Below are 288,358 nucleotides of genomic sequence, written 5' to 3'. Positions count from 1 at the left end.
TGAGGGGTAATTCATTGCTGAGGCGCTGCAGGTTTTTGACCATCAGGGAAGTGGAAGGCAGGGGTTTGGATTTCCACTTGGTGCTGGATTATACAGTGGAATTCGGGACCCTCACAGCGGGGTGAATCTGGAATACCCATTACCATCATGGCCTCTCGGAACACTAGAAAGACGAACTGTCTGCCCAGGAGATGCCCACCCTCTTCGAAAGCCTCAACGCACTGACCCTCCATGTTGTCAGGCGTCTTATGGAAGGATTTTCCAGATCACCAGCCAGAACCACAGTTCCGTTCCCAGAACCACTTTAGGCTGCAGGTCCTTCAGCAGCAAGTCTCCAAAACCCATGCAGTTAGGGAGAGCTCCCTTAAGTGTCAGTGGTGAAACTTGTGCACTTACTGTGTAGCAGATGGTCACCCACGCATCAAATGCTCACTCTGTCTGGGAAAACGGCACCAACAGGTAGAGACAAGGGGCTCTCTATCTGGTAAGCTCCTCCTAGCCCCTTGTCCCAGCACTGTAGCCCAACTTGCTCTTGTCTTCCTCCAACCCCAATAGCTCTATGAGCACAGGTGTATTCCAGTGCAGCAGGCAACATTCTGGACCAGACTGTAGTGTGCAGCTTGGACTCCTTCTGAAATGCAGCCATCGACGGACGTCCCCTAGGGTCTAAGGCAGTCAGTGCGTGCACACTGACTAAGCCCATGAGCATTGGAGAGCACCGTGAGTCCATCCAATTCATCCTGGTTGACTCACCCAATACTCCTCTCATCTCAGTTTATTCCTGGCTCTTCACTCCTGACCCTCACTTTACCTGGTCATCCAGTGCACTGCTGAGTTGGGGACCCAGGTGCTGGACCACCTGCCTGCAGCCTCAATTGACGTTATCCCTCAATGGAGACGGAGGAAACCCTCGACCTGACCAAACTCCCGCAGGAATACCATGATTTAGCCATCGCCTTCAGTAAGAGGGAAGCCAGCATTCTGCTGCCTCATGGACCACACGATCAACTTCCTCCCAGGCACCGTCCATCGCCAAGGTCATCTATTCTCTCTCTCCCATCCTGAGACCCAAGCCATTAATGACTACACCACTGAAGTGCTACAGCACAGCGTCATTCAACTATACCAGTCCCCAGCCAGTGCAGGGCTTTTCTTTGTCAAAAGGAAAGATGGGCAGAGGAGTCTCCCTCCCTGCATTGACTACAGTGAACTCAAACTCACCATTAAGAACCTCTACCCTCTCCCTTTGATGGATAGCGCACTTGAGGCAGCCACGTCTTCACCAAACTGGATCTACGGAGTACCTACAACCAAGTTTTTTTTGAGTGACTGTATTTTACTGATATCTTATATGTGCTATATGTGCCTTGTGCTGTGTATAACTGTTGGTACTATGTTTTGTACCTTGACCCTGGGGAAAAACTGTTTTGTTTGGCTGTGTTCATGTACGGTTGAATGACAATTAAGTTTGAACTTGAACTTGATTTGCATGCACTGGAGAATGAGTGGAAGACACGTTCAAAACAACTATTGGCCACTACGACTATTTGGTGATGCCTTTCAGACTTTCCAACAGTCCAGTCATTTTCCAAGTCTTCATTCACGAGATCCTCGGAGACATGCTGCCCAAATATGTGTTTGTCTACCCTGATGACATCCTCATCTTCTCTAAGGACCCCCAGACTATGTCTGTCACATCTGTTCAGTCCTTCATCACCTCCTCAAAAACCAACTGCACTGCAAGTTAAGGAAATGCCAAGTACACAGCCCAGTCATTCCCTTCCAGGGTTAAGTCCTCTCGCCCCCAGGCATAAACATAGACCTAGAGAAAGCGTGCCCCATTGTTGAATGACTCTGACTATACTCTCTCAAACAGCTACAGCGCTTGGCTTCTCCAACCGACCGCCATTTCATCAGGAACTAAAGCCAAATCACCTCTCCTCTCAGTACACACAAAATGCTGGAGGAACTCAGCAGGCCAGGCAGCACCTATGGAAAAAAGTACAGCTGATGTTTCAACATTTTGTGTGTGTTGCTCGGATTTCCAGCATCCACAGATTTCCTCTTATTTGTGATTTGATCATCTCTCCTCTCAACTCCTTTACTATATCACCTACTTTACGGATAAGCTGATCTGCTTATGCAGACCATGATTTTGAAGAGCTCAAGAGATCCTTTACCACCACTCCTGTTCTCTGCCATCTGAACCCCTCCAAACTCTTTGTGGTGGAGATGGATGCATTTGTCATGGGTATTGGGGCCATCCTCCCCTCCTACCTCCTCCGCATTTCTGTGAGTTTGTCCTCTGGCCATCATCCACAGACCAACGGTCAGTCAGAACGAGCCAATCTGCAAGTGGAGAAGTTTCTGCTATGCTTCACCCCCTCTAATAATTCCACATGGAAGAAATATCTGCTCTTGGCCAAACCGTTATACAATCTACACACTTCCCCAGCCACACGTATTTTAACCTTTGAACTGCTTCATGGTTATCAACCCCACTGGTCCCTGCGAGGGAGCCAGCTGTGGAGGTCCCATTTGCCAGGGCCCTGATTCGTCACTGCAGGAATGCTTGGAAGAAGGCTTGGAGGGCTATCCTAGCTGCCAACCATGCCCACTGCTGCCAAACCAAACCCAGCTAGGCTACTCTGGTCTGGGGACTGTGTCTGGCTGCCCACCTAAGATCTGTCACTGCGTTTTGACTCCCACAAGCTCTCTCCTCAGTTCATCAGTCCCTTCAAGATCACCGGACACATTAATCCAGTCACTTTCCTTTTCCGGATGCCACCGTCTTTCACCTGCCTTCCACGTGTCCTGCCTCAAGCCTGTTGTCCACGGACTTCTCAACCCACCTGAGCCCACCCTTTGGAACCTAGGATGGAGGAAGTTGGTCCATTGTACACAATTTACCTGTTGATGAGTTCCCATCATTGTGGATGGGTATGCAGCACCTGGTTGACTGGGAAAGGTGTGGCCTGGGGGAGAAGTCTTGGGTACTGTCCAGTTTCATCTTGGATCCATTGATCATCAAGGAGTTTCACTGGACCAAGAACGTCCTGGGCCATTGGATGCCAGCCATGAACGGGAGGGGTCCTACCAGGACTGCTCAGGCAGGCACCTCCCAGTCTTCACCCAACTAACAGGAGTCACTAGCCAACTCATTTCCAACTCATCACCTGCAGCCTATTTCAATCCTGCTCTCATCTACAGTCGTTGTTCACTCATCAAACCAGTCAGCATCCACCAGTTGCTCCCAACCTTGTTGCTGCCTTGTCGTGTTGCTCCATTTTCTCTTGTTTGGTGGCCCCTCCTGTCTTGTTATTTTGCAAGTTAATATTAAAGTGATTGCTCACCATTAAATTGTCTCTGCTGCTCTGAGTTTGGTTCAGGCCTCCTTTGACCCTCAGAAATAATTCTACATTGGGAGGGTGAACTGAATTGAAGTTTGAAGTGGCTGAGGCACAAGTGTGGGAGAAACAACATTCCAATCAAATTAGCAAAGTGATGACAGAAGGTTAATTTTAGAAATATTGAGAGCATGGGATGCAAAGGATGGAAAAGTTCCATCCAGCCAAAAATCAACATACAGGCAAGGTGGAAGGGAATGCCAAACTTCCTAATGTGCAGTGAAATAGGACAGTAGAATAAAGCAGGAGTAAATGGTATCAGGATACCAGTGACCCTCAGAGAAATCCAATGGATTTGATTTACCTCATCAGTGATACTGTAAGAGCTAGTCTGAACATCCAGTGGCTTCCTTTCTGCTTTCAGTCAGTGAGAAAAGACACAGCAGTCTTCTTGTCCACATGCCAGCCATCCAATACTGGTGACAAAGAGCAGGTCTGAGGAGAAGCTCAAACACGAGGAAATCTGAAGATGAAGAGGAGCTGCAGGCATTGTAAATTACAGTGCAAGATGCTACTGCAAGTAGAGAATTTTATGTTGACTTCTGAGTTGGCGTCCTGCTTATATATTTAGGTATTACCTTAAAACAATTAAAGGTCTTGAAACAGCTTACCATTTTATCAACTAATATTCTATTGCTTATAGTTAAATGTTAACAATTGCAATTTTACTGCAAAGTAGGAATATATGAGCTGTAAACCAATTTTTTTCACAGGCAATGTAAACACTGCTGCTTCAGGTGTAATCAATACTAGGTCCTGTAATGGAGGATGTGACAATCTAATCTATAATAATGCAAAATCATTCTGCTAAATCTATTTCAGTTAATGGAAAATAAGAACTCAAGAGTTTGCAAAGGGCACCAAAATCATAAACATACCATTACTACAATTGCTGTTTTAGTTTGGTGTCTTTTTTCATGATGACCATCAATTTTGACTTGGAATTAGAGTTAAGTCCAAGCATGAGAAGACACCAACCTTTTTGGACATTGAAGGTATCATTTTTGCGTTATGCCTGCTGCAAACTGATAAATGGAACCCATCTAGAAAGCTTTGACCATTATGACTCAGTTCAGCACTTCAACCTGAAATTCAATGGGTTGTGCAGTTGGCAATGTATCACTTTTAAGACTTCAAAGTCAACAGAATTTTAACAGTTACTTTTTTGAAAAATCATTGTTACAGGTATATACATATTTTTTAATGGAATAATTTAGTTTTATCTCTCAGTGTTCATGATTATGCAGCAACTTTTGGCATCATACCTCAGAATTGCCAAATCATTACTCGAGTAACTCAGTTGTTCAGCCATACACTATGAAAGGCTGAATGTCAGTACTTAATCATTGATTCTTAAAACACACATTTTTTGTACATGTCCATTCTTTGTGCTGTCTCACTCACACCAATTTAAGGAAGTTGGCATGAGTGAGTTAAGTAAATTAAATGTGTATCACCAATTTACTACGGAACAATTTACAAGTGGAAAATTTAACTGGATGGAATTTCCAGTCTGTTTGAACGTATGAAAGCTAAAGCATTTAAGATCGTGATAATATCATTTTGATTAAGGCTGAAACTGCCCTGCTCTTATATTGTTGCTCAAAGAGCTTTTTAGCTTTTTGCAAGATCAGAATAAAATGATTATGAATCTCAACCAGGTGTTAGCAATTTTCTAATTTCTGACAAAATAATGGAAATTTTAACTTCTTTAACCTTCATTAATGGATGGATTTGGAATGACTGGAAATTTCAAATGTGAAACAATATGATTTCCATGGTAACCTACCCATGAGTGGCTCTAATAACGGTCTGACGTGGTGTGGAGTAAGGAAGTGATGCTGACGAGAGGGATGCAATTAAATCTGGTCTCAGGAGACAGGTCTCATTTAACTATTTAAACAAGAGAGCTTATCTGAAATCTTATCTGTTCTGCGAGCTCTCCGTTGATGTCTCAGCACTGGAAAGCCAAACGACTGAAGTGGATTAGAGGTAGCCACTGGGCCTGGTTTGGAAAAAAAGTGTTTTACCTGAACTGCTTGTCAGCCAGGAGAGGCAAAAATGCTTCAAACTCTCAACTCCCACCTCCTCAACACTCCTGATCCTCAATTCCAATCTTGATCTAGTAAACAAATCTGCAAACATTTCGGTCACATAATGGCCAACACCTTTACATTCACATTCAGTCAGATTTGAAGATACAAAGTACATTTAAGATCAAAGTATGTATTCAGTATACAACTCTGAGATTTATCTTCTACGGACAGCCATGCAACAAAGAAACACCATGGATCCATCTTTAATATCTTTATTTTTCCCTTTCAGCGTTCTTTTGAAGACCTGGAGTTACACGCAGAGTTCGGTTCTTTGCGGGAATGGGACCCGTTCTTGGGGTTTCAGGACCAGCCATTGTTGTTCGGCATGCAAAAGGTTCAGTCTGAGAGTCTCGCTCATATTTGGAAGCTCAAGATCTCAGCGCTGTGGAGACAGGCTGATTGAGGGTCGGTGTCATGGCAGAAGAATTGTGTGTCGTCGGGAAGGCCAGAAAATCTTTCACTGTGGGCCCAAAGACCCGAGATCTTTGTGATCTTCAGGCACAGAGCTTGTAAAAAGTGATGAAACAGACCTTTTAATATTGTAAACCAGCGGGTTGTTGTTATGTCTCCCGCTCGCTGTGAAAATGGGGGACAACTCCCTCTCCCTTATTAGGGAGAGAGAACCTGTGGTTTGTCGAATGCCAGGTGAATTGCGATAGTCTTTGGGGTAACTGCAAGGTCTGTGTCTATGCTATCGCCTAGTTCACTCTTGTGCTTGGTAGTAGGTGCATTTTTTTTGCTGGGTGGGGATTGTTGCTTGCTGCCGCTTACTCGTGGGAGAGGGGAGCTGGGGGGAGAGGACTTTGGGGTTCTCACGTTTAACTGTTGTTCATTCTTTGGGGCACTTCTCTGTTTTCAAAGAAAAAGAATTTCAGGATGTATATTGTATACATTTCACTGACATTAAATTGAACCTTTGAACCCATTCAAAGAAAAACATCAAACACATAATGCGCAAAAAGAAACAAATTACTTTATACAGATAGCAAAAAACAAGCGAAAACTGCAGAACATAAAATGTCAAACCACAATGTCATAGAACATTAGAACCATAGAACCATAGAACATTCCAGCACAGAAACAGGCCTTTTGGCCCTTCTTGGCTGTACCAAACCATTTTTCTGCCTAGTCCCACTGACCTGCACCTGGACCATATCCCTCCATACCCCTCTCATCCATGTACCTGTCCAAGTTTTTCTTAAATGTTAAAAGTGAGCCTGCATTTACCACTTCATTTGGCAGCTCATTCCACACTCCCACCACTCTCTGTGTGAAGAAGCCCCCCCCCCAATATTCACTTTAGACTTTTCCCTCTTCACCCTTAACCCATGTCCTCTGGTTTTTTTCTCCCCTAGCCTCAGTGGAAAAAGCCTGCTTGCATTCATTCTATCTATACTCATCATAATTTTATATACCTCTATCAAATCTCCCCTCATTCTTCTATGCTCCAGGGAATAAAGTTCTAACCTACTCAACCTTTCTCTGTAACTCAGTTTCTCAAGTCCCCACAACATCCTTGTAAACCTTCTCCGCACTCTTTCAACCTTATTAATATCCTTCCTGTAATTTGCTGACCAAAACTGCACACAATACTCCAAATTCGGCCTCACCAATGCCTTATACAACCTCAATCTCTCACAAATCCTCATTTTCCCTTCTTTTTCTTATTTTTTCTCAGCCTTCTGTCCATTGAAACTCCTTCTATTCTCTCCAAAACCTCCATCTCTTCCCGATTGCTCAAACCATTTAATCATTCCTGTAGTTTTCTCTCAACATCCCCTATTATTTCTCCACTACTGTCATTGCTGAGTCCAGTCCCAATTTTCCCGCTTAATCTCTCCCAATCCTCGTTGTCTTTTGAATTCTCTCCAGTGCCAACCTGAGCACTATTGTGTGAAATCTATTGTGTTTGGGCCACAGCCTTGTTTACAGTTTTGTACTGTTGTCTGAGTAACAGATGTCAAGCCTAATAAACAAGCTAGTTACTAGGCATCTTAAAATATAAGGTATCATTAGGCCAAAGCCCCAGTGGCCTAATCAGAAATCCCAAACTGAAAAAATCTGCACCATGTATCTCTTAAATCTCACCAACCTATCTGCAAAATTATCACAGTCTCTACTTGCAACTGATGGCAAAATCGAAAAAATTCATGTCATAGGTACACTGATTCTACAGGCACAATGGTGCTGCCTCAAAGTTCCAGAGACCTGGGTTGAATCTTAGCCTCAGGAGCTGTCTATGTGGAGTTTGCATGCTCTGCTTATGACAACATAGGCTGCATAGAGTCATAAAGTCATACAGCCAAGAAACAGGCTTTTCAGCCCAACTTATCCATGCCATCCAAACTACGTACCTGAGTTGGTCCCATCTGTCTACAATTGGCCAATATCCTTCTAAACCTTTCCAGTCCATGTATCTGTTCAAATGTCTTTTATTGATTTTCTGCTTTCGTCCCACACCCAGGGGTGTGCGGTTTGGTGGATTAATTGACCGTTGAAAATTGCTCCTACTTCACAGCTGAGTGATAGAATCTGAGGAAGTTGAAGGAAATGCAGGCAGAATAAAATGGGTTATGTGTATGATTAGTGTGAGTGAGTGCTCGATAGTCTGCATGGACTTAATGGGCCAAAGGGCCTGTTTCTACACTCTATGACTCATTTTACCTCACCACCATAATATTCTCCACATTCTGTTGATTTTTACATCCAATACCATTACTGCACACAGTGTTCCTCAACTACCAACCCTACCTGCTTCCTTGCTAATTGAGGCTGAGAAAGCCTTTTTGAAAACTTTTCAGTCTATTTGAGCATTTTCATCATTAAAATGCCTAATCCCATCTCCACACTATTGTCACAAACATGAGGAAATTTGCCGATTTTGAAAATCCAGTGCAACACACACAAAATGCCGAAGGAATTCAACCCCATTGTCGACTTCACCTGCCCTGTCAGCCACTGACCGCCTCATCCATGTTTTTGTTAATTTCCATCTGGTTTCCCACCTGAACCGATGTACTGGCTAAGGTGGACAACCTTACCACCCACTATACTTATGCCTTCATGACACTTAGTCATCTTAGCCAATGTACTGGCATCTGACAGGTGTTCCCAGATATGAAAGTGGTAATGGAATCAGTGGTAAAAGATGTCAGTACAGGGGAGTTACTGAGAGTTCTAGGAGACTGGCATGAATCCTTGCCCTACCTGCTGTCAAGCAGGGAACTTGGTGTAGAATCACTATCCCTCCTGTATGCCAAGATACCATGAATTTGATGCTAATGCTTACTTCCCTGGCACCTCCTGGTCAACAAGTCGCTCACTGCATGGTTGCAAGGTTGTCTGTGTATTGTCAATGAGTGCAGATCCTATCAATCCACTCCAATCTATTTTTATACCTGACACAAAGCAGAAGCAATTCTTTCCCAAGCTATCAAGGTCATTCTCTTTGACTACGAACACAGTAAACCATCTCTCTTTGGCCTTTTCCAAACATCTACTGACATTTACTAATCTCCAAGGTATATCCTCTGTCGAGCGGTGTCGACTGCACTCGGCTGACTCCATTTCAAACTAGACGGGGAATTACCTGCAATAATGTTTTTCACCCCTCTGGCGACTTTACACTGAGTTCTCAATGATCAGTCCTTAGATTCCCTTCTACTTCTCATCTACGTGTTTCCACTCAACAGGTCCCAATTGAGTCTGTCAAAAAGAATTCTGAGTACCTGATATTTCAGTACTCCCAAGTGGATGGAGCACAATCAATTGTTATATACTGAGTCCCTTTTTAAGCTAGCTGTTGATACAGTAAGCAAGAACATGCTTTGATCGTCGGTCTGGATGCCAGGCATTGCATAGCCGTGTCATTATGCTCAGTATCAGTCCAGAAGAATGTTCATACTTCTCTTCAATAGCACCTGGCAGAATCGGGGTTGCTATGTATTTCATCTATAAAAAGATTCCTTAAATGGTAAACTTCCACCAGGCTGTGTTCTGACTCGCATAATGCATGTGTTTCTACTTATTGACAGGCATCTGTGAAGTGTTCCGCAACTGATGCTTGATAAAGTGAGATATTTAATGGTAATCCTAGCCTTCTGCAGTGAAAAGATTTAAATTCCCCCTTCCTTTATCCTGTTGCATCCTGGGCAGTTTTCTATCTTTCTCAATGTTCAAAGTAAATTTATTATCAAAGTATATATACAGTATGTCACCATATACAACACCGAAATTCATTTTTTGTGGGCATACTCTGCAAAGTTATAGAATGTTAAATATAACAGGATCAATGAGAGTCCAACCAGAACACAAAAGACAAAAAACTGTTCAAATTCAAATATAAATAAATAATAATAAACAATGTGAACATGAGGTAATGGGATAAAGAGATCTTAAAGTGAGATCTTTGGTTGTAGGAACATTTCAATGATGGAGCAAGTTGAGTGTAGGTATCCCCTTTTATTCAAAAGCCTGATGATTGAGGGGTAGATTGAGGGTGTGAATCCTGAGACACCTGTATCTTCTACCTGATAGTAGCAGCTAGAAGGTAGCGTTACCTGGGACCTGGGTGGGGGGGATCTCTGATGATAAATGCTGCTTTCCTATGACAGCTCTTCATGTAGATGAGCTCAGTGGTTGGGAGGGCTTTACCTGTGATGTAATTGGCTGAATCCATTACTTTTTGTACGATTTTCTGTTCTAAATCATTGGTGTTTCCATACTAGGCTGCAATGAAGCCTAGATATTTCCAGTACACATCTATTGAAGTTTGTCAAAGTTTTAGATGTCATGCCATATCTTTGAGACTCTTAAGGAAGTAGAGGCGCTGTTGTGCTTTCTTCGCAATTGCACTTACGTGCTGTGTCCAAGACAGGTCCTCAGAAATAGTAACACCCAGGAATTTAAAGCTAAAAACCATTTCTACCTCTGATCCTCTGTTGATGACTGGCTCATGGACTTCCTGTTTCCCTCTCCTAAAGTCTACAATCAGTTCCTTGGTCTTGCTGACAATGAGTGAGAGGCTGTTGCTATGACACCACTCAGCCAAAGTTTCAATCTCCCTCCTTTATGCTGAGTCATCACCACCCTTGATTTGGCCCTCAGCAGTGGTGTCGTTAGCAAACTCAAACATGGCATTGGAGCTGCACTTAACCACATTGTCATAAGTGTAAAGCGAATAGGGCAGGGGACTAAGCACAGAGCCTTCAAGTGCACCTGTGTGATGGAGATTATGGAGGAGATATTGTTGCCAATCCAAACTGACTGGGATCTACAAATAAGGAAATATTTTTGTTTGGATAGTTATTGATCATAGTTTTGACGCAATATGTAAACTTGTTATTCTATTTGCACACAGTCGATTCTTCATCAGGCCAAAGGTGGTTCATTTTCAATGGGTGCCATGCACTTCCAGGCACTGACATATTCCAGCAACGCAGTGCAGCATGATCATAAGATCATGAGATATAGCAGCAGAATTAGGCCATTTGGCCCATTGAGTCTGCTCTTCCTTTTCATTTTCCTCTCAGCCCCAATATCCTGTCTTCTCCCCATGTCCCTTCCTGCCCTGACCAATCAAGAATCTATCAACCTCCGCCTTAAATATACATAAAGACTTGGCCTCCACAGCTGCCTGTGGCAAATAATTCCACAGAGACACCACTCTCGGGCTAAAGAAATTCCTCCTGATCTCCTTTCTAAAAGGACACCCCTCTATTCTGAGGCTGTGTCCTCTGGTTTTAGACTCTCCCACCATAGGAAACATCCTCTTCACATCCATTCTATCAAGACTTTTCACCATTTGATAAGTTTCAATGAGGTCACCCCTCATTCTTCTGAATTCTAGTGAGTACAGGCCCAGAGTCATCAAACACTCTTCATGTGACAAGCCATTCAATCCTGGAATCATTTTCGTGAACCTCCTTTGAACCATATAACCATATAACAATCACAGCACGGAAACAGGCCATTCCGGCCCTCCTAGTCCGTGCCGAACTCTTAATCTCACCTAGTCCCACCTACCCGCACTCAGCCCATAACCCTCCACTCCTTTCCTATCCATATACCTATCCAATTTTACCTTAAATGACACAACTGAACTGGCCTCTACTACTTCTACAGGAAGCTCATTCCACACAGCTATCACTCTCTGAGTAAAGAAATACCCCCTCGTGTTTCCCTTAAACTTTTGCCCCCTAACTCTCAAATCATGTCCTCTCGTTTGAATCTCCCCTACTCTCAATGGAAACAGCCTATTCACGTCAACTCTATCTATCCCTCTCAACATTTTAAATACCTCGATCAAATCCCCCCTCAACCTTCTACGCTCCAATGAATAGAGACCTAACTTGTTCAACCTTTCTCTGTAACTTAAGTGCTGAAACCCAGGTAACATCCTAGTAAATCGTCTCTGCACTCTCTCTAATTTATTGATATCTTTCCTATAATTCGGTGACCAGAACTGTACACAATATTCCAAATTTGGCCTTACCAATGCCTTGTACAATTTTAACATTACATCCCAACTTCTGTACTCAATGCTCTGATTTATAAAGGCCAGCGTTCCAAAAGCCTTCTTCACCACCCTATCTACATGAGACTCCACCTTCAGGGAACTATGCACTGTTATTCCTAGATCTCTCTGTTCCACTGCATTCCTCAATGCCCTACCATTTACCCTGTATGTTCTATTTGGATTATTCCTGCCAAAATGTAGAACCTCACACTTCTCAGCATTAAACTCCATCTGCCAATGTTCAGCCCATTCTTCTAACCGGCATAAATCTCCCTGCAATCTTTGAAAACCCACCTCATTATCCACAACACCTCCTACCTTAGTATCATCGGCATACTTACTAATCCAATTTACCACCCCATCATCCAGATCATTTATGTATATTACAAACAACATTGGGCCCAAAACAGATCCCTGAGGCACCCCGCTAGTCACCGGCCTCCATCCCGATAAACAATTATCCACCACTACTCTCTGGCATCTCCCATCTAGCCACTGTTGAATCCATTTTATTACTCCAGCATTAATACCTAACGACTGAACCTTCTTAACTAACCTTCCATGTGGAACTTTGTCAAAGGCCTTGCTGAAGTCCATATAGACTACATCCACTGCCTTACCCTCGTCAACATTCCTCGTAACTACTTCAAAAAATTCAATAAGGTTTGTCAAACATGACCTTCCACGCACAAATCCATGCTGGCTACTCCTAATCAGATCCTGTCTATCCAGATAATTATAAATACTATCTCTAAGAATACTTTCCATTAATTTACCCACCACTGATGTCAAACTGACAGGTCTATAATTGCCAGGCTTACTTCTAGAACCCTTTTTAAACAATGGAACCACATGAGCAATACGCCAATCCTCCGGCACAATCCCTGTTTCTAATGACATCTGAAAGATCTCCGTCAGAGCTCCTGCTATCTCTACACAAACTTCCCTCAAGGTCCTGGGGAATATCCGGTCAGGACCCGGAGATTTATCCACTTTTAAATTTCTTAAAAGCGCCAGTACTTCCACCTCTTTAATTGTCATAGGTTCCATAACTTCCTTACTTGTTTCCCACACCTTACACCATTCAATATCCTTCTCCTTAGTGAATACCGAAGAGAAGAAATCGTTCAAAATCTCTCCCATCTCCCTCGGCTCCACACATAGCTGACCACCCTGATTCTCTAAGGGACCATCTCCAGTTTCAGCACATCCTTTCTAAGATAAGGGGCCCAAACCTCCTCACAGTACTCCAAATGAATCCTCACCAATGCTTTATAAAGTTTCAACATTACATCCTTGCTTTTATATTCTAGTCCTCTTGAAATGAATGTTAACATTTAATTTGCCTTCCTCACCACAGAATCAACCTGCAAATTAATCTTTAGGGAATCCTACACAAGGACTCCCAAGCCCCTTTGCACCTCAGCTTTTTGCATTTTCTCTCCAATTACAAAAATAGTCAACCTTTTCATTTCTTCTGGTGAAGTGCATGATTATACACTTCCTGACACTGAATTACATCTGCCATTTCTCTGTCCATTTTCCTAATCTGACTAAATCCTTCTGAAGCCTCTCTACTTCCTCAAAACTATCTGCCCCTCCACTCATCTTCATATCATCTGCAAACTTTGCAACAAAGCCATCAATTCCATTATCCAAATCATTGACATATAACGTAAAAAGAATTGATCCCTACACAGACCCCGGTAAAACTGCACTAGTCACTGGTAGCCAACCAGAAAAGGCTCCCTTTATTCCTTCTTTTTGCCTCCTGCCAGTCAGCCATTGCTTTATCCATGCTATAATCTTTCATGTAATGCCGTGGGCTCATAGCTTGTTAAGCAGCCTCATGTGTAGCACCTTGTCAAATGCCTTCTTAAAATCCAAATACATAACATCAGCCAATTCTCCTGTGTCTATCCTGCTCGTTACTCCTTCAAAGAATTGCAACAGATTTGTCAGGCAAGATTTTCTCTTGAGGAACCATGCTGACAATGGCCTATTTTATCATGTGCCTCCAAGTACCGTGGGACCTCATCCTTAATAATCAGCTCCAGGATCTTCCCAACCAATGCGGTCAAACTAATTGGCTTATAGTTTCCTTTCTTCTGCCTCTCTCCCTTCCTGAAGCGTGGAGTGACATTTGCAATTTTCCAATCTTCTGGAGCCATTCCAGAATCTAGTGATTCTTGAAAGATTATTACTTTTGCCTCTACAACCTCTTCAGCCACCTCTTTCTCCATCTAGTCCAGATCACTTATCTGCCTTCAGACCTTCCCTTTTCCCAATTACCTTCACCCGAGTTATGGAATCAGAATCAAAATCAGGTTCTGATAAAAAATAGTGAGGACATTCATGTGTTCAATGTCCATTCAGAAATCTGACAGAAGAAGCTGTTCCTGAATCATTGAGTGTGTTCCTTCAGGCTTCTGTACCTCCAACCTGATGGTAGCAATGAGAACCTGAGTGATGGGGGTTCTTAATGATGGATGCCTCCTTTTTGAGCCATCGCTCCTTGAAGATGTCCTGGATTCTATAGAGGCTAGTGCCCATGATGGAGCTGACTGAGTTTACAATTCTCTGTGGTTTATTTTGATCCTGTTCTGTAGTCCCCATCCGAACCCCCCCCATCCCTCCTGCCATACCAAATGGTGATACAGCCAGTTAAAGTGCTTTCCACGATACATCTGTAGAAATTTGTGAGTGACTTTGGTGACATACAAATCTCCTCAAACTCCTAACGAAATATAGCCGCTGCCGTGCCTTCCTTGTAGCTACATCGATATACCTTGGGTCCAGAATAGATCCTCAGTGACATTGACACTCCAGGAACTTGAAGCTGCTCACCCCTCAGGCAGACATTAACAAATATAAAAGCCCTGGAGCATCACTCATGTATCCTTTGCTAAACACTTGCAACTACCTATACATGGTTATATGGGTTAGAAAAAGTAACTGAAAAGTTAATTTGCCTGAGAAATTGGCCTCTGGCTAGTCATTCATTTTAGGCATTAGCATTGGCATCCCAGATTTGAAAACCAACATACTGAGTGCTTCTTTTTTGATTCATGGGATATTTGTGTCCTTGGCATGACTAGCATTGCTAACTACAGCAACATGCACAAAATGCTGGAGGAACTCAGTAGGTCAGGCTGCACTGGGAACTTGCCTTACTGTACCTGCCGTTCACAACACAGTGGTGAAATATGTGATCCATGTTGTAAAGGAAGAATGGGTAACATTTTCTTTGTTGTTCTGGCAATGATTTTTAAAAGGTATGATAGTAAAACATGCATGTTTAGTTAACAGATCCTGAGGCAGTGTTACCTATCTACTTAAGACAAATAGCATTGTTCAGTATTAAGCAATGAGTTTGGGCAAGTGACGTGTGACTAGAGACTTGGGCAAGGATGGTTAGGACCCGAGTGTTGGAGTATCTGAGACTAGAATCAAGGCACGATAAGAGACTGAAATGAAGACAGGGTTTTAAACAAGACACTAGTCAAGAATCCAAAGTTGAGCTGATGATTGAGCACCTCAGTTCAGGTGCTCTTTAAATATTAAAATCCTGGTGCCAAAACATGGCTGCCAATTAGCAGGGCCTGAATCTTTAAAGGAGCTGTACCAGTTTTCCATATTCTGAGGAGTCGCCCAGAACACTTTACAGCACTGTGCGCATGAGATGTCCCCATTCAAACGCCAATTGGATATTGGCACGATTAGGTGCGTATCGCAACAGGATCCCCTCCCCTACTGCCGACTCCTGATAGCCCTGACTGCTCGGAGAGATGCTAATGGTTGTCATTGATGTGGGCCAGATCCAAGATATCCCTTTCTGAAACCCAGCTCCATTCCTTGGGCCCAAATCCTTCCCAATCCATGAGGAACTACCTAGCATCCTGAACCATTCATGACTCTAGAATCCTTTTTACAGTGAAGATCTGTTCCCCATCAACAAACCTGGGTGGTGGCAGGCCTGATGGTGGTGGGGTAAAGGACTGGTACCTACAGGTTTTAATTTGGAAGTGTGGAAAGTGGGATTGATCTTGATGGTCCTTGGGAGCTGCAAGGTGGAAGCCACTGGGTTTACTTTCTTGAGAACCTTGAAGGATCCAATGAAGTTGTGTGCCAATGTCCTAGACTCTACCTGGAGAGGCAAATCCTGAGGAGACAACCAGACCTGTTGCCCGGGCTGCAAATTGGTTCTTGTCTCCTCTTGTGGTTGGCCTTTACATCAACCTTCTCGGTAGGTGCCAACAAAATCTTCTTTGCCCTAGTCGATTTTTCATTGCAGTATCAGTCGAGATCTTAGGCCCAACCTCAGCCTCCTGCTCAAGGGAGAGTGGTGGAGAATACCCAAATTGGCATTCAAACAGGGACATCCTCTGCACAGTGCCGTAAAGTTTTGTGGATGACCTCTGCCCACATCAAACGGTCACACCATTTGTCTGTTTATTCTGAGGCCAGGTATCATAGGGTTCGTTCCATATCCTGCTTCACCCACCCTGTCTCACCGTTGGACTGCGGGTGAAACCCAAAGGAATAACTTGCTGTTTCCCCAGTCAGCGTACAGAATGCCCTCCAATATTGTGATGCAAGTTGTGGACCACATCTGACACAGTGTCCACCGGAAATCCATCGGTCTTGAAGACCTGGTACAGGACTATTTCAGCCATCTCCACCACAGATGGTAGTTTGTCCAAGGCAATGAATTTGCAGGCCTTCAAAAAATGATCTACAATTACCATGAAGACAGTCTTCTACCAGAAGATCCATGACAATGTCCATGGAGACATGCGCCCATGGTCTGTCTGGAGAAAGTAGTGGGTGAAGGAGCACTTGAAGTTGGGTACAGGTCTCCTTGTTCCAGGTGCACACTTCACATGCCTGCATGTTTGTCAGACTTGTCTTGCCATTCCAGGCCACCAATATCTTCTGTTACGAACCCCGTAACTGGGTCACTTACCAGCAAAGAGAGAGAGGTCCGCTGAAATCTGATGGTACTATTTTTAAAACATTTTTATTTATAAAGGGGCACAAAAGTAAGGTTAATACAAACATTCAGATAATATACGTAGTCAATACTCAATCTGAAGTGCGGGTATAGTAATAATCAACAATAAGAAGTAGCTCTATCGTTTGTCTAGGGGTAAAACTATTGTCCGATGGAAATATAAAAGTCTCGCCAGTTCATGAAGGCTTTTTTTTTTAGCCGTTTGGGAACCGCTGGGTGTTCACGGGTTGGAGAGAGAAAATAAACTTGCCAGCCATTTGGACTCAAATCGTTGAATCGGGAACGTGAGTTCCCCGTTGTCAGTTCAAAATCCTTTTCAGGGTTATCAGCCACTCGTTTCCCAAGCTAGGGGAACCGAATCACACGTGGCTCCCGAACAGCTTCCCGTCCTTACGGGAGCGATGAGTGAATGTGTCTCCATCTGGTACGTCGCTGGAGTACTGCCTTCTGCAGTCTCCTTTTTATCATGACTGGCAGATTTGTAAATGTCAATCAAGGTAGGGTGATACAATCCCCACCCCACATTGCCCGAGGGTGTCCATGTCCCTGATAGCTGGCATGTACTATAGAGTTGCAATTCACACAGGTGCCTCTAAGAACAATGGTCAAATCCGTTGCATTGTCTCTCATTTCCTGGGTCCAAGACCCGAATTAATAGCGATCTTGCGATTCTCCGGAAGGAGGGGGCTGGTCCCGCACCCTTCGGCCCCTCAGAGCTGTGGTACATTCATAACACTTCTATTAAAGAACGTGAGGATCCTGGCAATCCCTGGGGGAGCGGTTCCTATTGAAGTATCTGAGACCGAATGGAACCTGGGATGAACAGACGACCCGGCAGTCCATTCTTGGGAATTTCCCCTTGTGCTTGTGAACAAGTACTTCAATTCCCCAATGAATTGGCACTATCACTTTAGCCAGGGGAAAAATGGTGGTAGGCTGCTCCTCTCTTTTGGGTTAATCGAACTGACAAGACCAGGCATCCAGTTTCTGATACCTAGACTCCAGTCAATAGGTCAGGATGAAATTGAAGTGGTTAAAGAAAAGAGATCACCTGGCCCACTGGGAAGTCAGTCTTCTGGCCTACCAAATATAGGCCAGGTTCTTGTGGTCTGACCATATAATAAAGGGGTTCGTAGTCCCACAAGATAGTGACGTCATTCCTCCAAAGCCAAATTGACCACGAGCAACTCTCTGTTTCTGATGTCGTAGTTTCCCTCTGCTGGGATAGCCGCCTAGAGTAGAACGCTCATTGGTGCAGTTTCTTGTCCGAAGGTGTCCATGGAGACAACACTGCACCCACTCCAATGTCCAAGGTGTCCACCTCCACGATGAAGGGAAGGTTCAGGTTAGGGGAAATCAAAATGGGAGCTGTTGTGAACTGCTGTTTGAGCTCAGCAAAAGCAGCCTCTGCTTCGGCAGTCCAAACAAAAAGACCCATTGATCTCTTAGTGCTGTCAGTAGAGTCACTACTAAGCTGAAGTTCCTGATGAACTTTCTGTAAAGGTTGCCAAATCCCTGAAATCATTGGAGTTGTTTCTCATTGGATGGTTGTGGCCAATCTTTGATTGCCTGTGCCTTAGTGGGGTCCATCTTGAGATTGCCATAGAACCCAAAAATGAAATGGTGATTATGTGAAATCTGGATTTCTCCAGCTTGACATAAAGTCCATGATCTAGAAGCCTCTTTAAGGTATCTCTCTAACGTCAGTGACATGCTCCTCCGCAGACTTCGAGGTGATTAGGGTATTATAAAGTAGATGAAGGCCTACTTACGGTGAGCATCCCAGATAACATCATTTATAAAGGCCTGGAAAACTGATGGAGTGTTTGTAAGGCCGAAGAGCATGAGCAGGTACTCATAGTGCCCTGTTGGTGTGTTGAATGCAGTCTTCCACATCCCACTCCTTTATGTGGACCATCATATTGCGGTGTTCATGAGTGGACAGGTTAAAGACTTCTAGCCCTTATACGACTCAGCCCTCTATAATCTATGACAGGCCGTCGGCTCCCATCCCTTTTCTGTATAAAAAAGTAAGCTGGCCGAATACTGTATATCCCATGGCAAGAGCCTTCTTTATTTATTCCTCCAGAGTGCTTTTCTCCGGGCTTGAGAGCGCATATAATCAACCCCATGGAGGTCAAGTACCAGGCAGTAGATCTATAACACAGTTGTTGTCACACCCACAGATTCGGCAGCGCAGTAGATGTGGCAGTTGTGCTTGTGAGTATGCATGTGTCACTAATTATTATTTAATTGTGATAGTATTTAACTTCATACTTGTCGTCGTAGTGTTCGTTGAGACTGGGACAGAGCACAGAAATGCTTCGCTGCCTGTTTGCATTCGCCCTTCCCTGAGAAATTGGATTTTTGAGTCAACTGACTCTGAAAGTTAGCGGTATTCGCTTAATGTATAGAAGTTCTTTTCAGCCGCAGTGTAGGCTTCATTTTCCAGGTTCGGATTTGGACTAAGTGTGGAGTGAGAGACACTGAAACAGGTCGACAGTTCACAGACTTTAATGCGAACAGTGTTAAAATGAAAATAAAACAATAAACTAGGCCAAACAGGGCCGTTAACTAAAACTCTCAAATGGAAAACGAAGCGGCTGAAAAGAAAATTTAAACATTAAATGAATACCGCTAGTCTTCAGAGTCAGTTGACTTGAAAATCCAATTTCTCAGGAAAGGCCGAATGCAAACAGGCAACGAAGCGTTGCTGTGCTCTGTCCAAGTCTCGACAAACACTACGACAATTAGTATGGAGTTAAATACTATCACAATCACATAATAATTAGCTGACATGTGCACATTTGCTGTATCTACTGCGCTGCCAAATCCGTGCTTGTGACAGTTGTAGGGTTGGTGCAGCAGAACAGTTGAGGCCTTTCTCTTGCTGAAATTGTCTTCCAAGTTTCAAACAGCTTGGGTGTTGTAACTACCCCCAAACCTTACTCCGAGGATGGCTGCTGAGGCTCTTAGGTAGTAGGGATGATTTGGCAGACCTCAGAGTCTCCTTCACAGGTTCACTAGAGTCTTTAGTTGAAACCAAAGCCAATTCAGGGTCCAAGTTCTCAGCTGTATTCTCAGAAATGGACTGTGAGGCACTACAAATGATCCTTGTGTTCCTGAGACTGGGCTCCAAGGGTCTATGTTTAAGAGCCTTTCCCTTAGAAGGGACCTGGCGACTGGATCCCTTACGCTTGGCTGGAGCCGACTTGTCTGTCCCTGAAGACAGGGCTGGGTCTCCCGAAGGCTCAGTAGCCTTGACTCTGAGGCTGGGACCTCTCATTGGCTGAGAGTATTGTGCAGCTGATCTGCAAAGGCTCGGCAGGATCGGGTGCAGGAAACAGGTTGGTCTGAGTTCAAAGTTGGGAAGTCAAACTGTAATGCGTTGAGGCTGAGCTTGGGCTAGACCTCTTTGACCTCTTGAGATACTCCAACCTTCACACTGCCAGGTGATTATTGAGGCAACTGATCAACCGGCGACTCTAAGTCCTCAACCAGCTCTCCCAAGGCAAGGGGATTCATTAATTCACCTCAGAGGTCGTGTCAGTAGACAGTAGCCAAGGCCTCCCCATTCCAGCCATTCTCCTCTCCCGAAGTCTGAAATTCAATTACATAGTCGGTTACTGACTGACTACCTTGATGCACCATCATCAGAAGGTCCGAGGCTCTGTTTGCTGCGGCGGGATGATGGAACACCCCCCTATGAATCTGAGCAAATCTCTGACATCTGCTCCCAATATGCGATGGCCCAGACCAGGGCTTTCACAGTCAGGAGAGAGATCATGAAGGCCACCTTTCTGTGCTCTGTAGGGAATCGGGCCAGCTGGAGTTCAAACACAACTGAACATCCATTGAGGAAGCTGCGACAAGAGCCCAGGTCACCACTGAATCTCCCCGGGGTCGGAAGGTGGACTAGCTGCGCTGAGCAACGGACTGCCTCACCCAAGCGACCGGTGCTTCCTCCTCGTAATCGTTGGCTGACGGTGACCCAGAGGTCATGTATCACCAGGCTCTGTCTGGAAATGTTCTCGCTGTGGCTGATCACAGCTGATGAGAGGCCTTGATACCCCGCTGGGTCCATGTTAGGCTCATTCGTACAGTGACGAGAGGCCTGGATGGGGGATGGTTATCAACCAAGTGCTGGAGTATCCGTGATAGAATCAAGACACGTTATGAGACTGAAATGAAGGCAGGGTTCTGAACTAGACTCTCAACAAGAGTCTAAAGTTGAGCTCATGATTGAGCACTGAACCTCAGTTCATGTGCTCTTTAAATATTAAAATATTGGTGCCAAAACATGGCCACCAATAGCGGGGCAGGACTGAATCTTTAAAGGGACCACTCCCTTTAAAGAATCCATATTCTGGGAAATTGGAGCGTCTAAACCCTGGTTGGGTGTGTACCATAACACGATACCTATAAAACATGTAACAGGATATGATAAATAAGTCCCAATTAAGGGTCTCAGCTTGAAATATCATCTGTCCCTTTCCCTTCACAGGTGCTACCTGACCTGCCGAGTTCGCCAGCATTTTGTTTTGCTCCAGAGTCTAGCATCTGTAGTCTCTTGTGACTCTGATATTTCAATAATTGGAAGATATGAAATGTAGAGGAGACTAATTTTGCAATCTAGATAAAGCAAAGCAATCAGAAAAAAATTACAGGCTTGAAATGCCTTAAGTTTGGAATTAACATTTCAAGCTTCAAACTGTGGTTGTAACATATGTGTGTGTGTGGTCTGTACTAGTGGTGTGGCACTTTATACTAGTTGTAGAGCAATACAACACGCACCAGGCTGTTCTGGGTCTGTACTGGCAGTGCAATTGGACAATTGGTACTGTAGTAAACATGGGTCCTGTCATAGTTCCAAAGCAGTGCAGAAGCACGTTTGTGCATTGAGCATTTCTGTTCTGATTTGCAATGGGCACCTTGTTAGACATGGCATCCATGGGGTGTGTAGTTAATGTCTGTGGAAGTGCATTGAGTGGGAAGATCATGAAGGCAGTATGCAATAAAGATTTGAGTCACGGGGACTCATTTGGATCAACACTCAATGTAAGTGTTCTGTCACTGGAGAAACCCATAGCAACCCTGATAACATTACATAAATGGATCATCTGAAATCTTCAGGCTATTTAAAGTACTTTAGTCACTGTAGTCTAATTCTAGAATGCCTGCTGGTCTCGAGACTTTGGCAAATTAAACAAACTCCAAGAGATAGATTTTCAGTTTGTGGATGATACTAATTTGAATTCGAGGCTTTTGAACAAACTGGTTGCTCTCGGTGAAAAATCACAAACAAGAGCAAATCTGCAGAGGCAGGAATTCCAAGCAATGCACACAAAATGCTGGACGATCTCAGCAGGCCAGGCAGCACCTATGGAAAAAAGTACAGTCGACCTGAGACCCTCCATCAGAGCACAATCATCAGGAATAAGTAGTGAGGTACTGCTCAAGGGTTCAATATCCATTCAGAAATTTGCTGGCAGAAGGGAAGAAGCTGATCCTGAATTTTTGAGTGTGTGCTTTCAGGATCCTGTACCTCCTCCCTGATGGCAGCAATAAGAAGAGGGCATGTCCTGGGTGATGGGAGTTGTTAATGATGGATGCCGCCTTTTTAAAGCATTGCTCCTTAAAGGTGTCCTTTATGCTGGGGAAGCTATTACCCCTAATGGAGCTGACTGAGTTTACAAATTTCTACGGCTTATTTTGATCCTGTGCAGCGCCCTCCCCACCATACTGGACAGACAGTGATGCAGCCAGTTAGAATGCACTCCACAGTACATCTGTAGAAATTTGTGAGTGCTTCTGGTGACATACCAAATTGGAGTCTCCTCAATAAATGAAGGGTAGAGCATTGGGTGACAACAGCTATTACAGATGTCAGAGCTCTTAACTGCAATGCAGAAAACATTTCACAATTTCACATGCTCATTTTAAATGTGAGGGAGAAGCCATGCTCTGATAACAATTTTATTCCTGGACTATCAAAGAGTCACAGAGCAATACAACACAGATAGAGGCCCTTTGTCCTAATGAGTTCATGCCCATCCATATAGTCCGAATTTCCTGCATTCAGCCAATATACCTCTATACCCAGATCCTGCGAGTACCTATTCTAGTGATTATTAAATGACACCAATGTGTCTGTTCCAACCACTTCATAGGGCAGCTCATTCCATATTCTCACAACCATCTGTGTGAAAAGGTACCCCTCTAATTCTTTTTAAATAGAGTCACAGAGAAGTACAGCACAGAACAGGCCATTTGGCCCCTCTAGTACAGGCTGAAACTATATGAATTGCCTACTTCTATTGACCTACAGAGGGACCATAGCCCTCCACATCTCTACTATCCACATACCTCTCCAAATTTCTCTTAAATATTGAAATCAAGCTCACATATACCTCTTGCGCTGGCAGCTCAGTCCACACTCTCATGACCTTCTGAGTGAAGAAGTTTCTCCTCTTATTCCCCTTAAATTTCTCACCTTTCACCCTTAACCCATGACTTCTGGTTGTGAACCCACCCACCCTCAATGGAAAATGCCTGCTTTCATTTACCCTATCTGTACCCCTCATAATTTTGTATACCTCTATCAAACTTCCTTTTAATATTCTATGTTCTAAAGAATACAGCCCTAACCAATTCAATCTTTCCTAATAACTCCAGACACGGCAACCTCCTTGTAAATTTTCTCTACTCTTTCAACCTAGTTTACATCCTTCCTTTATGGAGGTGACCAGAACTGCACACAATACTCCAAATTAGGTCTCACCAATGTCTTATATAACTTAATCATAACATCCCATCTTCTGTACTCAGTACATTGAGTTATGAAGGCCAATGTGCAAAAGCTATCTTTACACGCCTATCTACCTATGACACCACTTTCAACAAGGGACCTATATTCCAAGATTCCTTTATTCAACCACTCCCGTCAGTGCCCTGCCATTCACTGTGTAAGACCTATCCTGGTTGGTCCTACCGAAGTGCAAAACCTCACACTTGTCTGTGTTAAATTTCATCTGCCATTTTTCAGCCCATTTTTCAGGTTGATGCAGATCCCACGAAGGGTCTCGGCCCGAAACGTCGACATCGCTTCTCCTTATAGAAGCTGCCTGGCCTGCTGTGTTCCACCCGCATTTTGTGAGTGTTGTTGTTTGAATTTCCAGCATCCGCAGATTTCCTCGTGTTTGCCACTCTATAGCCCACTTCCTTAAGTGATCAAGTAACCCTAGTAAAGTAAAATAATCTTCTTCACTCTCAATATCTCCTTTTAATTTTGCATCATCTACAAGTTTACTGATCAGGTCTTGTACATTCACATCCAATCATTTACAGTGTAAAATAATTAATAGCATATGGCACATCACTAGTCACTGGCTTCCATTCGGAGAAACCATCTCCAACCAGCATCCTCTGATTCCTACCTATGGCCAATTTTGACTTCCTGGATTTCATGGCAGACCAGTCTACCATGCCAAACCTTATCCAAGGCCTTGCTAACGTCCAGGTAGATTTCATCCTCTGCCCTACCCTTTTTGGTTGCCTTTTTGACAAGGACTCTGAAAGCATTGTCTACCACGAATTTCCATCCACAAAGACTTCTCCTAATAAGACTCTGTCTATCCAGTGTTGGTAGATCCTGTCCGTCAGAATCCACTCCAGTAATTTCTCCACTACTAACAGCAAGTTGACAAGTTTCCTTGGAAGTTTACCCCTTGTAAATAAAATAACAACATTAGCCACCTTTCAGTATTCAGAAACTCCACCAGTGGCTAACGATGAAGCAAATATCTTTGCAAGGACCTCCACAATTTCTCTTCTAGCTCCCACAATATCTGAAGATGCATTCAGTCAAGCCACCTTAATGTGCTGCAAGGCCGCAAATGCCAACTCCCGGGTAATATGAATGTTCTCCACAACATCTCCAATTGTTTCCTTATCTCTTGAGCAAAGATTAATTTCTCTCTCAGTAAACACAAAGGAGATGTCACTGTTTCCTCTAAGCTGCACGGGTGCACAGCTGGGCTGTAACTGAAATGCTCCCGTGCACACAACTTTTGTTTCCACACAGCTAGAATTTTGTTTTATATAATGTTTTATTGAAGTGCTGCACAGTTTTACGGGCCGTGTAAAAAATTCCTGCTCAGAGCAATGGTTGGTCTGTGCAACTGTAAAAATAAATTTAGAAAGAATGTTGGGAGACATATTCATTAAAAATACCACCCATCTCCTTCTCAAGACATTGGTGGGTGTGCTGAACTCTAATTAGTGCCCAGTAATTATCCGAATCACTGAAAATAGATTAAACCCATTGATGTAGCCGTCTGATAACATTCACTGGACTGAATATTGAATGAGCAATGCACACTGTGCCTGGTTCTCTTGCTCACAGGAGAAAAAAAACGTTCTCCTTAAAAGGCAGCATTAGAGAAGTTTTCACTCAACAGGTTCAGCTAATGTTTTCAACCTATTTGAGCCAAAACTGGGACACCTGGACACCGCTCCATTTCTCCTCTCTGGATTGAACTTAAGACCTTGTAATTGTAAAACACTTGAAAACTTTTACAGATGTACTATGGAGAGCATTCTGAAAGACTATGTCACTATCAGATATGGGGGGGGGGGCGCTACTGCACAGGATTGAAAGAAGCTACAAAAGTTGTAAATTAGTTAGCTGCATCATGGGTACTAGCCTCCGAAGCACTCAAGACATCTTCAAGGAGCGGTGCCTCAGAAAGGCAGCATCCATTATTAAGGAGCCCATCGTACAGGACATGCCCTCTTCTCATTGTTCCCATCAGGAAGGAGGTAAAGAAGCCTGAAGGCACACACTCAGCAATTTAGGAATATCTTCTTCCCCTCGGCCATCCGATTCCTAAATGGACATTGAACCTATGAACACTACCTCACTTTTTCTTTATTATTTCTGTTTTCCACTACTATTTTAAAATGTAACTATTTAATATATATACTTATTGTAATTCATTTATTTTGTTTTCTATATTTTATCATGTTTTGCCTTGTACTGTTGCAGCTAGGTTAACAAATTTCACAAAATATGCCTGATTTCACAAATTAAACCGGATTCTGATTCTGATTCTGATTCCCGCACCTCCTTCCCGTCCCTTCATCATCCTTGTAATAATTTATAATGCTTTATGCACTCACATCCATCTGCCTTTAGTAGTACATTGCTCTCCTTTTCAAACTAATTGTGTAACTCCTCTTCACTCTATAATTTAATGACCAGTCTCTGACTGAAATGAAACTGCACAAATGCTATTGGCATTTCCTAAACATTACCTAATGATTAAGAAATAGCAATAGCATCAGCGGTATCGAGAATGACATAAGCTAATAAATGTAAAGTTTATGTCAATAGACCTATGAAAATTATTGATTTGCAAATCAAATTAGCTAATAAAGTAATGGAGGTGTTGAATACCAGATGTCAGACCCACTGACAGCTGGACATGATGCAGAACATTGCCCACTAGTCTCTTTTACTTTTCCGTCAGCCCACAGCACTTACAAAAGCCAACTACGAGGGAACTGATGAAGAGCTGGCACTTGGTGAGTCACCAAGTCATGATGAATGCTTGTAAATGGAGCATGATATTGAAGAACAGAAGATTCAGAAAAACCATTCCCTGTAACAAAGTAGCTGTCCATTATCATAATAGTCACATCATGAATCAACTGGTGTGCAGCATCATATTCACACACAAGTTTTATTTTACATATATCCATTTTTTTTCAGGTCCTTGTCATCGGTGGCAGAGTCAACATGTATTGTCTATCTGTAATGGCTCCTAAGAAGGTGGTGAGCTGGTTTCTTGAACCACAGGAGCATTTTGAATGACATTACTTCCACAGTTTTGCACAGTGACAGTACTCACACAGTATTACTGGGCAGGGATTTCCACAACATGGAATGATAAAGGATGAAGATAAAAGGGCAGCAACATATTCCAAATCAGGATGATGTACACCATGTAGAGGAACTGCAGGTTGTAGCATTTTATGTACATTGTTTGTACTTAGTGGCCACTTTACCAGGTACACCTGCTCATTAATGCAAATAGCTAACCAGCCAGTCATGTGGCAGTAACTCAGACATGGTCAAGAGGTTCAGTTATTGTTCAGGGCAAACATCAGAATGGAGAAGAAATGTGAACTAAGTGACTTTGACCACATAATGCTTGTTGGTGCCAAACAGGCTGTTTTGAGTATCTCAGAAACTGCTGATCTGGGATTTTCAGGGACCACAGTCTCTCAAATTTACAGAGAATGGTGTGCAAAATAAACAAAAAAAAAAGCATCCAGTTCTGTGGGCAAAGATGACTTGTTAATGAGAAAGCACAAAGGAATATGGCCAGACTGCTTCAAGCTGGCAGGCAGGCGACTGTAATTCCAATAATGACACCTTACAACAGAGGTGTGCCGAAGAGCATCTCCGAAGGCAGAACACATCGAACCTTGAAGTGGATGGGCTCCAGCAGCAAAAGATCATGAACTCAGTGGCCACTTTATAAGGTACAGGATGTAGCTAATAAAATGGCCATTGAGTGTACATTTCAAGTCCTTATTCTTCTTGGTGGTATTATTTGCGGCTTTAAGAAATGCCATCGGAGTAAGTTGGATGAGTAACTGCAGTGTGCTTTGTGGATGATACATGCTGCAGAAAATATAAATCGGTGGCGGAGCAAATGATTCTTTAGACTGGTGATTTCACTATGAATGCAAATTGCTAATTCGTCCTGGACTGTCCTTCAAGCTTCTTGGATGCTGTTGGAGTTCCACTTCCTTCAGATAAATGGAGGGTGTTCTATAGCACTTCTAATTTGTGTTGTAGAGGCTTTGGAGTAACTGACTGCGAGATACCTAATTTATGAGGGTGGTTCTGTTGAGTTTTTGCTCAATAATGGCTCCCAGGTTAATGGTAATTGTAATCCAAGTAAATCTCAGAGATAAATGGTTGGACTTCCTCTTGTTGGAGGTGGTCATTGTCTAGCACATCAGTGGTACAAATTTACTCACCACTTATCGATCCTTGTCTGGATGTTGCTACGTGATTCACTTGCTGAAGAATTACAAAAAAATTGAACATTATGCAATCAGCATTGAACATATTCATTTCTGCCCTTATAGTGTAAGGAAGATATTGAACGGAACAACTGAAGATGTTTAGGACTAAAACCCACCCAGAGAAACTTCTACAATGAAATATTGGAGTTAGGATGATTGGCTCCAACAACTAAAACTATTTTCCTTGGTGTGAGTTATGTCACCAATCATTGAAATCCTGTTGATGTCATAGCCAGTCAAATGCAGTCTTTACATTAAGGCCTGTCACTCACATTAGGCCTTTGCATTTAAGATCTTTAGACCATGTTTGAATCTAAGCTCAATGAATCTGGAGCCGAATAATCACGCCAGACTCAAACTAGATGTTAGTGAACAAGTTATGGCACAGTGTTAATGTGGACATTGTGCCCAGGTGTCAGGACTGTAGAGTCCAATGAAATTCAGTGCAGCACAGTCTGAGGGAGAGTTACTTTCATGCAGGATTTATGAAGAGCGTGGCATTTCCCAGAATGTTTCTGTGGGACACTGTTAATAACTAGACTTCTACTACATCACAAGGAGAGACACAGGGGGTAATTTGGGAAAGTGTTGATAACAAATCAGCATCTGTCATTTGGTGATCACAGATGACCTTTTACAACTCCAATGAATTTTATTTCCTTTGATTTTAATGGATTCTCCAGTGATGCTGGGAGTTATTTGCTACCCCGGAGAAATGAACATTTCATCAATTAAATTGTTGATCATTATCTTGCATGATTAAATTGCCAATTTGCCTTATCTGTCAAACAGAGCTTCTGACCATGAACTGCCATCTGAAACATTTGTGGTAAAGCTAAAGAAATTGGTTTGATCTTTACAATATTTACTTGAAAGAAAATTCTGCTCTTTCAGTTCAGGATATGACAATGGAGAAACCATGGAGGGTTAGGGCTTATTGAGTCTTGGCAGGGTTCATCAGCATATAATATGGTGGTGTGTTCTCAGGCTATGTCATTGTAGGGCTCAAATAGTTTGAAAATGTAGGAATGCAAGAATAGATCCTTTGGAGTAATTTCAATTTAAATTGGGATTATATCCAAGGACAGCATCCTCTGAAGTTCTTTGCAGCACCACTTAGAAAGCACAGAATGTAGCCATTATCTGCATTTTCTTCATCCATTACCACAAGGGAAATGATGTTTTTCACTTCAGACGATGCAATTTGGAATGAATGAAAGTTGAAATACAACTATGAATATTGGTATCAGCTTCTTTTTGCATTTCAGTTTATTATAGAAACTCAGTAAAACCAATAATGTTTGTAATTATAATCTTGTTATTGCTATGTGCTTTCCTTTGGTAAATTATGCCAGTACTCGTCCACTTTAACTTCTTGGTCTGATAGCTTTCAGTGAATCTGTTGCTACATGGCTGCAGGCCAATACAGGCAGCTGGCAGTCTGACCACCTCCTCATTACTACTAACGGGAAGGGGGAACCTTTGGGTATCCATTAATATCCTAGTTTCACTGATTAAACACAATGAGATGGACAATTAACCTTACCCAGTAAGCCAGCCCAGAACACTGAACCTGATTTGTTTAGTGACTCAGTTTCTGGGATGGAAAAGAAAGCATTTAAGGTCTGTTTTGTAATTCTGGAAGGGCTAAGTCCACTGTACAGCCAATGAATATTTTGACCTGTAATCATTGTTCTATCAGAGCAATGTTTTTCCTGCATCAAGATCACACAAATCTCAATGAACTAATGATCATAATCTGTTTGCACTGAATTGAAGAGGTAACTGCTGGCTCGGATAGGGGGAGAACACCTTTACTCTTTGAATAATGCCATTGAGTCTTCAATTGGAGCTCTGATTAATATCCCAAATAAAGAAGGCAGCTTTCATTCAACAGCATGCAATTTGTGCTCAAATCTTTGGATGAGTCCTGTTAACTGAAATCTTCTTTTCTGAGGTAAGATTGCCATTACTGAACTAAATTTTAGCCTATTTGCTGATTGACTGCATCTTTTTAATTAGAGATTGTGGAAAGGCTTCCGAACAGAAACAGTTGGCTGGAATGATTAGTAATTTTTGTGCTGGGCAATTAAATACCCATTCCATCCTCAATAGGCAGTGACCCATAAAAATACCTGTCAGTAAGCAGCACAAGTATACCTTGAGCTTCAATGTTTAATGCCATGACATTGACCAGAGCTTACATCTTTATCATACAAAGCTGTGCCACATAATGCATTATACTGTCATCATTGAGATATATCAAACACTATTAAATAAATTGCAATTTTTAGTAGTCATCTAATATATTATCAGACCAAAATTTACAATAGAGCACCTAAGTCATTAAAAAATCTCTTTGTTGCAGAAGGGAAAGGGTAAGAAAACTCTGTAGTCTGCTCTGGCAGTACATTCTTGTCCACAATCATGATTACACTGTGGTGCATTGCAGAGATCTCTCGCATAAATACAAATAGAACAGGAGTTCTCAAGTGTTTTATTTCACACTTCTAATTGCAATAAGTCAGAGGTTAATACAAAATAACTTCTGATATTAAAACAACAAATCTGTGCAATTGAATCATGTGATTCTGAAGATATATTTTAATGAACTATTGCTCCCTTGCTAAAGAAAGCACTCTCAATATTAAGCAGAACTATATGACAGTATTTAAGCACAAGAAGGATGCTGAAAAAAAATAGGGTGATTATTGCAAGAGCCATTAGAACATAACTGATTACTGGCATCTCCTTGCAAGTGTCAATGGCAGGCTTTCTTGAAAAGCAGGACCAGGAGCACAAATTATATAACATACCCAGTTGACAGTGAACTGAATGATTCAGATATTTTGTTGTGCCTCAGACTGCAATCTTCAGCTGGTATTGGCATTTTCACAATCGAGTTCTAAGATGTTCTTTTATCACAGTTACATATTTGTCTAGCACTGATGTACAGTATTTTCCACTTCAGCGTCAGTTTAATTGCAAGAGGTTGCCGGAGATGTCTGTATATACTGGCATCTCCTTGCAAGTGTCAATGGCAGGCTTTCTTGAAAAGCAGGACCAGGAGCACAAATTATATAACATACCCAGTTGACAGTGAACTGAATGATTCAGATATTTTGTTGTGCCTCAGACTGCAATCTTCAGCTGGTATTGGCATTTTCACAATCGAGTTCTAAGATGTTCTTTTATCACAGTTACATATTTGTCTAGCACTGATGTACAGTATTTTCCACTTCAGCGTCAGTTTAATTGCAAGAGGTTGCCGGAGATGTCTGTATATACTTTTTCTTTGGTATAATTCTAATACTGTACATTTAATTCTTCAGTCTCTTTAAAAATGGACTTCGGAAATAGTTGTGAGATGAAGCCAGTTATGTATCAATGAATTATGTTATTTCAATTCAAAACTTGTAATTATAAAATAAAACATAAAGTATATTAATTAGTTAATTTTGTTTTAGCTGAATCCCTTAATTTAGAAACATTGAATGTTGATGATAAAAAGAAGCTTATTTCCCCTTTGCTTTTCTCCTCTGCAGCTCTCGATAGAAAAATAGATAATAGTGGACACTGCAAAAAGTCTAATTTGATGCGCGATCCAGGAGGGTATTTCTCAGTGAAAATGCTGGGAAATCTCAGCAAGACTGAACTGGTTATTGGACTCCATGTTGAATCTTGACAAATTCAATGTCAAAGTTCAAAACTTTGACCACGCATCAGCCAATGGTTAATTATCAATTACAAAACGAACAGAAAATGCTGTTAACGTTCTGCAGGTCATGCCATATCTGTGAGAAAAGAACCAGGGTTAACTGTTCCCTTGGCATTTATGAGAAATTAATTTTTGCAAGGCTCCTCTAACTATTTTAAAACCACTAAATCTAATGTAAAAAAAACTCAGGTGTTAGTCTCTTTTCTTAAATTCTGTCTTCCATTTTTCTATTGATATATAAAAAATAGATTACTTCTTTCCAATGTGACAATACGGACTTTACAATGTGATCGTTTTCTTTTCAAAGCAAGGCATTTGAGCAAAATGATTATTTTATTGAGTATAAGAAATCATCATGCTAGCTACTTCATTAGTATCTTGCTTTTTTCTTCAAACCTCTCTGAAGAAATCTAATCATATGCTTGAAATTCCAACTAACAAAAGAGACATTACTTATCTAAACAATTTTGTAGAAAAGGGAGCAAAATTCCAGAAATATGACACTTTCATAAAGGTAAATAAATCATTTCATTCTTAACTAAGAGATGCCCAGGTTCCAACTGAGTATGACTGAAATAAAATCCCAGTCCCTAGAAGTTAATATTAATGGTTCCTGATTTTTCATCGCATGCTTCAGTTTAATCGATACATTAAAATGTAAAGAAAAATCGAACACTTAGTGAGTTGCTCAGCCTGCCACTTTCTCTCTAAGTCAGGGAATCTTACAGACATGGATTTGTACAGCACAGAACTGGCCTTTCCATTTCAATGCCACCCTTTACATCCATCTACATTAATCCCATTTATCTACATTAGGACCATATTCTTTGATTTGGTAATATGTTGGAGGAACTTAAACTTTAGCAGTGACACCCAAGAGTTTATAGTATACCCAGCCACCATTTTTTGGATGTTTGTATCAGATATGCATATATAACTGCAGAAGCAGGCTTTCTTGGTGCTTGTCAGGCCTGCTTTAGCATTATTTTACAGATGACCTATGTTAACAGGTTCGCATGAAACAATGGGAACCTAAAAAACAACACTAAATTTTCTTAACAAAGTAGATTTAACCAACCCACTCAAAGGTATCCTCCCCAACTCTATCCCTTACTTTACACCCATTTGAGAGTAAAACAATTTCTTACCAAATGATTTGCTTAATTATTCTTTGGAAACCTTGCAGTTATTCATTAGGCTGCAGTAAGGGATTCCAAATCAACATTACAATCTCTTAATCTGCAAACGTTTCAGTGATTAATTTCTACTAGACACAACTGCAATTGAGAGTACTTTACCTACTATCATAAGAAATGAATTTCTTCTGCTTTTAGCTCTGGATAGAAATTTTACTTCAGAGATCAAGCTTCCCTTTGTGCTGCTCCATGTTCTTCCCAAAATATCATCAAATAAGTCATGGTTTCAGCTGTCTTTTCTTGTAGCCATGGAAGTGCTTAAGAATCACAAAATAGTTGCACTGATTTTTCACATGATACCCCACTAATTATTGAGGTTTCAGAACCACACCCCCTGCACCTAATGAAGTGGCCATTGGGCGTTCTTCTGTATGCTCATGGATTTCTGCTGCTGTACCCTATCCACTTGAATGTTTGATATATTCTGCATTCTGCACAGAACTGTTGTAAAGTGTGGTTATTTGAGTTACTGTCACCTTGTGTTAGCTGGAGCCTGATTGGCTATACTTCTCTGACCTCTCTCATTAATGAGGTGTTTTCACCCACAGAACTATCGCTCACTGGATATTGTTTTTTTGGTTTTCACAGCATTCTCAGTAAACACTGGAGACTGTTGTACATGAAAACCCCCTGGACGTTCAGCAGGTTTTGAGATACTCAAACTACCCTATCCAGCACCAAAAATCATTCCACCGTCAGTCACTTAGATCACATTTCTTCCTATCCTATCTGCAAATGCAGACTGAGGAATCAAGCAGGGAGTTCCTCACAATCACCAGTTTCAGTATAATTGTCTCATCTTTGGTGTCACATTAGCTCCAGCAATTTGTCAAAGAGCAATGGACCATGTTCTCCAAGATATCCCAGGAACAGAATGTTATCTTCATGACATCATTGTGACTGGCACGGATGATGAAGAGCACCTCCAGAACCTTGGTAAAGTGCTAACCAGGCTGAGTGAGTATGGTCTGCGTGCAAAGAGAGAGAAATGTGGGTTTGTGGCGACCCACTTCCCAGCGCACTCGAACCGGCTCACAAAGTGGCGCGCGCCGGCATTGAGGCCGGTCCCAAAGAGGGCGCCAAGCCTGCTTCACCAGCAAGGGGAAAAGCCCGCGCGCGGGACAGGACTGTGAATACGCGCCCCCTACAGCATTCCCGCCCGGGGAGGGCGGGATCAGGAAGGCTTTAAAGCGAGGCCGGGAAGTTCGAATAGATCTCTTTTTGCAACTGCAGCTCACCGACTCCGTGTCATTATTTCAGCGCTGCGTGTAGCACACCGCTACAATTGGTGACCCTGATGGCCCAAATGATATTTGGACCGGAGATAAACGACGCTGCATCTGTTCATGCAGTTTTGTTAAAACTGCCAAGCTTCTGGACGCTGCGACCTCACCTATGGTTCCAGCAAGCAGAAGCCCAATTCCACATTCGGCAGATAACCTCGGATGCCACACGTTACTACTACGTAGTGAGCTCCCTCGACCAGGAGACAGCCGCCCAGGTTGAGGAGTTCATACAGTTGCCCCTGGAGGATGGCAAATACACAGAATTCAAAGCCTTGCTCATAAGGACTTTCGGACTCTCACAGCGCGAGCGAGCTGCCCACTTACTGCACCTGGATGGTTTGGGGGACAGGCCACCGTCGGCTTTGGTGAACGAGATGCTCTCCCTGGCCGGAGGAAACAAGCCCTGCCTCATGTTTGAGCAGGCGTTCCTGGAGCAGCTGCCCGAGGACATACGCCTGTTGCTGTCCAACGCGGATTTCAGCGACCCCCAGAAGGTGACAGCCCGGGCGGACTTGCTGTGGAAAGCCAAGAAGGAGAGTGGGGCATCCGTCGCGCAAATCACCAGGCCACGCTCCCAGCAGCAAACCAGATCAGGCCCGGCCACAGAGCCCGCTAACCCCAGAGGCAGGGGTGAGGAGACCAACGAACAATGGTGCTTCTACCACCACTGGTGGGGCACAGAAGCCCGCCACTGTAGCCTGCCCTGCAAGTTCCCAGGAAACGCCAGGGCCAGCCGCCGCTGATGGCTATGGTGGCTGGCCATCGGGATAGCCTCCTGTATGTGTGGGACAAGAGGTCAGGACGCCGCTTTTTGGTCGACACAGGAGCCGAGATCAGCGTCTTAACTCCGACGAGTTATGACACCCGCAACAGAGCACTGGGTCCCACCCTGAGGGCCGCGAATGGCAGCACAGTAAGGACCTACGGCACCCGTACGGTGCGGCTACAGTTCGGCTCCAGCTGGTTCACGTGGGACTTCACACTGGCCGCCGTAGCCCAACCGCTCCTGGGAGTGGATTTTCTGCGAGCTCACAGCCTACTGGTCGACCTGCCCAGGAAGAGTCTAGTCCACGCCGAGACTTTTCAAACGGTCTCCCTGGGTGAATCCCAGTTGCCGGCCCCACACCTAGACTCCATCACGCTGTCCGACAACGACTTCACCAGAGTCCTGGCGGATTTCCCATTGGTTCTGGCACCGCAGTTCACGGCAGCCATGCCCAGACACGGCATACAGCACCACGTCCTGACACAAGGACCACCCCTCCATGCCCGTGCTCAAAGGCTTCCCTCGGACAAGCTCCGACTGGTGAAGGAGGAGTTCAAAAGGATGGAGGAATTGGGGATCATACGGCAGTCCGACAGCCCATGGGCCTCCCCCCCCCGCACATGCTGCCCAAAGCAACAGGGGGCTGGAGACCATGCGGAGACTACCGCAGGCTGAACAAGGCTACAACACCGGACCGCTACCCTGTGCCGCACATTCAGGACTTTGCAGCAAACCTGCATGGCGCATGGATCTTCTCCAAGGTAGACCTTGTCCGGGGATACCATCAAATCCTGATGCATCCTGACGACATCCCCAAAACGGCTCTCATCACCCCGTTCGGCCTTTTTGAGTTCCTCCGCATGCCGTTCGGCCTAAAGAATGCTGCACAGATGTTCCAGCGGTTAATGGACACGGTGGGACGCGACCTGGACTTCGCATTCATCTATTTGGACGACATCCTCATAGCCAGCAGCAGTTGTCAGGAGCATCTGTCCCACCTCTGTCAACTCTACGCCCGACTGAGTGAATACGGCCTGACAATCAACCCGGCCAAATGCCAGTTCGGGCTCGACACCATCGACTTCCTGGGCCACAGGATTACTAAAGACGGGCAACCCCTCTGCCCGCTAAGGTAGACGCGGTCCGCCATTTCCCCCGACCCAACACAATCAAAGGCCTTCAAGAATTCGTGGGTATGGTGAATTTCTACCACTGCATCCTCCCTTCAGCTGCCCGAATCATGCGCCCCCTGTTCGCCCTGATGTCGGGTAAGGGCAAGGACATTACCTGGGATGAGGAGTCCGCTGCCACTTTCATTAAAACCAAAGAAGCCTTGGCAAACGCCACGATGCTAGTGCACCCCAGAACGAACATCCCTACCGCCCTCACAGTGGATGCATCTAACACGGCAGTCGGTGGGGTGCTGGAACAACTCATCGAGGGTTGCTGGCAACCCCTGGCGTTTTTCAGCAAACACCTACGACCACCCAAGCTCAAATACAGTGCTTTCGACTGGGAACTGTTGGTGCTATACCTGGCAATCCAGAATTTCAGGTACTTCTTGGAAGGTAGGCCCTTCACCGCATTCACAGACCACAAACTGCTTACCTTTGAGTTCACGAAAGCATCTGACCCCTGGTCGTCCCGCCAGCAGTGACATCTGTCCTACATCTCGGAATACACGACGGATGTCCGGCATGTCTCGGGAAAGGACAATGTCGTGGCGGACGCCCTCTCCCGCCCTAACATTCACGCCCTTTCCCAAGGGGTAGACTTTGAGGCACTAGCGGAGGCGCAGCAGGCAGACGAGGAGATCCCTAGCTACAGGACTGCAGTCTCCGGTTTGCAGCTTCAGGACCTCCCCATAGGCCCAGGTGAGAGGACCTTACTCTGTGACGTCACCACCGGCCAACCCCACCCCGTCGTTCCGGCAGCCTGGCGGCGACGCGTTTTCGACTCCATTCTCAACTTGGCGCACCCCTCCATCAGGACAACCATCCGGATGGTGGCCAACAGGTTCGTTTGGCACGGACTCCACAAGCAAGTCAGTGAATGGGCCAAAATGTGCATGCCAAATAGCCAAGGTGCAGCGGCACACCAAAGCTCTGCCGCAGCAGTCCCACCCCACCCACCGGCGTTTCGACCACATTCATGTGGATATCGTGGGCCCCCTGCCAGTGTCACGTGGAGCACAGCACCTCCTGACTATCGTGGACCGGTTCACAAGATGGCCAGAGGCGGTCCCGCTCACCAACACCACCTCCGAATCTTGCGCCCAGGCACTGATTGCCACCTGGGTGTCCCACTTTGGTGTACCGGCCCACATTACCTCTGACAGAGGCGCCCAGTTCACCTCCAGCCTGTGGTCAGCTATGGCCAGCCTTTTGGGAACACAGCTGCACCACACCACTGCCTACCACCCACAGTCGAACGGACTGGTGGAGCGTTTCCACTGTCACCTGAAGTCGGCTCTCATGGCCCGCCTCAAGGGGCCTAAATGGGTGGACAAGCTTCCCTGGGTCCTGCTCGTAATCCGCACAGCGCCCAAAGAAGATCTGCATGCTTCGTCGGCCGAGTTGGTGTACGACGCACCCCTGGTCGTCCCAGGAGAGTTCATACCAGCCCCAAGGGGGCAAGAGGAAGAACCCGCAGCAGTCCTGGGCAGACTACGCGAGAGGCTCGGTAACCTGGCCCCCATACCCACTTGGCAGCATTTTTCAGAACCTGACCTGCGTAGCCTAAGACCTGCAAAACTGTAAGTTCATTTTTGTACGACGGGGCGGACATCGGGCGCTGCTACAGCGGCCCTACGAGGGGCCGTTTACGGTGCTCAGGAACAACGGGTCCACGTTCGTGCTGAACGTTGGGGGGAGAGAGGAGGTTTTCATGGCGGACCAACTCAAACCGGCCCATGTGGACTTGGCGCAGCCAGTCGAGATTCCAGCACCGCGGCGCAGAGGCAGACCTCCCAAACAGGGTCCGGCCCAGACTGTGGATATTGGGGGGTGTATCGCCGGTTCTGGGGGGAGGGGGTTATGTGGCGACCCACTTCCCAACGCCCTCGAACCGGCTCACAAAGTGGCGCGTGCCGGCATTGAGGCCGGTCCCAAAGAGGGCGCCAAGCCTGCTTCACCAGCAAGGGGAAAAGCCCGCGCACGGGACGGGACTGTGAATACGCGCCCCCTGCAGCATTCCCGCCTGGGGAGGGCGGGATCAGGAAGGCTTTAAAGCGACGTCGCGAAGTTTGAATAAATCTCTTTTTGCAACTGCAGCTCACTGACTCCGTGTTGTTATTTCAGCGCTGCGTGTAGCACACCGCTACAGGTTTTTTTTTGTAATTTATTTTTTATTGAAGTTCATCATCAAACAAACATTTCCATAAGATGTACTTCAGACATTGTACATATATATCATATAATCATATATGTCACAAATCTCCACATGGTGTTTATCTGAGGTATACACTTATAGAAAAGAGTGGAAAGAAGAAACAAGCAAAAGGAAAAAAACTATGTACAAGTAGGGAGTGATCTTTTTTTTTTACAACATATTCATCGATTTGTGACAATAAAATCAGGCCTATGAGGTATTATGTAGTTAAACCATTTTTCCCAGTATGAATCAAATTGTTCCAGCTTATGATTAACAGATGCTGTTATCTTCTCCATTTTGTAAATGTCCATTGTAATTTCCATCCATGCATTTAAAGTTGGGCTCTCCTGTGATAACCATTTCCTATTAAGAGTCTTAATCTCATATTGACAAGCATGGTTTACATAAGTCGCAAGAAAAGACTGAAGCAGTGCTACAAGCACCCAAACTGGAAAATATGTCACAACTCAGGTCATACTGTGTTGTAAGCTACTACCATCAGTTTCTTCCAAACATTGCTACAGTGCTGCACCCATTGAATGCTCTGTTGCAGACAGGAGCAAAGTGGGAATGGTCAGAAAGATATGAAAAAGCACGCAAGGAAACAAAGAGACTATTAACATCAGAGGAACTGCTCACCCATTATGACCCATCTCTGCCCATTAGACTGGCATGCAACACGTCTGCTTATGGCATTGGTGCCATTTTGTCTCACATTATGAAAGATGGACCTGAATGTCTGATTACATTTGCTTCAAGATCACTGACGAGCACAAAACGCAACTATGCACAGATTGACTGAGAGGTCCTTAGTCTAGCATGGGGAATAAAGAAGTTCTACCACTATCTCTATGGACAAATGTTTATGCTAATAACAGATCATCAGACCATTGTGTCCATTTTCAATCCCAGAGATGTCTGCTACCTGTTACAATGTTGGGCACTTTTTCTAGGAGCCCACTCTTATGACATAGAGCTCAAGGGTACCAAGCAACACAGCAGTGTTGATGGCATGTCACATCTTCCACTGTTGACAACTGAAGATGAAAAGTCTCTATTCTGTGACCCAGCAGAGCTGTTCCACACAGCATTGGTGGACCCATTGCCAACAACAAATTCTGAAATATGAAGAGAAACAAGGAGTGACCTGACATTGTCAAAAGTCTGAGTACAGAGAGGAAATTAAGAACCTGGTGGCATAGTGTGAAGACAATAACCTATCCCTCAACGTCAGCAAGACGAAGGAATTGGTTGTTGACTTTAGAAGGAGTAGCGGACCGCACAACCCCATCTACATCGGTGGTGCGCAGGTGGAACAGGTCAAAAGCTTTAAGTTCCTTGGGATGAATATCACAAATGACCTGACTTGGTCTAAACAAGCAGAGTCCACTGCCAAGAAGGCCCACCAGCACCTTTACTTCCTGAGAAAGCTGAAGAAATTTGGCCTGTCCCCTAAAACCCTCACTAATTTTTATAGGTGCACCATAGAAAGCATTCTTCTAGGGTGCATCACAACCTGGTATGGAAGTTGTCCTGTCCAAGACCGGAAGAAGCTGCAGAAGATCGTGAACATAGCCCAGCACATCACACAAACCAATCTTCTATCTTTGGACTCACTTTACACCACACACTGTCGGAGCAGTACTGCCAGGATAATCAAGGACAAGACCCAGCCAGCCAACACACTTTTTGTCCCACTTCCCTCCAGGAGAAGGTTCAGGAGCTTGAAGATTCGTACGGCCAGATTTGGGAACAGCTTCTTTCCAACTGTGATAAGACTGCTGAACAGATCCTGACCCGGATCTGGGTCATACCTTCCAAATATCTGGACCTGATTTGCACGACCTTACTTTCCCCTTTCTATTTTCTAATTTAATTTAAATTTTTAATATATTTACTTCGATTTGTACTTCAGGGAACGCAAAGTGCAGAAACAATTATCACTGTGATGATTGTACGCTCTAGTATTAATTGTTTGGTGACAATAAAGTAAAGTATAAGTATAAAGGTTTGTCCAAATCTTCAAGAAATCCATTAAAGCTTTGGGCAAGGAGAACATTTCTCTACAGCACAAGGTGGACAACTTCCCTTTTGTGTATTGGAACTCTGGTCATGCGACAACAGATCAAACACCTGCAATGCTGTTAATGAACAGGAATCAGAGACTCACATAGACCTCCTGAAACCAGATCTATGAAGGGAAGTGCAGAGTAAACAGTTCTGCCAATTGCCAAGTAAATCAGCAAGGAAGGTTGAGGTTGGACAAGAAGTCCTAACAACTGATTACCAAGAAGACAAGTGGACACCCGATAGGATAGCTGAAGAACTGATAACTGATGCACACAGTGGATGTTGGAGCTCATACATGGAGATGTCACGTGGATGCTCAGCCAAAAAACACACCTGAGCCAACTTTATCCAAGAAGACAGATGCATTACAGCCACTGGACTTAGCTCTCATTGATGATCATGTCACTGACAGCAGCATGACACCTGCAACAGAGGAAGTTGTCTTTGACAAGACACCTGCCAAACCTGATGCCACTCCACTGGTCCAGAGGCAGTATCCTGAAAGAAACAGAATGCCACCCAAAAGACTGAATCTTTAGCATAGTGAAGTTAGTTATGGACTGTTATTGTGAAGACATGTTTATTTAAATATGTTTTATGAAAGGGAAATTGAATGTTTTTGTGTATATAATTTTATGTTGCATTAATCTAATATGGATCTATTTATTTTAGTGCAATGACCCTCCTCCCCTTAGCACTGATTATTGACTGGTAACAATGCTTGTGCAAAGATCTGTTCTCTCTCTGTATGCAATGTGACTATACCAGTTAAAGCCACCTCCATGTGCATGCTTTTATTTAATTGACATGTAGTTGTACAGATACAGCACTGTCCAATTCAAATTGTATGTAATATATTTAGTTGTAAAATACATGCAAAGCAATGGAGAAGAGTAGAGCAGCCTTCAATGAGAGTCCAGGCTCAATCTGCAGCAACAGGCTTTCAGCGTGTGTATGAAAGTCTCTACCGCATGACTCAAAGGGGATTATAGGACCTTCCTGAACAGAGCATAAACCAACACTGGGAATTCATCATAACTGGTTACTTACCAGCTCTCCTTTGGCTTGCATGCACCTCCTGCTTACCAATTTCCAATTAAACTCATACCTTGATGTAACAGAAACACCTTTCCTCACCAATTTTCAACATTATTCCCTCTGGAAACCAACAATCTCAGATTATCTTTTTTTCTGCTTCCACGACTCTAAACTGGCAATTATAGTCCCCATCTCCTCACTGACTGGCATCACCATTGGTTGCACGTCCTTCCCACCCAGTCCTCTCTCTTATGATCTCCTGAACCTAGCAATAACCTTAGATAACTGATAATCTTTGAGTGTGTCACACTGGAGCAGTAAACAGGGTGAAGTCCATCCCTCATGTCAAGCCAATTCAGGAGCTCTGGTCACCAGATACAAATGGTTTTCCAAAAGGTTGGCCAATAAACAAAATACTTATTGTTGAGATGTGTGGAGACCAGTAAAGCTTAATTGTACTCATGCCAATGAACATCCGGCCTCTCAAATTTTATTGCAAACATTATCTATTTGAAATGTGTAGTGAATTGGTATATTGAAATCAAAAATACACTCTGTATTTGTAATAATGAAGCAGGATACTTAGTAAAATAGTCTGGGTGAAAGTTTAATGAAACATATGACAGACTGAGTAAACAGTGCTTTATTAGTGAAATCCTGGTTGACAGACGAACCATCAATGGTTTACTCAGTGACAATGAAGCTGTGGATTTCAAATCTGGATTTAAAGATTTTCCTGTTGACACAAAAATCAAGATGGTAGTTGAAATAAAATATGAACTTTATATTTTCATAAAGTTTTGGGCTGTGGAAAGAAATATTGAGCGTATATAAGTGGAGGAAATAGGAAGACATTAGATTGCAGAAATAGAAAGCATGAGTAGATGGTAAAATTATGTTGAAGTTGGAGATCTGGATTGTTTAAGAAGTTAGGGGGAAGTGGAGAAAATACTTTACAAAGCAAGAGGCATCAGTTTACTAAAATTAGAAACTGGAAATGTAGATAATGGCAGCTTTGACTAGGATTGGTTTCTATGGCTACAGTAATAAATACCAGAGTAATAACAGCTTTCAGGTAGTAAATAATGTTATTCCGCAAAGACATGACATCTGACAGCCAAAAAGCTGCATTTAGCATTGTTGATGGCAGTGAATAAGAATGTGTTACATTGTAGTGTTTAGAAGTGCTTTTCACCTAACAAAAATGTTACTTTAACCATACTTATTGAGTCTAATGTATATATGCGACAGTTGACAGTTTTTTTTTGGAGAAATTAAGCTTCAGGAGCAATTTGTGAGGGTTTAATCCTTTATGACAATTCATTAGCTTGTATTGTGTATTTGATACTAAAATGCCTGTTACAAAAGAGCTTTAATAAGAGCAGAAGTAGGTCAAACAGGATCTTGAGCCTGCTCTGCCATTCAATTAAATCTTGGCTGATCACAGTTTGGCCTCAATTCCAATTTCCTGCCCAATCCCCTTAACAGTTGATTTCCTTAACATCCAAAAATCTGTCTCAGGTTTGTATTTACTTAATAGCTTACCGGATGGAATATTCACAATTTATCACCCTCTGAGAGAAATTTCTCCATTTTCCTACCTTAAATGGCTAAACCCTTAATCGGAGACAAGATCCACCTACCCTGTTAGGCTCCTTCTAAATCTATGCATTTCAATAATATATCTTCTCATTCTTCAAACATACAGAGAACATTGACCCAATTTGCTCAGCCTTGTTTCATAAGATATCTCCCTCTGGGTCTATTTGGTGAACTTCCCTGTACCGCATCCAAGGTAAGAATATCCTCAGTTGAAATAAAGAAACCAAGTTTTTTTTCTCATCAAAGGCCTGAACAGACTTTAATTGTTTTGTACTGAACTCTCTTTCTACTAAATTCCAATTTTTCTATGCACCTTCTGAAATGCAGCACGATTGCATGTTAATTTCTTGTAGAAGGACAACTTGATCTTCCTGCAAGTTCACGTTTAACAATTTCGCTTATTTAAATAATACTCAAATTTTTATACCAGTTACAAGAGTGATGGTATGTTCCCACATTGTTGTCCAAATGCTGTATTTTTATTCACGCACTTATTTATATCTCTTTATCCATGACTGGTATCCTCTTCACAACTTGCTTGCCTATTTCTCTCAGATGTATTATGCATTTTTCCTTTATGTTAATTGTAAATAAGAAACAGCAGCAGCATTGGACCATTCACTTTCTCAAACCTGTCCACAATTCATCAAGATTTTCTGTCTTAAACACACTTTTCATGCCCTATCCTCATTGATGCACCATCAATAACTCACTCTGAGACGTAAGAAGCGAGATATCGGCTTTTATTGACTGGAAGAATGAACAACACTACATCCTGGAGAATGAGGATTTATTCAATCGCCTTTATACAGGGGTCTGTGGGAGGAGCCACAGGAGCAGCCCAGACAGGTATATGTAGTTCACCACACTCAAAATTTTAATATCTAGAAATTTATCTTTATTTTGATGTAATCAATGACTAAGCCTCCACAAGATGTTGGGGTAGAGAATTTCAAAGATTCACCACCATCTGAGAAATTTCTCCTCATTTCAGTCCTGAATTGTCTGGTTGTTTGTGACTTCTGGTTTTACAATCTTTAGCCTCAAGAAACATCTGCCTCTCCCATTGCACAGCTCTCTAACGATTTTGTATGTTTCATTGAGGCCATATCTCATTCTTCCTAACCCTAGAGAATAGATGGCCAGCCCGTTCAATTTCTAATGAGATATTGTTTCCATTCCAAGAATCCATCAGGTGAATTTTTGTTGTATTTACTCCACAGCAAGTTCATCCTTTCTCACAGAAGGAGAACAAAACTGTACACAATACTCCAGGTGAGTCTTTCTAAAATCCAATATAATTGCAAAGAAACATCCATATTTTTGTAATAACATTTGTCTTTCTGATTTCCTGCTGGAGGTTAGCCTTCTGTGTATACAAGAATGCCCAGATCCCTTTAAGCATCAATGTTTCCCAATCTCTCATCATTTAAAAAATCTTACTTAGCATTTGTGTTTTATCTTACAGAAATAGACAATCTCACATTTTGCACAGTATATTTCATCTTCCATATTACTTGCCCCCCCTTAACATATCTCCAGCTACCTCAAGCCTTTTTGCTTCCATTATTATTCACATTATTGAACATTATTGTTCACATTCACGTCATCAGGAAATTTGGGAATGTTATACCTGAAACTAAAATAAAAGCTAAAAATGCTGGAACCTCAATATTTCAGGTCGAAGGTGAAATTTTAATAAAGGTTCTTCAACCTGAAAATTAACTAATTTTTTTTTGCAGATGCTGCCTCACCTGCTTAGTGTTTCCAGCGTTTTCTGTTTTTTTTTGGTGACCTTCTGCATCTTCAGTTTTTTGTGTGATTTATAGTTGATCCATTGAGCTGTGTCATTGATATAAATTGTGAATGGTTGGGTTAGAGCCCCTGTTTCCTGTTCGTTATCCAGCTGTCAATTCACACAAATGCTAATAGTAAACTCCCACATCAGGCCTAATTAATAGCCTTCTGAAAATCTAAGTACACCACATCCACTTATGTCTCCTCAACTAATTCACTCGATACAGTACGTAACAACTCCAAACTATTTGTTAAATATGATTTCCCTTTCATAAATGCTGAAATTACATCACTGATTTCTGAGGTACTCCACAAGTTAATCGTGCCAGTATTGAAATGACACATTTTTCCATATTCACTGTTTCAGACAGTTAACCAATTGTCTGTCCATATTCCCCTCAATACCATGTGCCTTTACCTTTTGCAATAACATCTTATCAAACACTTACTGAAAAGCAAATACTCATTAATTAGTTCCACTTCATCCCTCCTGTCAGTTACAATAATTAATTATCAATAAATTTGTCATTTCCCTTTCTTGAAACTATACTCTCTCTACCTAATCATATTATAATGTATTTGGGTGTTATATTTTAACTCCAACATTGCTGGATTGCAAATGTTAGGCTAACATTTCTACAGCTCTCATTTTTCTCTCTCCTCCTTTCTTGAATAGTAGTGTACTGAATTTTGCTGTTTTCCAAATTGCTGGGACCTTTCCATGAAACCTGAAAATTTTATAAGATCACAGCCAATGCGACCATTACATCTACAACCATTTACTTTGGAACCCTAGAGTGCAACCCACTGGGTTCACAAGTCTTGTTATCTTTAGTCCCATTAGTTTGCCTTTCATCTCAAAATTATACTTCTAGTCTGGTAATAGTGATTGTTTAAGCTTCATCTTCCTTCTGGCCACTGAGTACCTACTATTTTTCATATGCTTTCAAAGTTGTTTGCGGTGAAAACAGCCATAAATACTTGTTTTATGTTGCTGTCATTTCCTTATTCTATATTATTATCATTTTCTTGTCCCAACTTCAAAGGGATTATTTTATCCATTTCATGTACTTATTGAAGGTCTTCTGATGTCCCTTTTTGTATATTTTTTCAGTTTCCTCACTATCATTTTTGATTAAGATTTTGTTTCTAAAATTGTCCCAATTTTCAGGTCCTATGCTCCCCTTTCAATTTAATGTAATCTATCATGTTTTTTGCTGGCCACAGATGGATGACTTTTCCCATGGAGTCTTTATTTCTCAATGAAACATACATCCTTTGAGAATAACAATGTATTTCTGTATTGTCAGCCACAACTTATCCATCATTGTACCTTCTAATCAAAATTTCCAAATCTACTTGAGCTAACTCATATCTATTTAATTATTTTAATTCAGCCTGATAACTAAAGTTCAGTTTGTCATTTTCAAAATGAATGTGAAATTCTGTCATGTCATGGTACATTCCTCAGAATTATTCTTTCTGTTAAGATTACTAATGAATTTTATCTCCTTACATAGGGTCATATCTAAAGTAACCTGTTATTTTATGAGGTCTACAAGGTATTTTCTTAACCTATTATTTTGGATGAAGTTCAAGAATTTAACCTCAAACTTTCATAAACTCTCAATTCAGCACAATACATTTGAGGTATTCAAATTTGTGAAATGTAATCTATTATATTCTATATCTCATAGAAATAATTTGTCTCTTGTTTGTCTCCACACTGGTTGTATTTTCTGTAAAACTAATGCAATTGATCGACATGCCAACATGCTTTTTAAAAAATTCTGTATGTACATATATTGTTTATCCTTTGTTTTTCATGTAGCTTCCTTTATCGTAACTGACAATGAATAAAGAGAGGTGACCCATATCTTATCACAAAGCAGCTCTCCAGCTGCCTGTTACAGGTAATGGCCAAGAAATTCCATCAAATAATTAAAGCAAGAGCCCTGTGCAGACAAAAATCAGCCTATAGTATAAAAAATCAGTCTCAAGATAAAATTACACTTACATCCGGATACCTTGGCCTGTACAGGTCTCTCTTTCTTCAACATAAACCCTCCCAAATGATGTCAATACTAATACAACACTCAATCTTTGCTTTAATTGTGATTTTCAACACTGGAAAAATGGCTGCCTTAAAAGTGGAGTTCAACATCGTGAAGTGTTACACGCTTTTTAAATATAGTCTACTCTTATCTCCTGAAATAGTTGCAAAATTAGATAAAATAAATGAAAGTAACATATTGTTCCCATAATTTAACACACAAACTGTGGTGAACTACATATACCTGTCTGGACACGCCCCCCTGCTGACTGCTCCTGTGGTCCCTCCCACCGACCGTGGCTCCTCCCACAGACCCCGGTATAAAGGCGATTGAGGCCTGAGACCTGCCTCTCAGTCTCCAGGATGTAGTATGGTGGTCAATTGCTGCTTGTTCTTTCTTCCAGTCAATAAAAGCCGATACCTCGCCTCACGTCTCAGAGAGTTATTGATGGTGCATCACAAACTGATGTATCAAAATAGGATCTGGTTCTGTCTATTGTGAAACCTGCAGCTTTGTGGGCAGGCAGACTGCTGGAAAGTGAGCCAGCACTGGAGGTGGGAAAAAACATGGGAGGGGCAACAAGAAACTCTCTACTATGTCTGGGCATTCCCATTAACCACTCTGCCTCTCCCAGTATCACTGAACTGCCTAATTACCTCTTGAACCATAATTGGATCCAAACCAATGTGAACAGTTGGCTGAGCAACAGATCAGTGAGCTGGAAATGGATCCAGTTTCTAAGAAAACCCTTTTGTTCCTTGCAGAACAACCAGTAATTACCAACTCTGACTTTCCACTGTTTAAACGGTTAATATTCAAATTCCATTCATAGACTTCACTAAGATCAATGATGTCCTGCAATCTCAAAAACAGCCCCAGCAATGTGCTTGGATTGCATTTCACATGAAGGTCAAAGTTGTGGCTGCTCTAAGTTTCTTAGACTTGGGATCATTCCAGACTTGTGCCACTGGTCTAGTATTCTCACAGTATCCTTCCTGTTCAGGTGACAACCTTCATACTCAGGGAGAGAAAACTTTATAGGAATTTCCTTTCTCTCACAGGAGCAAGGTGAGCAGGTGTAGGAATTTGGCTGCAGTATCGTAGCATTACTCTGAAACAAAACCTTCATAGCAACTTCCTGGATGTAGACTTGAATGTTTTTCATGATGGCCTTTGCAAAAAGAATCTGCCACCTCCAGGCACTTGACTTCAGCAATCTGCCCAGATTCCACTGGTACTACCGAGCAGATTCCCAGTACATACCCATCATTTATTGAATGTCTACGAGATGGCTTTTTAGAGCAGTTTGCCATTTGACCCTTCTAGGGGATTAGCAACACTATTATTTAATTTACTATTATTTAATAACACTGTTATTTAATGAACTGGAAATGATCAGGGAACTTAAGGTAAAGGAATCCTTGGGAGACAATGATCACACTATGATTGTGTTCAACTTGAAATTTGATAGGGAGAAAGTAAAATCTGATGTAGCAGTATTTCAGTGGAGTAAAAGAAATTATAGTGGTTTGTGAAAGAAGTTGGCCAAAGTAAATTGGAAGGAGATGCTGGCAGGGTTGACAGTTCAAGAGCAATGGCGTGAATTTGTGGGGAAGATGTGGAAGGTGCAGGACAGATGTATTCCAAAAACAAAGGAATACCCAAATACCAAAATAGTACAATGATGGCTGACAGGAATGTCAAAGCTAATGTCAAAGCAAAAGAGAAGGCATGCAACAAAACAAAAATTAGCAGGAAGATAGAGGATTGGGAAGCTTTTAAAAACCAGCAAGAGCAACTAAAAGAATCATTAGGAAGGAAAAAAATAAAATGTGAAAGCAAGCTAGTGAACAATATCAATGTGGGTAGAAAAAACTTTTTCAAGTATGGAAAAATAAAGAGAGATGAGAGTAGGTATAGAACCACTAGAAAATGAGAATCAAGAAATAATAATGGGGGACAAGGAGATGGCAGATGAACTAAATGAGTATTTTGCATCAGTCTTCACTTGGAAGGAACTAACAGTGTGCCAAGTGTTGAAGGGTGTGAGGGAAGGGAAGAGAGTGCAATTACTATTACAAGGGAGAGGGTGTTCAAAAAGCTGAAAGACCTAAAGGTACATAAGTCACCCAGACCAGATGAACTGCACCCTTGAGTTCTGAAAGAGGTAGTGGTAGAGATAGTGGAGGTATTAGTAATGATCTTTCAAGAATCATTGGACTCTGGCCTGGTTCCAGAAGACTGGAAAATTACAAATGTCACTCCACTCTTTCACAAAGGAGTGAGGTAGCAGAAAGGAAATTATAGGTGAGTTAGCCTGACCTCAGTGGTTGGAAAGATGTTGGTATCAATTTGTTAAGGATGAGGTTATTGAGTACTTGGTGACACAGGACAAGATAGCACAAAGTCAACATTGTTTTTAAGGGAAAATCTTACCTGGCGAACCTGTTGGAATTCTTTGAGGAGATTACAAGTAGGATAGATAAAGGGGGATGTAGTGGATGGTGTATATTTTGATTTTCAGAAGGCCTTTGACAACGTGCCACACATGAGGCTGCTTACCAAGTTGAGAGCCCATGGTATTACAGAAATGTTACTAGCATGGTTAGAGCATTGGCTGATTGGTAGGAGGCGGTGAGTGTGAATAACAAGATCCTTTTCAGGTTGGCTGTCAGTGACTAGTGGTGTTCTTCAGGGGTCGTTACTGGGGCCAATTTGATTCATGATGTCTATCAATGATGTAGATGATGGAATAGATGGCTTTGTTGCCAAGTTTTCAGATGACACTAAGATTGCTGGAGGGCAGGTAGTGTTGAGAAAACAGGAAGGCTACAGAAGACCTTAGACAGATTAGCAGAATAGGCAAGAAAGTGGCAAATGAAATACAATGTTGGAAAATGCATTTTTATGCACTTTGGTAGAAGAAATAAATGTGCAGACTATTTTCTAAACGGGGAGAAAATCGAAAAATCTAAGATGCAAAGGGACTTGGGAGTCCTTGTGCAGAACACCCTGAAGGTTAACTTGCAGGTTGAGTCGGTGGTGAGGAAGGCAAATGCAATCCTAGCATTAATTTCAAGAGGTCTAGAATATAAAAGCAGGGATGTGATGCTGAGGCTTTATAAGGCACTAGTGAGGCCTCACCTTGAGTATTGTGAACAATTTTGGGCTCCTTATCTAAGCAAGGCTGTGCTGTCTCTAGAGAGGGTTCAGAGGAGGTTCACAAGGATGATTCTAAATGAAAGGGTTATCATATGAGGAATGTTTGATGGCTCTGGGCCTGTATTGCTAGAATTTAGGAGGATGACGGGGATCTCACTGAAACCTTTTTATTGTTGAAAGGCCTAGACAGAGTTGATGTGGAAAGGATGTTTCCCGTAGTGACTCCCAGTCCAATATAAGAGGGCATAGCCTCAGGATAGAGGAGCATCTATTTAAAACAGAGATGAAGAGACATTTCTTTAGCCAGAGGGTGGTGAATTTGTGTAATTTCTTACCACAGGCAGCTGTGCAGGCCAGGACGTTGGGTGTATTTAAGGCAGAGAATGATCGGTTCTTGATTAGCCAAGGAATCAAAGGTTACTGGGAGAAGTCTGTGGAATGGTCCTGAGGAGGAGAAAAAAGGATCTGCCATGATTGAATGGCAGAGCAGACTCAATGGGCCAAAAGGAGTAATTCTGCTCCTATGTCTTATGATCATTTCAGCTTTCATTCATTAAAGGAACATTACTCCCTTGGAGCTAAATGTTTGCATCTTGTATTCTGGTACCATTTGTCCGTTTAAGAACTGTCTGCCAAAATTCCAACTTTTAGGGCAAACTGTTGGAGCAGGCACTAGTAATTGATCAATATAATACTCTATATGAAACTGATTCAACTCAGCAATACAAAGCAAATCTGACAATATTGATCGGTGAACCTCACAAATGAAGATTTATGGAACCTTTATAATGTTACAGTAACTCCCAGTGCTATCTCAAAGCCATTACAATGTAGTAAAGCAATTTTTAGGCCATAGAGTGCAGTTGCCCACCTCTCTTCATGTTCTGACTATAAGGAAGAAAGTGGACTCAAAGGAATCCTATCTCCCTCTCCCCACCCCCAGGAGAACCAAATTTTAACACTCAGGGAAACTATTTTGTTTCTCTCAATACTGTATTTAATATTTTGTTTAGTTTTGTTACATTTAAGATGGATTGGAAATGCAAGTATTATTCATATCTGAAATCAAATTCCAGACACATTTCATTATTGTTAATCACAATTGGTTTTTTAAAAAAAGGTGGATTATTTCTTCTGACCATGCCAATGGGTCCCAGTTTTCACTGCCTTTATTAAAGAGCTTGAACATACTAAGACCATGGTAAATGTTACTGTATCAGTGACAAAACAGAGGACATGTATGTTGAAGTTAGAAGGTCAATAGCAGAATGCAGAAAGAGTACAGAATAAAGTGCAGTGCAGGCAAACAATGATGTGCAAGATCATATGGAGGTCGATTATGTAGTCAAGAGTCCATCTTACTTTACCAGGGAACTATTCGATAATCTAATAACAGTGGGGTTAGAAAAGAACATATTTCAAAGTTATATCTATGTCTACACATAATTCATGTATTTCTTGACTTTACACTACAATCCTGCAACCATCAAACTTGGAACCAGCATGGATAACTTCTCTGAACTGATTCTATGACCTATAGGCTCACTTTCAAGGACTCTTTTGCAACTCATGTTCTCTGTATTATTTTTATTTTCACAGTTTGCCTTCTTTTGCATATTGTTTGTTTGTCAGTCTTTGATTATGCATATTTTTTTGTAAAATTCTGTTGTATTCCCTTTTTGAAATGCTTGCAAGAAAATGAATCTCAATGTCTAATATGTGCACTTTGATAATAAATATACTTTGAACTTGTTCACACTAGTTCATACTGTCATTTGCTTTAATGCTAATTTTTATATTTATTAAGAAAAATAATAGGCCAGTTGCACGGTAAAGGTCTGTTCTATGGTACAACTTCAGAGGTCTACTTGATGCTGAAATAGTGCATATTTTCATTTCCATTGATAAAGTTCTTGGTGACACTAAGTGAGATTACACAAAACTGTTGAGCAGCAATAATTTGTGGGAATAAAAAGGGAAGAAGATAAGTTTGAAAATTGCAACCAGGTAGTTATTCATTTTGTCAGTAACCTGAAATCACAGGACTGGAACATTCAATTAGTCTTTTGGTAGATGTAACTAAAATGTTGTAAAATGTCTGTTAAGGTCAACTGTGAAATTAAGACGTCTCTACCTTAGAGCAAAATGTTTGATATCATACTACATTAGAAAAGGAACGTTGTAAGAATGTGACTGCTCTCTGTTAATATTCTGGACAGGGAATTGAAGCGTTCCTAGTTTCCTACAAAAATGGACAGAGTGCTCATCATTATTTCAACGAGATAGATAAATGTTCGATGTGCTCATAAACAGAGTATTTAAGAAAGGTCATTCGACTGTTACATTTATGGCAATATGAGAAGTATGATTGTCCCTAAACAAAATAGGCTTCCTTAAATTGCTATGTACTACAACCGAACATATTATTGAAACCTGCGAATGTATGCATCTTTGCAAATTGCTCTATTTTCCATCAACTTACATCAACTTTAACCTTAAAAATGTCAAATTATTCACCCAGTTAACAGTAATTGTTTATTGTATTACTTAGAAAAAAGTACAAATTTGTAATGCATCCATCACTAAATGTATGACAATAATCATCTTTCAAGTTTGTCACTTTATTCAGATTAATAAAATTTATGTATACTTATTGTTGTATCATGTACTCAGAAAATCAATGCATGGATGAAGTACTTTTTTATACTACAAACATATTAGGTCTGTGTTTCAGCTAATGGGCCATTTACATTGTATTTAAAATGCTTGTCATAGAAATGTTTGATCAGCTAAATTTGTCATTTTAACCATTTTCCTATTTAAAAAGTTGAATCAATCTAGTTTTACACTTATGTTAGTTACGTACTGTATATCCTTTCCATATCTGATAGTACTCCCCACCTACTGATTTTACACATGTCAGATTGCATTATAATAACATTCCATTGTATGTGGACAGGTCACTAACCAGATTCTCAGTGCATTAATGAGCAAACAGATGGATGGGTTGAGTAGTCCACTACAAAGGTGGCAAATGACTGTAGAACGTTAAATTAGAATTAACGTAACAGAATTTTTGCTTGCTGTGTCTTTTTGTTTTAGTAGGTATGGAATTTATAAATGCCATTGCCAGACTTAAGCTTGAGTCCAAGTACAGTGCTGTGTTGGCAAGTAAGATTGTGCCAACATATTTTTGATACTTTGCTTCATTCTATCTATTTTTTGAGGTTTTGTAATAGAGTATGTTCTGTCAATTTTCTTAAAATCACCATGAAAGATATAATAACTGCTGGCATGGGTACCATATTCCAAGCAATATCTGAACAGTAGACACATTGTTTGAGTTCCATATTGTACATCTGTCTGGCAAACAAATCACTTTTGGATTTACTGTCCAGAATTTCAGCTAAGCAATATTCCTTCTACACTGCTCTTGATAATTGTATTATAAAGCAAAAGAACCAATTGATAAATAATGTGAAAACATCTTCATTTGCAAATTTGTAGACCAAAATATATATTTCAAACCTTAACAGTTATTTATTGGAACAAAAGTGAGAAATTATCTTGTAAGATCTTGCACTGTGTTCTTTTTTTCCTTCAATTTTAAATGTAGTGTCTAGTTGTAATCATAAAGGTCCAGCAAAAAGTGTCTTTACATCTACTTTGACACATAACAGGCTGGAACGCTTTAGAAAACAAACCATTAAAAAATGAAAGAATAATTGTCTTCTAAGGAAAATTTATATTTTTACTCAGTAAAAAGATAAATATTTATGATTAACAGCATCTGATCAGCCATCTTGGCTGCTTCTACCTCTTCCTCTACTTATCAGAGAAATGTTTAAGGTTTCCACCTTGACACAACTATTATCTCACTTTTTTTGACTTTATCAAGTCTGTCATTGCTTTTTTTTATTCTTCAAGATTGATCTGTCCAGGAGATGCACCAAACTCACAATCTTTGTAAAATCTAACGTATCACCCTCCATAGCTCACTTACACGGAGTGCTGCCACAAGAAAGCAGAATCTATTTCCAAGGACCCTCACTATCCATACCATGAACTCTTCCTGGTACTACAGTTCTTCTTCTCAGTCCTGAAGTACAGGAGCCTTAGGTCCCAAACCACTAGGCTTAGGAATAGGTATTAACCTTTTAACCATGAGGCTCCAAAACCAACATGGATAATCTCACTCACCTCAACTCTGAAATGATTTTACAATCTACAGACTCACTTTCAAGGACTCTATAACTCATGTTCTCAGCTTTATTTATTTATGTATTTGAACAATTTGTTGTCTTTTGCAGATTGGTTGCTTATCAGCCTTTGCTCATGTATAGATTTTATTAATTCTATTGTGTTTCTTTATTTTCCCGTAAATGCCTACAAGAAATTAAATCCCATGGTGACTCATAGTGTACATACTTGGTTAATAAATTTTCTTTGACTTTGATCTCTTCAACAGGTCCAAACCAGCCTTTCTTCTTTATGGCTACTATCTAGTTTCCAATGATATTTTACTCAAAGTCTAGAACAGTTTACCACCTCTCAATTCAGTGCTCAATTACTTGTTTAATTCTCTTCAATCCAGGTCACTGCACCATCACAAAAGAGCCTTATCAAATTCAAAGCTGACATTCCCTGTAACAATAACCATGGGGAGTCTTCCTTTCTCAGCAACATGCACAAAATGCTGGTGGAAGTCAGCATCCATGGAAATGAATAAACAGTCGATGCTTCAGGCTGAGGCACTTCATCAAAACTGAAAAGGAAGAGGAAGGGGGCAAGAATTAAATTCCTTTCTCATGCGATTTAACCTGGTTGGAAATTTTGTGATGGCTGACCACAGCATTTTTTCCAATATTTATCTTTGATTCTTCATTGGGTACAACTGTACTTCCATTTTTTAATGCAAGTTAGAAAATCATATGAAAAAAACCTTCCCTCAATCCAGCTTGATTACATCTATTGTTCTCTCTGAATCTAACCTCTTCAAATCATTACCATATGTTGAAAAAGCTCTCATTCAAAAATGTCAGCCAAATTTATAATGTCGCTTGAGTTTATTTAAAGTTTTTTGATTGTGAAGCATCATCCAAGACTTAATGCCTTCTTTGTAGTCAGGGTTTCTTCACTCTGGATCATATTTGCATCTGTGGCTCTAATACATGAAGCTGCCCAGGTATTAGCAGTGACATACATTTTGCAATGTACCTTTAAACGCATTTTCACTTCCTATTACTATGCTAGCTGATGTCACACCCTCCTTATAAAATCTTCTGCAGAACCTGGCTTGAGCATGGGACATGAGACCTTATCTACAACAGTTGAAAAGGGAGTAGGCTACAAATTCCAGTGCTGGCAACTGGCTTTAGGAGAATCCATTTTAAATTTAACAAAATACTCATTTTTCACAGTAGTTCTCCACTTAGCATCTAATCACTCATCCTCTTACCCCCAATCCAAAGCTGTTCACAACACTAACTACAACAGTTGATACAGTTGTTGTACAGTTAAATAGATATTGCAAAGAAAGTTTAATTAAACATTTGATTCAGGAAATTGATGCATTTTCAACTTTCTAATGTGAGATTTCAAGCAATGGTTAAACACAAGAAATTCTGCAGGTACTGAAAATCTTGAGCAACACACATTTACTCATATAAAATAGAATGGAAATCATGATTTAAATCCACAGAATAAATTAACTGCTTGAGAAACATACAAAATTGTTGGAGGGATTTATCAAGTCAGGCAGTCTCTATGGAGAGAAGCAAACAGCTGAAGTTTTGGGCAAGACCTCAGATCTACCCTACAGTCCTGATAAAGCATCTTGTCCCAAAACATTGACAGTTTACTCCACTCCATTGATGCTACCTATAATGATGAGTTCCTCCAGCATTTTTGCATGTTTCTCAAGCAATTGATTCATTCTGTTGATTTAAATCCTGATTTCCACTCTATTTTATGTGATATATATCATAAAACACTAAAAATTCTGTATGGTAATTTTACACTTTAATAAATTTTTCAGATTTCAGAGGAATAGCATTTATATGGTTTTCAGTGAAGTTTGTGATGCCTGAGATTGTTTTCATTTGCTGTATTGGTTTACATTTTTATTGCACTGGAGCAAATTGCTCCTAATGTTCTTCCAAATTGTTCCAATTGACCTCTTAAAATACAGTAATAAAAGTAAAGAATTCAACCAATTTAACAAAATGCATCTATATTACCAATTAATTACATCAATTTGCATCAAAATGCAATGATTTAATTGCTGGCCCATCAAATTTTACAGTTGTTTTGCCATTAACCTCACAGATTAAGCCTGCAATATATGGCTTTCAGAACACCCCTTTCCCCATCCCACTTTCTGTCAGGCATCTAGTCTAACAGATACCTAGATTAAAAGCAAATCAGATTTAAGAATTCACACATACAATCAAACAGGATGATAGAGAGCACTACTTTTTATTTAGTGAACAAAATAAATATTGGAACATTTGTATTACCATATTTTGGACTCTATATTTTAAACACAACCTATGGACTTTCTTTTGACTTTGAAAACCACAGAATTCTGAAGGAATAGCAATCGGATCATTATAAAACTTCATAATGGGCTATAGTGCTTTATAATTTTTAACTATTAATTACTCAGTAATACCTCAGTGAATGAGACATGTCATTTTCACTTTATTACACTGTGTCTATTTGGTGACTATTGAAAATCTTGTCAAATTGCAAATTATATACTGTACAGATAGAACAAGTGCAATTGGAGAAAAGCCTGAAATTCAAGTTGTGTGTTTGACTGTTCATGTGCAAACTCCAGAACTTGCTGTCAGATTTCTTCCATTATAATAAAGAGCATTAATGGTTTCACTATTATCACTGCAAATTCTGGAAATAAATTACGACTGATGCACCATTCAAACAAAAGGGAAAGTACAAATTGTTCATTAACAGTTTTATACTGAAGAAGTCAATACAGTAATAAAAAATTAATTTAAAAATTAAATAACAGCAGTTATCAATGATAATATATGGCAGTGTAACAGACAGCCACATTTATCATAGAAGTATTTAAAGCAAAGAAAGAATAAAGTAAAATGGTCATCAGATATTTAAAATAAAAGATGGGAAATGTTTAAGGGGAATGGTCAAAGTTGGTGAAGCAGATTGTAGGAATAATTGGTCAAATTAAGCTCAAAAGTGAGTTCATGACTTACAAATATACTGTTCAGAATAAGCCTGTCTTTTATAAAAGGTTATTGTATTATGATTGACCATAATTAGTGGAGATATTTTCCAAGGTAAATGTACAACATAGAATTGGTTCTTTTTTTTTGGAAATTACTAAAATGGGGTTTAGAACTGAAACAGCAGCTCAGGAGATGTCTGTGGAGGGAAGATACTGAATTAAAATTTTAGATTTAAAGTCATATCCCTGACTGTGTCAGGGATCCATTCTATGTCTCTTTCCACTTATGCCGTCTGGCCTCCTGTATTTACATTTCAGATTTCCAACGTTTACTTATCTTTACTTTTCAATTACTATTTGATTCCAACAGCTTATAGTTCTTTTCTCATCCTCTAATTTTAACAACAATCAATATTTTGAAGTACAAATGTGTTCTACATAATATCCTTTTACAGTTAATTTATAAACATAATTAAGTGCAAGCATACAGGAAAATACTTCAAATTGATCTTAAGTACAATACTTCAATTGGCTAATGACCTTCTAAAAATAACTTATTTTATTCATCAAATTCCAAGATGCCAGTATTTAGAAATGCAGCACTTAAAATCTTAAGTAACAAAAGCATAAAGCCTACCCTGGCTCCTAATAACACAACTTAGTTTAAAAAGGAAAACTTCTACTATGTTACTTTAACAAGTGTGGCATTTCAGTTTTCTAGAAATAATTTCTTCATGTGAACTGTTCAGGAATTTCTCTGAAGATTCAGGGCACTATCCAGCTAAGTTTTGTAAAATACCCTTCGGGAATTAACAAATGCAGAATAATTTATTTGAAATTGAGCAGTTAGCATTTGTATGATCGTAAACAAATCTGCCTAGACATTTCTCTATTTATTCTGAACATAAGTTTAAAAGTGCACAAGTCAAATGGGCATTTCATATTCCAGGGTGCCATATTTAAACACTAACATTAACCTATGGGAGATAATACAATTTGAAATCTGACTGAAAATTCCTAAAATATACAACTACTCTGATAATTATTTGTAATTATATTTCTCAAAATAAACAAAATTATATTCTTTAAAAATAATATACCAATAAATTTAAATATATGTCACAAAATGTTTTTACTATCTAAAATATTCTCATATTGCGTTACACATAGCACATTAAATATAGTAATTCACAATTCTTCATGACTCTTGCTACAACAAAAATTGCATTCAAGGCAATTTAGTGCAACTTTTCAAAATCATTCTAAGATAATAAGTATTACAGTGCAAATGAATTCCTCACTCCAGTCACAGGCACTTTCATCAAGTAATTTGAAGGTACATATCCTCTTTGTCCATTTACTTCTACGAGATACCATTCTGTACTTCCTCCCTTATCATGAGCTTCCAGTATGGTTACTGCATCTCCAGGCTGTAAATTGGCTTCATGGGGTCCTCTTGCAGCAAAATGGTATGCTGCAATAACCTAAACATACAGCAAAATATCATAAGTGAGCAGTCATTCTTTTTGAGACACTTGTATCACATTCCAGTAATCAGAGTTGGATCTTGGAGCTGTTTAATATTCATTATTAGTTAGACACAATGAAAAGTTGCATTCATTCTCACAACTTCCAGTCCAAAATTACATTAGGGGGAAGTTTTCTTTCTGATTATGTTAACAATATAAACCCATTTGGAAAGAAATAAAGAGAAAAGCTTAATTTGTACATGTTTGCACATTGGTTGTTTGATCTGTTGGGTGTGAGCTTTCATTGATTCTATTATGTTTCTTGATATTCTTGATGTTTCTTGTTTCTGTGTATGCTCACAAGAAAACAAATTTCTGGGTTGCATATGGTAACATATATGTAGTTTAATAATAAATGTTATTTACTTTGTTCATATCCCCATTGAAGCAGTAATTGCTCCATTTTATTTGGAGCTTTTATCTTCTGATATACTCGCTATTAAAACCTTGCCTTTTTTTGACTGAGAAAAGAGATTATCACAAAATGGCAGTCATAATAGAGGAAGAAGATAGGAAAAAACTATGATCTTCCAAATGAGATAAGTGAATTGGCAATGTTGCTGTAAAACTAAATGTTCTATCCCCTCCTAGTATCAACAGAGAGAAAAAATACAAAATGTGACATATCTGTCAGTCAAACTTCAATGGGAAAGGGTAGAAAAGGATCACATAATTACTTAATATACAGTATTAGCACAATTCTTGTATTATAGTTTCATGATATTTATTTCAATTTTTAAGCCAGAAGTCTGTAAACAATTTTAAGAAGAATTTCTAAGGTTCATAATTAGCAATATTAGTTTTGACTTATTAGGACCTGTGCAATGAACCAGAATTGATTACACACCTTAAGGTAAAGAAACCATGAAATGATCATAATATGATAGCGTTACCCTGCAATTTGGGAACAAAAAGCTAAAGTCAGATGTATCAGTATTACGGTGGAGCAAATGGAATTACAGAGGCATGAGAGAGGAGCTGGTCAGAACTGATTGGAAAAGAACACTGGCAGGTTTAATGGTAGAATGACAATGGCTGGAATTTCTGGGAGTAATTCAGAAGCCAGAGGCTGTATGTGTATAAAGGGAAGTAAGAAGATTGGGAAGCTTTATAACCAACATAAGCAACTAAAAACAAAGTCATAAAGAAGGAAAAGATGGAATTCAAAGGTACAAGCAACACATGCAAAGTTCTAGAGGAACTCAGCTGGCCAGACAGCCCCCATGGAAAAGAGTACAGTCAATGAAGGTAAGCTAGCCAATAATATTAAAGAGGATACAAAGTTTCTTCAGATATATAAAATGTAAAAGAAAGTAGATATCGACCACAGGAAAATGATGCTGGAAAGCTAGTAATGGAGGACAAGGAAATGGCAGACGAACTGAATAAGTATTTTGCATCAGTCTTCAGTGTGGATGACACTAACAGCATGCCAGCAGTTCAACAGTGTCAGGGGGCAGAAGTGTGTGAAGTTGACATTACTAGGGAGAAGGTTCTTGGGGAACAGAAAGGTCTGAAGGTAGTTAAATCACCTGGACCAGATGGTGTACACCCCAGAGAGGTGGCTGAAGAGATTATGGAGGCATTAATAATGATCTTTCCAGTACCAACTGATTCTGGCATGGTTCAGGGGACAGAAAAATGTCACCCCACTCTTCAAGAAACGCAGAAGAAAGGAAATTATAAGCAAGTTAGTCTGACCTCAATGTTTGAGAAGATGTTGGAGTCAATTGTTAAGGATGTGGTTTTGGGGTACCTGGAGGCACATGATAAAATAGGCTGTAGTCAGCATGGTTTCCTTAAGGGAAAATCTTCCCTGCCAGATTTGTTGGAATTCTTTCAAGGAATAACAAGCGGGATAAACAAAGAGCATCAGTGGATGTTGTGTACTTGATTTTCAGAAGGCCTTTGACAAGGTGCCTTTTCTGGTTGGCTGCCAGGAGTGTGTGTTTGGACAGCTTCTTTTTATGTTATATATTAATAACTTGGATGACAGAATTAACAGCTTTATGGCCAAGATTGTGAATGATACGGAGATAGGTGAAGGAGCAGGTAGTTTTGAGGAAGTAGAGAGGCAACAGAAGGAATTAAACAGATTAGCAAAATGGGCAAAGAAGTGGCAGATGAAATAGTGTTGGGAAGTGTACGGTTGTACATTTTGGTGGAAGAAATAAAAGGGTAGACTATTTTCTAAATGAAGAGAAAATTCAAAGGTCTGGAGTTGCAAAAGGACTTGGGAGTCCTCATGTGGGATTCCCTAAAGGTTCATTTGCAGGTTGAGTCAGTGGTGAGAAAGGCAAATATGATGTTAGCATTCATTTCCAGAGGACTAGAACATAAAAGAAAGGATGTAATGTTGAGGCTTTATAAAACACTAATGAGGCCTCACTTGGAGTCCTGTGAGCAGTTTTGGGCCCCTTATTTAGGAAAGGATGTGTTGACATTAGAGAGGGTTCAAAGGAACTTGATGAAAATAATTCTGGGATTGAAAGGCTTGTCATATGAGGAGCATTTGTTGGCTCTGGGCCTCTACTCACTGGAATTCAGAAGAATGAGGGGCAGCAAGCTGGCTGCTGGCTGTGTGCCTAGAGACCCGAGTTCTTTGGGCACAGAGCTCTGAAAAAGATACGCAACGGACTTTTAACATTGTAAAATTGTTTGTTCAGTGAATTGTTTGTTATGTCTGCCCTCTCGCTATAAAACGTAGACACCTCTTTTTCACTTATTAGGGAGAGAGAGAGCCTGTCCCAAGTTGAATTACCGGGTGAATGAGTAATCTTGGGGTACTGAAAGTCTGTGTCTTTATCGATGCTTTGCTGCACGCTTGAGTGCTCGTTGGGGGGAGAGCCGATGCTTTTTTTGCTGGTGGAGGGGATTCATTGTTTTGCTGCTGTTTACACGTGGGGGGGAAGCTGGGAGGGACTTTGGGGTTCTAACATTTAATTGTCATTCATTCTTTGGGGCTCTCTTTGTTTTCGTGGATGGGTGCGAAGAAAAGTTCAGGATGTACATTGTATACATTTCTCTGACATTAAATGTACCTTTGAAACTTTAAGCGGAGATGCAGAGGAATTTCTTTAGCCAGAGAGTGGTGAATCTGTGGAATTTGTTGCCACAGGCGGCTGTGGAGACCTAGTTATTAGGCATACTTAAGGCAGAGATTGATAGATAGTCAGGACATGAAAGGATATATGGAGAAGGCAGGAGATTGGGGCTGAGAGGGAAAATGGATCAGCCATGATGAAATGGTGGAGCAGACTTAATGGGCTAAATGGCCTCATTCTGTACCTGTACCTTATATTAAGATTTAGTGTGCTATACTCTGGATATTTTATTTTAGTGTTTATAGTGTGTTTCATAAGTCATACATTTTAAGTGTTTTTGAGCATATTATCCAGTAGTATATCAAGTTAATATTCATCATCTCCTCATGCAGTTTAGCACATTAGATTTAAAAATCCACACGAGTTTTAGAACAATGTCATTAGATGGGCCATTAAATAAAAAGCCCTTACTTGATACTGTGTTGACTGTGGAGGAATAACAGGCAAATGACAAGAACTTCTTCTGGAGTTTGTTCCATCACCAACATCAACAAGTGATGAACTAAGTAACTCTTTAGTTCCACCAGGTTCTTCTTTGGATTGATACAGGCTCAATTTTTCTGCAGGTATAAATCCTCTTTGACCTTACAAAACAAAGATTTATAATTTCAAACGGAGCAATTTTTTAAATTTTCTGATTCTAAATACAGATCTTTTGTTAATATTGAAGCACAACTAACAGTTAGCAATGAGGATAAATTACCTACAATATTTATTGTTTTGTTATACAAACTAAATTATTAAAGGTATAAATAAGACATTCATGGAGTTGCATTGAATTTATTGTAGATTGTTTTTTTCCTATCTCAAACCAACTAGAACCAAGATAAATCTGCTCAGAAAGTTTGTACAAAACTTCAGCTGAACTGCACATGCAATTCTAATTTTTCATCAAATCTAGATTTCATTTCTCATAGGTTAATGCAAGTTTAATTTGCTAACTTGATTGATTTCATTCTTCTTCCTAATCCATGGAGGAGCTCACTCAAAATGACTATGACTTCCCATCATCCCTTGACTTCCAATGCTTTGTTTTTACAGATAATTTTTTTTGAAACTATCACTCTCTCTTGGCAGAGCTTATGGGTATTCTGTGTCAGGAAAGCAGTTGTGATTGTAGCAGCAAACCCTGCATGGGTTAATGTAATGTGGCATTCTGGCACTGACTCTAAACTGATTGTTGTTATATAGTATGGGTTGTTGACTTTTGTGCATAGGGAATGTAAAAGAAGGAGCATACGTCCATTTGAAATCCACGTTAAAAAAGGTCTTTACCATAGCAAATCAATGCCAAGTTGTAAAATCAGTCATTTGCTTTCTCAGGTTCTGGTTATTGTGACACTAATTTTAAATGATTCTTTGGTCTGTTGATTTAAGTTTTATATATTCACTATAAATATTACTAATTTCTGCTAATCCATAAATGCCACTCTTTTGACCTTTAATTACAGGTTAGAAACATAGAAAATCTATAGCACAATACAGGCCCTTTGGCCCACAAAACTGTGCTGAACATGTCCTTACCTTAGAAATTACCTAGGGTTACCCATAGCACTCTATTTTTCTGAGCTCTGTGTACCTGTCCAGGAGTCTCTTAAAAGACCCTATCGTATCCACCTCCACTACTGTCGCCGGCAGCCCACTCCACACACTTACCACTCACTCTCTGTGCAAAAAAACTTACTCCTGACATCTCCTGTGTACCTACTTCCAAGCACCTTAAAACTGCGCTGTCTCGTGCTAGCCATTTTAGCCCTGGGAAAAAGCCTCTGACTATCCATACAATCAATTTCTCTCATCATCTTATACACCTCTAACAGATCACCACTCATCCTCCGTCGCTCCAAGGAAAAAAGGCCGAGTTCACTCAACCTGTTTTCATAAGGCATGCTCCCCAATCCAGGCAACATCCTTGTAAATCTCCTCTGCACCCTTTCTATGGTTTCCACATCCTTCCTATAGTGAGGCAACCAGAACTGAGCATAGTACTCCAAGTGGGGTCTGACCAGGGTCCTATATAGCTGCAACATTACCTCTTGACTCCTAAACTCAATACCACGATTGATGAAGGCCAATGCATCGTATACTTTCTTAACCACAGAGTCAACCTGGGCAGCAGCTTTGAGTGTCCTATGGACTCAGACTCCAAGATACCTCTGATCCTCCACACTGCCAAGAGTCTTACCATTAATACTATATTCCGTCATCACATTTGACCTACCAAAATGAACCACCTCACACTTATCTGGGTTGAACTCCATCTGCCACTTCTCAGCCTAGTTTTGCATCCTATCAATGTCCCGCTGTAATTTCTGACAGCCCTCCACACTATCCACAACATCTCCAACCTTTGTGTCATCAGCAAATTTACTAACTCATCCCTGCATTTCCTCATTCAGGTCATTTATAAAAATCACAAAGAACAGGGGTCCCAGAACTGATCCCTGAGGCACACCACTAGTGACCAACCTCCATGTAGAACATAACCCATCTACAACCACTCTTTGCCTTCTGTGGGCAAGCCAGTTCTGGATCCAAGCTAAGGAGGGGCACTCCAATGTATTATTCCATCTTGTTCCTGCAGTGAAATGTTTAAGTTCCCACATACGCTCTCTCAATTACAGATAATTAGAAGAGTGAATTTGTGGTTATTTTCTAAAAACAGTTGAAATTTGAAAAAAAAATTAGTCATGTTCTTTTTTGGTAACTTATGACTGTAGGCATGAATTTAAAGTGAGGAAAAAGATTTTAATCCCTCCAATGCTAAAATGAGCAAATTCACTAAAAATACATTCTGCACTTTCAAAACAAGTACTCAGCTGAATATATACTTAACCAGATCACTAGGCAACACACCTCTATCCGCACGATCCGTGATGTTATATCTGCATACAGATTGTCCAAACATTTGTAATACATTATTTGTATGCAACAGGCTATCTTGATTTGAAGTGCAAATCTACTTAATTAAGGGTTGTTACGACATTTTAAAAGTTTACAAGAAAATAGTGTGTTATCCATATACTGTAGCTACCATTAGCTTTTAGGAAAGCTTGACAAATGTTTATGTCAACAATTTAAGCACCATTTTAACCATGATGAATGAAATACCTTTGGCAGTAGAGTTTAAAAATTGTTATTAAGCATTTATAGGTTGTCAAGCCGAGGAATGGTAGTGGGGACAAGCTCCCACAACCTAAAAGTGCTCCTCACAGCATGCACCTCAAATAGCCTCTGACAACCAAGTCCAACTCCTGACCTTCTCAAGTGGCTAAGCCTCTAAGCCCAGCGGAACTGTTTCTACTGACAGGAGAAGGGGCGAAGGTGGGTCCTGGCACCTTAAAACCAGTGCTTCCGGTAGATGGAGCTCATCGACCTGGGAAGGCAATCCGTCTAAGAGAGGGAAAACTCTGATTTCAAACCTCTGCTACCTTGCGGCCATACCCACTCATGGGCAAGGCTTCGGGAGTAAACCCTGAGGACAAATCCGGAGCTGGAGTCCCTAAGGCAGTCTGACATTGCCTTGAACCTCGTTCTGGCAACTCCTGCGACGACACTGGTGCCAAGTTCTAACGACCCTTGCCCTTCCCTTGGACAACATCATTGGTGGCGTGGAGAGGGGAGACTTGCTGCATGGGTAACTGTCAATCTTCCATACAACCTTGCCTAGGCCTGCGCACTGAGGAGGGCACAGATCCATGGTCTCACAAGACTAACGGATGTCACACACACACATATGATCAAAATAAAATTAATGTTAAAGGCCATGCAAAAATATTAAAATGAGCTGTATGTTTTGACATCATGGTAAATTATGTGAAATAGTTTAGCATGACTCTTTAAAGGAAAGTCAGTTTATGATAAAGTTTTACGGTATATTTGATGTTAAAATCCAGCCCCATCTTATTTCATTCCAATTGCTGAACATTAAAGGTCTATTGGAATGTGTTTCAACAAGGTTAATCTAGTGTATAATGGATAGGTCATGCACATGCAATGATGGATTATTGTTGATTTTGGGTTTAAGACAGATAGTTGGAATACATTACAAGAACTTCCATTTTGTATCAGACAAGTGGAAAGCTTAATAGAAAAGCTTTAACTTTCACAGGTTGAGAGTTTCATGTTGCTAGGTACGAACATTATAAGCAACCTGTTCCGGTCCAACCACGTTGATGTCTTGGCCAAGTAAACTCACCAATGCCTCCATTTCCTGAGGAGGCTGAAGAAATTTGGCATGCCCCCGTCAACTCTTACTACCTTTGAAAGATGCAACATTGGAAGTATTGTGTCTAGATACATAACACCTTGGTATGAGAACTGCTCTGCATATGACCACCAGAACTACAGACAGGAACCAACCTCCCTCTATGGACTTTGTCTATGCTTCTCACTGACACAGGAAAGCAGCCAACATAATCAAAGACCCAGCCTCTCTTCTCCCCTCTCCCATTGGGCAGAAAAGATAAAAGCCTGAAAGCTCATACAAGGGGTGATTGATAAGTTTGTAGCCTAAGGTAGAAGGAGTCAATTTTAGAAAACTTAGCATATTTTTTCCAACATTGTCCCCTCCTACATTTACACACTTAGTCCAGAGGTCCTGGAGCATATGGATCTTGGACCTCCAGAAAGTGTCCACTGCATGGGTGATTGATAAGTTCGTGGCCTAAGGTAGAAGGAGATGAGTTATACAGCTCTCGTTACATGCTCATACAGGTCAATGAGTGATTATGCAGAAAGCTTCAAGTTAATAACACATCTCCTTCTATCTTAGGCCACGTACTTATCAATCACCCCTGATGAGTTATCAACTGATGGGTTATTGATGAAACTTTTTACTTCTGCAGAACGGCATTTGTCACTGATTTCACTAAGCTCAGCTACCACACAAGGGTGACCTTGAAAATCACTGACAGGCTGCTCGGTATAAAACTGGTGACCCTAGAGAGGGCATGTGAATTTGCACAGGAAAAGTAGCAGTAGAAGTACTTAGTAAAACCTGCTGAACATGTATCAGCAGGATAATGCAAAAGATGTTCCTTTCTTCCTTACGTCTTTCAACTATATCTTGAGAGCTGTTGATATGAGGTTAAAAAGTAAAGCTGGAAGAGGTTAAAGTTCATTTCAACACTCGGGTATTTAGGTTTCATTTTGGGTACTAAACAGAAAGGAACACACACCTGGATATTCAGTCTGGCAAAAAGCGAGCTAATTGCCTAGAGGGTTAAGTATAGTACAGCACCTGAAGATTTGGGCTTTACCTCTCACTGTGTTGCAAAGCAGGCTGAACATTAATTACTCCACTGTATCCATTTCTACTAGCACCTGTGAAATGCCAGTAGTTAATCCTGAGCAAAGCAACTGGTAAGTCAGTATGAAGTAGGAGATCACTGATGTGAGTAGAACCAAGCAAAAGGTTATTATACCACCCCGTCTTGACAGGGTGGTATGTAATGCCAGCCTGCAACATTCTTTCTACTGACCTGGGAACTTGTCTTATTAGACTTCTTCTTATTCTCCCACCACTGAGTCCCCTTGCCAATAACTTTATCGTGATGAGGAAGATATCACTACTTCTAAGCTGTTTCTTTATTAGGATGAGAGACTGGCTCCAATGATGTCAATGGAGATTTATCTGCTATTTAAAAGAGGTCTCACTAACAGTCATATCATATTATAATATACAGTAACTACAAGTGAGGGATTTTTCTTTTGGCTCAATTCACAAACTCTTCACAGCAATTTACAGCTAATAACACTTCAATTCAATTCACTTCAATCATTGAATTTCTTTGGATAATTTCTTCAGAAATAAAAGTATACACCATAACAAGAAAGCACAAAGGTCGATAAACCTCTTCCAGCCTGCACCACCTCAAGAGCTTTCAGTCTCTTTTGGTCAAATACATTCCCCTTTGTCTGTACACCTGCAAGATTTGGCACGAATGATTTCTAACCTTCCTGATGAATTGAAAGAACCACATCTCAAACTTTTTCCTCACTGCCATCAGGTTCTTGAATCCGCTTGAAAATTCCCAATGCTCCCTTGTCTACATTTCACTTTTCTCTCTTTCAATGTCACTAATATCATTATGTTTCTCTTTGTCATTATTTTGTCATGCAAGTTATGTTTAGTTTGTGTTTGTCATGTTTGTAATGTGGTGTTGCTGCTGCATAAAGCTGACTTCCATGCTATTTATACGTATGGCCATGACAACTTAACTTCAACATGAACTAGAAATGTTAACTCTGAACCTCTTCATAGATATTCAATTTCTAGCATTCTCTATTTTCGTTCTGGACCACAAATATAGCTTCCACTCTGTTCTACAACCACTGCTTCAACACAACTGTCTATACAACTCTGAATATGTTGTACTACATTTTGTAGTTCATCTCCAAAACTTTCAATTCCAACATGCCTGCCTGCAGTCTTTCCTGTGGCATCCTAGCTTTGCAGCATTAGTAAGTCCATGCTTGTTACAACACTCTTCAAATAATTGTCAGAGCTTTTGAACTTAACTGACATCGCAATGCAGTACTCACTTAACACTTCCAACTCAGGCCAATTAATAATTAACTTGTAGGCAATGAACCTTTCCCCAGAACCTTATACGCTGGTGTCATCTTTGACAGACTTAATCAACTATACCTCAGGCTGATAATTCTGCTTCTCTCCTCACTTCTTCTAATCTGCCTACTCTTTGATCTTGTAAATAGTCTCACTGTGTTCTCAGCCCATTGCAGTTCACACTCCTGATAAGACTATAAGACATAGGAGCAGAATTAGGCCATTCAGGCCATGGAGTTTGCTCTGCCATTCCATCACGGCTGACCCCGGGTCCCATTCAACCACATACACCTGCCCTCTCTGGCTAAACAAATTCCTCCTTACCTCTATTCTAAAAGGTCACCCCTTAATTTTGATCCTGGGTCCTCAAGTTCTGAATACCCGCATCTTAGGAAACATCCTCTCCAAATCCACCCTGTCTAGTCCTGTCAACATTCAGTAGATATCAATGATATTCCCCCCCATATTCTTCTAAATTCCAGTGAGTACAGGCCCTAAGCTGCCAAATGCTTCTCAAATGTTAACCCATTTATTCCCGGAATCATTCTCATGAACCTCCTCTGGACTCTCTCCAATGACAACACATCCTTTCTGAGATAATGGGCCCAAAATTGTTGACAATACTCCAAGTGCAGCCTGACTAATGTCCTATAAATCCTCAGCATTATCTCCTTGCTTTTATATTCTATACCCCTTGAAATAAATGCCAACATTGTATTTGCTTTTTTTTTACCACAGACTCAACCTGTATATTAACCTTCTGGGAGTCTTGCACAAAGACTCATAAGAACCTCTACAACCAGTGATGAATGAGTGTGTCACAGGATTCAGCTCAAACCGTGTCAACAAGGAGCAAGGAGGTTTCTGGTGTGAGAAGAACAACCCAAAGCTACACATGGAGAAGACCAAGGAAATCATTGTGGATTTCAGGAAGGTCCTTTGGTGCACCAAGCTCATGAGAGTTTGCATCACATGATATACCTAGTTTTTTTTTGTTTTGTTTATATGATACTTGTATCATTCATGATTTGGGAAGACTTAACTATATTGCTTGTGTATCCTTTTATGTACATTTTAATTTTGTAATTTTGTAATCCCAATAACAATGTATTAATCTTATCATGTTGATATTAATAAAAAGATTGAAAAAGAAAGAGAGTTTGCATCACAGATGACCTCACCTGGTCCCTTAATATCACCTCCCTGAACAAGAAGACAGAGCAGCACCTCCACTTCCTAAGGAGATTGAGGGAAGTGAGGCTCCTCCCCCAATCTTAACTGAATTTTATGGGAGCACAATTGCGAGTGTCTTGACAAGTTACATCTCCATCTGGTATCGGAGCAACCGAGCACTGCACCGCAAGTCTCTACAAAGGACTGTGAGAATGACTGAGAAGATCATAGTTGTCTTCCTACTATCCATTGGGTATAGTAATCAGGTGCATTGCTTATGCAGGGCCCTTAATATTATTAAAGATCCCACCCAGCCATCCATCCAGCATCCTCTTTTACTTTCTACCATCAGGCTGAGGACTCCAATGCTTAAAAACAGGAATGGTCAAGATGGGAAACAGTTTCTGCCCTCTGCCCATTTGGCTTCTGAATTCCCTGCCACATTGCATTCAAAGTGTTACTGACTAATCTGTTCTGTATCTTACACTATTTAATTTATGCACTTTAGTTTGTTTTTTTATGTGTAATTCATCTTTATTTTCATAAGTCATTGTGTGTTATGTATGTGTTTTGTGTATTACTGTGCTTTATACCCTGGTTCAGAGAAATATCTTGTTTTAAGGTATATATGTATATAGTTAAATGACAATAAACTTGACTTGTTCTGAAATTACCAAGTCTCATTGTTCTGAAATTGACTAGAGATACATATAATGGACTATCTTTCACTGGCCTTGGGTGCAGATTATCCTTTACCCTAGATCACTTCACAGGTTCTTCTCTAGTCAGCTTTTAACTTTGCTTTGTAAGGCTGTTTCTTAAACTTGTGATGGCCTCCACTGGTGCAATTGTAATCAACACCTGCTCTCCTTGCAGTTCCACGTAAAGATGATGCAATGCATACTTTATCTGATGAACTACTGAGGAATAGATCCATATTCAACCATTATTGGCAGACATCCAAAGAGTCAACACTGCAAGTCCATGAATCACGAAGTATGCCCTCAGCATGACCTACAGCTCAGAAGATACAGCCTTTGTTTATATCCTCTATGCTCAATGTAAACCTACTTAAGCTACTGATTTCACATTCACCTTCACTGCCACATTGCTTCATCATAGTCTATGACTCTGTGCTGTGTGGCTCTCCTTCAGTTATCTTGATGTACAACTCAAAGTGCTTCTGGCAAAATACTGTCCCACCTCCTCTCTATCTCCTCTGAGGGAAGCCTTGTCAGATGGGCTGTCATCAAATACCATCTGGAATGCTACCAGGATATTGTTATCCACACCCTTAATCACAACACATACTTTATGGAGAGAATTATCTGTAATTAGCTCAATACTCATTTCAGGTTGTATTTTCTCCCACTATTCTAGATAGTTAAACCAGCCGGTGGTGTAGTGGCATCAGCACTGGACTTCAAGGCAAATGGTTCCAAGTTTGAATCAAGCTGGCTCCTTGCATGCTTATAGGGTTGAGCGTCGAGCTAGCATCCCGGTCTCATAAAAAAAAAGAACAGTCAAATGCTATGGAAATAGCAAAATTGTTGCTCGATACACCACAAGGCGTGAAAAGGAATAACAATTCCAGGTAGTTGCATATCCTTTCCCCTAGATCACTTCACTGGTTCACTTCTCTGGTCAGTTTTTAAACTTTGCTTTGCAAGTCTGCCTCCTCTGGTGCGCCTGCAATCAACACCTCCTCTCCTTGTATTTCCCTGCCAAAATGATGCAATGCATGCTTTATCCATATTCAAATGTTACTGGCAGACATCCAAACAGTCAACACTGCAAATCTATGAATCCTGAAGTATGCCGTCAGCATGACCTACAGTTCGGAAGATACACCCTTTGTTTATGCTCAATGCACACCTATTAAAAGTGGTATCACATTCACATTCACTGCCGCGCTGCTTCATCACAGTAGTAGCCATTGAACTACTTGGATGCATGGGGTATAGAGGGAGGGGTAGCATCACTGGTGAAAGGGCTTCTTGTGTCCATTCTGGGGCAGCTCACTCACCTTTGGTCCTCATTGGACACTCAGCTCTCATACGTCGCTCCAAGTAGCTGCTTGCATGTGACAGTGGCCACACCTTGGTACACTGCTTCGGTAGCCATCGGCCTCATACCCCGGTGAGTTAGGAACATGCCTGTCCCAGCATGTGAAGTCAGCTCTGGCAAAATGGGTGGATGAGATCTATAGTGATATCCAATGACCAGGAAGGCGGTACCGCAACAGACTGTGGAGAGCAAAAGGACGTGGCAAGACACAGAAGATGCCATGGTCATCCACTGCAACCAAGGAAGACCCCAGTTTGTGGCACTTGTTCGTACCATTGGACTTGGACTTCTGAGGTCAGGAGAGTGGAACTGTCTCGGTGCAATGGCTTTGCCACTTTAAAAACGCTCCCGCACTAGTTTCCTGTCATTGTCGGGCACGAATGACAACCACCATTAAACTACTATTTTCCACAGATATCTCACTGAAGCTGTAATTTGTAACCACAGTCCACCAGCGTCTGCTGGCTGTAAATCCTTTAGCGGTTTCCACATCACCACTGGCCTACTGGAAGACTGGCTTCTGGACTCCCTTATGGTTTGCTGTTAATCCATTTAAATGAACAGGCTATGAGTAGCTCAGACAGGACTACTCTTGTGATCACTGGGGCTTCCCCTGGCCCATAACTATAACAGGTAACTGGTCCATCTAGCTCTGAGAGACTCAACTGTTCACTTCTCCAACAAATTCCTTCTACATACGTGCCCTGCACTAGTTCTTCCACTCCAATGGAAAATAATGGATAGTGTTTCAGATACAAGTTTTATTGACAGTCTGTTGCACATATTTATAGTTGCCATTTCAGTTAATTAAGTAGCCTTAAATGTACAGCACTGATTAATCTCCTCAGGTATGCAATAAATTTCATCATTTCATTATCTGGCTTCACTGTGTCAGTGGTATCCCAGATGATTATTCCAGGCACTTGCTTCTCTGTGTCTTGTGTTACAGGCCACAGCTGGATTCCTCTGTTATCAGACATAAAAAATACCACAGCCATTGTGCAGTTCTGGCCACCACATTACAGGAAGGATGTTACTGGACTGGATGTGGTAAACTATGTATACCTGTCTGGACACGCCCTTCTGCTGACTGCTCCTGTGGCTCCTCCCACAGACCCCTGTATAAAGGCGATTGGAGGCACTGCTCCTCCCTCAGTCTCCAAGATGTCGTGGTCTCTTTTGCTGCTAATAAAAGCCTATCGTTCACCTCCCGTCTCTGAGAGTTATTGATGGTGTATCACTGGAGAAGGTGCAGAGGCCTGCACCTTAACCAGGATGTTGTTTGGGCTATGAGGAGGGACTGGATAGGTTTGGTTTGTTTTCCTTGGAGCAGGGAAGGCTAAAGGGATCCTGATTAAGGTACAGTACATAAAATTATAAGGAATATAGGTGGGACAGACTCACATGACATTCATGGTAAGATGCCCTGCCTTTTCTCCTCATGTGATCTATCAGTTTTCCACCAAATACACTAATAGCATCCATGTGACTTGGTATGAAGAATGAAACCATGTCATTCTGACTTTCACTGTGGACTTTCAGTAGCTTGCACCCTGGAATCATGCCATGCATGAAAATGCCTCACTTTCTTAAGTGGCACTTCCATGTTCTATATGCATACTTAAGCATTAAGTCATGTGAAATTAAATGATTTCACATGAATTTTCTCATCTATGAGTCCACATGAACAAATGACCGAAGAATGTTCTATCTAAAAAAAGTCAGGAAATTTCTATGTCTTTGCCAGTGCTCTCAGTATTTGCCAACTATTTCTTTGGTTACCCAGCCTCTGATTTGTGCTAAATCTTTAGTTCTTGAACATCTCAAGAGTTGGATAAAAATGCTCCTTGAAGATTTTCTTTAAGCCCTTGAATGAAACTGCATCTGCAGTTCATGGTGTTAATAGTTTTACTATTAAGTCCTCAGTATTTCCTCCAGCAATGATACTGTCTTCTTCTTGTCTATCACTTCGTTCTACACCCTACACTGGGACCTTGTCATTACCCATCATGGTGAGAATATCACTTGTTACACTCACAGGGCATTCACATAATGTACCTCTAGCTTCTCGACATATATGCCATATTCTCTTTAATCATTGTCAGTGCTCCACTAGGAGATCCTGTTCTTCTTCAAGCTAGATCACTGCCCGATTACTCCCCCAACGAGCAACATCCTTGACTCAATGCCTCTGTGGTGTCTAGATACTCATTGCCGATGTATATTTCCTTATCAAATAAACAGAGGTGGAGATACCACCGGAACATGCTTTACTAAAGGCAGCAGTAGCATTAACTAAACAGCAGCAAGTAGAACAATCATGTATCAAAGTCATAGCACATAGTTCAGTTCTTATCAGGTACCTTAACAAGTAAATGTACTATAGATTATGAATGAGGAATCAATGAAGAAATGTCGTTCTGTATGATGGTGAATTCTGTTCCAGCTGTAAGTGAAGTATCCTCCTGATTTGTGCCTTATAGATGGTGGACTTTCCCAATTCCCCAAAGTCTTTCCACCACCCATAAGTTTCTAACTTGCTCTTGTAGTCACTATATTTCTGAAGTGTTTCTAGTTAATTAATAAAAAACTGACCAGAACATCTTTGATTTAATCGTCAGTCTACTATTGCTGATGAGGGATTCCAACAGTTATAAGATCTTCAGTGTATCTGAACTAAGGAAAGAGAAAAATCAGCAAAGTTTCAACATTTCCTCTTCCTACATTGTAAAATAAGCATCAGGATAACAAGACAATTAGTTGTGATGTCCCACATTTGGCAGCTATCCTGTTACTAATTGGTTTAGTTTAAGCATGAAGGTGGCCATTTCAGAATCAGCGATGAAAATTGAGTGAGAGTGGAAAGAAAATTAGATTATTCATATACACATTTTGTCCCAAAGATGACAATTAAACTATTACCTCCTGAATCCACAAGCCATCTGTTCGTCTTTCCTTTAGTATCTGCACTTTGAAGAACTGCTACCAAATCACCCCTTTGAAGTGTCAGATCAAGACCTTTGTTTCCAGAAATATTGCTGGTAACTAGGTATATTTTACTGGGACCGTATTTTTTCAAAAGACTGTCTAGTTTTTCTTGATTAACAGGCTGAAAAAGACATAAAAAAATAACTGGTAAAATTACTCACATAACTTAGCAAAGCAATAGCACTAAAGACAATTTACATAATTCATAATCGAATACTCAGATTTCAAGTTCAAGTTTAGTTGTCTTTCAACCATATATGAATACCCATTAATACAGCCAAACAAATTAGCATTACTCTGGGACCAAGGTACAAAACACAGTACCAATAGTCACACACAGCATGAATCACATATGGAACATATAAGATAGCAAGCATGTACAAGATATCAGTAAAATACAGTTCAAGCCCTGATTCCATAAATGGTGCCGCAGTCTGCAGTCGAACACAATACAACTTGTCTTGTGTTGGGCGAACTCTGGGGACAGCACCGAATCCAGCTTTGATGCCATGCATTGTCTCTGGTGGAGCGCACCGACTGCATCACCCATCTCCTGGGCAGATGTAAACAGGCAACACTGTGACTTGAGGTTGAGTCCTCGCTACAGCTGAGGCCATGTCGCTCCCCTGCCGTCCACCAATAAATCAGTGAACTGGACTTGCACATTCCACATTAACAATGTCCAACAAGTCTTACAATTACAAGGAAAGAGAGTAAGATGATCACTCGCATTTGGACTGCACACCACATTTGCATACGGACTTCTCCGACTCCTCTCTAATGCAGGCAGTAGCATGATTCACACCAAGTCCAGGTCCTTCAGTCTCTCCGTCAACGAGCAACTTGCTGATGGTGTAGACTTGAAGTACTTTAAGTTCTTAATGTCCAGCAGAGGCTTGCGATTGTAAAAAAATATGCTTAATGAAGTCAGAAATTTGCAGCAACTCTAGATATAATTGTTAAATGAAATACAAAGCATCCAAGAATTTGTCATGTGGATTTTAAACATTTAGTTGCCGTTGATGGACCATGTAGCCAGCCACTCAAGAGCTTCACCGGGAGCTCATTTTGTTGGCCGCCTCTCATTAATACACATACTGCAACATACATGTTTGGAAAAGAAGTTGCTATACTGCCCTGCTTCTCTTGGCCACCGTCCAAAATTTTCTCCTTCAGTTAAGAGGGATTCTCCTGGTCTTGTTTCCATAGAAATAATTATATTTAATTTTGCATGTGTCTTCTGCTTGTTTATCCATTTACCAAATGTCCACACGTGGTACTAGGTCCAAGACTATAAGTTTAATTCCACTATTGTCAAATTTCCAGCAGGACAGAAGTTATAATGGTCATCGTTATTTTAAACCGATCTTTTTGTAGCAACAAATGGGGTACGTTAATATACAATAGGTAATTGTAAAAAAAAAGTTGAAATATAATCAATTATATCTTAGTTTTGTTTCTAGTATTGGCATTCGTATCTGGTCATTTATTGCGTAACCCACAACAAGCACTATTCCAGTAACATTGCCTTATTAAATGGACATGGAACAAAAAAAACAGCACAAGCATTAGTAAGAATCATCCTCTCAAGAGTGATTACCAATCACGTTCTGCCATAAGGTTAGAGTACCATTTCACTTGATCAGTAGCATTGTCCAAATCTTGGTCATAAGATAATTGACAAGCTTTTCTAGCCTTTTTTTCTCTCCCAAGAGAAAGATGCCATTTCAAGCTTGCTTTTAATCCACATTTTGTCAGAACTTTTTGATCTGTTTTTACAAGTCTTCTGTGTGCAGTCATTTTCCTGGACACATAATCATGAAGTAACTACATAAAATTCATATTACTTTTTAAATTGCTGTGCATGTAATATACCTGTTCAATGAGTTGTTCCAAAATTGATTCAAATATCTGGCAGAATTCTTCTAGCTTTACATCTGACTTCTGCAATGTTTCTTCAGCTTGTTGCCAAAAGTTGACTTTGTGGCTCGATGGAAACTGAGAGACAAAAGTAATTTAATAAGTTGCTTTATAGAACATTATCTCATGATCAAAGAAGGTGAGGAAATAATAGTCCACGTATTTGATCATTAGTATCTGCACTACATTTTATAGATTTGTTCGCTTTATTAGTATTGGTTTTCACTGTACATAGAGATGCTGTTTATCTCAGTCGCTGATTTAATGCTCACACAATACAGCAGAGAATAACTGATCAACTCTGGTTCTAATTAAAGGTGGCCTGATCTGGATCATATTCAGACTGTTCAAGAGATCCTTTTGCTTTCCAGTAGCAGGTCTATAACCACCTTGCACTTAGATTTAATTGAAACAGCTCAACGGGCTTTCCCATTGAACTGTTTATATTTGTCTTCTTTTAATTATTCTGTCCCAGTCTGAATATGTACATTTTAACAACTTTTATTATTATATGCTTGAAGTTGGTTGTAACTTGTCAAAATAGTTATTTAGCTGAAAATTAAATTGATGAAGTAATTTGTACGAGGCAATACTAACAGAGTAGATCATCTTGACAGAACAGATAAATTTAATAGATATACAAATCCAATTTTTCTCTTGGCAGCTCAGCAAATTTAATATTGAGCAGCAGTGTCATACATCACAGTATGATGTGCTCTATCTTTAAATGTCAGCCAATACTCATACGAACATTTGGCCAAGGTACTGAGGGATTGTTCCTATTTATGTAAGTATACTACAACAATCAGTCATTCATGTCAATATTCTTTTCTATACATCAGCTGCCTTTTTATCCCCATTCACATCTTGATTTTTATAACTGGTTGCTTGAGTAAAGCATGCAGCTCAGAGGTGGGAACATCTGGATTAAAGAAAAACCTTTTAATTCTGCCTTGGTAGCTTATTCAAGTTAATCTTTTTAACACTGTGAATTCCTGTACTTTTCAAAGTAGAACTACCTGGCTTAAGGTTTGCTGTCAACCATATTTCATTGTTGAATGTTCATTTCAGCTGTGTGCTACATTGGTATTATACAGTACCATGGTCACTTGCCATAGAATCATGCATTAAGTCCTATTTGTACTTTTCCCATCTGCTGGAGAGACCCTTGCCCACCAAACCCTTCTTTTCACTGTGTTCTGCAGCGTACCACAGGAGGGTCAGGCATCCCTGCTTAATTAGCAGGATCTTACATTTATTTAATTACATTTCAAGACCCAGTGCTGTGGTTAGGTCCCTAAGCAAGGGGGTGATTTTAAGATAAAATCATGCTTGAGATGGGAGATCAGAGCATTTTCCACCATATTCACTTCTGTTGGATTAAAATACTTCTAAACTGCATCAGGGAAACTGTATTTTTCATACAAGTGAGCTGACTTTGAATCCAGCTCCTGAAAAATAAAATAATATTAACCAATTCGCACTCATTCTCGTCAATATACAGTATGTAATAGTTCAAGACATTATTACCTCATGCAGATGTTGACTGATTAATTCAAGGATGTTGTTCGCCAAGTCATAATGGACATAGATGATTGTTTGTAGAATCTGAGCTTGCAGCTGTAGTACAATTCTGTTAAATCTAGGCAATTCAGAAAGTAATAAAGAGTGCAGTATTTCATATGTCTTCTCAACAGCCTTCTCGTCATAAGATGCACCACCTTCTTGCTTTATTTTCTCCTGAACTTTCTCATAGTCTAACATTTTATCTTTATGCTTTCTAAGCAGTTGTTGTGGACCACTGAACAAACTTGCAAGGGCGCAGAGCGGCTCATAAATGATGGACTCCATTCTTCTCTCCTGTTTTGACAAAGACATTCTCATATATAGTCATTCATGTTTATAAGCACAAGAACTCCACCTGAAACTAAAGGGTACATATTTAGGGCAAGAGGTTTACAGGAGATCTGAAGACGAACTTTTTCATCCAAAACGTGGTTGGAATCTGGAATGCACTGGCTGAATAGGTGATGAAGGTGAGATTCTTGACACTTAAGAAGAATCTAAATGAGCACCAACACATAGAAGGCTACAGACCAAGTGCTGGTAAAAGGGATTAGTATAGAAAAACACTTGGAGGTTATCATGAAAACGGTGGGCAAAGGGCCTCCTCCTGTACATCTATAATTCTTAATGAACATCTCAAATAAAAACGGAAATTGGTTATTTGATCCTTCAGATTCACACCACCATTCCACAAGATAATGACTAATCTACTTACAATGTACTTTCCTGTGTTATACCCATAAATCATTATGGTGGCACAGTGGCATCAGCGCCGGACTTTGGAAGCCAAGGCTCCCAAGTTCGAACCCAGGTCGCTCCGCCACCCCCTGGGACACACTTTCCAACCGTGCCGGGTTGAGTGCTGAGTTAGCCACTCAGCCTCATAAAAAAAAACAAGGGTCGAGTCAGGAACGTTCATTTCGTGACCCGGTTAATTCGAAAGGAGACCAATCCTGACAGCATGTAGCAGACAAGAATGGCTGACTGTCTGGTGTGACAAGCTATGAATGAATTTGTTCCATTAGTATGCAGAAATCTATTGAATTCTTTCTTGCTTATACCAACCAGTAGGCATCCATAGCTCACTAGAGTAGATAATTCTAGATTCACAATCCTTTGGTGGAAATGTCTCCTCTTTAAATACTGTTGATCCTTTATTTTTAAACTGTGACCTGTTGTGTTGATTTTTAGCCAGATGCACACTTCCAATTAATACATTATTAATTTTGAAAGTTTCTATAAGATTACCTCTCTAAACACTACTGAATCTAATCCCAGTTTACTCAGTTTATGAATTTTATATTATTAATTTATTAATAAAATTTCCAATTTTTTCTTTATGATTTGTCAAGAGGAGTTGTGGTTTCTTGTTTATACACTATATACAACAGCTTAACATTATATTTAATTGACCTTGACAGTGTATATACATTTTTTTTTGTTGCTGTTTTTACGTCTTTTATATTGTTAAAACATCTCCTCTGACTTGTATTTTTTCTTTGTTGGAAAATCAATAAAAAAAAGATTGAAAATGAAAAAAAGGAATTTTATAACTTTACTTACAAATTCAGGAATTACTTGCTTGTACAGTTTTTCAATAAACGGCCGATAGCAGGCAGCATCATTTTCATCCACTAGATCAGGGAAGTCTTGGTATGGGTTTAAACATTGAAAATGCTGTGCAAAATTAAAAAGAAAATGATTTTAAAAGGGTCAAGTATAGTGAAATAGGTAACATTAACAATATTGCCTCTTAGTTCAGAGTGACAGGGACTGTCACTACAAGAAGCAGAGCAGTCACTCAATATGACGGCAGCATCGCTGCCTGCAGAAGGCAACAGGTTTCTCTCTCGAGTTGCTAGAAAATACTTAGCTTCCAGATGCATTGCCTGTCAGATGGCTTGCACTTGATGCCTCAAGTGCAGGTCATCCCAGGCAAACTACTACTTAAGAATGTTAATGAATATATTAAAGATATTAAAAAGTAATATTTAAATGTACTAGTCAAGTATTTTCTTCCACTCCTTCAGATGGAGCTGCCTTTAGTGTCCATTTCTATACACAATGACAACACATTAAAAAATGCTTCTAAATATATTTTATAAATTCTCATGTCACAACTACAACTAAAATATAGGAAAAGACAAAAGTATTAAAAGAAGATTTATTTTTCTAATTTTGGAACTGATTCTAGAACATTGTAATCCAATGCTGGATTTTTTGCATGAGTTGTCATAGAAATGGAACACTTCAGATGAGAGTATTTTTGTGGCCATCATTTACACAAAAATAGTGCTTTCTGAACTGCAAAATAATGATAATATAGGGCAGTGAAAAGCATTGTTAACATTATCTCATGATGCAACAAACAATTTCTATTTAATAAATTCTCTATGATGAAACTTACTTTTAGATAAATGCTGTGTTTCATCTTCATAACATTTTGTGATTAAACAAAAAGGAAATCATATGAAAAGATAAAGTACTTTAGGCTATAAAATTGTTTTGTGGTATAGTAGTATATAAACTACTAACGTTGTGATGAATTAACCCATTTATTCCAAATGGGCTAAGACTCTAAATGTCTACCCACTCACTAAGCTACATTGGTTTGAAAAGTTATAATAATAAAAGAAGCCAACATGTCAGAAGTCCAACTGTACTGTATATAAACATTGGAAAACAGTGGCAGAATGATGTATTTTAATTAGTTTACTCACAAAGTATTTTATTCTAATGTAATAAGAAAAAATGCTTGAACACTAAAGCTCATTGGGAATCTCTCTGTAAATTATCTTAAAGACTGTATCAAATACAAAATCAGCACTCTATTTAATAATAAATACCTAGTTTTTTTGATTTTAGTTAAATTAGGATACAGGTTATCTTAAATTAGGATCTAGTTGCTCCATTAGAGGCAGGTGTCAAGCTTTGGAGAGGGTGCAGAAGAGGTTTACCAGAATGCTGCCTAGATTACAGAGCATGTGCTGTCAGGAAAGGTTGGACAAACTTGAGTTGTTTTCTCTGATGTGGCGTAGGCTGGGGTGGCAGTTTATTATGAGAGGCATAGATAGATGCTGGTACTTTCCCCCGGCAGTGAAATGTCTAATACCAGAGCTATGTGTTAAAGGTGAGAGGGGGTAAGCTCAAAGGAGATGTGAGGGCAAGTTTTTATTTTGCACAGAATGGTGGGTACCTGGAATACACTGCCAAGGGTGGTGGTGGAGGCAAATGCAACAGGGGTATTCAAGGCACATTAACATGCTGAAAATGGAAGGATATGGACATTGTGTAGGTGGAACAGATTAGTATAGTTGGGCATTTGATTACAGTGAAACAAGAGAAAAGTAGTGACATGGAAAAAAGTAGATAGGTGTATCTACTTTAAAAAAAAAGGCTAAAAGACACAATAGAACTAAATAGAAATGTAATAATATAAATGATTAGATAGATACTGTATAGTCAGTAGTTCTCTTCCAAGCCAGCAGGGGTGACAGTGTATTTAGAAGCTTGTCTCCTCTCACCATTTTGATAATTTGTTTTCACCATTTTGGCACCTTCTCCTCGGTCTAAATTCACCATTGTGCATTACATAATCGGTAACCAATAGAAATGGTACGTCTACCCCCCACACACACAAATGGACTAATCACAGGACACATAAAAGACCAACAATTACCAACACTTCATGCGAAGTTGCACTGATGATGTTGCCTAGCTGCGTAATGAAACGTCTGCAAGCTAACAAGCCAGCTCGGCGAGCCCCTCAACAACAACATCCTCAACCTGAGCTACAAATCTTTTCCAACATCTTAAACACCACTGTGCAACTGGGTATTTGACTTCCAAACCAACAGACCTCAGATAGCCAAGATGCACAAGTGTTCCTCCCTCCCCATTATCCTCAACACAGATGCCCCCGGGGCTGTGTGCTGAGAACACTTCTGTACACTCAGCTCACACATGACTGCATGGCCGAACACCTGAGTAATTACATTGTCAAGTTTGCTGGTGACATGACATCACCAATGATGATGAGATGGTCTTCAGAGAGGAGGTGATGCTAGGCAAATAGCCTCTTCCTTAATGTCAACAAGACAAAGGAGATGATTATCAACTTCAGGGGACCTCATACCGCTCACACTCTCCTTTACATCAGCGGCACAGCAGTGGAAACTACAAGCAGGTTCAAACTCCTGAGAGTGCACATCACGCACAACCTCTTATGGTCCAAGAACACATCCTACACAGTCAGGAAAGCCTCTACTTTCTGAGGAGGCTGAAGGGAGTTGGACTTTGCACATTCATACTCATGTCATTCTACAAATGCACAGTAGAGAGCATTCCCTAGCGAGCTGCATCACTGCTGGGTATGGAAACTGCATTCAGTGGATGGGAAGGCTCTACAATGGGTACACAATTCATCACCAGCACTAGCCTCCCTGCAATCAAGGACATATTCAGTAAAGTTCCAGAAAAGGGCCAGTAATGTCATGAAAGATCTCACCCACCCTGCTCATAGACCATTTGGCCCACTCACAGAAGGGAGAAGGCTACATAGCATCCACTCCAGGACAACCAGACTCAAAAGATGCTGCCTGGCCTGCTGAGTTCCTCCAGCATTTTATGTGTGTTGCTTTGGATTTCCACCATCTGCAGATGTTCTCGTGTTTTTTTCAAAAATCCTTTACATTCCCCAAGCAGTAAGGCTGATGAACACTTCCATCCACTAACCCATCCCTCCAGGCCCCAACCACCACTACTTTATTATTTCACTCAGTCAGTACAGGCACTCCTCTGCCTAACATCACTTTAAGGACATAAATCAATCCATGTATATAAGCTATCTTATGCATTTATATTTATTGTGTTTTTTATTATCATTGTGATCTTTATCCTCTGTTTTTTTGTGCTGTATCAGATCTGGGTTACAAGTATTTCATTTCCTTAACACTTATGTACAGGAAATGATATTAAATAATCTTAAATAAAGGTTTAACTTGCAGATGCATGTACTCAGTAGGCTTAAAGAAAATAAATAAATTACCTGAAGGATAATACTCCATCTCTACCTTTTTAGTATGTAAATATGTGATATATTGGTGACAAGGAACTTTTTTTAAAAATTCATATAGGACCAAGGAAACACTTTTTTTAAAAAAGAGAAAATATATGAATAAGGAAAGTCCAACATCTGTGTGCTTTAAACAAATTCACCACAGTAGGTTTGATTGGAACAACCATGTAGGTGGTAAGGGGTTACAGCCACATTAAGAGAAGATAAAACAATTAGCAATACTCCTATCCCACTGAATATAACTAAACTCAAGACAGATCTGGTGTTATTGAATTACTATAATATATATTTTTTCCATCTCGGCAATGTTCTTTTGCTCCACTGCACAAATTATTATAAAAAGGATGTGAAGTGAAGGTGGACTCAAGTTCAAAAGAAGACATATGTGCATTCCAGAAAAAAACTGATGATATGCTAGTCCGTGACTCAACGTACAGAGAGTTCACCTTATCTTGTGTTTCATTATACAGTGTGGTGCTCTGTTGTCCCAGGATGGAAGATGGATAAGAGTTTACATCCAGAAAGCTGAATGCAGCAAAGAAAAAGTACTCCCAACTAGATAAAGAAGGGTTAGCAATCATGCATGGAATCCCAGTTCCGTAAGTATAATTTTAGATGTCACTTCACCATCTATATTCAAGTTCAAGTTCAATTTATTGTCATTCAACTGTACACACGTATACCATCCAATGAAACAATGTTCCTCCAGACCAAGGTGGACAAGACAGTACATATAACTCACACACATAGCACACAAAGTAATATTATTACAAATAAATTAACAAATAATAAGGTGCGTACAAGTTAATCCAAGTTAAAGAGTAAACATTATAATGCTACTGGTGCTTCATATGCAATGATGGCAAGGGAGTTCAGTAGTCTTATGGCCTAGGGGTAGAAGCTGCTTCCCATCTTAACGGTTCTTGTCTTAAAGCTATGGTACCTCCTGCCTAATTGACTAAGATGTTGTTGGATGGATCAGAGTGTTCATTGATGATGCCAAGGACCCTAGGTGGAAGAGAGACTCCAATGATTCACTTAGTCAAATGCCTTGCAATTCCCATACCAAACAGTGTTCCAGCTCACCAGGGCATTCAATGGTGCTTCTGTCATTCTGTAGAAACAGTTAGAATGGTGGGGGGTGGGGGTTCTCACTTGCCAATTTCCTCAGGAAGTGGAGATGCTGCTGTGCTTCCTTGACCAAAGAGGCTGAGGGACCAGGTGAGATCATCCATTGTGTGCACTTGAGAAATTTCATGCTCTTAACTCTCTCCGCAGGGGAGCTGTTTATGTGCAGTGAGGAGTAGTCAGGATCCATCTTCCTAAAGTTCATAATCATCTCTTTGGTCTTATCCATGCAGGGACTCAACTCGTGCCCACACCATTCTAACAGCCACTATATCAAAAACAAGCTCCTGACTACTTTTTTTCCATGAAATGAAGTCAGTGCTTCAAATGATTCTCTCATCAGTTCAAAGATTGGCTTTAGCTTTGAGGGCATGCTTCATGGAAGCAGAGTCACAGATTTGGTAAGTGAGACAGAAGGCACTGATTGCAAGTAAGGACGTTAAGTAATTATTTACAAACAAACAGTGAATCATTCAACCAAGCATCTAAGGCAAACACGTACTCATCTAAGCCCCCCATAGTTACAAAATCTCCAACACTAAACATACAGTAATACTTATAACTCAAACAGATACTTTATTAAGTCTCATGTTACACAACTACAACATTACAAGTTCAACAACTAGTTAGCTATAGCTCACTTTCCCAATGGTTCTTCAGTTTGGTTGCGACCCAGTCTGAAGGGAAATCCTAGCGATAAAGAGACCCGCACACACTATTCTTATACCCCTGGGGTGCCTGAAACAAGAGGCTGGTGCTGTGGTGTGAAAGCCAGCCAATGGGAGAGAGTTGCCACGTCTTTCAAAGCAACCCAGCAGCAGCCAGCACAGTGGACGTGGATTTCAACTAGCGGGTAATTTATACCTCCACATTACAGGGCACATGAAACAACACACACAATATTCTGAAGGAACTCAGCAGGCTAGGCAGCATCTATGGAAAACAGTAAACAGCTGATGTTTTGGTCAAAGACCCATCATCGAGACTGGAGGAAAAAAAAGAAGAGAAGTCAGATTAAGAAGGTAGTAGGATGGGAGGAAGAAATACAAGGTAGTAGGTGATAGGTGAAACTGGGAGGGGTGAAGGAAAGAGCTGGGAAGTTGATTGGTGGAAGAGATACAGGGCTGAAGAAGGGGGAATCTGATAGGAGAGAACAGAAGGCCATGGAAGAAAGGGAAGGGGGAGGAGCACCAGAGGGAGGTGATGGGCAGGTAAGGAGATAAGGTAAGAGAGAGAAATGGGAAGGGGGAATGGTGAAGGGGGGGGGCAGGATCATTACCAGAAATTTGAGAAACAAATGTTCATGCTATTAGGTTGGAGGCTACCCAGAAGGAATAAAAAGTGTTGATCCTCCAACTTGAGTGTGGTCTCATTGCAGCAGGAGGCCACAGATTGACATGTCAGAATGGGAATGGCCTTCTGTTTCTCCTATCAGATGCCCCCTTTCACCAGCCCTTTATCTCTTTCACCAATCCAGTTCACAGCTCTTTACTTCATCCCTCCCTCTCTCCTGGTTTCACTTAACACCTTGTGGTGAACTACATATACCTGTCTGGACACGCCCCCCCCCCCCCCCGCTGACTGCTCCTGTGGCTCCTCCCACAGACCCCGGTATAAAGTCGATTGGAGGCACAGCCCCCTTCCTCAGTCTCCAGGATGTTGTGTGGTGGTCACTTGCTGTTTCTTCTTTCTTCCAGCCAATAAAAGCCTATATCTCGCCTCACGTCTCCGAGAGTTATTGATGGTGCATCACACCTACTACCTTATATTTGCTCTTCCCCTCCCCCCACCTTCTCGTCTTTTTTCTCCAGTCCTGATGAAGGGTCTCTGCCTGAAACATAGACTGTTTACTCTTTTCCATAGATGCTGCCTGGCCTGCTGATTTCCGCCAGCATTTTGTGTGTTGCATGATTTTGTGTGTTGCAGGATCTGCAGATTTTCTCGTTTGTGACAAGACATACGAAGACACTTTTGTTATCAAAACATGGGAATTGTAGATGTTCTCAATTCTGCACCCAACAAAACAAATAATTTCAGAACACTGGGCCTAGTGTTGAGGATGGATCATCAAGTCAGAAGGTAGCACATAAGGTGAGAAGACAATGGGATACAAAAGATCTGCTATTGCCTCTAGTGGCATTTGGATGTTCTATCAAAGAAAAGAGATCACCAATTTGGAAGCCACCATTTTGATCGATTCTGCAAGGCTAGACTTGGGTACCGAGAAAATAAATGTGGCTCTTAAAGGATCAAATGCAGCCTTCATGTCAACAAAGAACATAACAGAAACAAAATGAAAAAAAGGACAAAATACAAATTAAAGGTAAAAGGCAAAGGAAGATGGAAGCAAACATGAAAATAGCATAAGTCAAAAAAAGAGATATATAAAGAAATTTGTTTTCTTACCTTCACATTTGTTATGTAATTCCCTGTGTTTTTCTTCAATGTTGTTACATCTTTTTGTATTATGTTGAAAAGCATCACCAAATCATCATAATCTTTGTCTTTAGTCTATCATAAACAGAAGAAAACCATTAAATTATAAAATAAACAGCTATTTCTCATTACATGTTTTCCACTATGTTGTCAAAGAATTGTATATCAGATTAATTGGTTAATCCAACTCAATAATATAGAGTCGTGAACCCAGTTTCTAGACAAGTATATACAGTACTGTGTAAAAGTCTTAGGTTCTGAGATTTTTAATATAAATATTGTTTTAGATGTTCATTTTCTGTCTTCTGCGTTAGTGTTTCAGTTTAAAAGAGCAAATTTTAGATTTCCAAACAATCATTTCCAAAAAATTTATCATTACAGAGAAATAATATTTTGCTAAAGAAAGTAACGCATTAAGTAATAGACCACTTTTCAAATAAAAACTTGATTATTTTGTAGAGATACAGCCCAGTGCACGTTTAAACAAAGATAAGAAACAAATGCTAATGATCAATAACAGAATGAACTAAACTGATTAACTGAAACAGAAACAGTTGTAGAAGGAATCAAACTGGGCAAAGGCCAACCAAACTGAAAGGTGAGGACTTGGCAGATATGGCTGTTTAACCTTCAAATCATCAATTCTTATACCATGGCAAGAGTGAGCAATGCAAATCATCATAATCTTTGTCTTTACTCTATCATAAAAAGAAGAAAACCATCCTGCAGCAGCCAGGTCTCTGCCTAGTAGAAATTTCATGGCAGACAGGAGTTTCAAGATACGCTGTCTAAGTTTCTCTCAAGAATCACAAAAAACTTATCCCGGCCAGAGGAACAAGTGCTACACCTGCCCCTATATCTCCTCCTTCACTACCAGTCAGGGCCCCAAACAATTCTTCCGGGTGAGGTGACACTTCACCAGTGAGTCTGTTGGGGTCATATACTGTGTCTGGTGCTCCCAGAGTGGCCTCCTGTATATTGGTGAGACCTGACATAGATTGGGATATTGCTTTGCTGAGCATCTACGCTCCATACTCCAGAAGAAGCAGGATCTCCCAGTAGCCACTCATTTTCATTCCATTTCCCATATCAATAAGTTAATCCTTGGCCTCTTCTCCTACTGTGATGAGGCCACACTCAGGTTGGTGGAAGAACACCTTATATTCCATCCAGGTAACCTCCAACCTGATAGCATGCAGATCGATTTCTCGAACTTCCAGTAATGGCCACCCCTGCCCTCTCCTTCACCTTTTCTTTCTTTCATGGCCTTCGGTCCTCTTCTATCAGACTCACCCTTCTCCAGACCTGTATCTCTTTCACCAATCAATTTCCCAGCTATTTACTTCACCCCCTCCCCCCACCTCTCCCAGTTTCACCTATCACCTTGTGTTTCTCTCTCTCCTCCCCCACCTTTTAACTCTACTCCTCATCTTTTCCCTCCAGTTCTGCTGAGGGGTCTCGGCCCGAAACATTGACTGTACTCTTTTCCGTAGATGCTGCCTGGCCTGCAGAGTTGCTCCAGTATGTTGTGTGTTACAAAAAACAGGCAAGGTTGAAAACTAGAAATACACTGATTGGCCATGGAAACTGAGTGCAGCTGACATCCCTTCTAAATCGGAAGAAGTCCAACACAGCTCTCAGCTCTGAACTCACAGAAACCACTGGAACCTTTTACAACCCTCTACAGTCTGGAGAAGGCTTATCAGAAGTTGTCTTCATGGAAGAGTTGCTGCCAAAAAGCAAAAGTTTCCTTTGAAGTGGAAACAAAGGCAAGAGACTCACCTACACACACAAAAACAACAAGGTCTAAGTGCTGAACAGTGGGAGCAAGTGCTCTAGACTGATGGGTGAAAATTTGACATTTTTGGCTCGAACAGGAGGCAGTGTGTCTCTAGAAGAGCTGGAGATTGTTACATGAATGAGTGTCTGCAGCCCACAGTGAAGGACAACAGAGGTTCCTCACAGGTTTGGGCTGCATTTCTGCAAATGGAGTTGGTGATCTGGTCAGAACTAATGGAATCCTCAATGCTGAGAAGTACAAGCAGATTTTTCATCCATTGTGCAATACCAGGGAGGCATCTGATTGGTCCCAACTTCACTCTGCAGCACGACAATGAGCCCAAGCACATGGCAAAAGTCATAAAGAACTATCTTCGGCAAAAAGAGGGCATTCTGCAAGAAGTGGTACGAGTTCCACAGAGCCTTGATCTCAACATCATCCAGGCTATCTGAAATTACCTGGAAAGACAGAAGCAAGCAAGAACCCGAAGTCTGCAGAAGAACTGTGGCAAGTTCTCTAAGATGCTTGGAACAACCTACCAGCCTATTTTCTTACAAAACTGCATGACAGTATATCTATGAGAATTGATGCAGCTTTAAAGGCAAAGAGTAATCACACCAAATAATGATTTGATTTTTTTTTACCTTTTACAGCTCCTTCTAGTAAATTTGTTGATATTTATAAACTTTTCATTTCATTATTTCTGAATGCTTTTTCACTTTATAGAATTGTTTCACATATCCCTATGACTTTTGCATAATACTGCATTTCATTGATATTTTATACCACAATATGATAAAAAAACAAGATTTTGATCTTTATTCACCTTGCTGAATCAAAATAGGAAACTAGTACAGTCTAGAGCAGTGGTTCCCAACCTTTTTTTGGCCATGCCCCACCTAATCACCTCTAAAATCCTGATGCCCCCTGTGGTGATATATAATTCTTATTATTCAAAAAGTGAACTCCTATTCACCTGGAGGAAGCCTAAAAGACCATTAACTTGGTTTAAACAAGCTTCCAAAGAACATGGCATTCATGAAAGAGAAAAATAAAAGAACCAAAGGACTGTTAAAGTTCTGAGGAAGAAATTACTAAGAAATTGTAAAAAAAAAAGAACATTAAGTGATATTAAAATAATAATAATAATAAATAAATACAACAATGCCGATTCGTTTCTACAGCATACAAAGACAGATACACTGTATAAAAGAGATGACGCAATGTACACACCTTCACACCACCAAGAACCGAAAGCTACTGCAAAAAGCAGCATTGGCGCGACCTCGTACGAGTTTCTTACGCGTTTGGGCTTGTTCATTCGTTCCTTCCTACATCAGTCAATTCATTAATTTAATTATGAAAGACATTTGATGGTTGTAATGATGGTGATACACTATATATACAGTACATACGCAATTACACGTACATACACACAAGTATTTTTATGTATGCATACTGTATATACACATATGTATTAACTCGCACACACACTCATACTCACACAGACTTACTAGAAAAAATTCACTGTTAATAACTCATTCTCGAATTGCCCCCCTTAAAAATCAAATTGCCCCACGTTGGGAACCACTGGTCTAGAGGGAACAGGACTGGCCAGCACCTATGTTAAAGGAATTTAACTTCTAGAAAATAGGAATATGGGAAGCTTCACACAATGGAATTGAAATACTACTACGTCGACTCAGGCCTAGGGGGCCAGCGTCATGTCAGGCCAAGGCCTTGCCTTGCTACTGGTACCACGTAGTCCAGTACTACCTGCCTTGGGTTGGGTTGTTGGCGACTCAACTGGCACACCCCCTGGTGCACTTCGGTTAACCAGGGAGGAGGGTGTGTAGACACCCAGCAGGACTAAAAACAAAACCGGTCAAAGGGCAGATGAACTCCTTGTCGGAGGAGTGGCGCGCCACACTATCTTTCATTTCGTGGCTTGTGAGGCATAAGGAATTGTAATCATTAGGTGTTAAAGCATTGAACCAACTCAACATGCTATTTTAAAGTCACAAAAGGGTAGATAATGAGCCATGTGTATTATATCCATTGGCATGGAAGTCTCCCAATCTATGTCGAATCACCGATATACAGGAGGCCATGCCGGGATCACCGGACAAGGTACTGTATATGATCCCAATGGATTCACAGATGAAGTTTCGCCTCACCTGGAAGGACTACTTAGGGACCTGAATGGTGGTGAGTGAGGAGTTGTAGGGTAGGTGTAGCACATATTTTATTTGCAAGGATAAGTGCTAGGAGGGAGATCAGTGGGGAGGGATGAATGGACAAGGGAGTCACATAGGGAGTGATCCCTGTGGAAAGCAGAAAGTTGGGGAGGGGGTGCTTGGTGTTGGGATCCTGTTGGAGGTGGCGGAAGTTATGGAGAATTATGTGCTGGACACGGAGGCTGGTGAGGACAAGAAGAACTCTAGTAGGGTGGCGGGAGGATGGGGTAAGAGCAGACATGCATGAAATGGAAGAGAGGCACTTATCCTTGCAAGCAGAACAAGTGCTATACCTCTTCCCTTGTATACTGTGTCTGGTGCTCCCGGTGTAGCCTCCTGTATATCGGTGAGAACCGATGTAGATTGGAAGACTTTCGCCAGGTACTTATGCTCCATCCGCCAGATGCAAGATCCTCCAATTCCACTTCCCATTCAGATTCCAATTTGTCCCATATTAACTTCATCCCTTCCCCTCTCAGTTTTGCCTATCATCTGGTGTTCTCTCTCCCCTCCCCCACCTTTTAAATCTAGTCCTCATCATTTTTTCTCCAGTCCTGCTGAAGAGTTTCAGCCTGAAACCTCAACTGTACTTTTTTTTTCCCATTGATGCCACTTGGCCTGTTGAGTTCCTCCAGCATTTTGTGTGTGTTGCTTGGATATCCAGCATCTGCAAATCTTCCCTTGTTTATTTAACATGAATTAGTTATCATATATTCCCTTGATAGAACAACTTGTGCTCACAATTATCCATCATTCTTCTCTATCACCATAATGTACTTGCATTACTCAAAGGATTACAAAACTTACTTAAATAAAGTGTATGGTAACATCATTACCGTACCAAATCACAACAATCAAGATACTCGATAATCTTAATGACGCTTCTCAAAAACAGAATATTAGCAAATGACTTAAACGGGCAATCATGGAAAACACAGATAGTCGTGCATTTCTGGTGTGAACACTATTTTCTTTTCTATGCTTCCATTTTAGCACTTAATGTTGTGATATTATCCCCTGTACATCTATGCCAAGAATTATTCAGTAATGCTGTTTGTCATTTTCGTAATTCGTTTCAAATGATAAATAATAGAGATGAGGATTCAAGCTTCATAGTCGAGGTACAGAATTTCATATCTTGTTGCAAAACAAAAATAAATCTTGACCAGATTTTCACTTAATTATTAGCTATTTCTTTAAGTATATATGCATTGGCAGTAAAAGTACATTCCCATCTTCTCTGTCACTGTTGCACAGTATACAAAATGAATGCATGCTATTGAAGCAGTGTAGTTCAGAGAATTTGGAATTTAACTTTGTTTCCATAGTTATTTTTGAATCATACAAACAATACATCAGCTAACGTTCAAAGTATTGCATACGTCACTTGTTTCCTTTGGAAAAGCACAGAAGTCCAAACTCTATCAAGGGTAAATTGAATCAGATTCCTGTTATTCTGAAAAGGTCTAATTCATTATCGTACAAACTGGTTCATCAAGTAGCTTATTCATAGTATATTCCAATGCTGTTAATGAAGATCACCACAGGTTTTGTATGCACTGCAAAAATATGTATTTCTTTATGCTGGCAAACAACTTACTTTTGGAAGAATTCCAGCTTCATGCTTAATAACTTGACTGAGTCTGGATGCCTTCTTTGCTATGGAATGTGTGTTTATTCTGCATATTGAATCCTTTATAGAAAGAGTTTCTGCTTTGATATATTTGTTTGCTGTCGGAATTGGAAGAAACATAAAACATTAACAAAACAGTTCCTAGCATTTGCCTTTCACTGATCTAATACCTAGCTAACGACAACTGCTTGCCAGATATAACATCTGTTATCAGAATATTGCAGGATATCATTAGAACTTCACCCATGTCAATTTGATTCCCTCACTGCCAGGTTCTGCTGTGCCAGGTCTAGCTCATTTCTACGGCAAGTATATTCAATAGCAATTAGAAACTGAGCAGATGCCAGATTTCCTAAGTTATAAATTCAATATGCTTACATATTTGCAAACTTTATCTGCCATTAATTCATTGAATCAGGGTGTTACAGAATGAAAGCAGGTCCTTCAGACCATTGTGTTGATGCTAACTATCAGCCAATTACTAATCCCATTTTAAAAAAATCTCCTTATTTTCATCAGCTTCCACCAGATCCAGTTTCTTCTCCTAACCTATGCACTGGGGGCAACTTATAGAGGCCAATTAACCTACCAACCTGTACATCTTTGGGATGTAAGAGGAAAGCAGAACTCAGCAAAGAAACCCCTTGCAATCAGAAGGATAACAGCCGGAGTCAGTACTGAACCTGTGTTCTGATCCTAGGGCCAGCAGTTCCACTAGATATATCACTGTGCTGTCATTCCTTCTACAGAATTTTCAGTGCCTGTTTCTTGATGCTCTTCCTTTCTACCCGATTTTTTCTTCAATTCTATATTGCAAAGGTAAGCAACTTCTCACTTCGTGTTATCAATGTGAATGACAGGGCACCGGTGAGCACAGCAGAACCAGGAGAAGAAGTTGTTTTGTCCCGAGGATGATGTCAGGCAAACATGACGGTGAAGGTGGTGTTTGGCACGTTTGCACTTAATAGGTATGGAACACAAGAGTGGAAATCATTGGTGAGACTGCACCTGGAATACTGAGTGTAGTTCTGGTCACTGGACTCTAGGAAAGATGTGATTATGTTAGAGAGGGTGTAGAAAAAATTCACAAGGATATTGCTGATAAGGACAGACTGGCTAGGCTGGAACTGTGTTTCCTGGATCAAAGAAGGCTGAGTTGTGATCTTATAGAGCTTTAAAAAATCATGAGATGCACAGGCAAGGCAGATTTTCACCACCATTATCCAATGGTAAGGGAATCTAAAACTAGAGGGCATAGGTTAAAGGTAAGAAGGGATGGATTTAAAGAAGAGCTTAGCAGCAAGTTTTTCCACACATACAATGGTGGATATAGAATATAGAACAATACAGCATAGTATGGCCCTTTGGCCCACAATGTTGTACTGAGCAACGTAAACCTGCTACACAATCAATCTAACCCTTCTCTCCTACATAGCCTATAACCCTCCATTTTTCTTACATCCTACTGCCTATTTAAGTATTTCTTAAATGTGGCCTGTGTACCAGCCTCTACCTCCATCCTTGATAGTGTACTCCAGGCATATACCACTGTGTAAAAAAAAATATACTTCTGACACTTCCTCTCAACTTTCTTGCATCCACTTTAATTGGATATCTCTGGTATTGACCATTACTGTCCTGGGGTAAGGCACAGGCTTTCCGTTCTATCTATGCCTCTCATCATCTTGTACACCTCTATCAAGTCATCTCTCATCAGCTTGGCTCCAAGGAGAAAAGCCCTAGGTCACTCAGGCTTTTCTTATAGGACATTTTCCCTAATTTAAGCAGCATCTTGGTAAATCTCCTTGGCAGCTTCTCTAATGGTTCCACATCTTTCCTATAATGAGGCGAGCAGAAAAGAATACAATACTCCAAGTGTGGTCTAACCAGAGTTTTATAGAGCAACATTACCTTATGGCTCTTCAAATCAATCCCGACTAATGAAGATCAACCCACCACATGCAGCCTTAACCACTCTATCAACTTGCATGGCAACTTTGAAGGATCTACGGACTTGGATCCCAATATCTCCCTGTACCTCACACTGCTAAGAATTCTGCCATTAACCTTATACTCTGCCTTCAAATTTGAAATTCCAAAGTGAATCGTTTCACTTTTCCAAAATGAACTCCATCTGCCTCGCTCTCCATCCTGTCTGTTGTAACCTATGACTATCCACAACATCACCAATTACATACCACTTGCAAGTTTATTAAACCACTTTTCCACTTCTTCATCCAAGTAATTCATCAAAAAGAGCGGGGGTCCCTGTGGAACACCACTGGTTGCCAGCCTCCAAGTAAAACACGCTCCATCTTCTACCACCCTCTGACTTCTGTGGGGAAGCAAATTCCAAATCCACATAGCCAAGTTTCCCTGGATCCCATGCATCACAACTTTCTGGGTAAACCCATCATGGGGAACCTTGTCAAACTCCGTATATAATTCAACCTGCCTTTACCACAGGAAGTGGTAAAGATGGGTTAAATTATTATGTTTAAATGTTATTTGGACAAGTACATGGATGGAAAGATTTACAAAAATATATGACTAACAAAGGCAAATAGAACTAGCTTAGGTAAGTACATTGGCCCACAAGATGAGTTGGCCATTGGGCCTGTTTCCATGCTATATAGCTTATGACTCTAAAATCATAAACTCCTTACCCTCAAAACTGATCTCCAATTCCTCACTGTTAAGAGGCTTTTCTTATTTTGTTACTTTAGCTTCTATTTTCTTTCTCTCATAAACTCTCTGAAGTCCATAAAAGTGCCACCACCACAATTTTCTTCATCACCTCTTGACCTTTTTTCCAAGTTGACTTCTATAACATCCTTGGTATCAATATTACTCCAAACAAATTTACACTCATATTGTCTGTGATTGAAGGTGTAGATTTTGTCATTCTTTATCTAGTACACTAGACCCTCATCTCACTGGTTTCAAAATGTTCTTCTTTGTAAATCTCTTTAGGATCTTGCTTTGTTTGAAGAAAAGGCTTTCAAAATCCTCCATACAAGAAATATTTGATAAAAAATAAACTCAAGGAATTTAAAGTAATTTGTTGTTCATCAGTTAGGCAGTAGAAGACCGATGAAATAGATACTGGCTATGACTTCAATTTGGAAGCAACTGGTGCTTCCCAAAGGATTTGTACTGGGGCCTTGCTTGACAAATCTCTAAGGGCAAAGAAAAATAAATGCTTGTACAGCTCTCAAAGTCAAAATTCAGGTCACCCTCACACTCTGTGAGAAGAGTCTAAATTAGAAATTCTACTGCACACAAACAGGCATGCTTTATCACTGGCCTGCACAATCTTGAGAGGATTTCATTCATGATTGTTCCACTTGGCAGAACCTCATGCACTCTGAAGCTACAATCAAAGAGCAAAGGAGAAGTGGTGGGGGAGAGTGGAAAAAAAACTGTAATATAAACCTTGCAACAGCAGCTTCTGCTGTTAATCATATAATCCAAAACACTAAGAACTTAGGCACACCATTTATGGTTTTATTGAAATTAGCACCAATTCCAAAACAAAGCTAGTATGCTATCTCAAGTAACAGTACTCTGAGGAGTATAGAGGTCACTAGTAATATGACTCTGACCTTAGGAAGCAGCCCTTAAAGTATCATGACGCATTACATTTTCAGCTGCTGCCAAGGAGAATGACTGCACAATGTATTGAATGGAGGAGATGTAGCAGAGTTTTCCCAGAAGTCCAGTGGAAACTGCACAGACATCTGAATAACAATCCTCACAGGTGGTAGTTTCATTGCTCAAAGGGCACTAATGTCTGGAAATTGCCATGTGGGTATTTTTACAGATGTGTGTGTGTGTATCCTTTATGAATGCCTGCACTCTTGTGAGCCTTACAGTACAGCCTAGCACCTTCCAAAAATGAATACAAAAATTGCATTTGACAAAATATGAAGATTCTCTACTTTTTTGGTATACTGTAATCTTTATGATATGCTATTTGAACTAAGGACAAATTTCTCCCATTATATCTTACTTGCAAAGTGCACTGACAATATTATCAATGGAATCATCTGTTTCTAACATTAACTACAACCACAACAAGAAAAAATGGTGATGTGGAAGCCTTTAGGAGGAGGCAAGTGTGATGAAAGAATAAAGGGTAGTTCATACCTACTTCTCGTAGTCCCTTGTATTCATTGATATTAATGTTAACTTCTTGCATGGCATTGATAGCTTTCTCTAGTGCAGCATAACCTTCATCTGATTGTGGTGTATTTTTCAACATACTTTCTAAAAGCGGTTGATATTTGAAGATCCTCTGGACTGGCATCACCAAGTAGAAAGTCAATGTCATGGCACCAGTGTCTGACCTATTGGTAAAAGATAAAAATTAGATTTAATATTTGGTCATTCTTTATACATGAAGATGGCATCTAACCACTTAAAATAGTCCATCTTAATATCACCCTTCATATACTACTTCCAAAAAATTCCAGAAGATAAATTGTCAAATAAGATTACATCTATGATGCTGAGAAATCACACAGAGAAAACACTGCTAAGACGATTGCTAAGAAAAGCTTTGGCTATTACTATTCAATAGGAGTCTCTGCAATAAGCCAAGCCACTGGCAAATTTGAAAACTTAATATGCGATTAACTTTGCTTTTAATGTGTTGGATTACATTTGGCTCAACAGTTAAAGAGAAACCAATTTATCTCCACACTAACAAACATGCTCCTTCTTTGGCCTTTACAGGCCTGGAGCAGGACCCATAAAATTGTTTAATTGCATGTTTATTTTTCATACTTAAAATATTAACTTATAAATTTGCTTGGTGGAACTTTAATCAAAAGAAAGGACCTGAATTTCTATTGTACAGTTCTCAACCATGGGACATAACAATACCTCTTAATCAATCAATTAATTCATTTTAAGCAGCAAATTTGCTGTAATGGTAAATAGTGACAATATTAATTAACTATTGAGGAGGAAATCGTCTTTTATGGTTGAGGCAGCAGAAGAGTGACATGCTTCAAAAAATATTCTATAGCTGATGGATGCAAATGTACCTTTCTGTGAATGTGTTTTCTGACCCATTCAATATACTAACTGCAGTTTAAATTTGTTAATCAAGAGCATTATGTTTTTGGTAGCAATATACATAAAATGCTAGAAGAAATCAGCAGACTAGGCAGCATCTATGAAAAAGTGTAAATAGTCAACGTTTCGGACTGGAAAGGAAGAAAGTTGAGTAAGGAAGTGGGCGGGAGAGGCGGAAGAAGTACAAGGTGGTAGGCGATAGGTGAAACTGGGAGAGGGGGAGGAACAAAGTAGAACTGGGAAGATGATTGGTGAAAGAGACAAAGGGCTGGAGAAGAGGGTATCTGATAGGAGCAGATAGAAGACCATGGAAGAAAGGGAAAGAGGAGGAGAACCAGAGGGAGCTGATGGGCAGGTAAGGAGATACGGTGAGAGAGGGAAAGAGGAATGGGGAATGGTGAAGGAAAAGGTGGGGGGAGCAATTACCAGGAGTTTGAGAAATCAGTGAGTTTGAGCCATCAGATTAGAGGCCACCCATACAGAATATACAGTAATGCTCCTCCAACCCGAGTGTGGCCTCATTACAGCAATAGAGGAGGCCATCGACTGACATGTCGAAATGGGAATGGGAAGTAGAATTGAAATGGGTGGCCACTGGTGATCCCACTTCTTCTGGCGAATGGAGAGTAGATGCTCGGCAAAGCGGCCTCTCAATCTATGTCGGGTCTCACCGATATACAGGAGGCCACACCAGGAGCACTGAATGACCCCAGCAGACTTGCAGGTGAAGTGTCACCTCATCTGGAAGGACTGCTTGTGGCCCTGAATGATAGTGAGGAAGGAAGTGTAGGGGCAAGTGTGGCACTTGTTCTGCTTGCAAAGGATAAGTACCATGAGGTAGATCAGTGGGAGCAAGTGAACAAGGGAGTCGTGCAAGGAGCGATCCCTGGGGAAAGTGGAATGTACAGGGGTGGGGTGGGGGGAAGATGTGCTTGGTGGTGCGGATCCAGATGGAGATGGCGGAAGCTTACAGAGAATTATGTGCTGGATGCAGAGGCTAGTGGTGTGGTACATGAGGACAAGAGGAACCCTATCCCTGGTATGGCAGCAGGAAGATGGAGTGAGGGCAGCATTGATGTGGGGGAAGGGAAGCTCCTTTCTTTGAAGGAGGAGGACATCTCAGTTGTTCTGCAATGAAAAGCCTCATCCTGAAATCTGATGCAGTGGAGACAGAGGAACTGATAGAAGGGAATGGCCTTTTTACAAGTGACAGGATGGAAAGGGGTATTGTTCAGTTAGCTGTGAGAATTCAGTGGGTTTATAAATGATATCAGTAGATAGAGTGTCTCCAGAGATGTAAACAGAGAGATCGATAAAAGGGAGGGAGGTGTCAGAAGTGGAACCAAGTAAATTTGAGGGCAGGGTGGAAGTTGGAGGCAAAGTTGATGAAGTGAATGAGATCAGCATGGGTGCAGGAAACAGAACCAATGCAATCATTGATGTAGCTGAGGAAAAGTTAGAGAGCAATGCCAGTATAGGCTTAGAACATGAACTGTTCCATGTAGCCGACAAAAACGCAGGCAAAGCTAAGACCCATGCAAGGTTTGAAGGTATTGGGAGGAGCTGGAGGAGAAATTATTTTGGGTGAGGACCTGTTCCGCAAGACAGAGGAGAGTGGTAGTGAAGGGCAAGTGGTTGGATCTATTGTCCAGAAAGAAGCAGGGAGCTTTAAGGCCTTCCTGACGGGGGATGGAGGTTTATAGGGACTGGACATCCATAGTAAAAAATTACTAAGTAAATTTGAGGGCAGGGTGGAAGTTACCAAGTAAATTTGAAGGCAGGGTTATGTTACTGGTATCACGCATAGCAAGTCAAGAATTTTTCAATGGTCTCTTCTCAGTACAAGATTTTCTTAATAAACTATGTCTATGAATCCAAGGGGAGGAGTATTTCTTCTGATACCACATGCACTGGAAAGTCACCAGGCTACCAGATGTGCTGAACTTGGGCAGGCCGAATCTTGTCCGTCATGTTCCCACTGCATCACCAATACTAGCCTCAGAAAAAGGCCCATATGAAAACTTACAACACTGTAAGTTATGACAGTAAACTATAACAGCAGGTTTGAGTTTGGATCTTTCATTTCAAGATTTTCTATATTCCTTGTGTAATCTTACTTTCTCCAACACATTTAAGCAACTACTCAACCCATAGTGTTCTTAAGGCAACAGCAATGGAGATACTAATTTGCAAACTGGGTTTTCTAAACACTTCTTAATTAGAACATCTGAACACATTTTAATGAGTGGGTAGTAAATTTTGAGTCATTAGTGTTTGGGTTTCATCTTCGAATTTCACCTTTGAATTTCTATTTTCTTATGATACATAAGTACATTGAGGACATTTACAGCAGCAGATGCAGACAGAAGGCCTGGAAGATCATCGGGGTCACCAGTCATCCCAACCATAAACTGTTTCAGCTAGTCCGTCTGGCAACCGCAGCATTAAAGCCAAGACGAGCAGGCTATGGGACAGTTTCTTTCTACAAGCCATTAGACTTTTAAATTCACATGACTGCACTTTGCAATGGAGTCATAATGCAAAGATTTTACTACCTCACAATGTGGGATGGATGTAAGATATAAATGAATTCTAAATTCTAACAAAAAAATATTGAGTTTGTGAAAGACTTCAAGTAAGGAGAAAATCTTCTTCAAATCTCCCCCATCTCACTATAACTCATTGTAAAACCTACTGTAGTTTAAAAAAAAGGATCTAGTACTGTAGTTATTATAACAAGCTTCACTGACTGAAGTACAGTATTCTGAAAGTGATGTCAGAACAACCATTCAGATCTTAAGTTATTTTCATACAGAAGATGACTATACTTCCCAAGAAGAATTTAAAGGCTGAATTTCAAGATGGTCCATTTTATTCCTTATGCTGCCTGCATTCACATACAACATTCTCCGGCCACTATTTGTTGCTTTCTGTTTTAACTGCACCACGCCACTATTGCCATTGTCTTTGATTAAGCCTCATCTCCTGCCTGTTCTTTCTATAATCTCTGTTGAATGCTCTCTTTGATTTATTTCTGCTTTCCCCTTCCTCAGCCCTATCACTCCTGTTCCCATCCCCCTGCCAAATAAGTTTAAACCCTCCCTAACAGCTCTATTAAATGTTCTCGCTAGGATATATGTACAGAGGGATGGTCTGACGGAATATGGAGTTAAATGTGTTGAAAGAATAAGTAAATTTAGGGAGGACAACAAAATTCTAGGGGCGTATAGCCCGATGGGAGTTCAGGGAGCTGGGTTAAGCACAATAGGCAGCGATTCAAACAGAGAGAGGAGAAATGGGCTAAAAATTCTATATCTGAATGCACGGTGTCAGAAATAAGGCGGATGAGCTTGAAGCCCAGGTGCGAATGGGTAACTATGATGTTGTTGGGATAACGGAGACATGGCTGCAGGGAGATCAGACTTGGGAAATGAATGTTCAAGGGTATACATGCTATCGTAGGGACAGAAATGTGGGCAGAGGGGGTGGGGTGGCCCTGTTGGTGAGGAATGAGATTCAGTCCTTTGCAAGGAGGGACATAGGGTCAGGAGAAGTAGAGTCTGTGTGGATAGAATTGAGGAACAGTAAGGGCAAAAGGACCCAAATGGGTGTTGTCTACAGGCCACCAAACAGTAGCATGGATATTGGGTGCCAGTTGAATAGGGAGTTAACATTGGCATGTGGCAAAGGTAACGTTGCAGTAGTTATGGGGGATTTCAACATGCAGGTGAACTGGGAGAATCAGGTTGGTGCTGGACCACAGGATAGGGAGTTTGTAGAGTGCCTACGGGATGCATTCTTGGAACAGCTTGTACGAGAGCCGACCAGGGACAGGCACAAGACTATTCTGGATTTAGTGTTATGTAATGAACAGGATTTGATAAGCGATCTTGCAGTAAGGGAGCCATTAGGAGGTAGTGATCATAATATGATAAGTTTTTATCTGGAATTTGAGAAGGATAAGGGCAGCTCGGAGGTGTCAGTGTTGCAGTTGAACAAGGGAAACTATGGAGCCATGAGGGAGGAGCTGGCCAAAATTGACTGGACGGATAGCCTAGCAGAAAAGACAGTGGAACAGCAATGGCAGGTACTCTTGGGAATAATGCACAAGGTGCAAAATCAATTCATCCCCCAGAGAAGGAAGGATTCAAAGGGGGGAAAGGGGCCACATTGGTTGACAAAGGAAGTCAGAGATTGCATAGCATTAAAAAAAAGGAACTATGACAGAGCTAAGGTGAGTGGGAGGACAGATGATTGGGAAGTTTTTAAGGAACAACAGAACTTAACTAAAAAGACAATACGGGGAGAAAAAATGAGGTACGAACGCAAGCTAGCTAGGAATATAAAGGAAGATAGCAAAAGCTTTTTTAGGTATGTGAAGAGAAAGAAGATAGTTAAGAACAATGTTGGGCCCTTGAAGAATGAATTAGGTGAAATTGTTATGGGAAACAGAGAAATGGCAGAAGAATTTAATGAGTACTTTAGATCTGTCTTCACTAAGGAAGACACACGCAATCTCCCAGATGTATGGATGGGCCAAGGACATAGGGTAACAGAGGAAATGAAACAGATTGACATTAGGAAGGAAACGGTGTTGAGAAGACTGATGGGACTGAAGGCTGACAAATCCCCAGGTCCAGATGGTCTGCATCCTAGGGTACTAAAGGAGGTGGCCCTGGAAATTGCGGATGCATTGGTAATCATTTTCCATTGTTCCTTAGATTCAGGATCAGTTCCTGAGGATTGGAGAATGGCTAATGTTATCCCACTTTTTAAGAAAGGAGGGAGGGAGAAAACAGAAAACTATCGACCTGTCAGCCTGACATCAGTGGTGGGGAAGATGCTAGAGTCCATTATTAAGGATGAAATAGTGGCATATCTAGATAGCAGTGATAGGAATGGGCCGAGCCAGCATGGATTTACCAAGGGTAAATCATGCTTGACTAATCTGTTGGAGTTTTTCGAGGATGTAACCAGGAAGTTAGACGGGGGAGATCCAGTGGATGTAGTGTACTTTGATTTTCAGAAGGCATTTGATAAGGTCCCACATAGGAGATTGGTGGGTAAAATCAAAGCTCAGGGCATCGGGGGGAAGACATTGACATGGATAGAAAACTGGTTGGCAGATAGAAAGCAAAGGGTAGCGGTGAATGGGTGTTTCTCGGAATGGCAGGTGGTGACTAGTGGGGTGCCACAGGGCTCGGTATTGGGACCACAGCTGTTTACAATTTATGTCAACGATTTGGATGAAGGCATTGAAAATAACATCAGCAAATTTGCTGATGATACTAAGCTGGGTGGCAGAGAGACATGTGATGAGGATGTTAGGAGAATTCAGGGTGACTTGGATAGGCTGGGTGAGTGGGCAGATACTTGGCAGATGACGTTTAATGTGAATAAGTGTGAGGTTATCCACTTTGGGAGTAAGAACAGGAAGGCAGATTATTATCTGAACGGTGTAGAGTTAGGTAAGGGAGAAATACAGAGATCTAGGAGTCCTTGTTCATCAGTCATTGAAGGTGAATGAGCAAGTGCAGCAGGCAGTGAAGAAGGCTAATGGAATGTTGGCCTTTATTACAAAGGGAATTGAGTACAAGAGCAAGGAAATCCTCTTGCATTTGTACAGAGCCCTGGTGAGACCACACCTGGAGTATTGTGTACAGTTTTGGTCTCCAGGGTTAAGGAAGGACATCCTGGCTGTTGAGGAAGTGCAGCGTAGATTCACAAGGTTAATTCCTGGGATGTCTGGACTGTCTTATGCAGAGAGGTTAGAGAGACTGGGCTTGTACACGCTGGAATTAAGGAGATTGAGAGGGGATCTGATTGAAACATATAAGATCATTAAGGGATTGGACAAGATAGAGGCAGGAAATATGTTCCAGATGCTGGGAGAGTCCAGTACCAGAGGGCATGGTTTGAGAATAAGGGGTAGGTCTTTTAGGACAGAGTTAAGGAAAAACTTCTTCTCCCAGAGAGTTGTGGGGGTCTGGAATGCACTGCCTCGGAAGGTAGTGGAGGCCAATTCTCTGGATGCTTTCAAGAAGGAGCTAGATAGGTATCTTATGGATAGGGGAATCAAGGGATATGGGGACAAGGCAGGAACCGGGTATTGATAGTAGTTGATCAGCCATGATCTCAAAATGGTGGTGCAGGCTCGAAGGGCTGAATGGTCTACTTCTGCACCTATTGTCTATTGTCTATTGATATTGGACTCTTTGGGTTCAGGTGTCACCCGGTCTTTTTGTACAGATCGTATCTCCCCCAGAAGAGGCCCCAATGATCCAGGAATCTGAAGCCCTGCCTCCTACACCAGTCTCTCTGCCACACATCAATACGCCTGATCATGCTATTCTTGCACTTGCTAGCAAGTGGCACGGGCAGCAATCCTAAGATTATTACCCTAGAAGTCCTGCCTTTTGGCTTCCTACTTAACTCCCTGATTTCTCTCTTCAGGACCTCCTCCCTTTTTCTACCTATGTCATTGGTACCAATGTGTACCAAGACTTCTGGCTGGTCACCCTCTCCCTTCAGAATACTCTGCACCAAATCCGAGAAATCCCGTACCCTGGCACCTGGGAGGCAACACACCATGTGGGTACCTCTATCACCACTTATGAACTTAAGCATAAAGCCAAAGCTACACAGGAATGGCTTAAAAGCAACAACGTTAATGTCCTGGTGTGGCCAAGTCAGAGTCAAGATCTCAATCCAATCGAGAATTTGTGGCTGGATTTGAAAAGGCCTGTTCACTCACGATCACTGTGCAATCTGACAGAGCTTGAGCAGTTTTGTACAAAAGAATGGGGGAAAATTGCAGTGTCCAGATGTGCAAAGCTGATAGAGACCTATACACACAGACTCAAGGCTGTAATCACTGTCAAAGGTGCATTCATTGAATACTGACCTGAAGGGGCTGAGTAATTATGCAATCAATTACTGTGTTTAATAATTGTAATAAATTTAGACCAATTTGTAGAAATTTGTTTTCACTTTGACACGAAAGTGTCTTTTCCATTGATCAGTGTGAAAATAGCTGAATTAAATCCACTGTGATTCAATATTGTAAAACAATAAAATATGAAAACTTCTAAGGGGTTGATACTCGTTATAGGAACAGTACTTGCCTAACAGTCTGCACAGTACTGTGAACTGAAAGGAGTAGTGTTTCATTCAGTAATTTTAATATTTTTTATGAAGCCTCACTACTGATAGCCCTTTAAATGTAACGTTGGTCTGAAATAAAATTAGTACAGTGTGATCCAATGGGTCATGAAGCAACACAGGGGCAGGATTGAATGCATTCTTGGGTAGATACCGACAGTATTCCAACTCTGTGCTCCTGTGCACTCAAGTGGAGTTTCAAGTTTGGTGATAATGAATCATATCAAAATATAGTACACTTACAACACTCTGAACTGTATTTCTTTTTAGTAGGAAGATTGTTACAATATTGATGATGCCAAAGAAAACAATCCTTAGTCACTAACGTTTGGCAGCCAGCCAACATTTTGACAAGATTGAAGAAATACTGTGTCTATTCCCAGCTGGAGTTAAGGTCAGACTGGGTCACCCAGATCTACCTCCTTCAATAATACTTTTAATGCATTTACATGGAAGTTAGTGGTTGACTCAGATGGAAATGGAGAACTTCCTTAAAGGTAATAGTATCACACAGACCAAAAAGCCTGAACATTCATCAGCTGTTGTGAACCATGACAGCATTTCATTTCTTAACTAGCATGTCAGAAACAGTATACCCTGTAAGAGTATCAGCTTTCCTTTCCTGAAGGGAGGGAAGTGGTGGATTGTTTGCCATTATCTGTAGTTTCACAATTAATATTGCAGTTAATTTATTTAATTAACTAAACTAATATTTTCTAGTACTTTGGTGGGATTTGAGCAGCAAATCTCTAGAATGCCAGTCCTGTAAAAGAAACATTGGACTTTTGAGCTTGACATAACATTTAGGGTGGTATTATTCCACCAAACCACCATTGACATAACAATCAGCTATTTCTCTGTTCCTTGTGGCTCTCTTGACTCGTGGAAATGTGGATATGTCGAAAAGGGCATGGTAAATTGTGATGGCTGATAACTCACTTTTAGTGTTTATGGAGAATAGACCAATGACTGTCTGAAGGTCTAGTTATGTCCAAGAGATAAAACTCAGCATGAATTACCAGTTTCAGCAGAAGGACAAGAATGTGGAAATCAATTGCTTTTTCTAGAAATGTTGCAAATTGTAAAGAACAATAAAAGGTTTATTTTCTGTTATTTCATTTGAAAATGTCAACAGTGAAAAAATACCACTAGCTTTTCTATTCTATCATACTAATGTAAGCAATGTCATTATTTTTTTTCTAGCATCAGTAACATGAGTGAGGTATCTGCTGCCACTGTTTAAATAAAACCACCTTAAAGAGAAAACGGAGAGAACTTTGACATTTTAGTCAGGTCTCATAACTAATATTAAAAAGTCATTTTAACCAAATTCTTTTCGCATCACAGTTGTGGGCTTTCACTGATGTTTCATAAATACAAATCAACTGCAAAATGAAAGTATTCTGTAGTGCTACTGAGCTTTTCATAAATCGTCACTTGCTTTGTATTTATTCTGTTTCTCCCTCCACACATAATTGTATCTGTTTTTTCAACTGCGATCAATCATGATTCCTGTCTCTCATGGACTTTTTTGTTGCTCTCCATCTAAGATAACATAACTGGATTTTATGATTTAACACAAGGCATGTCAACCACAAACTAACATTGATCCTCAGTAGATTACAGTATTAACACTTCTTCAGTGACTAATCAGCAGCACAGAACTTGAAACAAATACCATGGTGATAATGGGGCAACAAGGGTAGACTCAATCTTCTGAGGATTGAAACAGGTTATGATCATTTTACAGACACATAATGGTTCTTTGTTATCAGTCATCCACAAACTGGGAAGTCCAAAGCCAAAGCAAATTTGGGTCCCAATATTCATTAACATTATGAGGGCAACCTGCTGGTACTTGGAGGCATGCCCATTTTAAATAAATTTCTTTCAAATTCTAAGATTTTGGATTACTAAAGTTCAAAGTTCAAATTTATTATTAAAGTATGTGTAATGTATACAACCTTGAGATTCATCTTCTTGCAGGCACTCACAAAACAAAGAATCTGATAACTTAACAACCTCACTACCACTTACTGACTGATGCCCAGTTTGGATTGTGCTAGGACCATTCGGTGAAGGACCTTATCACATCCATAGATTAAACAGAAACCAGAGATTGAATTCCTGAGCTGAGGTGAAAGTAATTACATTTAATTTCAAGACAATATTTAGCTGAAAAAGGCATTGAGTTGCTCTGGTAAAACTTGTCAATGGCATCAAAGGGAAAAACACTAGTTGTTTTAGAAATAAATTTTTTAAATTGTTGTGGTTGCGAAAGGATCTTTATCCCAAAATCAGGGCACCAATGCAGTATTCTAAAACCAAGAAACTTCAGCTGATCCTTCAATCATAAGGTTAGGAGTGGTGATGTTTACTAATGATAGTGATATTGAACAGTGCACAATTGCCTAAGAAACAAAGCAGCTCATTCCATCTTGCAGCTAACCTAAACAACGTTTAATCATGATTTAAAAGTGGCAAGCACCTTTCATGCCACAGAAATGTCGGTCAATCATCAGCTCCAATAAAAGGAATTTCTAACTGCCAACCACTAATCTTCAATAGTAAAATGTTACTGAGCTGTGGTCTCCATTGAGACTTGGTTGTTTTTGAAGTTCCGAGGGATAGTTTTGGGGGCAGTGAGGGGAAAGTTAGGGGTCAAGTTGGAGTTTAAAGACAGGGATGTGGAGGAGTTGGAGGTCAGATCAGAGTCAGTAGGCCCAGAGTACAAGGCATGGAGATCCGGTTCCTGTCATCAGCTAGTCCAGAAGTTGATACTGAAGATCAAAGCATGAAAGTCCATCAGAAGTCCAGAAGTCAGAGCCTAGTGGCTGAAGCCTGGAGATTGGAGATGGGAGGCTGGTCCTGGAGTTGAAGTTGTGTGGGTGGGTCGTAGGATAGAGGAAAGGGGCCTGTTTTGCTGTTGTTTTGTTGTGTCCTATGTCGTTTTGTTAAGCATCGTGGGCATGCTATGTTAGCACCAGAGTATGTGGTAACATTTGCAGGTTGTCCCAGCACATCCTTAGGAGTGTTGGTTGTTAACACAAAAGGCACATTTAACTCTATGTCCCCATGCATGTGATAAAAAAATCAGAATCTGAAATACCATTGCCAACTCACCCAGAATCAATATTTTGGGTTATCACCACAAACACAGCAGGACCAACTACATAAATACCCTGGTTACAAGAGCAAATCAGAGACTGGGTATCCAATGGCAAAGCTCACTTCCTAACACCCAACACCTCTTCACCATCTAAAAGGCATAAATTAGGAGTATGATGGAATTCTTTTCATTTAGCTCATATATGTCAAACTCAAGGCCCGCAGGCCAAATCCGGCCCGCAGTGGAATTATCTTTGGCCCGCGAGATAATATCTAATTACTATTAAAGCTGGCCCCAGTAATCGAAGCGCCTATGGCATATGATATGGCTAATGCTGAGTTTATTCAGGTACCAGGTTTTCAGGGTTTTTAGTGTTTATTCGGCAGTCTTCTTCATAAGAAACGGGATTTGTAAAGTGAAACACTTTGTAGTTATAGCAGAGACTGAGACACATGAGAGTAGGCTGAAAAAACGGAGGCAACGAAAGCTGCGTTCGCACGCGTCCGACTGATCCGGCCCGCATGAAGCTGCATTTTGCTCAATCCAGCCCGTGACCTAAAATGAGTTTGACACCCCTGATTTAGCTGAATGAGTGTTTAATTCTCAAAGAGTTTGACATTGTGCAAGAAACAACATCAACCACTCTGAACGTGAGTTTTCTCCACCTTTGGGACTTTTACAAGTTCCACCTTTGAACTTCTCAGCAGCTACTTCAAATCACTCTGCTGATACCTCCCAATTCTGGGCTCTCACAGCAAAGGCAAGAGCAGCTGACATAACGACACTTCACCTACAAGTTCCTTTCCAAGACGCTCAGTACCCTGAATTGGAAATTTTTCACCAGTCTTTTATTGTTGTTGGGTTTAAAACACTGGGATTCCACACATGGGGCAGGACCTCCGCCAAAAGTAAAGTGGCAGCTCAAGATGGTAACTCACCAGCACCTCCTCCAGGGTAATTGTCTTTGGGCAACAATTGCTGAGCTTCTCAGCAGCATCTAGATCCCAGAAGAATACAAGGAGTTGTGGATCAGCAACAGTGGAAATGAGGTGAAGTACATGTACATGTTCATCAAAACTGGTCTTCTCTGCATGTATCCTCCAGAGTGAGCAAAATACTTTTGGACAATGAGGCACCTACTTGTTGATAAAAGCCCAGTGTTTTCATTCAGTGTCATATAGTGATAAGGGTAGCTGTAACCTGCATTACATATATTTGAAAGTGATGAAAATTTAATGTCATTAACGGTAATAAGTGAACAGTAAACAACTGTGAACTACAATTTAAAATAAGGAAAATGTATTTCCCTATGTCAGACTTTGTAATGTTGATTTCTTTTCAAACATTTTCAATATGATGGTATCATATGATTTAACATTCAATTCAAACTGATTAATTTGTAGCTAAATGTTATTTAACAAAATATTCATTATACTTCCTGTTATGTTTATGCACCACTAGAATGACATCAGGAGAGAGTTTAATTAATATAGAGAAGTTTAATCAGTCTCTCCATTTTAAAGTATTCAGAAAAGAAAGGGTCTCTGAAGTCTGCAGAAAAAGGAATACACTGGAATCTAAATAAGCAAGCACAATCTTAGAGATTCAAAAAAATCAGTCACATTTAGTAAAAGCACAAAATCAGGTAAAAGATGACCAATTAACTAGAGGAGTTAAACCTTTGTCACAAAGAGCCACCCAGTGGCTACTGTGTGGAATTGGATTTAATTTATAGAATTTAATAGGATCAAAAGCATAGGAGTGGGATATTTTTTCTACACATTTATTCATTTTCAGGATTTGGGTTTCATTGGCAGGACCAGTAATTTTTATCTTCCTGCATGATGAGGCGGCCCCATGATGATGACAGTTTTCATAGACGTGCTCTGCTTGTTCTTCTTGATGATAAAGATCAGGGATTAGGGAGGTGCTTTCACAATACTTGCATAATAAACTGCAGTGCACCTAGATGATACACATTGTTCTCATGATGCGTTGCTGGTGCAAAAAGTGGGATGGTGGAAGGGCTGCCAATCAAGGCAAGCCTTCTTCATGATTGCATCAAAGCACTGGGCCCAGGATAGATCCTCCGAAATGTTGACGCCCATGAATTTGAAGCACCTCATCCTTTCCACTGCTGACTCCTCATTGAGGACTGGTGGATGTTCTACTGACTTTCCCTTCCTGAATTCCACAGTTGGTTCCTCGGTCTGACTGATGTTGCATGCAGGCTGTTGTTGCAACAATACTCAACCAGCCAATCTATCTCAGGGGCTTTGCTCTCAGGTGAGCACAGTACCTTGTATGCTCACTTTGCCCATAAAAATATGAAGAAACCATCACTAACTCCTACAGCCTCCGATGACCCTGTGATTTCAGTCTCTGAAGCTGATGTGAGCACATCCTTCAGGAGGGAGAATCCATGGAAAATGTCCCAGCCTGGATGGGGTACCTGGCCGAGTACTAAAGACCTGTGCTGATCAAATGGCTGGAGTGTTCACTGAGATTTATAACCTCTCACTTTGGTAGTCTTGGCCTCAATACCTTCTTGTGCAATTGGGTCCTCTATTTCCTCACTTGCAGACCCCAGTCAGTTCCGATTTGCAACAACATCTCCTCCATGATCTCCATCAGCACAGTGGTACCACAAGACTATGTGCTTAGATCCGAGCTCTGCTCAGGTTATATTGACTGTGAGGCTAAGCGCAGCTCCAATGCCATATTCAAGTTAGCTGATGTCACCACTGCTGTAGGTTAAATCAGCATAATTGGAGGGAGATTGAAAATCCGGCGGAGTGGTGTCGTAACAATAACCTCTCACTCAATGTCAGCAAGACCAAGGAGCTGAATATTGACTTCAGGAGGAGGAAACCAGTCCTCATCAGGGGATCAGAGGTGGAGAGGGTCAGCAGTTTTACATTCCTCAGTGTTATCATTTCAGAGGACCTGTTCTGGGCCTAGCATGTAAGTGCAATTACAGAAAAAAGCACAGCATTTTCCTTATTTCCTTAGAAGTTTGTAAAGATTCGGTTTGATATCTAAAACTTTGATGCACTTGTATAGATGTGTAGTGGAGAGTATATTGAATGGCTGCATCAGAGCCTGGTATGGATACACTAATAGCCATACAAGGAAAATCCAACAAAAAGTAGAGGATATGGCCCAGTCCATCATGGGGTAAAGCCCTCCCCACCATTGAGCACATTTATATGGAGTGTTGTGAACGAAAGCAGCATCCATCATCAGGGATCTATCATCCACCTCCATCCGGGTTATCAAAGGATCATTTTATAATTATCAAAGCATATAACTCTGAAATTCTTCTTCTCCAGATAGCCATGAAACCAAGAAAGAAAAGAATGGTGGCATGATCATCAACTCCCAAATCCCTTATCCCCTCACAAAAATAAACAAAAACGGAACAGGCTCATGGACCCCCAAGTCCCTCTCCCCCCACACAAAAACAACGAGAAGGATAAGGATCCAGCAAAAAACACAGAATATATTTTAAAAACAGTAAGACTGAGAAAAGTCCATAGTCCAAGTCCACATCCAAAACGCAGAAAACCTGTGTAACATTCTCCGGGCCCAGTAGCAGACCTTTCCCTCTCTGGCAGCAGAGCAATCTCACCAGCGATCAAAAGGCAGCCTCCCCTCTCCAGAGCAGAGTGATCCCATCATAGCTCAAAAGGCAGCCTCCCCTCTCCGTAGCAGAGTGATCCCATCATTGTTCAAAAGGCAGCCTCCCCTCTCCGTAGCAGAGTGATCCCATCATAGCTCAAAAGGCAGCCTCCCCTCTCTGTAGCAGAGTGATCCCATCATAGCTCAAAAGGCAGCCTTCCCTCTCCATAGCAGAGTGATCCCATCATTGTTCAAAAGGCAGCCTCCATTCTGCATAACAGAGTGATCTCACCATTGATCAAAAGGCAGCCTTCCCTCTCCATAGCAGAGTGATCCCATCATTGTTCAAAAGGCAGCCTCCCCTCTCCATAGCAGAGTGATCCCATCATAGCTCAAAAGGCAACCTCCCCTCTCCATAGCAGAATGATTTCACCAACAATCAAAAGGCAGTCTCCATTCTGCATAACAGAGCAATCCCACCAATGATCAAAAGGCAGGCAGCTGGCACTCATCTTGCTCATTCACCTCGAAGTTTCAATCTCCCTGGTCACTTTAATCGGCGAATAATGGAAGATTTAATTGGCAAAACAGAGTCAAGCATTGGCTCACGTACCACCCCACAGCCTTCCCACAATGATGTTCACTCATACTGCCTCTACCTCCCAGAATCCTCTCGGAGTCTGCAAACAATCTCCAAACTGCAAACTGCAGGCTCCAACAGATTCAAGATGAAGAACACAGATAAGGGACATAAAAGAAGTGAAATATATGGTTTCATGATATATCGAGAAGATGTCGACTGAAGGAGCACTGTACATATGTCCCACCACTCTCTTCTTGTTTTGACATCAGGATGAAGGTACAGGAGCCTTCTCATACCACCAGGTTCAGGAACAGTTATTAAACCTCAGCCATTAGGTTCTTGAACTAGAGAGGATAACTACACTCAATTTCATTTGCCCCATCACTGAACTATTCTCACAACCTCTGGACACATTTTCAAGGACTCTTTTTCTCATGTTCTCGATATTTATTGCTTATTCATTTATCATATTATTTCTTAGTTTTTCTTTAGTATTTGCACAGTTTGTTGTCTTTTGCACACTGGTCATCCACCCTATTGGGAGTGGTCTTTCATTGATTCTATTATGGTTTTTGGATTTACCAAGTATGCCTGCAAGAAAAGGCCTGGCCTGTCCCCTAAAACCCTCACTAATTTTTATAGGTTTACCATAGAAAGAATTCTTCTAGGGTGTTTCACAACCTGGTACAAAAGTTGTCCTGTCCAAGACTGGGAGAAGCTGCAGAAGATCGTGAACCTAGCCCAGCACATCACACAAACCAATCTTCCATCCTTGGACTTACTTTACACCACACACTGTCGGAGCAGTGCTGCCAGGATAATCAAGAATAAGTCCTACCCAGCCAACACACTTTTTGTCAAACTTCCCTCCGGGAGAAGGTTCAGGAGCATGAAGATACATACGGCCAGATTTGGGAACAGCTTCTTTCCAACTGTGATAAGACTGCTGAACAGATCCTGACCCGGATCTGGGCCGTACCTTCCAAATATCTGGACCTGATTTGCACTACCTTACTTTCCCTTTTCTATTTTCTAATTATGATTTATAATTTAAATTTTTATTATATTTACTTTGATTTGTACTTCAGGGAGCGCGAAGCGCAGAAACAAATATTACTGTGATGATTGTACGCTCTAGTATCAATTGTTTGGTGACAATAAAGTATTTGTATTTGAATTTGAATCTCAAGGTTGTATATGGTGACATATGTATTTTGATAATAAATTTACTTTGAACTTTGAATTAATGCATTTCTACATATACATATCTTAAAAATTAAATCCTCACAAATCTAACTAGATAAGAGTTTTCAAGTTTCTTACCTTACTGCAGTCAGAGTTTCCATAATTTCTTTCCAAATATGTTCATTCTTCTTATACATTGATTCCAGTAGGAGGATATTGTCATAGTTGACACAATACACTTTGTATGCATCTTCCAGTTCTTGTTTAAAGGTGAGGAACACATTACCTTTCAGAATAAAAACATATACAGTATATTTTCAAAGACTCCTGCAACCTTAATGGAGCATTTTAGATTACTGTTTAAAGTAGAGAAAGAAGAGCAGGTATTGAAATTAACAAAAAAAATGCTTAGAATATATTGGATCTAATGAGTTTTATGTTCTAGACATTTCTTTGAAAATATGTGCATTTTTGTACAGTTAAAGTTCTATTACTTTTCTAAAAACATTATGCAATAGTTCAGAATTGCTCACAATATTTGAACTTAAGTGGTGCAGACTTGATTTTATTTTATACTAAATCATGTATAACCAATTTATTGGAGCTCTTTAAAGAAATAACATGCTGTGAATAAAGGAACACCCATGAATTTAACATAATTAGATTCCTAGAGGCATTTGCTCAAGTCTATATCAAAGGATATGGTGGATAATAAATGTTCATAATGCAGGAGATAATATATCGACATGAATATACAATTGGCCAACTTAAAGGGAACATACAGGAGGCGTAAGTAGGACATTTTTTTTTTGGCTGTAATGAGAGGTGTGCTACTGGAATTGGTGCTGATGCCTCAAGTTTTTTTTTTACAACTTATATGTATGTAGTGTGTAGGCCTCCATTAGTCTCCATAGACCATGGATTTGCACCTTGGAGAGTTTCCAGGGTGCAACGCTGGGCAAGGTTTTTTTTAATGGAAGACCGGCAGTTGACCAAGCTGCAAGTCTTCCCTTTCCATGCCACCAACGTTGTCCAAGGGAAGGGCATTAGACAATTTATATAAATAATGAATGAAGGCACTAAGTAAATGGTTGCTAAATTTGGATTGTTGGGGAGTATTCTGGAGTTATGTCAATATAGCAAATATGAACTAAAGCAAGAATCAGCCTTCATTTTTTAAATTATAAATTGCCAGCAGTAAATTGAAGTTCAAATCCCACAGACTAAGATATGCTAACCATGAGACGTCTGCATGTGCATGAGTTCAAACTTTAAGACAATGGGGTTGTGTTAATTGGCTTGCATTCAACCAGACAACACAGGTAAGTTATTTACACTATTGTGACTTTAGTTCAAGCTGGCAGACCAGGCAGGCATTGTCACTTAGCATATCAGACGTGATCGCACGTATAGGCAATCAATAATTTTTGTGTACTTATGATATTTGTGTACTCAGAGACAGCCCTGACAACATTAATTTTGGGTGTCTGTCTCTTGGTCATCAAAAGTTTTTTAAAATATTTGTGTTAATTAGTTTCTGCTAAAAGCATTTGGACCTTTAGATGTGTCTTAGCAATTAAAATGTGCTTCCACTATGTATCTCAAAGGAATCATTTGTCAACCTAAAGTATTGAAGTAAACAATGTCATTGTAACTGTTGAAGTTATATTGAATCACCTAATGTTAACTTTGATCTTCAGAGTATAAAAATGTGATGTAGTTGGGGGCTCATCTAGGATAAGTCCATCTCCCACTGTGTGGCCAGTGACTTAAGCAGTATAAGGGGTGTAAGTGTTTTTATGAGAAGCACCCATATTTACATCTGTTCAGATCCCGAAGCATCAAAAAATACAGCAGAGAGCTGAACTGGTAGATATATAAGTGGTGTGTGTGTGTGCATGTGTGTTTGTGTAAGGGACCAGATATCTTTGGGTAGTTGTAGAAGGTGGTTACTGACTGTTCTGGATGCCAGAGCAGTGTGTGTATACTGACTCAGGTAACAGTATAGTTGCATGCTTGTTTGAGAGTTTGTTTGTGTGTTTTAGAGTAAGTTTGAAACCTTGCTAACAAGAGTCTTACATGCAAGGGAATACAATAGGCATCATGAGTTTAGTGGCACAAAAGCTGAAGATTGCAGAGTACATTCTCCTAGTTTTGTTTAATCCTTCTTTTACTTTGCTTAGAATGGGAATTAGTGTGAAGATACTTGAGGGAGAGGATATTGAGGTCAGACACTAGCAGGTGGAGAATCCTGATGACTGCAGCCAGGGCTTGTCCCTGATTACTACCAGTCACATGCCCCTCAGCCCTAAAGAGAAGCAGAGCATTTTGTCTGAGCTACCCTCATTTAAAGCTGCTTACAAGAATTCAGAATTTTGGTGCAAGCTCGAGGAAATGATTGAAATTAGCTAGATGCACCACAAAGGTATACATGAGTTCGTTAAAGTGAAATGCCCGAGGAATATGTGAAATAGTATGGCTCAGGGAGTGCAGCATGGTACATGGACAACTACCGGTAATACCAGTAATGAAGATAGATATCGCTTTTTTAAGGGAGAAATGAGGCAGCAACTAAGGGGAGATGAGAGTAATTGGGGAATGATAATGTCCATGGTTCAGAGAACTGATGAGCCTGCCATAAATTATGCAGAGCATAAATATCAAGCATATAAGGAGTATTCAGGATTGGACAATCCAGGGTAGGATGATCCAATCTTCCTGAAAATACAGAAAGAAAGCCTGAGCTCAGTCCACCGGGAAGTTTCAGATTTGGGGATAGTAGAGGAATCGACCTACCCAATGATAGAATCATGGGCCAGAGAGACAGAGCGAAGGAGGGGAACGAGAAGTCATAAAGTAGTTATAGTGGATGTAGCTGCTGTGAAGATATGAGGGACTTGCTCTGTGTGCCAACAATTAGGGCACCTAGCAAGATACTGCTGAATAAACATAGAAGAGTAAAGGAGATGTTATGCTACAGATGTGGTCTCTTAGGCCATGTTTCGAGGCAGTGCCCCAAAAAGGTGAGATAGTCAGAGAATCACTCACCAAAACAGGCAGAAATCAGAACAACACACATAAATGCTGGAGAAACTCAGCAGGTCACAAAGCAGCAGTGGAAATTAGTAAATGGTCGACGTTTCAGGCTGGGACCCTTCTTCAGGACTGGAAAGGAAGGGGGAAGACATGCATATTAAAAAAGGTGGGGGGAGGGAAATAGTATAGCTAGAGGGTGATATGTGAAGCCAGGTGGGTAGGAAAGGTAAAGGACTGGACAAGTAGGAATCTGATAGGAAAGGAGTGTGAATCATTGTTGAAAGGGAAGGAGGAGGGGACACAGGGGGAGGTAATACACAGGTGAGAAGCAGTAAGAGGCCAAGTTGGCGAATAAAAGAGAGAGGGGTGGAAATGTTTTTTACTGGAAGGAGAAATTGATATTCATGCCATCATGTTGGAGGCTACCTAGATGGAATACAAGGTGTTGGTCCTCCACCCTGAGTGTGGCCTCATCACGGCACAAGAGGAGGCCATGGCCGATATGTCAGGACAGGAATGGGAATTGGAATTAAAATACTTGGCCACTGGAAATTTCTGCTTTTGGTGGATGAAGTGGAGGCACTCAGTGAAGTGGTCCCCCGATTTACGGCATGTTTCAACAACGTACAGGAGGCCACATCTAGAGCACGGGACACTATAGGCGACTCCAGCAGATTCTCAGGTGAAGTGTTGCCTTAGCTGCAAGGACTGTTTGTGGTGGGGGAGGAGGTGAATGAGCAGGTAGCACTTTGGCTGCTTGTACGGGTAAGTGCCAGAAGAGGGATAAGTGGGGAGGTATGAATGGACATGGGAATCATAGAGGAGCCCTGAGGAAAGTGGGCGGGTGGGGGGAGGTAGGATCTTTTGGAGATGGAAGAAGTTGCTGAGAATGACATATTGGAAACAGAGGCTCATGGGGTAGTAGGTAAGGACAAGAGGAACTCTATCACTGTTAAGGTGACAGAAAGATGGGGTGAGTGCAGATGTTTGGGAAATGGAGGAGATGTGGATGAAGTGGATCAATAGTGAAGGAAGGGAAATCCCTTCATTGAAGAAAGGAGATATCGCTGATGTCCTGGAAAGGAAAGCCTCATTCTGGGAGTAGACGCAGTAGAAATGAAAGACATGAGAAAACGGAATAGAATTTTTACAGGAGACAGGTTTGGGAAGAAGTATAGTCAAAATAACTGGGAATCAGGAGGCATAAAAGATGTTGGTCGACATTTGTCTCCAGAGATGGAAACAGTGAAATCGAGAAAGGGAAGAGATGTGTCAGAAATGGACCAAGTGAATTTAAGAGCAGGGCGCAAGCTGGATGCAAAGTTGATGAAATTGACAAGCTCAGCATGGATGCAAGAAGCAGCACCAATGCAGTCATCAATGTAGCAGAGAAAGAGTTGGGGAGCATTACAAGGGAAGACTTGGAACATTTAGCCAACAAAAAGGCAGGCATTGCTGGGGCCCGTAGTTGTGCCCATCGCTACACTTCAAGTCTGGAGTAAGTGAGAGGAGCCAAAGGAAAAATTGTTGAGGGTGAGGACTAGTTCTGCCAGATGGAGGAGGACAGAACTGCCTCTGTCTGATTTGATTGCTAATCAAATTATATAGCTAGTGAGGACAGCATCCAGGTCATACAAACGACTGGTGGCAACATCTGTTGCTAGTACTGATTACTCATGGGTATACACAAAAGGTTTATTAATGGACCAGCAATGTGATACGTTAGTAGACACAGGATTATCAATAACAATAACTGGTCTATCCCTACCCATGAATGGAGAAATAATTTTACAGTGCAGGGGGTAAAAAAAATGTGGGTAGAGAGAAGTGAGCCTCAGGTACTTGAGACCCGGGAAATGCATCTTACTGGGGGGTTTTGTGTGTTCCCAAACACTGTTCTGCGGGTAGACACACTAAGTAAGGCAAGACTCAGGAAATGGAGAAATAATGTGGACAACACAGGACAGAGAGCATGCATGACCCACACAGCAGACAACATAGCCCACAGAGAGACAGCAGCCCCAAGCAAGGAGGGAAGACAGGACAATGTGTGGGAATCATGTCAGGAGGTCCTAAAGGTCAAACAGTGTCAAGAACTGTTAGAAGTAGTGCAGCTTCCTGCAGAGGTAGCAGCAATTGAAAACACACCAACAAGGGGAGAGAAAGGACAGAAAGGAAATGAGTGCGGAAATGATGGGACAAAGAGAAAAAAGGAACATGAGTGAACAGACACTGCAAGTAAGGAAGAAGAAATGACTGAAGCCAACTTAGTAAGGTCACATGGAGATGTGAAGGACCATTTTAACTGGGTTAGTGCATTGAGGGACCAAACAAAATAGCAGCAACATATTGCTAGTCAGAAAATGTCACAGAGAGCAGATAGTCATCCCACAGCCTTGTGACCAAATCACGGCAAGGTAAGGGAGCAGTCTAAAGGGTGGATTAGACCACACATAGCTCTTTAGACAAATGACACCTGCAAAACTGCCTGTAGAAACATTGGACTCAGGTTAAACTGTATGACTCTCCCTCTCGTCACCCTCACAGAGAGAACAAGCGATCAAGTCTATTCAGTAACAATGCCATTACAGAGAATTTAAGTGAAGAACACCAGCCTGCTGTGTCACACCTGACCACTCCTGATGGAAGCAGACCCACAGATGGAACAGGAATGTGAATGCAGAGGACATACAGTGAGCATGTCAGCAAGCCATGAAAAGTGTGTGAAGAATTATGGTAATGCTACTTTGTAATAAAGGCCTGTTCTTTGAGATAGATAATCATTTAAATAGATAGATAAAAATAGAAAGATATTGGAAATAAATTGGAAAGGATTAGAGTTCCACAACCTTGATGTCAAGGTGGAGTAAAAGTGAGAAGAAACTGCATGCAGCGTCTGAAGGCAGCCACCCCAGCTTGGCATGGGGGTGAACACCAATGAGCTGGGCCCTTTCGGTGGTTGGGTCAGTGGTCATAAGGACAGTCTGGGAGTGGATACCACTGGCATGAGGTACTTGCAGCCATCTGAATAGAGACCACCCTTGTACATCGATCAAAGGCATTGAGAGACTTGTTAGATTATTCTGACAATCCACTGTCATGGCATGGAATGTGAATTGTTACCAGTGAACTTGCTACAGTGTGCCGTGCTGTGCCCTGCCCGCAGAGTAATTTCTGATAGTCTCTGCTGAGTTTTAGCTATCAGAGGTTGAAGGGGCAAAGATAAGGAGACATAAACTGCAATGGACCAGCAGCGAATGAGGCAATAAACACGTGAACAACAAAGCTGCATTTTTAAAGACTGGTTGACTTTGAGAGGACATAAGTGTCTAAGAAGAGGATGCAATCAAATTTTGGGAATGTCTTATTGGCATCTCTGTTTAGATTTGTAGATAGCCAGTTAGAGGTGATAGTTTAGATATAGGTACACATAAAGACATGATAGGTTAGCTACACACACAAAATGCTGGAGGAACTCAGCAGGTCAGGCAGCATCTATGGAAAAGAGTACAGTCAACACTACGGGCCAAGACCCTTTTTCCAGCATTTTGTGTGTGTTGTTTTGATTCCAGCATCTGCAGATTCTCTCTTGTTTGTGATAGTATAGGATAGTAATTGGGGAAGGGATCCAAAGTGAAAGGCATTTTTGCTGCTCAACTTGATTAGATCCTCCTTAAAGTTTAGCCTTCCTGGAACAGATTTCTATTCTAGAGGAGGGTATGTTAGACAGTATTCTGAAGTTATGTGAATATAGCAAATACCAATTCAAGCAAAAACCAGCCTTCATTTTTATTGTAAATTGCAAGCAGTAAGCTGAAGTTAAAAGCCCACAGACTAAGATATGGTTTGCAAAATAGTGACCATGAGATGTCAGCATATGCATGAGTTCAAACATTAAAACAATGGGGTTGTGTCAATTGGCTTGCATCCAACCAGGCAACACAGCTAAGTTACTTGCATTATTCTGACTTTAGTTCAAGCTGGCAGACCAGATGGATGTTGTCACTTAGCATATCAAACATAATCACACGTTTCGGCAATCAATACTTCTTGTGTATTTATGATATTTGTGTACTTACGATATTTGTGTACTCAGAGACAGCCCTGACAAAATTGATTTTGGGTGTCTGTCTCTCTGCCATCAAAAGCTTTCAGAATGCTTGTGTTAATTAGTTTCTCCTAAAAGCGTTTCTCCTAAAAAAGTTTCTCCTAAAAACTTCTACATCACCAGCTTCAGTGTCTCTCCAGTGACTTTGATCACAGTCACAACAAATATCAAGTTAGATGTGAAGAAGATGCAAGGCGACTACAAAAGGTGTCATAGGGAGGTGTTGCAAGTGGATCCAAAAGCAAGACACAGACACACTGAACTACCAAGAACAGGACTAAGCGTAAGAAGGAAGCAAGGGAAGTGAGGAAGAAAGGATGCTAGACATGACACAGATTCCCCCGGAAGAGACAAGGATTCCGGGCCTGGGCTAGGACTTGACAAGGATGGCGGAACCAGGACATGGAACTGGGAACTAGGAGCCTGGGCTTGGACTCCGAGCCAGAGACTGGACAAGGACCCAGAACCTGGGTCTTGACTCGGGCTCGGACTCCAGAACCAGGCTCGGACAAGACGTGGCTACAGGACGAGGAGAGGCACAAGACTGGACGTGAGACTCCTGGACAGGACAAGGGAACCCCAGCACCAAGCTGGACAAGGAGCTCCCGGGCTGGGCGAGGCGCATCAACAAGATGAGAACACAGAGCCTTGGTCGAGGGACAACAGGAACGCAGAACACAGAGTCAAGAGAGAGACAGGAACGTGGAACACCGAGCCAGGACCCCTCCTCGGATACAGGACGTAGGGCCGGGACTCATTACACAGAACACTGAACACGACAAGATAGTTCCCAACGCTAGGTAGCAGCAAAACGGCCGAACCTACCTAGCGAAGGCATGGACATGGAGAGGCAGTTCCAAACAGGGCGAGGCTCCAGACACAGGCAAGACGAGGCAAGGCTCCAGGCAGAGGCAGGGCGAGGCAAGGCAAGGCTCCAGGCAGGAAGGTGAAGGGAAGGGAAACAGACAGGGGGTTTGGACAGGAACAATCCAGCAGCCAGAGGCTGAATCCTGAAGCTATTTATGAAGTCAACCTGAACAAGAACCAGCTGCCTCCACAGAAACTGGGGAAACCCGGAAAACCTGGAATAAGGAGCATGACCGGACCGTGAACTGGAATGTGGATTTCATGGACCCGACCAAGCCAAAAGGATTACAAAGGCTAAGTGAGAGGGAGAAGAGCAAACAAATGGAGTATACTATAGAAAATATAAAATTGTCCATTTTGCAAAGCAAATGAAAATGAAGCTCATTAGGTAAGCAATGAGAAATTGCTTAGGAGAATTCAGGGTGACTTGGATAGGCTGGGTGAGTGGGCAGATACTTGGCAGATGACATTTAATGTGAATAAGTGTGAGGTTATCCACTTTGGGAGTAAGAACAGGAAGGCAGATTATTATCTGAACGGTGTAGAGTTAGGTAAGGGAGAAATACAAAGAGATCTAGGAGTCCTTGTTCATCAGTCACTGAAGGTGAATGAGCAAGTGCAGCAGGCAGTGAAGAAGGCTAATGGAATGTTGGTCTTTATTACAAAGGGAATTGAGTACAAGAGCAAGGAAATTCTCTTGCATTTGTACAGAGCCCTGGTCTCCAGGGTTAAGGAACGACATCCTGGCTGTAGAGGTAGTGCAGCGTAGATTCACAAGGTTAATTCCTGGGATGTCTGGACTGTCTTACGCAGAGAGGTTAGAGAGACTGGGCTTGTACACGCTGGAATTAAGGAGATTGAGAGGGGATCTGATTGAAACATATAAGATTATTAAGGGATTGGACAAGATAGAGGCAGGAAACATGTTCCAGATGCTGGGAGAGTCCAGTACCAGAGGGCATGGTTTGAGAATAAGGGGTAGGTCATTTAGGACAGAGTTAAGGAAAAACTTCTTCTCCCAGAGAGTTGTGGGGGTCTGGAATGCACTGCCTCGGAAGATAGTGGAGGCCAATTCTCTGGATGCTTTCAAGAAGGAGCTAGATAGGTATCTTATGGATAGGGGAATCAAGGGATATGGGGACAAGGCAGGAACCGGGTATTGATAGTAGATGATCAGCCATGATCTCAAAATGGTGGTGCAGGCTCGAAGGGCCGAATGGTCTACTTCTGTACCTATTGTCTATTGTTTATTGCAGAGCTCTGATGTGTAGAGTAATCTGTGTGTCCCAGTGCATGATTCACAAAAGGCTAGTATACTATTACTGCAAATAGAAAAAATAACAAAATGTTATACTTTATTGCTGGAGGGGAACTGAATTCAGAAGTAGGGAGGTCATGCTTCAGTTATGTAGGGCAGTGAGAGATGGATCACTGTGATGTGAGATGGAGCTCCATATCTAGATCACTGTGTACTGTATCTAAAGAAGAAGGTTAATGAATTAGAAACACTTCAAAGAAGATCTACTAGACTAATACTAATAAGAACATATTGTACTATGAGGAAGAATTGATCAGACTAGACTTGTAGCCGCTGCAATTGGGAAGATCATGAAGAAACTTGATTGAAACATAAATGGAGATCTTGACATAGTAAATGTACAGAGCATATTTCCTCCATTTTAAAATGATTATTGCACATTTAAGACAGAAATGAATGTTTTCTCAGAGTTGTTAGTCCTATAAAGAGAAGACTCTTTGAATATGTTCAAAGCAAGGATAGATAAGCAGTGGAATGAAAGAGTCTCACAGCTAAATAGAAACATAGATTTGAGTTACAATCAGATCAGCAGTGATTTTATTTAATATTGGAGCAGGGTCAAGGAACTGAATAGCATATTTCTACTTCTAATTCACATGTTAGTAGGTTTGCATTCTGTCACTGGGATTCACCAGCTGCAAACAGCTCCATCTCAGAAATGAGGGAATATTTAGCCTTGTGAACAGTTTCTTCATACAATTCTTGAAGAAAGGAATAACTTCTGCCACATTCCAGTACTCTGGCACTACTCCTTTGGCCAGTGAGAATACAAAGCCTTTAAATTTAAAATAACCTCAATAACTATACGCACATAATTAGTCAGTATCATTGTCTTACTACTATCTTCCTTTGCAGTTCAATAACACTGTAAGTGCTTCTTTGTGTGATAATAAGCACCCTTTTTATTTTAAGTGGTGGTTCCCTTGCTCCATCTTGTAAGTTACAAGCCTTCCCTGGACATAACAACAGCACAACATTTCTCTTGTATCATGACTGCATTCTCTAATGCTGCTCAGAAATGAAAGTTGATGAGCCTCTTGTGAGAGCAGAGGGGGACAGGGTGACTCCCAGCAGTCAAAGTCACTCAATGGAGTCTGTCAGTTTCACTCAAAACATTGCTGCAGTCCACTGGATCTACCTCATCACTTAAAAGCAGTTTACAGTTACAGTTATGATGAATGTTTTAAAGGAGAGTCATTTTGAGAGACTAAAATTTAAAGTCCTTGTATCCTCACTGGCTACAATAGTGCCAGAGGACTGGAAGGTGGCAAAAGTTATTCCTTTCTTCAAGAAAGGTAATAGGGATAACACTGGGAATTATAGGCCAGTTAAGTTTCATGTCGGGGTGGGCACACTATTGGAGAGGATTCTTTGAAGAATTTCTTCTAACCTTTTGGTTAGAAGAGTTCACAACTCAGAGCACGATACCTGATTCAGCAGTGGAGTGTTGGGCAAGCAAGCAGCAAAGCCAGCCTTAGGACCAGAATCTTACTAATCTTTTGTCTCTTAAAGAAGGTTGACTTTGTGATAAGGCAGATATCTAGGATGCCTTAAGCAAATTGCATTATTCAAATATCATGTTATACTTTCTACCAATATTATCAATGCATTATATCAAATCACTTAAGCAATTTCCCTTTCATATCCCCAAATAATGACCATGAACATTCTTCATCTGATGAGGAATGACATAGGCCAAATCAAAGGAGGCAATGAATCAGCATATAGGCAGGAGATTGAAAATCTAAGTGGTGCCATAACAACAACCTCTTACTCAATGTCAGCAAGACCAAGGAGCTGATTATTGACTTCAGGAGAAGGGAACCAGAGCTCCTTGAGCCAGTCCTCACTGGAGGATCAGAGGTGGAGAGGGTCAGCATCTTTAAATACATCAGTGTTATTATTTCGGAAGACCTGTCCTGAGCCCAGTATGTAAGTGCAATTACGAAGAAAGCACTGCACTGTCTCTACTTCCTTAGAAGTTTGCGAAGGTTTGGCACGACATCTAACACTTTGACAAATTTCTAAAGATGTGTGGTAGGGGTTATATTTACTGGCTGCATCATAGCCTGGTATGGAAACACCAATGCCCTTGAATGGAAAATCCTACAAAAAGTAGTGGAAATGACCCAGTCCATCATGGGTAAAGCCCTCCCCACCATTGAGCACATCTGCATGAAATGCTGTCATAGGAAAGTAGCATGCATCATCAGGACTCCCACCGCCCAGGACATGCTGCTGCCATCAGGAAGAAGGTACAGGAGCCTCAGGACTCACACCATTAATAACAGTTATTACCCCTCTACCATCAGGCTGTTGAACCAAAGGGGATAATTTCATTCAGCTTCACTTGCCCCATCATTAAAACATTCCCACAATCTACCAGCTCACTGCCAAGGACTCTTCATTTCATGTTCTTGATATTTATTTATTGATTGATTGATTGATTGATTCTTTCTTTCTTTTTTTTATTTTATATTTGCAACTGGCTGAACACACAAGTTGGTGCAGTCTTTCATTGATTCTGTTATGGTTATTATTCCATTATAGATTTATTGCGTATGTTAGCAAGAAAATGAATCTCGGCTGTACACGGTGACAAATATGATAATAAATTTATTTTGAACTTTGCTTAGTCAGGGTCAAAGGCACTTCATAGAAAAAAACAACTGATTAAATCAACTTCTCCTCTGACTATTTTTGCCTACAGTCCCAATGAACTCTCTTCTAATTTTCCTTAGTTGTAGGCTCATGACTAACCATATGATCAGTTCTTTATTTTCCCCCGAGGCCAGGCTGTCCTAATGTATGTACAATTTGCTTCATCTTCATTATCTTGTCATGTAGGCCTTAACTGTTACTTCTGATTCGAATAGTTTTGTCTTTGATATCAGTTTACTTTTCCCCTGTCCCTCATCAGTCACAAGATAGACATGTTAGTATGACACAGAACAACGCAGTCTAAACTTCTTACATAATAATTTTCCCACAAGTGTCCTATGAGCGGTTTATTTTCTCCTTTTAAGAATATGTATCTAGAAATGTATCGATGCTGACTGAATGTAATTAGAGCAGAGATTTGCCTTTTCAGACATCAATAGTGTTCATTTGCTTTTCTTGTCAGTGAATTAAAAGGATTTTACAGAGACAGTATTGTAGTACTTATTCAATATTTTGCCCAGATAGTCCATGGAACAGTAGGATCATGGTTCCCTGATACACCATGACCTTTTCCAAGATTTGAGTCGTGCTCTTGGTCTTGAAACTGGAGATGGCGTTCAAAGTTTCTGCTGGAAGAAGGCTCTCAAGATTGGAAAGTGTTTTATGCTTTTCACAGTCTCACTGTGTATCTATATTGTCAGGGGAATATTGTACAGTAGGTGTAGCTTGCTTAAGAACCTTTGTTTTGTGGATGTTTATTGCAAGACACATCCTTACATACCCTTCAGTGAATGAGTCAGTGATGATTGGAGCTTGGTCTCTGAATATGCATATATGCAAGTGTCATCTGCACTGTGCAACTTGATGACGGACGATAAAATGACCTTGATTTCAGAATGAGGAGTAGCAGGATGAGCAAATTCCCGTTCATGATGAAGACCTGCTCCACTCCAGCAGGAAGTTTGTTGGAGTGAAGCATGATATTACAGGTTAAATGATGTTGAAGCAATAACACAACTTTTCTAGACCCCAGTCAAATCTGGGATCAGTTCCATGACAGATTTATTGGTAAGATTCCCGTTTGGCCGTTTGTGGTGTACCAAATGTTTAAAGGAAAAGAATTTCTGTGGGCAGTTTAATTAGAGAAGTCACAGATGATTGACAATTGCTTGGTCAAAGAGCCCATGTATAGTCATTGATGATGTAAGATGTTTGGGTCATAGATAATGTAGACAGTGTTGGAGAAAGCACACGTGTTGATTATTAGCAAGTTGCTGTATTTCCTGCAGTCTTTCCACCCACCATCTTTTCTATAGGTGATGGAATGCCTGGTGGACCACATCTTCAAGTGTCTGTAGAATTAAAGAATTCCACTCATGGTTGACGTATAACTTGTCACAACATCTCCACCCCATGTGTGAAGGTGAATGCATTTCCAGCAACCAGAAAGAATGCATCAGGTTCCAACAATTAAGGAATCTGATTCAGGAACCTGCTCACTATCAATATTAAGTGAGTGCTTGCAGTTGTACCAAAACCTTTAGATAGAAGGTGGCTGAGAAGAGTCCCTGATAGATTGGAGGTCCCATTAAACATGACTCCAGATTCTAGGTAAAAGGTCATTCAACGAAATTCAGGCACCATGAAGTAGTCAACTGAAACTATTCCAGGATAGCTGAACAACCAAGTAACCAAACATAGTGGGCATGCTATGTTAGTGCCAGAATGTGTGCTGACACTTGTAGGCTGCCCCTAGCATATCCTTGAACATGCTGGTTGTTAATACAGATAACACATTTCACTGTATGTTTTAATGCACATGTGATAAATAAATCTGAATCCTGAATCTTGAAATAAGGCAATGTCAAATAGCCAACTTAAATTCAACTGCTTTGAATGGACAACAAACTGTGTTGTTCTCTGTGTTGAATGATACCACTACTTGCTACAAGAAAACAATCCAGTATTTTGGGAAAGGTGTCCCATTTAAAAAAAAATCCATGTATAAAGAAAGATCTTTGACCTGAAGCTCCGAGCTCTTTTTCTCCACATGAATGCTAGTCAATCAGCTGAGTGCTTCCAGCATTTTCAATTTTTGTTTTGGAGTTCCAACATCTCTAGTTATTTCTTACTCCAGAACCTTGGGCTGCTTTTGATAACTTAATTTCAGGTCTCCAGTAGAGTTTCAACATTTACAGGAAAATGTGACAGCAAAATCTGACCATTGAAAACCCAAGTCTCCTGTATGAGATTTGCTATATTTAATGTGCATAAATCACATGGCTTGGTGCATATAATTAGACTGCCATTTCATGTATTTTCAAAGGAAGTTAAATAAAATAGTGACATTCTGAGATATTATCTAAAGCAGGAATACAGACTCTATTGTCCTCTGATAATAGTTTGGAATCATAGATATGAAGAGTATACAAAGGAGAACAACAGAATTTTTATAGCAGTTGTTCACAGCAGCGGTAACCAAGGCAATGCTTTGCTATGAAAGACCACATTGTGCATTTGACATCTGTGAGTTTAGGGATCAATATGCAGGAACTACTGTTTCAAAAGGAACTTTTTTCTTGCTTAAGAGTTAGCATTAAGAAACTTATTGTTATGTAATGTCAACTGTATTTGGTGTTCACACTTAATTTAAACATACTAGAGGCAACACAAGCCTTTGATACAAAATTGGAGACCAAAGAAAGAGCTGAGGGATGAGATCCGGCTGTCATATTTTATACAATTGACAAAGAAGTTTAAAACAGGAATTCAAATACCAATAATCCCAGTCAAAGTGCTAGACTCCTACTAGGAGGAGCTAATCTGCAAAGCAACTGAATAGTTCTTCAGCCTAAACTGCCTTCACACCAGAGTCAATATCACTTGAATCCAAGTTATTGAGCTGCAATTCATAGATGATGCTGGTGTACGCACACATTGAGGCCAAACTCCACCAAATCGATAACTCATTTACTTAAGCATACAGAGTAAATATTTTACAACAAACAGGCTCAAAGCAAAGGCCCTCTACCAACCTGCACCAGTGCACAACACTGCCATCAAATAATACGGATCCACAATGGGACCCTGGAATACACACACGATTCCCTTATCTTAGCATCCACCCTTCAATGAATATGAATATTCACCACATCTTTAGTATTTCAGCAAAGCTTTTGCCCATCTGAGGAAAAGAACAAGCATTTAGAGATCAAAAACTCAAACACCTAGCAGAATGATCCTAGTCCTCCTGTATTCTTCTGAGATTTGAGCCACATGTAGCAGGAATAGCATGACACTGGAGAGGTATTATTAAGTGGTCTGCAGAAAATACTCTAAATCTACAAGCAGAAAGAAAGCGATGTCAATGTTGATCCTCAGGCCAATATTCTCACTTTCAAGTCTCCAATTACTCTCTGTCAGCTTCAATGGATGGGCCATCTCATTAACATTCCAGTCATCAGACTCCCAAAACAGGCAAACACAGCAACTTTGTTATAGCAAAAAAAAATTCTAAGGAGACAGAGAAAATGATTCAAGTATGTTCTCTAAGCCTTGTTCAAAATGTGTAATGTTTTGATTCCAACTGATTCCTGTGAATCCATTGGCCATTAATTGTTCAAAATAGAAAACATCCAAGATGGAACCAATAGCTGAGAAACATTGCTCATAGAATCCTTTTTTTTAAAACACACAAGAATCTAGTGATATGAGGAGTGGAAAGTTTCTCACACTTCCCACCCTCCCCACCGAAACAACCCCTGCCTCACAGTGGTTTGATATTAGATCTCCCATTTTCTCATTAGCCATTCAAGTACCCATAATCACTCTCAACCATAAAGAGCTATCTAAAATCAGACAATTCTAAAAAGTTATTTTCATGATCAGAGAGGCAAAAAATCAAAGATGTCTCGAGTTTCACATGTCAGTATAAATCCATAAATCATTAAAATTGAAAGCATGTGCATGAAAATAGAATTTTAGAACCATAGAACTACAGAATATTACAGCACAGAAACAAGCCCTTCGGCCCTTCTTGGCTGTGCCGAACCAACTTTCTGCCTAGTCCCACTGACCTGCACCTGGACCACATCTCTCCATACCCCTCTCATCTATGTACCTGTCCAAGTTTTTCTTAAAAGTGAGCCCGCATTTACCATTTCATCTGGCAGCTCATCCCACACTCCCACCACTCTCTGTGTGAAGAAGCCCCCCCCCCCCCGCCAATGTTCCCTTTAAACTTTTCCCCCTTTACCTTTAACCCATGTCCTCTGGTTTTTTTCTCCCCTAGCATCAGAGGAAAAAGCCTGCTTGCATTCACTATATCTATACCCATCGTAATTTTATATACCTCTATCAAATCTCCCCTCATTCTTCTACACTCCAGGGAATAATGTCCTAACCTATTCAACCTTTCTCTGTAACTCAGTTTCTCAAGTCCCGGCAACATCCTTGTAAACCTTCTCTGCACTCTTTCAACTTTATTAATATCCTTCCTGTAATTTGGTGACCAAAACTGCTCACAATACTCCAAATTCGGCCTCACCAATGTCTTATACAACGTCACCATAACATTCCTTAACTCTTATACTCAATAATTTGATTTATAAGGGTCAATGTACCAAAAGCTCTCTTTACGACCCTATCTACCTGTGATGCCACTTTTAGGGAATTACGTATCTGTATTCCCAGATCCTTCTGTTCTACTGCACTCCTCAGTGTCCTACCATTTACCTTGTATGTTCTACCTTGTTTTTTACTTCCAAAGTGCAATACCTCACACTTGTCTGCATTAAACACCATCTACCATTTGGCAGCGCATTTTTCCAGCCGGTCCAAATCCCTCTGCAAGCTTTGAAAACCTTCCTCATTGTCCACTACACCTCCAATCTTTGTATAATCAGCAAATTTGCTGATCCATTTTACCACATTATTGTCCAGATCATTGATATAGATGACAAATAACAATGGACCCAGCACTGATCCCTGTGGCACACCACTAGTCACAGGCCTCCATTCAGTAAAGCAATCCTCCACTACCACTCTCTGGCTTCTCCCATTGAGCCAATGTCTAATCCAATTTACTACCTCTCCATGTATACCTAGCGACTGAATCTTCCTAACTAACCTCCCATGCGGGACCTTGTCAAAGGCCTTACTGAAGTCCATGTAGACAACATTCACTGCCTTCCCTTCATCCACTTTCCTGGTAACCTCCTCAAAAAACTCTAAAAGATTGGTTAAACATGACCTACCACGCACAAAGCCATGTTGACTCTTCCTAATAAGTCCCTGTCTATCCAAATACTTGTAGATCCTATCTCTTAGTACTCCTTCCAATAATTCACCTACTACAGATGTCAAACTTACCAGCCTATAATTTCCCGTATTACTTTTAGAGCCTTTTTTAAACAACAGAGCAACATGAGCTATCCTCCAATCCTCTGGCACCTCACCCGTAGATACCGACATTTTAAATATATCTGCCAGGGCCCCTGCAATTTCAACACTAGTCTCCTTCAAGGTCCAAGGGAATACCCTGTCAGGTCCTGGGGATTTATCTACTCTGATTTGCCTCAAGACAGCAAGCACCTCCTCCTCTTCAATCTGTATAGGTTCCATGACCTCACTACTTGTTTACCTTATTTCCATAGACTCCAGGCCAGTTTCCTTAGGAAATACAGATGCATAAGTACCCATTTAAGATCTCCCCCATTTCTTTTGGTTACATACATAGCTGACCACTCTTCAAGAGGACCAATTTTATCCCTTACTATCCTTTTGCTCTTAATATACCTGTCGAAGCTCTTTAGATTATCCTTCACCTTGACTGCCAAAACAATCTCATGTCTTCTTTTAGCCCTCCTGATTTCTTATGGTTTTTTTTGCACTTTTTATATTCCTCAAGCACCTTATTTGCTCCCTGTTGCCTATACATGTTATACATCTCTCTCTTCTTCTCTATCAGAGTTCCAATATGCCTCGAGAAACAAGGTTCCTTAGTCTTATTCACTTTGCCTTTAACCCTGACAGGAACATACAAACTCTGCACTCTCAAAATTTCTCCTCTGAAGGCCTCCCACTTACCAATCACAAATCCTTGCCAGAGAACAACCTGTCCTAATCCACTCTTTTTAGATCCTTTCTCATTTCTTCAAATATGGTCTTTTTCCAGTTTAGAACCTCAACCCGAGGACAAGATCTATCTTTATCCATGATCAAGTTGAAACTAATGGTGTTATGATCACTGGAACCAAAGTGTTCCCCTACACACACCTCGGTCACCTGTCCTAACTCGTTTCCTAATAGGAGATCTAATATTGCATCCTCTCTAGTTGGTATCTCTATATATTGCTTTTGAAAACTTTCCTGGACACATTTTACAAACTCTAACCCGTCTAGACCTTTAACAGTATGGAAGTCCCAATCAATATGTGGAAAATTAAAATCCCCTACTATCCCAAGACTTGCTTACATCTTGCAATATGGAATCAATCTCAGTTTGTGTGAAAAGAAGACGATGGAGATGGCTGGGCCATTTAATGGGAATGTCAAATGATCAACTAGCAAAAGTAGCACTAAGGTGAACCCCACAGGGAAAGCGAAGTAGGGGCAGGCCCAAAGTGACGTAGCGAAGATTTGTGGAAGCAGAACTGAAAGATGTCGGCATGAACTGGGTAACGGTGAGCAGCAGAGCGAAAGACTGGCAGAAATGGAAGACCCTTATGCAGGCCCCATGTGCCACCTAGGCACTAAGGGTTCAGACAACGAAGACTATCGCTTTATGTTTCCTGCAGTTCTCTGCTATCTCTCTGCAGATTTGCTCCTTCAATTCTCGCTGCCTATTTGGAGGTCTACAATACAACCCCATTAATGTGGTCATACCTTTCCTGTTTCTCAGCTCCACCCATAGGGCCTCGGTAGACAAGCCCTCTGATCTGTCCTGCCTGAGCACTGCTGTAACATTTTCACTGACTAGCAATGCCACCATCCCATCCTTCATCCCTCTGCCTCTATCACGTTTGAAACATCTAAACCCTGGAACATTATGCTGCCAGTCTTGCCCCTCCTGTAGCCAAGTTTCACTAATGGCTACAATGTCATAATTCCACGTGTCAATCCACGTCCTCAGCTTGTCGGCCTTCCCCACGATACTCCTCCCATTGAAATAGACACACCTCAAAAGGTTATTACCACCACACACAAAGCTTCTATTTGTGACTTTGCATGAACTTTTAACATCATTTAGTTTCACCCTGCTCCACTATCTGCTCTGTCACTCTGGTTCCCATCCCTCTGCAAACTAGTTTAAACACTCCCCAATAGCACTAACAAACCTCCCTGCAAGGATATTGGTTCCCTTGTAGTTCAGGTGTAACCCGTCTCTCTTGTACAGGTCCCACCTGCTCCAGAAGAGGTCCCATTGATCCTGAAATCTGAAACCCTGCCCTGTACACCAGTTCCTCAGCCACGTGTTCATCCGCCAGAGCATCCTATTCTTACCCTCACTGGCACGTGGCACAGGTAGCAATCCTGAGATCACCACCCTCGAGGTCCTGCTTTTTAAACTTCCTACCAAGCTCTCTATACTCACTCTTCAGGACCTCCTCACTCTTTCTTCCTACACCATTGGTACCGATGTGTACCATGACATCTGGCTGATCACCCTCCCACTTCAGAATGCTGTGCATGCGATCAGAGACATCCCTGACCCTGGCACCTGGGAGGCAACAAACCATCCGGGAGTCTCTGTCATGACCACAGAACCTCCAGTCTGTACCTCTAACTATCGAGTCCCCTATCACTACTGCTCTCCTCTTCTTCCACCCTCCCTTCTGCACTGCAGAACCAGACTCAGTGCAGAGATCCGGCTGCCGCAGCTTGTCCCAGGTAAGCCGTCCCCCCCCCCCCCCCCCAACAGTATCTAAATTGGTAGACTTGTTGTTGAGGGGAATGGCCACAGGGGAGCCCTGCTCTGCCTGCCCTTTCCCCTTCCCTCACCTGACTGTAACCCAATTACCTGTGTGCTGTTCCTTTGGCGTAACTACCTCCCTAAAACTACTATCTCTATCTATAAAATTCTCCTGAATGATCTGGAGGTCATCCAACTTCTGCTCCAGTTCCCTAATGCGGTTTGTTAGGAGCTGCAGCTGGATGCACTTCTTGTAGGTGTCATTGTCCAGATCCTGCAAGAGGAGCACTCCAACATCCTGCCTGGCATTCTCTCTACTCTAAGCAAACAAAAACTCACCGGAATCTACCCTCATCTCTGCCTGTTCATGCCGAAGCCTGTTGAGCCAAGGCCTGTTGAGCCAAAGCTGTCCCATTCTGCTCTCTCTCACTCCGCTGCCCACTGGATATGATGGTTGCCTTTTTAAGCCTTTGGCGCTCTACTGGCTGACGTCACGTGCCTGTGCAGTCTAGCCTCTTTTCCCCGTGCAGCGTAAAAAAAAGGCTTCTCTCCGAGATTCCTTATTCCTTCATCTCAGCCTCTAGCTCTGATTTTAAAGATTAAAGGTGACGAAGTGATGCAAAATTTGTGTAACAACTTACACAGATTCAATTTGGCGAAACATGTAAGATCCTGGGCTCTTCCATCGCAAGAAAAATGCCAATTCACCAGAAGTTTACCAGCTTCAGAGATACAATCTGAGAAGCACGTTATTTTGTATTTTCTGCCTAGATTGTTATAGATTGATCTGATGTTTTTTGAAATAATAAAGGAATTCAGTAGAATAGAAATAGAAAAGTATTTTTCTACTGGTGAAAGAGCCTAGATCAATAAACCACAAACTCAAAATTGGAGCCAGTCTATTAAGGAGTAAAATCTGGAGTAGTTATTCAAACATAGAATGGTACAACATTGGAAAAGGCCCATCAGCTTTTTGTGCCAAACAAATTAAACTAGTAATTAAAAGCTGAACTTAATTATTCCCTTCATCCTACACAATACCATGACGTGACATGTCCATGCCAAGTAGGTAGTGGCATAAGTTCCATGTTTCATCTAAATAGATGGCAATAAATAGATTAATACTTTCAATGCTGAGAACACAGAAGATCAGAAGAGAATTGGAACAAAGTGGACCTGAAGAAAACACCAGCCACGTCACAACTGAATGGCAGCTTGCAGTTTAATGGCTTGTTTCATTTCCTATTTGACATAAATTCATTCCTTGTTCAAAGATAATACAATATATAAAATGGAAGCAACCCATAAAGTACCAAATACTTTCTGAAAAAAAAATACAAATGTATCATATTTTCTAATATGAAAGAGAAGATACTGGAAAATACTGAGCAGGTTAAGTGACATCTGCAGAGAAGGAAATAGAGATGACATTTCAGAGACAGATTAGATTCTGCCGATGCTGGAAATCTTGTGTAATGTACACAAAATGCTGGAGGATCACAGCAGGTCACACAGCATCTGTGTAGGGAAATGAAATGTCAACATTTTGGGCCAAAAACTCTTCATGAGAAGTTTCCTTTCCACTCTGATGAAGGATGCTCAAACCTGAAACATTAACTCAATATATATTTTCAAACCTGGCATGAGGGTAGGAGTGCACCAGTGAGAGGTGATGAGCTAATGAGGAAAAAAGAAGAGATAAGAGGGGAACCAGAATGGGGAATGGTAAGAAACAGCAGGGAGAGAGTGGGAGAAATTACTATACATTAGTCAAACTGATGTTCATACCATCAAGTTGGAGCCTACCCAGACGGAACATGAGGTGTTACTCCTCCAACCTGAGCATGGCCACATCATGGCAATAGAGAAGGCCATGGACCGCGATGTCACAATGGGAATAGGAAGTCAAATTGAAATGGGTGGCCTCCAGGAAATTCTTCCTTTTGTGGCAGACGGAGCAATGGTGCTTTATGAAGTGATCACCCAATTTATGTCGGTCTCACCAATGTAGAGGAAACTACATTGGGAGCATCGGATATAGTGGAAGACCCAGATAGACTCACTTTTGAGTGTCATCTTACCTGGAAGGACTGTTTAGGGCCTTGAATGGAGGAGGTGTAGGGTCAGTATATTAAGTATCCCTCTTGCACAATTAGGTGACTGAAAAGAGAACAGTGGGGAGGATAAGTGGAAAAAGGAGTCACATAGAGAACAATTATTTTAGAAAGCAGAGAGTGGAGAAGGGGAAAGATATGTTTAGTGGTAGGATGCACTGGTACTGCTCCCCAACTCTTTCTATGACTGCATTGGTGATGATTCCTGCATCAATTACATTAACTTTGCCTTCAAGTTCTATTCCGCCCTCAAATTTACTTGGAATATTTCTGACACCTCTCTCTTCTTTCTTGATCTCCCTTTTTTCATCTCTGAAGACAAGTTATCTATTGATATCTTAGATAAACCTGCTGATTCTCACAGCTATCTTTACTATACCTCATCCCACCCAGTCACTTGAAAAAAAACTGCAATTCAGTTTTTTCCCTTTTCCTAGTTCCTTTGTCCCTACTATATCTGTTCTCAGGATGAGGTTTTCCATTCTAGAACATCTAAGATGTTTCCTTTCTACCATCATTGATGCAGGCATCTCCTCCATTTCCTGCACTTCGGCTCTCAGCCCATTCTCCTGCTGCCACAATAGGGTAGGATTCTCCTTGTCCTACATACTATTCCTTAAGCCTCCATTTCCAGCAGATCATTCTGTGTAATTTTGGTCATCTACAACAGGACCATACAGCTTGGTACATCTTTCCCTCCCCTTTCTGAACTTTCAATAGGGATCATTCCTTCCTTGCCCACTTACCCCTTTCCACTGATCTCCCTCTTGGCACTCATCCCTGCAAGTGAGACAAGTGCTATACCTGCACTTTCTCCTTCACTACCAATCAGGACCCGAAACAGTCCTTCCAGGTGAGATGACACTTCACCTGTGAATCTAAGGGGGTCATCTACTGTACCTGGAGCTCCTGGTGCAGCCTCCTCTACATCAGTGAATCCTGGCGTAGATTGGGAGACCACTTCTTAAGCACCTTCATTCTGTATACCACAAAAGGTAGAATTTCCCACTGGCCACCCACTACAATTCGACTTTCCATTACTATTTCGACATGTTGGTCCATGGCCTCCTCTACTGCCTGAATGCAGCCACATTCAAGTTGGAAGAGCAAACCCCGTGTTCCATCTGTGTAGCCTCAACCTGATTGAATGAACATTGATTTCTAACCTCTGATTATTTCTGCCCCCTCCCATGCTCACTTTCCATTTCACATTCAGATTCCCCTCTCATCCATTCTTGTCTCCTTACCTGCCTAGCATCTCCCTCTGCTGCTCCTCACCTTCTCTTTCTTCCATGGTCCATTGTCCCATCCTATCAGATTCCTTCTTCTCCAGCCGTTTACCTCCCACCTTTATCCCCCTTTCCCCACCCGCTCACCTTCCTCCTCACTTATCAACCGTCAGCTTGTACTTTTTCTCCTCCTACTACCTTCTTATTTTGGCTTTTTCCTCCTTTCCTGATGAAAAGTTGCAACCCAAAACATCGACTGTTCATTCTCCTCCAGAGATGTTGCCCGACTTGCTGAGTTCCTTCAGCATTTTATATGTGTTACTCAAGGTTTTCAAGTATCTGTCGAATCTCTTGTGCTTGTGAGTCCATTCCTGACATTTTCCTCCACCATATACTGTACACACTATCAATGGATTATTCAAAGAAAAAAGATATTTAGCTTTATTTTTAAATCATCACCAGAAGAAACTTATTTTAAAATTATCTGCTGAAAATATTATAGTACTTACATGAGACCTGCTTAAAAACTATTGTGAATATAGTTGATGTTACTGGCACATAACATTACTAAAATAATCATGAAATTTTAGAAAAATTACTCTTTAATAGTAGAGGTATAATATATAAGCATGTCTCCAGTAATGTACACAAGTCAATACAGTTTACCAATACACCGTGTTCACATTTCTTAGCAGCTATAACTGTGAAGGGTTAATTGATGTTTAAAACAGCACTGAAGTATTCCATTATTGAGGTACTGCTTTGTTTTACTATGCTGATTTGACATGTGTCACTTTGCTCCAGAAAGAATAACCAATTTTAGCCAGGGGCTTAAAGTTCAAATTGTTAACAGCCAAGTAGAAAGCAAGGCTTTCAAAGTCCTGAAACCAGGTCATCCTGTATGAGCCAAAGTTCCAGCTGAGAGGTGGGCAGCAGGATCTGAGGGATAAGCTGATGACTCATGGAACTTTTCATGGAATCAAAAAGTTGCTTCTATATTTTTCTACAGCTTTGCATTATGTTTCTGTTTTTTTAATCATTCACAGGATACAGGCATTGCCGCCTAAAGCAAAATTGATTGCCCAACCCTTATTATGCTTTGAACTGAATGGCGTTGTGGGTCATTTCACAGGACAGTTAATGTTCAGCTGTTATTATATGCCTGGAATCACATATTAGTCAGAAGGGGGGAAAAAACAAACATAAAGAAATTTCTAGTTTTATATTGAATTAAGTGAGGTTAATTTCTTACACCACTGTGGCAGGTTTGAAACTCACAATCTCTAGGTCATTATTCCATGATCCTATGTTAACAAGTATTTTGCCTCTGTACACCATACAGAATGCTACTTATAAGAAATACAGACAAGGACACAGAACTTAATTTGCACTATTTGAGAAAAAAAGCTTTTAATTCCCAGAGCAATCACGAGGAAATCTGCAGATGCTGGAAATTCAAACACACACAAAATGCTGGTGGAACACAGCAGGCCAGGCAGCATCTATAAGGAGAAGCACTGTCGATGTTTCAGACCGAGACCCTTCGTCAGGACTAACTGAAAGGAGAGATACTAAGAGATTTGAAAGTAGTGGGGGGGAGGGGGAGATGCAAAATGATAGGAGAAAACCAGAGGGGGTGGGATGAAGCTAAGAGCTGGAAAGGTGATTGGCGAAAGTGGTACAGAGCTGGAGAAGGGAAAGGATCATGGGACAGGAGGCCTCTGGAGAAAGAAAGGGGGGGAAGCACCAGAGGGAGATGGAGAACAGGCAGAGTGATGGGCAGAGAGACAGAGAAAAAAAACAACAACTAAATATGTCAGGGATGGGATAAGAAGGGCAGGAGGGGCATTAACGGAAATTAGAGAAGTCAATGTTCATGCCATCAGGTTGGAGGCTACCCAGCCGGTATACAAGGTGTTGTTCCTCCAACCTGAGTTTGGATTCATTTTGACAGGCCATGGATAGATATATCAGAATGGGAATGGGACGTGGAATTAAAATGTGTGGCCACTGGGAGATCCTGCTTTCTCTGGCAGACCGAGCGTAGGTGTTCAGCAAAACGGTCTCCCATTCTGCGTTGGGTCTCACCAATATATAAAAGGCCACACCGGGAGCACCGGACGCAGTATACCACACCAGCCGACTCACAGGTGAAGTGTCGCCTCACCTGGAAGGACTGTCTGGGTCCCTGAATGGTGGTGAGGGAGGAAGTGTAAGGGCAGGTGTAGCACTTGTTCCATTTACGAGGATAAGTGCCAGGAGGGAGATCGGTGGGAAGGGATGGGGGGGGGACGAGTGGACAAGGGAGTTGCATAGGGAATGATCCCTGTGGAAAGCAGAAAGAGTGGGGGAGGAAAAGATGTGCTGGATAGTGGGATCCCGTAGGAGGTGGCGGAAGTTACGGAGAATTATACATTGGACCTGGAAGCTGGTGAGGACAAGGGGAACCCTATCCTGAGTGGGGTGGCGGGCGGATGGGATGAGGGCAGATGTGCGGGAAATGGGAGAGATGCATTTGAGAGCAGAGTTGATGGTGGAAGAAAAGCCCCTTTGTTTAAAAAAGGAAGACATCTCCTTCAACCTGGAATGAAAAGCCTCATCCTGAGAGCAGACTCTCCTCCGTCTAGTGGAATTAGTTCTTACTCTCAATAATTTCTCCTTTGGCTCCTCCCACTTCCTCCAAACCAAGGGTGTAGCCATGGGCAACTGTATGGGTCCCAGTTATGCCTGCCTTTTTGTTGGCTTTGTGGAACAGTCCATGTTCCAAGTCTATACAGGTATCCGTCCCCCTCTTTTCCTTCACTACATTGACGACTGCATTGCGCTGCCTCCTGCACGCATGCTGAGCTCATTGACTTCATTAACTTTGCCTCCAACTTTCACCCTGCCCTCAAATTTACCTGGTCCATTTCCGACACCTCCCACTCCTTTCTTGATCTTTCTGTCTCCATCTCTGGAGATGGCTTATCTACTGATATCTACTATAAGCCTACAGATTCTCACAGCTACCTGGACTATTCCTCTTCCCACCCTGCCTCTTGCAAAAATGCTATCCCCTTCTCACACTTCCTCCATCTCCACCGCATCTGCTCTCAGGATGAACCTTTTCATTCCAGGACGAAGGACATGTCTTCCTTTTTTAAACAAAGGGGCTTCCCTTTCTCCACCATCAACTCTGCTCTCAAACGCATCTCTCCCATTTCCCGCAATCTGCCCTCATCCCATCCGCCTGCCACCCCACTCGGGATAGGGTTCCCCTGGTCCTCACCAACTTCCAGGTCCAATGTATAATTCTCTGTAACTTCCGCCACTTCCAACAGGATCCCACTACCCAGCACATCTTTCCCTCCCTCACTCTTTCTGCTTTCCACAGGGATCGCTCCCTACGCAACTCCCTTGTCCACTCGTCCCCCCCCATCCCTTCCCACCGATCTCCCTCCTGGCACTTATCCTCGTAAACAGAACAAGTGCTACACCTGCCCTTACACTTCCTCCCTCACCACCATTCAGGGACCCAGACAGTCCTTCTAGGTGAGGCGACACTTCACCTGTGAGTTGGCTGGTGCGGTATACTGTGTCCGGTGCTCCCGGTGTGGCCTTTTATATATTGGTGAGAGCCAACGCAGACTAGAAGACCGTTTCGCTGAACACCTACACTCGGTCTGCCAGAGAGAGCAGGATCTCCCAGTGGCCACACATTTTAATTCCACGTCCCATTCCCATTCTGATATATCTATCCATGGCCTCCTCTACTGTCAAAATGAATCCAAACTCAGGTTGGAGGAACAACACCTTATATACCGGCTGGGTAGCCTCCAACCTGATGGCATGAACATTGACTTCTCTAATTTCCGTTAATGCCCCTCCTGCCCTTCTTATCCCATCCCTGACATATTTAGTTGTTGTTGTTTTTTTCTCTTTCTCTCTGCCCATCACTCTGCCTGTTCTCCATCTCCCTCTGGTGCTTCCCCCCCTTTCTTTCTCCCGAGGCCTCCCATCCCATGATCCTTTCCCTTCTCCAGCTCTGTATCACTTTCGCCAATCACCTTTCCAGCTCTTAGCTTCATCCCTCTCCCTCTGGTTTTCTCCTATCATTTCGCATTTCCCCCTCCCCCCACTACTTTCAAATCTCTTAGTATCTCTCCTTTCAGTTAGTCCTGATGAAGGGTCTCGGCCCGAAACGTCGACAGTGCTTCTCCGTATAGATGCTGCCTAGCCTGCTGTGTTCCACCAGCATTTTGTGTGTGTTCTTTTAATTCCCAGGAATGTATTCTGTGGTGTAAATCATAGATAGAAAGAGATTACTCATGCATCACTCAGCAGATCATGTATTGATCTGTACCCCTAAAATAAATACAACATAATTTTTTTACCGAACAAAAAAAATGAGTCATTTTATCAAAGGGTTAAGTAAAATAATTCTTATGAGCTTCATTCTTAGCTCAGTAGCATTCAAAGGCCCTAAAAGCCCATACAAAACACATCCTAACAAAAATAGTATTGCTTCTAAAAAGGTAGATTAAACTGATGCTGAATAATATTCCTTTCCAATTTCCTACAAGGATCACTACCACATAATTCTGTTGATGTCTCAGGAATTGATGGCAATGGACCAGTTATTGCACAATTTGAGTGTTCAAAGGGCTTTTGTCTATAAGCATCCTACTATGATGCAACTAGTGGAGGAGGAGAGTAGGATGTACTTGGCAAATAGTTGAGTACAGTATGTGAGTACAGGAGGGTGTGGGCTGGTTAATGAGAGCATTGAGGTGGTGAAGGTGCAGGACAGAGAGATACTTGTTCAGAAGAGGGTTTAGAAAGAAAATCCTGCAGGGTTCATAGGTGGCTGGAGGAGAAAAATGGGTAGAGTGGTGATGGTTGGAGTGTTAATCATGATTAACAAGGAGAGGCCTGAGGATATCAGGAGCAGAGGAGGAGGTAACGATTACATCTTGATGTCTTAGACACTTTATGAGTTGACCAAGATTGGAACTCTTGAAACTAGTACCCACAAGTTATGACCTGCTTTAGTGTGCTAGACTCACATCATTTAAGTTCTCTCACTCAAACACACATGGGCAGAATACCTTTTCATAATTTGTTTCAAAACCTCAGTTGCACCTGATTTGGCATTAATGAGTATGCTTGGCAGCTTCCTTAATATGTACATTGTCATAGACATGGAAGTACAAGTCATACAGGATATAAAAATAAATCAATGAATTAGGACTTGAAACACCAAATTATCATCTTGGTTTTAGATTATAATTAGAAAGACCATTGATATATTAAAAAGAAAGACATGAAATACGGGGGGGGGGAGGAGAGGGGGGGAGGAGAGGGGGAGAGAAAGAAATTGGGGCAGAATCACAGAGAAGCATATACAGAAAGCCTGGTACAAAATTTGTGGTAACAGTGAAATTTTGAAATATGACAACTAGCCTAGCCAAATGTCCACGACCACTTGCTTTAAAATTTTAAGATATAGAACATCAGATCCTGCCTTTCAGTCCAATTAATCTCTTGAAATATTTTACAATTTTTTCTGACCTTCACTCTACATGTGTGGTTCTTTGCAATTTTAGAAAACTTATTGCATTTTCTTTTGTGAAGGCACATAAAATATTTACGTTCTATTTCTTTATTCCACAGCCTTATTTTCTGTTTGAATCTGTAGGAGTGCTTCTTAAACTTGAGCTATTGTCCTTTTTACATATTTATAGAAGCTCTTATAGTAGCATCATAGAGATATACAGAACAGAAACAGGCCCTTCAGCCCAACATCGTTCCTGAGCAAAGCACCTACCTGAACTCATCTCAGTTGCCTGCATTTGACCCATCTCTCTCTAAATCATTCCTATCCATGTACAGGTCCACAGGACTTTCAAATGTATTTGTACCTTCCTGTACCAATTTCTTCGGCAGCTGGTTTTATATACCCACCACCGTCTGTGTGAAAAACGTGCCGTCAGATCCATTTTAAATCTTTTCCCTATCACCTTAAATCCATGTTTTCTAATTTTAGAATCCCCTAGCCTGGTAAAAAAAAAAGTGTGACCATCCACCTTATAATGGCTGCTCCTCGATAAGGTCATCCCTCAGCATCCTTCATTCCAGGGGAAAGACTCCCATCTAATCCAATTTCTCATTATAACTCAAGCCCTCTAGTCCCAGCAACATCCTTTTTCTGCACTACCTCAAGCTTAATTACACCCTACCTATAATACAGTGACCCAACTACACACAATACTGCACATGTGATCTCATCAATGTCTTGTACAACTATAACATGACTTACCAATTCCTTAACATGACTTACTCAATGCCCCAACCGATCAAGGCTAGTATACCTTATGCTTTCTTCAGTGCCTGTGTTGCCACTGTTGGGGACTTGTATCCTTGGTCTTCTGTTATACAACACTCCCCAGGCCCCTGCCACTGATTGTCTGTCTATATTTTGCACTAACCCACTGGTTTTCAATTTCTTTATCAAAGCCTTGATCCTGCTTTGTGAACACAGTTCCTCGGGCTTCCTGCTTTTCATGCCAATGTTACAGGCCTTACTAGTTTTTTCATTTGATCTGATGTTATTTTTACTTCCCCTTGAAAACTTTTTCTGGATCATTTTTCTTATTTTTTTGCCAGAGATAATTATATATTATTTATAACCATACAGTAATTCTTTAAATGTTATCCATTGCCTGCTCATGTCATAGCTTTCATGTAGTTTCCCCAATTGTTATGAATATAGCATGAGTTCAGTAAAAGACACTTCAGTTTTGTCATCTTGCCATGTTTTCCAGCTTTAATAATTACCACTATATTGCACAATTTGCATTACCAACAGAAGATGAATTTTAAGGCAGAAAAAGTTAATGTTTAGAAAGTGTATAGAAACCAGACACCTCCAGTCTCATTCCCTCTCCCCTCACTCCCCAAAAAGCATGTTACTAAACAAAAACTATTCTCTTGCCTTACTTAAAGGCAGGAAGACTATACTGATGAGACTCTCTTCGTATCTACACATATGCAAAGCCTTCATCTGCCTTATACAATGCTCCAGAAATTAGACATTCCTACCTACCCTTCAGCACAATACAATCTTCCTCATGCAACTAAGCTCAATCACTCCCGCTGCAGCTCTGCTGAGTCACAGAACGAGTTGTAGGAAATAACCCAATAGCCACCTACAATATATTCACTGTTAAAATAGCTAACAAAAATACAAATAAAAGTATTCACACCCCCCCCCCCCACAAGATTTCTTATTTTATTGCCTCACAATGTTGAATATCAGTGGATTTATTCTGGCTTTTATTGACACTGATCAACAGAAAAAGACTCTTTTGTGTCAAAGTTCAAATTAATTTTAAATATAAAACACAGAACAATTGACTGCATAAGTATTCACCCCCCCCCTTAATATGACACACTAAATCAACTGCTGTAGCTGACTGGTTTTAGAAGTCACATAATTAGTTAAATGGAGATCACTGTTTGCAGACAAGTCTTCAATTTATTGTAGTAAAAATACACCTGTATCTGGAAGGTGCATCTGTTGGTGAGTTAGTATCCTGGTCAGTAATTATGCAGTCAATTATTTTATGTTTAATAATTGTAATAAATTTACACCAATTTGTAGAAATTTGTTTTCACTTTAACACAAAAGAGTCTTTTCTGTTGATCAGTGTCAAAAAAGCTACTGTGATTCAATGTTGTAGAACAATAAAACATGAAATCGTCCAAGGGGGAAGATTTTACAGGCACAGTAGGCTAACCATTTGCAGTATTAATACTGTCACCAGTAGTTTTCAATTTCTAGAAGAGTGACTTGCCAATTGAATGTTAATTTATATGAGATGGTATTTGTGAAAGAATGAACCTTAATAATTATAAATTCCTACTTGTATTGGACTTTGTGTTCTTCATTAAGTGAGAAAAAAATACACATTCATATTATCCAGAAATTATACATTCACACAAATTCAGGAAAAAGCCGCATGAGCAGCTCTCTGGCACAGTCTAGCTCTATGGCTCAGAAGGGCAGTGGGGAGAAGAGGAAAGAGAGTGGTGATTGGGGTCTCCATAGTTACAAAACAGACATAGTTACAGATTCTGTGGACGTGAAAGAGTTCCTGAATGGTGTGTTGCCTCTCAGATGCCAAGGTAAGGGGCATTCAGATTGGGCCCATATCATTCTTGTGAGTAGCCAGAACTCATGATATATATTGGTACCAAAGACATCAGTAGGTAAAATGATGACTTCCGAATATAGGGAGCCAGGTAGGAAGCTGAAAAGCAGAACCTCGAGATTGGTCATCTCTGGATTGCTGCTTGAATCATGAACCAGTGAGAGTAAGAATAGGATCATTTGGCAGACAAATGTATGGCTGAAGAATTGGTGCTGCATGTAAGGTTTCTGCTTTGTGAATCATTAGGGAAGGCATGACTCATACAAAAGGAACAGAATAATTCAGACCTTGAGGGACCAATATCCTTACAGACAGGTTTTCTCAAGCTGTTGAAGAAGATTTAAACTAGTTTGACAAGGGGATGGGACCCAAAGGGATAGATTAGAGGATGGGTCAGTTAGAGTGAAGATAACTGACAAGTGTAGAGAGACCGTGAGGAAGGATAGGCGATAGGTAGGACATAATCACATTCCATTCAGTGGATTGAAAGGTGCCAATTTAATGCAAGAAGTATCAGGAACAAGGGCAATGAACTTAGAACACAAATAAGAACATTAAAATACAACACTGTGGCCATTACAGAGACTTGGCTGTCCCAAAGGGCAGGAATGGCTACTGGATGTTCCAGGGTTTAGATATTTCAAAACAGACTGGGAGGGAGGTAAAAGATGGGGGTGTGACGATGCTAATCAGGGATAGTATCATGACTACAGAAGGGAGAATGTCATGGAGGGATCAATGGAAATTAGAAACAGGAAGGGAGCAATTTGGGAGTATTCAACCGAACTCCTAATCACAATGAGGTGCAGATCATAAGGCAAAATTTAGAAAGGTGAAAAAATAACAGAGTTATTGTCATGAGTGACTTCAACTTCCCTAATGTTGATTGTCACTTCCTTGGTGCAAGAAGTTTAGATGTGGTGGAATTTGTCAGGTATATCAAGGAAGGATTCTTGACAGAATATGTAGGCAAATTGACTGGAGGAGAGGCTATACTGAATCTGGTACTAAGCAATGAACCAGGTCAGGTGACAGATCTCTTAGTGGGTGAGTATTCTGGAGACAACGACCACAACTCCTTGTGATTCACTTTGGAAGGTCAAACTTGAAGCAGAGTACAGGGTTAGTGGCAGGATTCTTAACAGTGTGGAGAAACAGAGGGATCTTGAGTCCACATCCATAATGTTGTAGATCGATAAGACTCTGGTTAGACCATAACTGGAGTAATGTGTTCAGTTCTGGTTACCTCATTATAGGAAGGCTGAGGAAATATTAAAAAGGGTGCAAAGGAGATTAACCATGATTCTGCGTGAATAGTGAGCATGTCTTATAAGGATAGGTTGAGCAAGCTGGTGCCTTTCTCTTTAGAGTGAAGGAATATGAAAGGTGATTTGATAAAGGAGTACAAGATGATATGAGGCATAGGTAGAGGAGATAGCCACAGACTTTTTCCCAAGATAGAAATTGTTAATATGAGGCAGCTTAACCTTAAGGTGTTTAGAGGAAAGAATAGGGGAGATGGCAGAGGTAGTTTTTTTTATATAAATAGAGTGGTAGATCTGTGGAAAGCATGGCAAGGGTGGTGGTAGAGGAAATACCTTAGAAACATTATGAGACTTTGACACATGGATGAAAGAAAAATAGAAAGCTATGTGGGACAGAAGAGTTAGATTGATCTTATAGTAGGTTAAAGGGTCAACACAACATCATGGACATAAGGACCCGCACCATGCTATACAGTTCTATGTTTTATATGCTAGGCACAAAATGAGGTTTAGAAAAATAAAACATGGAGCTGAAGATTGGATTTAATTTGGGATCATGTTCATTTCCAAATTACCGAGCTAAAAATAAAATGAACGTTGTGCTTTCTGCAATTTAGAAAATGAATTATCAGTAAATATGTAATGATCTTAACACTGCAATCACAACAGTTATGAAATTCTAATCATAACTGGAATTCAAATTACAAAAGTGAATGACCTTGGGTGTATGTTTGTAAAGTACTAGTTTCCAATATTCATGAGGGTGTTGTGAGAGATATTTTCAAAATAAATAATACACATTAAGTGTTATGATACATTTATGATGTTTTACTGTGTCTGAGACTGCAGCATATTTCTAGTCTGAAGCAGGAACTCCTGTTCTTTTTGGACAATTGGAAAGCTGGCTGCATCATGCACAACACAAGCTGAGACCAATAGTAGACAGAAGCCTGAAGTGGATATTATCATTGGCAATGGGCCTGATGGCAGTTTTAGACAAGGAACCTGATGACTACAGAAAACCTAATCTATATGGACCATTCCTGGCACAGACTGAGTATCACTAGAACCTTTACCATCTGTTTATCACCTGACAACCAAGTGCTATGCACAAAAAGTTCTAGGCTTCAAGAAAGTTATGGAAGTTGACAGATCTTAACCTTTGCAAGTGCAAGTAATTAATCATAAACCGCTAATTTTCAATTTGCAAAATAAAAAATTAACTTTCACATTCAGTACACATGTAAATATCTGTATTGTAAAATGTCCCTTTCATATATCGACTTAGCAAATATAGGCAAAAGAAACATAATGAATGCCATGAGTATTGTGAACTACATTGTGATAAACAATGATGCAAGTTACTAATTTCGGTTATACGATGTCTACAAAGCATCACCAGACTTTTAATAATTCAAATGTATTTTGTAAAACAAAGCCCAGTTCTGAGGCAGGGCTTTGACCTGAAATGTTAACAATTCCTTTCCTCCTACAGATACAGCTCCTCCTACTGAGTTCTTCCAGCATATTGTTTGTTGCCCCAGTAATAGAGCTGCATGTCAGCAACACCAAACGATCTTGAATGTATCAAAAAGATACTGCCATCGAACATTTGGAACTTCTTTGTCAATTGCCCAAAAATCATTTTTAAAAGTACCATTTTAAAGGATTGTCTTACATAGAATGATGGATCTCATTTTGAAATCCACTTATGAGTTTTGTTCAGTGGTTATTGAGGGGCCGTGGGATTATTTTAATTCTCATACAATATGACAAGGAAATAGTCAATTAGTAGTAGGCAGGAGTAGAAATACATTAAGGGAATCAAGGAATATAGTATTAGTGGCACTGAGGTAAAACATCAGTTCTGACTTTCTGGAATGGTGAAATAGATATGAGGAGCCAAAAGATCTAATCCTCTTAATTTTTTAAAAAAAATTCTAGGGCAGCACTGTAGCATAGCAGTTAATGCAACTCTTTACAACACCAGCTGTAAGACTGGAGATCAAGTCCCACCACTGTCTGTAAGAAATTTATACATTCTTCCCATGAATGAGAGGGTTTCAAACAGTGCTCTGCTTTCCTCCCACATTCCAAAGATGTACAGGTTAGGGTTAATAAGTTAGAGGCATGCTATGTTTGTGCCATAATCATGGCAACACTCGCAGGCTGTACCCAGCATATCCCAAATATGTTGGTCGCTGTCGCTAACGATGTATATCACTGTACGTTTCATGTATATGACAAATAATGCTAATCTTGGAAATCCATTAATCCAAAGCTAGCAGCTGCCACTGCTGACTTAAAAGATATGATGTCTGTGTCCCATAAATAGAGATAAAAAATATTCAGAGGAAAATGCACAACAACCAAAAAGACAAAGGACACTACCAACTTTCTAAGAGTGAATACGCAATGGACAGAAAAACCCTCTCTTCATAGCTAATGCTAAGTAAATATTAAAAGAGAAATTACTTATCAGGAGAAGTTGGTCAGATTTTCCAGTAGCTGTTCCTTCCAGATGTTTGAGTAGGTTGGAGGATACAAGTATTACATCACCAATATTTCCAAACAAGCCTTCCAGATCTAGATCTGGCACCTATGAATAGAGAGAATGTAAATGCTGTGAGAGATTTTAGTACTTCATACTACTTCAGCCATAATCAGTTGGTTATGAAGGTTATGTTTTATACCAAAGTTAAAAGAAATAGACCAAGAAGAATTGAATGCTGAAAATAGAAAATAAAAACCACATGACTATCTGCTCTGCCAGCATCTGATTAAAATAAAAATGAAGTAACGCATTTGGTACTTCGGAAATTTTTAATAACATTTTGAGGATCTTAAATGACTACCTGTTCTTTAGCCAAATGCTAAGATTTTTATTTCTCTTTTAATTAACGATGAGTCTCCATATATTTCATAAATATACTCCATATATGTTCTATGTTTACATATTCAGATAAAATATTGAAGCTGAACCATTTTTCCCCAAAAAATAATAATTAACAGAATTTGTTGAAGCAGAAAAAATGTAAATATAATTTAGGATAGCACTAGGGATAGACCAGTGTGGCTTGTAAATCACATGGGAATGCAAATTTTATTGCAAAGCAAAATATCACTCAATAGTTTATAGTTGCCAGGGATTGTACAGAGACAATCAACTTCTATTGTTGACAACAACCTGCAATTTTTGTCAGCTTGTTCTTTATTCTGTGTGCTGCTTTCCTTCATAATGTCTGCATATCATTTATCAATTGAACAATGTAGTCTGAAGTCAGAAACATGGTAGAAGTTGGGAATCATTGATAGTAGATGATCAGCCATGATCTCAAAATGGCGGTGCAGGCTCGAAGGGCCGAATGGTCTACTTCTGCACCTATTGTCTATTGCATCTGAGCTCCTTATTTACCACTGGAACACAACTACTCAGTTGATTATGGTCACCAGTTTCCTTAAAGATAATATTTTACTCTGATTTTTCATTGCTTCATGGTTATATTGTATAGTCATGTTTTAATTAACTCAATAGGAATAAAATGCATTCACTTTTTTCTTTTCATTATTTCCAATTATTTCAATCAATTTCAATAACTTAAAAAAAAAACTTGAGAATGTAACAGTGATTAGCAAGAGTTGAGTAAGAACCATTGCTCAGAATGAGTTCCATGTGGCCCAGTTTGTTTATTAGTAACTACACTGGGGTGAAGATGATGCTTGATTGCAGGCACAATGTTTATTTTGCTAAGGAAGAAAAATACAGTTCATTGCAATGCGTCAAAATGATGCTATTGAAGCTACAGGTTCCACTCAAACAATATTTCTGGGAACAGCAAGGTACTAATATGGATTGAATATAAAGAAATAAAGCCAAATATTTATTTGATAACTTAAAATAAACAATGTCAATGCAACAGATTTCTACTTGCATCCTGCTAGCAACATTCCTATTTCAAATCTGACTACAGAGAATTTTATAATACTAGCTCATCCACTGCATATAATTTACATCATAGCTGGCACTTCCAATCTATGGCACCAGGTACACCTGTCAATTGTATCAAAATATCCATGAGACAGAGAGCTAGAAATCAAAGGGCTCAAATTAACTCAGAGCATTATTGGTTTGGCGAGATTACAGAGTGGTATTTGCAAACAATTGGGAGCCAAAATAACCTAATGAGCACAGAGGCAATTATAAATCCAGCTTGGAGTAAATGAAAATTAAAACAAAAGTGCATTTTTATCATGATTTTGACACCCCTTTCAGGAAATCCCATGGCACATACTGAAGAATTTTTAACATATAATGTGAGATAAGAATGTGAACAGCAAGGGTCTATAAACCATAAAGTGATAGCTTGTAAACTATTTAAGAAATAGAGACTGAAGCATCAATATTTACTAGACCACTGAGGCAATACCCCTGCCCTTCTTCAAAATAGTGAATGGGGTCATTTGCATCTACTGACGAGTGCAGATTGAGTCTTGCTTTATTAATTCATCTGAAAGCTGACATCTCCGACAGTGAAGCAGTCCTTTCGTATTGCACTGGAGAGTCAATAAACAGTAAATAACTGTTTTCAAGCCTCTGGAGTGGGACTCAAATACAGAACCTTCTCACTTACAGGACAGAGCTTTGGATAATCTTGTGTTTCTGGACAGAGGAATGAAGGAAGTGCTTGCAGAAGGGAATATTCAATCCTAGAAGTACAAAGGGTGTATGTGAGGGAGTCAGGAAGAAAAAGTTCAGGGAGAGAAAATAACTGCAGCTAAATTGCCCAAGAATAACTTGAAAACTAGGTATGACATTAAGACTGCAAACAGTCCAGAATATACAGTATTTGAGGCTGTGCTAAGGGAACTAATTGAATTGGGTTTGTGGAAGCAGCGAGACTGGCTTTCACATATCTGATTAGAGAGAAATCTTGCTGATCCAGTACAGGAGTTAGTAGTCAGATGGAGAAGGTGTTGGCATTGTGTCTCTGGAAGTTAACAAATTGTGGTCTTCTGAATTTAAACAATGTGGCATGATGGATAGATACCTTTCTGAGAAACAGAGAACGAAGATACATTGGAAATGGTTTGCAATGAAGAGTCAAGTGTCGTTTTCAGGAAGGAGAAAAGATAACGACAAATTTGAATAAGGGAGGGAACAGTATCCAATGGTTCAATTTAATATCAGAGAATGTATACAGTATACAACCTGAAATCCTTACTCTTTGTAGACATCCAAAAAATGGGAAAAAACCCAAAGAATGAATGAATGAATACATTAGAACCCCGAAGCCCCCCTCCCTCTATGCACAAGCAGTAGCAAAAGCATCAACCCTCCCCCCTGCCCCCACTTGCTCTAGCAAAAGCATCAACCCCCACCACCCATTCTTGAGCAGAGGACAACTCTGGTGTAACTTATGTAGTGATCAGCTCCTGACATCTGAATGATCCAGATGTTAAGAGAATTGGGATGACAAAAACCTTCACTGTAAGTGGCAAGACAGTCCAAGCAGGAGCATTTTTCAGGATGCCTAACTTCAGAAGACATTAGATTCCTAGCACCAATGCCTTAGTAAATTGAACATTAATAAAGTACAAGTAAGAGCATAGCTTTAAAAAAAAAATCTATAGGGAATAGTTTAACTTAGTGAGAACTCTTTTCCCTCTCCTCATTTAGACACCTTTAGCAAGTTGGTTTTTTTTCCTATATCACTTCTTCCTTTGCCTCTATTCTTGCCTGTCCCATTGGCAACACTACAAAGCAAGAAACAGCTGTAAATCAGGAATTGGAAGGGAGGGAGGAACTCAGGAAAAGTACCATTACTAAGGAGGTGGTCCTAAGCAAGTCTTTACAGTGGCCATCTAACAGATCTACCAGTCATGAAGGACTTCATTCTGGGGTCATAAAAAAAAAGCTTTTGAGATGGATGATACATCGGTTTTAATTTTACAAAACTCACAAGACCTGGCAAAGGTTTCATTAGACTGAAAAACAGCAAAGGTATTACCTTGCATATTTTGGTTTTCCTTAGATTAATGCTTTGAACTTACAGAACATAACAGTCAAGAGGTTCAGTTGTTGTTCAGACCAAACACCAAAATGGGGAAGAAATATGATTTAAGTGACTTTGACTATGGAACGATTGTTGGTTCCAGATGGGGTGGTTTGAATATCTCAGAAACTGTTAATCTGGGATTTTCACACACAACAGTCTCTAGACTTCACAGAGGATGGTGTGAAAAACAAAAAAAATCCAGTAAGTGGTACTTCTGTTAATGAGAGAGGTCAAAGAAGAATGGCCGGATTGGTTCAAGCTGACAGAAGAGGACGGTAACTCAAATAACCTCAGCTTTCAACAGTGGTGTGCAGACGAGCATCCTGAACTTGAAATAGATGGGCTACAGCAGCAACAGACCATGAATATACATGAATATTTCAGTAAAATTTTAGTAATATGGTAAATGTATTGTTTATTAAGCATTCTTTGTTTGTTTAAATAATTCATTATGGGCTATTGAGGGAGTGCAGCATAGGTTCACAATGTTAATTCCCGGAATGGTGGGACTGTCATATGTTGAAAGATTGTAGCGAATGGGCTTGTATACACTGGAATTTAGAAGGATGAGAGGGGATCTGATTGAAACATATAAGATTATTAAGGGATAAGACACACTGGAGGCAGGAAGCATGTTCCCACTGATGGGTGAGTCCAGAACTAGAGGCCACAGTTTAAGAATAAGGGGTAGGCCATTTAGAACAGAGATGCGGAAAAACTTTTTCACCCAGAGAGTGGTGGATATGTGGAATGCTCTGCCCCAGAAGGCAGTGGAGGCCAAGTCTCTGGATGCATTCAAGAGAGAGTTAGATAGAGCTCTTATAGATAGCAGGGTCAAGGGATATGGGGGAGAGGGCAGGAACGGGGTACTGATTGTGTACAATCAGCCATGATCACAGTGAATGGCGGTGCTGGCTAGAAGGGCCGAATGGCCTACTGCTGCACCTACTGTCTATTGTCTATTATTGTTATATGTAAAAGTCCGTGAAAGGCATACATAATGATGCCACCACATCATAAGTGCATGCCTCACTAAAGAAAAGAATGCAGTAGGCATGCTATTCTCAGCTCTGTGTTCTTATCTTATAATTAGTTTTATTTTTTGTGGTTTCAAAACATAACAAAAACAAGGTGAAACTATTTCTCTCAGTGAATCATAAAGCCTTTGGAACTCTTCCTTAAAGGCAGCGGAAGCAAAGAGTTTGGATATTTTTAAGGAAAAGCCTGGTAGATTCTTGATAAGCAAATTGGTGAGTGGTTACTGGGAGTAGATAAGAATGTGGATTGAGTTTGCAATCAGATTAGCCAAAACCTTATTAAATGCTGCGGCAGGTTTGTGGGGGGCTAGTTCCTATGTTCGAAACCCTCTCTGCATTTGACTGCCTAGTGCAATGATGCAGGCAGAACTCCAGCTGACTCCTCAATGAACCTTCCATGTAATTGATGGTTTAGTTAATTATTACAAATACAGGACATGTCCTAACCATCTAGCTTTGTTTACTATCATTACATCACACTGATTATACATTCAACTTTCAGTTTGAAGGGGAGCTACCATTTGGGCTTTACACACGGATTGACATGACCTTTGCTAACTCTATCAGTTCTCTGAGTTCTCCATGTACATCGATGTGGCCATTCACAGACGTCATTTCTGCCGCATCACTAATTTTATAAAAGAAAGCTATTGTGAGCATTTTTTTAAAAAATCGTGTTACTCAAATGAACTTCAAGATCTTTTAAGTCCCATCATGCCTCATTCATTAACATTGCATCTGAGACCGATTGGTCTTGCAATTCCGCAGTTTCAAAATAAGCAACCTTTGTTTCTCATTCTTCTGGAGATTTTTCCACGTCTATGCCTCTGTTATCACTTTCAATGTTATATTTATTTATTTATTATTTATTGAGATACGATGCAGAATAGGCCCCTCCGGAACCTCAAGTCACAGTGCCCAGCAATCCCCTGATTTAATCCTACCCTAGTCATGGGACAATTTACAGTGACCTATTGAACTACCAACCGGTAGGTCTTTAGATTGTGGGAGGACACTGGAGCACCCAGAGGAAACCCATGCAGTCACCAGGAGAAGGTACAAACTCCTATAGACAGCAGCAGGAAATGAACAAGGGTCACCAGTACTGTAAAGTGTTGTGCTAATCACTATGCTACCATGCTACTTTCTACATAATTCTCTATGCACTTCTATTTCTGGCCTCCCAGACATCCTGATTTTAATTCTTTAAACACAGATATTTGAGCTTTCAACTACCTTGTACCCACCCCTCTAAAGCTCTCCATTTCACTGTTTTTTTTTTAAGAAGCTCCCTCTCACCTATTTTTAACCAGATTTTTAATCATTTATCTTAATCTCTACCCAAGTCATTTGATGTCAAAATGATATTAATTATTTAAGTGCCTTTAGACACATTGCTTTATGAAAAGGATGATACAAATACAAGATTTTTCATGTCATGATTATGTGGCAAGGTGTAGCACACTGGTAGGCTGTAGGTTATTTTGGGGCTCTAAATTACTTCCAGCAAAGTTGGATGGCGGGTGAATCAGAACAGAACTAATCATGGGGACATCAGAGAGAATAGGAACACTCCAAGAACCTGTATAGACACAGTGGAATGATTGGCCTCCTCCTATGTTGCATGAGACTACAACAACATGAAAATTTGAAAATAAAATGAATTCTAAGATGTTCTAATGGATGTATCTCAATGTTAATGTCTATATTACCAAGAAACTCTTCCTCCTGCATTCTTCCCATTCCTGAATGAGATCAAGTATTTGGGTAAGTGATAAATACCTTCTAATATTTTTTCACAAATTATATATAATTTTTAAGTGGTATTACCTGTTTGGATTGCAAATGATCCCGAATATCTGTTGCACACAATTGAAGTAAAGTAAGATAGCGCTTTTCCGATGTAACCAGTTCCTCAATTGCTTTTCTTTGTTTTTGTTCCATTCTGCTGGGTGATGGGGATCTGTCAACTTCCTCATAAAAAGATGAATCATCCATGGCAACGGTGTCTGCAGGAGACACAATTAAATAGCCAATTAGAAGACTGTCTTAACTTAAGCTCTTTGAAAATTGAAACACAGTTCTTAAGACTTAAATAAACTAACATTTTATTTTTCATTGCAAAAAATATGCACATTTTTGGTAATATAGGTATTTATTGAGTACCCCTAATTCTACCTGAACTGAGGAGAAATTGATAGGTATGGAGTCATATAGGGGCCACACTGGTGGGGGTGGGGGGGGGGGGAGTGGGGGAAGGCAACAGATTACCTTTGTTGTAGACAGAGGACTAGAAGGGTTTTGAACACAATCTGGTAACTTCACAATTGCCATGACTGCGAACACATTCTTTATAAAATTCAAGATCAATTTAACTTTAACTTTACCAGTTACCACAATGAAATTTGAATGCACACCTCTGTTCAGAACTCTGGCTGTTAAAACACTAACCTTTTCAATATGTCACTGTACTCATAACTAATATTCTCTAATCCCTGAAATATTCTCCTCCTCCTTGCTGTGTTGCTAATAAAATGAATCCTAAACGATTTCTAATAGTCAGAAGATACGGCAGCCAAACAAGCCTGACTAACGTAACAACATAATCTGTTTGCTTACTGCAGGCCATCATGGAACATTCTGGTTAAGCCACCATGATTTTCAGATCCAACCTTTTTTAAAAACTAATTGCTAATAATTCCTTAACCACACACATACATTTTTAACATATTTCAGCTTTCCAACTATGAACTTCTTTTTCAATGAACAGCAAATACTTCAAAGTGGAACTTGCCTTGCCTCTGGAGTCCTGTTACAGCTCGGTGCTTGCTGAGCCTGTCAAAATGGATCGCAGCGGCACTCTCATTGGCTAACTTTATTCAGAACCAGACAGTTCCAAAAGCAAAACAAGAGATGCTTTAAAGCAGTTAGAAAACACCATATTTATTTTTACTGGAAATAATTGCGAAGGGTGTGAGTGAATGTTTATGTGTAGGGGAGGTGCAGTCGTGTCTCCTTGGGTCAAACCCAACTTTATCTCTAAGTATAGTTAATTATAAATAGAACTTTAAATCTCAGGAAATTCAAAAGGAAGATTCTGTTTGAGTTGATGTAATCATTCAAAATTACCATTCATACCAATGCTATTTGACCACTCCTCATTATTGCTTCACCTATCACAAACTAAAAATAAAAATTAGAGTAGAATTGACAAACCTGCAGGTATACTGTTTGTGCATTGCATAATTCTGCAAAATGTGCCAAGAATGTAACACTGCAACTTTGCAAAATGCTATAGATTCTTCAGATAATGGAATGTGACTCCAGCCTACAGCTAATTCCACAGTGTAATATTGTCTTCCCACCCTATCGCCTGTAAAAATGCTATTCCCTTTTCTCAGTCCCTTTGCCTCCACCGCATCAGTTTCCAAGATACCAAAACTGACTCCTCCTTCAAAAAACAGTGTTTCCCTTCCTCCAGAATTGATGCTGCCCCCACCCACAACTCCTCCATTTTCCGAATATCTGTGCTCCCCAATCTTCCTGCCACCTTAACAGTGATAAAGCTTCTCTTGTCCTTACCTACCAACCTATGAGCTTCCACATCCAACATATCATCCTCCGCAACTTCTGCCATCTCCAAAGAGATCCTACCATTAAATGTATCTATATCTTACCCCCCACCCCACTTTCTGCAGGTTTTCATCACTCCATTATTCCCTTGTCTATCCAGTCCTCCCCACTCATCTCCCCCTGGCACTTATCCTTGCAAACAGCGCAAGTGCAACACCTGCCCATTCACCTCCTCCCTCATTGCCATTCAGAGCCCCAAACACTCCTTCCAGTTGAGGTAAAACTTCAGCTGCTAATCTGCTGGAGTCGTCTATTGTGTCTGACGCTGCCAATAAGGCCTCATCTATATGAGTGAGACCCATTGTAAACTGGGGGAATGGCTTCGTTGAGCACCACCGTTCGATCTGCCAAAAGCGGAACTTCCAGGTGTCCCAACATTTGACTCCCCATTCCCATTCTGACATGTCGGTCCCTGGCCTCCTCCTGTACCAAGATGAGACAACCCTCAGGGTGGAGGAGCAACACCTTGCATTCCATCTGGGTAGCCTCAACCTGATGGGATGAATGTTGATTTCTCCTTCTAGTAAAGAGAAATTTCCTTTCCCCCCCCCCCCCCTCTATTCCTCACTCTCACATGCCTATCACTTGCCCCTGGATCCTCTTCCCTTTCTCCTATGGTCAACTATCCTCTCCTATCAGATTCCTTCTAGTCCAACTGTCCACCTGGCTTCACCTTCTAGATTGCCTCCTTCCCCTCCCCTAACCTTTTTATCCTGGTGTTTTACCCCTTCCTCTGCAGTTCTGAAGAAAGGTCTCATCCTGAAATGTCTGCTGCTTATTTATTTCCATAGATGCTGCCTGACCTGCTGCGTTCCTCCAGCATTTTGTGTGTGTTGCTTTGGATTTCCAACATCTGCTAGCCATTTTTTCCCTCATCCCATTGTTGTCTACTTAGGCTGTAACTACTGATGGAGATGGCGAAAGTTCTGGAGAATTATGTGCTGGACGTGGAAGCTGCTGTGATGGTAGGTGAGGACAAGAGGAACCCTATCTCTGGTAGGATGGCAGAAGGATGGGTCTGGCTGTTTTCTGGGAAAGGTGTACTTGTTAAGGGGGAGGCCTTCAAAAGTGAAATTTTGAGAGTACAAATCCTGCATGTACCTATCAGAATAAAAGGTAAAGACAACAGGTTTAGGGAACCTTGGTTTTCAGAAATATTGAGGTCTTGGTTAACAGGAAAAATAAGGTACTGGTAGAAGGCAATAAATGAGATTCTTGCGGAGTATAAGAAATGCAAAAGAACTCTTAAGAAAGAAATCTGGAGAGCTAAAAGAAGTCATGACTGGGATCAGTACTGGAGGACAAAGCCCAAAAGTGAAAGACCAGATTCAGCGAGTCCAGAGGTCAAAGATCAAAAGTCAGAGGCGGTGGGTCAGTGTGTCTGGAGTCAGAGGCCCAGTGGCAGGGTGTTAAAGGGGCTTGTTTTGCTGCTGTTCTTTTGTTTTGTTGCTGTTGTTACTTGTGTTTGTCTGCCAAATATTATGGGATGCTATATTGCCATCAGAATGTATGTTGACACTTGCAGGCTCTGCCCCTACCACATCCTTAGATTGTATTGGCTGTTAACACAAACAACATATTCAATGTATGTTTCAAAGCACTTGTGTTAAACAAAATAAATCTGATTATGTTCCAGCATACATCGTGGAGACAGAGTTTAAAAATTCAACAGTTAAATGTATAGCCTCATCAAAGTCTACCATATTGTCAACAGATTTACATTATACAGGTTGTCTGAGACACTTCAAAAGGAGCACTTTATTCATGACCTGCCCTGCGTCTTTTTTTTATTGTACTTCAAAATTTATAAATTCACAATTGTTACTAATGCTATGCAAAATGAGTTCTTAGCTAGTAGTGGTTAGAGATTATTAACATTTGAGACACTTTTCTTGGTTATTGCCTTTGCTGTTACCTGAAAAACAACTGCAAATATTGCAAAGTTATTCTGAAGTTTCTTAATCCTATTTTTCATTAACAGCCATAACAAACTTCTACGTATTAGACTGTGCTCATTTCCTTTATTGAAATAAAATCTTCTCACATTGCAGTATATTTCATGAGGCAGTGTTAAGTTTCTTTGTTGAACATTTTCCAAGGTTTGTTTCTTTTACCTTCCAAACACTGATTTTCTGCCTTGCATTGGGTTAAGTTGGTGGGTTGCTGGCATGCACAGTTCAGTAGGCCACAAGGGTCTGTTCTGTCTTGTATCTGTAAATACCTAGATAAATACTTCTCTAATTTTATCCTTCTCTCTAGCTGGTTTAAACTCTCATCTATAAGCACTTCCTTGTTACAATATTAGCCCTGAATTTGTTTTGGGTTAACATATCTAGCTTGCACTGGGCTCATCTGCCTCAGAACTAGTCTCAATAGGACAGGAATCTAAAGTAATCCCCTAGGCTTTGGCTGTTGACTTCTCAATGTTTATGATTGTCCGTTTTTCAGACTAAGAGCAGAGAGTTGTAATACTGATACCAGGAACCATGTAAATTGTATATTTCCCTGAATGTCTTGCTTAACATAAACTCCCCAAGAAACATTGAGAAGTTTGACTGGGTGCACACACTGAGATCACTTAAGGTTGGGGATAGGTAGAGAGTGCTTTGTTGAATTAACAAAGGAATGGAACAAAAGGGCAGGGTGACGACATAAAAAACTACCAGCTAAACCACAAATGGAGTATTGTGTACATTTCTCTTCACCGCATTATAGGAAGTAAGGACAAGGACATTTGCAAGAATATTAACGGAAATGGAGAATTACTGTTATGTGCAAAGATTGGGTGAGTTTTTGTTTGGAACTGAGCAGCTGGGAGGATAAAAGTATAAAAGTCCTGTATTAGGGAGGGATTAAAAGAATAACTTCATTGTGGCGCTCATTCAAATTAATTAGTAATATAGGAGATGAAGAGAAATGCAGCTTCATCCAGATAGTGGAGTCTGCAATTTACAGCTTGAAAATGAGTGAATGGGTGGGTGGATGAAGCTCAGAGGAAATCTTCACCACATTTTAAACATCAGGATATATGCAAAGGTCAAGAACAGAACAAGCCCCTTTCAACCAGTATATAAATGGAAGCATAGTGACCTCCTTCCTTGCCTTTAAGCTCCATGATTCTAATTTCTATAATGTTCAACTTCCCATTTTCTATTTCCATATCCATACACCTGAAATCTTTACTTGAGCTATTATCATCCTTCCTGCCCAATAAAGTCTTCCAAAGATCTTCAAATGGAGAGAAAGCAGGAGAATGGGTTTGAGAGGGATAATAAATCAGCTGTGATGGAATGGTTAAACTGAATATGTGGGCCAAATGGCCTAATTCTGCTCCTATGTCTTATGGTCAAACCAGATTTCAATAACACTGGTCTTTTCAAAATAGTAAAACGGACATCTAAAACTAGAATGCATAGGTTTAAGGGAATGAGTGGAAATTTAACAGGAAAGCTAAGGAAGAATTTTTCGCTCAGATGGATGGTTGCATTGATTTTTTTTTAAATGGGTGATGTAGGCAGATGCTCTCTCAACATTTAAATAGTACTTGGGCGAGGATGATGAGGAAGGAAAGGATGCTTGAATTACAGGAGACCCCAGGGGATGTACCTCTCGTAAATAGGTTCACCTTCTTGGAAGCTGTCAGGACAGAAGATACTGCCAGTCTGAGAGGCGGACAGGTCTGCGAGCCGAAAATTGGTGCAGAAGCAGAGTCGAGGAGTCAGACAACAGGTAGAGCCGTGGTAGTAGGGGACTCCATAGTAAGAGGTACGGAAAGGGGTTTCTGCGGTAACAGGCGAGATTTAAGGATGGTGTGTTGCCTCCCTGATGCTAGGATCCAGGACATCACGGACCGATTGCAGGGAATCCTCAAGGGTGAAGGTGAACAGCCGGAAGTAGTTGTGCATGTCAGCACAAATGACATCGGGAAGAGGAGGAAGGGCATTCTGCAGCGGGACTTCAGAGAACTCTGAAGAAGGCTGAAAAGCAGGACTTACAGGGTGGTTATCTCTGGTTTGCTTCCAGTTCCTCGTGCTGGAGAGGGCAGGAACAGGGAGATAATGGATCTGAATGTGTGGCTGAGGAACTGGTGCAGGAAGCAAGGATTTACATTCTTGGACCACTGGGATCTGTTTTGGGGTAGGGATGAATTGTACAAAACGGACGGGTTGCACCTTAATAGGCGGGAGACCAGCATACTGGCAGACAGGTTTGCCAATGCAACATGGATGTGTTTAAACTAAGTAGTGGGGGGGGGGGGGGGGGGGAAGGGGATGGACTGGAAATATAAGGAAGGAGTTAAAGGGAAAGTGAAAATAAAAGTTAAAAAGGACAACAGAATCAATGGAGTAGAAAGCTCAAGAAGAGATCATACAGTATGGCCAAGTGAAACAGGAATTGATATGAAAGGAGAGGGGAGTACCGAATTAAAAGTATTATATATGGATGCACGAAATATAAGGAATAAAGTAGATGAGCTTGAGGCTCAGTTGGAAATTGGCAAGTACAATGTTGTGGGAATAACTGAGACATGGCTTCAAGCAGACAGGGCCTGGGAAATGAATATTCAAAGATATACATCTTATCGAAAGGACAGACTGACTGGCAGAGGGGGTGGGGTGGCTCTGATGGTGAGGAATGATATTCAGTCCCTTGCGAGGGGGGACATAGAATCTGGGGATGTAGAGTCAGTATGGATAGAACTGAGAAATACTAAGGGGAGAAAGACCCTAATGGGAGTTATCTACAGGCCCCCAAACAGCAGTCTGGATGTAGGGTGTAAGTTGAATGAAGAGTTAAAATTGACATGTCGCCAAGGTAAAGATACAGTTGTCATGGGGGATTTCAACATGCAGGTAGACTGGGAGAATCAGAATGGTACTGGACCCCAAGAAAGGGAGTTTGTGGAGTGCCTCCGAGATGGATTCTTAGAACAGCTTATACTGGAGCCTACCAGGGAGAAGGCAATTCTAGATTTAGTGTTGTGTAATGAACTGGATTTGATCAGTGACCTTGAGGTAAAGGAGCCATTAGGAGGTAGTGACCATAATATGATATGTTTTAACCTACAATTTGAGAAGGAGAAGGGAAAATCAGATGTGTCAGTATTACAGTTGAACAAAGGGAACTATGGAGCTATGAGGGAGGAACTGGCCAAAGTTCAATGGAACAATACCCTAGCAGGGAAGACAGTGGAACAAAAATGGCAGGTATTTCTGGGAATAATGCAGAAGGTGCAGGATCGGTTCATTCCAAAGAGGAAGAAAGATCCTAAGGGGAGTAAGGGGCGGCCGTAGCTGACGAGGGAAGTAAAGGGCAGTATAAAAATAAAAGAGAAGTATAACATAGCAAAGATGAGCGGGAAACCGGAGGACTGGGAAGCTTTTAAAGAGTAACAGATAACAAAAAAGGCAATACGCCAAGAAAAAATGAGGTACGAAGGTAAACTAGCCAAGAATATAAAGGAGGATAGTAAAAGCTTCTTTAGGTATGTGAATAGCAAAAAAAAAGTTAAGACCAAAATTGGGCCATTGAAGACAGAAACGGGTGAATTTATTATGGGGAACAAGGAAATGGCAGATGAGTTGAACAGGTACTTTGGATCTGTCTTCACTAGGGAAGACACAAACAATCTCCCAGATGTAATAGTGGCCAAAGGTACTAGGGTAAAGGATGAACTGAAGGAAATTTATATTAGGCAAGAAACAGTGTTGAATAGACTGTTGAGTCTGAAGGCTGATAAGTCCCCGGGACCTGATGGTCTGCATCCCAGGGTACTTAAAGAGGTGGCTCTAGAAATCGTGGACACATTGGTAATCATTTTCCAATGTTCTATAGATTCAGGAACAGTTCCTACTGATTGGAGGGTGGCTAATGTTGTCCCACTTTTCAAGAAAGGAGGGAGAGAGAAAACAGGGAATTATAGACCGGTTAGCCTGACGTCAGTGGTGAGAAAGATGCTGGAGTCAATTATAAAAGAGGAAATTACGACACATTTGGATAGCAGTAGAAGGATCAGTCCAAGTCAGCATGGATTTATGAAGGGAAAATCATGCTTGACTAATCTTCTGGAGTTTTTTGGGGATGTAACTATGAAAATGGACAAGGGAGAGCCAGTGGATGTAGTGTACCTGGACTTCCAGAAAGCTTTTGATAAAGTCCCACATAGGAGATTAGTGGGCAAAATTAGGGCACATGGTATTGGGGGCAGAGTACTGACATGGATTGAAAATTGGCTGGCTGACAAGAAACAAAGAGTAGTGATTAACGGGTCTCTTTCGGAATGGCAGGCTGTGACCAGTGGGGTACCGCAAGGTTCGGTGCTGGGACCGCAGCTGTTTACAATATACATTAATGATTTAGATGAAGGGATTAAAAGTAACATTAGCAAATTTGCCGATGACACAAAGCTGGGTGGCAGTGTGAAATGTCAGGAGGATGTTATGAGAATGCAGGGTGACTTGGACAGGTTGGGTGAGTGGGCAAATGTATGGCAGATGCAGTTTAATGTGGATAAATGTGAGGTTATCCACTTTGGTGGCAAGAACAGGAAGGCAGATTACTATCTAAATGGAGTCAAGTTAGGAAAAGGGGAAGTACAACGAGATCTAGGTGTTCTTGTACATCAGTCAATGAAAGCAAGCATGCAGGTACAGCAGGCAGTGAAGAAAGCTAATGGCATGCTGGCTTTTATAACAAGAGGAACTGAGGATAGGAGTAAAGAGGTCCTTCTGTAGCTGTACAGGGCCCTGGTGAGACCCCACCTGGAGTATTGTGTGCAGTTTTGGTCTCCATATTTGAGGAAGGACATTCTTGCTATTGAGGGAGTGCAGCGTAGGTTCACAAGGTTAATTCCCGGAATGGTGGGACTGTCATATGTTGAAAGATTGGAGCGACTGGGCTTGTATACACTGGAATTTAGAAGGATGAGAGGGGATCTGATTGAAACATATAAGATTATTAAGGGATTGGACACACTGGAGGCAGGAAGCATGTTCCCGCTGATGGGTGAGTCCAGAACTAGAGGACACAGTTTAAGAATAAGGGGTAGGCCATTTAGAACAGAGATGCGGAAAAACTTTTTCACCCAGAGAGTGGTGGATATGTGGAATGCTCTGCCCCAGAAGGCAGTGGAGGCCAAGTCTCTGGATGCATTCAAGAGAGAGTTAGATAGAGCTCTTATAGATAGCGGGGTCAAGGGATATGGGGAGAGGGCAGAAACAGGGTACTGATTGTGTACGATCAGCCATGATCACAGTGAATGGCGGTGCTGGCTAGAAGGGCCGAATGGCCTACTCCTGCACCTACTGTCTATTGTCTATTGACAAGGTTAGAAGGCTACAAACCAAGTGCTGATAAATGAAACTATTATGAATTTGTGCTTGATGATCAGCATGAACATAATAGGCCAAATTGTCTGTCTGTGCATTATTTGACTCCACGTGTATTTCATACCACATATTATCCCTCATTCAGTTCCTCAAAATTCCACTTGGATGAAGGCACAAAGGAGATGAAATAGAGAGATGAGGCTTAGATTAAAAATTTGAACTGCTCAACAATGATGTCCATGATTAGATCAATCTAAATATTTAATTTAAGCGTGTGTTTACCTTTTAACTTTCTTTTGAGGAGGTCTGCAGTAGTTTTGATCATGTTTGAATATCAAAGGTGTTCACAAATAGTCGAGGTTTTGTAAAGTACAGTGCTGGCCATCAAAGTTATTCTGTTCATGTCAGCCCCATCCCTCGAGAGCCACTGTGCATCACTATCCCGTGTGAGACTCAGCTCTGAACCACACTACAAGAAACAACCTGGTGTAGGGTGCAAGTGACAAGAATCTCAGGAGAGTGGAAAACTTGCTCCTGACTGCTTTGGCAATATATCTTTTTAGTTATGGGATAAACAATGATCACAAATTCAGAAAACCCCCTGCTGATCAAAACAGTATCTTGGATCTTTTTATATTCACTTGCGGACACATGCAAGACTGTAGCTTAACATCCCTTTGAAATGGCAGATTTAACTATGCAGCACTCCGTCAGTAATTTACTGAAATGTTAGCTTAGATTTCAGCACACTACAATGGAGCTTGAAACCTGAACTACTAACTCAGAACTTGATAGCATCTATAGTTTTAGTAAAGTAGGTTATGATTCTAATCCATTTGAAAAGGTGACCAAAATATGGTCACTTTACGTGTAACCAATTAAAAAGTCCAGATTATCACCTTTAAAATGAAATCAAAGTTATCAATTGACAATCATGAACTCTAGAAAAATCATTGATCGTATAGTCAAAATGCTTCTTGAAGCAACAAATGCTCTGATTTGAAATAAGTATGACAGCTAATGCAGCACTATGGTGAACTGAGCCCATGTAGCATCAGACAGAATTTAAGTTAGGTATTCTCTTAATCAGCCGTTTTTCTGTTCTTGGGCAACCATAACCACGGACAAACAAGCAGCACACACATACACACAATATAGAAAGGAGCCTGGAAGTAGGCTGCCTTCACAAATGTTTAGCATACCACACATTAAAAAAGTGAATGATGAAACAATTGGAAGTTTTTAAGAAGGCCCCCGCCGCCCAGAGGTGTTTAAACAGAATAGTCTGATTCGGATTTTACAGGCATTTTTCCAGAGATTGCAGAGAAACAACTAAGGCAGACTTTGAAAGATAGAGTGACCTATGAATAGTTTCAAGTTACTAGAGGGCTCACGAAATGTGCAAACAATCTGTTGGCCATTTCATTCTTTCAAGAAGAATCTAACATGTATATAAAACATATATTTGTTAAATCCATTATGGCAGCAGTAATACTATATTAGAAAAAACAAGTTATCAATTGCATAGAGTTGTCAGGCTCACACAAAACGTAGTGACAAAAATATCTTACCGTTATGATCGAAATTTGATTTCACCAGAGCAGATACTGTATATCTTGTGCTTGCTTTTTACAGTTAATAACAAGCTTTGGATGAACACTTCAAGCATTTCAACAAATTGAAACCACTTTTAGAGTGACAACCATTTTAAATACTACATTCTTTTAGCAAGCTATGTTGCTTAACAGGTTTTTTTCAAGTTACCTGAAACGTCATTTGAATATATTATTGAGCTGATATCTTACATTACATATTCTGGTCCAAAAGTAAGGGACTCAAGTTCTATCTTATTGATTTGTTACACAAACATTAGACATTACACAAACCTGATAAAGGATCTTGTCACAAAACATTTACTATTCATTCCTCTCCATAGAAATAGCCTGACCGGCTCAGTTTCTCCAGCATTTTGCACTCATGCCCTCTTCTTCCCTTCATTCTCCAAAAGGCACAGAGAGAATGGCATTCACAACAGAAATTTCACTGCGATCTCTGTGAAATAACTAAGGTGACAGAACGGAATGATCGTAGAAGTGGACACTCATTAGGAAGATCTAAAGATTTTACTGTATTTTGAAACATCCTACCAGGAAATGAGACTCGACACTTGCAAAAAAAAAACATTTAGAATGTTGCGAAATAATAATTAGATCTTACTTCAAGTTGTTAAAAATATGCACTTATTAAATAATACTCACGAATACTTCCTTCTGTATGGAAGCAGGTAGCTGGTAGTCCGCATATTAGAACTGCAGATTCATGTGTCTGAGTTCCAGCACCAAGTCCATTGGTGTGGCATTAATGTTAGAGGAAGCAAAGTGTAGCTGAAAGCCAGCTTCCAGATTTCTGTACTTAGCCTTGCATGAGTGGTCAATAGCAAGAACTGAAAAAGGAGAAGCAAGAATAAGATCTTCAGCCCTTCAAGCCTGGCCCCTATATTCATCTCAATTCAATCTTCAGTTATATTTTCCATAAACCCAGCTTCACTTTGTATTCAAAAATCTGTCATGCTCAGTGTTAAATATAACTTTTGGTCGTACATTCATAGCTATTTGAGTAAGAAATCCAAAGATTCAGCATCATTAAAATAAAGATATTGTTCTTCATCTCAATCACATATGTTCAACTACTCTTCTGAGAGTCTGACCACTAAATCCAATTCCTCAATCAGGGAAACTTTCTCCCAACCCATTGTAAGTTTTGTATATGGTAATATCTCATACTTCTAAACCACAGGATGTTGTTCTGATTTACTCTGTTCCTCTTTATAACACAGTTGACATTTCTTGGAATCATGTTTAATGAACTATTAGTGCAATGATTTCAAAGAGAGTACATTCTTATCTCAGGACGTAAATTATATACAGCAAACCAGATATCCTCTCACCATATCTCCTCATTTTCACAGTAAAACATCTTATATTCAAATACCTCTTTATATAGAATATAATTGATTTCACAATAGCTTGCTACAGTTGTGTGTATTCTTCCATAACTTGTATATAAAGCCAGACAGATTGCTACCAATTTCAACATTTTCTACTTCATTAAAAATACGTATAAGAAAACACTTTTCCTTATTTTTCTGCTTATTCTAATCCACAGGCTTTCTTCTTGCCCAATCTCTTGAGCTATCAATATTACTGCAGTCTCTTTGCATTCACCCTACATCTTAATTTCCCAATGAGCTTGATGATGAGATGGTACATTATAATTGCATATTTTGCATAACCTTGTACTGTATATCCTTGATGTGCATCTTGTACTTTATATTCCAGTTTACAGTACTGTTGTCCATACTGAACTTTAGATGATATCTCTCTTGTGTCATATACCTCACCCTTCATGGTGCACCTGTATATTTTAAATCTTTTTCTGTCAATTTCCATATTTATAATTTTTTTTGCAAATTCCAAGACTACCAACTTTTAAGCAACTATTTCAACACCTGTGATCCCTGTCATCCTTACATTTACCCGACCATATTTCATCCCTTGTTTCCTTGTTTGGCAGTGGAAGGAAAGGATCTGAATATTTATAGATTGTGTTAGAACAGAGCAATGAGTGAAAGTTTACCACAAATATGTGGGAGTGCAAAGTTAAGTTTACAATTGGATTTTATTACATCATAAAATAGACAAGAAAAAAGTAGCCTACTCTTGCTTCTAATTTGTACATTTGTATGTTAATTTTACATAAACACAGTTATCCAACTGAAAAAACAGATTGAACACACACACACACACACTTCAACAAGCAAGAGAAATGCAGGAAACATCATCAAACACGATACATTTCTACTCACTAAAGCCCTTGAAATCTTCAATCAAGAAATGCTATGCTGCATCGTCATTAAGTTTGGCTGTCAGCAGAAATTTATCTATATACTCAATTTGCTTTATAATAGGATACAATCTGTTATTCTAACCATAGCATCCCAACTTAGTGTAGACTTGTGTCTATCAAGACTACATGCAAAACTTCTTTCAATCTTTCTTCCACAATCCTGTACCTCACTACCAATAAGCTTTCAGTGGGAATGGGACCAATTTACAAGATTAATAAGAAAACCTTCAGCATATATCATTTCCTGTCCAGATGTAGACTGCCTTCACCCTCAGCCATTGAGCTGCGTAACATAGATAACACATGCATATGCATGATTGTGCAAACTATTCTGCAAATCAATGCCAACCAAGCACATAGGAATATGGGTCTTGTACTCAGCATCAACGAAAGTCTTCTGTCAATTTGATCTCCACTGTGCAACACTAGCTTTCAACAATAAAAGTCCATGGTACGCTCCTGGAAAACCTGGATTACTTCTGATATTTCAGATGTCACAATTCAGTAAATGCAGACCTGATGAAACTCACTTCCACCTTCATTGTGCCAAAACAGTCTCTGAGCATCTGAGAAAAAAGGATGAAAATCAAAACTTCAATTCCAGCATAAAACTCGATCTGCCACCCTGCAGTGATCCTTGATTTCTGTATGTTTCTGGGACTATCTATAGTAGGTATTAACGACATTGGAAATACACCATCAATACTGTCTGTGTAAAATCTATGGGAGATATTAGTTATGTCAGTGTCCTCTTCTGGGCCATATTGCCCACACCAATGCTCTAGTTATGCTCAAAATAGCATCACAAAATTAGACTCCTGAAACAATTATGCTATTCCAAGCATAAGATGAATAATTGAAAACATTCAAGAATCTTCTCAAAACCTCATTAAGAGTGTAACATTTGCACCAACACCTCAAAATCTCTGACTCTCCCTCACACAGTATGAAGGAGGATTTGAGATGGTATACAAAAATAAGTGGAGAGACAGGCAGCATTGTGGGCAGGGAGTCTGCATAAGGATTTGGATGGTTTATGAGAAGTGGCAAATGGAATACAACATATAGAAGTTTAAGGTCATGTACTTTGGTAGGAAGAATATGGTGCAGACTACTTTCTAAATGGAGAGAGAATACAGAAATCAGAGCTGCAACAGTCTAGTTAACAGGACTCTCTTAAGGTTAACATGCAGACTGAGTTGGTAGTTAGAAAGGCAAATGTAATGTCAGCATTAATTTCAAGAGGACTTGAATATAAAGCAAAGATGTACTGCTATGTATTTATAAGACATTGATCCAATTGCACTTGGAACATTGTGAGCAATTTTGAGGCCCAGTCTCAGGAAAGTTATGTTAACCCTGGAGAGGGTCCAGATGAAATTCACACGAATGATCCTGGGAATAAAAAAACTTAATATAAAACTTTATTTATCCAGAAGGGAATTATTGTTGCAAGGTTGCTCAGTCAGAAATATATACTTTAATTTACAAAATGTAAGCATTGAAGTACGAAAAATACAAAATGTGCATTAAAAAGTAATAGTGCAAAATACAGATGTGCAATTAAACTGTACACTTATATACTTAAGGAAGAGTTGTAGAGTCTTAGAGCCACAGGGAGGAACAAGCTCCTGTGGCATTCAGTGGTGCACCTAGGTAGAATCAGTCTGTTACTGAAGGTGCTCCTCTGATTATCATGGAGGGGGCAAGAGGGATTGTCCATAATGCTCCGTAGCTTCTGCAGCATCCTTCTCTCAGACACCAGGGAATCCAGTCCCACCCCACAGAACAGAACCAGCCTTCCTGACAAGCTTATTGATCTTCTAGGCGTCAACTATTCTCACCCTGCTGCCCCAGCAGACTACAGCGTAGAGTAGAATGTTGTCCACCACTGAGTCGTAGAACATCGGAAGCATAGTACTGCAGACATTGAATGACCTGAGACACCTCAGGAAGTACAGTCAGCTTTGTCCCTTCTTGTACAGAGCCCCTGTATTTTTTGTCCAGTCCAGTTTATTGTCCAGGTGATTTCCCAGGTATTGTAGTCGCAGATGACTTCCACATTCACTCCATTGATGAAGATGGAAATACAGGGTGTTTCCACCTTCCTGAAGTCCATCACCAACTCGTTTATTTTAGTGATGTTGAGCTGCAGGTGATTCAGCCTATACCACTCAGCAATGTTGTCCACCACTCTTCTGTACTTAGCCTCTTGACCCCAGCTGATACAGCCCACAACTGCTGAATCATCTGAAAATTTCTGCAGGTGGCAGGACTCAGAGTTGTATCTGAAATCAAAGGTGTAGACAGTGAACAGGAAGGGGGACAGGACATTCCCCTGAGGTACCCCTGTGCTGCTAACCACAGTATCTGATACACAGCTCTACAGTTTCACATACTGTGGCCATCTGGACCAGTAGTCTGGTGTATTAAGGAGCATTTGATGGTTAGACCTGTACCCAATGGAGTTCAGGAGAATGGTGGAGGAATCTCATTGAAATCTACCAAATACTGAAAGGCCTGTACAGACTGGACATGGCGAGGATGTTTTCATTAGTAGGAAAGTCTGGGATCCAAAGACACAGCTCCATAATAAATGGATGTATCTTTAGAACTGAGATGTGGAAGAACTTCTGCAGCCAAAGGGTGGTGAATCTGTGGAACTCATCACCATGGTGTCATTGGGTTATTTAAGAGACTAAATGGTGAGAGAGTTAAGGGTTACGAGGGAAAAAAAATGGGAGAATGGAACAGTGAGAAGTAGGAAAAAAACCAAACATGATTAAATCAAAAGCAGACTCAAACAGCCAAATGGCCTGATACTACTCTTTTATCTTATGGTCTTGTACTTTGCAAGGCTACAAAGGATGGGAAGGCAGAACTGAAGAGCTAGCATGGACATAATAAGCCAAATGGCCATCTTCTGCACCCTTCCAATCCTATAATTCCATGTCATCTTTGACTCCAAGATGGGGATATGTTTGACCTAACTAGTTATTTCCGCTGACCATCTGCAGAGAATGCACATTCACAACATTATACCACCATTAATGTCCTCTTGTAGCTTGGCAAATTTGATCAACTGTACTTCTTCTCCCAGCATATAAAACAGAGACAGAGGAGAGTTGAATCAGTCATCTGGACCATATTCATGGATTTATCTTCAGATCTGAATAAACACGTCACAGTCATCACCTACATTGTCAAGACCTGCATGGATGAGTGCCTCCCTATAAAAACATATTGATTTTTCTGAAACCAGAAGCCCTGAAAGAGCCAGGAGATTCAGTCTGCTGAGAGTTAGATCTATGGTGTTCAAAATTAGCAATCCAGACCCCTACAAGGCGGGGTATGACCTACACAAGGCAAAAAAGGAATTTTATATGTAATTAAAGATATAATGGATGCACAACAGCTGTACCAGAGTTCACATGCTATTACTTCCTATTAAGTGAAACCTAACAGCATAAATAGGAGTGATGCAGCACTCACTGATGAGCTCAATGCCTTTTATGTATGCTTTGAAAGAAAGAATAACACCATCGCTTTGCAAATTCCTACAGCATTCAGTGACCCATTGATGTCTGTCTCAGTGGCCAACGTCAAAACATCCATAATGAACCCTTGCAAAATGTCTGGCTCCAAACTGGGCCTCTGTACTTCCCTCTGCAACTGGATCCTCAACACACAGTCAGAGTGGACTGGAAGTAACATCTACTCCGTGCTGTCATTCAGCATAGGTGCACTGCAAGGATGTGTGCTTACCCCTTTGCTCTACTCTCATGACTGTATGGCTGAGCACAGCTCAAACACCATCGATAAATTTGCTGATGACACAATAATGTTAATTGAATCTAAGATCATGACAAGGAGGAGTACAGGAGTAAGATAGATCAGCTGGTTGAGGCTACGAAATTGATTGTGGATTCAAGAAGGTGAAGTCAGGAGAATACACATCAGTCCTCACTGAGCAGTCAGCAGTGGATCAACTTCAAGCTCCTGAGTGTCACATCTGAGGATCTACCCTAGGCCTATCACACTGATGCAATCATGTACTTCATTTGAAGTTTGAAGATATTTGATATGTCACCAAATACTCCTGCATATTTCTACAAATATGTGGTGATGACCATTCTGACAGGTGTGGAGGCTCCAATGTATAGAATCAAAAGAGGCAACAGGGGGTTGTGAATTCAGCCAGCTCCATAATGGGACAAACCTACCACCATAGAGGACACGTTCAAGAAGAGGAGCCTCAAGGCAGCATCCATCACTGAGGACCCTCACCTTCTGAGACATGCCTTCTTCTCATTACTAGCACAAGGGAAGAGGGACAGAAGCCTTAAGACCCACACTCAACAACTTAAGACAGCTTCTTCCACTCTGCCATCAGGTTTCTGCACATAGTCTAAGAGCCATGAACACTACTTCATTTGCACTATTTATTTACTTTGTAATTTATAGTGTTTTATGTGCATTGTGCTACCACAAACAACAAATTTCATGATGTATGTCAGTGATAATAAACCTGGCTCTGATTCTGGTAATGTGATTAGATTTTTAGTAAGTAAAATTAGGTCAATTAGTGTCACTACTCTAATACAGCTTGCACTCCAAAACAAAGAGCTTGAACATGTACAAATAGCATCTACAAATCTGGTGCTATGTGGAGTTTGTATGTTCTCCCTGTAACTTCAATAGCAAAATCCACGGGATGGTTCAAGATACTAGTGATGCTCTTAAATTAGTTTAATCTGCACACCACATCACTCTCCAACCAAAGAAATCTTTAGGTTTCTAGAGCGGGATGTGGCACAGAGCAGTGAGTGTATTTGTGTCTATGCAAACACTATATGTGAAAATCTTGTATCTGTGTATGGTTAGAATAATTCCTATGGTTATCAGTCTTGTTACCTTGTCAAGAACTTGCATTAACTGGTATTTATCAGCTCCCCCATATTAAAAGAATTCATACATGGCAGAGCACAATTTACTAAAGGAAATCACCTTCACTCCGGAGATACTGACCAAGATTGTGTTTTTTAATGTTAATATTAAGGCTTTCTCTGTGCTCCCTATAATTACAAACAATAACCGGTTGAGTGTTGAATCGAATTGCAACATCTCCTTCATTCAATAAATACATAAGACTTGACAGAAAGGAACATTAACAAATTGGAAAAGTTGGGTGTAGTTTCCTTCCAAATGCCGAAGTCCATTAGAAATTCTTCCTTCGCTCTTCAGCAATAACCGTGCATTTAAAAAATCTTAAACTAGGTTTAGCTTCTTTTAAGTCACTATTTAGAACAGCGGGTAACAAGTTTCTCGCTTCACGGTTGCCAAGTACGCACGAATGTGAAAGTATTATGTGACAAGATGAATGTCCCAAAGTAGATTCCGAAAAGTATATAAAACCTGGATTTATCTGAAAACGGAATAGTGACTCTGCACAAAGCTAGCTTCAAGCGCGTAATGCAACTGCAAGTATTTAATATGTCAAAGAACAGTATTAGTAATATTGCACAGGAGACATTTGAACTTGAATCTCGGCTACAATAACCGACATTAGTATCACGGCACATGTTAGATGGTTTAGGAAACTCACCGTTCTCTTACTGAACAGTAATGTTATTGTTGATGCTGAAACGTTTGCCAGCTTAGTGTAAATTAACTTGCAGGTTAACGATTAACTTAACCTCCAGCAGGTTGTATCAAATGGCAGAAGGAAGCCATATATTTAACGCTGTAGGTTTGGAAAACCTACATTTAAGAGAATGATTTTGCCACGCAGAGTATTTCTCGTGTACCGACAACCGAAGGATCTGGATTCCGTCTTCAATGCAACATCGACAATTCTTACCAACCTCGTCTCCGTCGATCTTTCATGTGTAAAGGCTGAGGAATCGCACGTAGAAGATACATTGTTTTTAGACGGGGTAAAAGGTTTGCTTTAAGGGAGATTCATGAACAATCACAGGGTATTGGCACTCCTTACAAATGTAACAGGCGCCCACTGAAACATATTCAACTAAATAACTTGCAATTGAAGACCACAGATCCCCTCCTACTGGAAGTCTGCAATTTATATAAGAATTTAACAGTTCTATATCTGAGAAGAAATAGCTTGAGCTTTAAATATCAACGTGTTTTCCTTGTGCCTTAAATCGGATTTATTACTGAACATATTAAACACCTCACATTCATTTTCACATTTTTGCCTTCTCAATTAAGGGAACTATGGTTAGGGAACAATGATCTGTTCCAAAGGCAGACTTCCATTCAGATTTGAAGAGGTTGTACATTCTTAATCTCAGATACAAGAAACTGAATTCTATTGAGAATCAGTATTCAGCCGTCTGCAGAATCTACAGCACCTTAGCTTGATTGATAATCAGATTTCCAATCTGAATGAGGGAAATTTTCACAGGGTATCTAATTTGAAGCAAACTCAAGCCATCTGGCCCATGGAGTCTGCTCTGCCATTCAATCATGGCTGATCCTTTTTGTAAGTCTTGGAATTTCCAGCAGCTAAAGGCTGAATCTGACTGTTTGTTCAAACAGATCAGTACCTGTCTAGCAAATCTGGTGAATCTGAAAAGCTATCCCACAGCCCACCCACTTATCTAGTTTATATCCACAGCAATTGCTTAGTCATAAGACAAAGGAGCAGAATTAGGCCATTTGGCCCATCAAGTCTGCTGCACCATTCAATCATGGCTGATTTTTTTTCCCTCTCCTCAGCCTCACTCCCCGGCCTTCTCTCCTTAACTTTTGAAGCTGTGTCCAATCAAGAAACTATCAATTTTTGTTTTAAATATACCCAACCACCTGGCCTCCACAGATGCCTGTGGTAACAAATTCCACAAATTCACCACCTTCTGGCTGAAGAAATTTCTAAGCATTTCTGTTTTGAATGGATGCCCCTCTATCCTGAGGCTGTGCCCTCTTGTCCTAGACTCTCCCACCTTTCCACATCTACCCTGTCTAGTCCTTTCAACATTTGATAGGTTTCAATGAGATCCCCCCTCATCCTTCTGAATTCCAGTAAATACAGACACAGAGTCATCAAACGTTTCACGTATGATAACCCTTTCATTCCTGGAATCATCCGTGTAAACCACCTCTGGACCCTCTCCAATGCCAGCACATCTTTTCTATGATGAGGGGCCCAAAACTGTTCACAATACTCAAGGTGAGGCCTCATCAGTGCCTCATTAAGCCTCAGCATCACATCCTTGCTCTTGTATTCTCTTGTATACTAACGTGGCATTTGCCTTCCTCGCCACTGACTCAACCTGCAAGTTAACCTTCAGAGTGTTCTGAACAAAGACTACGAAGTCCATATGCATCTCAGATTTTTAGATTTTCTCCCCGTTTAGAAAATAGTTTGCACATTTATTGCATGACCATGCATTTTCCAACATTGTATTTCATTGGCAACTTTCTTCCCCATTCTCCTAATCTAAGTCCTTCTGCATCCTACCTGTTTCCCTAACGCTAACTGCCTCTCCACCAATCTTCGTATCATCTGCAAACTTGGCAACAAAGCCATCTATTCCATCATTTAAATCATTTATATACAGCATAAAAAGAAGTGGTCCCAACAACAACCCCTGCAAAACACCACTAGTCACTGGCAGCCAACCAGAAAGGATCCTTTTATTCCCACTTGCTGCCTCCTACCAATCAGCCAATGGTCTAACCATGTTAGTAACTTTCCTGTTATACCATGGGCTCTTAACTAGGTAAGCAGCCTCATGTGTGGCACCTTGTCAAAGGCCTTCTGAACATACACCATCCACTGCATCCCCTTTATCTATCCTACTTGTAATCTCCTCAAAAAATTCCAACAGGACCATCAGGCTTTTCCCTGAAGGAAACCATGCTGACTTTGTACTATCTTGTCCTGTGTCACCAAGTACTCCATCACTTCATCCTTAACGATTGACTCCAACATCTTCCCAACCACTGAGGTCAGGCTAACTAGTCTATAATTTCCTTCCTGCTGCCTTCCTCCTTTCTTAAAGAGTGGAGTGACATTTGCACTTTTCCAGTCCTCTGGCACAATGCCAGAGTCCAATGATGTTTGAAAGATTATTTCTAATGCCACCACAATCTCTTATGCTACCTCTTTCAAAACCCTAGTTCCTCTGGTCTGGGTGACTTATATACTTTTTGGTCTTCCAGCTTTTTCAGCACCTTATCTCCTGTAACAGTAACTGCACCCACTTCTCTTTCCTCACACGCTACAACATCATGCATACTGCTAGTGTCTTCCACAGTGACTACTGATGCAAAATACTCATTTAGATCATCAGCCATCTCCTTGTCCCTCGTTATTATTTTTCCTGACTCATTTTCTAATGATCCTATATCCATTCTCATTTTTCTTTTATTTTTAACATACTTGATTTTTTTTTACTATCCACTGATATTATTTGCTAGCTTGCTTTCATATTTCATCTTTTCCTTTCTAATGATTTTTTTAGTTGCTGTCCATAGGTTTTTAAAAACTTCCCAATCCTCCTGCTTCCCACTATTTTTTGCTTTGTTGTATGCCCTTTCTTTTGCTTTTACGATAGTTTTGACTTCCTTTGTCAGCCACGGTTGTACTATTTTACCATTTGAGTATTTCTTCATTTTTGGAATACACATGTCCTGCACCTTCCTCATTTTTCCCAGAAACACACACCATTGCTGCTCTGCTGACATCCCTGCCAGCATCTCCTTCCAATTTACTTTGGCCACTCATACCATTGTAATTTCCCTTATTCCACTGAAATACTGCTACATCAGACTTTACTTTCTCACTATCAAATTTCAAGTTGAACACAATCATATTGTGATCACTGGTTCCTAAGGGTTTTTTGACATTAAGTTTTTAATGGTCTCTGGTTCTTCACATAACATCCAAACCAGTATAATTGATCCCCTAATAGGCTCAATGACAAACTGCCTTAAAAAGCTATCTCTTAGGCATTCAACAAACTCACTCTCGTGAAATCCATTACCAGCCTGATTTTCATATCGACCTGCATTTTAAAATTTCTCATGACTACCATAACATTGCCTTTTTGACTCGCCTTTTTTGTTTCCTGTTGTAACATGCGGTCCATCTCTCAGCCACTGTTGGGAGGCCTGTATACAACTGCCATCAACATCCTTTAACCCTTGCAGTTTCTTAACTCAACCCAAAAGGATTCAACATCTTCCAATCCTATGTCACATCCTTCTACTGATTTGATGCCATTCTTTACCAGTAGAGCCACGCCGCCCCCTCTGTCTAGCTTCCTATCCCCCTGATACAATGTGTAACCTTGGACATTCAACTACAACCATCCTTCAGCCATGATTCAATGCTTGACAGAACTTCAACAATTTAATAACCATCTCTCCTCTGCTTCTTCACACAAGCCGGACAAGGCTGGTTTACTTCTTGTATCATCTCACCATACACAGCCAGGCAAGAATTGGACTAAAGAAAATTATTTTGAATTTCTTAGAAGCTTTAAATTCTTTGAAAGGACTTTATGCAAGAAATATTGCCCTCAGTTATATTATATACCAAATATTTCTTGACTTGGGCAATAGTCCCTTCAAATCCATTGGTCCCAGTCTGGTTCAGCATTTGCAGCCCTGATTGAACTTCATCTTAAAAGAGTTGGTCTAATGCTAGCCAGTTTGCAACTTCTGAGAGCTATGGGTAATTATATTAAGCATATACACACTCACTTTTTTGGATCTTAGAGACAACCCATGACTGTGTGGGTGTCATAACTCTTGGTTTTTAAATTGGTCTCTTTCCTACAATAAAACCCAAATGAAATACTTTGATTGCTTCAGGTGTGCACACCCACCCAATCTCAAGTGGAAAAATTGATTACTTTTAATTCGGATGCTTGTTTTGTTCTTTACCCTCAACATTTAATCATTTACAGTTATAACAGCCATAATAGCAAGTTTCAGCTATCATATTTGGTGATGGCATGTTGTGTACACATACTACCTATTGTTAGCAATCATTTATGACAAAAGTCATAAGGGATTACAAGGTGGATGATAAATGTATGATGTCTTTGTTTCGTGTAACACCCATGATAAACAATGTGTATTAAGCCAACGGTTGCCAAATCTGGAAAGGCAAAATGGATGTAAATTATGTCTCTACCATTGTGATTTAGAACCTGGGAATTCAATCATTAATAACATTGTTGCTTACTTATTACTACTTACTTGAGTAGGGAAACAATCTGTCTAGTAAGTTGCAAACTTTTGGAAAGTGAATGGTGTTCGAAAGAAATTCAAGTGGCAATTTTTCAGCTTTTTGATGAGAAGGAAGATGTACTGATCCTAATCTTTTTGGAAGATATACCCTTAGGTGTCCTTTCCCATGATCATAGAATGAGAAAAATCATGAAAAAGACGACATACTGGATTTGTAGTGGCTTCAACATCCAGAAGTGGCTGTTCTGCTTGGGCACAAACTCCACGTAGCATTTAACACCAGTAATGGAGAAGAAGAAAAAAAGCCATGTCCTTTCAGGGTTTGATTAAGATTTCATGTCAGTCACCTCTGCACATAATTAATTCTCTAACCAAAGTAACTTGCATGAGGTATTATCTGTTTTTTTTTGACTGTCACTGGCATATGTCATGAGTCTTGTTGTTTTGCAGCAGCACAGTACAATATATAATAAAAACACATAATACGTGCACACACACACACATTTCTTATTGTAATATAATTATGTGGTGCAAAAAAAGTCATTTAATGTACATAGGTTTGTTGTCCATTCAAAAATATGATGGCGGAGGGGAAGAAGCTGTTCCTAAAATGCTGAGAGTGTGTCTTTATGCATCTGTACCACCTCCTCAGTGGTAGCAATGAAAAGAGAGCATGTCTTGGGTGATGGGGATCCTTAATGATGAATGCTGCCTTCTTGAGACATTGCATTTTGAAGATGTTCTCAATGGCGGGGGTGGGGGGGGGGGCAAACCCCATGATGGAAATGGCTGAACTTCCAACTTTCTGCAGCTTTTCCCTAATCCTGTATAGTGGCCTCTCCATACCAGACACAGTGATGCAACCAGTCAGAATGTTCTCCATGGTATATCTGTCAAAATTTGCTTGAGTTTTTGGTGACATACCAAGCCACCTCAAACTTCCAATCTTAGAATTCTATCATAGGATAATAGATATTAGTGTAAGATGAATATCAATTGAGAGAGATGTAGAGTGGCCAGTTTCAAATAACCCTGTCAATATCATGTTGTTGTCTGACTACAGAAAACTGTTAATAAAACTGCACAAAGCTACTACTAGTTCAATATTGGTTAATATTTAATTCATATATGACTGCTTCTGGGATGTTTATAAATGAATTTGCACTAGCTACAGTTGAATTGGAGGCAGTGTAAAATTAAACAACTTATGGCATATCCTGCTCTATTAATCTATCTTTGATTTAATTCTATTCAGGCTACACTACATCTTCACACTCAGTGCAAAACTGAAAGTACAAACTATGTAGCACAATTGGTTTATTATTCTATAGAAATATTCACATTGAATATGTTACAGATGTTGTCATTTGTGTTTAACTGACCATTTAGATTTCAATGATTTTAGTTATTGTTGTCAATTAATAGAAACATTAATTGGCAACTAATATTTAAAATCCAAGGGTTTATATCTGTATTTGTCATTTTGCAATTCAATTGTGAATTAAACAAAAGTAATTAAGGATAAGGAGAAATTGTAGCTTTTGAGCCCTTCGTAAGAAGATGTCTGCATGAGCCCTTCATAAGAAGATGTCTGCATGTTGCGTGAACATCGACGGCTCCTTGGTAGAGATTGTAAAGAGCACCAAATTTCTTGGTGTTCACCTGACGGAGAATCTCACCTGGTTTCTCAACACCAGCTCCATAGCAAAGAAAGCCCAGCAGCATCTCTACTTTCTGCGAAGGCTGAGGAAAGTCCATCTCCCACCCCCCATCCTCATCACATTCTACAGGGGTTGTATTGAGAGCATCCTGAGCAGCTGCATCACTGCCTGGTTCGGAAATTGCACCATCTCGGATCGCAAGACCCTGCAGCGGAGAGTGAGGTCAGCTGAGAAGATCATCGGGGTCTCTTTTCCCGCCATCACGGCCATTTACACTACACGCTGCATCTGCAAAGGAAACAGCATTATGAAGGACCCCATGCACCCCTCATACAATTTCTTCTCCCTCCTGCTGTCTGGGAAAAGGTTCCGAAGCATTTGGGCTCTCACGACCAGACTATATAACAGTTTCTTCCCCCAAGCTATCAGACTCCTCAAAACCCAAAGTCTGGACCGACACCTTGCCCTACTGTCCTGTTTATTATTTATTGTATATGTACACGACACTGGAAGAACTCAGCAGGTCAGGCAGCATCCGTGAGAAAAGAGTAGCCAACGTTTCGGGCCAAGACCCTTCATCAGGAATGGGGGGAAGAGAGGGCCAAAGCCCAGTAATAGAGATAGGGAAGGGGGAAGGGCTAGAGGCACCAGGTGGCGAACCAATCAGAGGAAAGATAAAGGGGGGGAGGGGATAAGCATGAAAGAACTGTAGAGATAAAGGAGCAAAAAGTTGAAAGGGGAGAGAGGCAGAGAGGGAACTAGGATAGAGGAAGGGGAGGGGGAGGGAATTACTGGAAATTGGAGAATTCAATGTTCATACCACCAGGCTGGAGGCTACCCAGACGGTAGATGAAGTGTTGCTCCTCCAACCTGAGTTTGGCCTCATCATGGCAGTAGAGGAGGCCATGTATGGACATATCTAGATGGGAATGAGAGGCAGAGTTGAAGTGGGTAGCAACTGGGAGGTCCTGTCTATTGTGACGGACAGAGTGGAGGTGCTCGATGAAGCGGTCCCCCAATCTGCGTCGGGTCTCGCCGATGTAGAGGAGGCCGCACCGGGAGCACCAGATGCAATAGACAACCCCAGCAGACTCGCAGGTGAAGTGTTGCCTCACCTGGAAGGACTATCTGGGGCCTGGAATGGTGGTAAGGGGGGAGGTGTGGGGACAGGTATAGCATTTGTGCTTACAGGGATAAGTGCCGGGTGGGAGTTTTTTTGTATTATTTATTGTAATGCTTGCACTGTTTTTGTGCACCTTATGCAGTCCAGTGTTGGTCTGTAGTCTAGTATAGCTTTCTCTGTGTTTTTTTTATTACGTCGTTCAGTCTAGTTTTTTGTACTATCTCATGTAACACCATGGTCTTGAAAAACATTGTTTCATTTTTACTATGCACTGTACCAGCAGTTATGGTCGAAATGACAATAAAAGTTGACTTGACTTGACTTGACTTGATTCCACTTCCTGATCCTATCTACATATTGCATAGTATCTTAAAACCTGTTAGTCTCAAACCTGAATACACTCTTTATCTGCACATCCACAACATTCTGAAGCACAGAGTTCCCATGATGCAGATCCCGCAGATCGAACAGATTTCTCTCCATCATGATCCTAAATATTTGTACACATCCTGGAATGGACTCCCCAGCCAAGGGAAAATTACTCTCTGTACTTGCGTTTCAAACCGTCAAAAAAAAATCCAGACTTCAATGATAATTGATTATCCTGAACTTCGCAAAACTTTGGACCCAATTTGTTCAATCTTTCCTGATTATAAAATCTTCATTGCAAAATCTTTATTGCATGGCAATTTGAGCAAGTATATTCTGACTCAGGTGAAGTGAGCAAATAGTACCTAGTGCTCCATGTGTGGTTACATCATGGCTGTTCACATAGCTGCAGAAGAATTTTTTATACATCCTTGCACTCCAATTCCCTTGCATCAAAGTACAGTATAAAAATACACTTACTTTCCTAATTAATTATTACAATATTTTTGGTTCTGCATACTTAAATCCTTCTAAGAACCTTTACTAGTCATCCACCTTTCCAAAATAAGCTTTTTTCCCCCATTACTATTACTGAAGTGGATAAATTCCCATTTTCTCATACTCTATCAACGTTTTGACCAGTCACTAATCTATCATAACTTGTTGTTTTCTTCACTAGTTAATATCGCTGTGTCATCACAAAACTTAGCTATTGAATTTTGCCCTCTCATTGGTCATTCATATAAATGTAAATTGCTGGGTCATTCAGGAGATGCACAATTCACATGCTACTATCCTGAAAATATCAAATTTCTTCTCATACTCTTTAATATAGGTTAAGTAATCATCAATATATTCTTGTATATTGGCCCCCTAATTCATCTGCTAACCTTAAATGGCAAACCGATGTGTATATCTAACACACCACCTCTACTTTTTTTGCCATTTCTACCCTGCTAGTCAAACACTCTAAAATTAATTGGTCATATCTAATTCCTCTTTCGTAAAACTATCATGTTTGACTAATCACATTCTGCCCTGCTTCTTGTTACAGACAAAAATAAACACTTGCTTGAGTGTGTAATCAGATTGAACAGGTAAGTATTATATTAGCTGCTGCAACAGAGAGAAGTCCAGAATGTGGGAAAGCACACTCTTTCCCATATTGTACTGTTGTGACTGTGAACAAAGTCACTGGAGAGACACTGAAGCTACTGGATATAGAAGTCTTTATTCAACATTTGAGACATTCTTGGAAGAAGAGCCTGTCTGACCCAATATTACATTGTATCAAAGGTAACAGCAGGCCAATTCTAAAGTTGCAGTGTATCTACAAAGTTTACTTTGGATTACATATAATTTTCAAACACCTCCTTCTCTATAGCCACTCCAGGCACTCAAATTGAATGATAATTAGCACTGACTCTCCCTTTGGATTCAGGCATATGCAGGTATCAAGTGAATGGGTGTTTCCTGGTTTCCAATCAGCCCCAATCTGTAACTCCAAGAATATTATTGTTCAGAACTACATTTTAAATTCAATCTACAATCACATTCAAATCTGAAGATTGATTATGTTGAAACTGATATTTGCTATATACCCTAGCTCCAGAATACTCACTAACAGTACAAAGTATTTTTATATACCCTTTGGAACATGAGGTTAAACAAGTATATCAATGCACAGAAGTTCTATTATCAATTCTCCAATCCAAAACAAAGTAGTGTCTGATCAGTCTATGTGGCTTAATTGTCCTTGTGCTGACCCAGATTCCTAATGATCTTTGACATTACTACTATAAATGTATAATATCCATTGGAGACCAGATTATCCATACAACATCCTGGTGAACCACTTCTGCACTCTCTCCAGCGTCCTCACATCCTTCCTAAAATTTATAACTGCACACAATACTTCAAATGTAATTGAAGTTTCATACAGCTGCCAGATGACTTTGTAATTTTTGTATTCAAGATCCTCACTGCTGAAGGCATAGCATACAACTTCTTAACCTTCCTATCTACTTGTATTGTCACTTTGATGAAACTATGGACTGAACCACAGGGTCTCTCTGTATATCAATTCTCCTATGGGTCCTGCCATTTACTGTATACTCTGCTCTTGCATTTGCCCTCCAAAATGCATCATCTCTCACTGGTCTGGATTAAACTCCATCTGCCATTTTCCTGCCCAATTTCCAACTAATCTAGATTATGTTGTGTCCTTTGACAACTTTCCTCACTTTCCACAACTCTACCAATTCTCAAGCTATCTGCAAACATAATCAGAATTTTGAAGAAATGGAAAGTAACAATGTTGCAGAGAGACTGAGATGTGGTAGAAAGATGCATATGAATATGAAACAACTTCCACTAGACATTAATTGGAAATGGACTTTGGTGAGTCACTTGATATAACTTGCAGCCACAAATAGAGATGGGAGTGCCATGCAGCACTTCTGGAGGAAAACATTACACATGTGTGTTGCTACATAAAACCAGATTGAGAAGACTGATGACAGACAAAATAAATCCTTAGTGGACTGGCTGACGGGCCATAGAGCAAGACGTACAAAAAGGCTGGATGAACTCAGCAGGTCGGGCAGCATCCGTTGAAAGGACCAGTCAACGTTTCGGGTTGAGACCCTTCGTCAAGACTAAAGAAAGAGGGGGCAGGGGCCCTATAAAGAAGGTGGGGGGAGGGTGGAAAACCAATCAGAGGAAAGGTCAAGGGGTGGGGGAGGGGAAGCAGGGAGGGGATAGTTAGGAGAGGTGAGGAAGGAATCTAAGGGGAAAGCACTATGGGTAGTAGAAGGCAGAGTCATGAGAGGTGATAGGCAGCTGGAAGAGGAGACAGAGTGAAGGTGGGATGGGGGAAGGGAGAGGGAGGGAATTACCGGAAGTTGGAGAATTCGATGTTCATACCATGGGCTGGAGACTACACAGACGGTAGATGAGATGTTGTTCCTCCAACCGAAGTTTGGCCTCATCATAGCAGCAGAGGAGGCCATGTATGGACATATCCGAATGGGAATGTGAAGGAGAGTTGAAGTGAGTGGCAACCGGGAGATCCTGTTTGTTGTGGCAGACAGAGCGTAGGTGCTCGACGAAATTGTCCCCCAACCTGCGTCGGGTCTCGCCGATGTAGAGGAGGCCGCACCGGGAGCACCAGATGCAATAGATTACCCCAACAGACTCACAAGTGAAGTGTTGCCTCACCTGGAAGGACTGTTTGGGGCCCTGAATGGTGGTAAGAGATGAGGTGTAGGAACAGGTGTAGCACTTACGCTTGCAGGGATGAGTGCCAGGTGGGAGATCTGTGGGGAGGGACGTGTGGACCAGGCAGTTGTGGAGGGAACGATCCCTGCGAAAAGCAGAGAGGGGTAGAGAGGGAAAGATGTCCTTAGTGGTGGGGTCCTGTTGAAGATGGTGGAAGTTGCGGAGGATAATATGCTGGATCCGGAGGCTGTGGGGTGATAGGTGAGGACAAGGGGGACACGGTCCCTGTTGTGGTGATGGGAGGATGGGGTGAGGGCTGAAGTGCGGGAAATGGAGGACATGGGCCATAGAGTAAATACGTAGTGTTAAGCTGTATGAGAGATGCCAGCAGGTTGCTCCATGGAGTTCATTCTTTCCAGCATTCCATGACCACACTGATACATCCAAAATGATGATGTCTCAGCTTGCACAGCAAAACAAGCAAAAGCCGCACAACATTTGAGTTCTATAATATCCAGTGAAGACCAGATGATCTTCATTCCAGTGGGCTATTTGCTCATCTTCGTTGTTCAACCTGCTGCAAAAGCAGCTGTCTTTGATGAGGCAGAAATACATTTTTGACTTACTATATGCTTTTGCATTATGATATGCAAATTAATCCCACATGATAAGTTTCTCCTTGTCTGTATGTCCATTTCACCTCTATATACTTAATAATAGATTCTAGTTTTTACTACAAATGTATAAATGACATTGTGAAATACTGGACTGTGTTGAGGTTTCACTTCAATCTTTTTCAGTTCATCTTTGGAACTCTATAATATTCTGAGAGTTACTATCATCATAATTTGGGATATTCTATTTGCCACATTAAGATGATAGTAACTCTCAGAATAATATATCCAGAAATTGGATCACATGTTATGCACAATCATGCATGTTTTGATGTGGTACAAAATTAAATTTCAATGAAAAATTTTTCGTAAAAGTCATGAACGTCTTGAGTTGAATTGACTTTATTTCTTACATCTTTCACGTACATGAGTAAAAATCTTTACATTACGTCTGTCTGAATGTGCAATTTATAGTAATTTGTAATAAATCCCTCAATTGTGCCCCTGTAGAAAGTCCTTCAAATTTAGGAACGCATATGAAACTTCTTCAACCGTCTAAGGTGAAAAAGGCACTTTCCATGATATTTGAGTGTCATTCCAGTTGTTCTATACATCTGACCCATTCATGAATGAAGGGGCCTGGCGCATGTTCACCGTGTTACTTAATGTAGAAGCAGGCCTTCACAGCTCCAGTTATGTCCATTGAAACAGAGAAAATGTTTGATCAAGGTCCAGTCTATGGAGTACTTTCTTGGCTCCTCATCCAACGCATACAACCTCTCTCAACTCAATTACCAACCACTGATAAGCCAACCTTCCGTGATTCTAACAATTACAGGGCTAACTTTCCAAGCAACCTTGCATCTTGAACATCCCTTCAAACTCTGGTCCGATAATCTGGATTCTAATCCCTGTTCTCTGAATCCTCATCTGAGCCCAGTTCAATGAAATGCCACCATATGACTCCAACCCAATGACCACTCCTTCTTAGACTCAATCCTCCATCTGAAATGATGAGAAATTTGATGAGATGGGTGCAGCTCTAACATTCAATGGCTTCAAATGTGTGATCAACATCTGTGAATAAATCTTCAGATGCCTCATTGCTACGATGAGCTGTGAGCTTTGGGTACTATTCTGTATACCACACTCACTCAATTGCTTAGAAACATTATTGATTAATCAGGGGGAAAAAACCCTAACCTTTATGTGCTCTACACCATACTCTTACACACATCAACAGTGCAAAGCTTCCAAACTGAACACATTGCTAGAAATTCAACCATGACTGACACAACAGGCTCGTCACCCAAATCAATGTCCAACATATACTAATACAGGAAAATACACAGAAGTAGTATCCTGTTTCCCCAGGAGCGAAAGTTCTGGCTACAAGACAGCAATCTCTAATGGAATTTGACAATAGGGCTTAAACATACTCATATTCAATCCTCAGTATATTGAAAAGAAACTTCTGCAGATGCTAGAAAATGCTGGAAACAGTCAGCAGTTTAAATAGCCTGTATGGAGAGAGAAACACAGCTAATACTTGATATATAAATATTCATAGACCAGTATAGCCAGGACCGCACCCTTTAGCCCACAATGTCTGTGCCAACTATGATGCCAATCCAAACTAATCCTGTCCTGCCGAAGGGTCTTACCCAAAACGTCAACTGTACTCTTTTCCACAGAGGCTGTCTGGCCTGCTGACTTCCTCTAGTACTTTGTGTGTCTTGCTTGGATTTCCAGCACCTGCAGGTTTTCTCATGTTTCTAATCCCAATTTCCTGCACATGATCCACTTCCTTCTACTCCTGTCTATTAATGTGATTTCTATGTGCCTCTTGAAAATTGCTTCTAACCGCTTCATTCTGACTCACTCACTCACTCATGAAGGGGCCTACCATGTGTAATGCTGTTTTGCTATGGTTAATGAACAACATAATTAACTAATGCAGAAGCAGGCTTTCACAGCTCTAGTAATGCTCACTCTTAGAGTGTTCCAGACCTCCATTTTTAGAATGTTCCAGGTACCTATCGTTTTTTACGTAAAAAAAATTTCGGTGAGACACAACATACATTGGGAGACCAATTCACAGATTACTTATAATCCGTCTGCCAGAAAAAGAGGTATCTCCCAGTGGCCACCCATTTTAATTCCACTTCCCATTCCCATTCTGATATGTCCATCCAGGGCCTCCTCTACTGTCATGATGAGGTCACACTCAGGTTGGAGGAGGAACACCTTATATTCTGTCTAGGTAGCCTCCAACCAAATGGCATGAACATCGATTTCTTGAGCTTCTGGTAATACCCCCCCCCCCCCCATTCCTTATTCCTATTTCTTTCTCTCACTTTTTATCTCCTTGCCTGCCCATTGCCTCCCCCACTTTTCCTTTCTTCCATGGCTTCTGTCCTCCCCTATTAGATTCCCCCTTCTCCAGCCCTGTATCTCTTTCACCAATTAACTTCCCAACTCTTTGCTTCACCCCTCCCCACTTCCCAGTTTCACCTGTCACCTTCCCTCTCCTCCCCCCACCCTTTTACTCTGACTCCTCAACTTTTCTCTCCAGTCCAGCTGAAGGGTCTCGGTTTGAAACGTTGACTCTACTCATTTCCATAGATGCTGCCTGGCCTGCTGAGTTCCTCCAGCATTTTGTGTGTGTTACTTGGACTTCCAGCATCTGCAAATTTTCACTTGTTTGCAAATTTCCCTTACACTTTGCCTCTCACACCTAAAGCTACATCCATGATTATTTAACATTTCCACCCTTGGAAAAGGACTCTGACTATCTACCCTATCTACGCCTCTCATAGTTTCATATACTTCTAGCTGATTGCACTTCAACTTCCAAAACTCCAGAGAAAAAAATTCTAGTTTTTCCTAACTCTCCTTATAGCTAAAACACTCATCCAGGCACCATCCTGGTGAACCACTTCTGCACTCTCTCCAGCGTCCCCACATCCTTCCTATAATTTAGTAACTGCACACAATACTTCTAATATAATTGAAGTTTCATACAGCTGCCAGAAGACTTCATAATTTTTCTATTCAAAATCCTCACTGATGAAGGCAAGCTTGGTATACAACTTCTTAACCTTCCTATCTCTTATTTTGTCACTTTGATGAAACTATGGACTGAACCACAGGGTCTCTCTGTATATCAATTCTCCTATGGGTGGTGCCATTTACTGTATACTCCGCTCTTGCATTTGTCCTCCAAAATGCATCACCTCTCACTGGTCTGGATTAAACTCCATCTGCCATTTCCCTGCCCAATTTCCAACTAATCTAGATTATGTTGTGTCCTTGACAACTTTCCCCACTTTCCACAACTCTATCAATTCTTAAGCTATCTGCAAACATAATCAGAATTCGAAAAAACGGGAAGTAAGCATGTTGCAGAGAGACTGAGATGTGGTATACATGTATACATGTGAATATGAAACAACTTCCAATAGACATTAATTGGAAATGGACTTTGGTGAGTCACTTGATATAACTTGCAGCCACAAATAGAGATGGGAGTGCCATGCAGCACTTCTGGAGAACAACATTACACATGTGTGGTATTACATAAAACTACAGTGAGAAGACTGATGATAATACATAAATAAATCCCCGGTGAACTGGTAGATGGGCCATAAAGCAAATATGTAGTGTTAAGCTGCATGAGAGATACTAGCAGGTGCTCCATGGAGTTCATTCTTTCCAGCATTCCATGAGCACACTGATACAGCCAAAATGCAATGCCTGATGGATGATATCTCAGCTTGCACAGCAAAACAAGCAAAAACCACACAACATCTGACTTCTATAATGGAAGATCAAATTCTTATCCTGCGTCTTATCCTGATGTTGCGCACCAGTTATATGTTAAGCTAGGCAGTGTAGTAGCCATCTGTGCAAAAGCAACGTATAATAAATAATTGAACACATAAGTACAAAACTAGTGTTACTTAAGTCTTCAATACATTAACATTACTTCCTCAGCTACTCTCAAGGTAGTATTAACCTGTGTTTTCTAACAATATTATTTGCTGCTCTAGAAATATGAGGCAGCATGCCAATAAACAAATGTATTAAGAATCTTTTTGTTAATGTACCATAATTCCCATGTTTTTATGAAATAAAGTTCCTTTCTCTGCAATTCATGCATATTGCATTGCACTAGATCTTGGAAGCAGTATACTATTTAAATTGAACCCAACAGCAAATGATCCTTTTTCCCAGTAGGGACTAAAGTAAAAAGAAACCATCATATTCATTACTAAGTGTTTTCCATAATGTTGAAAGTGAAGGCATCAACAGCAAAATATTCATTTCACCCAACTATTTTTTTCTTATAACTTGGAAAGTTGTCCCTATTATTACTACTATTCATATTGCTAAAAGTGTGTGTTATGTTCCATGATATATGCTATTGTCACTTAATAAGCATCCTTAATGAATGCTAACATGAGAAAAAAAGTTTTTTTGCAGCAAAGAGGACAGGATCTTTAAATTGGTACTTGGCAGCCTTGTGAGCACAATTCACGATGTACAAGGTATTTTAGTACTGGTGACCGCCTGCAACAATTGCCATCCTCAGTCACTTTGATCAGTGTACGAAGCAGAACACAAGGTCACAAGTCTGAAAGATGCAATAATATGTCAGATTAAAACTTGAATGACTTTAAGAATCTACAGGATTTATTGACTTCATAGCTTCTGACCTTCAATTGAGATTGTGAGCAATACATCCATCTTGTTATAGGTAGGTACAACTATCCACCAGCCAGTACAGGCAATGGTTAACAGCTATTGTTGTTGACAAGGATCAGTGGTTTGTTTCAATATTCATCAATGTTCCTTTTTTTTTCAGCTAATAATGCTTGGCTCCAGAGGATAGAATAAAATGTTCAGAGATCTTCAAACTGTACACAGCAGTCATTTAATCACAAGGAACCAAAATATATGTCTTTATGTTTCAAATTCAAATCTAGTTTCATATTTCCACATTTAATCATTATCTTTTATAAAACAGTTTATCAGAGGCATCCAGTAGAAAGTCTGTGAAAACTACTCAATATTCCTCTTTTGCACTATTTATTATCTTGCACTGTACTGTAGCCACAAAACAGCAAATTTAACGACATATATCAATGATATTAAAAACAATTCTGTTTCTGATTTTCTGGCTCTTGAGCCACATTTAGCTAGTAGCGGTTTACAATTGTAGAATGACACTTGGAATAAATACAGTATAAAACATTTGAAATTTGGCATGCATCACGTTTTGATGCTCAGTCAGGATATGATAATATAAACCCGGAAATAAAGCTTATCTCAGTATTCAGTCTCACATCTGGTTTGTAGAAGTTTTACCACGGAAGGCCCCTATCTTCTATCCAGCATGAAAATAGCCCTTCAAACATAACATTTTAGTTACTCCTGTGTGTGTGAAAAAGGGTGGTATTTTGCTTTTTGTTCAGTGAGGAACTTACTACAAGCTTATATATATATTTAAGTTTGAATCTGAACACTTCATTCAGGCACATATCCAGGGGTCACAATTAATCCTATGTGGCTGGAACAGTAAATCAGCCCACTGTCAAAACAATCAAGCTGTACCAGTTTTTTTTAAAGAATATGGTATCTGTCTTGTTTGGTACCAACATTAAGAGTTGTGATCAATTGTAACATAGAAATGTAGAGAACCTACAGCACAATACAAGCCTTTCGGTCCAACATGACCTTACCTTAGAAATTACCTAGGGTTACCCATAGTACTCTATTTTTCTAAGCTCCATGTACCTATCCAGGAGTCTCTTAAAAGACCCTATCGTATCCGCCTCCACCACCATCGCCAGCAGTCCATTCCATGCACTCATCACTCTCTGCGTAAAAAACTTACCCCTAACATCTCCACTGTACCTACTTCCAAGCACCTTAAAACTGTGCCTTCGTATGCTAGCCATTTGAGCCCTGGAAAAAAGCCTCTGATTATCCACTCAAACATTTGTGGATTGTAGCTGAATGAGAAATCAGAAAATGCTTATTTCTTTACATGGCTCTATTTAAATGTGCAATAGAACATTTAGATAATATAATTCCTACAGCATCCTCAAATATTCAACTATAAGATATAGGAGCAGAAGTTGACCATTTGGCTCATTGAGTCTGTTCTGGCAGTCATCCCCATTCCCCTGTCTTTTCCCCATACCCTTTGGTGCCTTGGCTAATCAAGAACCTATCTATCTCTGCCTTAAATGCACCCAATGACTTGGCCTCCACAGCCACTTGTGGCAACAAATTCCACAGATTTACCACACTCTGACTAAAGTAATTTCTCCGCATCTCTGTTCTAAATGGACGTCCTTCAATCCTGAAGTCATGCCCTCTTGTCCTAGACTTCCTTACCATGGTAATTAACTTTGCAAATCTAATCTGTTCAGGTCTTTTAACATCCGAAATATTTCTATGAGATCCCACTCCTCCCCCCCCCCCCCCCATTCTCCTGAACTCCAAGGAATACAGCCCAAGAGCTGTCAGATGTTCTTCAGAAAGATCATGGCTCATCAGGCCCCCTGGTAGCAGCAGAGATACCGAGGAGCAGATTGGGAGGCAGATTTTGGAAAGGTGCAAAAATAACAGGGTTGTTATCATGGGTGACTTTAACTTCCCTAATATTGATTGGCACCTGATTAGTTCCAATGGTTTAGATGGGGCAGAGTTTATTAAGTGTGTCCAGGATGGATTCCTGTCACAGTATGTTGACAGGCCGACTAGGGGGAAAGCCATACTAGATCTAACATTAGGTAAAAAACCGGGTCAGGTCACAGATCTGTCAGTGGGTGAGCATCTGGGGGACAGTGATCACCGCTCCCTGACCTTTAGTATTATCATGGAAAAAGATAGAATCAGAGAGGACAGGAAAATTTTTAATTGGGGAAGGGCAAATTATGAGGTTATAAGGCTAGAACTTGCGGGTGTGAACTGGGATGATGTTTTTTCAGGGAAATGTACTATGGACATGTGGTCGATGTTTAAGGATCTCTTGCAGGATGTTAGGGATAAATCTGTCCCGGTGAGGAAGATAAAGAATGGTAGGGTGAAGGAACCATAGGTGACAAGTGAAGTGGAAAATCTAGTCAGGTGGAAGAAGGCAGCATACATGAGGTTTAGGAAGCAAGGATCAGATGGGTCTATTGAGGAATATAGGGTAGCAAGAAAGGAGCTTAAGAAGGGGCTGAGAAGAGCAAGAAGGGGGCATGAGAAGGACTTGGTGAGTAGGGTAAAGGAAAACCCCAAGGCATTCTTCAATTATGTGAAGAACAAAAGGATGACAGGAGTGAAGGTAGGACCGATTAGAGATAAAAGTGGGAAGATGTGCCTGGAGGCTGTGGAAGTGAGCGAGGTCCTCAATGAATACTTCTCTTCGGTATTCACCATTGAGAGGGAACTTGATGACAGTGAGGACAATATGAGTGAGATTGATGTTCTAGAGCATGTTGATATTAAGGGAGAGGAGGTGTTGGAGTTGTTAAAATACATTAGGACGGATAAGTCCCCGGGGCCTGATGGAATATTCCCCAGGCTGCTCCACGAGGCAAGGGAAGAGATTGCTGAACCTCTGGCTAGGATCTTTATGTCCTCGTTGTTCATGGGAATGGTACCGAAGGATTGGAGGGAGGCGAATGTTGTCCCCTTGTTCAAAAAAGGTAGTAGGGATAGTCCAGGTAATTACAGACCAGTGAGCCTTACATCTGTGGTGGGAAAGCTGTTGGAAAAGATTCTTAGAGATAGGATCCATGGGCATTTAGAGAATCATGGTCTGATCAGGGACAGTCAGCATGCCTTTGTGAAGGGCAGATTGTACCTAACAAGCCTGATAGAGTTCTTTGAGGAGGTGACCAGGCATATAGATGAGGGTAGTGCAGTGGATGTGATCTACATGGATTTTAGTAAGGCATTTGACAAGGTTCCACATGGTAGGCTTATTCAGAAAGTCAGAAGGCATGGGATCCAGGGAAGTTTGGCTAGGTGGATTCAGAATTGGCTTGCCTGCAGAAGGCAGAGGGTCATGATGGAGGGAGTACGTTCAGATTGGAGGGTTGTGACTAGTGGTGTCCCACAAGGATCTGTTCTGGGACGTCTACTTTTTGTGATTTTTATTAACGACCTGGATGTGGGGGTAGAAGGGTGGGTTGGCAAGTTTGCAGATGACACAAAGGTTGGTGGTGTTGTAGATAGTGTAGAGGATTGTCGAAGATTGCAGAGAGACGTTGATAGGATGCAGAAGTGGGCTGAGAAGTGGCAGATGGAGTTCAACCCGGAGAAGTGTGAGGTGGTACACTTTGGAAGGACAAACTCCAAGGCAGAGTACAAAGTAAATGGCAGCATACTTGGTAGTGTGGAGGAGCAGAGAGATCTGGGGGTACATGTCCACAGATCCCTGAAAGTTGCCTCACAGGTAGATACGGTAGTTAAGAAAGCTTATGGGGTGTTAGCTTTCATAAGTCGAGGGATAGAGTTTAAGAGACACGATGTAATGATGCAGCTCTATAAAACTCTAGTTAGGACACACTTGGAGTACTGTGTCCAGTTCTGGTCGCCTCACTATAGGAAGGATGTGGAAGCATTGGAAAGGGTACAGAGGAGATTTACCAGGATGCTGCCTGATTTAGAGATTATGATCAGAGATTAAGGGAGCTAGGGCTTTACTCTTTGGAGAGAAGGAGGATGAGAGGAGACATGATAGAGGTGTACAAGATATTAAGAGGAATAGACAGAGTGGACAGCCAGCGCCTCTTCCCCAGGGCACCACTGCTCAGTACAAGAGGACATGGCTTTAAGGTAAGGGAAGGGAAGTTCAAGGGGTATATTAGAGGAAGGTTTTTCACTCAGAGAGTGGTTGGTGTGTGGAATGCACTGCCTGAGTCAGTGGTGGAGGCAGATACACTAGTCAAATTTAAGAGACTACTAGACAGGTATATGGAGGAATTTAAGGTGGGGGGTTATATGGGAGGCAGGGTTTGAGGATCGGCACAACATTGTGGGCTGAAGGGCCTGTAATTTGCTGTACTATTCTATGTTCTATCTTCTAATATGATCTTTGTACTTCATTCTAATTTTCTGCTGAATGCCCATAATCCTGGGTGGCAGGCTGGAGATACTTCTCTACCAAAGGAGGTGTAAGGTGCTCCTTCAATCCACTAGCTTGCGGGTCACTCTTAGACAAGGGATAACACCTGCTGAGCCCTCTGATCAGTGTCATGTGAAGCCACGAGAACAGGTGGTGCATATCGTATGAGCAGCTGGTGCACATCACACCAGCTGTGACCAGGTAGACAATCCCTGAATAGTATCGATTATGGATGGGGTCTTGTAAAGACACTGCCCAGAAGAAGGCAATGGAAAAACCACTTCTGCAGAAAAATTTGCCAAGAAGAATCATGGCCAAAAGACCATGATCACCTGCGTCATACAGCATGGCACATAATAATGACAATGAATTCTTGATTCTCTGGTAGTCCAAATATCCAACAGACATAACATAAACACATGTGCACACACATACGTTTGTCATGTGATTTGCCAAAATGAGACATTAAATTGACAATTATATTTTTCAAGAATTTCTGGACAAAGACAAAGAAAAGACAGGCAGACAGCTCACTCTAGTCTCTCATACTATTTTGTGCAGAACCATACGAGAATGCATGGCAGTTGGTAGGAACTGCTTTTGTTACTGCTTATGTTTCACACTGTTCCTCATTTTCACCATGACAATTAATTTCTCTGTACCTGTCACTCTCCAACATATTGACTGAAATCAAGAGCAAGTGTTTTATATGAAATCAGGGGAGGAAATTAGCATCCTACCATTTTGACACAACCATGACTAAAGATAACAGTATTTATCAATATGTTAGAAGCTTTGAAAGAATATTTATTAAATCAATAAATGGTCAATGTTCTATATTGAAATGTAACACATATGAATGGAGTGCCTGTGTGCATATACACCTACATACACACATATAAAATAGAGAATAAAGAAATATTGTATAAATGTGAGTGCAACAAAGTTAAATGCCACATGAGGGCAGACTTGTATAACTAAATCAAATAATATTTAAAGCTACCTCTCAGATACAATAGACTGGGCAGCATCTATGGTAAAGAGTAGACAGTCAATGTTTTGGGCCAAAACCCTTCATCAGGACTGGAGAAAAAAAGCTGAGAGTCAGAATAAGAAATGGAGGGAGGGGAGAAAGAAATATAAGGTGAAAGGTGATAGGTGAAACCAGGAGGCGGGAGGGATGAAGCAAAGAGCTGGGAAGTCGATTGGTGAAGCAAAGTGCTGGAGAAGGGGGAGAGGAGAGGGTAGAAAAGCATGGAAGAAAGGGAAAGGGGAGGAGCACCAGAGGAAGGTGATAGGCAGGTGAGAGCGGGAAATGGGAATGGGGAATGGTGAAGGGGGAGGACATTACTGGAAGTTCGAGAAATCGATGTTCATGCCATCAGGTTGGAGGCTACCCAGATGGAATACAAGGTATTGTTCCTCCAACCTGAGTATGGCCTCATTGCAGCAGTAGAGGAGACCATGGACTGACATATCAGAATGGAAATGGGAAGTAGAATTAAAATGGATGGTCACCGGGAGATCCCACTTTTTCTGATGGATGGAGCATAGGTGCTCAGCGAAACGGTCTCCAATCTACGTCGGGTCCTATCAATATACAGGATCAACACACTGGGAGCACTGGATACAGTAGATGACCCCGACAGTCTCACAGTTGAAGTATCGCCTCACTTGGAAGGACTGTTTGGGACCCTGAATGGTACTGAGAGAGGAGGTGTAGGGGCAGGTGTAGCACTTATTCCGCTTGCAAGGATAAGGATCATGAAAGGATAATGCAATTCTGCTTGCAGGAAGGCAATCAGTGGGGAGGGTTTTCATAATATCCATCAACTCTGTTATGTTGTGTACTCCAACAAAAAAGAAGTATTGCACTACCAATGAAAAGTCCTTTACATATATTATTCAACTTACAACAGTGGCTTATACAACAATCTGTCAAAGATTATTAAGTGCTGCACAGTTTAAAAGATATATTCATATCTATGCAGTTAATGTCCTTAACATTTAAAATTATATGAGCAGTTGACTGTATATATAGTTTTTAGATTTAACTATTACGTTTTGGAATTCCAAAACATTAAATGGATTGAAAGCAAAAAAAGTCGGGAGCATAGGAAAACTTGTCTTAATTCATTTTTACTTTAAGCGAGGTGCACACGAATCACGTGGCGGCATGATAACGTATGCTACTCATGCACTTCATACATATAGCCATAATGAATTTTTCAAATGAACAAGAATGCTTAATCAAACAATATTTACAGTATTACTCAAATATTACTGAAATATGACTACACAACACCCGTCCCTGCTTAGCTATAAACTCCAACAATTTATAAGGCATCTCAAATATATGCACAACATACTATATAATACAACTACTATACAGACATCCACAGCATAGTAGATTATAAATTGTCCCATTCAGGCTTTAAGATTTAATCACTGTGGAAGCTTTCTTACTCTTCTGGGATCGCGTCTTTGCTGACAAGGGGGATCCTTCTGCTTTGCAGGTGAGACGTGTGACTGTGAAACAATCTCAGGTGATGGTTGTAGCATTTGACTCTGGGACTTGAGGAAATGGTTCTGACAGCTCTGGCCACCTTTCTTACCTAACAATTGACGCTGCTCTCCTCAACTGACCGATGTGTCATCTCCAGATTATATCAGACGCAATATCCACTGGGTAGGAGAACGGTCCAATTCTGTCCTTAACTTTTCTGAGTACACATTTTTGATCACCTCTGTTGACCCTCACCAGGACTGCTTATCCAGGAGTGAAACATCAAACCTCCTTGCTTAAGAAGCCTTCAGTTAGTCGCAGCTGTTTGTCCTGTATAATTCTGAAATTGGGTTTGAGGAGATCTAAGCTTGAATGCAAGGGATGACCCAGGAACAGCATAGCTGGTGTGTTGTTAGTTGTGGAGTGTGCTGCATTGTGATATGCAAGTAGGAAATTAGTGAGCTTCTGATTCAGTGTAAGTGTCGTGTGTTCTGCTGACATTGCTCAGAGTGCATTCTTTAGACTCTGAACAAACTTCTCCACCAAGCCATTTGTAGCTGAGTGATATGGTGCAGATGTAATATGTCTTATTCCAGTCATTTTCAGGAATGATTGAAACTGTTCTGCAACAAACTATGCTCTATTGTTACTGACTTAGTGTTCTGGAACACCAGTCCGTGAGAAGATGCTTTGCAACAAATCAGCAATCTGAGAGGCTGTAGTGGAGGCTATTGGGAACACATCTGGCCACTTTGTAGCTGCATCCACTACTACCAAGAAATTTGTGCCCATGAATTATCCAGCAAAATTGATGTGAATTCTCTGCCTGGGGAATTAATTGAATTGAATTGACTTTATTTCTTATATCCTTCGCATACATGACAAGTAAAAATCTTTATGTTATGTCTCCATCTGAATGTGCAATGTGCAAATTACAGTTGTTTGGTAAGATATGCAACAAAACAGTTAATATAGCTTAGAAATACAATTGTGTTAACATGAATTAATCAGTCTGATGGTCTGGTGGAAGAAGCTGTCCCCGGAGCCTGTCGGTCCGGGCTTTAATGCTGCAGCACTGTTTCCCGGATGGTAGCAGCTGGAACAGTTTGTGATTGGGGGTGACTCAGGTCTCCGATGATCCTTCAGGCTCTTTTTACGCACCGTTGCAGGCCATTCCCAGGGATGAAGAGGCGCTGCTCTTGGTATCTCCAGGATATGTTGGCATCCTGAACAGTGAATAGCAAGCTGCTCGATCTGCTGATCTATTCCAGACCACCAGGTAAAACTGAAAGCCAAAATGGTTACATTTTCACCATGCTTAGATGATCGGCATGTAGCTCCTCTAGCTCTTCAGTTCTCAGCTTGGATGGTACAACAGCTCTCAATCCCCACATTAGATAACCTCCATCAAGGGCAAGTTCATTCTGGAGCTGGTTAAAAATGGGGGAACTGGGATTTCTGTTGCACATTCCAGCCATTTTGGGTGGCTATGTATACCTGAAAGAGTATGGGGTCTTTTCTAGCTTCCCTTTGAATAATCTCTGTCACAATAAGGAGAATTTTAATTTGCATTTGAGGGAATACATCAAGAGGAGTGTCCTCTTTTATAAATTTTTCAGGTATTGCCTTTTTCAAGGGTAAACAGGACAATCCATCATCACTTCCATGATTAGTAGTACCCTTAAATTCAATCTTATAAATGTATCCTCCAAGAACTAGAACCAATTTCTACGTTCATTCTGCTGCTCTGAGTGGAACACTGTTCTGTGGATTGGAAATGAATATTAATCATTGATGGTCAGCATCAAGGATAAACACTCTCCCATACAAGCACTGGCTTAAACGTTTTACATCCCAAACCAGATTCAATTTATGTGTAATTTTTCTCTGCAGCGCTAAGGGAACATGATGCAAAGGCTATGGGGCATTCACTTTCTTCACATGTGACATGACTGCACCTATACCATAAGGCATCACAGGCAAGCTCCACTGGATGATGTGGATCATAATGTGTGAATACAGGGTCTGACACACTATTTGCTTTACCTTTTTGAAAGCAACCCCACACTGCTTTCTCCAATCACAAACAGAAGAAAATCTGCAGATGCTGGAAATCTGAGCAACACACACAAACTGCTGGAGGAACTCAGGCCAGGCAGCATCTATAGAAAAAGTACAGTCGACATTTTGAGCCAAAACCTTTTGGGGACTGGAGAATAAAAGCTGAGGAGTAGATTTTAACAGGTGGGGGATGGGAGAGAGAAACACAAGGTGATAGGTGAAACTTGGAGGGGAAGGGATGAAGTAAAGAGCTGGGAAGTTGATTGGTGAAAGAGACAGAAGGCCATGGAAGAAAGAAAAAGGGGGGAAGGAACACCAGAGGGAGGTGATGGTGGGCAAGGAGATAAAGGTGAGAGAGGGAAAAGGGATGGGAAATGGAGAAGGGAGAGGGGTTGGGGGGGGGGCATTGCCAGAAGTTTGAGAAATCGATGCTCATGCCACCAAGTTGGAGGTTACCCAAACAGAATACAAGGTATTGTTCCTCCAACCTAAATGTAGCCTCATCATGAGGGTGGATGGACATATCGGAATAGGAATGAGAAGTGGAATTAAAATGTGTTGCCACTGGCAGATCCCGTTTGTTCTGGCAAATGGCAGATTCACTTCTCTAAATAGGCTTCATACATAAAAAATCTCACACCCCATGCTACAGTTGTTACCTTATCAATGCAAAACTATAAATAAACCATACCACACATACAAAATGCTGGAGGAACTCAGCAGGTCAAGCAGCATCTATGGAAATGAATAAATAGTTGGCAATTTGGACCAAGACCATTTTTCAGGATCTGAGAATGGTCTCGGCTGGAAACACTGACTGCTTATTCATTTCCGTAGGTGCTGCCTGACCTGGTGAGCTCCTTCACCATTTTGTGTGTGTGTGTGTTGTTCTGGATTTCCAGAATCTGCAGAACCTCTTGTGTTAATGAACCACTTAGCATATCTTCCGAACATCCATGAGTGAAATGACTGAACCTTTTCTTTCTCCTGCCACCTTGGTTAGAGTTGTATAGCCATCGCCAATGACTTTCTTTGGAAAATCTTTGGATATTCTTCAACATTTGCAATTCAGCCATAATTGGTTTCAGCCTCTTAGAATGCACTTTGGCCTCATTAGATTGAGGAACAATCATTAGATTAAGAAACAAGGTCAGTGAAACACAATCTAAGGATCTTTGGAACCTCTGGCATATGCCCATAACAGAATACATTCCTTCCTCAAGGCATCCAGCTCAATGAGAATCTGATTGCACCCATTAGTGGGTGGCAAACTCTTCCTCTGATGACTGAAGTCATAGCTCACACAAAAGAAGATTGTTGTGTATTTCTTGTTTTACTATTAATAAAAGTATAATCAGAATCAGGTTTAATATCTCTGGCATATGCCATGAAATCTGTTGTTTTGCAGCAGTAGTATATTACAATACATAATAAAGTACAATATTGTACTGCTATAAAGTACAATAAGAAATATATATTTAAAAATCAAATTAAGTAAGTAGTGCAAAAAGAGAACAAAAAAAAGTGAGATAGTGTTAATGAGTTTATTGTCCATTCAGATATAATGTGGCAGAGGGAAAGAAGCTGTTTCTGAAACAACGAGTGTCTGTCTTAATGATGGATGCCATATTTTTCAGACATGGCCTTTTGAAGGTGTCCTGGATGCTGGGGAGGCCAGTGCCCATGATGGAGTTGGCTGAGTTTAGAACTTCCTGCAGCTTTTACTGATCCTGTGCAGTGGCTCCTCTATATCAGTCTGTGATGCAACCAGTTAGAATGCTCTCCATGGTACATCTGCAGACATTTGCAAATATCTATGGTGACATACCAATTTTCCTCAAAATCCTAATGAAATATAGCCACTGTTGTAATTGCATCTATGTATTAGGCCCAGGATAGATCCTCAGAGATGTTGACACCCAGGAACTTGAAAATGCTCACCCTTTTCACTGCTGTTCCCTCAAAAAGGGAGGATGTGTGTTCCCTCAACTTCCCCTTCCTGAAGTCCACAATTAATATTTTGGTCTTACTGAATTTGAGTACAAGGTTGTGGTTCTGACACCTCTCAACCAGCTGATCTATCTCACTCCTATACACATCCTTGCCACCATACAAAATTCTGCCAACGATAGTTGTGTCATCAGCAAATTTATAGACAAATTGAAATAAATTAAGCATTCTATTAATAGTTTTTAAGCATATATTTTAATCTTTTAAAAATATAATTGAAAAAATAAATACTCATGGAAGTGCTAAACTACTTACAGTATTTCCTGCTACGATTAAATATAAGCAGAGCGAAGCCAATGCCAACTGACCCAATTGTTTACTTTTCAAATACTGATGTGCACACCAGGTCTGCAAGGATTTCAAAACTTATCATCTAACATCATATGCTCTCACAATCATCTAACTGGCATCAAGATGGCATGAGATAGTTCCTGTGAAAACACCTCCCTGTTCTCCGGTTGTAAAAAAACACTTTCTGCTTCCTTTGGCAGGAAAGATAGTCATTATGTATCTTTTCCATTATAAGTGGGGTTTAAAGAATTGAGGGCGGCACTGCGTGCCATGTGCCAACATTTTTTTCAGATGCCATCCCAAGCACACATGCCATAGGTTCAACATCCTTGACATAGATGGCACTTAGGCATTGGCTGATAAGAAACAGGTAACAATCACACCACAGGTGTACCAGGTAATCACCACTGCAAGAAGTGAGAGTCTAACCACGTATCTTTAGAAAAAACTAAGCCCCATCATCAAATTCTGACAATATTACTGACCAGAAATCCAAATAGAATGACCTTAAATATTGCAACCATAAATAGAGTTCAAAGTCCAAAGTAAATTTATTATCAAAGTACATATATGTCACCATTTACTACCCTGAGATTCATTTTCTTGCAGACATTCACAGTAAATACAAAGCAACACAGAAACAAAGAAAAACTGCACACAACAAAGGACAAACAACGAATGTGCAAGAGACAACAAATTGTACAAATACAAGAAAAAAAAGTAATAAATATAGAGAACATGAGTTGGAGAGTCTTTGAAAGTGAGTCCAGTGTGTGTGGAATCAGTTGTGTTTTGGTGAGAGAAGTTATCCCCTCTGGTTCAAGAGCCTAATGGTTGAGCAGTAATAAGTGTCCCTGAACCTGGTGCCTGGTGGTGTGGGACTTGAGACTTCTGTACATCCTTCCTAATGGTAGCAGTAAGAAGTCAGGATGGCTGGTGAATGGGGGGGGGGGGGGGATATCCTTGATAATGGATTCTGCTTTTCGGCAACAGCGCTCCTTGTAAATATGCTCAGTGGTGGAGAGGCTTTTACCTGTGATGGTCTGAACTGTATCCACTACTTTTTCTAAGTCTTTCCTTTCAAAGCCATTGGTGTTTCCATACCGGGCCATGATGCAACCAGTCAGTATGCTCTCCACCAGGCATCTATAGATGTTTGACAAAATTTTAGGTGACATGCCTAATCTTCTTAAAATCCTGAGGAAGTAGAGGTGCTGGTATGTTTGCTTTGTAATTGCACTTACGTGCTGTGTCTTCCAAAATAGTAACACCAAGGAATTTAAAGTTGCTGATCCTCTTCACCACTGATGAAAACTGATTCATAAATCTCTAGTTTCCTTCTCCTGAAGTCAATAATAAGCTCCTTGGTCTTGCTGACAATGAGTAAGAGGTTGTTGCTATGGCACCGCTGAGCCAGATTTTCAATTTCCCTCATGTATACTGAGTCATCACCACCTTTGAATCAGCCTACGACAGGGGTGTCGTCAGCAAACTTAAATATGGTACTGGAGTTCTGCTTAGCCTTACAGTCATAAGTATAAAGAGAGTAGAGCGGGGACTGAGTACTCAGTCTTGTGGTGCTCCTGTACTGGTGATGATTGTGGAGTTCAGATGCTGAGTAACCTGTCCTGTGTTTTCAGCACAGTAACAGCATAGAATAACTCGTGCAATCATCCTGACATTCCTCAAATCTTTCCTTGCATGAGACGTCAGCTGGACTCTGATGAAGTACTTTTTCAATACCATCCAGGAAAAAACAGTCCATTTGTTTAGCACCCTAGCCATTATCCTTAACATCATTCTGTCCATTATTAACACACTACAGTGATAAAGTTCACTATGGTTAGTCACAAGAGTGGCAATTTTCACCACTGCTGCTGAAATGTTTCATGTGATTGGATGATCTGTTTGTGAGCTATTAACCTGCAAGTGGTGAAAGTCCTTCAAACATTGTCATGTAATGAATAAACTTCTCATTCTTTTCTTCTCGTTTCATTTCAATGGCTTCCTTTACCGGGCAGTCCCAAAAGCCATTGCTGCAGCACAGTAGTTTTACAATTTCACCGGAATTCAACTGTAAACAAGGTGGCACAGCAGAAACCCGATTGGATGAAGACTAACCAATCATGAGGAAAGAACTATGGGGGTATAAAATAGAAGTAAGCTAGACATGCCCAGGCATCATCTAAGTTGAAGATGGCAGAGTTTGTCATTGAAACACAGTTATAATCGATACCTGTACCCAGCTGGAAGCCTGAGAAGAGTTTATTTGTCATATACTCCAGGAAAACACTAGATCCTTTTTCATTGTCATGTAATACTTCACATTTTGTGCATTATGTCTTGTAAATTAACTCTGAGATATCAACCTGCAAGTGATGGAACTTATCTATGATTTAATGTAATATATGCTTCTTTTATAAAGCTGGACAGTAGGCAGTAACTAGAAGCATATTAAAAAGAAAATGTGGATATTGCATTGATCATTGGGAGACTGGCAAGCCACTGACTGAACTCTGTATCAAGTTCTTCCATATTATAAGGCACATGCAATTACCGTATTCTCACATGCTTTAAGGGTCTTTGAACAAAACAATGAAATGTCACCATGTGAACCTAATAGTGTTTTCACACTACAACTATAAGGGTGGTCAGAAGGAGCTTCATTATTTTTCAGTGTTATGGTTAAACTATATCTGCAATTTGATTCTGGAATCTTGCAGCTGTGTGAACAAGAATTAAACTTCCTGATGGTTGATGATTGCCCTTCCCTTTCAAAGTCAATCTGAGTTTTAATGTATAATTTATACTGCAGCAGAAAGTTATCCATACTAAATGCTATAATTTCATGAAAACATTGGATATATCACTGGAGTGAATGTCTCAGGAAATTGTGCTAGACACTCAATCACAAATTAAACCAAAATCACTTTATATCAACAATATAAATGTAGCATACAAGTATTGTCATTAAGATTGTTTCATGAATGTCAATTTCTCCTTCCAGAAAACAAGCTCCACCTCACCCCCCCCCCCTACCACCACCACCTCTAATCCCCACTCTGTCCTTTCACTTCTTCTCACCCGCGCATTACTTCTTCTTGGGTCCGCTTCCTTCCCTTTCTCCGATGGTCCACTCTCCTCCCCTATCAGATTCTTTCTTCTCCAACCCTTGACCTTTCCCACCCGCCTGGCTTTACCCATCACCTTCTAGCTTTCCTCCTTCCCTGCCCCCCACCTTTTTATTCTGCTATCTTGCCCCTTCCTTTCCAGTCCTGAAGGAGGGTCCCAGCCCAAAACATCGACTGGTTACTCATTTCCATAGATGCTGCCAGACCTACTGAGTTTTTCCAGCATTTTGTGTGTTGCTCACTTCTTTAAACAAAATTTAATATTATCCTCTTTATGCCAAGAATTTTGCATCATTAAATATTTATCTCCATTCCATAATTTAATGCGTGTAAATAGATTAATTTCAGAACAGAAGTAGGTAGTTCTAAGATTCATTTCTTCATGTTTGATCTTAAAACAGTAAACTTTCATAGAGGTAGTTATGTGAGCATTCTCATACTTTGAGGCCAGAAATTCCACAAAGGCAGGCATGAAGTTGCACGATAGCACACGCCTGTACATATCAATAGCATACCATTTCACTTATGGAGCAGCCTTTCAGATGGAAGCTCTGAAAACTGACAGCACAGGTAATTTTAATCCCTAACTGAAATGGCCTACTCCAAAAATTAAAACAGAACCTGTAAGTGTTGGAAATTTCAAATAAAAACAGAAATTGCTGGAGGTAACCAGCAAGTCAGATAGCAAGTGTGGGAAGAAAACCAAAATTAATGTTTCAGGTCAATAACACCAATAGCAACAAATATAGTTTCGCTCTGTGGGGAAGCAATAACAAGAATTTGAATTAATTAACTTTCTTATTCATTGAAGGTATACAAGATAGAAGAGCAAAAAATAAGGTAAAAGAAATGTGCAAATTGTTAAAATCCAAGTTGATGAAAACACCTAGGGACCACAGATAGTAAACCAAATTATTATCTGCCTATTGAAAATATGAAGCATAATGAATAAAACAGTTAGTAAGTGTTACCAGTGACACAAGGAAGACTGAAGATGCTGTAAATCTGAAACAACACACAAAAGACTGGAGGAACTCTGCAAGTTAGGCAGCATCTACGTATGGAAATGAACCGAGACTCTTCATCAGGACACCATACGCTACCAGGGTTTTCTTCCTTAATCAGAAGTCTGTATAAAATCATAAGCAATCAACATACTTGATCATTCTTCACTTACGCCACATAAATTGTGGTGACGCATCATTGATTTCTAATGCTAACAAACTAAATGAACTAATGATCGAGACAGAAGGGGTCAAGAAATTTAATTAAAATAATGATTGTATCAAATGGATGATTTCATTTGTTTATGACTATTAGATAGGATTATATGGAAACTACTAGGCTTATTCAGCAACATATAGTTCTACAGTAATGATTTACTGACAAGGTCGCAAATGAAATGTTCTTTTACTGCAAGGAAAGCATTTTCCTAAGGACCATAGTGGCTCTATAATGTGAAATATTTTAATTTGAAGTTACGTGAAGGCAGTTTACAACAGCTTTTAAGTAAATATAGGTTTAAAAGTTCGCCTGTGTTAAAGTTTATTTTTGAGCTTAGTTATTCACAGAATGGGACACAATCACATTGATTTCCTGCTTAAAGTATGTCACTTCAGAAATTGGTGAACTTACTTACACTAATGGATTGTGTAGTTCTCTGAGTGATAAGACCAGAAGACATAGGAGTAGAATTAGACCTTTTGACCCATCATTACTGCTCCACCATTCAATCATGGCAGATTTATTTATTTATTTTCCCTCTGTACCCTGTTCTCCTGTCCTCTCCCCATAACCTTTGATGCTTTTTCATCAACCTCCGCTTTAAATATACCCAATGATGTGGTCTTCACAGTCACCTGTGGCAATGCATTCCACGGGGTTCACCATCCACTGGCTAAAGATATCCCTTCTTATCTCTTTTCTAAAAGGATGTCCTATTCTGAGGATGTGCCCTCTGGTCTTAGACTCTCCCATTATTATAAATATTCTCTCCACATCCACTCCATCCAGGTCTTTCAGTAAGTTTCAATCAGAAACCCTTCATACCTTTAAACCCCAGTAAGTACAGGCCCAGAGCTATCAAGCACCCCCATACATTAACTACTTAATTCCCATAATCACTCTTGTAAACTTTCTCTGGACCCTCTCCAATGCCAGGACATCCTTTCTTAGATGTGGGGCCCAAAACAGCTCACAATAATCTAAATGTAGTCTGACCATATTTTAAGTGAGAAGTATCCTGTTTTAATACTCTCAAAGGATTGCTAAAGTCTCTTTTATTGCTTTACTGACAGATACACAAATCACCCACACTAACAGATTTCTTCTACAGACATGGAAAGTATGTAGTTTGCCAAAGGCTAGTTTATTCAAATAGAGGTGCTCAAATTATATTATGCCCCTTTAGAGTTTTCCAACAACATTATGACGTATTGTTCTGAGGTGCACCTCATGCTGAGCAAAGTCAGAACAATAAAGCCTTAATGGTTCTACTCCATAAGCAGGTCCCCAAAAAGGCTTAAGAGCTTCATTCTGTTATCTTCCTTAACTACAGAATGTTCCACTGCACTGTTACCTTTCACTTTCAGCAAGACCTTCCTCCCTGTCCATCTCTCCAATCAACTCATGACTCTACACTTCAGGCCCCAATCTGATCCCACTTCACAAAGCATATTAGATCTGAATGAAAAACAAAAAAAAAAATCTGGAAATCTAAGCACTACTTAAATTGGGTTAGGAACCTGGGAATGAATTCTGGATAAAAGTAACAATGACATATGTAAACTAAATGAAGGTATTCTATGAAAATCATTATAGATTATAGAAAGAGGGAAAGCTACAATTAAGAAGACTATTAGTGATAATCACTTTTGTGATCAAAGTAAAATAAGCAACAAATTATTGAATTAAGAATAGAATTAGACTCATTTACCACAACAGAGTTCACTGAAAGAGTAATATTTATAAACATCTGTGAATGTTCTTTGGATACCAAGGTGGCATTAATTTTCCATGTGGTAAATTGTGGATCTCAGCTGGTTAGTCTATGCTATTAAGGAAGGCACATGCAAAAAGGAAAAAAAAAAATAATTCTACCATTTTTATTAACCACCTTATGTTTAATTTGGCACTCTTGAGGTGAAGACACTATTGCAATGTGGGAACATGACAATCTAATTGCATATGAATTCCTCCAAACAGTAGCATATTAACAACCAAATAATTTGTTTTGGCAATGATAATTAAAATCTAGATTTTCAAACTGGACGCTAGGTCAAGTAGAGTTATGAGGAGAGCGGTTCTGCGAACATGAAGATTTTATTTAATGTTTTTAATTACAGTGGAGCGGCAACAGAGAGAAAAGTAAGTCTTTGAAGCAGGGCACAGCCAAATAAGTTTGAAAACATCTAGATTAAGGGATATACAGTACCTGTATGTTGATCAGGATGTCTGTGAGAACTCTCCTTTTTTTAAAAATATAACCATGGGGTTTTCAGCCTTCCTGAGAAGGCAAGCACCTGAAAGCCTACCATTTTGACAATGCATGAAATCTCTCAGTACAACATTGACAAATCATACGGATTATGTACTCAAGCTTCTGAATTGGTGCTTGAATTTATAACATTCTGACTTCCTGCTTTTAATGCTAATCTTATGCATTATTTATCATAAAATTTGATCAATTTAATTTAACAACTGAAACTAATTTAAGTAAAATTCATAATATTTAAATCTAGGAGCTAGCCTGCATAATCTTGAGAAGAACATTAATGTGTGGAGTGAATAAAGCTGCAAGATGGAACATGAAACATGATTTTTGTTGCTGCAGAGAAATCCTGTTTTGTATAATACTCCCATTATAATAAACATGCATTTTTATGAATTTGTTCTAAATAACTACAGTAGAAATCTTCACCATAGTGATCAATTTAAAAAATTACATTTTGAAAATCAGTTCAACCAGGCTATTAGTTTCGACTGAAACTTATGTAAGCTGTTTTTTTTCTCTCAAATCAGTTGTTATGTCAGCCTAGGAAGAAAAATAAATTCAAATGTAATGTTATATAATACCACACAAGTAAAAAAAAAATGACTGACAATAATTTGCTGGAAAAAGACAAAGCATAGGCAAGATAAATAAAGTGATACAGGTATGATCATGGGGCAGGGATTGTTAAGAATTGTATTAACAAAGTATTTGAAGAGAGATATGGAAATGTTGCTGCAGAGAACTCAGAACATAGAGACAGAGTGGCTAAAAACTTGAATTACATTGGAGAAGAGTGGGAGCAATGAATGAGGAATTTTCTGATGGAGAGCATGTGCTGGAACACAGTTACTAACAGAGGATGGATGAGCCAATGGAAAGATTTGCAAGCAAGGAGGTAGTTCTCAAAACTAACTTTTGGGGTTACGTAAAGGTAGTGAGCATACAAGTTGTGTTGAGGAAGACAATATATGTTACAGCATTCTGGCGCTTGTGGAGACTGGAGAAAGGAAACATAGTGGGGATTGAGTGGTGTTGCAGCAATAACCTTGCGCTCGCCATCAGTAAAACCAAGGAAGGGAAAGTCAAGGAAATGAAAACCAGTCCTCATTGAGGGATCAGAAGTTCCTGAGTGTCAACATCTCTGAAGATCTATCCTGGGCCCAATACATAGATGCAAATACAAAGAAGGCATGACAGTGGCTATATTTTAATTAGGAGTATGAGGAGAATTTGTATGTCACCAAGCACAGTTGCAAATTTCTACAGAACATTCTAACTGGTTGCGTAACTGTCCGGTATGGTTGGACAACTGCACAGGATCGGAAGAAGCTGCAGAAAGTTGTAAACTCAGCCAGCTCCATCATGGGCATTGGGCTCCCCAGCACCAGGACACCTTCTCTTTTTCCCTTTCTTTTTGCACTGCTTACTTAATTTATTTTTATATATACTTACAGTAATTTAACATTTTTATTACTATGTACTGCAACATACTCTGCTGTAAAACAACAAATTTTCCAATATATGCTGGTGACATTAAACCTGATTCTGAGAAGAACCTGTGAAGGCAAAAGAGTTGTCAATGTTTTGGATCAATACCTTGCATGATGAGCAGGTGGAGGCAGATAGGAAAGGGAGATAATGACAGAGACATGGAGGTGATTAGTGGAGGCAACAAGGGGCTGAAATCTGATAAGAAAGGGAATTGTTGAGTCAAACCAAATAAGGGGAGGATGCTGAGTAGATGGGAACTTTGAGGAGAAGGGAGAAGTTAGGAGACTCTTCGTCTCATGTTCTTGATATTTATTTCTTATTTATCTATTATATTATTATTTCTTTCTTTTTGTATTTGCACACCATCAAAATGCAGATCATAGGCTCCAACAGTTCCAGAATCATATTTGAAAGAAGTAGGAAAAGAAGTGATCATTGTCTTTTGCAAACTGGCTGAACACCTACGTGGTGTGGTCTTTCATTGATTCTATCATGGTTATTATGCTATTATGGATTTATTGAGTATGCCCGCAAGAAGACAAATCTCATTTATGTATTTTGGTAATAAATTTACTTAGAATTTTGAACCAATTAGGAAGAGCATATGGATGATAGAGTGATGGAACCAAGCAGGGGAGAGGAAAGAAAACCATTACAGGGAATTAGGGGTTGAGGGTTGGAAAAAGAGGCATGAAATAAGGCCGCAGTGGATCAGTAAGTGGATCAGAATAAAGAAAGAAAGAGGAGGTATAGGTTACCCAAAATTTAATGTTCATACTGTTGGATTGTTGACTGCTAAGGCTGAATAAGAGATTCTTTTCCTCCAATTTGTCTTTGGCCTCTTTCTGGCAGTGAAAGACACCAACAACAGACAGGTTAGTGGGAGTGGGAAAGGGAGTTGAACTGCATTTGGGAGCTTAGCATTCCACCTTATTACCTGGTGAAGGCTGTGCCTAAATTTTTCAATTTACTCTGGACAAAAGGTTGAAGGACTGCTAATAGTTAACTTTGGTGGACAACTTAATTAAGACCTTCATTGGGAAAGACACAGATTAATCAAGGAGAGTCACAATGAGGTTGTTAAAGGTACAAGAGATCCTGCAGACACTGGAAATTTTAAACAGAGGGATGTTGGGGCCCATGTCCATAGATCCTTCAAAGTTACTATGCAATTTGACAAGGTGGTTAAGAAGGTGTATAGCATGGGACTGAGTTCAAGAGCCACAGAGTAATTTTGCAGCTCTATAAACCCTGACCATACTTGGAGGATCGTGTTCAGTTCTGGTCACTTCACTACAGGGAGGATATGGAAACTTTAGAGAGGGTTCTGAGGAAATTTACCAGGCTACTACCTGGATTAAAAGCAGGTCTTCTGTGGAAAAGTTGAGCAAGCTAGAGATTTTCACTTTGAAGTGAAGGAGGATGAGAGAGGTGGTTGAAGATGGCACCAGTGAACAACATGACCATCTATCAGACAGTTCACAAAACTATTTCTTTCACTTCTTTTCCTATTGCTTCCTTCAACTATGATTCTGCTACTATTGGAGCCTGTGATCTACATTTTGATGGTGATTGAGCAATCTGTTGCTTTTCTGTCTCCAAGGGAGTTTGTTAAGATATCGAAGAAAGTGTGTAGCCTGGAGGCCAAGGAAACCCTCTCCCTCTCACTCAGTAATGCTGAAGTGGAGGAATGGACTCTGTAGATCATGTTTCTGCTTTCTGGTTGCTCCTTTTTCCTTGCCATTTTGTGCATTTTTGATCACAGTGGACTGGCGCTACAGCCTGCAGTCAACGACTGACACAGCGCTAAATTGAACTGATCTGGGCTGAACTGAAAATTCCTGAATTGTTTCAATAATTTTGCAGTTTGTTGTTTTATTCTCTGGGTTTTTCGCTCGTTTTTGCTGTTTCGTGCCATTTGGTTTTTTTTTTGCACTTGGGGGCTTCATGTTTTTTCTTTGAACAGGTTCCATAGTTTTCTTTGTTTCCTGGCTGTGTGTGGGAAGACAAATTCCAAGGTTGTATACCGCATACATACTTTGATAATAAATTTACTTTGAATCTTTTGAATCTTTGAGCTGACTTGATAGAGGTGTATAACAAGATAAAAATAGATAGATAGCTAGTGCCTTTTTCCCAAGAATAGCAATGACTAATATGAGAAGGCATAACTTTAAGATGTTCGGGGAAGAGTAAGGGAAGGGGCGTATAGTAACAGGTTTTTTAAAAACACAGAGTAGAACACACTGCCAGGTTGGTGATAGAGGCAGGTACATTAGGGATATTTAAGAGGAGCTTAGCTATGTTAATATGGGAGAGAGGAAACTGTTAGATTGATCTTGGTGTACGTTAATAAGTGGGCACAACATCAATGGCCAAAAGGCCTGTACTGTGCTGATTCTAGTTTCTAGGTTCAATACTGGAGGAACTCAACAGGACCTCTACAGAGGAAAATAAACAGTCAATGTTCAAGGCTGTGACCTTTTATCAGGAGTAGATAGGGGGCAGAAGCCAGAATAAGAAGGTGGGGGAGGTGGAGGAGCACAAACTGACAAGTGATAGGTGACACCAGATGAGGAGAAAATGGGTGAGTAGGGGAGGTGGGGGTGATGTGAGAAGATGAGAGGGTGATAAGTGGAAAAGGGAAAGAGCCAAATAGAGGACAATGGACCATGGAATAAAAGGAAGGTGGTGGGGAACCTGAGGGAGATAATAAGCAGGTCATGAGGGAGTGAAGAAGAGGTAAGAGGGCCACCAGAATGGGGAAAAACAAAAAAAGTTGGGGGGAGAGGAAGAAGAGAGAACAGAAAAGGGTATTTGCTGGATGTTATAGAAATCAATGTTAATGCCATCAAATTGGAGATTACCCAGATGAATAAGAGTCCTGCTGAAGGTTCTCAGCCCTGAAAGTCGACGGTTATTCCCTTTAAAAAATGCTGCCTGACTAGCTGAGTTTCTCCAGCATTTTGTGTGTGATGCAGAAAATGAGGCGTTGCTCCTGCAGTCTGTGTTTGGCCTCATGGTGGCAGTGGAGAAAGCCATGTACAGACATGTCAGTGTGGGAATGGAAGGTGAATTGAAATTGGTTATCACTAGGAGATTCTGACTGGTAAGGCTGACAAAGTGAAGGTGCTCGACCAAGCAGTCCCCCAACCTGCGTCAGGTCTCACCAATATAAAGGAGGATACACCAGGAGCAGTAGATATAATAAATGATAGTAACAGACTCCATTGAATGGCCGCTTCAATTGGAAGGGCATTGAATGGTGGTGACAGAGGAGGTGTACTAGTAGTTGCAATGTTTTTTCCACAGTAACAGAGATAAGTGCCAGGAAAGAGACTCTGGGGAGGGACAATTGGACAAGGATGTCAACATAGAGAGCGATCCCTGTGGAAAGTGCAGGAGGGTGTGGAAGGAAATATGTCCCTAATGGTAGAAACCATTTGGAGATGGCAGAAGCTATGCCAAATGATGTGCTGGATACAGAGGCTCATGGGGTGGCAGGTGAAGACAAAGGGAACTCTATACCTGTTGAATCAGGGGGTGGGGTGGAAAATGGGATGAGCATAGATGTGTGGAAAATGGAATAAATGCGAGAGGGCAGCATCAATGGTAGAGGAAAAGCAACACCACTTTCTGAAAAAAAAAGAGAACGTCTCAAATGTTCTAGAATAGAGTGACAGAACACTACAGCACAGAAACAGGCCCTTTGGTCCATCTAATCCATCCCTAACTATCAATCTGCCTAGCGCCATTAACCTGTATCCAGACCATACAGCTCCATAGACCTACCATCTATTTTCCTATCCAAATTTCTCTTAAATGTTGTAATCTAATCTACATCCTCCACTTCCAATGGCAGCTCGTTCCACACTTACACCATCCTCTGAGTGGAGAACTTCCCCCTCATGTTCCCCTTAAACATTTCACCTTTCACCCTTAACCTCTAGTTTTAGTCTCACCCAACCTCAGTGGAAAAAGCCGCTTGCATTTACCCTATCTATACCCATCATAATTTTGTATATCATTATCAAATTTCCTCTCATTCTCCCATGCTCTAGGGAATAAAGGATCAGAATCAGAATCAGGTTTAACATTACCGGCATATGTTGTGAAATTTGTCAACTTAGCGGCAGCAGTAGTGCAATGAAATATATGATAAATCTAGAAAAATAGAGATAAATAAATTAAATGTTAAATAATTAAATTAAAAATAGTGCAAAAACAAAAAAAAAGTGAGGTAGTGGTCATGGGTTCAAACTCCATTTAGAAATCAGATGGCAAAGGGGAAGAAGCTGTTCCTGAATCACTGAGTGTGTGCCTTCAGGCATCTGTACCTCCTTCCTAATAGTAACAATGAGGAGATGGCATGTCCTGGGATGATGAGGGTCCTTAATAATGGACACCCCCTTTCTGAGATACCGCTCCTTGAAGATGTCTTGGATACTATGGAGGCTAATAACCAAGATGGAGTTAATTTTACAACTTTCTGTCGCTTCTTAAGATCCTGTGAAGTAGCCCTGCCCATACCAGACAGTGACGCAGTCTGTCAGAATGCTCTCCACAGTACATCTGTAGAAGTTTTCTAATGCTTTGGGTGACAAACCAAATCTCCTCAAACTCCAAATGAAATACAGCTGCTGGCTTGCTTTCATTATAGCTGCATTGATATGTTGAGACCAGGTTAGATCCTCAGAGATATTTACACTCAGGAACTTGAAATTGCTCACTCATCCACTTCTGATCACTCTATGAGGATTGGTCCATGTTCCCTTATCATAGCCTTCCTGAAGTCCAGAATCAGCTCTTTGGTCTTACTGATGTTGAGTGCAAGGTTGTTGCTGTGGCACCACACAACTAGCTGGTTTATCTCACTCCTATATGCCCTCTCATCTCCATCCAAGAATCTGCATTGGTTGTATCATCAGTAAATTTATAGATGGCATTTGACATATGCCTAACCACACAGTCATTGGTACAGAGTAGAGCAGTGGGCTAAGCACACATCCCTGAGGTGCGCCAGTGTTGATCGTCAGTAAGGAGGAGATGTTATTATAAATCTGCAGATTGTGGTTTTCCAGTTATGAAGGATCCAATTGCTGAGGGATGTACAGAGGTCCAAGTTCTCTGTCTTTTTGATCAGGACTGTAGGAATGATGGCATTAAACACTGAGCCGTAGTAAAGGAACAACATCCTAACATAGGTGTTTGTATTGTCCAGCTGATCTAAAGCCACATGAAGAACCATTATTTTGGCAAGAGGCAAATCATAGTGGGCCCAGGTTCTTGCTAAGGCAGGAGTTCATTCTAGCCATAATGAACCTCTCAAAGCATTTCATCATCATAGATGAGAGTGCTGCTAGATGATAGTCATTAAGACAGCTCATACTGTTCTGCTTGGGCACTGGTTTTGCCCTTTTGAGTAGGTGGAAACTTCCAACTGTAGCAGTGAGAGGTTGAAACTGTCTTTGAATCTACCCGCCATTTGGTTGGCACAAGTTTTCACAACTCCATCGAAGTCTGCCACCTTGCAAGGGTCCACCCTTCTGAAGGACAGCCTGACGTCAGCCTCCGAGACAGTGATCACAGGGTCACTATGTGTCAGCAGAGATCCTCACAACTGTAGTTGTATTCCACTTTTCAAAGCGGGCATAAAAAGCTTTAAGCTTGTCTGCCATTCATGCCATTCTTTCACCAATCACCTTTCCAGCTCTTAGCTTCATCCCACCCCCTCCGGTCTTCTATCATTTCGCATTTCCCCCTCCCCCCACTACTTTCAAATCTCTTACTAACTTTCCTTTCAGTTAGTCCTGACGAAGGGTCTCAGCCCGAAACATCGACAGTGCTTCTCCTATAGATGCTGCCTGGTCTGCTGCGTTCCACCAACATTTTGTGTGTGTTGTTGCTGCCATTCATGATGTTGGTTTTCATTTGTCCTCAAACCCTGCCAGAGTTGACATGCATCCAATTGTGCCTCCAACCTCTTTTGGAATAGTTGCTTTGCTCTTGAAATGGCCCTCTGCATTGGTCTTGATCTTTCAAGAATCACTTGATTCTGGCATGGTGCCAGAGGACTGGAAATTGCAAATGTCACTCCACTCTAAGAAGGGAGGAAGACAGAAAAAAAAGAGGAAATTATAGGCCAGTTAGCCTAACCTCAGTGGTTCGGAAGTGTTGGAGTCCATTATTAAGGACAAGGTTTCAGAGTATTTGGAGACTAATGATAAAATAAGTCAAAGTCAGCATGGTTTCTGTAAAGGGAAATCTTGCCTGACAAATCTGTTAAGAGTTCTTCATAAAACATAGGAACATAGAAAACCTATAGCACAATACAGGCCCTTCGGCCCACAAGTTGTACCAAATATGTCCTTCCCTTAGAACTACCTAGGCTTACCATAGCCCTATATTTTTCAAAGCTCCATGTATCTATCCAGGAGTCTCTTAAAAGACCCTACTGTTACTGCCTCCACTACCGCCGCCAGCAGCCCATTCCACTCTCTGCGTAAAAAAATTACCCCTGACATCTCCTCTGTACCTACTTCCAAGCACCTTAAAACTATGCCCTCTCATGCTAGCCACTTCCGCCCTGGGAAAAAGCCTCTGACTATCCACATGATCAATGCCTCGAGGAAGTAACAAGCAGGGTGGACAAATGAGAGGCAGTGGGCGTCACCTAATTAGATTTTTAGAAGGCATTTGGTAAGATGTCTCACATGAGGCTGCTTAGCAAGATGAAGTCCTATGATGTTATGGGAAATATACTGGCATGGATAGAAGAATGGATGACAGCCAGGAGTCAGCGAGTGGGGATAAATGGGGCCTTTTCTGGTTGGCTGCCAGTGACTAGTGTTGTTCCTCAGGGGTCAGTATTGGGACTACATCTTTTCACGTTGCTTGTCAATGATTTAAATAGCAGAAATGATGGCTTTGTGGCAATGTTTGCAAATGATACAAAAATAGGTGGAGGATAGGTAGCACTGAGGAAGCAATGCGATTGTAGCAGGCCTTAACAAATTGGAAGATAGGCAAAAAGTGGCAGATGGAATTCAGTGTTGGGAAATGTATGGCAAAGCATTTTGGTAAAAGGAACAATAATGCAGACTATTATCTAAATGTGGAGAAAATTCAAACATAAGAGGTGCAAAGGGACGTAGGAGTCCTCATGCAAGACTCCCAGAAGGATAATTCACAGGTTGAGCTTGTGATAAAGAAGGCAAATGCAATGTTGGCATTAGTTCAAGGAGAACAGAATATAAAAACATGAAGGTAAAGCTGAAGCTTTATAAGACACTGGTCAAGCTGTACTTGGAGTATTGTCAGCAGTTTTGGGCCCTTATCTCAGAAAAGATGTGTTGCCATTAGAGAGAGTCCAAAGCAGGTTCAAGAGGATTCTTCCCAGAATGAAGGGGTTAACATAAGAGAAGCGTTTGGCAGCTCACTGGAATTTAGAAGAATGCATGTGGATCTCATTGAAATCTATTGAATATTGAAAGGACAATAGGTGCAGGAGTAGGCCTTTCAGCCCTTCGAGCCAGCACCGCCATTCAATCTGATCATGGCTGATCATCCACAATCAGTACTCCGTTCCTGCCTTTTCCCCATATCCCTAATGACTCCACTATCTTTAAGAGCTCTATCTAACTCTTTCTTGAAAGTATCCAGAGAACTGGCCTCCACTGCCTTCTGAGGCAGAGCATTCCACAGATCCACAACTCTCTGGGTGAAAGTTTTTCCTCATCTCCATTCTAAATGGCCTACCCCTTATTCTTAAACTGCGGCCTCTGGTTCTGGACTCCCCCCAAAACAGGGAACATGCTTCCTGCTTCTAGCATATCCAATCGCTTAATAATCTTACATGTTTCAATCAGATCCCCTCTTATCCTTCTAAATTCCAGTGTATACAAGCCTAGTCACTCCAATCTTTCAACATATGACAGTCCTGCCATCCCGGGAATTAACTTCATGAGCCTACGCTGCACTCCCTCAATAGCAAGAATGTCCTTCCTCAAATTTGGAGACCAAAACTGCACACAATACTCCAGGTGTGGTCTCACCAGGGCCCTGTAAAACTGCAGAAGGACCTCTTTGCTCCTATACTCAACTCCCCTTGTTATGAAGGCCAACATGACATTAGCTTTCTTCACTGCCTGCTGTACCTGCATGCTTACTTTCAATGACTGATGAACAAGGACACCTAGATCTCATTGTACTTCCCCTTTTCCTAACTTGACACCATTCAGATAGTAATCTGCCTTCCTGTTCTTGCCACCAAAGTGGATAGCCTCACATTTATCCACATTAAACTACATTTGCCATGCATCTGCCCACTCACCCAGCCTGTCCACATCACCCTGCATTCTCATAACATCCTCCTCACATTTCACACTGCCACCCAGCTTTGTGTCATCTTCAAATTTGCTAATGTTATAAACGTTTGTACTTTTAATCCCTTCATCTAAATCATTAATGTAAATTAAGGACTAAATAAGGTGAATATGGAAAGGATATTTCCTCTTTTGGGGGGTATCCAGAACTAGAGGACACAGTTTCAAATTTGAGGGGTGACCTTTTAGAATGGAAGGAGGGATTCTTTTGGTTAAGAGTGGTAAATCTCTGGAATGCTCTGCCACAAACTGCAGTGAAGCCCAAGTCCACAGATATATTCAAAGCAAAAGTTGATAGATTCCTGAGAAGGTGGTACAGGAGCTTCAGGACTCGTATCACAAAATTCAGCAACAGTTATTACCCCTCAACATCAGACTCTTGTACCAACAAGGATAACTTTACTCAACTTCATTTGTGCCATCATTAAAATGTTCCCACTACCTATGGACTCACTTTCAAGGATTCTTGGTCTCATGTTCTCAATATTTACTGCTTATTTATTATTATAAGGGTATATGGGGTGTCTAGGGAGGGGTAGCACCTCTGGTGGGGGTGCCTGCCGTGCCCTTTGCAGGGCAGCTCATCCACATTTGGTCCCCACCTGGTGCTCAACTCTCACTTGTGGCTCTAAGTAGCTGTAACACGCGCAGCGGCCACACCCTAGTAAACCGTCACAGCAGATGGGCCAAACCGGGTGAAGATAGCCAATGGGTCTTTGACCCTCGGTGAGGTAGGGGATCCGTCTATCCCAGCGTGTGAAGTCTGGCCCTGGCAGACTGAGCGGAGGAGACCGATTAATGGTCCAACAGTCAAGAAGGTAGGCCCAGCAGGCGTTGTGGAGTGCTGAGAGCACGACAAGACAGTTAGACATCCTGGTCATCCACTGCAGCAGAAGAGGTCTCCAGCCATAACGGTTGTCCGTGCCACTGGATCAGGGTCTCTTCTGCTGAGAGAGTGGGATTGCCCCTGTGCAATGGCTGTTCCACTTAAAAATCCATCACGCACAGGTTTCTGTTATGTGATTCACCTCAGTCCAAACTCAACTCGTCAAGCCCTGCGGCGATGGGGGAGTGGTGAAGCAGCAGGTGGAGATGACCACTGGCAGTTGTAGTCACAAACCAGCTCGTAGGCCGCCTTTGGACCAGTGGTCGTTCGTCTCTGTACCCGGGGCAGCAGAGATGTCCGGCAGCATCCAGGGCAACTGGGCAGCCCTTTTTAGGACAGCACTCCCCACCCTCGCATGAGGGAGGGGTTTAGAAAAGGTACCCTAAACATTGCCTGCCCCACAACATCTGGGTAGCTAACCACGGCTGGCGGATCATCTCCTTAGCGGTCGACAAGCATCGAGAAAAACAAATCAAAGGAAACTCATCTTTGGAGCCTGGAATGTCAGCACCTTGATGGATAGAGACAAGGTGGCAAGGCCTGAAAAACGAACAGCACTCATAGCGGCCGAACTTCGCCATTATCACATTGATATCACTGCACTCAGTGAGACCAGGCTTGCAGACGAGGGTTCATTACAGGAAGCAGTGAGTGGATAGACATTCCTTTGGGAAGGGAAACCACAGACTGACGACAGGATCCATGGAGTAGGTTTTGGAGACAAAACTGCTCTGCTGAAGGACATCCCTACCCTACCCACTGGAATAAATGAAGTTTATCATGAAGTTCCGCTTTCCTCCCAGCAAGTCCCGGTATATCACCATTGTCAGTGTCTATGCACCACCTCTCTTGAGTCCAGACAAAGACAAGGGAAGTTTCTACAAGGACCTGGATCAGACTATTCGGACAACCTCCACCAGCGAGAAACTCATCATCTTGGGCGACTTCGACGCCAGTGTGGGGACAGACAGCAACAAATGGGACAGAGTCCTTGGGAGACATGGGGTGGGGAAACTAAACAGTAACAGCCTGCTGCTCCTGAGCAAGTGTGCCGAGCACAACCTGTGCATCACTAACACGACGTTCAGACTTGCAAACAAAACAACCTGGATGCATCCCAGGTCCAAACACTGGCACCTACTCGACTATGCCATAGTACGCCAGCGCGACCTTCAAGACGTCACCATCACCTGGGCCATGTGAGGTGATGAGTGTTGGACAGATCACAGGCTGGTTCGGTCGGTCCTCAACCTGCACATAGCCCCTTTGCATCGTAAGCAGCCAAAGACTGTCAGAGTGTCATTCAACATCGGCAGACTGCAAGACCCAGGTCAAGTCCAACGTTTTCAAGATGTACTTAATGAAAATCTCTCTGGCAATTCACCACCTGTGGGAACCTGTTCTGAAAAGTGGACGCAATTCAAAGATGTCATCACGCAGACTGCAACAACGGTACTCAGACTGTAAACATGAGTGCATCAAGACTGGTTTGATGAAAACCACGAGACCATCTCAGCAGCCCTTCAGGCCAAGAACAAGGCCTATGCAGACTGGCAGAATGACCCATCCTCTGTCTCAAAGAAAGACAAGTTTAGACACCTGCAGTCCAAAGTACAGGCGGAATTGCGAGAAATGCAGGACAAGTGGTGGCAGAGAAAGGCTGAGCAGGTGGACTGCTATGCAGACATGCATGCCATCAGAGAGTTCTCTAGCGCCATAAAGTCAGTTTACGGTCCTTCTAAATCAGGATGCTCCCCGTTGCTGTCATTTGATGGGTTGAGCCTGATCAAAGACCAGGAAGGACTGAAAAACCGCTGGGTGGGCTGAACACTTTTCCAACCTACTCTATAGGCCATGCACAGTTGATCCTGATGTCTTACAGCAAATCCCTCAGCAGTCAGTCCTGGACGACCTAGACCTGCCGCCCTCTACTGATGAGATCAAGACAGCAATCTCGCAGATGAACTCAGATAAAGCAACAGGGCAGGATGGCATTCTTGCTGAGATCTACAAAGCATTAGGCCCAAACGCCTTACAGGCATTCCAAGACATCCTGGAAGACATCTGGATCACAGTGGAGATGCCTGACAACTTCCGGGATGCCCTCATCGTGGCTCTCTACAAGTACAAGGGAAGCAAATCAGACTGCAGAACCTACTGGGGTATCTCACTGCTGTCCATCGCAGGTAAGATTTTAGCCCGCATTCTTTTGAACAGACTTGTCACTGTCTCAGAGAGGAACCTTCCAGAGGCACAGTGTGGCTTTCAGCCAGAATGGAGTACAGTAGACATGATATTTGTCATGTGGAAAGTCCAGTAGAAGTGTATCGAGCAGAACAAGCCTCTTTACACTGTCTTCATCGACCTGACAAAGGCATTTGACACTGTAAACAGGGACGCTCTCTGGATCATCCTGAGATGTTACGGATGCCCGAGGAAATTCGTGAAGATGATTCAGCTGCTTCACGATGGAATGACAGGACAGGTCCTTTGCAGCTGTTATACGTTAGCTGCATTTGCCATTTCCAATGGGGTGAAGCAGGGCTGTGTACTAGCCCCAGTCCTGTTCAGTCTGTTCTTCACTTGCATGTTGTCACGTGCTGTCCAAGGTCTGAAAGAGGGAGTGTACATCAGGTACTGATTGGACGGCTCTTCTTTGACCTTTGCCACTTGAACGCACAGACAAAGTGCCTCCATACAGTCATTCAAGACACCCTCTTTGCTGATGACTGTGCACTCTCGGCGCACAAAGACAGTGATCTACAGTTGATGCTGAACAAATTGTCAGATGCTGCTACGCCCTTTGGCCTGACTATCAGCCTGAACAAGACTTAAGTACTTCACCAGTACATGCCAAACGCCAATCCCATAGAACCAAACATCGCTGTTGACGACACACAGCTGACAAATGTAAACAGCTTCAAATACTTGGGAAACATCATCTCTAGTGATAGGTCTTCGGACAAAGAAATTGACTCCAGGATCAGCAAGGCCAGCCAAGCTCTGGGGAGGCTGCATACCAGAGCGCTCAACGAACACAATGCCCGCATCTCCACAAAGCTGAAAGTCTACAGAGCTATGGTCATCCCTTCTCTCCTATATGGATGTGAGACCTGGATTCTGTACCGACGACACATCAAACAACTAGAGAAATTTCACATGCATGCCCTCTGCTCCATCCTCGGCATTTGTTGGCGAGACTGTGTCTCCAATCTGGAGGTCTCGGTTCGCGCCGAGTCCACCAGCATTGAGTCCCTGATCATCAGAGCCCAGATACGGTGGGTGGAACATGTCATCAGAATGGATGAGCACCATATGCCTCGCCAGCTGTTCTATGGTGAACTGGAGACCGGAAAAAGACCTCAAGGTCGTCCACACAAGCGCTACAAAGACACTGTGAATGAAACCCTACGATACTGTGACATCCAGCCAAGGGAACTAGAAGCCGCGGCTGCTGACAGAACCCGCTGCCGAGGCCTGTGCCATGAAGCCTACACCAGTTTTGAAGACAGGCGCCGCCAAAAACTGATGGAAAACCTCGAGTGGCATTACAGAACAGCAGCCACAGTTAGTACAACAACGGACTTCCAGTACCCCCACTGTGCTAGACTCTGCGCTTCCAGACTGGGACTGCAGAGCCTCCTCCGAGTCCACAGATAAGCTGCACAACAGCGTGACTTCTTCGAATCCGAAGGACTACCACACAAAAAAAATTCTTTCATTTTGTATTTGCAAAGCTTGTTGTCTTTTGCACACTGGTTAAACACACAAGTTGATGGGTCTTTCATTGATTCTATTATGGTTATTATTCTATTATTGATTGAGTTTACCCGTGAGAAAATGAATTTCAGGGTTGTATATGGTGACATACATGTACTTTGATAATAAATTTACATTGAACTTTGAATATATTTTCTGTTGTTAGGTGACCAGAAATACACACAATTACTCAAATTAGGCCTCACCAATCTTGATACACTTCAAGACATCTCAACTCCTGTACTCAATACATTGATTTATGAAGGCTAATGTAACAAAACTCTCTTTTCAGCCCTATCTACCTGTGACGCCACTTCCAGGGAATTATGAATCTGTATTCCCAGATCCATCTTTTCCACCATACTCCTCAGTGTCCTACCGCTCACTGTGCAAGTCCCACCCTGGTTTGCCCTCCCAAAGTACAACATCTCTCACACTTGTCTGCATTGAATTTCATCTGCCATTTTTCAACCCATTTTCTAGCTGGTCCAGATCCCTCTACAAGCTTTGATAGCCTTCCCCACTGTCCACTATGTGGACCCATCTTTGATGTCATCCACAGATTTGCTGATCCAGTTTACTACATTATCATCCAGATTGATGATATAAATGATAAACACCAATGGACCCAGCACTGATCCCTCCAGAACATCACTAATCACAGGTGTCCAGTCAAAGAAGCAACCATCTACTGCCACTCTGTGGCTTCTCCCACAAAGCCAATGTCTAATCCAGTATGCTACCTCATCCTGATTGCCAAGTGGCTGAACTCTCTTGATTAACTTCCCCCCCCCCCCCCCCGCCTCCGACATGGGACCTTGTCAAAGGCCTTGCTAAGGTCTATGTAGACAAAATCTACTGCCTTGCCTTCAGCAGCTTTTCTGGTAATTTCCTCAAAAAACTATTAGATTGGTTAGACATGAACTACCATGCAGAAAGCCATGGTGACTGTCAAATTGGTCCCTGTCTGTCCAAATATTTACATATAGAAACAGAAAAGCTACAGCACAATACAGGCCCTTCAGCCCACAAAACTGTGCCGAACTTGTCCTTACCTTAGAACTACCTAGGCTTACCCATAGCCCTCTATTTTTCTGAGCTCCATGTATCCATCCAGGAGTCTCTTAAAAGACCCTATCGTTTCCACCTCCACCACTGCCACCAGCAGGACATTCCACACACTCACCACTTTCTGCGTAAAATACTTACCCCTGATATCTCCTCTGTACCTACTTCCAAACACCTTGAAACTATGCCCTCTCATGCTAGCCATTTCAGCCCCGGGAAAAAGCCTCTGACTATCCACACGATCAATGCCTCTCATTATCTGGTACCTTAGAATACCTTCCAATAACTTGCACACTACTGTAGTCAGTCTTACCAGCCTAAAGTTTCCCAGCTTAATTTTAGAGCCTTTATTAATCAACAGAACAACATTAGCTATCCTCTAATCCTCTGGCATCTCACCAGATGCTAGGACATTTTAATTATCTCTGTTGGGGCCCCTGGAATTTCCACACTAGTCTCCTTCACCTTGTCTCATGCCTCCTGATTTCCTTCTTAAGTATTTTGTTGCATTTTTTATTCCAGTTGCTCATTTGTTCCTTCCTACTTATACCTGCAAAATACCTGCTTCTTCTTAACCAGGACCTCACATCTCTTCAAGTCCAAGTTCAGATTATTGTCATTCAACGATACACATGTATATTGCCAAACGAAACAATATTCCTCTGGACCAAAGTATACAACATAGGACATATAACTCACAAACAACACATAAAGAACGTTACCATGATATAAATTAACAAATAGTAAGGTGCATATATGACACGTTAAAAAGTAAACATTATAACATTACTGGTGCTTCATATGTGATTTGATCTGAGTGATGACAGGGAGTTCAGTTGTCTTGCATCCTGGGAGAAGAAGCTGTTTCCCATCCTAAATGTTCTTGTCTTGCTACGGTAACCCTATCTAATGGTAGGGGGTTAAAGAGTTTGTTGGTTCGATGGGAGGGATCATTGATAATGCTAAGAGCCCTGCTTGCACAGTACTCATAATAAATCTCTGTTGAGAGACAGAGAGACTCCAATGACCCTCTCAGTAGACCTCGCAATCCTTTGCGCTCTGATGCCTTGCCATTCCCGGACCAGATCGTGATGCAGCTGGTCAGAACACTCTCACTGGTGCTCCTGTAAATATGATTAAAATGGAGGTGGGGGGAGACTCACTCATCTCAATCTCCTCAAGTGCTGTGCTTTCTTGACCAGAGGTGGTTTTGAGGCACCAATTAAGATCGCCCACTATGTGCAGTCCCAGAAACTTAGCACTTCTCTCTCCACGGAGGAGCCGTGTACACGGAGTGAGGAATATTTAGCCTGCACCTTCCTAAAGTCTTCAACCATCTCTTTGGTCTTGATCGCATGCCCTACCTGTGTCAACTGAGTGCCCTTCTGTTCACTGTGTAAGGCCTATCCTGGCTGGTCCTACCAAAGTGCAAAACCTTGGACTTGTCTGCATTAAATAGCATTTGCCATTTTTCAGCCCATTTTTCCAGTTGATGCAGAGCCCCCTGCAGGCCATGATAGACTTCCTCACTGTCCACTGCACCTTCAATCTTGGTGTTATCCACAAATTTGCTGATCTGGTTAAACACGTTATCATTCAATTCATTTACGACAAAGGACCCTGCCCTGATCCCTGCGGCACATCAACAGTCCCAGGCCTCCAGTCAGAGAGGCAACCATCTACTACCACTCTCTGGCTTCTCCCACAAAGCCAATGTCTAATCCAATTTACTATCTCATCTTGAATGCCCAGTGACTGAACCTTCTTGACAAACTAGATGCAAAGTGTTCCTGACATTGGCCTATAAATCAGGTTGTAACAGCAGTATTAATTTATGAGCTAAGACATTGAAAATAAATCTTAGCATGAAGTATGAAAACTTCTCTTGTGACATTGTTTCACTCCAGAAATTTTGGTGGATGATTTGCAATACTAAGTAAATTTGTAGATTTGAATTGATTTCATGTTGATCTTATTTAAATGCCAACCATATCTCATTGATCACTCCTGAGACAATAATGTATCCTTGTGCAATGAAGGACTGATATCCAAAATCTTGATGAGTTCTATTCATCAGACTCAACCACTCAGTTACTGACATACCCAGCCACAGATTCTATCTTGTACTGCCCCATTCAATTTCACAATAGTCCCATCCTGAATTTCTTGACTCTCTGATCTTTAAAATTTCCTCTGATCATCCCATTTGCTAAGGCTACTGATGGAGTTCCTGATCTCAGCCCACCATGCCATCCTTCATCCTGATTGTATTAGCTCCTTTACACTTGGGCCTGATCCAGATTGCCCAGACTTCCCTTCCCCTACTTTCTGTTGGATCATGACCTCATCTGATCACTGATCTAACGAGACTATTCCTTAACCACCATCCAAACCACACCCTCCCAATCTCAGTCTTACTCCCACAACAGCTAATCAAGTAACTGGCTGCCAGTTCTCAACCCATCTCCAATCCCAAGCAGCCTCAATCACGGCTGGTGTAAATTCCTCTGTTCAGTATCTCCAGAAACCTTGATGGTTTTATGACTGCTTTGTTCCATGGGAGGCTAGACAGGAATGGAAGCCAAACTTATGTTCACATCTCAAGAGTGGCCTTTAAAGCTATGGATTTCTGTGCAGAGTTAAGCCACAAACCCATTGAGCAGCCAGTAATGCAAAAATACCATATGACTAAATAAGAACTGTGCATAACTGTGGAAAACCGAAGTTGTTGCATCCTATGACATAATTTTGCTAGGCGAAGTCCCTGAGTGTTGCTGAAGTAATCATAAAGTTGCTACAATCTGTGAATTGTATGTACTGTCATTGTAGGTCAAATCAGAACAGCATTAGATATAGAGTCCAGTGGCAGATATATTAATAACAATGGTTCTCCACTGGATGTAATCAGTATTTTGATTCTAGCTGAATGTTAAGTATTCCACTATGAGCTTTGGTTCATGAAAGAGGAAATGTTATTAATAAAGCAGTTGAAGGTGGCTGGGTAAAGGGGTGTTTCCAGAGGAATTTCTGTAATAAGATCTTACAAATATACAAATTAGGAGAAAGAGTAAGCTATCTGGACCTCCAAGCCCTCTCTGCCATTTAATAAGTTCACAGATGACCTGATTCTTGACTCAAATTGTGATTCTTGTCAATTGGCAGTAATCTTTCATCACATTGCTTATCAGTAATTTATCTAAATCTATCTTCAAATTTTTCTAAGATTCTGCTTCCAGCAATTGAAGAGGAGTTATGAATGCTTGCTTCTGCTATTCATTACAATTTCCTTTGCTTTACAAGATTGCTAGCTATTGCTGTATCTTCCTGTGTCCTTTATTGACTCTATTTTTCCTGAGGTTAATGTAGTTTTTCTTCACAATTTGAATGTCTATTTTAATTTTAGTTTACATCTCATTTTGATTCAACATCTAACTCTTCAAAATAACCCCAGATAATAATATTTTATGTTGTGACCTACTTTACCTAAAATACAGAGTATAAAATTTTTTAATTGAATAGTAAATATACTTTAAAATTAGAAGTACATATTTAAAAAGGATGTATACTTCGAAATGGAGATTGTCTTTCAATAGGATATATTTCAGGACGGTTGATAAAAAGCAAGGGGGGCGGGGCAAGGAGTTGACACAGGTAGGATAAGCTGCATAGCTTTTTTCCAGCATTTGTTCTGTAAGATCTAGGTTTTCTTATGGAAACTTCTTATCCTGAAACATTCCATTTTAGTTGTTGAAAAAGAGCAAGGAATTGAAAACCTCAAATGTATGGTCCATAGCATTCTCAAGGGGGAGGGTGAACAGCCGGAAGTCATGGTACATATTGGTATCACTGACATAGGTGCGAAAAAGGAGGAGGTCATGAAGAGAGAATATAGGGATTTAGGTAGAAAGCTGAAAAGTAGGACCACCAGGATATTTATTTCTGGATTGTTTCCAGTGTCACGCAGCACTGAGGGTAAGAATAGGATGATTTGGCAGATGAAAGTGTGCCTAAAGAATAGGAACAGGGGGCAGGGTTTCAGATTTCTGGATCATTGGGATCTCCTCGGGATGCTTTGGCCAAAAAGACAGGTTACAGCTGAACCTGAGGGGGACCAACATCCTTGCTATAACTATTGGGAGGGTTTAAGCTAATTTGGCAATGGGCTGGGATCCAGGGTGATAGGGCTGAGGATGTGGTAGTTGGTATACAGCTCAATGTATAGCAAGACTGTGAGGAAGGATAGGCAGATGATAGGGCAAAATTGCAGTCATTGGTTGTTAAAGTGTAATAGGGGGCCAAAATTGAACAGGGAGTGGGGTGTCTCTGCTAGTAAAAATGTAGAATCTAATGGGCAGAGCTATGAAACTGCACGAGTAAAAGGACCCTGATGGGAGTTACATATGGGCCTCCAAACAGTAGCCAGAATGTGGACTACAAATTACAATGAAAGATAGAAAGTTTGTGTAAAAAAGACAGTGTTGCAATAGTCATGAGGGATTTCAATACACTGATAGATTGGGAAAATCCTGTTGGTGCAGGATCCTAAGAAGTAATTTGCAGAATGCCTACAAGATGGCTTTTTAGAGCAGTTTGTGGTTGAGCCCACTAGAGGAATGGCAATTCTGGATTGGGTGTTATGCACTGACCCAGATTTGATTAGGGAGCTTAAGGTAAATGAACCCTGAGGAGAAAGTGATCATAATATGAAAGAATTCACCTTGTAGTTAGAGAAGGAGAAGCTAAAATCAGATGTGTCGGTAATACAGTGGAGTGAAGAATTACAGAGGCCTGAGAGAGGAGCTGGCAGAAGCTGATTGGAAGGGGACATTAGCAGGGATGGCGGCAGAACAGCAATGGCTGGAGCTTCTGGGAACAATTCGGAAGGTGCAGGAAATGCAGCCCAAAGATGAAGAAGTATTCTAAAGGGAGGATGAGGCAACCGAATCTGACAAGGAGAGGTAAATACATCATAAAATCAAAACAGGGGTATATAATATAGCAATAATTAGTGGGAAGGGTTGGAAGATTTTAAAAACCAACACAAGGCAACAAAAAAACCATAAAGAGAGAAAAGATGAAATATGAATGTGCTAATAATATAAATGAGAATACCACATTTTCTTTTCAGCTGTACAAGGAGTAAAAGAGAGCTGAGAGTGGATATCAGACCACTATAAAATAATACTAGATAGATACTATAGTAGTGGGAGACATAGAAATGGTGCATGAACTGAAGTATTTGCGTCAGTTGTCATTGTGGAAGACACTAGCAGAATGCCAGAAATGCAAGAATATCAGGGGTCAGAAGTGAATGGCATTGCTATTACTCAGGAGAAGCTGCTTAGGAAGCTGAAAAGTCTGAAGGTAGATAAATCACCTAGACAAGATGAACTACAGCTCAGGGTTCTGAAAGAACTGAAGAGTTGTGGAGGCACCAGTAATGATCTTTCAAGAATTACTAAATTCTGGAATGGTTCCAGAGGACTGGAAAATTGCAAATGTCACTCCACTCTTTAAGAAGGGAAGGAGCCAGAAGAAAATTATAGGCCAGTTAGCCTGACTTCAGTGGTTTGAAAGACGTTGGAATCTTTATTAAGGATGAGGTTTCGTGGTACTTGTAGGCATGTGACGAAGAAGGCCAAAGTCAGCAAAGTTTCCTTAAGGGGAATTCTTGCCTGACAAATCTGCTGGAATTCTTTGAGGAAATAATTCTTAGAGGATAGACAGAGGACAGTGAGATTGATGTTGCTAATTTGGATTTTCTGAAGGCCTTTGGCAAGGTGCCACACATGAGGCTCTTTAACAAGAGCCCATGGTATTACAGGAAGGATTCTAGCACGGATAGAAGATTGGCTGACTGGCAGGAGGTAAAGAGTGGGAATAAAGGGGGTCTTTTCTGGTTGGTTGCTGGCGATTAGTGGTGTGCTGCAGGGGTCAGTGTTGGGACTGCTTTTCACGTTATATCTCAATGATTTGAATGAAGGAATTGATGGCTTTGTGGATGATATGAAGATGGGGGAGAGGCAGGTAGTGTTGAGGGAGCAGGGTGTCTGCAGAAGGACTTACACAGTTTGGGAGAATGGGCAAAGAGGTGGCAGATGGAATATAGTGCAGGGAAGTGCATCGACATGCACTTTGGTATAAAGGTGTAGAATATTTTCTAAGTGGGGAGAACATTCAAAAATCAGACGTGCAAAAGGACTTAGGAGTTCTCGAGCAGAATTTCCTAATGCTTAACCTTCAGGCTGAGTTGGTGGTAAGGAAGGCAAATGCAATGTTAGCATTCACTTCAAGAGAATTAGAATACGGATGCAAGAATGTAATGCTGTGGCTTTATATGGCATTGATTAAACCGCACTTGGAGTACTGTGAGCAGTTTTGGATCCTTTATCGAAAAAAAGATGTCCTGGCACTGGAGTGGGTGCAGAGGAGGTTCAAGAGAATGATTCCAGGAATGAAAGGGTTAACATATGAGGTGCATTTGATGTCTCTTGCTGGTGTTTTTAAGAATGAGGAGGAATCTCATTGAAACCTATCAAATATTGAAAGACCTGGATATTGCGATGTGAAGATTATGTTTCCTATAGTAGGGGAGTCTGGAACCAGAGGGCATAGCCTCAGAACAGAGGGGTATCCATTCAGAACAGAGATGAAGAAAAATTTCTTTAACAGGAGTTGTGGTGAATTTGTGGAATACATTGGCAAGATGGTTGTGCAGACCAAGTCATTCAGTATAATTAAGGCAGAGGTTGATATTTTCTTGATTAATCAGGATGTCAAAGGTTATGAAGAAAAGGCAGGAGAATAGGGCTAAGAGGAATAATATACAAGCCATGTTGGAATGTCAGAGCAGAATCAATAGGCCAAATGGCCTAATTCTGCTCCTATGTTCTTATGGGTTTTCCTCAGATCACGCCACAACTGGGAGCAGGAATTATCATTGGAATTATTTTCCCAGACTCAAAAGACTAGCTGATTAATAGGTACAAAGGTCTGATACAATTCTCAGTCAGAAATTAGAGAGGAGAGCCATGAGGAATCAGAGTTCGTGGAGGGAATGAGTGGTGAATAGTGATGCAGATGCTTGTAGATTATTGGTTGGTGGGGTGTGCAAAGGAAGAGGGGCACAGGGTATGGATAAAATATCCTCAGGGAGGCCACTGGAAGATTCCAGGTCTTAAAGAACATTGTGAAGGTATTAAATGGTGATGGATCAGGGTAGCAACTTCTGGATTGCTGCCAGTGCCATGTGCCAGTGAGGGTAGAAACAGGATGATTTAATAGATTAATAGGTGGCTGAGAAGTTGGTGCAGGGGGGCAGGTCTTCAGGTTCTTGGATCATTGGGATCTCTTCTGGGGAAGTATGACCTGTACAAAGGTGACAGATTACATCTGAGCCCGAGGGGGACCAATATTCTTATGCACAGGTATGTTCACGCTTTTGGGGAGGGTTTAAACTAATTTGGTAGGGGACTGGGAACTGGAGTGAAGGGACTCAGGACAGGACAGATGCTAAAGAAGCAAAGATAGCATACCGTCAGACTGTCAGGAAGAGCAGGCAGATAATAAGACAAAATTGCAGCCAGCAAGGGATCAATGCATGAGGGATGCAGAACGAAAAAGGGAAGCAAATACAGATCTCGCAGTGTTATATCTCATTGCCTGGAGTATAAAGGTGGATGACCCTGTTGCACTATTACAGATTGTCAGGTATGATGTTGTGGCCATCATGGAATCATGGCTGAAGGGTGGTTGTAGTTGGGAGCTGAATGTTCAAAATTACATGTTGCATCAGAGGGATTGGAAGGTAAGCAGAAATGGTGGCCTGGCTCTGCTGGTAAAGAATGGGATGAAATTAGTGGAAAGATGTGACATATGATCAGAAGAGGTTGAATCCTTGTGGTTTGAGTTAAGAAAGTATAAGGGTAAAGGGACCCTGGCGGCAGTTATATACAGGCCTCTCAACAGTAGCTGGGATGTGGGCCATAAATTACAACGGGAAATAGAAAAGGTATGTCAAAAGGGCAATATTATGATAATCATGGGAGATTTCAACATGCAGGTCGATTGGGAAAATCAAGTTGATAATGGATCTCAAGAGAGTGAGTTTGTTGAATGCCTACAGGATAGCTTTTTAGAGCAGTTTGTTGTTCAGCCTACTAGGGGATCAGCTATACTGGATTGGGTGTAATGTAATAAACCAGATATGATTAGGGAGCTTAGGAGGCAGTGATCACAATATGATTGAGTTCAACTTCAAATTTTGATAGGGAGAAAGTAAAGTATGAGAGGAGTTGGCCAAAGTAAATTGGAAGGAGATGCTGGCAGGGATGACAGCAGAGCGGCAATGGTGTGACTTTCTGGGACAATGAGGAAGATGCAGGGCAGATGTATTCCAAAAATGAAGAAATACTCAAATGGCAAAATATTACAACCATGGCTGACAAGGGAATTCAGAGGTAATGTAAAAGCAAAAGAGAGGGCATACAACAAAGCAAAAATTAGCAGAAAGATAGAGGATTGGGAAACTTAAAAACCTACAGAGAGCAACTAAAATAATCATAAGGAGGGAAAAGATAAAATAGGAAAGCAAGCAAACAAAGTGGATAGTAAAAGCTTTTTCAAGAACGTAAAAATATAAAAGTGAGACAAAAGTGAATATAGAAATGCTAGAAAATGAGGCCAGAGAAATAATAATGGGGACAAGGAGACAGCAGATGAACTAAACATGTATTTTGCATCTGTCTACACTGTGGAAGACACTAGCCAAATGTTGAAGGGTGTGAGGGAAGAGAAATGAGTACAGTTACTCTTACGAGGGAGATAGAGCTCAAAAGCAAAGGGTACATCAGCCACACAGACCAAATGAACTGCACCCTAAGGTTCTGAAAGAGGTAGCGTTAGAGATTGTGGAGGCATTAGTAATGATCTTTCAAAAATCATTGGACTCTGCCATGATGCCAGAAGACTGGAAAATTGAAAATATCACTCCACTCTTTAAGAAAGGAGGCAGGCAGTAGAAAGGGAATTATAGACCAGTTAGCCTGACCTCAGAGGTTGGGAAGATATTGGAGTCCATTGTTAAGGATGAGGTTATGAAGTACCTGTGCTTGGTGACACAGGACAAGATAGAATGAAGTCAGCACGGTTCCCTTAAGGGAAAGTCAAGCCTGACGAACCTGTTGGAATTCTTTGAGGAGATTACAAGTAGGATTGATAAACGGGTTCAGTTGATGTTGTATATTTGGATTTTCAGAAGGCTTTTGACAAGGTGCCACACGTGAGTCTGCTTACCAAGTTAACAGCCCATGGTATTACAGGAAAGTTACTAGCATGGTTAGAGCATTGGCTGATTGGGTAGGATCAAACCTGGTGTTACTTTAATTTTCTATTTTAAGTTTGATACACAATTTTCAATTAGGGCACATGGATAACAGAGTGGCTATCTACCAATGCCAGATACTACTACAATACAGAGATCACCCAAAAACTAACCTTCACAAAGATCTACTGGCTGAATTACGCGACATTGGCTTGCTGAGGGGAACGGGCCTACATTCCTCGGACTTGCCTTATGCTGGTAGCCGGAGATGGAGACGTCGAAAGCAATGTGCGAGGAAGCAGAAGCGAGGCAAACGGACAGGGGTCCATGCCAGGCTAAAAGCAAACCCTAGCCGGCCGACACTCCCGTCCATTCTCCATTCCATTCCCTCCCAAATGCGCTGAATAGCTTCTACACCCGGTTTGAGGCAGAAAATGACATGGCAGCGAGGAAGTCCACCCCTCCTACAAACGACCAGGTGCTGTGTCTCTCCATGACCGACGTGAGAAGAACCCTGTGCAGGGTCAACCCATGGAAGGCTGCTGGACCAGACAACATCCCTGGTAGAGTGCTCAGAGGATGTGCAGACCAGCTAGCAGATGTTCTCACTGACATCTTCAACATCTGTCTGAGCAGCGCCACCATTCCAACGTGTTTCAAGGCCGCCACCATCATCCCTGTGCCGAAGAAGTCTTCAGTGTCCTGCCTAAATGACTACCACCCCGTTGCACTTATATCCATCATCATGAAGTGTTTCAAGAGGCTCATCATGAGGCATATGAAGACCCTGCTGCCCCCCTCACTAGACCCCCTGCAGTTTGCGTACCGTCCCAACCGCTCAACAGATGACACCATTGCCACCACCCTCCACCTGGCCCTAACCCACCTGGACAAAAATGACACATATGTTCGGATGCTGTTCATAGACTTAAGTTCAGCATTCAACACAATCATCCCTCAGAAACTGATTGGAAAGCTGAGCCTACTGGGCCTGAACACCTCCCTCTGCAACTGGATCCTAGACTTCCTGACTGGCAGACTTCAGTCAGTCCAGATTGGGAGCAGCATCTGCAACACCATCACACTGAGCTCCCCAGGGTTGTGTGCTCAGTCCACTGCTGATCACTCTGCTGACCCACGACTGTGCTGCAACACACAGCTCGAACCACATCATCAAGTTCGCCGATGACACCACCGTGGTTGGTCTCATCAGCAAGAACGACGAGTCAGCTTACAGAGAGGAGGTGCAGCGGCTAACTGACTGGTGCAGAGCCAACAACCTGTCTCTGAATGTGAACAAAACAAAAGAGATTGTTGTTGACTTCAGGAGGGCATGGATTGACCACTCCCCACTGAACATCGACGGCTCCTCGGTAGAGATCATAAAAAGCACCAAATATCTTGGTGTTCACCTGATAGAGAATCTCACCTGGTCCCTAAACACCAGCTCCATAGCAAAGAAAGCCCAGCAGCATATCTACTTTTTGCGAAGGCTGAGGAAAGTCCATCTCCCACCCCCCATCCTCATCACATTCTACAGAGGTTGTATTGAGAGCATCCTGAGCAGCTGCATCACTGCCTGTTTTGGAAATTGCACCATCTCGGATTGCAAGACCCTGCAGCGCACATTGAGGTCAGCTGAGATCATCGGGGTCTCTCTTCCCGCCATCACAGACATTTACACTACACACTGCATCCGCAAAGGAAACAGCATTATGAGGGACCCCTTGCACCCCTCATACAGTCTGTTCTCCCTCCTGCCGTCTGGGAAAAGGGTCCGAAGCACTTGGGCTCTCACGACCAGACTATATAACAGTTTCTTCCCCCAAGCTATCAGACTCCTCATTACCCGAAGCCTGGAACTGACACCTTGCCCTACTGTCCTGATTATTATTTATTGTAATGCCTGCACTGTTTTTTGCACTTTATGCAGTCCAGTGTAGGTCTGTAGTCTAGTGTAGCTTTCTCTGTGTTGTGTTTTTTTATTACATAGTTTGGTCTAGTTTTTTTGTACACCATGGTCCTGAAAAACATTGTCTCATTTTTACTATGCACTGAACCAGCAGTTATGGTCGAAATGACAATAAAAGTTGACTTGACTTGACTTGACTTGATCAGTGAGTGGGAATAAAAGTATCCTTTTCTGGTTGGCTGCCAGTGACTAGTGGTGTTCTGCAGGGTTTGGCATTGGCATCGCTTCTTTTTATGCTGTATATCAATGACTTAGATGATGGAATAGATGGCTTTGTTGCCAAGTTTGCAGCTGATACGAAGATTAGTGGAGGGGCAGGTAGTGTTGAGGAAACAGGAAGACTGCAGAAGAACTTGGACAGATTAGGAGAATGGGCAAGAAAATAGCAAATGCAATATAATGTTGGCAAAAGCACGGTCATGCACTTTGGTAATAGAAATAAATATGCAAACTACTACCTAAAATGGGAGAAAATCCAAAAATCTGAGATGCAAAGGGACTTGGGAGTCCTTGTGCAGAACACCCTAAAGGTTAACTTGTAGGTAGAGTCGGTGGTGAGGATGGCAAATGAATGTTAGCATTCATTTCAAATGGTCTGAAATTCAAGAACAGGGATGTGATACTGAGGCTTTATAAGGCAATGATGAGGCCTCACCTTGAGTAGTTTTGGGCCCTTCATCTTAGAAAAGATGTGTTGGCATTTGAGAGGGTTCAGAGGATGTTCACAAGGATGATTCCCAGAATGAAAAAGTTATCATTTCAGGAACGTTTGATAACTCTGGGTCTGTACTCACTGGAATTTAGAAGGATGAGGGAGCCATCTCATTGATACCTTTTGAATGTTGAAAGGCCTAGACAGAGTAGATGTGGAAAGGATGTTTCCCATGGTGGGGGAGTCTAGGACAAGAGGGCACAGCCTCAGGATAGAGGGGTGTCCATTTAAAACAGAAATGCTTAGAAATTTCTTCAGCCAGAGGGTGATGAATTTGTGGAATTTGTTACCACTGGCATCTGTGGAGGCCAAGTCGTTGGGTATATTTCAGGCAAAACTTGATAGGTTCTTGATTGGACACAGCATCCAAAGTTAAGGGGAGAAAGCTGGGGAGTGGGGTTGAGGAGAGAAAAATGAGGTTAGCCATGATTGAATGGTGGAGCAGACTTGATGGGCCAAATTGCCAAATTCTGCTTCTTTGTCTGACGATCGTATGATTAAGCAATTGCTGTGGGCATAAACTAAATAAGTGGGTGGGCTGTGGGATAACTTCTCAGATTCATTAGATTCGCTGGACAGGTACTGATCTGTTAGAACAAGCAGTCAGTATCAACCTTTAGCTGCTGGAAATTCCAAGACTTACAAAACTTACAAATATTACAGTTAGAACAGAAATAAAAATGTCAGGCATGCAGTGTGATTAAAATATTTCAATGCGGGTATCTGTTTCTGTGTGTATTCTCATACTCACATATGATAAAACACATATAGCTATACTATGGTTATTGGGTTTGTTTCTAAATTAATAAATTTCCCCTCTAATTAACTTCCTTCCTCCCTACTCTGAAATGCTGTTAACCCTATTTTTCAAAGTACCCAATTTCACTACCACAGCTCTTGTCTGGTCAACTAAATATGCTCAGTCAGTACCTTGTGTTTTTTATTTTTGATTTCCAGCATTTGTTATGTTCATCCTTTCCCTTTCTGTTTTACTTTACAGCTTTTATGAGAAAAAAATCATAGTGCTTCATTGTGTCATTGGATGATAGCATCGATTAGTTGTGATATGTAATCACTACTATTTTGCGGCAAATGTAAGACAACCTTACACACAAGATCTACAAGAGACAAGCAAGATGAATAACCAGGTTTTTCTTTCTTTCAAGATTAACGAGTTACATGATCCAGACCACTGCTCCTTTATTCTACAAGTAGTTCAGAATTTCCTCAGGTCCACACTTAATTTTCAATCTGGCTTGTTGGCTTATGTGACATTAAAAAGAATGTTACAGCTTGATCTGATTTGAGATTTCAGATTATTATTTTGCTTCTTTTATGTTTTTAATAACATTATTCTCCTTTTTCTCTCTTCCTTTTAAAAAAAATCTACCTGTGTAAGACCCAGGGCTAAACGTTATACTCAGCTGCTACAATCAAACCAAGAAGGCAGTGAAAAAAATGTAATAGGTCTCAGTAAAGGTATTAGAAGAAAAAATTAAAAATAGAACCAATCTGGAAACACACAGCAGGTCAACTGCACCTGTTAAGAGAGAAAACAGAAAACAGAAAATTTCATGTTGGTGACCTTGCATCATGTGCTGATGTGCATTCCAGGAGCTTCCACTAAGTTTCAGATTAGATATTGGATATTTATTAGACATTAGGTATTAATTAGGTATTTATTTGTTCTACTGTGAATGCTCGCAATAAAACGAATCTCAGGGAAGTGAAAAGAGACATATACGTACACTGATAATAAATTTATTTGAACTTTAATTTCCAGAGTCTGCAGCATTTTGCCTTAATATAAAGTTACATGGATCTGCTGAAATAATTCTGAAACCTTCAAGTAGGGAACTGAATGGGCAAATTGCACAGGTAAGAAATATAGAAAGATGTGAAGCATTTACAAAGAAGTGAAGGAGATAATGTCCTAGGTTAGGTTTAGTGGTAAAAGTCAATTCAAGGGTGCTTTCTGGAACAAATTCTTCCACAGAATGAAGAGTACCTTTAAATCATTAACTCAAGCTATATCTTCATGTTATAATCCACTCACAAATCCTCATGCAATGTATTTAGATACAAGCTGACTAGGTATTTAATACAAGCTGATGCTACAATGAGTTATTTAGTATGTACTGCATCACTGTTGCACTTAAGAAAATGAGAGCAAGGCCCTTTCTACATATTCAGGTGAAAACATCTTGTGGCAAATTTTTGAAGAGCAGAAAATTCTCCTAGTGCATTGGACAATAATCATTCCTCACACATCATAACGAAGCAAAATAACAAGCCATTTATCTTATTGCTATTTGTGGGAGCATGTGTGTGAAAATTAGCCTCAATGTTACAATATAAACTGGTTACATTTTGAAAAGTAATCTGCTTGCTGTGAAATATTTCCTAATTATATCAAAAGTATCATATAGATTCAAACTTTTATTCTTTATAGAGGTCAAATGTAGTGCTCCTCAGTGCAATGCGAACAGATATTTAGAGCTGGTGGCATGAAACTATGTATATCTCAGTTATTAAAAATTAGGCTGTCAAGGAGGGTCATAGGTCCATTTTATATTACAATCATATTACAGATTGAGTACCCTTATCCAAAATGCCAAAATTTGATTTTTTTTGGAGCACTGACATGACAACTCAAATAGAAAATTCCACAAAATGCTGGGATGGTTTCCAGGCAATATGCAGATCTCTGCACACTTCAGACAGTCCTTAGAAGTGACCTCACATACAGGTGTAAGAAAAAAAATTGTGAACATTTGCATTTACCTGGCTTTCTGCATTAATTATTCAATATGTGGTCTGATCTTCATCTAAGTCAGAATAATAGACAAACACAATCTCCCTAAACTATTAACAAACAATTGTTCTTCTCATCATTACTGAGTGTACTATTTTTAAAAAATCACAGTCTAGGTTCAAAAAAAGTATATGAACCTCTAGGGTAATGCCTTTTGCAAAAGGTATTTGGAGTCAGGTGACCCAATCAAGGAGATGAGATTGGAGGTGTGCGTTGTAGAGGTGCCCTGCCTTATATAAAAAAAAGACACACAAAGTCAGGTTACTGACACAGCCTGCTTTCCAAAGACAGAACTGTTTATGTGCATCATGCCTCGATTAAAACAACTTTCAGGAGACCTTCAGCAGATTGGAAGAAGGGGATTGTCTCGCCACTATTCAAAAAAGGATGTTGGCAAAGGGCAGGTAACTACAGGAGTTAGTTTAACATCTGTAGTTGGGAAAATGCTTGAAGCTATCGTTAAAGAAGATATAGCGAAGTATCTCAAAAGAAATGGATCCAACATGCAGACACAGCATGGATTCAGATAAATATCATGGATTGGATAAATATTAATATTCAAACTGTATTAATATTTCTCAAATTTTAATATTTGGATTTGGAAATGTGCTTTAATCTGGTAAATTTTCAAAATAAGCTTGAGGCTTACCTATGGTCACAAAAGTCAGAGACCCGACATGTTAACACTTCTTACATCTCTCTACTGATATTCCCTGACCTGCTGATGTATGCCTTTCAAAAGCAGGTTTGTCTCGGATCGTTACCGTCTTTAAATCATTAGGTGACTTCCCATTACACGTAGAGCACTGGTTCCCAACATTTATGCCATGGACCAATACATGGACACAGGATGGGAACCCCTAATGCAGACTGAATCAGAGGAAATAATCCACTGCTAGTTTGAGGAAAGGGTGCTAGACCTATTAATTACCTGGCAGATGTATCAGTCTTACTACTAATGCAGACATTTTCTGGAAAGACTTTTAAGTTCCTGATACACAGAGCAAAAATACGGAGTGGAGGATGCTGATGCAAGGGTCAATGGTCAGTAGATGGGAGACATGAGATCACCTTCAAAACAAAAAAAGAACAACACACACACCTTTAACTGACACACACTGACCTAATATGTTATCTGTGACTAACAAACATTTAGAGTGTGTGGATGAGATACTATGCAAAACTCCCATTTAAATATATCTTGTAAGTCTGAAATCAGCCACATTTTGGCCATCATTGCAAGAGCACAACAGACACTGTGTACCATTTAGTGAACAACCTTTCACTCACAACTTTTCCAACATTTATGAGGTAAATCACAAACATGACAGAATCCTCTCTATTTGACTGGAGACAACAACTCCAACAAACATCAAGAAACTTGACTGTGCGGCACAATGCAGTCTATAATGGTAAAAACTAACATGCTGGAAATACTCAACAGCGCAGGCAGCACATACAAATCAGAATCAGGTTTAATATTACCGGCATATGTTGTGAAATTTGTTAACTTAGCCACAGCAGTACAATGCAATACATAATAATATAGGAAAAAGTAATCAGTTACAATAAGTATATATGTATGTCAAATAATTAAATTAAAAATAGTGCAAAAACAGAAATAATAAAAGTGAGGTGGTGTTCATGAGCTCATTGTCCATTTAGGAATCGGATGGCAGAGGGGAAGAAGCTGTTCCTGAATTGCTGAGTGAGTGCCTTCAGGCTTCTGTACCTCCTTCCTAATGGTAACAATGAGAAGATGGAAGATGTATGAGAATATGGAAAGAAAAATTAATATTTCATGTTTGAGACACTTTGATAGTTCTGATGAAACAGGTGACATAAACTATGTATTGAAGAAAGCTTGAAAGCTCTCATATAATCAGATTTGAAAGTTATTTAATCATATCATACAATGAAAAAATTCACATTAGTATAACATTCCTAAATCTTGATGTAGCAGATCCCTCTAACAAACAACTCACTTCACTTGCTCCAATTGATACAGATCTAGCATAATGGAGATCATAAAGCACTCTCTTTGATTGGTACATCAACCACCTACTTCACATTCATTTCCTTCACTGCTGGTGCACAATGGGTGCAGGACCAAATGCATGATGCATTGCTACAAATTGTGGAAGTTTCTTCAATAGTACCTTACGAATTGACATCTGCTGACACTTGGAATTATGAAGACAGTTGGTATCCTGGAATACCATCATCTCTAAATTACCCTGTAAGTGGATTCACACCACACAGATATAGTTGGTTTAGGTTATCATCCTCAATATTGTTGGGACAAATTAGGTAACTCTATCCAATATCTACTGTGTGGACCTTTAACACACAGCTGCAGCAATTCAAGAGTGGTTATATATCCTAAACAATTTTGAATAGACAATAAATGATATTATTTACATCCTGAGATTCTGCGTAGGTCCTGTAAACATGTATATTTAACTGTCAGATTAGACTATCGTATCGTATGCCCATGCATCTGCACCTACAATGAATATAGGCTCATAACAAACTGTGCTGTACCAACCATCGTTATAACAACTTTGAATTACTCCTTAATTTATTAATTTATTACGTTTGCTCGTCTTCTAACAGCATCCTGATTTTTAAGACATTTCTGAAAAAAATTAAAAGGCCTCAACCCATCCTATCAGCTTCAGGGAATGAGTACTTTCGAGTTTCCTGCTCTCAACACATCAGGCAGCACCTTTCAATGAAAGCATCACGTCTTGCTTGATCTCTAGCTTGCCTGGAGAGTGGAACTAATCACATCATCACAAACGCCGCAGTTAAAAAAACGGATCAAGTTGCACTTTCCAAACAGCTGAGTGCACCTTTTCTTTGTGTGGTGGGTGGGGGGAGGAGGGAATTAAAACCGGATCTTAGCCCATTCTGATGAAAGGCCTTTAACATGCAAGATTCACCTTGACTTCTCTTTTACGATGCCGTCCGACCACTTCCAACGCTTTCTGCTTTTGATTCAGATCACCAAAAACTGAAGGGGCTTTGCATTCCGAATATACCAAGCAGCACCGACATCCTGAAATTTATAAGCCTTCACACGGACTACATAACCCACAATACAGTATGGCTCCGCCCCCTCACGTCACCGTCTGTTGTCATGAGGGGTGTCGGTCATATCGCCATGGCAACCAGCGCGAGAACGAGATGATGATTGTAAAAAGCGATGACGTAGGTCTCCCCGCCCCACAAGCCTTTGCAAAGAAGAAAGAACTTGATAAGATGGAGCGTTAGGGAGAGACGGCGTTCTGGGGGGCAAAAGGAAACGGATCGGAATAATTTATAGTGCGAAAGCGACGTGTCTCGGTGGCTTCTATATGTTTGCGCTTCGTCTGTCTTTGTGTTGAGAGAAACTAAGCGAGGATGGCCAGCGCCAGTGGTTCGAAAGCGGAATTTATCGTCGGTGGAAAATACAAACTGGTCAGGAAGATCGGCAGCGGCTCGTTTGGGGATATCTACCTGGCGATCAACATCACCAACGGCGAGGTGAGTGAGCGCTGCCCGGCGCCCCGTATCGCCGCTCTGTCCGCTTGTCGCTGTCTCTCATCGGCTGACGAAGCTTTTTTTTCTCCCCCACCACCCTCAATCCTTCATTTCTTCCCCTCACCCCCCCCCCCCCCTCATTCCCATCACGTTTCTAGGAGGTGGCCGTGAAATTGGAATCACAGAAAGCGAGGCATCCTCAGCTTCTCTACGAGAGTAAACTGTACAAGATTTTGCAGGGAGGAGTCGGTATCCCGCACATCCGGTATGTTCATGTTAAAACTTTCTTTTCTGTGTCCGCTCCCCATCACACCACCCCTTCGCGTTTGTGCTGGAGCCGACCTGGTCCCTCCCTTTTGCCCCCACGCTCCTCCCTCCTCAGCTGAATCTGAAGGCTTTTGGGAAACTGATTTGTGTCCCTCATTTTTCCACACACTCTTCTCCCCCCATCCCCATTCAAATTTTACTCGAATTGATCGCGTATAATGAACTGTTTGCTCTTAAATAAAGACTAAACTTCGTTCTAGCAATCACTTTCTCTTCAAGCAGTCACTCTATGGCCTACTGGCGGTGTCCTTTATTTCTGTTCCATTGTACTTCGCTCTATCACAAATCACCACACTTTCTTATTGCAGGTGATTTTTAGACACTAAACTTGTGTCTATGCCCAAGGATTTTTATTGCGTTCTTGCATACAATAGGAATGGCTTCGTGGAATGGCTGCTCTTTTGTTATGTTTTGTACGGGCATGTCATAAAATGGCGGATCGACGTGATTGGAAACAAGTTTCACCCAGCAGGATTTTGTATTTCTTTGTGTTAGTCAGAAATTTATGAAATAATGAGACTATCAGTATGCCCGTTCATAACCGATGTCAGCCAGAATTCAGAAAAGACCAGGGATTCATTTGTAACTTGGCAGGCCTTTCCTATATCGTTCAACTTTTGCCTAAGTTTAAGGGAGGCTCACCTGTGCCTCACTATTGTTCAGGAACAATGAAACTAAGTGCACGCTTTAAGTCAATAGATGAGGTAAGAGTCAGTATCAAGAATAAAGTGCTTGCTAAATTACAACGAATATTATAAGAGTACAAAAATCTTGAGTTGTATCATAAGCTTTTTTAAGAAATGAGACATTGGGGTTGGTTGAAGGAAGGGAGGAGGTGGACTCATTCAGTAGCAGTGCAGGTGGACAATTATAAAATGTCAGATATTGTTATGTTTTGCCTTTTCAAATCTGGTAAAGATAATCCAAAATTCGGGGAAATCAAATTTAATCATAATGATTTTAGAGGATCTAAAATTTTGTTTAAAAATGGAGAAAGTAATGAAATTCAAAATGGAGGATCCTGCTTGCATTCGGTATTGAGAGAAATTTTATTTTCTAAAATTTAAATTGAATGTGATTGGAAAATTATTTTGCTATTAAAGTGGAGGCGGAACATCAAGAGGGAGGCTTGTCAGTTTAACATCAATTGGTAAGCTGTGAGAATTTTCAGATGGTGCTGAGCAAGTGAGCACATATAGCTTTGACCAGTTGTTCCCATGATTAATGGAAAACTCGTCTTTGGAATCATCTTTAAGCAGCAGTAAAAGCAGAGGGAGTTTTTTTTTAAGCATTGTTGCTATGGGTAAGTGGGATTGTAGTCAGTTTGGTTATGTCTTAGTAAATGGTAGAGAAGCCTGAAGGGCTATGTGGTTTATACATAATTCATAATTTCCCATCATTTTGAGAGAAGATCTTTGGAAGGAGTAAAAAAGAATTTGATTTTGGTGATTGATTTCTGTAGTAATGCCAAGTTGAACTACGTTTGTGTGTATTGCTAATAGGGGACTAGTGTTTATCTAGCCAGGGTCATGATTTAAAGGTAAAGTTATATTTTTAAATTGGATAGTTTTAAAATAAGGTACGATTTTAAAAAAAATCAGTTTTGGGTGTAACTGTGACCTACTTTGATTCCAAGAACTGTGATGAAGCAAAATAGTGCCCAAATAACCTAAAACAGGTACAAATTGTGATCAGACATCAAAATGAATTCTGTGGTGATTGGGCACAGAATAATGAGCTTGTGCAGAAGATTGAATATTGAGTTATCAATGCAAAATCTAAAGTATGTATCTAATTTCAAATGTAAGTGTTAAGGGCATTGAGCAAGCGATATAATTGTAAAATGCAGTTAGGAAATTTGAGTGAAACCAGAAAATTGTTCCCAAACATTGGCAAAAATCTGGACCATTAATGAAGTGCAAGTTCTACCAATTAAGTATGAACCAGTCAGTTAACCAGTGGAGGAAGTGAGCTTGCTAGGCTGAATGATCAATCCTTCTATGTTTATTACGTTCCTTCATTGTTGGAGGGGGCTGGAATAAAAAGCTATGTACTTTTTATGTTACAGGATTTGTTCAGACTTAATTAGGGAATTATTTTAGTTGGAATTAAATATTTTAGGATTCATAAAGCATGAATGGTACTTGTAATAGTGAAAACATCCTTTCAACACTTAATTATATTTTTGTTATTTTGGAGTTTGTAGTCTCCCAAGTGTAATTTGTTTTCCTGAAGTTTTGACATCATTTTGATTTAATCAACTATAACATGTTACTGATATGACATGACTAGGTGGTTTGGTTAGGAACTTGGATGAGGACGTAGGAAGCAGAGAGGAAAGTTGTCATTTATTATTGAATGGTACTGTAGAATTTGTTTAAATTGGCCCGGATCAGTGGTAATTCTAATGATGGAAAGTAAACAGTTAGCATTTGTATTTTCTTTACCATCTGACTGAGGGTCATTTGATGACCTGTCTCTTCTAAAGGAAACTCTTTATTTGAAAAATTTGCTCCGTTAGAATTTCTAGACTAAAAAAGAATTGCCAGCTCTATTTAAATGTGACTTTTAAGTAGGTGCCATCACATTTGTAGTAGCTGATTTGTGTACACATTTGTGATATGACTGCCAGTATTGAGGAAAGAGAGGGAAAAAAATAAACAATAGGTTCTGGTTTAGTGGAACATAAATTTATGTAAATTGGTAGAAGTTTCTAAGGTAGTTGAATAAGCACTTTTACTTTTCACCAAAGGTATCTTACGAAATTTATGGCAGTTTTGATAGGGAGCATCATTGTATTGTGTAAAAGGCATAAATACTGAGCAGCTGGCTTTGTAAGATTGAATGGAGGTCGGTAATCTGCGAAAGTATAATGGCAGACCCTTCAGTCAAATAGGCTAACTGATTAGAAAATGCAGTATCATCATTTGAGTCTTTTCACTATTATAAGTCTGTGGTAAAGCTTGATGGTAACCAATTAAATATTTTACATGGAGGCGGTCTAGCAAAATCTTTAATATTGCATACTGTCATTTAATTGGATGTACCAATATAGATGAGTGATTGGTGCTTTGGTTTAATTTTGTTTCAAATGTACAAGTGCTACCAATTTAACCCAACTCCAATCTCTGGATTTGACCTGTCAAATTTAAGTTGTTTCATGGTACTGAAGGGTTGTCACTTTTCTTTTATGTTGCTTCAGACTTCAAATCAATTGTGCACAATGTTGCCATTGTTTAAAAGCCAGTAGTTTGGAACAATGACAGATTAATATTGTTTCTAGAATTTTTAGATGTGGAAGACAGCCACTTGACTCATTAAGTAGATGGCAGCTTTTTCAAGAGTAATTTAGGTTAATTTCTGTTCTTGCCACAAAAGATCGGTTTATCCAATTCTGAGAATTACTCTTATTCCAGATTACTCCTGGATCTTTTCCATTTCTAATCTAAATTATGATCTAGTAATAACTCTTACCCAAGTTTTTCCTCATTGACACACCTTATTCCATAGAACTCAATCCAGCAATGCTTCCTTGTTCATATAAATGTGCTGATTGATAAAGCCATTTCAGAAACGGCTCTTTTTCTAGTGCTACCTCAGTTAATATTCACTTTTACCATGTATTTCCCAATATTTCTCCCAAGCCTGGTCTGATATTGGTTGGCACACAGAAAGTGTACCTAGTAGTTGTTTCTGTTGAGTCTTATATGGCACTCTGTCTGGCACTGTAATATCAAATCTCAAAGGAGAAAATCTGCAGATGCTGGAAATCCAAGCAACACACACAAAATGCTGGAGGAATTCAGTAGGCCAGGTAGTATCTATGGAAAAGAGTACAGTCGATGTTCCGGGCCGAGACCCAAGCAAGGGTCCTGCCGAAGGGTCTAGGCCTCAAATGTTGACTGTCCTCTTTTCCATAGATGCTGCCTGGCCTGCTGAGTTCCTCCAGCATTTTGTGTGTGTTGCTTGGCGCTGTAATATCTTACTTTGTCTGTTCCACCATCTGTGATTTCTTTCCTTGTAACCAAAAATGTTGATGGGCTGCTTGTGAATATTCTTGAGCCATTTCTTATCACTGCTGCACTTTATGGTCATCACTTGATCATTTTTAGTGAGAATTTATCCAGGAAATGCACTTTTCAAGGCAGTAACAATAGCTGAAACAGTTTCAATCCTGTAATTTGAAATTCTTTCCTATGAGAAACCCTATTAGAATTTGCAAATTTAATTTTTGTCTGTTTGAGACCAAAAGGACGTCAGGCCCATCGAGCCTGTGCTGCCATTCAATAAGGTAAAGGCTGATCTAGCCAAGGACTCCACTAACCTGCCTTTTCCCCAAAACCCTTAATTTGCCTTTTTGTGCAAAAATCTATCCAAACTTGTCTTAAGTATATTTAGTGAGGTGGCCTCCACTGCTTTAATTTGTTCTTTGCCTACTTGTCCTTTTTGGTTGTTAATTAGATCCTCAGATTGTCAGTTAGGTAATCACAAAATTTAGTACAGTACATGCAAAAAATCTTTTTGGTAGTTGTAGAAAATGTATTTAAAATTTATTTACTGACCGATACATCATAGAGTAGGCCCTTGCAGCCCTTCGAGGCAATCCGCTCAGCATCCCCCAACAAACTCAGTTAACCCTAACCTAATCATAGGCCAATTTGCAATGACCGATTAACACCTGGAATGTCCCGGCACTGTGGGAGGAAACTGGAGGACCCTGAGAAAACCCACATATTTGTATCCTTATGGAGTTTCAAAATATGGGAAGGTGGATCTTCACTTCCAGGGAAGGATGCATTCTTTGACCTGTGTCAAATAATTTTGAGTATGAAATAGAAGGTACCAAAAGGATACTGGGTTTGGATATCAAAGCACATGGATTCCACTTTTAATGAAATGAACTTTTCATTCAGTTTTTGCAAAAATGCAACCCAAGTCCTGTAGCTGAGTGCTTACTGCAACTCAAGATTCTCTTTCCCAGCTGTTGTTATTTTTGAGTGAACTATATAACACTTTCTGGTATCTACTTGGAATAGTTTGAACTTATAATGAATGGCCTGCGGTTACTTACATGATTTGTGACCTTAATATTTGTAGTTTAGGGTTAAAACTACTCAACATATTTAACATTGCACAGTGGGCACCACATTATTTAAGAATAAGTTACTATTTGGAGCTGTGAAATTATTTTTCCATGGGGGGGGAACAAAATAGTATTTTGTATTAAGACACAAAATTACTGTTAACTTTATTAGAAGTACTATGTTAATATAGCTACTCTTGTTATGCATTGTACAAATTCTAATGTTGTTTCAAATATGCTGGCATTCTTATTTCAAGCAGTGAACTGTTGCTGTATTATGTTTATTGAGTCAAATCCCCCAACATTATAATTTTTAACTTTTTCTAAAAAAAATTGTGCAAAATGATTATGTCACAGCATGCAGAAGTAAAGTTAGCTAATTTTTTTTTTTAATTTGCAGGTGGTATGGTCAAGAAAAGGATTATAATGTCCTAGTTATGGACTTGCTTGGACCTAGCCTTGAAGATCTTTTTAACTTCTGTTCACGCAGATTCACGATGAAAACTGTTCTGATGTTAGCTGATCAGGTGAGAAACATGGCGGGGAGGAGGTACAATACCTCCTAAGTGGATCTACACAACTGTTTAGTAACAGCTGTACTCAATGCATTGGAATAGAGTGACATTCATTTGAGCTTCAGCAGGATATTTGTTATTGATGGATGGAACTTGTGTGTTATTATTCTACTGTAATTAGAATATATAGTGAATTTTGGTTAATTGAGCCAGCTGTTTATTTGGGACAACTTTTTTTTAAAAAAAACAACAAAAACCAATGGAGAAAATAGCCTGGATTCCCTTCATTTTTTTGGGACACTAGGCCTCTTGATTGGAACAGGAGACTGTTGCTGAACAGTTGTGTGCTGATAGTGAATAGTTTTTAAATGGGGTTAGTTGCATGTGTGTTCAAAAAGCAGTGATTTTTGTCACTGTAGTTGGTGAGAAAAAAGCAGTAAGACAATTCAGAACTGATTTGTTCACTGCAGATTCTAGTTCAGAAATGCCATAAGCAGCCAGCCACTTGTGTGGCCATTAGACACTAAACTTTACTTGGAGTGAACGATCTTTAAATAGCAACATGCACAAAATGCTGGAGGAACTCAGCGGGCCAGGCAGCATCCATGGAAAAGAATAAACAGTCAATGTTTCGGGCTGAGACCCTTCATCATCATTGACTGTTTACTCCTTTCCGTAGATGCTGCCCAACCTGCTGAGTTCCTCCAGCATTTTGTGTGTTGTTCAGGTTTCCAGCATCTACAGATTTTCTCTGGTTTTTAAAAAGCAAGAGTTGCATGTGCAGTGTACACGGCAACGTACACTGAATGAATTCTTCCATTGATAACTATTAGAAATTAATATTTTATAGTACTCTAATTTGTTCTGATTTCATTTGTATATACAATTTGTTATTCAGTTGAATGGTAATTTGTTTTTTTTTACCTTTTAAACTATTTCCATGAAACTTTGGCTAATTGGCCACTTAATTGGGCCAAATTGTACTGCTCCCAATGTGTCCCCATTAACCAGAATCCACTGAACATGAGAATTAATTCTTGTAACTTTGTCATCTTCAAAGAAACATTAAGCCAGCTTTGGCTTAAGTAGTGAAGGATTTATTGGACTGAATATTCTTCATTATCAAACTAATCCTAATACAAACTAGTTAGGTTTGTATTTTCCAGTGGATATTCTAATGGATTAGTTTGTGGTTTGTATGTAAAAGCCAACAGTTCTGTTTGTGCTGTGAATAAACTAACAGGATGCAACCAGTTGCTGCTTGAATTTTAGGGTTAGATTTCAAAGATCGTGGTGCTGTGCTAGTGAGGCAGTAGTTGCTGGAACTGCAGATTGAGAAACCAATTTGCATGTGTGGTAGTTGAATTCTATTCTGGGTTTTTTTTAGATCAACATTTGTGTTTTGATGTAGTAAATGAAATAGAGTTTGAAGCAAACACCATTTATTGACTTAGCAAAGTTTCCCCATTATAGAGACGTGAGACTGCAGATGCTGCGATCTGCGTCAATACAAAGCACTGGAAGAACTCAACAGCTCAGGTGGCTTCTGTGGAGGGGATGGACGTTTGGCATTTCGGGTCAAAAGTATTCACTTGGACCAGATAAGGGTCTTGATCTGCAGCGTTGACTATCCATTTCCCTCCATAGATACTGCCTGACCTGTTGTGTTCCTCTAGCATTTGTGTTGCAGCTTGAGTTTCTGCATTACCTATGATAATTGAAATAATGCTTATCTTTTGGAGGAAAGATTGAGTGCTGATAGATTTGATGGTAATTCAAGCTTTGGGTTGAATATCTTGTACAGCTGATAAATGAACCATTGACCTATTATCAAAGCTGAGAGGAGTTGGTGTGGGATTGAAAAAATTTCGGCTCTTCAGCATCAGGGCGAAGCTACTGCATTGACCTTCCTTTTCAAGTGCTGATGCTAGCTTAGTAAGGGAGGTCCAAGGTTTTTGATGTTGACATAGCATTTCATTTGTGAAAGCTAAGGAAATCTATTTCGTAATAATATTTCCACGTATGTGGAATTTCAGTTTTGGGCTGGTGACAATGGAAATGGCTTTCGTGGGAATGATTTTGGCCTTTATATTAACAGTTCAGCCAGGGTTTATTGCTTATGATTAAGGTTAAATCTTGATCTCTCAATCTACTTCCTCATGGCTTTTGCATTTTATTTGTCTATATGCATTGCACTTTCTCTAACTGTTGCTCTATTCTGCATTGTGCTTTTTCTTTCTCTTCTAGTACTTCAATATGGAATGGTCTCTTTTGGTGCTAGGTGACATGTATACAAAAGCTTTTCACTGTATCTCAGTACAGCTGACAAAGGTCAATTTCCTTAGTGTATGAATCATTGGGGTTTAACCATGTCTATGGAAGGGTAGGGGGGACTTTACATCTCTGCTCATCTGAGATGAAGAATTCCAAAGGTTCACTATCAAATGAAGAAATTCCTAATCTCAGTCTTTTTCAGGTAGCCTGTAACTCTTCATGTAGATGATTTAACTAGGAGAAACAGCTTTCAGGATCTAGCGTGTCAATTCCAAATTTTTTATACATTTTCATAACTCACTTTATTCTTCTAAACTCATGAAGTTGGTTTGTCCTATGCCATTTTTGTTTTTTCCTGGTAGCTTTTTTTATGCAAGTCAAAGAATTTAAAAATGTCAAAAGTGATTGTTTAGCAAAACTAGCCAATGTGTAGAAATACTTAACTGCTGAACACTCAAGCAATAGTTTGTGTATCTGCTTGTTTAGTAAATGCTTGTTGTACAGATTGGCAAGGTTATTGTAATTCATGTTATGCTAATTGAAATGTTTTTACTTCAATGATTCCTCAAGTGAGAATGAGGAAGGTTGAGCTTCATATTACTTTTTGTTTGTATGAAAATTTGTATCTGTTTTTCAGATGATCAGCAGAATTGAGTATGTGCATACAAAGAATTTTATTCACAGAGATATCAAACCAGACAACTTTCTAATGGGTATTGGACGTCATTGTAATAAGGTCAGTATTCATTCTAAACTATGTATTGTTATCAAGAACAGTTTAGGAAGAAAGAAAATTGCACTGAAGTTCATTGCTATAATGACTTCACTGTTTAGAAGGAACATTTTCAATAGAATAAATAACTCTTTTTGTGAAAATTAGCACGTTTCATTTAATTTTGGAACTTTTAAATGAACCTGAAAGTTGTTAAATTTAAAATACAAACTTCAAAACCAAAATGATAAAAATGTAATTATTTATTACCAGTGTCATTTAAATGGAAGCTCAAATCATTTAGATATTACAAGGTCATTCTTAAAATGAATAAGCTTTTTTTCAGTAGCTTATGTCTCAAGGTCAACTTGCAATAGATCATGTAAAATAAATGAACAAGTACCTCTCCATTTTCCCCTGTCCCCATTCATTATAATTTTTTTTTTGTAGTTTTAAAATTGATGTAACAGAAAGTCAACTAGAACTGAAACAACTGCAATTAGAGGGCCAATACCATTAATTTTTGAAAGTGGTTTTGTGTTGCTGAATTATGTCCCACATTCAGCTGTGAGTGAACCTGCCTATATGTATGAATTTTTGCATCAACTGATCTGCCAACTTTTGAAGTATAAGTAACAGTTTTTAGTAGAAGGAGGTCTTTGGTTAGACTTGCTAAATTCCATTTACCAGCCTATTTAAAATCCATTCAAGTTTTATGCTTCATTAGTTGTCTTTTTTATTATTTTACCATTTTTTTTATTGCAATTGTTTCTTCTTGGCCTCTTTTCCATTTCATCTGTGCTTGAGCTCTATATGTCAGAAATGCTCATGTGGAAATGTATCCCGTGACCTTTTTTTCTATGGGTAGTCCCATGTTTTTAAGTATTTTGGAATTAACTATATAATCTGCCCTCCAACCACTTTTTCCCTTTTGGAAATGTGGGTGGGGGAGGGAAGATAATGACCTATCATTATGTACTTGGGCATTATTAGAAAGTTATAGAAAAAGTAGCAGTGTTGACTAAATCTGACTCATCCCGTCATTCCAATGTTTACTTTTTTTGCTGCACTGGTACCTTAACCTTCCTATTCAGCAAAAGATCCACCTCAATCTAATTTCAGCCTTTTGTATTTCGTGCATTAATTCTCATTTGTCATTTCTCCACTTATTTAAGATCCTTCTTGACTTTTTGAATGATGGCAGCTATGATGTATTCTATTTAAATTTCCTTAATTGTTAAACAAAACATCTCATTTCCATTTTAGTAGTTTATGGCAGTTAACTGATATTGCCGGTATGGTTTTATATGTTGACTACCAGTTATTTATTTAATGCATTTCTGATAATCCTATGGGATTGGAACTCAAAATCAGTGCAGATAAGTAAATTAGCCAAACTGTTCATTTATTTCACATGATTGTACTTGATTGCCCCTTTCATATTAGATAAAATTAAATTGTGTATGGAAGTTCCAGAAGTTAAATGTGTAAATTTTTATCGTTCTTGAAAAGCCTGTTTATTGGCACTAGAATAAATTGTGATGTTAATTCCTCTTTTATTTCATTGGAAAAAAAATTTGAGCCTTTTATGTTTGTGTGCTTGATTGAAGTTTTGTCATTTTTGAGCTTGAGCAGACAGGCAGCATTGGCAACATTAAGCATGCTGCATTTGAAGATTTATTGGACCTGTTTTTAGTAATGTAACTTCTGGAGTGCCAAGCAGCCTTTTTTAAAGAAACTCCTTTTTTGCTAGTCGGATATTGATATCTCCAGAGCATGTACTCCTCCCCCACCTCACCCATTTTAGGTGCTGCTATTCCCTTTTAAGTGTTTACCAGTCTGCCTGTATGAATGCCAACTTGGGGCTATTAACTTTAACCTTAAAGGAAGATTGTCTGCACAAGAAAAGCTTTCCTCTCTGAAACATTCTCTTTATTTCAGCCTCTTCAAAGGCACAGATTTTTTTTTTATTATGCAAAGTCTTTGCACGTCTCTAATAGAGACCTTTCCTGTCTGGTTGGCATTAAAAAATCTAGATTTTTAGAAATATTTTGTATCTTTTAAAAACAATTGTCATCAGCAGTACCATGGTAATGGTTTTGTAGATATTGGTAGACCTTTAATGGGAAGGTTTCCATGTAATCTTGGACAGTCTGGTGGCAAACAATGTTCATCATATTTCCCTGCCCCCTATTTTATTTTTATGCATCCATGTTGGAATTTTCCTCTTCTGAAGGGCTTACTGAATAATAATAGATAATCATGATTTTTTTGCCTTATCCTCTAGTCATGGGACTCTGCTCCCACTGTCTACCCACATTCTGACATTAATCAAAAATGATCAGAGATTAAAGCCAAAATTTTCATTGTTTTTTTTGTATGTCTCAGTAATACTTGTTAACAAAATGTAATCACCAGCAGAATTGCTAACCATTACTTTTTTTCTTTGTTCATTTTTCTGATTAAAGATCTGATTTGCATCTTTCTGCCAAGTTTTTTTTGCATATGTGTGTGAAAAGGATGCATTAACATTTTTTTTTCTTCCTGGTTTTGGGAAATGTACGAGTGCTTGGTGCAATCCCTATGATTCAGCTATAGGAACTGTGGTGGTTAATCTATCACGTGGGAATGTAATTGCAGTTTCTGACAGATTTAAAAATGAATGAGGAAGGGTGAAGGACAAAATAATTTTGTATCACTTAAATGAACGATTCCAAAGTTTTGTTTTGTATGTAGATTTTGTCAACATATCTTTTGCCTCAAAATTTCTAAGGATCAAATGGAATTTGTGGCGTTGGAATTGTGTGACTCATTGCTTATTTTTAAGGTATACTTGCAAAGAGTATTAATTTATTCTAACTGCAACAATATTAGTGCAAATACTTCATTCTAAGCAGTAGCTCAGTATAAAAGTTTATACTGTGTTCCAGCAGACAGACTTCCTTTCAGTAAAGACCATACTTTTATTAATAAGTAGCAGGTGTAAGTAAACTGGCATAATACATTGTGCTCTACATAATAGATTACAGTGCATACATACCTTCTGAGCAGAGCGTAAAAATTAATCGGTTGGATACATACTGTATGTCTAATATGCAATTCACCAGCTGGTATATCAGAAATATTTATAACAGTACTAACTTGCATTATTCTTGGATTTCTGGCTTCTGATTTTTCTATTGCAAGATTAACTTTGTACTATCTTGTTAACTAGACAGCCATAAATTAACAATATTGCCCTATACCTTGACTATTCTTAAAGCTTTTTTTTGTTTCTCTACTTTGTTTAATCTTCTTGAATTGAGTTTCCCTTACTAAATCTAGATCATACTAGGTTTCTTTGTTTGATCCCTCCAAGAATATCTGCACATGCAGATTTGGGATGAGTGTTGGAACAAGACTTTTTGAGGTGCGGCCAGTGAATTATATTCCCTTTGTGGATGCGCAAGTCTTACTAGAAGAGTACTACCCATGGAGCGATGTCCCAGATTGAAATTAGTGTTTTTGGAAAAAGTGGACGGAAGTGCATTTACAAAGCACAGGAAGAAAGATATTTGCATCCTTTTTTTAAGAATATTTATAGTGGTCAGCACTCAGTGATAACTTTGTGTTTGATTCAAGGGAATCTGTTGTCATGCTGTTTTAAAATCTTTGCTCATCTCCTAAGCATGCATAAATGTGTAGAGAGAATTGATAATAAGCAAAAAGCACTGTAAATATTGTGTAGACATAACATTATGCTCAGAATTGTGTGAAAATGTACTGTATTTAAAGCAAGAGCAGACACAATTCTGTAGGTATGAGCTATAAATTATGGCATCAGATCCATGTTTAATTGAGAGAGGAATTTACACCTGCAATCCAGTGAAATGTTATTTCTTTTAAATTCTAATTTAGCATGCGTCTCATGCAATATTAACAATTAAAAACTTAACATTATTTTGCCTAAATGCCTTCTACCTCTTCCTTACTGAAGGACATGTCATCCATTACATAATGCATATAAAGGAATTTTCATTTTAATAAGTCACAATGCTATTTTGGCCTTGCACTAATGTAGCATTTTATCATTGGAAATTTCAAATTCTATATGAAATGGGTTCTTCTGTATGCTGATAATTTACTATATTCATAGTGCCATTTTGAATGTCGTGGGGCTGTATTAAAACATTGCATTCAAATTGCTATCTGAACTTAGAGATGCAGCAAAGTAATTAAAACTTAGGACGGTAGGATTGCAAGTTTCAGAACGTACAGAATTGTCTGCAAGATCTGCAGTCCTAATATAGTTGCATGATATTGATCATATTTTGACCTTGTTTAGGTGCTTTGTACGTTAATAACCTAAGGCCACGGGACATAGTTGACTAAGTTCACCAAATGTCAGCTAATGTACTGATATAAGCACAGTGCTCATAGTTTTAACTGCCATTTGTGCTATACCCTAACACAATTAAACCAATGCAACCTGTGATCTTTCTCCCTCTCCTCATTAGCCATTGTGTGTAAACCAATCCCAAAGCTTTTCTATGCTTTTAACTTCATTTTGAAAGCACTGTGGTGGTTTCGATTTTTTTTTAATGCTTAGATTTTGACACAAAATTGATAGAGCTGATGTTGGGAAGATGGATGGCATTTGGCTACCCCTTCTTAAAAGCCTCCGTGTTGCCTGTCTGCGCTGGCCTTTCTATGTCAGCAATAATGTTCATGCACTGCCACAATCTTCATTTGTTCAGTGTTTAGAATCTCCAGTGGGGAAGAGGAAAAGAAGCATGACTGTTAGCCCTTCTCACGACCCAGCTTTCTCAGGATTAAATCAGGTCTGAAACTGTCTCCTACTCAAGCCACCCCAAATTCATTTTTCCAATCAGATTTATGACCACTACCTATGTTGGCATTATTCAGACATACATGGTAAACATGTTTGCTTGCTTGAAAATTTCTTGTTCTATTAACTATCGATTGCTCTTCTCGTTCTTTTCCAGCTGTGGTGTGCAATTAAAATTGAGCTGTAGTATTATCAGCTTTATGTAACCTTGTATGCTTCAACATATCTGTGCATTCATTCTGCCTTTTTCTTGAGAATTTTGGTTAGGAGAAAACAACATTTGTCAGAATTTTGGCATTGATGTTCTCAGAACTAGCTAGGTAGGAGATGTCTAACTTGGAAGTCTGATTTGTTATGATTCCATAGTGAGAATTGGCAGAAGTAAAGGTTGGGTTAGGGCAGGATGGCAAATTGAAGTGCTGATCTTCATTTGGGGCTTGAACCAGCCATCATGGAAGTGGTTTTATAGAAATGTAGGGTTAAGTTGCCGGTTTTGTAGTAGTGTCGAATATTTGAAGAGATTTGCTAAGAATAGAACATGTGTATGTGTTTTCTTTTGGGATAAGTTAAGATATTATTTCAGAAAATATGGAATATTTTTGTATAAGAGGATGTGTCATGTATGCAAAAAATGAAGATGAGGGGCTCATACTGAAGTTGCATTGAACAGTTGAGCATTAAACACAAATTAGGAAAGAAATGATCAGTGCCAAACAATATTGGATCAAGTTAATTATTTACAGAAATGCTGAATTGTGTTTACCAGTATAGATAAAGAATGAGATTTTTTTACAGTGGGTCTGCATTGTTTGCATGCAGCAGCGTATTCTAGATTTATTTCTGGTAAACAAGGATACAGACAATGTCACAGATCTGTTACCCTTCTAGGAAATTTGTCTTCTGCAATTCTATGCCATGTATATTTCTGAATATCAGACACTTTTAACAAGAAGCTTAGCCCTAACTTTGTCTCCTGGAAGGGGTGGAAATCGGCAGTGTACGGATTTAAGCCAAATTGTCACTGGGGCTTGAGTCTTGCTGCCCAACTGACAGATCTTAAGAGACTGAAATGATTAGACACTCCCCTACAAGTTTAGTATGGGTGTGGGAGAAAAGTCAATTTGAGGACAATCTATGGCAATAAAATGGAATGTTCATTGCTGAAATCCAGCCTTAAATACTTTAGTTTGCTCTAGGTAAATTTGCCCACCAGATGCTTCTACTTTGGTTTTTATTAGTTTCAACTGAGATCTCCAATGAAAACAGGGATGTGACGGGAAAACAAGTGTGTAGTGTAGAAAAAGAAAAGTTTTATTGGTCATCAGGAATCCAGAGAGAAAGGAATCTCCTTGTAGAAGAGTTTAATAGCTTGTCTTTAATATGCTTGTTGCTGATAAATGAAATATTAGTGTAGCATTTAAAGTTTAAATACAGAAGTGTGAGCTTTAATTACCTGTCGCCTGGAACTGCATTTTACCAACTGGAGATTTGTCAAAACTGTTTAATTTTGAGCATGTTTCAACTAGTATATAAAAGGTGATGGCAGGAATTGATTAAATGCTTATTTTACAAAATGCTCCAACTCCATTTGGTCATGAGTATTGTATTCATGATTAGTCATATGTTTATAACTTAAATATAGTCTTGTCTTAAATTTAACCTTTCTCTACCAGACATTTTGACATCCCTGTCTGTTTTTCACTGTTCCATGTTAAATCGTTGACTTGTTCAAAAGGGTAATGATCAGATAGGTTTTATTGTTTGTATCTTGTTTCTTAAATATTTTTAACAGCTTTAGCATTTATTAATGCATTACTGCAGAGGGTATATAAGATATTTTTGTTAGTGTTAAATTGCAGTAATTTAAAATGCTGTGATAATGTAACTTAATCTGTTACAGAGTAGATCTGGATATTTTAAGTTGGCATGCATTGAAGACTTCATTATTTCTATATGAAGCAATTAGTAATAATTTCAAATCTAACTTGTGTAATAATGTGTTGGTGTAGTTTGTCTATTAAAAATACCATTTGTATGTTATTCATTGGTATCAGAACATCACTTTTTAAAAAGATGTGATGTTTAAAGATTCAATGCCCTGTTCTTGATTTAATGCACTTTTAACCCTTATTTCTTGAAATCAGTCTTATTTTTCCCATGCCCTTTTTGGGTATTTTAATTATACTAATTTCAGTATAATAAAGATACTTAATTGAGACTTGAAAATACAAATGTCCTAACTGATGAAGCCAATAGAAGTTTATTTTTAAAAAGCTGATGGAAATCTTAAAATAAAATTAGGGGAAAACATCTTGCACTTAGCAAGTCAGATTGACAGTCAAGTTCAGACCATACGACAGGAGGAAAATTTGGCTGTTCAGTCCATCAAATCTGCTCAGCTATTTGATTGTTTCCAATGGTCTGTGCTTTTTGTATCACATTTCGGCATTTGTAGTTTTGATTTTCTTTCAAACAGGTTTCATCTGTCTGAAGGAAAATAATAAAATCTGAGGATCAATTGATGGGATCAAGCCTGTTATTAATTATGCAATACTTCAGCTATTCTGTAACTGCATAGGATATTTGTAATTAAAGAATACACACTGTGTGACAATGCATGCAAACATTGTGTCTAGGAATATCTGGCTGCTTCATATTTTAAAAGTTCAATCATTTGAAGTTGAGAGACCCTTCTAAGAATAGCAAAATATCTGATGGCTAATATTTTGATAAATCTTGGTTGAAAGGATTATTTGAAAGAATAACCTTTTTAACATTAAAAAGAATAATGCTGAAAGATATTTTACCCCAGAATGTAAACAAGTATTCTGTATTATTCTCCTTGTTCAAAGATCATATGCTAATGGTATTTTTCCAGTACAGTGGATTTCGGTTAATTGGGTGGGACACATCAGGGCCAGTATATATTGACCCAATTAGCAGAAGTTTCATGGAAATAGTTTAAAAATATATTTAAAGAAAACTAAAACTGAATGAAGTTTCGTGTTTAAAATAAAATACAGAACAAATTGGAACACTACCAATGGTATTACAGTATTGTAAAACTGTTAGTTCTTAATAGTTTTGATGGAGGAATTCTTGCACTGAATGCAATGAACAAAATCAGCGTAGATATCTAGTGCAGATAATGGAATGACTATACAATTCTATTGAAAGATTGCATCCTCCAAATCTTTGTTTTCATTGTAAGTTCAAGATGATTGTCAATACCTTAAAATTCTTAGTTCTTAATTTGAAGTAGTGAAATAATTTCATTCTCACTCCTAGCTGTTTCTGGCATCTGCAAGCTTCAATCTTGAAACAGTTTTGAATTGTCTTAGTGCTTATTTCTTGCCAACTTTAAATGGGGGGAAAAATAATTGATTTTTTTAAACATAAACACATGCAGCTGATACTATTTAAAGATTGTTCACTCTATGGTGTAACATCTAGCAACCACACAAATGTACGCAACTGACACTAGTTAGAAACTATTTGGCAACAGTCTTCTGCCTCAATTAAGTAGTATAGTGTCCTAAACGAACGAAGGCACTCCCAGCAGTTTTCTTGATTAGTTTATATTCTTTGAGTTGCCCTGATTAACCAGCATCCACTCTATGAATTAGTTAGCTCATTAATATGGTAGAAATATTGTGCTTTTTTTCCAGTTGCTCTTACTTACCAATTACTGAGGATCTTTAATTTTAATTGTTTAAAATTAAAATTAATGTTCCTTACAGCCCCATGTGAGTTTGGAGATATGGATTGAGAGAAATATACCATTTAGATTGAAATTGATTAATGAACAGAAAATCAGGTTGTAAAGCCATAATTTATGGAGTGGCCAATATCATGGCTCCAAGTATTTGCAATCCACATAAATTGTTTGGATGTCCAAATGTGATGTTGAAACCTTGCTGAGGGACAGTGAGTGTTAAAGATGCATTGTGATTTTGGTGGTGAAGGGGAGATATCGACAGGCTAAGTAAGTGAGGTGGACTTAGCAGGTGGATTGTAATGTGGAAAAGTTTTATGGTGAAGTACAGGAAAGATAGCAAATGGATCTCTCTTATAGCAAAAGATTGAAACATGTTTGTATTTGAGAAGGGACTAGATAACCTTGTGAACAAATCTGAAAGTTACCCTATAAATACAGCAAGCAATTGGGAAAGTAAATTGTATGTTGCCATTTTTATGTTAAGTCCCTGCTTATTTTTTTAATTCAGATAAGGCAAGATACTGCGGGAGTGAGTTACTAAGTGTACAGTAAGGTTGGTGTAGCAAATGAAATAAGTTGTGAGAAAGCCTGATGTAGTGAAATTTGGTTAATGACTACAAATTGAACCAGAGACTCTTCTATATCTATCTGAAGAGACAATGAATGCTTTTTCTAAAAAGATATGTTGTGCATTAACTTGCCATTTTAAAGATTTAGTCCTCTTGGGAAAAGAAACCCAAAATCAATCTCTAAACCAGGCAAACTTGCCACCAAAGTATTTGCAATTGTAAAATGCCTCTTGTTTCAAATCACAAAGCATAGAAATTTAAAATTAGTTGTGTGCATTGTCCACTGTGAATTATGTAAGTTGTAAATTGTCAATGTTCATTTAATAATTCAGAAAGCTTGTATTATACGCTACTTTAAATATGATGAACGTAGTTATTTTCAAATAAAGGTAATGTCAGTGTGTGCTTTATGTATGCAAAATTGTAATTTTATAGATGGGGCTGAAATAACAATTGCGATAACAATATCACAAATTTTTTTGAGTGCTCAGTCAAATTGCCTAAAATAGAGGTCTGTGATACTGGTCTATAATCCACCACCTAGAATTACTTGCATTTGGCTTTTACATGATATTCACTGCTAGTGCATGGAATGTAGCATCTAATTTGTTCATCGCTATGTTCCAAATACAATAATGTGATGAACAAATAATTCTCTTGGTTATTATCTGGACGTTCATCAGAAAAAAATTTGTAGCATTTATAATAGTTGAATGGAGTTGTTAACTTTGTGAAATGGATTAAAATATCTTGGTTAACTTGTCAGACTGGCATTGCTAGGTACACTTTACATGCACATGTAATAATTGCTTTTTTGGCTCCAGTTAAGTCTAATCACTGAACTTCATACAAAAGGATGACAGTAACAAGTTTGCATGTTTTCAGACCGATGAAACTTTAGCATACTTTGAACAAGTAAGTATAAATATAGAAGACAACTGGAAAAACTTTAATCTGATTTCATGCAAGTGTGGAAGCTAGGAATTTGTCCTTGATATGCTCAGATTTTATGGCTAAGTTAATATTATCCTGTACAACATGTGGAATTTGATTAAAACTAAATATACAAACTTAAATCTTTAGGTAGTGTTGGGTGTGTGGAGTTATTGTTAATGCTACTTTGTGAAGCTGAGGCATTATCCAGTCTTGTATGACAGTGCAATCTCACTTCAATAACACTGCTGTCAATGAAAAAAAGATGTGATTCAACAAAAATTCATGCTTCTTAATATTAGGCAGCAATGATTAGTTAATATCAGATCTAGTGCAGGCTGTGCATTAATGACTATAGAAGATTCATACACTCTCCAGGGGGGTGGGGATTGAATTCTATTTCACAACTGAAGCTAAAAGAATACTTCCTATATTTGGAAAAGGAATGAGAGGACATTTCATGCATGGTAACAGGTGATCTTCATTCCAGTTCAACAAAGAGTCTGGTTTACTGAAGTTTCATCCTGCATACTTGAAGCATTGAAGTGCAATGCTGTATGGCTAATGGCAAATTTTGATAGCAATGATGCCTATTGCCTGAACATCTGTGGCTTCTGAAAAGATGCATTGATGGTAGATTAGTGTTCCATGCTTTAAGACTCCATCAACAGGAAGCATGTAGATAAAACAACTCTAGAACATTGTTTTGTACCTGAACTTTAAAGCTTTGAATCATTTGGGGGAAAAAAGAAGTACTGATAGTAGTTGTACATTTATTTAGTTAGTGTATGGAGTATAGCACAGGAACAGGCCCTTCAACCCATAATGTAAGATGACAACCAAATTAACCTAATGCCTTCATGATTCGTATCTCTCCATTCCCTTCATATTCATGTAATATAATCACAAAACCTCTTGAATGTCACTATCTAGTGCAGCTTTACTGCCACTATTGCCAGGATGTTGCATGTACCTACCACAAAAATGCCCCATATATCCCCTTGTATTTTTCTTCCCTCTCGTTAAAGCTGTGCCATTCAGTGTTCAACATTTCTATCCTAAGGAAAAAGATTCTGGTTCTACTCTATCTCTGCCTCTTGTAGTTTTATGACCATACAATAATCATACCCTTTCCACTGGGCGAAGAATTCTTCACATCTGAACCAAATAGATAGTTCCTGTATTTGGTACAGGAATGGACAGGTTTTTCAAGCATATCAAACAGGTAGTTTTTTTCCGTTCCAAAAAAGAGAACTTAATGATTTTTTTTGTTGTTGCTGCAACCTTGAAGTATTAATGCAATATTTTACATTTTAATGTTTCAATGTTTCCCCTCATTCTCTGATCCAGAGAAAACTAACCATATCTACTAGTCTCCAATCCAGGCAGTATTCTGGTAAGCCTTCTCCAAACATTCTGCAAATCTTCTTCATCCTTCCCATAGTGGCATGGGGGTGCAGGGGGAATGCAATACTTCCATACTTAAAGTGTTGCCTAACCAAAGTAACTGGAACATGACATCCTGATCTTTGTATTCTTATAGTGAAGACCAGCATACCATATGCCGCCTTTATCACTTCACCTGTTTATGTTGCCAATTTCAAGGATATACGAACTTGCACCCCAAGACCTCTCTCTAAATCATTGCTGCTAAGGGTCCTGCCATTAACCATATACTTTCCCTTTATGTTTGACTTTGCCAAGTACAATACCTTGCACCTGCATAGGTTAACTCCATCTGTCATTTCTCCACTCATAACTGCAATGATTTTTATGTCTCCAAGCTTAGCAGTCAACCCCTCTACATTCCTGGGGTATATTGAGGTACAATCCATTGTTTAGTCAGTTTAACTACTGGTCCAGATAGACTGATAAGAATCAGAGGAGAGAACCTATTTTGTTCGCTTTCAGTGATCACTCCTCTCTCTATGAAGGTGAGTCCATGAAGACTGCCCCAGCTGCTGTACTCTGAGCCCACTAATATGATATACTGTTAAGTGAGGCTTTGGGCCTGCTCCAGGGTTCGGATCTGAGGACTCAGTTTGGCTCAGAATGCTGTTGCTCGTTTCAATTGTTTGCATGATTTGTTTTATTTGTACCCCCTTTCTCTTGCACATTGGTCTTTTTTTTTAATTGGGTTCTTTTGGTTTCTTGCTTTATGGCTACCTATAAGCAAACAAATCTCAAGGTTGTATAATTTATACATGCTTTGATAATAAATATACTTTGAATCCTTCCAACCATAAATAGTAGAGGTTGCAATTCTGTTCCTTCCAAACATTAGTTACAAACAGAATCACACCCTTCTACCACTATCCACTGCCCTCTGTGTGAAGACAGCTCATGGATTCCATGCTTTTTAATCTTCCTGGTCAACTAACTATGAGGGACATTTTGGTTACACCATATCCTGATGGTGCAATGTAAAATTTAAAGTTTTACTAGAAGTGAAATGTTGAGTAGATGAAACTTTACATTTTGTTCATAAAGTGCATTATTAAGTTTGTGATTTTTTTTTAGAGTATTGCTTTATATGTGAGTCAAGATTGATCAAAAGCTAGTGTAATTTACACCATGGTTGAAATAATTGATTTTGAACAACAATTTTGTCAAGGTATTTTCTTGTACACTAGTATTTTTATGCTTATGAAACAGATTTCAGTATTGTCATTAAGCTTTTGTGAATGAATTACTCAGTCAAGATGGTGATAATTGATGAAATGTTTGATCATGGAGAGAAATTGTAACCAAGCTTAGTTCCAATATTCAGCTGTCATACATGTGACAAGAATTGATTAGCATTTAGGAACTTTGGAAGTTCATTTACCATGATAACTGATTATTTCTGGAAAACAAACCACTTTGTCCCTCGTATAGTTAGTTTGCACCAAGTGATGTAGACTGAGGATTAGGAAGGTGACTGTGCTTTTGGGGGAATTGTGTGCTTGAGCATGTAGTACTCCATGAACTATATGACTACATGCCATTTCAATATATACAGTTGCAAGAAAAAGTTTGTGAACCCTTTGCAATTAATGGTTTTCTGCATTAATTACTCATAAAATGTGATCTGATCTTCATCTAAATCACAATAATAAACTAACACAATCTGCACGCAATTGTTCTTCTCGTCAATACTGAGTACACCATTTAAGCAATCACGGTCTTAAGTTCAGAAACAGTATGAATCTCTGGTAATGCCTTCTGCAAAAGGTATTTGGAGTTAGGTGATCCAATCAATGAGGTGAGATTTGGAGGGGTGGGTTGTAGAGGTGCCCTGTCCTATTTATATTTTTTTTAAAAAGGCACACAGTCAGGCTACTGACAGAGCCTGTTTTTCTCAAAGACAGGTTTGTTTAGGTGCACCATGCCTCAATCAGACTTTCAGAGGACCTTTGAAGAAGAATTGTAGAGATGCGTGAAGCTGGAATAGACTTCAGAGTCATTTCTAATGACTCAAATGTTCATCAGTCCACAGTAATAGAAATTGCCTATGAATCGGGGAAATTCAGTACTGTTACTACTCTACCTAGGAGTGGGTGTCCTGCAAAGAGCACAACGTGCAATGCTGAATAAGAACCCAAGGGTAACAGCAAAAGACCTGCAGAAATCTCTGGAACTTGCTAGTCTCTGTGTGTCTACTATAAGAAAACCTGAACAAGAAAGGTGTTTGAGTGGACAACACAGAGGAAACCACTGCTCTCCAAAAAAAAATTGCTGCACATCCGAAGTTTGCAAAGGACTGTCTGGATGTTCCATGATGCTTCTAGGACAATTTTCTGTGGACAGATGAGACAAAAATTGAACTTTTTGGTAGAAATACACACTGCTATGTATGGAAGGAAAAGGGCACTACGCACCAACACCAAAACCTCATCCCAACTGTGAAGCACGATGGAAGGAGCATCATGGTTTGGGGCTGCTTTGCTGCCTCAGGGCATGGATAGCTTGCAATCATTGAGAGAGCAATAAATTCAAAATTTGTATCAAGACCTTTTACAGGAGAATGTCAGGGTAGTGGTCTGAAACACGAGTAAATCAACAATAGAATGGTTTGAAAAGAATAAAATAGTGTTTTGGAATAGTCCAGACCTTGACCCAATTGAAATGCTGTGTCATGACCGGAGAGTGCTATTCATACAAGATATCCCAGAAATATTGATGAACTGAAACAATTTTATATTGAGGAATGGTCTAAAGTAAATTACCTCTACTGTGTTGGTGAGTGGCAGAATCTTGGGGTGGGGGGGGGCGGGGAGGTTGCGTATTCTGAGAAGTTTTAAAAAGACAGGGTTACTGCAAGGTTGAATGTAAATGGGTTAACACAGACTCATTCAGCCTGTCTCCATGCTTCATCTCTTTCTGGCTGTGATTTGGGTTGAGGATCCAGTTGTGTAGAAGACCAGAGCCTTCAAAGGTTGTGTGTGGTGGTTTGTGTGAAGTAAAATTTATCAGATTTTAAGCACCAAGTCTTTTTGTAATATTTTCTGCTTTTTATGCCTGTATTTCTGATGAATTTTGATGTTTTTCAGGGTTAAATCTTTATAGATTAGGAATTTTAAAAATATCAGCACTAATACTGGGTTTGTCTTGTACTTCACATTACAGCTGTTTCTGATTGACTTTGGTTTGGCCAAAAAATACCGTGACAATCGGACAAGGCAACATATACCATACAGAGAAGACAAAAATCTTACAGGGACAGCCCGTTATGCCAGCATCAATGCACATCTAGGTATTGAACAGAGGTAAATGTTTGTTTATTACCTTAAATTCTAATGTTCATTTGCAATGTTTCTTATCAGCTTTTACAGCTAATCTGTTGTCTCCTTAAAAATGAAAAATTTTTATTTGAATAATTAATTTGTCACGTTTTTGTTGCATTTTTCCATCAAATGCTGCCTTATTTTCTTCAGTTTGAAATAATTACACCGGTAAATTACTCTTTACTCTGACTTCTAGGTACAGTTTCTGCATGTTAAATTTAATGTAAAGCAGCATTTAAACATTTCATTAGCTTGAGTGAAATAGGGATTGGGGCTTGAAAGAAAGTAAACCAAGCCCAAGAAGCTGTTTTAGAAGGTGAATAATCAAAAACATTAGCCAATGGTTGAAGGGTGAGAAATGGTGGCATTGTGATTAATTAACAGCTTAAGTAATCCAATGGTCTATATAGTCTGTATATAGAAGCCTGGCTCAAATTTATGACATAGACCAAACAAAGTGCGCTCACTTAGCAGTGTTGAGATACAAAAGCAATAATAACAGGATGGTAATATAGATTGAATGATGTTCATATTTTTTTCCAATTTTGATTGGAAGGATTATAGTAGAACTGTGGAATGGGTGGGCATTGAGGAAACAATATGACAAACATGTTTCCTCAATGCCTATGTGCTGAAATAGTGATAACAGTAGAGATTATTATGAGTTAATTGTGTAGTTTTTATTATTCCATAATTTATTTTCCAGTGTTTGAATGTGCTCAAAAGAATTAAGGTATATTTAAAAAATCTTTGAAAAATTTGTCTCCAGAAAATGGAGGTTCCTGAGTGCAGTTTAACATGTGCATCTTTACTCTGTAAACAAAAAAAAGTGATGGCATGAAAAGAGGGTGTCTACAAATGTCAATTGTTAAAGGCTTTATAAATGTTGATGTAATTTATTTCAACCTTGGCTGCAGTAAAGTTTTTACATATTTGTAATACATTTAATTCTGCTATTTTTCTCCCTGCAAGTCGTCGTGATGATATGGAATCACTAGGCTATGTACTGATGTACTTCAACAGGACAAGCCTTCCTTGGCAAGGGCTGAAGGTAAATTGAGTGGAGGCTTTTGAAGTGATACAGTAGCAGCATAGTCTGCCTTAACATTGCATTAGATGAAATTAAGTATCTGCTCATCTGGGTTAAATTTTGTAATCAACTTTTCAGTCTGTGGATGGGAAAGAGACAATTTTTTTGTGAGTATAACATTGATAGTGTTTTGCCAATAGCAACAGAAGTGCTTCTGAGTTTGAAACAAAAAAGTGCTTCTCAGAGTTGCAAATTAAAATGCAGCTCATGAGTACTTATTTAGGAAGCAATATAGAAGCATTGAGATGTTGGGCATCGTGGGATGCAGTGTTGACTATATAGAGGTCAAGTTGGTTCACTAAGTTTACAGTTTTGTTCCCTGTTGTTTAGTTTTTACACCTCAGGATAAAGTTTTTCACTCAACATTTCTAAGCTTTCGTGGTGCAATTTTTTTTTTTTTTTCTATGCATTGCCAGACAATATGCTGCTGGAGTGCTTTGTATTTGAATATCAAAAGTATTCTGTTATATCGTGGCAGAAGTAAACAGAAGCCTCCAGCATAAACTTGTATATATTTACTTACTAAAATTAATAAGGTTCCCATATCATTCCATTTTTAGGAAATATGATCTACAACTTAAATAGTAACTTGACCGACCATTAAAATTAAGTATGTATTGTTTGAAGAATAGTTTTTTGAAATTGCATATGTTGCATTGATGTTTACCTTAAACTTAATCATATTTTCCATAGCTATGTATATGTCGACATTATATATGGGGAAAAGTGTAAAATTTTAAATTGTGTGGACAAAATGTCTGTCTTTCTGGCTATTACAATCCAAAACACTCCTATACCCTCTGATGTGGTAAATGCGGGCTCACTTTTAAGTTTTAAGAATAAATTGGATAGATACATGGATGGGAGAGGTCTGGAGGGTTATGGACTGGGTGCAGGTCAATGGGACTAGTAGAATAAAGTTTCAGCACAGACTAGAAGGGCCGAATGGCCTGTTTCCCGTGCTGTAGTGTTCTGTGGTTCCATACCTTGTCTTACTTATTTCCTAGTAGCCTCTTGTTATTTGCTTAATAGATGTGGCACTAATATGCATCTTCAATGTTTTCTAATTTATGGCTGCTCGGCCCTTGAAAATTCCCTTACTTTATGAACTTGGGATATATTCGAATGTACAGTTTGTTCCATTTCTTTGTCCAATTTCCCCCCCCCCCCCCCCCCCCCCACTATCCAAGATAAACTAGCATCACGGGGTTAAATAATGTGCTGAAATGAACAGAACGTTCAAGTACACTAACTTCTCCATTGAAAACTTGTAAGCTTCCACAATATATGCACATGCTGAACCATCATGAAATGCTTGTTTAACAGGCAGCCACAAAGAAACAGAAATACGAAAAGATTAGTGAGAAGAAGATGTCCACACCAGTTGAGGTTTTGTGTAAGGTATGTTTTCATTATATTTTATTCACATTTGGTTTAATTCATTGAAATATTAACTACATGCAGCTGCCTCATATTTCTAATTTGGTGCGTTAATCAGAACAACTTAACCTTTAGAAAATTTGATGGAGGTGGATGATTGTGCAAATTTGCAAATATTTTGATTCATGTCTTCCTGGTGACTTTGTAATGCAGTAACTATAGAGCAGATGGCTAGCAAAAAAAAAAATGAATAACATTTACTAAAAGTATTTTTCAGGGGTATATTATCCTGAGCTTCATGTTAAATAAAGAAATGCATTTGACTTTTCTCCCTAATTAGGGATTCCCTGCTGAGTTTGCAATGTATCTGAACTACTGTCGTGGATTACGTTTTGAAGAAGCACCAGATTACATGTATCTCCGACAGTTATTCCGCATTCTCTTCAGGTGACTTAATGAAACTATAATTTGTTTTCTGAGATGTCTAATCAGTAAGATTTGATTCTTGACCTGAAAAATTCTTATGCTTTATTTTAGAAATTAACATGGGTTCTTTCCAACTTTCAGAAAGATTGTGCTTGATCTTTAACCTTGGTGCTACTTTCTACACTAAAATTATTTTCCAAGATTCTCTTAATATCTTAAAAAAAAATCTTTTGAAGATTTGAAAGTTTGAAAGACTCAGTATCTCCTGAATAGCTGATCCCTGACTTTTGATGAGAGGCATCCTGTCCAAAGGAGATATCAATTTTGCATTTATTCTGTCAAGATTTGAAAGAATTTTGTATATTTTAGTGGCGTTCTTTTCTCAAAACTATAAATAGGAGTATTATTCCCCAAACTTCCTTGGAGCCATGTTTAATATTAGTACTGCATCATAATCCCATGTGGCCACTATCACCTGCCATTCAGGTGATTTTTTTTTTGGATTTTGTTTGTAAATGACTCATTCATTTTCATCCTATCTTTGTCTTCCATTCAATTACGTCTATTTCTGAACATTGTTTTATTCTGTTGGTATCAGCTGATCCTGATTCTTGTTAACCCTTTCTGCTATCCACTAATGATTTATCCTGGTACTTTTTCACTTCCAAATTTGTCTTTGCCCTCAGTAGTTGATCCTGCAAGCTCATTTGTGGTCACCTTCCATCTGTTGCCCTTTGGAGAACTAGTTTCACTGCTCCAAAAATCTCATTTATTCATCAGTATTCTAAATACTTTTATCGGACTTTATCTATTTGAAATGCTGCTGAATCTAAGCTTGAGATGTATAACGTCTCAGTTCAGCCCCCAACCAAATATTCATACCGTGCAATTGTATGGATGTGGAGGTCAGGTTAGAAATGATAATATGTGCAATTATGTGCCACTTTACAGAACTCCAAAGGATAAATTGGAATTGATGTAAAATTCGTTGTTGTTATTTGGCACAGACTTGTTAGGTGGAGGGATCTGTTTCAGTGCTGTATCGTCATGACATTGGGTGCTTGTAGAAGAGCGGCAGAGGTATTAGTTCATTTCTGGGCAAAGATGAGTGAGGCAGAGGTCATTAATGTATTGATGAGTTGAACTGACTTCAAAAAAAAAACAATGTTTCAGAATCCAGTAATCAACACCCAAAATATGGAAATAACTTAAATAACATTTTAAATTTGGTCTCTTAGGATGTGACATGCAATTTTTATTCTTTATTTAGAACCTTAAATCATCAGTATGACTATACATTTGACTGGACAATGTTGAAGCAAAAAGCAGCACAACAAGCAGCTTCTTCTAGTGGTCAAGGGCAACAGGCTCAAACACCCACAGGCAAGCAAACTGAAAAATCCAAAAGCAACATGAAAGGTTAGTAACCATAGCCACTTGACATGTAAAATAGAAAATTGCAGGTATGCAGCTTAGTGGGAAAACCTTGCATACAGTGTTAATTTGTTAAATCAGTCAGGTAGTCAAATACGTCTGCTTCACTCACTCAAATCTCTGATTCATTCTTTTATATTGATTGGAAATGGTTGTATATGATTAATTTAACTACAGTCCTCCATGGCATGGAAATGCTTTTAATTTGATTAAGTTTGTGTACTTAATATGGGGCCTTTCTTCAGAAGAATACGAAAAGCTACTACAGTGCCAAACTTTTTGTAATGAAACAGAAAGTATAAATTGAATGGAGAAAAAAGTTAGTTTTATATGTCAGTACGTCAAAATATTGAAGCATAGAGTGAAGTGCATCAGTTGCGTCAATGATTTTTGAATTGTTCCAGGGACAACCCACTAAAATGTCACAGCACTTCTAGCACCAACATAGCATCACCTAATCATGTCTTTGTGATGTGGGAGAAAACTGGAGCACGCAGAGGAAACCAACATGGCCATGGGTGAAGATACAAATTAAACCCTGTTTAATGAATGTTGGCACTATAAAGCATCATGCTAACCTCTGCATTGTCATTTGGTGCAGAATATCCTTTTGCTTTAAAGTTGCTAATGAAACGGTGCTAATCCATTGTTACGCTGTAGTTTGAAAGGCCTAACTTCAGATCTGTGCGCAAAAAAATAAAGTGGAGCATAGAAACAATATTCTACTCTGGTTTCTATATGGCACACTGTTTCTGTCTTTAATTTGAATTTGCATTCTGCTTAGATCATTGAAATTATTTAGAGAAAGTAAAAATTTTTGAAAGGTCTGGTAATTGAAAGGTAATGAGTGGCTGGCACAAAAAATGATGAGGCGTGTGGCTGATCAGCAATGATAATAAATAGCAGGGCAGGATTGAGGGGCAGGATCATGCTCTATCTTATGTTCTTCTGCACCAAAGCATTTAGTTCTGCACACACAAGTATATGGAGCATAATTTAAGGTCATATGGTGTATATACTTTAAATGAACATTTCCTACTGAATTACATTGGGTATAAGTGAGTCCAAAGTGTGAAAACAGTAACTGCAGATGCATCTTAGCATCATAACATTTTTGAATACAATGTTTTATAATGTTAAAAGATACATCACTTATTGGCTAATCTTTTTTTCAACAGGTTTCTGATCTCAAGGTTGAAGCAAAGGAGCAAAGCAGCATGTGAGAGCAGGTTGCCTTTTGTCACTCCCCTTCTGGTTTTTGTTTCACGTGTACAAGCCGTTCAGTGGACAACCTTTAAACTGGTGAATTAAACTCTACTGGATACAGCTGACTCTGGGAAGAGCATATAAAAAAACTGTACCTGCAACTGTAGCAGCCTTTAATCAAACTAATTCCTGGAAAAGCGCAGTTTCATCTTTCAAAATAGAGCAACTGAAGCAGACTTGCTGGTGTACAGTTTTCTTTATTCAATAAATGGGATGTAAGAATGTGGTTGACACAGTGGAGAGAAAATTAACATTGTGAATTTGCCAATCTTTCCTTCATTTTTTTGTTTCTGCACTGCTTGGAAATTAAATGATGTCTCATAGTGGCACATGGAAGTTGCTCCTTAAGCAGTCTCTGAATTTTGCCCCAAGCATTTACTTGAAAGGTGCACTGCATTCACCTATCTTCTCCCTTGTAATGTGTTCCAAATCTCTTGTTACCTACTAGAAAAATGGTAAATCTCTTAAAGCTGGGATTTCTTTATTAAATCACCTGCAGCCAGTAGTGAATCAATAGCAACCAAAGAATCCAAGTTTCCTGTTGGAAGGACTCTGCCTGCTGTCTTGTGCTAGAGTGGTATCTTTTGTGAAGAAATGATAAAACTAGTGACTACTAGATAAAACTAGAATTCCACATTAAGTATATTGTACTTGGTTAAAAGAAAAGCTTAGTCATCGCAAAGCTTAGCTAACAACTTAAGACTGAAATTGTGGCTTAGTTAGCATTGTAATCACTGTACACATCTACTCTGACCTGGGGTTTACAGTGTTTTTGAATATTGGCTTTTTTGTTTACATGTTAACTGAATAAGAATATATGATTCGTGTAAAAGAATAGGGTTATTTTGTAATGCTCTGCTAAACTTCCCTATTTGCTTTGTAACTTCTCACCCTTTCACCTTTTTTAAAAGAAACTAAACTTTCATCAGCCAGTTTATTTTAAAATGTTGCATTTCTTCACAGATGGCTTTAGATTTGTAGACAGATGTACCTTTTTTTTATTAATACAATGGATATTTTGTATTTGCAGGGGTATTAGCTTTGTCTTACTGCAGTGAAACCTATTATAAAGAGAATGTGTCCATGATGGAGCCTCTGCAGCTACTAAGCATATGCCATTGTATACTCAACAGTGGCTAAATTTTGAAGTTTCTTTTGAAATATTAAAAAGTGTGTTGGAGGTTTTTTTTACTTTTGTCTTGGTAAAATGAATGATAAGTAACATGTTTTGCAGTTGAGGTGTACAGTGCAGTAATGGCAACTGTTGCTGGCTGTGATTCTGGCCCAGCTAAAATCTTTTATTGCTAGAAGTACTTTAACAGTGTAATTTATTCCTTTTTAGCATGTAAGAATAAATTAAAACAATTACTTGTTGATCACCTGGCCAGTCTTAATTTTTGACAATTTATCGTGCAAGATATATAAGAAAGGTACAAGGTTTGTATTCCCCAACAAAATGCGCTATAATCCAGTTACTTTAATTTGAATTTGTTTGGTTTCTGCCTATGAAATAGCACTTTTATTTGTCAATAATCTGTCCAAATATTATTGCAATGGATTTGGAAGGAAGATTATTGCCTTTGTCCTTCTGCTTTTAATTCTTTGTTACAGGGAGCAAGCACTCTCATTTTGAGTTTCCCCTGTTAAAGCACAATCTACACTGATTGCTCCTTGCTGAAGACAAAATTGTCTGATGGTTATTTTCAATTCTGCATACTTCAAATGCAGCTCTAAGTTGTTTAATCACTAAAATGTATAAAAGAGGCTGGATGATTATTTTCCTGGTGAAATAATGATAAGCTCTTTTTGAAAAATATGTCCTAACCAGAACTTCCCCATTAAATAAATTAGTCCTAGCTTTTATGTTTGTATGTTCAAATGTGTATGCATAACAATTGTAAAAGCATAGTCTCTTGTTTGAGATTTGTCTATTCCCAATCTTGACCAAAGCTTCTGCTTAATACAACCTAACATAGATTAAGAAGTGTAGTATAAAATATAATTAGCAGTGATTAGCTTGATGTGTTTGGCTCTAACTGAACGCTACAGACAAAGTTAATTTTATCCCTTGAGCTTGACTGCAGGTTGATTGTTATGATCAGAAATACATGCCTGTTGCTGAAAATATTAATTGTTTTGCCTCTTGAATCAGACAAACTATTGTAAAACACTATGCACACAAAGTTAAATTTGTGTAGAGGATGCATTTTAATACACTTGCCCATTATTTCTTTACTACTTAAATTTCCCTAATTTTTTCTAATCAAAAGCTGTGAAAAGTAAAAGAAACCTGTGACATGTGCCATTGGTCACATGGTGTTAAACACATGCTAGACTATCACCAATTTCCAGTACTAATTTCCTGATAATTGTTTTCATTAACTTAATAGACTGGCAGGAGTGAATTTTACCAGTGGCTGAAATGTCTACTTGCAAGTAGCTGGTGTCCAAGGATACAATTCTCTCCCAAGAGTGAAAGACATTTTGTCAATTGAATATTTTTAAAAAGTGCAGAGTCCTATGCAAAATAACATCTAAGAAAAGATGGCATGATTTCTTTTTTTTTGCCAGTGCAATGAATTGTTAAAGTATTGAATATCTAATAGTAATACTGGAAAGTTGCTTTTTTATCATAGTCCATGAAGGACTGAGCTACTGCTTTCTTATTCATTTTTCTTTTGGTCTATTCTAGTTCTTATTTTTATCATTGTTTTTCAGAATGTGAGAGTTCAATTATATGGATTTTATATCAAATATCTGTATATATCGGGATATTGTGACATCCAGTGATGGGACAGCAATGTTTGCCAATCAGCATGCAATCTTTGAAGTGTGATACGGCTGTATTCCTTCTGTTCCATCTATTTGAAAGTTCTGAAATAAAATACAAGTTGTTTTGAATTAACATGGAAGAATTTAAATCATAACCTGTACACATCTAGCTTTGGTGAAACACAAGGCAACTAAGAATTCTGAGAACAATGGGTACAATATGAACATGTAATCAAAGATGATAGTGCGTCATTTTGTGTGAACTGCTGAATTTCTGCAATTTTTAGAAAATGTATACAGATATTGATTTTCAATCTTTCCGATCTCCACTTTGGTTTTGAATAGCTTGAGGTTTGTATAGAGAGTGAAATCTGAAGCTACATTAATGAATGTGTATTTGGATGCATTTCTTGAAACACATGCCTACTAAGATAATGCATAGTTAAAATGTAATATAATGTGTAAATGTGAAATTTAATGCAGTTGAAATGTTAATTTGTATCTAATGAAAACCTGTGGTGGTTTTATACATAGATTTCACTACTTATATTTTAAAGTGATCTATCAGTTAGAAATAAAAATCCACATTGGAATTAAACTAGATTAAATGTATTTTCCCCATGAACCATATCTAGTTCTCTCCTTGTATTTTCAACTTATCCAAGCATGACTGCCGGGCAAAATTAAAACATTGCATCAAATTCCAAGGAAGTGGCTTATGAAGTTGTCAGAAGTAGTAGTAGACCTGAGGCATTAAAGCATGTTGGGACCGGCAAAGCGGGTAAGAAATTCTTTATTTTTTTTTAAGTAAGATTGTCCCAGAAAACTACAAAAATGGACTGCAAGAGCACTTAAAGGAAAGGACTAGTGAAGGCAAATTTAGATCTTGAATGAGCAACTTCATAATGGGGAATAATAAAATGGCAAGGGAATGAACTACTTTGAGTTTGTCTTCACAGTGAGGCCCCAAAGCAAATCTGCCAAAATCTACCAGGGAACCTAGTCTAATGGAAATGAGAATCTGAAGATAAGATTTTCTTTTAAAAATGAGTATGCTAAAACCTGGTCAAAGCAAATTACAGAATTTTGAAACAGCTGACTATAAAGATACAGGAAATACTACTAATGATTTCCCCAGAATTTAATAGAATGGCCAATATGACCTCACTGTTTACAAGAGAAGGGAAATAAATTGGGGAATTGCAGACTGCATAACAAATTTCAGGACATGCCAGTGATATTAAACCTGATTCTGGCCTTTGTAAAAGTTGAAGTCATAGACATTTGTAAAAGATTGGTTAGAGCAAAACCAGTAAATTTATGAAGGAAAAATGTATTTGACTCATTTCTGAAGTACTTTGAGAATGTGGTTGATTTCCCTACTGTCTAATCTGTGGATGTAATGTGTTTGGAGTTTCAGAAGGCTTTCTTGTGGTCCCTCATAAGCAGCTGATAAACCAGACTGAAGCAGCTAGTAATAAAAAGATAATAAATTGACATGAAGTGATGATGAATGGATTCTTCTCAGTTTAGCAGGCTATTGGGCTTTCACAAGCGTCGCAACTTGTGCCCCAGCTAGTCATTGATTTGGCAGAAAAGGCCAAATGTCATATTTTCAAGTTTCCTGATGATGCAAAACAAGGTGGAATTATGTCATGTAGGGTGTAGAGATTTCAAGCAGATAAGAGACCAGCAGAATGATGGGGTCAGAACATGACAGATGCATTGTAAGGTGAGAAAACAGCAAATTATCCACTTTCAACAAATATTGAGTGATTGGGCAAGTTACATTAAGATGCTTCGAGGTAACATGTCAGGAAGCCTTCCCTTATAAAGGTTAACCAAAATACTGGTCCAGTTGTTTTACTGTTACTTTTTCTGACTCTTTTTGCTTGAAGAGCATTTTATTTTTAGGCCAAAATATTTTAAAGGAATGGCACTACTAGATTAGTGTAGATACGATCATTTTGTATGACCTCTTAAAAGCTTGTGGAGATTTTTATCACTTTCAAGGAGTCAGATTTAATCCAGAATTCGTGCTTTTTTTTTTGTTCTGAAGGTGCCATAACAGCACATTTTAACATGATCATTTTTTTGTTAGGTTGATAAAGTTGTTGATAATCCAATACTCTAAAAATAAGAAATCATACTCTGAAGCAAAATGCTAATTATAGTGTAAATGGTTTTACAAAAAAAATCCTCGATTTAATGAGGTATTTTTGTATATATTTTCACTTAAGCAGATCAAATATCTGATATTCTAGGTGTCATTGATTCAGATTCTGGCTTGAATTGCAGAGCTAGTATAGTTAAGTCATGTGGATGATTCGGATACCTCCATTAAAGTGGTAAGCATTTATTCCCCTAGCAGAATAGAAATAACTGGATGGTAATTCCAGTGCATTACCTGGAAATCACTGGAATATTTTACTTGGCTGGCTATATTCCCAAGATGATGTTATGGTATACACACTAGGATACCATTAGGCTCACTAAGTACCCTACCCCACTCTTCACCACATTTCCTTAAACCAACTGTCTTTCGTGCTTGTTCAACCCGATTCTCTTACCATCCACTTGTGTTAAGGTGGTTTACAGTAGCTAATATTAACGGCTTATTTGAGAACTAAGTGATACCTCCGTGGATTTCTGAACATTTGTCATGTAATTTCCTCTGGGTGTTCCAGTTCCCACCATGTGCAAAATCCACCAAGATGGCACTTGGAGACTTGAGTTCTGAGACAGCTGCACCATTTGCAGTAGTTCTATGACACTTCCCCACCCAAACAGAAATCTTTATCCTAGATCAGAGTTACTAGCTTCAATGAGCCAGAGAATTTAAAAGGCCACTTCTTCAAGGGCAAAGGTAGAAAGTTTTACACCTAAGAATACTTTTTCTCTTGACTGTGCTGACCAGCTCTTTTAGGCTGAATTAAGTTTCTTGATTAACATGAGGACCTTATAAGCAATCCTGATCTGGAGGGTAGATGGTACTTTTTACTGTACCCTGGCCCATAATCATAAAGATTTTTTTTTCTTCTGATATATTTGCCAAAGAAATTGGGTTTGCCCAACATTTACACCTGGAATGCAATGACCCATGATCTTACTTCCAGCAGTTTTAAGATTCAAATTCTGCAAATGATAAGCTAGAAAACATTAAGTTGCTCTTCTAGTATAGAGTAATCCTGTTGTTATTTGAGTTTTGTCAAAACTCTACAGAAACGGGAACATGCTGAACTATTTGTGGCCCAAATTAACTTGCTACGTCCCTAATTCTTGAGGCTAGAGGTTCCCAGTTCCTTTTCTTTAAAATTTCTTTATGATGCAGATCTGAAGCAGTTTTCAGTTGATAATTATCAGTTGTATAGTCCTGGCATCTCTATCTTGTGTAATTGAATTGGTACTGGTGACCTAATTGATGTGTAAATAAATTTTAGTTCTGTAAATCTTTAAACAAAAAATGCTTTGTTGAAAAGATGTGAATGGGTGGGATAAGGAGCAGTGGTTGGTGGAAGGGAGTGCAATGCTTACCTGGAAAACTTAGCTTTTTAAAAAGAAATTACATTAGTTGCTACATTGTAAGATGACTTGCAACCTCTGATATGAAAAGTACAAATGTTATACAAAAAGCAAAAATTTTCTTAATTTCAAATAGGCTATAATAACCATCTCTTGATCTTATGAAATTTGTCATTAAAGTGTAGAGCATGCCAACTAATTCTCTAGGTCAGCTGCATAGCTTTTGTTAATATCTGAAATAGTTCACCAAAAATGTATTTGGTTGCAGTATACCCATTTGTACTTATAAAAGTTTGCATAGTAACTAGTTAAAGTTGGGCAATAAATGATCTTCCCTTCAAAGGGAGAGCCATCATTGTGAAAACTAAAAACTGAAAATATTTAAAATAGGCAAGACAATGAATTTTACAGCCTTGGAAATATATTTTCAAGTTAACTTTGAGTTTATTTCCCCTTGTATCCCTAATCTTCACTTCTGCATTACAGAACCTGTGAATTAAACTCTGCTGTTTAATTATACTATACAAGCTATTTTTCTTTTCTACCCAAACATAATGTGGCTCAAAATCATCTTCAATCCAAATGGATCCATTGACTTTTACAGAAATCTGTTATTCTGCTTGTGTTTTTCCAGATATAGGCCTTCTCCAGGTTACACTGCGTTCTATTCCTGTGAACTGCTGATAATTTTAACAGTTCACAAGTCAGAAAATGCAGCTGCGAAGAGACTTCCCATGTACTAAAGGTGCTGCAGCCCTGCAGTGGCCAGCACATCCATTCCACTGTCTCCCAAACATTTGACCGTGTATGTATGGGTTGTGAAAGTCAGGTGTACCTAAGCTGGGCAAACCTTTAAATCATCAAATGCTAATGGTTAAAAAGTTTTTCTTTTATTAATCTAAATCTTTGCCATTGGGAGACCCAGGCAATGACAAAATTAGGTTTTGATTCACCACCTCTAGTATGTGCTGAGCTATTTCTCTTGGGGTGCAAATGGTACCAATATATCTGAACTGAGAAAGGGTGAAATCATCATAATTATTGTTGGAAGCATAAAGATTTTAAAAAAACACATATACTGTCAACGTTTTGGGCCGAGACCCTTTGTCCTGACTCGGTCTCGGCCTGAAACGTCAACAGTGCTTCTCCTTATAGATGCTGCCTGGCCTGCTGTGTTCCACCAGCATTTTGTGTGTGTTTGAATTTCCAGCATATGCAGATTTCCTCGTGTTTGCAAGATAAAAAAAAATCTGCTTTTTATTTTTTGTCTTTCAGTGTTCTAATTGGAGGCTTGCAAAGATGTGAGTAATTTTCTTAATCCTTGAAACATTTAAAATCTAAGGGTCAATATTTAGTCTAGTACTGCATTTTTACTGTCAAAGTTAACAAATCATTTTGTATTCCAGTCTTCACTTTTATTACGGTGTCATATTTCCTCATTTCACTCCAATATTCTCCAGTGCATCTTTAGACCACAAAGGCTCTCTTCTTTAAGAGGTGGCTTAAATTATGTGTCCAAATGGAACTTCCTTGTTCAGGATGTCGACCCAACATTGTCCAGTGGTCATCCAAAGGTCTGCAATGTATATCAACACTTGCTGCTTTGCTCAATTGAGCCTTCAATATCTAGGCTAAATGTGAATTTTATTCAATTTTGAAGTCTTTGAAAGTGGGAAGAATTGGTGGAGTAGGGAATTATTTCAGAGCACAGAGGCACAATTGCCAGTAATGAACAAAAGGCTCCATTTGGATTGTGTTGAGATGCTATACGGTTGTGGGGGAGGAGGGTAAGTAGCTAAGATCATAAAGTGACTTTGAGGTTTTAAAATGGAGGTGTTGTAGGATCAAGACAATCAGCAAACACAGATGTGGTGATGGTGAATACAGGAGAAAAGATCATAAACATCCGAGGGAGAACATGTTTCAAACAATTTAAGGACAGCCACAAAAAGGGCATTTCAGTAGCCTGACTAGTTGAGTTTTGATTGAAGGAAAGTCTTGCTTGCTGGTTTTGGATTTTATTTAAACCCATTTAGTCTGATCTAAATGGGTTGATGATGAGAGTTGAGTGTATATGCTGAACTTGATTACTCAAAAAAACTAATTTTACAGATATGTAGCATGTAGAGAGAAATAAAAATGTTAAGTAAGGAAGAGTAAATCTTTGTGGTTATGTACCGTGTCAATAAAAATGTTCACCCACCTTGGAAGTTTTCTTGTTTTATTGTTTTACCACATCGAATCGCAGTGGATTTAATTTGGATTTTTTGGACACTGATCAACAGAAAAAAAGACGTGTCAAAGTGCAAACAGATTTCTACAAAGTAATTGATTGCATAAGTATTCACAACCCTCCCCTTAATATTACACACCAAATCATCACTGGTGCAGTCAATTGATTATAGTAAAGATGTGCCTGTATTGGGAAGGTCCAGCTGCTGGTGAGTCAGTATCTTGGTAAAAACTACACCAAAAGACAAAAGAACACTCCAAGCAACTCTGCGAAAAGATTATTGAAGAACACAAGTCAAAATGGATACAAGGAAATTTCCAAGTCTCTGAATATCCCTTAGAGTACAGTTAAGTCAATCATCAAGAAATGGAAAGAATATGGCACAGCTGTAAATCTGCCAAGAGCAAGCCATCCTTAAAAACTGACCATGCAAGAAGGGCACTAGTAAGGCAGGCCACCAGGAGACCTATGATAACTCTGGAGAAATTATAAGCTTCAGTGGCTGTGATAGGAGAGAACGTACATACAACTGTTGCCCAGGTGCTTTGCCAGTCACAGCTTTAAGGGAGAGTGCCAAAGAGAAAGCCACTGTTGAAAACAACTCACATGAAATCTCAGCTAGAGTTTGCCAGATGGCACGTGGGAGACTCAGTCAGCTGGAAGAAGGTTCTATGGTCTGAAACCAAAATTGAGCTTTTTGGCCACCAGACTAAACACTGTTTACCCTCACATGATCAAAAACACACCATCCCTACTGTGAAGCATTGTGGTGGCTGCATCATGTTGTGGGGATGCTTCACTGCAGCAGGTCCTGGAAGGCTTGTTAAGGTAGAGTAAAATGAATGCAGCAAAATACAGGGAAATCCTGGAAGAAAACCTGATGCAGTCCAAGAGAACTGCAGTTGGGAGAAGATTTGTTTTCCAGCAAGACAATGACCCCAAGCATGAAGCCAATGCTACATAGCAGTGACTTAAAAAAGCAACAAAGTTAATATCCTGGAGTGGCCAAGTCAGGGTCCAAACCAATTGAGAGTTTGTGGCTGGACTTGAAAAGAATTGTTCACTCACAATCCTCATGCAATCCAACAAAGCTTGAGCAGTTTTGTAAAGAAAAATTGGGGGGGAGATGTGTAAAGCTGATAGAGACATATCCACACAGACTCAAGGCTGTAATTGCTGCCAAATGTGCATTTACTAACTACTGACTTGAAGGGGGTGAGTACTTAAGCAATTAATTATTTTGTGCTGTGTATTTGTGATTACCGTAGTTTAGATCATTTTGCAGAGAACTGTTTTTACTTTGACAAAAAAAGTCCTTTTTTGTTGATCAGTGTCAAAAAAGCCAAATTAAATCCACTGTGATTCAATTTTGTAGAACAATAAAACATGAAAACATTGAAGGGGTGAATACTTTTTATAGGCACTGCACATGAAATGGACAATGTAATGGTTCGTAGTGCATCTGATCAGACAATGGTGGTATTTGTATAGTCAGTACATTTCCTGTAGCAGTGTTGAGTTTCTTCGGGATGTTCCACTTTCCTGCAAAATTCCTTGGATGCTCTAGATAGGTTAATTGGTTACCATTAATTATTTTAGTGGCAAAAAGAATCATGGGAGAGCTGGTGGGTATGTAAGAGATAAAGTTGCAGAGCTACAGGGAAATGGCGACATGAATGGGACTGCCCTATTTAGAGCAGAAATACTGTAGGCCCATTGGGTTGAATGGTTTCTCCTTGTGCAAAATCATCACATTAAGCAAGAACAGACCCCCTCAGATGATTCAAAAGGGCTAGAGAAGGATACTGTGCGATACTGAAACAACGCTGGATTGTTAGAGCAGCTATGTCAGATGAGATCATGAACTTCAGTTTGTTGAGCCGTAAATTTAAGATCACATGACACCATCCACTATTAGAAAGCATTGGTTATTTCCGCATGTGTTGTTTATGTTGCCATACCCAAAATTGGATGTTTTCCAAATAAAAAGTATTTTCACATGTTGTAAACACTCTTGTCCCAACCCCTCTGTTTACCAATTTCTGAGAAAATAATCTTGGGGAAAGTTGGACTAATTTAGTGTGGCTTTCAAAGACCTAGATCAAGTACAATGGGCTGAATGCTCTTCAGCAGTGTTAAACAAAAATACAGCCACTCAGAGTAGTAATTTTTGTTTACTTTTATTGCTTGATTTGCATTACAAAGTTTGAGAAAGGATGAAGCGTCAGACTGAACTATGTGCAGACAAAGCCATTTGCTGAATTGCTGATGGAACTATTATGCAAGTATCCTCTTCAAAGCAAATTTCAAACAGTAACCCTCTGTGTAGAATTGTGTATTGACAATCACAAAATTCATTTATGCACATTACATCTGATGACAATTAATTTTAATACTTAATTATTTGAAGCAATTTGATTGTTGTGTGAAGCTAAGCAGGATTCTCCTTCAATTACAGGCAGAATCCAGATAATTGCTACTATTATTGTAATGATGAAGGCAAGAAGCTGATTGAATCTTACAACAATGCTTCAGGGGACTATGCATTATATTTTTGACACTTTCTATGCCTTGTACAGCAATTTTGTAGAGAAAAGTGAATTACTTATGAAATTTGCAATTACAATTTAAAAGCCAAAGTCAATGACTAAGAAACACGAGAGACAGCACAGGCTGTAATCTGGAGCAAAATGTAACTTGAAGGAATTCAGTAAGTTGGGCAGTATCACTTGAGGCAAAGGTGTTTTGTTTTTTTTTGAGACCCTGCATCAGGATCCTGATCCTGTTTGACTTCCTCTAGCAGATTCTTTGGTTTTTTTTCTTGCTCAAAATTCAAGTTTGGTGCCCATTTGAAATATAAATGAGGTACCATGTAGGCTTCATTAATAAGCAGTTCTTACCAACCTGGGTTCAGATGGATTTGAACTTTGGACTGCTTTTTAATGTTTAGCTTACATGCTAATGGAGAAGAAAGTACAGTTAGCAGAACTGGTTGAAGTGAATGAGTCTTAAGTTGAAATGTTGTTTTCAGGATGTACAATTTGAGTATTACATTTATTTTTTCCTTTTTTTTAGTTCTGAAATGAGGAATATTTCTTGGAATATGACTCCAGCTACCTTTAAATTACTTCAACTTTTAGTATTTCTTTATAACTGCAATTAAATTCACAGATATCCCACATTAACACTGAAAATCCATTGTAGTGGTTAATTTAAAATGTATGTGATGTGGCGGCAGACATTGACAACTTGAACCTAATACTAGTAAAAAATGAATGCTGCCTTTGCTGTGTGTGAAATCTGAAGAAGTGGGGGATGTAGTGAGAAAAGTCCTGCAACAATCCCTTTAAGTGCAAAATACTTAGATTAAACAATAATCAGAAAACCTCAATAGCGTGTACATCAACCTGAAATGAATCATTGATCTGAGATCGTAGTGTTGTATTGTCTACTACCAGACAAATATTGAACAATAAAAACTTACGAAGCTTCAATCCTTTCAGATTCATGGGACTCATATTTCTGCTTTTCAGTCTTGCACCAAGTATAGGGAAAACCCAGCTGTGCATGAGTTGCATGTTAATCTGAAATAACACTCACTTTGAAATTGGATTGCTTCATCTAATTTCCCTGTTCTTAGACTTACAGGGGTTTTGGGGAGAAGGCATAAAATTAAAACCAAGTTTCAGTAAGTTATTTAACTGAACAGTGTAGCAAGCTCACAGGTCAGGTGGCCCATACCTCCTATATTAAGTGTTGACAAGTGAGGAACCCTAATAGTCCACAGGGGACTATATTGGCTCACTTCCTGTTTACCATGTATACCTCAGACTTTAGATACAGCAGTGAGTCATGTCATCTGCAGAAGTTCTCTGATGACTCAGCAGTAGTCGGTTGTATAAAGGGAGGACAGGAGGAGGACTTTGGTGAAAGCTGCAAGTTGTAGTATCTGCAGCTCAACATCACTAAGACAAAGGAGTTGGTGATGGACTTTAGGAAGATTCAGCCTGCGCTGCTTCCTGTTGCTTTTGCAGGGTGAGGGTGTGGATGCGGTGAGGACCTACAAGTACCTGGGCATGCACCTGGATGACACCAACACAGCCCTGTGTACAAGGGCTAGAGTTGTCTCTACTTCCTGATGAGACTGGAGTATGCAGGCCTCTTGTTCACATGTTCTACCAGTCTATTGTCTTCTATGTGGTGATATGCTGGGGCAATGGCATCAACACGGGTGATGCCAATCAACTAATTAGAACTGCTGGTTCTGTTTTCAGGAGCCAAACTGTGTATACTGGAGATGTAGTAGGACGAAGGAACCACTGGAAATTCTGGACAATGTCATTCACCCTCTACATGCCACCCTGGCTGAACAGAGGAGTACTTTTAGTAATAGACTAAGACAACTGCATTGCTCCAAAGAGTGCTATATGCAGTCATTCTTACCCTCAGCCATTAGGCTCTATAATGAGTCAACCTATGGCTGGGGAAGTGATGACCCCCAGCCCCCTTCCTGTTAGACTGTTATTAACCTGTAGTTACCAGTGTTCTGTTTAAGCTATGTTTACCACACCCTGCTATCATGGACACTCTGTGCAATATTAGCATCACTTCTTATCTGGACAGTGTGAATGTATAATATTACAGTAATTCTTGCTCTCCATCTTATCACTGTGAACTTGGAAATCTTGTAATTTTTGACTTGTAAAGCTTGTGCATCTTATTTTAAGGTAACATTTTTATTTTGCATCTCTTCTAATATCTGTATATCTGTTCACTTGTAATGTTTGACACTGTTATTTCCTTTGGGATCAATAAAATATCTATCTAATTGATTCAAGCTGAAGTCCCTCTCTAGCACACACTTAAGCTGGAAAGCCAAAGGCATTTTTTTTTCAGAACCAATAATTGGATACTATGTGGGTTAGCTGAAATGAAAACTGAGCATTAGTAATTTTAACAAGATCATGACTGATTCATTCATTTTAGAACCTGGTTCCTGCTTTCTCCCTTAACCTTAGTTCCTTTCAACTTTCACTGGCAAGATCACTTTTCCTGTTAACTCATATATCCCTGCAGATGAGCCTCTCTTCTGCTCCAATGTGTATTTTTTTTATTTTATTTAGAAAGAGAGCATGGAATAGGCTCTTTAAACCTCACTACTAGCAACCCACCAGTTTAACCCTGGTCTAATCACAGGACCATTTACAATGACCAGTTGACCTACTCACTGATACGTCTTTCGATTGTGAGGGTACAAGAGCACCTGGGTGAAACCCATGCATTCCTTGGGGAGGACATACAAGCTCCTTACTGGAATTGAACTCTGAACTCCTAACACCCTGAGATGTAATGCTACCATGTACTTAAGTAAAGTTCCAAAACAAATGACAAATCCATTGCCTAAGTAAAAGCTGAAGGCCACACTTAACCACCACTTCTAATAATTGGGTGGGCATTGTGCACATTTATTCCCCCAAAATCAGAAGAAATATATTTTAAATCTTTGTAGCAGCCTTGTTTAAAATCAACCTAGCTGAAGAGGGAATAACACAACTGCAAAAAGTTTATCAACTATTATAGTTCTATTTTTATTCTTATCATAGAACTTAAACAGGATCTTTAAAACTGAATTGAAATGCCTTGGACTTTAATGAAGGACAATGACTACTTTGTTTCTTGTCATCTTTGATTTACATCATAAACCGCTTTCAAGGGCCCATAATATATGCTAACAAAATCTTAAAAGTTGCACATATTAGAGATTTGAAATAATAGAAACTGCTGGAAACACGTTGGGTCACAGAGTAGATAGAGAAATTGTTAATGTTTCAGCATGAAGAATCCTTTTCAAAACTGGCAGAGATTTAATAAAAAAATGTGATTTTTAAGTTTCAGAGAAGGAGGCAGGAGGGGTGAATAGAACAAAGGAAATGTTTTCGTCACTGATCAACACATTCCACAGACAAATGGGATTGATCAATCACCTATGCACGCTTTTAAAACCAGGTGTGGTGTTAATAAAAAAGAGAACAAAATTGATTTTGTTTTTTCTAATCACTGATAATGAACATTCTGACTAAAGAATTTATTGTTTAGTACGACATGAAAGATGACTGATTCCCATTTTAATCTCATTTAGGCAGTTTGACACGAGTGCTCATAGTTTTCCCCAAAGGTTGCAGTTACAATGTTTACACGATACCAACTCTCTTAAACAAACATCAGAATGAGGTGACATTCTATTTTAACCAAAATTAGTAATTTTGATAAAGATTTTTTTTAACTTGTAGCATCGTCTAGATAGCTATTGCACGCTATAGAAACTCATTGTTTCCTATCTTTCTTGACCAATGGAGTTAATGACTAAAAGATTAATTGCAGTTACACCAGACGGTTTTTATAGGGTCACATATGGCGACCTTAGCAAATTTAACATGCTTACATTGTATATTTCCAAAACTCAAGTTCAGGAAATGCATTGTTAAAATATCTTGCACTGGTGTCCTTTTTGGCAAAAGTGGTAAAATATAGATGAGACGGATTCTTTTGTACCTGAAAACAATGAGGGAACAGCTCAGGCATTTACATTGTGTTGTACTAATGTGGTTCTTCACTATAACTAGAAGAATATTTTACTTTTAGCTGTAACTAAAGTGCATCTGGCTAAGCTATCTCAATGTTGTCTATCTTGCTGAAGGTATTTCATTGAGTTCATCCACAAGAGACAGCAGTGTGAATTGCTGAGGAATAACTCCCTGACCCGTGTATTAATTACCTTTGTGCGTAGTACTTGAGAGGATCATACACAGTATTTGGCCTGAATTTAACTTTTGAGTGTAATTGTTCTCTTTTGATGGGACTTCATATCATCAGTATGATAGTCCTTCACCATGGTGATTGCACACAACCGTCTTTATGGACCACCAGAACAAAAGTGATTTTAACAACCTGGAAACTAATTTTGAAAAATATCTAAACTCATTGAAGCTCAAAGCTCATATTCCACCTTACTTGTTAGAGAAAGGATCACGCCGGTGGTGTCACTTTAAAATTATTTTAGTGTGTGGGTGGAACACATGTACTGTGACTCAACTGTGTTAGCAGTCCAAAATCAATCCCAGCCTTAATTGGTACTACATACTTGCGTAAAAGTATATCATTCATAATCAATTGACTCATGCGGACTTTTCATAACTGTGCACCTATCTCACTGGCATATATTCTTTCTCACAAAGTTAACAACTTGGTTTGTAACCACAGAATGTGGGCATGTCTTAAAATACCAGGAATGGAATAATCATTTTTAAACTTCAAAATTTAAACAAAATGCTTAAGTAGTAAAGTTTAAAATTAGATGTTGAAATTCATTCCAAGGGTTAAAAAACATGGCCAGAATATGTTGCCTGTTCTTAGCTACGTCTTTGCTAAGTTACATTATGTGGTAAATGTATTCCTTGATTCAACACCGGCAAATTGTGCTTTCAAGCCATACAGATCCTCAAAGTCAGGCTCTCTGTGGCAGCAAGGACTTGCGTAATATTATGCCATAACATGGATGCGCCTGAACAAGCTTTTCCCATGACGCAGCTGAGGCCAACTGATACCTGGCTAAGCTATGGCTCCCAATGTAGTTTGTTGTCAAAAACTTTGATTATTCAAATTTGTAATTTATTTAATAGTTTAATAAAAGCAACCAATCTTGCATACCTCCAAATAGTTAAATCTAACTGAAATCATCTAACATTCTTCTGGGCTATTTTTCTCCATTCAAATCAATGTACACTCAGGGTGCAGGTTCAGCAAGCAGATGCCTCAGTGTAGACACAAGAGACTGCAGATGCTGCCTTCCAGATCAACAATCTGCGGGTGATTCATTTGTGTAGTTGCTGAGAAATTCACCTTCAGCTAACAGTCCTGACATTTGTGAAAAGCAGTCAGTAAAGTGCGGACATTCTTCATTTACCTCATCCCTAAAAGGTGCTTTTGGAAATAAGCTTACGATAAATTATGAATCTACATTCTTAAATCTTCTATAATCAGGCTTTCCTATCTAGACCAAATTTCTGCCCAAAATCAACTGTATCATGTAGTTCATTCTGTACAGAGTCTGCAGAAGGCTGTTGGTACAACAGAAATAAAAGCTCTTCACTCTAAACTTTTTGGCAAGTTCCTATTATGGAAAAATTGATCTATTCACGAATGGTGCTTCTTGTGCGTTAATGTAACTTTTGAAGCTTGATATACTTTGTTTGTATTCTCCCTCTTTAACTGCTTATGTTTCACAGCTTTTGGCAATCATTTCCCCTAAAGTTGCTGCCATTAACCTGTCCATTCTACAATTTCTATGGCAACTCGTGCTTCTGCCCATCATACCTCTCCACCTCCCCTTCAAATTAAGGGTAACCTACTTTCCCTTTTTTCAAGGGTCTGCAGCCAGAAATGGTAATTGAGTTTTTCAGTACACGATTGCTATCTGACCCATTAATCAGTTTCAGCATTTTGTTTTCATTCTTATAGGAAAATATCAGACTGAAATATACAGTATATTAATTGTAGGCAATAGTAGTATTAATTGCTATAGAGCAATGGAAGCCATATTCAAAATGGAATTGTGCAATATGTTCAGTTTGAAGATCTAAGGAGTATGCTTGGAAAAGTCTGATTTTCCAGTTCATATCAATGCATGCAGCATTATAATGTATGATCTCTACTACGTTGAGTCAATCT

The 288,358-nt window shown here is 40.1% G+C and overlaps 2 protein-coding genes and 2 pseudogenes across 10 annotated transcripts; 3 read left to right on the top strand and 1 right to left on the bottom strand.

Moving 5' to 3' along the window:
* Positions 1–56,648: 56,648 nt before the first annotated feature.
* On the bottom strand, positions 56,649–241,463 carry arhgef37 (Rho guanine nucleotide exchange factor (GEF) 37). 7 transcript variants are annotated; one of them, XM_073067638.1, is made up of 16 exons: positions 241,204–241,463; positions 166,370–166,554; positions 165,998–166,174; positions 155,945–156,023; positions 154,981–155,159; positions 148,533–148,656; positions 113,494–113,641; positions 96,764–96,963; positions 92,582–92,712; positions 86,935–87,039; positions 79,887–80,000; positions 78,288–78,617; positions 76,713–76,835; positions 74,772–74,958; positions 62,450–62,622; positions 56,649–58,889 (listed from the first exon to the last, which is right to left on the bottom strand). In XM_073067638.1, the coding sequence occupies exons 3-16, from the start codon at positions 166,022–166,024 to the stop codon at positions 58,683–58,685; spliced, it is 2,127 nt and encodes a 708-aa protein (XP_072923739.1). In that variant the 5' UTR covers positions 166,025–166,174; positions 166,370–166,554; positions 241,204–241,463; the 3' UTR covers positions 56,649–58,682. The 7 variants fall into 7 exon arrangements, 6 of the variants coding, with proteins under 6 accessions (XP_072923739.1, XP_072923743.1, XP_072923740.1 ...); XR_012101618.1 differs by lacking the exon at positions 56,649–58,889 and adding an exon at positions 74,445–74,525 and having other exon boundaries at positions 62,509–62,622; XM_073067642.1 differs by lacking the exon at positions 155,945–156,023.
* On the top strand, positions 171,649–174,180 carry LOC140739071 (uncharacterized; annotated as a pseudogene).
* On the top strand, positions 177,790–178,511 carry LOC140739070 (toll-like receptor 13; annotated as a pseudogene).
* A 34-nt stretch (positions 241,464–241,497) lies between the features above and the next one.
* csnk1a1 (casein kinase 1, alpha 1) lies at positions 241,498–274,009 on the top strand. 3 transcript variants are annotated; one of them, XM_073067644.1, is made up of 11 exons: positions 241,499–241,786; positions 241,942–242,048; positions 247,594–247,720; positions 250,620–250,718; positions 255,431–255,514; positions 265,351–265,490; positions 266,481–266,559; positions 267,925–267,999; positions 268,319–268,425; positions 269,675–269,823; positions 271,017–274,009. In XM_073067644.1, exons 1-11 carry the CDS (start codon positions 241,664–241,666, stop codon positions 271,022–271,024), a joined length of 1,098 nt encoding a protein of 365 aa, XP_072923745.1. In that variant the 5' UTR covers positions 241,499–241,663; the 3' UTR covers positions 271,025–274,009. The 3 variants fall into 3 exon arrangements, with proteins under 3 accessions (XP_072923746.1, XP_072923745.1, XP_072923747.1); XM_073067645.1 differs by lacking the exon at positions 271,017–274,009 and having other exon boundaries at positions 241,498–241,786; positions 269,675–269,828; XM_073067646.1 differs by lacking the exon at positions 255,431–255,514 and having other exon boundaries at positions 241,503–241,786.
* Positions 274,010–288,358: the final 14,349 nt, after the last annotated feature.

This window comes from Hemitrygon akajei, chromosome 15 (assembly GCF_048418815.1).
Source record: "Hemitrygon akajei chromosome 15, sHemAka1.3, whole genome shotgun sequence".
Lineage (NCBI taxonomy): Eukaryota > Metazoa > Chordata > Chondrichthyes > Myliobatiformes > Dasyatidae > Hemitrygon > Hemitrygon akajei.
Note: the sequence above shows the minus strand (reverse complement) of the source record. Positions and strands in the feature narration are given on the sequence as shown.

Coding starts and splice junctions, on each gene's coding strand:
- arhgef37 (XM_073067638.1), bottom strand. CDS start 166,024: ATGTTTTGTGACAAGATCCTTTATCAG. Junction 96,964..113,493: donor GAAACTCTGACTGCAGTAAG/GTAAGAAACTTG, acceptor TTTTACCAATAG/GTCAGACACTGGTGCCATGA. Junction 58,890..62,449: donor CACAGTCAACACAGTATCAA/GTAAGGGCTTTT, acceptor CTGTATGTTTAG/GTTATTGCAGCATACCATTT.
- csnk1a1 (XM_073067644.1), top strand. CDS start 241,664: ATGGCCAGCGCCAGTGGTTCGAAAGCGGAATTTATCGTCGGTGGAAAA. Junction 241,787..241,941: donor TCAACATCACCAACGGCGAG/GTGAGTGAGCGC, acceptor TCACGTTTCTAG/GAGGTGGCCGTGAAATTGGA. Junction 266,560..267,924: donor TTCCTTGGCAAGGGCTGAAG/GTAAATTGAGTG, acceptor CTTGTTTAACAG/GCAGCCACAAAGAAACAGAA.